Source organism: Periophthalmus magnuspinnatus, chromosome 4 (genome assembly GCF_009829125.3).
Source record: "Periophthalmus magnuspinnatus isolate fPerMag1 chromosome 4, fPerMag1.2.pri, whole genome shotgun sequence".
In the NCBI taxonomy this organism is placed as follows: Eukaryota; Metazoa; Chordata; class Actinopteri; order Gobiiformes; family Gobiidae; genus Periophthalmus; species Periophthalmus magnuspinnatus.
In genome coordinates, this window is record NC_047129.1 from 14,159,280 (window position 1) to 14,447,637 (window position 288,358).

Consider the following 288,358-nt stretch of genomic DNA (forward strand, 5'->3'; position numbering starts at 1 on the left):
TTGTCTGTGGCGTGTGCTGCTAAACTACAGGTCCTAAATTGTTATGGTGTGTCTCTATAACTTCCTCCACAATACTGCAGCATTCCCACACGCTCCTGAGCAAACTATTTTGATAATTATCCCTGTTTGTCTGCTGATGTTGGTGTTTAAAATGAGACACAAGAATCCTCACTTGAACTTTCTATGCACTCCCGGGCTGCATGAGCATTTCTACTTCAGTGCTTGTCTCTGATCAGCTTGACTTGGCTGTGCACATAACATACAGGTCAGCTGAATCCTGATATTGCCTCAACATGCAGTCTTCATACTACACCTTTCTCCCTCGTGCCGCTCTCTCAGAAAATTCACAAACAAACCTTCCCCTCTGAAGGAATGACTTTCATGGACCAAACCATTTCATAAATGGTACAGTGCTTCTAACTCCCACCTTTGTTTGCTCCTCCTGCTCCCATCTTTCACCACAGCCAGCCCTTTGAAGAAGCCTAATCCGGGTTATTTGCTTTCCCATGCTTGTGTCAGGTCCTGCTCTGAATTGACTGTGGAAAATGCACTGAAGTCCGCCGGCCGCTCCCTCTGTCCCTGATTTATCCAAATAGGATGTGGCCGATGGGCGTATATAAAGCAGTTTGAATGGTGAGTAAATATGATCTCACTGCCATTCTTTTTATCCACAAGGCAACACTCTCACTGTTGCTCAAAAACCTTTATGCAGAATGACATCTATTCACAGACTGTTGCATTCAGATAGGTCAATGAGAAGTCCCTGAAGAGCACTTGCACACAATGAGTCCCAGTTCATTACAGTAAATGACTGTGTCAGCCGTCACATTGTGCCCTCAATGCCAGTTGATTTTTGCACACTTAAATAAGTAATTGTCTCTAGCCTGGTGATGCTTCCTATTTATCAAGGAAACCCAAACAGATACCAGTCGCACCTAAACCCCCATGCCCCTTTCACCTTCACACCGGACAGTCCACTTGCAGCTGGAGGGATGAGGAGTAGGAGGAAGGCTGCTCAGGGGTCATTCATTAAATTGTATTAATGAATGAAGATCAAAACCTGGGTGGCTTCTGTAGGTTTGCAATGTTGCTTTGATTTGTTGTAATCTTGACCCAACTTCAGACCACTCTTAGATGTCTTTTATCTCCTTGACGCCTTCTCTCCTTCAGTCTTTTTCCTACTGGCATCATTATAAACTATTTAACTGTTTCTTAAATTGTATGTGCTTTCTTGTAATTTCCAAAAAGATTTGGCAAAATATTATAATGTTGGTACTGATACTGATGCTTATATGCTGATTGATCTTGCCTTTTAAGTACCATGGACATTTGGTACATAGTAACATCTTATAATGATTACAATACTTGAAATGTCCAAATGTTTTGATAGAGAATCTCCTTTTCACATTTGAATGGCCATTTTCTTCAATCTGTCCTCTCTTTAACATCGCACAGTCACGCGATGGCCATCTGTGGGCGTCTGCCAACTCCTCTGTGGCCTCCCAAAGCCGTGCGGTGTTTTCCGTTCCCAGGGGCTCTCGCAGCTCCAGCCGGCCTCACTCCAGCCTGGCCCGGTGCTCCGTGTTTATGTCCTGTGTAATTGCAGACCTCAGCCTGAGCAGGAGGCCAGTGTCTGTCAAAGTCGCCATGTGTTCCTTCAGGAAAGCCTAAATCACATCAGCTCCCGCAGTCAGACCGCGTTTCCCACAAACTTCTGCCTTGACTAGTCATGCAGCCCTAAGGCCTCCTCATGGGGCAGAGGGGAAATTACATGAAAATTCCACTATGGTATGTACAACTTTTTATCCAATGAAAAGAAAGAGCCGTCAAAAAGCAAAATGATCACGAATGCACTAGCCTGGTCGTTGTTTCATCCAGTGGTGTTAAATTGTTTTCTAAGACCTGATCTACACCTTGGTAAAGTGGCTAATTACTTGTGATGTCCTTGTGCAATATAAAGGCTAAAAAGTATCTTTTCACATGGCAGCCCACTTGTATTCTACAGTTGTCATCAGTCAATGAGTTAATTTATGGATTATTGATACGCATAATTAATATCACACATAGAGAGAAACCAATCACTTTTTGAAGAGAGAGCGGGGGAAAAAACTGCGAAAAGTCCAGTGAAGTCCAGTGAAACATCTGAAGCGCAAATAGTCCACATTAGAATTAAACAGGGCTGAAACCAAGACTAAACAAGTGCAAGTGTGAGTGCGCCCTAAGTGTTTTCATATGTCTACCTGTGTCCATGTAAATGTACTGACTGTGATGCTGAGGTCCTCTGACCCACTGACCCGCACTGACCAGAGAAACCCTGTCCACATTCTTCCTCTGACCTCCAATGCGTCTCTCCGCTCTCACCCTTTCTCTGCTTTTCTGTTCAGGGGCTGTGCCAGATCAAGGGGTGGGTGGTGTGATGGGCGGACAGTGACAGGAGAGCAGAAAGAAGAGGGGGGAATTCCAAAGTGCGTAAATCCTTTCACATCCACCCAGGAATCAGGGAATCCGACTCACATTCTGCCCACACAAACCCAGCCCTTGTGACACTCCTGGAATGCTCAGGCTTTTTTCACCAATTTGAGCAATTACCGTAGCGGTCATGGTGCTCAGAAGGGAGACCGTGACCCTGGGCGGTGCGCAGTGACAGCCAGTGCAACAGCGGCAGCGCCCGGCTTTGTGCACAAGAAATCAGACCTGCCGACAAATTCATCACTGACTTCTTTGCATCCATATTTGGTTGTGAGAACGCCTGCTGACTGGTATATTGTATCCCGATCATGGAAACCCAACATTCCCAGGGAGGATGTTGGAATTTTGGGGGGCCAGGTAGTAATATCTCACACTAAGTTGTTTGCTTAGCTGCCTTATGAAGTGATTCTGTTCTTTTCTTTTCAGCAAGAAACACTGGCACTAATGTGAAATCTCCTATTTAACCTTGAGACATTGTTTTGTGCAGATTTTGGCCTCTAGGTATATATCATTTTACTGTTGGTCCTATCTTTTCCATCTATGCTGCTTCATGAAAAACTCGACAAGTATGTCCACTTAGTGTAGAGCTGAGGGCATACTCATGTTTTTAAGTACTTTCAGTTCTTTGTATTCATGATGGGTTCACGGGATCTGGATCACTTCCCTAACCTCTGAGATCTTTTCTGGTTTTATGTAACTTTGCTTTGTCCCAGGTAAATGAATGAGAGAATGGTAGTGATCTGTGTATGTTTTTATACCAACCTTGCGAAATGCAGGCCATTGTCCAGTGTGTTCCCCCTCCATTCTTACTGGAAGCACCATTCACCTGTAACTCCAAAAAGGAACAAACTTAGAATTAGTCCGTATCTGTACACATTCTGGAGAATTTGGCAAGAATTTGATGCAATTTTGAACTAGAGTTATCCAAGTTGTCATATTCTCGAGTGCACGTCAGTAATAATTTCTACAGTGATCCGAAACATACTTTTGTAGCCATTGTACGATATATTATCAGTGACTTGGCGGACAGCTGCAGACATAGCCTACTGTTTACTGAGAGATGTTTTTTTCTTTCAACTTGCTATTCTATATATAATGAGTGCTTATTGAATAACTCTGCTTTGTATTCTCTATTGGTGTTGTAGGGATGCAAGCATTGATGCCCTTTACATAGCTGCCAGACTGTGAAAATCAGCAGTGCCTTTTAGTGCAGTCTATTATTACCATGTCAGTCCAGACGGCCGGCATGTTAACCCTATACACATGCACATAGCTTCTACATTAACAGGCTGAGGTACCCAGTGGGGGGTTTACACTGTGTCACAGGTTTCACTGCTCTCCCATATCAACTACCACTGACGTAGACCCTAAATTAGCCTTGACAACAGCCACCTATAATAATCTTCAAAGGCCCTGGTTGGTGGTATGTCTGGAGTCCAGCTCAGGCCAACAGCCCAGCGACCCACCATCCATCAGGGGTACAGGGTTCAGGTTGCATGGGGTTCCAGTAAAGATCCTATTACAGTGCAGGTGTCCCATCAAAGCCGGTGCACTTCTGGCTGGGCGATGGGTGAGCAGAGGCAGCCAGTGATGCATGCGTGCGCTGGGACCTCCAATAGGGTTCATGTAGTCTGCTCCAGGGGGATATCTCTCTATCTCTCTTCTTTCACTTTTTCCTTTTTGTTACCCAGTGCTTGTAATTGAAAATGTATTTATTGCAGGGCTCGAGGCTGGACTGGGCTAAAGGGAGGCAGTGTGGCTTATGAAGATGTGGTGGAGATAGTAGGCTGCAGGGTTTGGCTCCTCTTCTGCACGGACAACACACTTCGTCAATGCTGATGTCTCTCCCTTTTGGCTTTGTTCTTTGTGTCTTTGGTCCTGTTTGCTTTCAGTGTCCCGCCTTTCATTTTTGCCTTTCTGATGCTTTTATCTTTTGTCTGGCTCTATCACTCTTGATTGACCATGTATAAGCTCTATTTCAAATGCAAATGCAGTTCGGCATGGATTAGTACGAAAGTTGTGACAATTGTTCCTTTAGAGGCTTCTTTATCATACACCTGCAACTTTAACCAAAACATATTTGTGAGACAAAGGTTTGGTGAAATAAATAGATACTGGTTTGTCCATTAGCACACTTAAACCTGAGCATACACGTTTATAAATCTGATGAATATTCTTTCAAAAATTGGTTTTGCTTTAAATATTGGACAGTGGTAATAAAACTAGTATTATTTTTACATCATAATTTTTTGTTGTTTTTTTCCGAAGGACTCATAATTAATTAGATTAAGCAGTTTGACAATGAACTAGCTGCATTAAGGGAAACTGCCAATAACATAATTAGCCACATGTACTAAATAAGATTGAAAACCTTGAAGACATTTGAAGTATGTGTGTATCCACTGTGTGGTCATTAGACCAAAGAGACCAAACCTGGAGTAGCTCTTACTCAGCAGCGCTCTAGAGAGGCCCTCATAAAGCGTGCTTATCCTTTACAAGTTTCGCTCTCGTACTTGAGTTCGGTCTGCTCAGGGAAAGTGCTGAGGCCACTGGACCTGTGTTAACAGACCTGAGTGCACAAGAGGCAGAGAAGACAAAGAGGAGTTATGAATAATTGTGAGGATATTTGGTGGGTCGCTGGGCTATTGTATGTGTATAAAACATAGCATATGTAGCTGTAAAATTATTTACTTTATTTAGTTTTTAGATCTTTCTTCTTCAGACAGACTGACACTTTAACCTTTCAACTATAATTTTCACTGTTTCCTTAACATGTTATGTTTACAGTAATCTTCAACACTCTTATTGTCTTCATTTAAACTGTCAGGTCATCTGAGGACAGGGTTTTAAGGTCCATTTAAACCAGTCACAATGTCTTTGAATTCACATCGGTAGACCTTGGCTTGAGAGAAAATAAGATAACATGCCAGCTCTGTTGTCCTAATGAAATACAAAGAACTTGAGTTTAGATGTTGGCTCCAATTACACGACACTGGCACTTGTTTACATATGGCACTGTGAAATGATATATGAAGCACTAGACCCTACATTGTCTTGATAGTGATTCTTTGACTACCTTATGACAAATCTTAGTAACACAGATGCTTGGCAGGTTCATGGCCCTCTATACAAGACTCCCGCAAATGAGGAGCCAAATTGAACCTCTAAAATGAAGCTAGCTGTAGTCCGTCTTTTTATGCTCATTTTGGCCCTGTGATAGCTGCAGCGGCATGGATTTGTATCCCAGCTACATTGAAAGGCCGGCTGAATTGGATGGAGCCTGAAAGTGAAGCAAGAAAGCTCTGGAAAATCAGCTCTCAAAGGCACATTTGAACTGGAAGCCTTTCTTTTAAGCTGTCACTCCTTGGTGGTTGACAATCCTATTATGGCACCAACTTATTGTAATTAAGTGGGAAAGAGATATATGGGCACAAACACATTCATCAGACTATGGGGGATACAAAGACCCGTGTTGTCTTGGTGTTTACGGGCAGCTCGGCCGTGGCCAGCACACTTTATTTACATTGACAAGTGAGTGATGTAAACGGCATCCAGGAGCCAGTCTGTCTTTCCCCCTGGCCTCTCCATCCCTTCACTCATGGGCCAAACTTTAGAGAGACGTACTGGAAAATAGGTTTTATGGCTTTTATGGCTTTTCTGCTTTTCAATTTCACTGGTCAACTTTCAAAAGAGAATCCTTAGGACGCAAGAAAGGATGCCTCACTCATCAACGCTTAGTTTAATACATTTCAGGCCAAATAAAGAAGCTTGAAAGAGATTGGGACTGCACCATTCACAGCAAAAATATTGATATTGCAAATTTGCAACACTGATTAAATAAATAATCATATTACAACAAAATAAATATGACACAAAAGCACAAAGTTCTCCATCTGACAGAAATGTTTTGGGGTTTTTTTAAGTAAAAACAATAGGTTTTATTCATGATTTTCATTTTAAATCCTAGCTTAGCCTCATTTTAGTCTTCGTTTAGACTTAAAGCTACCATCCGTAATTAGACTGGTCATGTTCTCACATATCACCACCAGATGCTATCTACATTACTGCAGTCTGATAGTGTGCGAGCTTTGGCCTGATAAAAGAAGACCAGAGAGCTTGAAAAAAGGAGAGGGGAAGGGGAAGAATAATGGTAGATGGTAGCTTTAATGGTCTGAGTGGAAATCAATCTTTCAACCTTCAGGAGCCAGTGTTGCCCCATTTCATATCTTCTGATTGCTTTGGCTGCTCTTTTATACATCTGTCTTTCTTTAAGTGAAGGCGCTGAGATGGTCAACACATGAAAGACCAAACTGCTGACATACAGGAACCAGATTGGATTTGTGAGCTAACAGCATTCCTTCAGAGGTTAATTTAGACTGTAAATACAATGACAATAAGTGCAATATAAATATACAAATTACTTCTTGTGCATTTCCCTCTTATGTGAGGCCTTGTGCTCTCTGTACCCCCCTGACCCTGGACTGAACTGATGATTGTTGCTGCTGTCGTCATGTACACGTATTCCCAATGAAAACACAGGTATTATTTCTCACCAGGAGGCCTGCTGCTCAGTTCCCCCTCTGCGCCGTTTGGACTGTGTGATTTACATGATGTGTGAAAGAGGGCGGCTGGCTGTGTCTTAGCATGGTGCCATGAGGGAGAGACTAGTGGCCCATAATGAATCTGTGTTAATGAGCTGTTAACTCTGCTCGGTCCAGAGAGCTGTAGTATCCCCTGCTGTCTGGCCCCAGCACAACACAAATATATACGTGTGCACACACACTCACACACATGTCTTATGTGTCTTATGGTGACATTACATTGACTTGTATTAATTTACTGGAGACCGATGCTAAGCTTAAGCATAGTTACTACTTGCTGAACCTTAAAGCCACAGTATGACCTTTTCTGCCAAAATATAAAATAATTAAATTGAATACATGTTTTTGGTTGTTTATTGCAGTGAAAAACTTGCATCTTTATTGTGAGCAGGCTTGCATCTGTATAAGCCTGACTCATATGGGGCCTGGAGGAGAGTCTCCTCGAGCTTGTTTCCATAGAAATGTTGTTCTTTTGACTATATTCTTCTTTTATTTAAAATGTTCTATTTCCATGTAATCATGCAGGTGACATGCTACCTCCAGAATGTTACATACTGTATCTTTAACCTAAACCCTAGCCTCAACATAAATTAACCCTCATCTGAACTTTAAATCATGTTGTTGATCTAATAATAAAGTACATTACGTCATGGGGACCTGATTTTTGTCCCCATAAGGATGACATGTCTCCATGAATTGAGTCTGTATGCAGATTTTAGTCCCCACAATGTAATAAAAACCTACCCACACACACAGGAATGTACACCAATAGTTTATAAGTGTTTTAGAAGGACATGTTTGAGCACATGGCCTCTCACAAACGTCACCTCAGCTCCATGCTCAGTGTCACAGGCACATATGGACAGCGTACATGCAGCTCACACTATCGCTCCCAACACCTCCTCACTCACACAGAGGCTGTAGATCTTCCTCTGCTGACATGTACTTGTGGCTGGCGAGCACCCAGCGGAGCCTCAGCACATCAGAGTCAAATAACATTTGCTATGAATTCCCACAGTGAGTTTCTGCTGCCGAAGTAAAAGGAGTGTGTAACAAGTTTTATTTAAGAACTAACAGAAGAATTTGAAGTTATTTTCTCTTTTTGGGTCATTCAAAAATATTGTTTTGTTGACCTGCACTGACCAAATGAACCACTTGTTTTAATGAAGGAATGCCTTTTCCGTAAATTAGTTTGGCAAAAGTTCTGCAAAATTGTAAAAATTAAATGTAAAATCATTAATTTCCTGGCTGCACTGTGGCCTTCTAGTTCTTCTTTTAGTTTTCACTACTTGTCGAATAAAGGCAGATAAAGGAACCTTCTGTACCAACCTCACAGTGCTGCTTGGGCCCGTTTCTGTTGTGAGAATCATGAATGAGAATGTAGTGGTATGACTTCGAGGGTGCTGTGGTTTGATGTCTTTTCCGAAAACACCCAAATGAAATCATTAAACATTCATGCCAAGGAATAAAGGATACAGTCAAGTTATTTTCTTGGCTGTAGATTTAGAGGAAGGAAGAAAGATCACCACCTGCTTGGTTCTTTAATAGGCCCTGACAGCGCCGGTGCTTTATGGCTGCAGCTGGTCCAGGTGTGTGCTCCTCTCCGCTCATACACTTCACTACTGCCTCATTACGACTGGCTCAAACAGCAGGGCACTCTGTGGTAAGAGCCATGTTCTGCAGTGTGTCTTAGCAGCCCATGAACACACATTAAACAGCACGACAGCAGAGCGGACTTCAGTTCGAGGCAGAGCATGGTTGACGCTCAGGCATTCACAAAAACATTTGGTGAAGCAAATAAAACGTGCCACAAACAACTGCTGCGTTTATAGATCCTCTCCCCAACGCGAGGTTTACAATGTGATATTTACAGACATCAGAACCACCAGATTTGTGTTGGGGGATCTCTCACTGTGTTACTGGAAATCCTTTTACAAGTCTGCAATGGTGGTTTGTTGTTAATTAAACTCTAATAAAATGTCTTTATAGCCTTATTTCTGTATGCTATAATATGTGGTACTTAAATACATATTTTATCTATTCTTGAGTACATTTTTAATGTCAGATGTGGTAATTTAGTCTGCCAAAAAACTGTATACATTAAACTGCCTTGTATGAATGCAGAAACATGAACTGTACATATGTAAATAGTGTATGGATGTGGTGACTGATTGAATGGGACTAGATGACTGGATGAGTGATTGTATTAATATTGCACTCCATACATACATACATTGTATTTTATTGGCACGTACACCATTTATGACATCAACCTGTCCAGGGACTGCAGGTGGAAATGAGCAGTTCTCCTGTAACCTGGCACACATTACCTCTTTTGTGTGGGTCAATGTTTTATCCACACTAAACTAAACAAAGTATATGTAAAGAAAACTCTCCCACTTAAACTTTTAAACCAAGAAAATATACTGTTAAGTATTTTATTTTGCTAAGTTGCATCAGACCAGAATGTAACCAAAGTTTTAAAAAAGAAAAAGAAATCAGCAAGAAACTGTCAGTTTGAAGCTGGCAAATGAGATGTATTTAATTTCATGTGGAATAAGCTGTTCTGCAACTGATCAACACCGTTAGAATATAAATCATACTTTTTTTCATAGTTTATATGCAGCGGTAGAACGTAATGAAGTAAAAGTAGTAAAGTACTGTACTTAAGTAGAGGTATCTGTTTTTTTTTAGGTAGCTGTATTTTCCTTAAGTAGATTTTACAATGAATGCTTTTTACTTTTACTTCACTACATTTGAGAGCACGTACTGTATCTGTACTTTTTACTCACTACATTTTTTAACTGGACTGAAAAATAAAAAGTACTTTTCATATGATTTAAGAGGTTATTTTTTACCATGTTTGTGGTAACATTTTGTGTATTTATTTTTGTTTGCTCAAAGCCAAAGCTTGAACTTGAAAACTTTGGTCAGGGACTAAAGTTCAGGTTTCGGCTTTGAGCAAACAAAAATAAATACACAAAATTCATGAGAAAAATTAAGAAACTGATTCGTATTGCAATTGCTGACCAAATTATGTATAACTTTTAAGCAATATCACTACATTTACACTTTAACAAATAACAACACTTGTGTAAAATACTTTTAATTAAAGTACATTTTTAAATGGGTACTTAAATACTTTTACTTCTATAGATTTTTTCATGTGATACTTGTACTTTTACTAAAGTAACAAAATTGAGTACTTCATCCATCACTGTTGATATGTTACAAACTGGGAATTAACTGTTATATCCACGAACTTGCCTTCCCAATAAATTTGACTGTTTGTGCTCAGCGAACAACCTTTCCCAGCTATAGTTGTAATTTGGCAATAAGTAGCTTTAACCCATGACTGGAGGTAACACAAGAGAAACAAGCACCATGGGACAAGAAGTACAAGAGATTATGAGTTTGGAGTGATTCCCACTAGGTTTGATGAGGCTATACATTCACCTCGGGTCAGCCTTACTTAATGTTGATGCAGCTCTCCTGGGCAGGGTTACAGAACAAAAGTGTCAGAGCCATTCACTCTCCACAAGTCTGCTAATGAACATTACATACTGGTTCAGTGAGGAACTTAAGATGCCCCCCTCCGACCGTCCTCAAAGCAAGTGTTTTCTTTGACAAGGCTTTCACGTTTTTGAGTGTCTACGCTCTTAAGTCCTACGTAGCAGGAAATGAGACAAACAAGGCTGCGTCATTGAGTCTGTTCCGAAATACTATTTTTCTATTGTTTGGTTCTTGTCTCGTTTTCTGGCGTACTTTTCGTCTACTGAGAGGGTTTAATGAGCATGAATGGTTCTCTATCAGTAAAACGAGGCCATATGGACAAAGTACTCAAAACCTTTACTCAAAACTACTCTTACTTCAAATGTTGTCTAGACACTGTTAACAATACTAACAACTATTTGAGTCTATTCAGAGATACTTACAAGTATGTATTGTTTCAGTTCTTGTCTCATTTTCTGGTGTGGATTTTGCCTGCTGGGAGGGTTTAATGAGTGAAAATGCTTCTCTATCAGCAAAACAACGCCATATCGAGTACTCAAAACCTTTGATCAAAAGTACTTTTACTTCAAATGTTGTCACACTGTTAACAATACTAACAACTACTAACAACACTTCAACAAAGGTTAGCAGAGTAGTCAACATGTCTACTTAACTTAAAAGTATTTTTACTTAACATATTCAATAATAATAGTCAAGTACTACCTATCTGTGGACTTTAAGTATAAAATAATTACTTGAAAAAATATTTTGAAGAAAAGACGATGAGCTGAACTGCACTATTTCCACATAGCTCCTCTAAATCCATGCATTGTTCTCAACAGAAATTCAGATCTGCAAAACTCTTCACAGGAAATCTGGGCATTAGTTTAGACAGGCATTTTACAGGATGTGGTTTCTGATTAATAACTGAGATAATAAGTAACCACAAAGTGTCTAGAGCTTTTTTTTTTTTTACTTCAGCGGCTCTCATTTGTGTTTTCAAAGCTTAAAAGTATATGTATTACGATGTTGCAATACATTTCCAACAATGTCAACAAATGAAACAAATATAAATCTTTTTTGCTCATTTCATTTGTAAATCTAATAGTTCGTAGCTTGTTTGTGTGCGAATATGCAATAACACAACACATGTCTCCTCTTCACAAACCACAATGAAGAAACATTAATGATAAGCACCTGGATTCCCACAAGCTCTCAGTTAGACCCAATTGGCGGTAACTCATAAATTGGGATGGACGCTGCAGTGAATGGGGTCTTTTCACATAGAGGACGCGAAAGAGAGAGATGAAGAGATCCTTTATGGCAGTGAGTGTGCGCATAAGAGGAGACCGCACGCTTTTTGGAGGGGCCCCTAAGAGAGGGACAGTGTCTTTTTCCAGACTGGCCATGAGAATCCAATCCTCTCTCCCACGCGTCTATGTATGTTGAGTCTTCATTTGGTAATCGCTTTTATCCAAGCCGGGAGAGCTAAAGTTGAGGATAGACAGCCTGATGGCTTTAAAAAAAACTCTTTCTTGTAAATCGTAAATGGTCACATTTTTATATAGCGCTTTTCCACCTTCGAGGCACTCAAACCACTTTACATCAAGGAACCACTCACCCATTCACACACACATTCATACACCAGTATACACAGACATTGGGGGGCGAAGAGGGTTTAAGTGTCTTGCTCAAGAACACAACAACAACAGCATTCATCTGTGGGAGCTGGAATTGCTAACCTATCCAATCCACTGCCAACCTGTGGATCGGACCGCTCAACCAGTTATGTTTATGTCAAGAGCAGGATTTGAATCGTCAACCTTTCGATCAGTGAACAAACACTCTGTCAACTGAGATACTGTCACCACTGTCTGCAACTTATTTGTTTAGAAGCTAATAATGTATTTTTTATTTAACTTTTAATGAAACTGGGATTTCTAATTACATAAAATACAATATATATTTTACAGGACCCTGTTTTTAGTTGAAGAGGAAATCGGAAAAACTAAAAGAAACTGCAAGAGCATGCAAACTCCAAAAACAAAGGGCCCAACAAGCCGGGGAACCGAACCCAGGACCGTCTTGTGAGAGATTTACCACTAATACACCATTTTAACTGCCAAAATATGATCAAATCTGTATGTTTTGTATGTATGTACAATATGTCAACAGGTCTTTCATTCATCTACACCAAACTGTTACTTTTACTTACACATCAGCCTGTCCAGGGACAACAGGTGGAAATTAGTACTTTTGCTATAACCTGGCACTATACAGTACATCTTTCCTGTTTTAAGGTCAGTATGTTGTTGTGCACTGTCCCTGTTCAAATAAAAGCATACCATGCCATTTTTCATTGGTAAGCAGAAACTTTCACATTTACAAAGTGTATTGTGTTTTTAAATGTTGACATTTCCAGAGCAAAAGCTAAAGCTAGTTCCACGTGTCAGAAATTGCGTGTGGCCCGTGTACTTGCCCTATGTCACATGTGGTCCGTGTTCATCAACCTCTTCACTCTCTCAATCCGGGCCATGCTCTTCGGCGACTTTGATGCATTTTTGATTCGCTGTGTATTACAATAATCTTTTTCACCCCAGCTTAAAGATCTGGGGTTATGGTAAGAAAGGCCTTTGCTCTTGGGCTTTTCGCTTCATCAAAAACACTTTCGTCCGGTGTCACTGTGCGGGCTCAACTTGCAAGTGAAAGGACGTAGGGGTACCAAATCCCTCTCATACAACAACAAAACAACACTGTAGCCTTTTGAGTGTGACTGGCCACAAGGAAAAGCAGCCATTCTATAGCCAGTGTCTATCTATCTACACACTCCCCACAGATGTTGACACAGTTTGTTGTGGGTTAAGATGTCCTCTAAAGACCATTGTTCTGTTTGAATCTTTCGTTTATTGAGTTTTTCCTCTCTCGCAGATAGAGACCCGAGGAGAAAGCGCTGAAAGACCTCCGGATGGCAGTCGACGCTCCAGGGGGCCATTCTGCTGAGAGAGACCCCTCCAAAGAGCGGTATTGTGGGTAGCAGCAGGCAGTCAGCGGGGTCTGGATGCTGGAAGTATTGTGTTGCCCGATAGACCCAAGTTGTTCTCTAGAGTAGGGTCAGAGGTGGGGCCCCCTGTGGTGTGCTCCATACCTGCCCTATCAACCCCCCTTCTTTTATTCTGCTTTCCTAAAGAGACATGTCCACTAACAATAGAAACTTGTCATCATAGACTAAGTTTGAGAGCTAGCATAGGCTAAATCAGTAAAATGTATTGGCAAGTAATTTGATGAATTTACAAAAAGTAGAAATAAACAAATAGGGTAAAAGTTTCACTAGCTGCACCATTTTTATAAGCAAAAAACAAAACAAAACAAGTAGGCCTGTCACGATAACATATTTTGAAGTTTGATATATCGCTGCAGTAAATTTAGATGATAAATGATAATACTGAAACTAATTTATGCTACTGACACAATAACCCAAGAGCAGATTTAAACTACAAAAACAATTCTAAATGTACGTGAGCTGCAATAAATAAACAGCAGAATGAAACACTTAAGTACTTAGCTTGCATCTGTAATGAGTCATACAAGTTATTAATTCAGCCTTTTACAGCTTAAATCTTATCATCTAGCCAAAAAATAACCAAAAACTTCCCAGTAGTGCAAAGAAAACCTACGTACAATAAATATTAACCCCAAAAAACATTGTTCTAACTTTCATATATTGAATGATAAGTCGATATAGTTTTTATCGTGACAGGCCAAACAACTGTTATCATCTGAACTATCAGTGTTGTTGCTGATGCGGGACGGTGTCATAGAGAGGAGATGGTGTGTCGGCGTTGCATCAGTGCTGAGCCAAACCCCTATAACACCTTATCTCCATAACTTGCTGCGTCCAGGGAATGCTCTTTGCACCATCAGCATAAAGTCCAATCTCATTTTTAATCTTTTTACACTCATTTGGTCTGTGTGTTTTGCAATATATTCACTTTTTTGTTTTAGTGGTTAGGGTTAGTGTTAGGGTTAGTTCAGTGTTTAGTACAATGTTTTTCCCAACAATGCAAGTTGCAGTTCAACAACAGCATGTACAGTCTTGGCACAACGACTGAACCTGTTTACATTGTTTTTCCCATGTTTTAATGTAATTCTGGTTGATTTTCTCAAAAACATCTGACTAAACACACCATAATTGGAAATTGAGGCTTTTTTTGAATGCTTTGATGTATAAATAAATGGTTGGGCTCTTTGGGAAGTTGATACATTCAAGTTTTTGCCCCTTGGTCACATTTACTGTTAATGTGGGAAAACAAAAAGAAAATTAAAGCTGCAGCTCAGACTTATGTGCACATGGTACACTGAGAATTGTTTGTCCCAGTTGGCAGTAACAGTGATTTCTGGATGTATGAGTATATAAAATGATAAAATATAAGTGCACATGTCTATTATTTTAACATTTCAGTTGCTGTATCTAAAACTATGAAACATACCTCTTTTATTAATTTTTGCAGAGGCTACGTATACAAAGTTGAGGTCAGACAACAAACGCTTGCCAGATGTGATACTGTTCAGTGTTGTAACTGTTCAGTGTTGTAACTGTTTAGTATTGTAACTGTTTAGTGTTGTGGACAGAGCAGAGGGAGAGCCTCAGTTCTTATGTTGTATGACAGTGCTGCTGATTGCTGCTGTCAGTGGTGATGTATGAGGCTGACCTCAGATTAACAGTACATTAACCCTGGCCGTGGTGAGTTGTACGTGGCTCTTTAAACCCTGACCCTCTGTCCCTTCAGGGGGTCCTCTGCCACTGCTCTCCCGTCTCAACTCTGTCATAGACTATCATGTGCCTGACTAGTAGTGTCTTTGCCCTGGTTCTCATGGGGATGGCCGTAGCTGCAGTGGTCACTCCAGGCGCTGCAGGTAGTGGTCCGGCTAGCTCCCCCAGAGTCCTGCTGATAGAAATTAGCAGTCCCCCTCTGAGCTTCTTTCTGCTGGTGTCAGGCACGGGGCCCCTGATGGGAGATTTGTTGATATGATAACTTGATTAGTCTGTGGGATGGATGACATTTTGGCAGCAGGCCAGTGAGCAGCACCAGGGGAGCTGCTGACTCGTCTGCTTAACCTCTCCTTAGGAGGCAGCAATTAGCACAAGTAATTGGTGAATTACTGATGTTATTCCATGTTTTCCCTATGTTATTCACACAGCAGGCTTTGCTTGGTTTCTTAAACTGAGATAACTCAAAAAGTTGGCTTGATTTGTCATTTTAAGGAAAATAATGTTTAAGGCAAAGGGGGAATTTATATTTGGTGTTGACCCACAACACAATCTGGACTTCTATTTTGTTTATTTAAAAACTTAACTTTAGCAGCAAGACTTTTTAAGGGAAACTTGAAGTGGCTTGTGACTGAAAGGGCTGAGGGTTTAGGTGAAGCAGTTATACACTCAAACTAAATGTTCTACAGTTCAGTTTTATTCTTTTGATCTAAATCATTTCGATTGTGTGACAGCCAAGTTTGTGCTCTGTAAACGTTTATATAGTTTTTTGTATATTTATTTAGTTGTACTTTTTCTTTTGAGACTCAAAATACCAACTTTTTACAAACACAATATTTTCACAAAGGAGACTTTTCTTTCACTCCAGCCTCTCTCTCTTTTTTCTCGTGCTATTCTCCACGCGTTCATTTCAGATGAGATAATTCAATTAATGTGGCCAAGGCCTGCATTTTAAAACATGGCCTTTTTGTCTGACACATTTGCATCATAAAACTGAGCCACCAAACTGAAGGTCCTCAGAGTTTTTATGTTTTTAGAGTGACAGCTATAGCAAGGCAAAATATACATACACGTTGAAGCAAGGCTATTACCTTGACTGCAGCGGCGCCCTCTTTGTTTTCACATGTTAATGTCTCATAACTGCACAATGTCATGGACGACAAAGACCAATGTGGAGTCTCACAGTGGAGCTTTTACTTTCATTTTATTGAAGGTCTAGTGCAAACCTCCAGCCACTGGTTTAATATTTTTATCATTAACCATTGAGCTTTTCAAATGCTCTTCAATACCTCCAGACAAATATTTTCAATTCATTTCAATGCACGCCTCTTCTTAGTGCACAGATGTTTATGTGCTATATACTGATAGGATCCTATCAACGCTCTCTTACTTATTATGCATGTCATAATTTTTTTTTTTTAATTTCATAATAGCCAAACATATTTCAAACATGGGTCTGTGGTGCTTCAGCTTTAGTTTTGTATCCTAATAAACCAAGCGCCATAACAGATTTTAATAAAAGGTTTGCGTAATCTCTCAGTCATCCATATAGGATCCATGGCAAAAACATAAAATTAAGACATCAAAGTTTTAAGAATTAAAATGTCTCATCTTTCATCCACAAGGCTTATGAGGTCAGTGTTTTTTAGGACTGGTTGAACAAAGTCTGTGGTGAGGAGGTAGGTGGCACAAAACCTATACACTGCTGTTTTTACAGGAAGAACAAAGTATTTTGTCTTGTTATTCTTATTTTGTCCTGTTGACTTAAATGTGTTGGAGGATTCGTCACCTGCTTGTCTCCACGGAGATATTTTGTCTGGAATATTCTTGCATGTATTCGGTTACCAGTGTTTTAATGCCTAGAACAACATGAAGTCTTATTGTGCTCATCTCTCCACAAATCTAACATATAACATGGTCATGAAGATAGTAGAAGTTTAATTACATACTGTGGAATATTCCAGGCAAAACATAACATCTCCATGGAGACAAGCAGGAGACTGCCCTCCACCAGAAAAGTAACATCATACTCCTTTTTGCCGTGGACTTATAGTAAGGTTTACTGACCAGGCCAGATTAAAATGTGTGGAACAGTTTGACAGAAATAAGCCATCGGATCACTTCATACTACTTCAAATACTTATACTTATACAGACCTGAAATACAGGTCTGTATAAGTAAACATCTAGTGCCTTTGTAATGTGTTAACTTGTAAATGAAAGCCTAGTGGAATATAAAAGACTCATTGTCCAACCTCCCTTCTCCCAACTTCATTCTCTCCAGCCAATGTGCTTCTTTAATTACCTCCTCTCCATCCACTGCTGTGTCCACTGCACTGACCCTTGGCCCTGTGCACACTGTGTGGATTTAGTGCGCTTTATTCAAGGTGTTGCCATCTGTGCTGCCCCCTCCTCAGTCCTCTGCCCAATGTGGACAAGCCCTCAGTGTCCGAACCTATTGGATTGGAAAAGTTGCTTACAGTGAGATGTTTGTAAAGCTTTGTTGGACGTCTAGTGTTTGAAAAATGGACACAGAAGAAGGGTGAGGGCTCCTAGAGGACACTTGTGTGCAGTCTTTCGTTAACTTTGCTTCAGAGATGACTTGTAACCCACTGACCCCTGACTTGGAATGGAACATGGCAGCAGTATGAAAACAATGTGGTATTACGCTGTACAGAAATTCAAATTAAATGTGTATGTCATGATTATAGTGTATTTTTTATGCAGTTAGTGTTAAACCTTTTGTTTTGTTAAGTAGTTAAGTTGATGGATTGTCTAACATAGCAAACAAAAAATTGTATGGGAAGATTTAGTCATCAGTCATTAATCTGGACAGGCCTGAGTGCAAAAGGCTGCATTGCAACCTCAGTTAAGTGTTTGCATAAGGCATATTACGTTAGCATATTACATTTGCACCTCTTTGAAACTCGAATGCACCCTCAGTCTGGTCTGCAGCCTGGCCTGAATCTGGACTGTATTATCCAGAAATAAAAGCTTGCTTTAGTCCAGACATAACTGTTTTGTATGTTAGATTTTTGTATTACAATGACATGTATAACTCTCGCCACAAGAGGTCAGTAAAGACCCAAGCACTTGTGCTTATTGTCAACACAAGATTTGTTGTGAGTGATATGGAGGAGCAATAAGTGACTAATGCTTTATTGGTAAAATGTGTTTTTTCACTGGAATTTTGGAAAAAAAATAAAAGAAAACATATAAAATATTATATAATTATATTCAAGATTCAGGATCTAACTGCAGATTCCAATTGTGCTAATAATAAAAATGCTACTGTATTTTTTATTTTTTTTTTTTTTTTTAACACATCTAAATGGCAAGCTCAGCTGCACATTTCAACTTCATATTTCTTTTGTAGATGTTTGTTGTGTAGCTGCAGGACAGGACACTGACACTTGAGGTGAAGTCAAACATGTTTAGAACAGAACTCTGTTGACGTGTGATGGCTCCAATCATCAGATCTTACTGTCAGTGTACAAATCCAGCTTCACCATATGTCCTGGATCAAACAGCGTGTCATTCACTGAGGATTTTAAATAATACCACAAACATGTGTGAGACCGGAGACTTATCAAATCCTCTTCACTTATAAGTACAAGGCATCCTTTTATTTTGTTTTGCTTATATAATTGTGCTAGTCTATTGTTTTTGGCAGTTCTGAAGGGTCTGGTTCTGTAAGTACCGTGGATGAACAATTAAACTTCCATGGTAAGCGCGTTAAAGTACTTTGTGTAGGAATTGAGTGACATCTACAGGATATGTTGAGTTCCAGCAACCACTGAAAAAACCAAAAAACTAACGTGTACTTTGCTGCCATCTTAAGGTTATTTATTATCTGTCCATGAATGCTTGGTAATATATTTTCAAAAATAACACAATGTATTTTTGTACCTACTACTAAAACTACCATTATTAATGAACTATACTCACTTATATTTGTCTTATATAAGTTTTGGAAACAATTATAATTATGCAATGCATTCAACTGGAGGCAAAAGTGAAATGGAAAATAACGTGATTTTACTGGGATTTGGGACAGAATATCACAAAATATAAATAAATAAATCAAGATGGTTTTGACAAATTATAATGACTTGGCTACATCAGAGCCTGGTAACAAATGCTCTGTTATTTTTAGCCCATATATATATGAAAGAAATTGTATATTATAAACATGGGATTTTGTAGGCATTACAGGCTAATAGCTTTATTATATCCTTCTCCACAATTTTTTTTTGTAATCTTTTTTTTTCTGTCCTCCTGAGAAAGATGAGAAATCTCAAGTCTTTCAATGTGTGCAGCAAGTTGTATGTCTATGGGAGATCTGCCAGTGGAGGTCTGTGGTTGTTACCAGCAGCACCCTGGCCAGTATTTTGTTGTGGTCTATGGGGAAACAGCACCAGACATTGGTTGGATTGAATAAAGTTTGTCTAAATTTATGATTTTCATGAAAAAGCACCTTAATGATCAGATCAAAATTGACAATAGTTTCCATTCAATTATACAAGTTAAAAATGTGAAGCTTCAACATACTGTATTTTCTGGACTAAACGTCACTCCGGAGTATAAGTCGCACTAGCAAAAAATGCATAATAATGAAGAAAAAATATATATAAGTCACACTCGACTATAAGCCGCATTTGTGGGGGAATTTTATTTCACAAAATTTGAGACCAAGAATAGACATTTTAGGAAAGGCAAGTTATAATAATAACAATAAAATAGAGAACAACAGGCTGAATAGCAGTACAGCACGCCAACATAACATTTATATTTATTCAACTACATGAAGCATAGACAACAAACTCAATCCATGTCTGGTATGTTAACAGTTAATCAGATAACTAAAGCATAAAAAACAAGCTAACAAGTTTACTCTGGATCTCACTCCAAATCACTAAATCCATTGAATTCTTCGAATTCTTCGTCAATGAAGCGCGGCTTCCATGTGGCTGTCATACTGGTACACACATATAGAGTACCCTCGGGCGGTTGACAGTGTGACAATAACAAAGATGTGAAATTATATATTTTAATAATTTCACTTATAAGTCACATCTGAGTATAGTAGTGGCTTGCAAAAGTATTTATCCCTATGGAACTTTTTCAAATTTTGTCAAGTCACAACCATAAATTTAAATATTTTTTGAATTTGCATTTTATGTGGTTAAGTAACACAAAATGGTACATAAGTGTAAAGTAGAAAGAAAATTATATATCATTTCCAGATAAGAAAAAAAACAACAACTGAAAAGTGCAGTGTGCAAAAATATTCAGCCGTCTTTTCCACAAAGTCAATATTTGTGGAAAGGCAGCTGTAATTGCCTTTTGCTGCAATTACAACTGCAAGTCTCCACCAGCTTTGCACACCTACAGAATGACATTTTTGCCATTTCTTCCTGGCAAAACAGTTCAAGTTCTGTCAGATTTGATGGAGATTGTTTGTGAACAGCAGTTTTCAGATCTTGCCACAGATTCTCAATTGGATTTAGGTCCGGACTTTGACTGGGACATTCTAACACATAAATATGTTTTGCTTTGAACTATTCCATCGTTGCTTTGGCTTCAGGTTTAGGATGGTTGTCCTGCTGGAAGGTGAACCTCTGCCCCATCCTCAAGTCTATTGCAGACTCCAACAGGTTTTCATCCAAGATTGCCCCGTATTTCGCTCCATCTATCTTCCCATCAACTCTAACCAGCTTCCCTGTTCCAGCTGAAGAAAAGGCCCCCCCACAGCATAATGCTGCCACCACCGTGCTTGACTGTGGGGATGGTGTGTTCAGAGTGATGTGCAGTGTTAGTTTTCCTCCACATGTAGTGTTTTGCTTTTAGGCCAAAAAGTTTGATTTTGGTCTCATCAGACCAGAGCACCTTCTGCAACATATTTGCTGTGTCCTCCAAATGACTTCGAGCAAACTGTAAACAAGACTTCTTAAGGATGGTTTTCAACAATGGCTTTCTTCTTGCCACTCTTCCATAAAGACCAGATTTGTGTAGTGCATGACTAATAATTGTCCTGTGAACAGATTCCCCCACCTGAGCTGTGGATCTCTGCAGCTCTTCCAGAGTCACCATGGGCCTCCTGGCTGCATCTCTGATGAGTGCTGCTCTTGTTCTGTAAGTTTTGGTGGATGGCCATGTCTAGATAGGTGTGCAGTTATGCCATACTCTTTCCATTTCCAGATGATGGATTGAACAGTCCTCCTTGAGATGTTCAACGCTTGAGAAATCTTTTTAGATTCAAGCCTCGCTTTAAACTTCACCACAACTTTTTCTCTGACCTGTTTGGTTTGCTCCTTTGACTTAATTTTTTGGTTTGTTCCCTAACACTCTCTTAACAAACTTCTGTGGCCTTCACAGCACAGCTGCATTTATACTGAGACAAGATTACACACAGGTGGACTCTTTTTAGTCATTAAGTCAACATTCATTTTTTCCAAAATCATTAGGCAACTTCTAAAAGCAATTGGTTGCATTCAAGAAAAAGGGGGCTGAATACTTTTGCACCTTTAAGTTTTTTATTTTTATTTTAAATTTGGAACTCTTGTAAAATATTTCCTTCCCTTTCACACTTGTGTGCCATTTTGTGTTGCTCATTCACATAAAATACTAAGAAAATGTATTTAAATTTGTGGTTGTGACGTGACAATATGTGAAAAAGTTCCAGGGGGATGAATACTTTTACAAGCCACTATAAGTCACCCCCATGGCCAAATTGTGAAAAAAGTGGGACTTATAGTCCGGAAAATACGTACTACTTGAAGAGTTCAATAAAAAAAATAAAAAAAAATAAAAAATAAAAATCTCCATTTGTGTTTTTGTTACCATCTTCCAGAGATATGAGCAATGACAATAATGTATAGTGGATTTTATCAAAAAGGGATGGAATAATATTTTAATAACAGTAAAATAGATTTGGCTTTTGGCAATATTACTATATTAAGAGTAAATTGCAAGCCTTTGATGACTTTTTTAAACGGCACTTATCTTTTCTTGCAAATGAACTCTTCAAATATGCCGAAGCTCCTCATGCCCCAATTTCACCTTAAAACAGCAGACAAAACCTGGGTTGAAACCCAATCTGTTCTATTATCCTCTGGCCGCTCGGGTGCAAGGTTGACACCACTGTTACTTTCTGAGAGTCAGTGTGCCATATCTTCTGATCTGCTTCAGTTTGCTCTTCTCAGACTGTCCATGTGGATGCTTCATTTTGGTAGGACATGGAGGGATATGCTCGGCTTTGGTGGCGTACATGTGTTTTTGCTGGTGGGAGCATTATTGGTTGGTAAGAAAACTTTTCCGTGATGTTCTTTATAAGATCACAAGACTCTTATGATAGTATTTATGAATAGTTTTAGCTTTCACTTTCCATTAAACATAATATATTTCATGTATAATAATTGGGAAGGAGTTTCGGTTCACATTGTAACTTGTATTTCACATTGTAACTTGTATTCATTCATGTCTCAGGTTCCTGGGCAGAATTCAGGTCGCTGGCTGAAACTACCTTGAGGCGCTTGGATCAGGGGACACTCAGCACAGGTTTAAATTGCGCAAATAGAAAATGTCAACTATGAGACAATTTTGTTTCCTCTACTTATGTTTTGTGTTATTTCTCAGATTTAGACAGTAATGTAGTCTGTACCAACAATATGACAGGACACCTCATCCGCAACAGAAGAAGCTCTGACATTGCACATTTAAACATTCTGGGTCCATCTGATCTGCCAGCTCTCAAGGACTTTCTTTCAGACAGGAAAATCACAGGTATGGCTGTTAAACCAAAAATAGCACGACATTATTTTTGTGCAAATGAGAAATAGAAGAGTCTCCACAAGATGGCAGCAAAAACCCAACAAAACGTTTAACTGAACTTCGAGCTTTGTGTTAGGCAAAATACTTTTGTAGTAGAAGTATAGACTTAATATTAATCTAAGTGTGTATTTTCTTGGTTTTGTTAATTGCAATAAAAATAGGAAAAGCTATTAATATAATTAAACTGTTAACTACTAAGTGTGATCTTACCATGTATGTACTGATAGAACTGCAATCAAAACAGTAGAAACTTTGAATGCACACATTACATGTCTTTTCCCACCATTCTGCTGTTCTCCATACAAATTATTGAAATTGCAAAAAAAAAAAAGAAGAAAAAAAAGTTGATTAATTTAAGTATTGATTGATTGAGACAGTGACTGAAGGCAACAGCTCTCAAGTCTATTGCCTTTTCCAATAAGTTGTAAGTAATTTAAAGGGTCTATATTACACTGTTTTGTTGTTTCCTCATCACAAAGATACCTGGAGTTTTGTTTCATTCACACATGTTTAACACACAAATCCTGTATATTTGAGTTCTTCCCTTAAGCTCTTCCTGCTTGTGACGTCATGTGGTAATACAGGAAGTGCTCTACTGTATTTTTAATCTCCATGCACCTTCACTAGAATCATTTGGATGATTTTAGCCCTGGAATTGCCAATCTCTACTAAACTAAAGGTAAAAGCTGTTGAGAGCTACCACTTCATAACACAAGGTGGAACAGAGCTTTTTGAGCTTTAGAGATGTAGACAGACAAATAATACACTAATAATAAAGGATTACTCAAACATGTGCCAATGAAAAAAAAAAAAAAACACAACTGCAGATAGGCTATGTTTTTGAGCAGATAACAGCATAAGGCCTATAACATGGCTTAAAGCTCACAACAGTCAGTTTTGTGTAATATATGACCTTTAAAGTAATAAAACTACAAATGCAATTATTTTATGTGGTTAAGATGCACTTTATGGGGCACATTTCTTTTTAGAAGTGATGTTAATAGTAGCCAGTAAGTAACTGATGGGAAGTGAAGTGCCCATAGTGCAAGAAGAATCATCAGATTTGACACAAAAGTAGATCATGACAAGACAAGTCAAAAATGTTATTGCAGCAACGCCATCTGGTCAACCAGGGGTCAACCATATTGGATTAAACTTTGCTAAGCATGACTTTTTTTTTTTTGTAAGAGTACTTTTACCGCACACCTAAGGTGTTCACCGAAACAGGCTTAAATTTGATACATTTGCACTGGCACTGTTCGCCTGGGGCCGCCTTGGAGCGGGTCTAACTGCATGGAGGCTTATCCAGGTCCAACCCCTGTGAGCTCATTAGTCCACTTCGGACTCCTCAAACAGGGAGGTACGGTCCACTTCAGACAGTGAAGACAGTTGCAGCCAGTACACCTGCTGTCTGCTCCAAAACACTGGAAACGAGGGGTGGGGCATCAAAAGTTATAATTTTTTTTACTTAAGTCTTACAGTCTCTGTGTGGTGAAGCTGCAAAAATTGCCCAGAATTTTGGAAATTTTGAATTTTCTACAAATTGCTCCCATTTGCACAAACAAACTCAGATTTCAGTGAAAATTGAGTCAAGTGTACTTTTTCACCGAAGCAAGTTCCTAGTTTGTGAACTGTGTTCACAGACTATGACAATAAAAGTCTTCTGATTCTGATTCTGATTCTGATTCTGAAGTGTTAAACTCCCCGCCTTAAAGCTATTTAACATGAAAAAATGAAATATGGCGCATGTAGTCCCCCCTACAGAATGAAACCGACCCTGAACAGATTTAAGAATATGTTTTTAAATGGTTGCAATAGCACCCCCTAAGCACCTTGTATGGAAGGATAACATTTTCTTCAACGACTTCCCCAAATCATGTCCCCAGAGTTTTGATCTGCTGCCATAGCAACATGGGATGTCCTGACAGAAATTTAGAGTAGCCAAACCAGATATGGTAAACAGATGCATCATAGCAACTGGAAGTCCGCCATCTTGGATTTAAAAAAAAGAAAATCACCACATCAAAAATTTTGAGACGCTTAGGTTAGGAGTTATGGTTAGGGGTTAAGGTGTTAGTTTAGGGTTAGTGTTAATCTCAAGATCAGGATCACATGTAGGGATTAGGGTAGGGTTAGGCTCAGGTGTAGGATTCGGGTGAGGCGTGGCTTAGAGTTTGTGGCTACATTTTTGTTTATTTCTGTTGTTTAGTTCTTTCTTCTATATGTGTATGTAGAAATGGATTTCACTGTAAAAGTAAAAAAGAAAAGAAAACAAAAAAAACATATTTGTTGGATTAACATAGCTGAGCAAAAAAGCTAAATCAAATATTTCCTCAGTACAAAAGGTAATTGGTCTAGTCCCGATCTGAAGGAAACATTCTACTAATTTGTTTTAAGTTGAGAGCTTTTTAATACAAAAAATACAGTATTGTATGTTTTATTATTTCAGGTCTTGAATTGTTTAAAATTATGTATTTTCTTGCAGTGCGCTTAGGTCTACGCATTGTTGTCAGAGGTCCCAACGAACTTCTTGAACCTCAGCTGCGCCTTCTCCTGAGTAAACAGGTAGCATATTTTTATATAAATATTTTTTTTATACACTATATAAAATGTAAAGTTGTGTCGGCCTATGGGCCAAACAGCAGTGCGGAGTACCTGGCCTTCTTGGAGTCCCTGGGAGGGGTCCTAGACAGTGCACCAACTGGGGACTCCGTTGTTCTCCTGGGGGACTTCAATGCCCATGTGGGTAATGACAGTGACAGTTGGAGGTGTGTGGAGGTCCGTGATTGGGAAGAACGGCCTCCCTGATCTAAACCCGAGTGGTGTTTTGTTATTGGACTTCTGTGCTAGTCACAGTTTGTCCATAACAAACACCATGTTCGAGCACAAGGGTGTCCATCGGTGCACATGGCACCAGGACACTCTAGGTCGGAGGTCGATGATCGACTTTGTTGTCGTGTCATCTGACCTCCGACCGCGTGTCTTGGACACTCGGGTGAAGAGAGGGGCTGAGCTGTCAACTGATCACCACCTGGTGGTGACTTGGATCCGCTGGCGGAGGAGGAAGTTGGACAGACCTGGCAGGCCCAAGCGCATCGTGAGGGTCTGCTGGGAACATCTGGCGGAGCCCTCTGTCAGAGGGGTCTTCAACTCACACCTCCGGGAGAGCTTCTCCTTGATCCTGGGGGAGGCTGGGGACATGGACTCTGAGTGGGCCATGTTCTCCACCTCTATTGTCGATGCGGCTGCTCGTAGTTGTGGTCGTAAGGTCTGCGGTGCTTGTCGCGGCAGCAATCCCCGAATCCGGTGGTGGACCGGAAGTAAGGGATGCCGTCAAGCTGAAGAAGGAGTCCTATCGAGCCTTGTTGGCTCGTCGGACTCCTGAGGCAGCTGATGAGTACCGGCGGGCCAAGCGTGCTGCGGCTCGTGCAGTCACAGAGGGAAAACTCGGGGTTGGGAGGAGTTCGGGGAGGCCACGGAGGAGGACTATCGGACGGCCTCAAAGAAATTCTGGCAAACCGTCCGACGCCTCAGGAGGGGGAAGCAGTGCTTCACCAACACTGTTTACAGTGCGGGTAGAGAGCTGCTGACCTCGACTGGGGATGTTGTTGTGCGGTGGAAGGAACACTTTGAGGATCTCCTCAATCCCACTGTCACGTCTTCCGAGGAGGAAGCAGAAACTGGGGACCCAGAGGCGGACTCGTCCATCACACTGGCCGAAGTCACTGAGGTGGTTGGCAAGCTCCTCGGTGGCAAGGCTCCAGGGGTGGATGAGATCCATCCTGAGTACCTCAAGTCTCTGGATGTTGTGGGGCTGTCTTGGCTGACACGTCTCTGCAACATCGCGTGGCGGTTGGGGACAGTACCTGTGGAATGGCAGACCGCGGTGGTGGTTCCTCTGTATAAGAAGGGGGACCGGAGGGTGTGTTCCAATTACAGGGGAATCACACTCCTCAGCCTTCCCGGCAAGGTCTATTCCAGGGTACTGGAGAGGAGAATCTGACCGATAGTCGAACCTCGGATTCAGGAGGAGCAGTGTGGTTTTCGTCCTGGTCGCGGAACACTGGACCAGCTCTATACTCTCCATCGGGTCCTTGAGGGTTCTTGGGAGTTTGCCCAACCAGTCCACATGTGTTTTGTGGATCTGGAGAAGGCATTCGACCGTGTCCCTCGCGGTATCCTTTGGGGGGTGCTCTGGGAGTATGGGGTCCGGGGCTCTTTGCTAAGGGCTGTCCGGTCCCTGTATGACCGGAGCAGGAGCTGTGTTCGCATTGCCGGCAGTAAGTCAGACCTGTTCCCGGTGCATGTTGGACTCCGCCAGGGCTGCCCTTTGTCACCGGTTCTGTTCATTATATTTATGGACAGAATTTCTAGGCGCAGCCAGGGGCCGGAGGGGGTCTGGTTTGGGAACCACAGGATTTCATCTCTGCTGTTTGCAGATGATGTTGTCCTGATGGCTTCTTCGAGTCAGGACCTGCAGCAGGCACTGGGGCAGTTTGCAGCCGAGTGTGAAGCGGCTGGGATGAGAATCAGCTCCTCCAAATCCGAGGCCATGGTTCTCGACCGGAAAAAGGTGGTTTGCCCTCTCCGGGTGGGTGGTGAGTCTCTGCCTCAAGTGGAGGAGTTCAAGTATCTCGGGGTCTTGTTCACGAGTGAGGGAAGGATGGAGCGTGAGATTGACAGGCGGATCGGTGCAGCGTCTGCAGTGATGCGGTCGCTGTATCGGTCCGTTGTGGTGAAGAAGGAGCTGAGCCCAAAGGCAAAGCTCTCGATTTACGGATCAATCTACGTTCCTACCCTCACCTATGGTCATGAGCTCTGGGTAATGACCAAAAGGACAAGGTCGCGGATATAAGCGGCTGAAATGGGTTTCCTCCGCAGAGTGGCCGGGCGCACCCTTAGGGATAGGGTGAGGAGCTCGGTCACACGGGAGGAGCTCGGAGTAGAGCCGCTGCTCCTACACGTTGAGAGGAACCAGTTGAGGTGGCTCGGGCATCTGCTCAGGATGCCTCCTGGACGCCTCCCTAGGGAGGTGTTCTGGGCATGTCCCACTGGGAGGAGGCCCCGGGGAAGACCCAGGACATGCTGGAGGGACTATGTCTCTCGGCTGGCCTGGGAACGCCTTTGGGGTCCCACCGGAGGAGCTGGAGGACGTGTCCGGGGTGAGGGAAGTCTGGGAGTCACTGCTTAGACTGCTGCCCCCACGACCCGGCCCCGGATAAGCGGAAGAAAATGGATGGATGGACTATATAATTCCAGTAATACACTGTTCTAAAAATATTTCTCAAGTTATTGTTCAAGATGACTTGCACAGTAGAAGAACAATGCCTTCCTGTTAGAGGTTACAATGACTTGAAATAACCGCATGGCCTAAAACAACAAACTCAGCCTGAAATCAATATTTAGCTTCAACAGTGTAAAGAGCAAAGGGTAAATAAACAACCTCTACTTTAAACAGAGACCTGTTACTCACATACACACACATGCATAGAATAGTACAAGATGGGAGCACACTTAATTAACAGGACGTAGAAGATTAGAGGATTAGGTTGGGACAGCTGAGTTTGATGGAGAGGGAGCTTAACTTTACTTTTAAAATAAAAGCTGGTTCTCATGATTGTTTTCTTGCTTTATTTATCGTCTAGCCTGGACTCTACAATGTCGGAAACAAGGCAGGACTGTTCTCCATGAGGGTCCTGGGAATCAAAAAAGTCTCCACCACATCCTGAATTTGTCTGAAAGCACAGCTATGTTTTGAGATCAGTCCATGTTAGCCCTATCCTGCTTGTCCCTATTGTGCCTGATTATTCATCTTTTTACAAAAATAAACCACACCTGAGAGTATTTGTTTATGCAGCCTTATTTGTTTCAATATTTTTTTGTTGTTGTTTATTAAACGTTGTGAAGTTCTGAAAGATTTGAAAGAAATATTTAAAAAAAGAGTTAACTGTGTTACTATTTGTCCAGCTCAAAAACATAATTGATCGGTCTTTTGACCCTCCACTTGGATGTCCAATGGAGTTCTGGATTGACCCATGTCCCGCCCCGTCTCCTGTCCTCTTCATCGTGGGTGGTTCCTGTGCGTCCGGACCGGAAGGCGCTGGTGCACGTCTGCACGTTCAAAGAGGATCCGCGCAGCCGTGATTGCACCTCCGCGATGGCTGAGCCGTGTCATCTTGAAGACACGATTTACGAAGGAGAGAAGGAGTTTCAGAAGATTTTAGCTGAAATTGGAGGAAGAGAAAGGATACACCTGGTCAGCGACGTTGGCAAAAGTAAAGAGGACGATGACGCTGGGATTTTGCAAGAGTTCCTTCGCGACGTTTTTAGTCAAACCAGCTTCCCAAACGGACAACCACATTCCGCTCATACAAATACTCACTGTGACACGGAAAATGAGAACCTTGCATCCTGCAAAACAAGACAAGCCACGAATCTGCCTTTAACCGTGAGACCAAAAGCTGTGACAAACCCAAGTGAAATAGGGAGAGAAACGCGCAATGGCAGTCAAAAAAGTGTGTGGAGAAGGGACATTTATAGCACAAAAAGAACTATCGACTCTCCTGTCATTATATTCATTTTCAGGAATACTTTTCTGAAGTGTCATTCAAATCTGGTGTGCCTAAAAGAGATCCTCAAAGACGTAAAAGCGCGGACAAAGCGTGCCCAAAATGCACAGCCTGCTCTCATTGGATTAATACGCACGAGTTTAGAGAGCGCAGAAACCAAGCAGTGCGCGGTGGTCCTTGAGAACATGATGCGCTCTGTCTTTCACAGACATGTTCCAGACTCTATGTGGATCGGGAGCTTCGTTCCCAAGAAAGAAGAGGAAATACTTGAAATCAAGAAAAACTTCTGTAGAGTCATCTACTCGTCCAGAACAGCAGGTGTACTGGCACGCAGGGCTTTAACAGTTTTGCCATTCATAGACCATGTGTTAGAAGTGGCAGTGAAAAAGAATAGGTTTAAAATCAATATAAAGTTTTAATCCTAGGCACTAACGGTGTCAAGCATGTTTTCTTACAAAATTCTATAATGAACAGTATCATGAAAGAATTCTAATAGTTTGTATACACTCCACTTATTTGGGTTAATGTATGACATTCACAAGACCTCATTTTCAAGTCTGTCCACACAAAGGCTTCAGACAAAGCACCATTCATCACAGCCTTCTGATAAACTCTGTATAAACATGTTTTATTGTCTTCACAGATAATACAGGGCATAGAGGGAACTCTCTTTTCTGGCCATTCCAATGTTTACTTGGACCTATCAGAAGAGCACCAAGAGACCGAGCAAAGAGCAACTCTACAGACAACTGGCAATCAGGTAGCAGCACTGGGCCAAATAACCATCTGAGTAGTTTTGGTCCATAGTTTAGAACAGGATTGATTCTACCCAAATAAGAATGTTGCTGTGTCACATTACCTACAGACATAGCAGAGAAAATACCTCTACACTGTTTTAAAATTGTATTTTACATGTTTTCAGGCAATCCCAAGGACCTAGAGGAGAACATTCCCTTGAAAACCTATAACCAGTCCGTTGGCCCTCATACGGTGGATGAAGAGTTGGCTGTAAAAGACCGCTAACATAGTCTGGTGGACCTTAATCTTTGTATTTAAGGCTTAAAAATGGCTTAATGGTGGATTGCCACAAGGATGTTTAGATGTGTATCTACTTGAAATGTACAATATTTATGTAATATGCAGGAAAGATTAATAAGGAAAGTATAACATATAGTTTGTAACTTTTTATACTAAAAATGGTTTCACCAAGCTTTATTGAAATATTAATTTAATCTATTTTGTGCTTTGGACAAGTGGGCTACTTTTAACAGATACTGACTGTAACTACTTTTATGTAGATTTTATGTCTACCTATTCATCCATAAATACTTAACCACATTGGTTATTGTCTTTTCTATGGATGAGTCTAAACCAGCACTGCCAATTGCTCACCTGAAATTATGAATAAAACAGCCTTTATTAACATTTTAATGGTTTGCGTATTGTTTTCCAACAACACTAGTAGGCCTAATCTTTTATATTCAGAATATATTTTATTGCCACTGTCTGACCAAAATTCACCAACTAGGAACTTACTTTGGCATTATGGTGCAACATTAAACTAAGAATAATATTAAATGCCTTAAGATAAGGAAAAAATAAAATAAGGGTAACACCATGGAAGTTTCCATGAGCAGCCATATCTGAGCATCCCACAATCCTATGAAGCAGTAATTCTCAAACTCTGGGATTTGTTCCATTGGTGTTACTTAGAGTTGGGTTTGCAACCCAATTTGACATTCACTATTTCTAAAAATTCAGCGCCAATGGCAAACGTTGAAATAATCTTAAATCATAGTCATTTGTGTAATAAGTAAGGTAAGTGGTAGTATTTATTTTAACATGGCACAGTGAATTGACATTTACAGACTCCAACAGAGTCAGCTGTTCATTACGCCTGTTCACATTTGGATACATTATTCAGAAAATACGCATGTTTGAAGCATGGCGATGTTTATAGTTACATTCAAATACCTCATAAGTCCCGTAATAAATTATATGTATATTCTACTCATCAAACATTGGATCAGGTGACAAATATTTCCGTATTTTTTATTTATCATAAGGCATGAATAAGGACAGCCTATTTTGGGGTCCTTTACGGGGGCCTCGCTTCGGCATTATACAGAAAGAAGTTAGCAGCGGCTTCGGCAATCAGGTGTTTTGCTCCTATAGAAGTCGTAAAAACAAGATATTTTTGCGATCTAAAACCCAGCAGGGATATTAAAACGTAACCCTAGACGTGGGTCTGCGGGGCTTTTGGATTTAATCATGATTACTTCCGCCGGTAGGTATTTTTATGTTGGTAACAGCAAATGTAGCTAGCTCCCATTGATTTAGCTGAGTCACACGGCGTATTTATTCAGTGATGCTAAGCTAATGACAGCATGTTTACTGTCCATAAAACTCTAACTAGTCTTTTTGACAACCCTCACTCAACTCGGTTACACCTTAATAGTTTTTAGTGGGATTTTTAACTGATTGTTGTCACTACTGTGCATATCCATTTTGACGCTGTCACTGTAGATTTAGGACGTCTACCACTGAGCTGCGTTTAGTATTTCAAGAAAGTGGTGTTAGTAACAATAAATTAACATATATGTTCATTTAATGTGTTTTTTTCAATCTGTTTATAAGAAAACAAAGGTCAAGTTATCCATAGCCTTATTACAGAGTGTTTCTTTTTTCAGCTGGGATTATTTCACTTCTTGATGAAGATGAACCACAGCTCAAGGTATATTGATACAAATGTGTCTTTAAACATCATCTATTGAGTGGACTGTGATTTCAATTCTTCATTAGCTTTTGATAGTTTAAGAAGTATACTGTAATCACTAGAAATTTTCTTATGAGCAGTTCAGACATGCAGGTTTAGATATGAACACCTTTTCAATGGCTTATAATGTATTTCTTTTGAAGGAGTTTGCTCTTCACAAACTGGACTCTATAGTCAATGACTTTTGGGCTGAAATTTCAGGATCAGTTGACAAAATGTAAGTTACCGTTTACATGGTGTCTTTGTAATGTATCTTTCTACCAAATGTACCATTCTTACTCCTTTTATTGTAATACTCTTTGTCCAGTGAGGTGTTGTATGAAGATGAATCATTCCGTAGTAGAGAATTTGCTGCCCTAGTGGCCTCAAAAGTCTTCTACCACCTGGGAGCCTTTGAGGAGTCGTTGAACTACGCTCTTGGAGCTGGAGATCTCTTCAATGTAACTGATGACTCTGAATATGTGGAGACCATCATCGGTGAGTCCTAGTAGAACTAATTTACACAGCTGAAATCCACTTGAGGTAAAATTACTTTTATCAAATGTTTTTATCTTTTTGTTTTCTAGCCAAATGTATTGACCATTACACAAAGTTGCGGGTGGAGAATGCTGAACTACCCGAAGATGAGGAGAAGAAAAGCATTGATCCCCGTCTTGAGGGAATTGTCAACAAAATGTTTTTGCGTTGCCTTGATGACCATAAGTACAAGCAAGCCATTGGCATCGCCTTGGAAACGAGACGCCTTGACATGTTTGAGAAGACTATCTTAGAATCGGTGAGCCATTTTTATCAGAAAAAATATGTAAAGCACTGATTTGACACATATGATCAATTATTAACCTTCTCTCTCATGCAGAACGATGTGAGTGGCCTTCTTGCCTACAGTTTGAAGGTTTGCATGTCTTTAATGCAAAACAAGAAGTTTCGTAATGAAGTTCTGCGTGTCCTGGTTAAACTCTATATGAATTTGGAAAAGCCAGACTTCATTAATGTTTGCCAGGTATTTTTGCTATTATTACTTTGCTTTGCACAATGATTTTTCTAAACCAGTTCTCTAATTCTTTATTCTTCTTTTCTAGTGCCTGATTTTCCTGGATGACCCTCAGGCTGTCAGTGATATTTTGGAGAAACTGGTGAAAGAGGATAATCTGCTGATGGCATATCAGATTTGTTTTGATCTTTATGAGAGCGCCAGCCAGCAGTTTCTCTCCTCTGTGATTCAGAATCTTCGCACAGTTGGGACACCTATCCCGTCCGTTCCTGGATCCACCAACACAGGCACAGTGCCAACATCAGACAAAGACAGGTGAAAGAATTAAACATAGTCAGCACTGCAGTAGTAGTTTTATCCATCTTTGCTAATATGTTAATCCTAACCTGACATGGATGTTTTTGAGACAGTGAGGCAATGGACACTGATGATAAGCCAGGAATTTCCCCTGCTGGAAAACCATCAGATTCAGTAAGCTTAATTTTAAATTTAATTTTGTAGATGTAACAGAAGATTTTCTACATTAGTCATTGTTCTGCTTTGTTTTTGTAGAAAGATGACCCTAAGGACCAGAATGCCAAGATGATCAAAATCCTAAGTGGAGAAATGGCTATTGAGTTACATTTGCAGTTTCTAATTCGAAACAACAACACAGATTTAATGATTCTGAAAAACACAAAAGTGAGTCTAACAACATAGTTCTTTGTGCTCTAATGCTTAAATATAATGTTCCGTTTCTCTTGTATTGCAGGATGCAGTTCGAAATTCTGTTTGCCACACAGCCACAGTTATTGCCAATTCTTTCATGCACACAGGAACCACAAGTGATCAGTTCCTCAGGTAAGTCCACAAAAGTGGTGTTTAGAAAAATAGTTAGATATCAAGGTTTGATCTGTAATTCTTTTTCCCAAGGGAAAATTTGGAATGGTTAGCCAGAGCCACAAACTGGGCAAAATTCACAGCAACAGCAAGCCTTGGTGTAATCCACAAGGTATGACTACATTATTGAAAACATATCTAAAAATTACTTAGCTAAATAATCTTTTGTATCTAGGGTCATGAGAAGGAGGCACTTCAGTTAATGGCCACTTACTTGCCAAAAGACACCTCTCCTGGCTCTGCCTATCAGGAGGGAGGTGGTCTTTATGCGCTGGGATTGATTCATGCTAACCACGGTGGCGACATCATCGACTACTTGCTAGGACAACTTAAGAATGCAAGCAATGACGTGAGTTTGTTTTAAACAAATTCATTGAACATTTACTGGCACCATTTTAATCACTATTGTCATGTTTATAACTTACAGATTGTCCGTCATGGAGGTGCCCTTGGTCTCGGATTGGCTGCTCTGGGTACAGCGAGGCAGGATGTTTATGACCTTCTCAAGTCAAACCTCTACCAGGATGATGCTGTCACTGGTGAGTGGGTGGCACAACAGTGCAATTTAAACTTTGGTCTGATGAGAAAGTTATATTTTAAATGTGCCTCCAGGTGAAGCAGCAGGTTTGGCCCTGGGGCTTGTCATGCTTGGGTCTAAGTCTGCCCAGGCCATTGAGGACATGGTTGGTTACGCTCAGGAGACTCAGCACGAGAAGATCCTGCGTGGCCTGGCTGTAGGCATTGCTCTGGTCATGTATGGACGTATGGAGGAGGCGGATGCACTAATAGAGAGCCTGTGTAGAGACAAGGTATTATTGCTATTTTTAATAATAATAGTAGTAGTAGTGGTAAAAAATTATTATTATTAAGACTTGACCCCACCCCTGTGATGCATACTAATCCTGAAAGGTGCTATACCTGTTTTTTTTTTTTTGGTTTTTTTTCTTACTGGTTCTGCTTTTCACTTTTTTTTCTGGAACAGTTCCATGTTCTCCTCCTCCTTTCCTTATCCATTCCTAACATCGTTATTTGCGATGAGTTTATTCACTTTTTCACAATTTTGAGAGTCAGTGCACTTCCTAGTTGTCAGATGATAAAATAATGTATAATTGGATATAGACAGCACACAGCAGCTTCATTTTGGCTATGACAAAACAAACTTTGCTCAAATACATGGAAAAAATGTATTGCCACTTAAACAAAGGAGTAAAAAATGAGCTCAGTTTTATCATCATGAACTTGTGGTCTTTTCTCTTTACTAGGACCCTATTTTGAGGCGCTCTGGTATGTACACGGTTGGCATGGCTTACTGTGGCTCGGGGAACAATAAGGCCATAAGACGCCTGCTGCATGTTGCTGTGAGTTGTTTGACCATTTTCACAACACATACACATTAGCAGGACAGGTTTATTGTGCTGGCAGAAACTAAACAAGACCGTATCTGTGGTGCAAATAAAAGGTGCTACTGTTTAGATTCATGAAGTTATTGCTATTAATTTGTGGAACTACTTATCCCTGTAAATGATTTTTATGTACTGTATGACCAAAACTTGTTTTGGATAGACTGCGAGTGAGATCAGGAATCAGTTTTACTTATTTACTTAACTTGTCCAGTAGGTGGTGCTCTACTCATTCAAATTCAAATAACGATTTTGGATTTTTGTTTTTAGGTAAGTGATGTGAACGATGATGTTAGGAGGGCAGCTGTGGAGTCAATTGGATTTATCTTATTCAGGTAAGAATAGATATTTTAAATGTATACAATACCATGTTTGCCCACTGCCAAACACCAGGACCAGTGCTAAAATGTTTACATCCTCATTTTAATATTTGAGATGACGCTAAAGGTCAGTTTCACACCCCATATTTTAATGATAGTAATTATAGTTACTGAGTCTTAATGACTGTTTTGAATTCATACCACTGTTAAACCACTGCTCTGAAAACATTTATAAACCATAAATGGTTCTATGGTCAAGGGGCTGCAAGAAACTGAATATAAATCTTTTGATGTTTATAAAGATGCCCAGACTAAAACACAGTTGACCTCTTTTACACTGCGCATTTCCCTCCAACCCACAATGCGACAGTCAAATTTGTCACCATAATTGCTTTGTATAGTTTAGTATAGTTTGTCAGTAAGTAAATTGATTGTGGACCGCTCACATTGATTTTACTTTGTCATGTTATAGGAACACAAAATGTTTTTGTTTTTTTTTAAATCCACATTGCAGATTTTTTTCTGACCATATTTAAAACAGATGAACTTCTTTTTGACTTGTTTTACTGGAACTACACACAGCTGACATCTTCCTCATGTTTACAGTCCACATTTTCCGTCAGGAGCAATGTGTCCAAAACCACAGCAGCAGCTGCCTGACTAGTGGCCTGTCTGCACCTCAGTGGGCTTTGGTAGCTGACTCCGATGCCATTCCTCATCCCATGTTTCTTGAACAGTGTTGAGTTTTCAGCCATTGAAGATTGAAATGACATCCGTGTGAGTGTTCTTTCTGTGGTGGATGACACTGGCGGCCTGAATTGTACTTGGGGCCTGTAGTTTTTGTATTGACATGTGATGTAGCGTGTGAATGCCTCCCTGAATGTTTTGTTGAACAGGGTGTACACCAGAGGGTTTATGCCTGAGGACACATAGCCGACCCAAACAAAGACCTCCATGAGACGGGCGATTAGGTTCACGTCACAGCTGGTGCACAGCACAGAGGTGATGTTGGTGATGAAGAATGGGCACCACATGACCACAAACAGGAGAAAGACGATGCCTAGAACCTTAGAGGCCCGCTGTTCATTGCTAAGAGTTTGCATTGACTTCTTGCCCATAGTGGACATTCTGCGGATAGGCACTTCTCCACCTGCAAATGAGTGCAAAGGCCCTGTATTGGGCTTTTCTTGTAACCATGGTAACCTGAGGTCTAACATTTGCTCTTGGTGAGAGTGGGTGACACTCCCGGGGTGTTCCCTTTGAAACACTGTAAACACATTGGGATAGCTCAGTCGCTGAGTCACTGTGGACCTAAGCAGATGCACCTTTTTACGCAGCACTTGGACTGTGAGCAAATTTATGACCATCATGATGGTCAGAGGGATGAAGAATGCTGCCAAAGACCCAAACATGATGAAGTCCGTAAAAGTGTCGGTCTTCAGCAGGCACGTGTGGTTACTGTTGAATGTAATGTTGTTTGGAAGAGGGTAATTCTGAAGACCCTTAATTGGTATTGGAATGGCAATACCTGGAAAATAACATTTAAATCACAATTCAGGTCATTACATTTCAAACAATGAAAGCTGTAAGCTAAGTCCTCAGCAAACAACAAACCTCCCATTGGTTTATGTAGAAAAATACACCTTGCTAAATATTAAAATTCTATTATTTATTTTATTATTTAATTGGTTATACCCCCGGATGAATTTAATATGTCCACTGTAGACTGAAGCTTGAAAAAACCTAAATTGCAATTTAATTGCAAGTCAGAAAAATTTCATTAATATCTATCTATACATACATATTATATATATATATATATATATATATAAGTAATAATTTTATTTTATAATGTTTTTCTGCAATGGTGCGTCCCTAAAGGGTCATATATAAAGTTATATGCTTACAAATGGATATTAGCCACACCAGTGCAATTTTCACCAAGGCCTTGGCTCTGGACTTGTACTGGCTGTGTTGAATGGGCTTCTTGATGGCGATGTATCTGTCCAGTGAGATGGCGCAGAGATGCATGATGGAGGCTGTAGAAAACAGCACATCCAGGAAGAGCCAGATAGGACAGACAAACTCCGGAAGAGGCCATTCGGAGTCTAATGGCAATAAAAAAAGATAACATTACATTTAATCAAACATTCGCTATGCAATTTTAAAGGTTTTGGTGAAACTAATCTCTTAATTCTTAAACTAGAACTGGGGCTTTAAAGAACAAAGCACATAAACATACCACACATGAAGATTGATTTTTGTTTAGCTCCCAGAGAAATAACTTTCCTGGAATAAAATGGGCTTCGCTAGATGTTTATAAAACTAAAGGCTTGATGCGTATATGGAGCCTATTCTCTGCAGTAATGTTTATTTTGAGTACTAGGCTTAAAATTGACTGGCTTTTATGCCAGTGCAAATGCACTCTAAAACATTCCATATTCCAAAAGTGATTTCTCACTAGCTCAGTGTCATTCTTTACCTATGTTAAATATTGAATTGTTTTACAGCTATGCATTTGTATGTCTGAAGTAGGATGTTTTGCAAATGGCAAAAATAATCTCACTCTTGACATAATCTCACCTTTCGCCATTATGATGTGGGTTTTTAAGATGAGTTTCTTAAAATGCTCTCAAGTAAAGGGGCAGAGCTATAGAGGTCTTTGACAGTAGTACAGTAGCATTACATTGATAAAACAGATGCCTGATGTGGAGTCCAAATGTCTCTGTGCGATTCTTTGCCTGTGATATATGTATTGTATAAGTACCTTTTATGATTTGCTGTAACACTTACTGTAGAGGACTGTGACCAGGGCGATGGGCATCACAAGAAGTCCCACCAGCAGATCTGCCACAGCCAGAGACATCAGGAAATAGTTTGTGGCATTTTGCAGCTTTTTCTCAAGTGACACAGCAAGAATGACTAAAATGTTTCCTCCAATAGTTGGAATAATCACCATGACGATCAGGAGAGCGGCCCACTGTAGCCCAATCCCAGGGTCCTCTCCCACTCTGGAGCTGTTGGGTGGGAGTGCACCCACCTCTGAGTGACACATGTTACTGCAGGGAGGACAGCAGGTCCGAGTGCGGTTTGGGGCGTAGAGGTCTGAGGTTGAACTGTGTCGTATGGCATGGTCACTGTGTCACACAGGCCCACCGCAGACTGCAAACAATACTACATCCTTTAGATAGATGCTCAACTCCAAAAATAATGGGTTCATCGCCAAAAAGTCCAAAACTGCTATCTCCAAATTTTGTTCCTTTTCGTTGTTACTGCCTGTCTAATGTGGTCCAACACCTGTAAAATAGGAATTATTTCAATCAATTCTTTAAATCAGCACATATTATTTTACTATTATGTTTAATAAATTGGTATAATTTCATGAAAGTTTCTTACCCCACAATAAGAAGCAAACCAATCGACTTTTCTTTTTGCGTCTAAGAAAACCTGCCTGGACTTTATATTCAGCTTCCAAAGAGAAATGCCACAGAAATTGTCCCTCAGAGACGCCTAAATCTCTCCACGTCTGAAGCGGTCCGTGATGTGGAATTTGTTTTGGTTCCACATTTTGGATAAAGCCCCAGTTTTGTTCTGCATCACCCCCACGGTCAGAGATTTTCAAAGGTTCAGATGATTAGGCTCCTCCACTGCGTTCCCTGTTCTCCTCTTACAGCATCTGATCGGGATCCTGTCTCGCGTCTGGAGCGCACATCTTCTCCTCCCCCCTGCTCCTGCCTTTGACTCACTCTGCACTAAACAGAGAGCAGGCTTCTTTCTGGCAGCATGCCAGCCATTCTGGGAGGTCATTTCCCCCCTCTCAGTCACCTCACTGTTTGGATTTGTCACTTTCTATTCTCTCCCCAAGTATAGCGTCATAATGTCGTAGCATTTAACAGGGAAAGTAATTTTTTTTTTTCTTTAGAGTCTTGTAATGAATTGAAGCAGCTTTGACTTGAAATGTTAACTATGCACATCTTTAATACTATTTCACAACTTGAACTGGGTGTAGTCTGGTACCATTGACCAAATTCCATATTGTCTTGTTGTAGGACCCCAGAGCAATGTCCCAGTGTGGTGTCCCTTCTTTCTGAGAGCTACAACCCTCATGTGCGCTGTGGAGCTGCCATGGCTTTGGGCATCTGCTGTGCTGGCACAGGCAATAAGGTAAACAGTTTTTTTCCTGCACTTTATCATCCATTACGACTACATGAATAACTTCAGTTGATGGGTTAAGAGGTTCATTTTATGTTGTGTTTACAAGTAAACACAACATAAATAATGTGTATAATAATGTGTATAAAATGTGTTTTTTGTGTAACTCTTTTGATTTGAACCATTTTAACCTGCCCTACGATGTGACCTTTCCTGTCACTCTGCTGGATATGTACTACAAATTTGCCATGCGAAAAAAATTCAGATATGACTTTATACGTCTCTAGTGCTAGTTTAATAATTATTATGTGACTGTCCCATCTTAAAGAATGTTTTTAACGTATGATTTACTGTGGTGTGATTGAATTGTGTTTTCTGAGGAAAGTCTACCAAAATATTATTATCAAATACAATAATGTTTAGTGGATTACATCGCTGTAAGATGGAAAAAAAAAATTTCAAAACGGCAATACCGGTTTTTGCTATTGAACTCTTCGATTTTTCCATTTATCATGTATTGAACATTAAGTCAATATAGCAATTATCGTGACAGACCGACAAGTGTGTTCACTGTTTTGGTGAATCCATGTCTTACAGGAGCCAGGTACAATCAGTTACACTGCTGAACATTGATAGAATTGTTTATTTTGTCTCCCCTGTTTTTCCTGATCCAGTCCATACAGTAATTACATCGCATTGCAAACAAATAACTTTTGAAAGGAGGCACTGCTCTTTTCACAGCTCTGCTCAAAATTGTTATGAGCGGAAACTGAGAAACCAGGGCCTATGCTCAGTCGTCAGGGGCAACCAGATATGCTTGACGCTAATGTCATTAATTTGTGTGGTCTGGCTGCCTGCGTTGATATCCTTTTCAGTGTTTGTAAAATCTAGCCCGATGTTTTGGTTTGAAACGTTTCTTTATATTTTAGAACCCATTAATTATTATTTTTTATGTGTGTACATACTACCGTCTGTACAAATGAATTATTTAGATCTCTCAGGCTCTTTGGTTCATTAATTGTGAACCATTTTAATTGTAAACTAATCATCATGTCCCTATTATGGCCATTCACCATCAGGAGGCCATCAATCTGCTGGAGCCTATGACCAACGACCCAGTCAACTATGTGAGACAAGGGGCACTCATCGCCTCAGCCCTTATCATGATCCAGCAAAGTGAAGTCACCTGTCCAAAGGTAACTCCTTTTCCTTAATTCTTAAAAGGTTTGTGATGTTGTAAATTTGTAGAAATGATTGGTTGCATTGAAATAATTTCCTTTGTGGATCAAATGTTTTGAGGCACAAGTGTAACACGCTCCCCTTTTCTAGGTGAACCAGTTCAGGCAACTGTACGCAAAGGTGATCAACGACAAGCATGATGATGTCATGGCCAAGTTTGGGGCAATCCTGGCTCAGGGAATACTTGATGCAGGTTTGTATGCAGGCAACAAATCTAATTTACTTTTAACTTCAGCTAATTTAAGAGTATTAGTGGAACACCTCTAAAGTGTAAAGACTAGTTTCACTTCAGACTTGACCACCCATGCAGTGACTGGAGCAGACCCTGGGGTGTAACAGTTTTGGTCAGTTTGTACTCTGACACGGCTGTCTTGGTTTCCCCTCGTGATTAGTCTTTGTCTGATTGCCTCTGTGTTTGTGGACTCAGCCTTTATGTTATGTGTGTGAGGTCTACAGAACTGCACATTATCACATATGGTTACATGGCCATACAGTCCCAGTTTACCCATAGTCACATGTATACAAAATGTAGAAACTCCCAGCACTAACACAAACGCAGCGCCACACCAGAAGGAAACCAGTTCTGTTTACATACTCCTGTCAAAATACTCTCAGGTGTTGCACTGCGCTCAGAAAAGCATGTCTGGAGCACCAGGCATGCTTTTAAGAAATAGTGACTCTCACTAGTTAAAAACATAGCATGATCTACTACTGGAGAATTATTTCAGATTAAGAAATATGGTACAATACTGCTTTTAAGTGTTAGAATTGTGTGAAGAATTATTGGGACTATGAACATAACAGTGAAATCCTTAATGTTATCAAATGTGGTCAGACAGGACACCATTCCTCACATCCTCAACTTACTGAAATGAATCTTCTGAATTGAAGCATAAGGAATAAGTTAAACTAATGTAACAAACAGCCACATACAAAGAATATTTAGTTTTACTATTTTAGAGTAAAAAAAAATTGAATATAGGATTTGATTTCAAACTATAAGTGGCATGTTTTGTTGCTAATTGTCATTTTCCACCACATAGCTTACTAGTCGTTTGCTCTGCTTCTTGGAGGATAAGGTGTTTTTGAGGTGCAGCAGTAATTGTGTATAATTTGATGGGCGGAAACCATTAGTGCGAGTTTCGTGATCGCTGCTGCTCATTACCTAGGAAATGTTTTTGCTCTCTCACACACACACACGCGCGCACACTCCCTTAGACTTGTTCTGTTAAATCCAACACTGAGGTATGTTACTACTGTATATCCATTCAAGAATGAATGTGACTAGTGAAGAGCTCTCATCTTTTAAAGAGACTCTTGAGCTGCACATTACTATGTTGTAAACTTGTGGGCATTGACTCATTCTGGCCATTGTTCATTCTGTGTAATTGGCCTAGTCCTCGCTCCTGCTAACATAAGTGTCACTTTGAAAGGATTTCATTGACTTCAGGAAAAAGAGTGCAAGTTAGGACAAAGGGATAAAGTTCATCTTGTGTTGTGGTTGGGTATCAGTCTGGGTTTCTTCACCTTTATTGTCTTTTAAAGGTTATGTCTCAGTATCTCAAAGATGACATGTCCAGTTGCCTCCTATTTCTTTCCTTCCTATTCCTTCTTTCCGCTGGAGTCTGCCACCCTCTATTGTGTTTTGTAAAAAATGACATGTTTCAACCTACATAAACAAATACGATATATGCTGAGAAAACAAAACATTATATTGTAAGTATATGTTGCGTAGATGGGGGAAATTTAAATGATGATTAGCTGATCATCCCAGATGCTACTGAGCAAACTTGACGTTGGTCCAAGCCAGGATGTGGGAGACATGTCTTTGCAGTTATAAATCTTTTCCTGTAAAATTACAGTCTATTGTTTTGCTTGTTGAGGTCATTGAAGATGGATATTTCAAAAGGCAATACATTTTAAGCAGGTTTAGTTGAGGTCAAATTCGTGATCTGTAATGTTTAAAACTAGCACTGTTGCCTTGGCGAAATTAATGCTTAAAAACATAATTGTATAAAAAATATAGCCGTACTTCATTTCACTGTGTTTTTCTGTACAGGTGGGCGTAATGTGACCATCACTCTGCAGTCCAGGACTGGCCACACTCACATGCCTTCTGTGGTGGGCCTGCTCGTCTTCACACAGTTCTGGTTCTGGTTCCCTCTGTCCCACTTCCTGTCCCTGGCCTTCACCCCCACCGCCATCATCGGCCTCAACAAAGACCTCAAGGTAATGTTAAGTCTAGTGTTACAATACAGTGAGTAAAAGCGTCACAATTTAAAATTTTTACAATTACTGATAATAAAAAAGACGGACAATTTCAGTTTCACTTTCATTCATGTCAATGTCTCCTCCACGAGTATGTGAACAGCTTTATGAAATTTTCCTCATGATAAACTAAAGTTGGGGTGGATTTTCACTTGTACAATTAGCAAATTAGGGACTCAACCAGGACTAGAAACAAACGATATCTACATAAGTACTCAAACCGATCCCAAACAAAGTATGAACATACCTTAAGCAGGAGTTTAGTCCTTACGATTTAACTTGTGACTTCAATGATAATTATTATTGATTAACAAAGTAATATTGACATCTTTATACAGCTGCAAAACTTAATGACTGCTGAAAAAAAGTTTGCCTTATATTCCAGCATTGGCTCGAGCTTTTATTAGCAGTGAAACCCTAACAAGGTGGTCTTATGTGGGCTCTCACAAACTAATCCCAGGATCAGAATGACTTGAAGAACAAGCAGTGGCCATTGTCTCAGCTTAGCCTCCCAAATCTGCAGCATCAGGCCCCAGGGAGACCTGAATATTTGGTGTACAGTGGGATCTACAGCAGGAGGGGCCTCGTGAGGGTATAAATGGGAGTGTAAAGACTTCCAGATTCAAACAGCACACACCTGTTTATCACTCTGCCACTGTGCTGCAGAGAAACAACTGTACAATGAGATCATAGACTGTAACTGGTCCCCTGTGGGTCCTGCTGTATCCTCCCAATCTAATCAGAGTTGATAAAAGGGCAAGTGATGACCTACAAACTGGAAAACCTCTACCTTGCTGTCAATATAATTTTGACTGTTTGTGTTGATCAATGTTAAGGATGCACATTCGGTTCCATTTCTTTTATCAATTGATTTGATTTGACAATTATTAGTTCACTGTTAGTCTCCTCTTGACAGAAATGTTTTTTCCTGTAATAACCAACCTCAAAGCTACATTATTGCTAAAAATGTTGGCCTTAATTCTATTCATGGGTTTCAATTCAGGCAACATTTCGAGGACATTTTTCATCATTCAAAAGATTTATTTAGCTCAGCTGATAATTGCTATGGCAATGGTGTTAATTTTTCATCACTGTGAAACCCATAGATATGCTCTTAGATGATGTAATGCGATGTAATGTTAAGATTTTATTTTTTACTAGAACCTCCTTTGTCAAAATTCTGACTTTTTATTGAATCTGATGAGTGTTAATAACAATGGATCTTTTTTTGTCATCTTGTCCAGATGCCCAAAGTTCAGTACCGCTCCAACTGCAAGCCCTCTACGTTCGCTTACCCGCCCGCTCTGGAGGTTCCAAAGGAAAAAGAGAAAGAAAAGGTGAGAACTGAACAAAAGGCCTGTTTTGAGTCTCTCTCCTTCTCGACTAAATAGTCCATGAATCATTATCAATCATTTTCGACCTTTACTCATTTTTGTGCCCACTGTGTGTATTATTGTAGCATCTGAGGTCTGTTTTTCTTCGTTCTCTTACTTACCAGTCTGACATGCTCTCTGAATATAACGCGCGGATAGCACTACTGATTATATTGTGGTTGACTAGTTTCATAAGCTTGGAGCCATGTTTGCAGATGAGATTATGGTGTCTTCAGTATTATCTTACATGAGATGTTAAATGTCTGTCTGGCAGGTGTCCACTGCTGTTCTTTCCATCACGGCCAAAGCCAAGAAGAAAGAGAAAGAAAAGAAGGAAAAGGAGGAGGAGAAGATGGAAGTGGTAAGGCTCGCTTAAATCAACAACTTCAGAAAGGTGGTATCCAACAGAGAACCAATAGACTAAAATATTTATATTCTTGGACCAAAACATCAAGCATTGACAGTACTCTGGCAGTGTGCGCACTTGTAACCAATGTCCAGAGGTCCTCCATCAACGACTTGTAAAATGTTTGGTGCGATTTGTCTTTGGATTATAACATTGTGTTGAATACATTGTGCCATGTTATGTAGTGCTGATGGGTTAGCATGCAAATTTAACACCTCCAGTTTATGATCTCAGATGATTTCACTAAAAACAGTTGAGTGACAAATTGAGGTACATGGACCATTTAGCATGTTCTGAATTTCGGAACAGTATTTGATGTGGGGTTGTCAAAAATGATGCCCAGATACTAATCAATACTAGAAATGAATAGTTGGTCTTGAGCTATATCTAAACTGATCATTTGTGTTGTCTAAATGTTGTCTATTGTATTAAAAAGTGTTATTTGGCATCATAATCTGTATTAATCAAGCATTTTCTTGGTAAATGATCACATGTTTATATAGCTCTTTTCCACCTTCAAGGCACTCAAAGTATTTTACCTCAAGGAACCACACTCCCACTCACATTCATACAACACTGGGGACAAGGTGGGTTAAGTGTCAGTGACTGCATTTATCTGTGGGAGCTAAAATCGCACCACAAACCTGTCAGTCATAATCTCTATTAATCAAGTCTTTTTTTTTTTTTTTTTTAAGTATCGAAATTAAGTTTGAAATATTAGTATTGTGATACAGATTTGAGAATTACTGTACTCAGTGTGTGCCCATCTTTGCAGGAGGTCCAAGAAGGAGAGAAGGAAAAGGAGAAAAAGGATGAAGAGAAGAAGAAAGAGGTTGAGCCAAACTTCCAGCTGCTTGAAAACCCGGCACGAGCGATGCCCGCTCAGCTCAAAGTCCTGACCATGCCCGAGAGCTGCCGCTACCAGCCCTTTAAAGCGGTAATCACACATTATCAGATCTGACTGAGCTGTGTTTAATTCAACTTTGAGTGAAAATTCCTCATTTAAATTATTTATTTGGAAAATGTGATGATGACTTTACTCAAATAACCACAGTTACTGCTTCAGGACCAGAGTGAATGTTCCAGCATCTGTCTGGGCAACTTCAATGATGATATAATGATTTTTAATAGTGGAAGATTATCCCCAAACTGTGTTTTTCTTTCTAAATAAATATTTTAAATTGAGATCAGGTTAGTTGATTCTGGCATCCTCTTCCCTCTTTGGTGTTTCAGTAAATGTCAAAGTTCCTACAATACATTTAAGGCCTGGTGACACTGGTTCTGTAAAAACAGCCACCGTATGACATCATCTGTTTGTGTTAAGGATAGCGCATGTTTTGTCCCTCATGCCTCTCGAGAGCAAGCCCAAAAAACTCAAAGCCGTCAAAACTTGCAAACAACTTTCCAAAAGCCCAAATTTGCTATAAAGAAGCAGACTTGGCAACTCTGCTTGTGAGTCTGTTTTCCATTCAGAACACTGAGGAAGTCTGTTTTTGACTTGAAATCTGGTCACTGTTTAGTGTATAGTCGATTATAGATGATAAAAAGATGTTTCCTGTTGCACAGAGCTTGCTAAATTTTAGGGCAGCAGCTGTAACAATTATTTTGTTAATCGAGTAAATTAGCGATTATTTACTTCAATTAATCTAGTAATCTTTTTCGCATTTTACCTTCCATAAAATATCCTTAAAAGCATATTGGTGATTATGTAAAGTAATTTTTCATAGTAAATAAAGAATGTTATTTCAAGCAGAAAAATTACTTGCTTTAACTGCACACCAATATGTCCCAAAAGAGAAATGAGGCTCCGCAATGGTTCCGTGCGCTCTGTGCTCTTCAGTTTCACCTGGTTTTAACTTATAATAATAATTAAATAAATCATTGAGGCAATAGAATAATATTAATATATAATATAGTATCATTTGCTTCACCAATGATTTTAGCAGAAAAATATCCCAGCGAAACCTAAATATTGATATCGTAGATGGTAGGACTACATCTTGAAGCTGTCTGCAGATGTATTGATCAAATCATTGTTAAAATTTGCCAACATTTCATGCACCATTAAAAGCAACTCTGAAAATGAACATTGGATTTCTTGTTGTGTTCATAGCTTCACACTGGTGGGATCATCATTTTGAAAGACACCAGTGAGGAAGAGGAGGAGCTGGTGGAGCCTGTCTCCGCCCACGGCCCCAAGATCGAGGAAGAGGAGCAGGAGCCCGAGCCCCCAGAGCCCTTTGAGTACATCGATGAGTAAACAGGTGTGTATAATGTCTTGTATTATTTTTACAAAAGATGAAGATGGTGAAGTGTAAAATGAATAACTTTGGCAGTAGGTTCACTTCATGTAACATCACAACATTCAACTGCTCATAGTTTAAAATTCTCCAAATTCTATGGTAGAAATAGCTCTTTAACTGTCAGACTGCAGAAGCTTTGGCCTGGTTTATGGTTTATACATCTGTAAGTACTGGAGCCATCCACATGAAACAAAAGACTAATTAATTCATTAACCAGCCACTGGATTTATATAACGCCTTTCAAGATGCTCAAAGTTTCAGTAAGTGGTATCATGAATAAATCACAAAGGCACATTTGTTTTCAGCTGAAGCTATGTTAAGCCATAAATTTAAACTTTGGGCTTTATTGCTAACAAATTACATCCTACATCTGTGGATTTTCATTTTTAACATTCCTTTCAAAAACAGTAAGCCTCCCATAGTTTTATATCTATGGGTTTCAGAGTGATGATTAGCGCAGTCGCCATAGCAATTAACAATTCAAAACTTACTATTATAACTTTTAAATGGAGAGTACTCAAAATGGCACCTATAAACAAGAAACTTGAACCCATGAATAGGCCCCACCCATCTATTTAACTGTAACTACTGTGTAATATTGTGCAGGCCTTTAAGATGTCCCAGTTTAACCCAGTGGCAACATGGAGAATTTAAACAGGAGCTCCAGGCTGTCGAAGGGCAAACCTCTTAGAGCCAGTGGAGCTTAATGACTCTGGCTCTGAGCTGTTTGTGTTGGAAGAGCCCAGGCTGTATGCTGAGCCTCTGCTACTTTCTGTTAGATGTGAGGAGACCGATGAGCTGCCGCTGACCGAAACACAGGACAGTTTTCTCTTCAGCCCTAATTTGAAGTACAATTACAGACTTGGCGTGTTTGAAAAGCAAAGCGTGTTATCCAAAACAAAATCTAACAATGTCAGCCTGATTGCATGAAACTGGTCCAAACGCTTGCTCTACTAGACTGAGGGGAAAGGGCTGTCAGATAAACACAATACTTATGTACAATAGGGAAGCACAGATCCAGCTTTTTTACTTCTGATACCAATAATGATACTTTGGGTTTTGGTATCTGTCGCTACTCAATATGAACTGATACTAGTGCAGGGACTTAAAAGGGCATTTCCATCAAAACACTGTAAACTTACTACAAAATTGATCCAATCTTTATTTTTCCAGCCATTAACTTATTACATCACATTAAATGACCAATCAGCATATCGGCTGAACCAATATCATGGAACTGATCCCTGATCCAGCTCATTTTCATAGATCGGAACCAATTTTCACTACTAGTATCGTGTCAGTGCATCCCTACAAATTAATGCTAAAACTAGTATTGAAACTAGATACTTGTTTGAGCAAGTATCGCTATTGTCCTTTCTTGAATAGTTATACTAGTTCTGACATAGATCATTCTATAAGAACACGTGGAATTATTGAAGAAGTAACCATTTTATGTTGAATTAAATTCTATTGTCCAAGAATTATATTGTCATGTGACATCAAACCCTTTTCCATAGTATCAAAATGGAAAAATCTCAGTTTCATGACGACACTAGAGGACCATAGGTTGTTTCACTTCTGATTCTTTCTCCTTTTGTTCACAGGGCTCTGAGGATCTGAAATGTCGGCATGTTGGTCCTTTCCCGTCTGTGTATCCAAATGCACACTTCACTCCTATTTTACGTGTTCCTTTCCTGCTCTGGCTCCTTTTTACCGGAAAAGAGTGTTTTACATTCACAACTTGTATAATTTTTCTGTCAGTTCAATAAATAACAATGTATATATTGGAGGTTGTGTTTATTTAAAAACTATTTTGGAGGAAGTTTACTACTGCTCTTATACTATACATTATTTAATAGTTTTAGAGTTGTGAAAAAAATTAATGAGTAGATACTAATCAAAACTAATATTGAAATTAGATGCACATTTGATTAAGTATTTAAAAAAAAAAAAAAAAAGCTTTTTAAAGTTTTTAAGTGGTCTCTGAACTGGCTAAAAAGCACATTGAAGAAACTATTATTTGAAATTATCCTTCTATTCTAAAAAAATATACAATATAGACATACATGCACAGTTTATATTATGCACATACACATATTCATACATTTCAATATTTGACACCTCAATAATATAGATTTTTACTATCGATAACACCAGAGTTAGTTCTAGTATTTGGGTTTAGTTATACAAGTAATGCTACTTTTAAAAACATGTTATTTCAATTTTAAATTGTGTAACTCGCAAACACCAAACACAGAATCTAGGTTAGTTTCCATTTACAGTTTATCCAAATTGGTGATTCTGTGGTTTTGTTGCATTACTGTAAACATAATCCATTATCAACTGTTCAATGACTCTTTTTGGCTGGAAGATTGGGAACAGTAACAGTTGCATTATGTGTGATAGACCGTGAGATGGAATTGACCTGAGTTTAATTTTGAAAGCGTTAAACTGTTGGAAAATTCCTGTACTGTGAAGTGGTTTTCGGATGATTTGCTGCTTGTCAGTTTCTGTCGACGAAACCCTGTGTGTGGAGCATATGGGCATTTTGGACAGACGTGTTGAGTGGACTAATCAATTCCTCCATTCACTTCCCATAAGTTTGTACATGACCTGAACACCCACAATACTATTACTATTACTACCCACTATTTACTTCAATGTAGTAAGATCATAATGGGCAAAATTGCGTAACTATACAAAGTTGCAAAAGAACTGAACAGGCCTACTCCTTAACACAATGACCGTTTGCCCTCTTATTATGTATGTGTAATTTGACCTAGATTACAATTGGGGCTGGCTACATATTGGTGTCCACATTTGGAAATCAAGTCCATATTTCTGCTAAAAAGTGGTGAAACAAACCAGTTCACTTTGGGTAACTCCTTCATACCATATGTGTTGTTACAGATCTTCATATATATATAATATAACACAGTATCCGCTTTGCTGTTCTTTCCACGATCATTTCCAAAGAATCCCATGGAACTATCCTCCATCATAAGGACATTTTCTGCTCGTGCCTCTGGCTCATCTTTCTCAGAAACTAAAGATTTCCATTATATTTCCAGTGTTGGATCTAGGGTCAGTGGCAGATGAAGTGCTCAATTTTGTTACTTAAGTAAAAGTACAGATACAGAGGTACAAAGCTGTTCAAGTAAATGTAAAAGTATCACATGTAAAAATTAACTTAAGTAAAAGTATTTAATAACCTGTTTAAAAATGTTTGTAAGAACAAAAATAAAAGCATTTCACACAAGTGCTGTTAATTTGTTAAAGTGTAAATGTAGTGATATTGATTTAAAAAAAAAAATACATATTTTGGTCAACAATTTGACTAAATTTCTCAATTTTTCTGATTAATTTTGTTAATTTATTTTGTTTGGTCAAAGCTTGAACTCAAAAACTTTAGTCAGGATGTTACCACGAACATGGTAAAAAAAATAAAAATAACCCCACAAATCACGTGAAAATGCTTTTTACTTTTCAGTCCAGTTCAAAAATGTAGTCTTTCTTTCTTTCTTTATTCTTTATTTGACAGGGACCATGTACAAATTCATTAATCTTACAAAGAAAAGATGATTTGCACCAGATTTAGCTACTGCTACTTTCCATCTGCAGTCCCTGAGCAGGTGAACACACATTAAAAAAACACATATCAATTGACAATTACAATATACGACTACCGATCTGCCATACATATGTCCCCCCCAGTCCAAACTAATATAAAAATCATTATGTGCAGGTTTATACAGTGAGCACAGAGCAGCACCAACTAACTAGACTGATGTGGACACGTTTGATTATTTAAAATGAACTTTTTCAAATTTCTAGTAAAACTATTAAAATCCACAGACAATTTCAGACTGTCTGGAAGCTGATTCCACTGCCTAATGGTTTGATAAGAAAAAGCCGATTGAGCAAAGGCCGAGGATCTTTTTGGAACCATGCAATTTCGGTTTGCGGAGGAACGAGTGAATCGGGTAGTTTGTTCAGAACAAAGAATAGTAAATTTTTTTAATGTAGGTGAAGCTTCATTATTAATAATTTTGAATAATTTTCTTAGGTTTGAATACAAAATTAAATTACTGAAACTGAACATTTTATATTTACTTAAGACGTTACAGTGATAATGGAGGGGTTTTTTATCGAGTGCCTTTACTGCCTGATTATAGGTAGATCTGAGAGATTTTAAAGCGCTCTCATTGGCCTGAGACCAGCAGGAGACACAGTAGGTCAGGTGTGGAATAATCATGGCATTAAAATATGTAAAAGTGGCCTCTACTGTCAGGCTGTTCCTCATGTGTCTAAGGGAAGAGATGTTGTAGCGGATTGAATTGCGTACTTTTTTTATATGCTTTTTGAAAGACAAAGTCTGGTCCAAATGAACCCCCAGATACTTTGTCTCTGTTACAATGTTTAGTTTTATTCCGTTAACAAAGATGTTAGGCCTGTCTTTAATTCTATTAGTTTTGAAAAAATACATACCAACTGTTTTATTAATATTTAATGTCAGACATGAAGATTGGAGCCAATTATCGATTTTGTCCATAGCTGAGGATAATGTGGTGGCCACTTTCTATGCATCCCTTCCATGTACGTAGATGACAGCATCATCTGCATACATGATGATGTCTACATCTTTGCACACGTCTGGGAGGTCATTGATATAAAGGCTGAACAACAGGGGCCCCAAAATGGACCCTTGTGGGACCCCTGTTGTGCAGGGCTGCAAAGACGACATTGAATTGTTTATTCTTACATACTGTACCCGGTCAGAGAGGTATGATTTTACCCAATGCAATGCATCACTGGAAAGGTGGTACTGAGAGAGCTTAGACAGGAGGACACGGTGGTTTACTGTGTCAAAGGCCTTTTGTAGGTCTAGAAATACAGCCCCCACCGTGCCCCCCTTGTCCAGGCTAGCTCTAATGCTCTCTGTCAGGTAGCAGCAGGCAGCTTCGGTGGAATGATTGCTGCGAAAGCCAAATTGCATTGGATGCAAGAGATAATTGTTATTTAGATGCTCTGTTAACTGTTCTTTAATTGCTCTTTCCAGGATTTTGGATACTACAGGTAATATACTAATAGGTCTGTAGTTGTTTACCTCACTTTTACTTCCAGATTTGTGAATTGGTGTTATAACTGCTGTTTTGAAAACACTGGGGAACACACTTTCATTAATTGACTTATTTACAATTTGGTTTATAGTTGTTTTAAATGTCTCCTTGTGTTTTTTGATGAGTGTGCTGTCAAGTCCCCAGTAGTCTTTGGTCTTCGAATTGGATAAGGATTGTATAATTTTATCAGTTTTAACCAGGTCAATACAGTTGAAACTTAGGGTAGTACTGGAAGAAGGGGCAGGCGGTATGTAAAGATGAACAGATTTAGAGGTTTGTTGTGTGATTTTCTTCACAGAATCTATAAAATAATTGCTGAAATGTTCAGCAACTGTTGGACCATCCTTAAAGTCTGTACCATCTATTTTAAGCTCTATTGTCTTGCACTTTGTTTTCTCTCTTCCACTTAGTTTATCTATTGTTTGCCAAAGCTGTTTAGAATTTCCTTTGGCCTGTTTGATAATATTAAGAAAGAATGTTGCTCTAGCTTTTCTAAATTGCTGGATGTGGTGTAGAAAGTACAGATACCTGCTCTCAAATGCAGTGAAGAAAAGTAAAAAGTATCCACTGTAAAAATTAAAGTACAGATACCTAAAAAGTACAGTACTTTACTACTTGTACTTTGTCTAGGGTGACCAGATTTTCATAACTGGCTAAACAAATGGCAGTATGGTCCTCTCATCAAAATGGTCAAAATGGTGACACCTGCGACGTTTCTTGTGTAAAACTGGGGTAAATGAGTGGTTTGGGATAAATCTTCTGGAACAGGGCACACAGGGCTGAAAACAGAGACTGTCCCGGGTAAATGTGGACGTCTGATCATCCTAATGTCCTGTCTTGTGATTGTAGATGAATCTGGGTGAGTGTTACCCAGAGTCATACTTTCCTATCGTTAGTGAAAAGATGTTTGGTTTTAATAGTAAAGTGAGTTAGGCAACAAATGGAGCAACTGTTGCACTAGACTTTACAGGGCCAGTAAAACATAATGGATCCCCCGGACTGTATTCTGTTCAGGTCCAAAGTGCCGGGGGGGGCTGAGGTCAGACTGGACTAACACTGAAGACCAGGTTTGTCCTCACGCTGTGGACTTTGGCTTGATTCATACTTTTTCATTAATGATTTAAAGGAAGCATAAACCAAGTATAATCAAACAGCACTAAATAGGCCTAACCAACAGTCTTCTCTTTTAATGTTAATTTTATGATGATCATTTGTGATTATTTATGTTTTCATTTGTTGTATAGTGATCCGAAAATCTTTCTCGCCGTAAAGCACTTTGAATTACTTTGCATACAAATTGTGCTGTACAAATAAACTTGCCTTGCCTAGTTAACGTAGCTCATTATTGCCGTTTTGTCATCCCATTCAGAACATTAAAATGCCAAACACTGTTTCATTATATACACACACATCTTGGCACCTCTCCTATGGCAAAGGTGCCAGTTCTGGGACTGTTATAAATAAAGGTAGGAAAATCAAAGGGCTGACATTGTCAAGATCCCGTCTGTTGACTGGTTTAGTGTGTTGACGTTCACTTGTCCCCTGCAAACTCTGGCGGCCATCTTTACATCCAAACACTTTACATAATGCTTTGTGTTGTCACTGGCATCTATCAACTACAGCTGTACTGGAGCCATGGCAAATGTAAGCATCGCATTTTAAGGCCTGAACATCCTCACACACTTTTTATCGGTCTGTAACTTGTCTGAAGTTATGCAATAATGAAACAAAAATCAACTTAAAAGGGCTAATATTACCCTGTTTTCCAACTGTTATTATGTCATTTCCACATGAAACCATAGCCGGAGTTGTGTTTTGTTTCATTCACTTTTAACACACAAACCCTGCATATTTAGACTGAGTTCTTCTCTTAAACCGAAAACACTCTGTTCTACGTTGTGATGTCACGTGGCAATACAGAAAGTGCTCCACTGTGTTTTTAAACTCCAAACACCTTCAGTAGATTTGGATCATTTCAGCCCTAGAATTGCCAATCGCTACTAAAAAACTACTACTACTACTTGAAAACTACCACTTCATGACATCACAAGGTGGAACGGAGCACTTTGAGCTTTGGAGATGTAGACAGACTAATAATAATAAAGAGTTGTGTGAATGAAACCAAACCGCTGGTATGTTTTTGATGAGGTACCAACATTTTAACATGCCTTAACGCTCACAACAGTCAATTTTGCGTAATATAGGACCTTTAAAGCTGCTATATATTTTGACTGTGCTCTTGACCACCTACCTTCATTTGGCTCTGTACATAAATGCTTTGAACTTTGGTTGTCGGCACAGCTGGACACCAGACCTGCAGCAGTGTAGAGGCTGAAGTCTGATCTCTGGAGAGGCTTGTGTAAAACGCTAGATCAACACCTGTGCGTTGGACAGACTCATGTGAGACAGATGAACAAAGATGAGGATTGGATTAGTGTCCCTTTGCTTTCGGAGATTACAGGCAGTTCTACAAGACAATTCCCAGCACCAGACCTCTCTAAAACATGAAACTCCTGTGAAGTACGCATAATTATATTTACCCTAATTCAAAGTCTGCAGAAAGAGCCAAACATAAACACTGGGTTGTATGTTTGAAGTTGGGTTGTATGTTTGAAGTGAACAGCCTGCACAAAAAAATCAGAAATATTTTAAAATGTGTGAGACCATTTTATCGATTCAATTTGTCCTTTCATGAAATGATACGGCGGTTAATATTCAAGAATTTATATGTTCTGAAAACCGTGCACTTCAGTTACCATTCGGCTAGACTCAACGTGGATGCTCAGTACTGCTCTGTATTTTTGGCAGGTCTTGGTTTGGCCGTCCCTGTTTTGTTCACATGGGGTTTTTATGAAGGGGAACGTCTCCAGCTGTGACTCCTTATTTCTCTGCAGGCGCCCTGACCACAGACAAGCAGAAAGAAGACTGAACCGGGCTACCAAAGAGCAAACTACTGCTAAATACTAAGAGAGGTGTAGTGGTGTTTAAAGCTATTATGTAACTTCTCAGATGAGGGGTTTGCCACTTGCTTCCCTCCATGGACATTGTTGGGCGACAGTAGCTCAGTTGGTGTGTTTGTCCACTGATCCAAAGGTTGGCGGTTTGAATTCCGCTCTCGACGTAAACATCATTGGTTGAGCGCTCAGATCCACTGACCCACAGGTTGGCGGTGTGATTCCAGCTGTTCCAGTGTTGTTGTGTCTTTGGGCAAGACACTTAACCCACCTTTCCCACAGTGTCTGCGTACACTGGTGTGTGTGAGTGGGTGAGTGCTTCCTTGATGTAAAGTTTTGAGTGTTTTTGAGTGTCTTAAATGTGGAAAAGCACTATATTAAAAATGTGACCAAAAAATATTACCTTTATCTGTAATGTTCCATAGTATGACATTAAACCCATCTATCTCCATGACTACAAGATGGGGACCTGTAAATGAATATGCAAGAGTGACCAGTGTAATGCCTAATGGAAGATTTTGGGCAAAGCTGTGACATCTCCATGAAGACAAGAAGGCGATATCACTAGGCCAAGTTACAGGTCAGATCTGTGGAGAGGCGATCCAGCTCATGGTGCTTATAGCAATAAAACACTTGTAATTGAACAAGATCAACAACAAGTTTTATGCCATAGTGTGAAAGATTTCAGGCAACACAATAAGATCTCCATGGAGACAAGCAGTTTGCAAATCTTCCACCAAAAACTTACCTTTGAGTGTAATTACTTTATTAAGAATCCACTGAAAGCAAAAGTAAATCTATGACATATAATACCAGTGCCACCTTCATCACCAGTCCCTGTTACTGATGGTCTATTGACGACACTGACTGCAAGTAATAAACTCCAGGCCGACATGTGTTTGAACCAATCGAACTTTCATCTCAGATTTTCTCACCAGCGTCAGTGCAGTGCAGAGTAAATGACATTGTTTTCACTGAGTTTGCAGCAGACTAAACAGACCTGCTGCCTGACTGCTAGTCCCACACGCCACTGTAAATCTGTACAGGAGGTGGGCACTGGAGCCTCGAATACTGAAGGACGGGTGGAGGGAAATAAAGATGTAATGTAACGTAATGATGTAATGTAACGTACCGTTGTAATGCAACGTAACGATGTAATGCAACGTAACGATGTAATGCAACGTAACGATGTAATGTAACGTAATGAAACATAATGTAACGTAATGATGTCATGTAACCAGTCATGTTTTTTTTTTTTTATTTTGTGTTAAGAGGCTTCCTGTACTATACTTTTAATCCACAATTTTCTTTCAATCACATTGTGTAAAACATAATTACTCTATATGTATATATAGATATATACTATATATCTATCTAAGTGATGTTAATGATAAAGGTGCACTGTGTAGCTTTTCTGGCGTAGTGGCTGTCACCTGCTGGTCTTCATTGAGATTGTACTGCTTTGCCTAGAAAGTTATCCGAAAGTTACCCAGTATGGCATTAAAACTCATATCTATAGAGACGAGCAGTTGTGCTTAATGTCATACTGTGGACATTCCAGGTAAAACGTAATATCTCCATGGAGACAAGCAGGTAGTGTACCCCTGACAGAAAAGTTACATAGTTCAACTTTAATTTGACATAAAAAGCAGGATAAAAACATTTAGATGTGCAGATTGAATTGAAATATTTAGCTAATAAAATCAAAATTATTGACAGTTCTTTTATTCTTTTACTTTGATTATAATTTGACCTGCATAATCTCATTAATCTTAACATCCCTAAAATGGAGAACACATTAAAGGAGACGGGTGATTCGACAGCCCACATTTATGTGTATTGTATTCTGAGCAGGTACAATGTACAGTATATAGTGATGTACAAGCAGACAATATAAACAGGATAAAATGGAAAGGTACAAAGAACAGCATGTACAAAAGATTATTTAATGATTCAAGTACCACTATACTTCAGTCCTCTGTTAAACGCATCTGTACACGCTGTACATGATTTATATCCCATGGTGCATTGGCTTAGGTTTCCTTGAACTACATACATTACAACGTGTAGATAAAAAATACAGTTAAAGTCTATGGACATTTCACACAGTAAAAATGTGTCCAGGTCATAAGTCGTCTCCATGGAGTTTAGGCCTAAATACTGTGACTGAAAGCACAAAACACTAAATATGAGTTCTATACTGCTGGTACAAATAGCATGGCAACATTAAAAGTGCAATATGCAACTTTTCCTGTGAAGGGTCCCCCACCTGCTTGTCTGAATGGCAGTGTTTATGAATTGCCTGAAATGTTCCATAGTATGATATTAAAAATATCCATGGCGACAAGCTGGTGACAGCACCGGACCAGGAGGGACCCCACTCAGACCATTGTTTTAGCAATAAAAATACTTGTAGTTGAATAAAGGCATCTCCATGGAGACAAGCAGGTGGTGGAAACCCCTCACTGGAAAAGTTACATAATGTACCTTTAACATGTAAAAAATAAAGTCCAGATTTAAATTACAGACTGTAGTCCCTGTAAAAGGTTCAACACGTCAAAGTCTTACCATCCCAAATGGTAAACATCAGTGGTTTCTTGAACACTACATTTTGTGCAAAAAAGTAAAAGCATGTAGACATTCACAAAAGCAACATTTGATAAGAACACAAAATATAGTCCTACTTTAAAGTTGAAATGGAGTCATTGTATAAATTGATCATTACCAATCACAAAGTTGATTTATAATATTTGTTCACCATATAATCTGACCATACTCAGACCTGTACAACCACAGTCAATGGACACTCAGTTTCTCGACTTAACCAATCCTTCCAAAAGCATTCTGGGTACCTTTCTCTCATTAAGGTCACTGGTTTGGAGCAGTTTAAAAAGGCTGAGTGGTCCTCCATCTGCAGACGTCTTATTCATTGACTCAAGTGTCTGCAGTTTTCATCAGGAGAAGTAAGCACAGCTGCACGTCCAAAAAAACCAAAAAACTAAAATGTAATGATAGCTTCGCCATGTTGTTTATTATCAAAAGTCCTCAGCTTTATAGGCACAATTAGCTTCCAAAGGGATGCTATTCCGGATGGACAGAGAGCTAGAAGCGGGGCGGGGGTCAGGGTCGTGGGGGGTCGTAGCCCTGGTAACGGTTCAGCTTCTCCGGGTCATTGGACGCCATGTGGGTGAAGTCCTGGAAGATGTCCTGATAGGTTTCATCCCCTGTAAGAGCAATAAAAAGATAATGTAAATGCACGTATAAGAGAAGCACATCAGCAACTGTGTTTAGAATATTACACTGATTTACCAAGTGAGTTATTTTGGTAATTAACTAGACCTTTTTGACTTCTTAAAATTGTTGACCTTTTCTTCTGAGCCCAGAGTAAGACAAAAATATGCCAGTTGGGGATTTTTTTTTATTGGAAAAATACAGCTCAAGCTTGGTATTAAATCTAAAACTGCTATTACATGGCATGTGTTAGGAGTCTGTGCATCGTCCCAACAACAAATAGAGATAGCTGTTGATTATTATAGCCCTAATAAATACAGATTTCTCATTCTGTATAATGAAAGCGTAGCACAGTACAATATCCTGACAGGAGACTACGGTATAAAAATAGCTTGAAAAAGATCTGGCCATAAACCATATATTGTGTACAACAGATGCACTATTGTTAATTCCTCAGTAAGCGAAATAAGCTCGTACTTGGCTTGTTGTGATGTAGTTGCAAACACTACAAAGCCATATACTGTAGTACTACTTAAAGGTTTACTATGTAACTTCTCAGGTGAACAGAATGTCACCAGCTCGTCTCTATGGAGATGCTACTTCATCAGGTCAAGTTACAGGTCAGATTCTGTGGATAGGCGACCTCACTCATAATAAGAATGTGTGTTATCTTTAGAAGTTTTGGGTTTTTTGCAAAAAAAACACAGTTTAATTGAATAAATGCTGGATGTGATTGTTTGCGTACTGTGGAACCATGAACATCCCCATGGAGACAAGCAGGTGGTATGCCCTTCACCATAAAATGTACATAGTGCAACTTTAATCTTTTGATATCACTAATAATACAGTAAAATTAGAACATTTTATATTATGGGGGCTCGTGAACAAAATAACACTAAGGAGGTAAAGGAAAAGTCATTCATACCTGTGAGAGCCTCAACAGAGAATCGAAGAGAGGAAAAACAAAGCAGAAACAAACAGAAGCAAAACGCAGAAAAAAGTGACACAGAAAAAACAGGCCCACAGAGGTTAGTTTTGTTTCCAACTGTATTGTGTTTAAAGTGCATGTTATATGTACAAAAATACAGCTGTTGGCCTCAGCACCCCAAAGAAAAGAACAGAAGAAGGCACAAACTCTGGGAGGAGAGAGAGAAAGCAAGAAAACAGCAAAACAGTATGAATATAGAAAATAAAAAAACAGCACGTCAAGTTATTCAAATGTGACAGTGCTAGTTCCATTTAGTCAGTTTTGGTCAAAAGTAAAGAAACTGATTATAAATTATAAACAGGATTCACCTGAGAACCCAGTAAGGAAGATAAAAAGGTAAAAGGTGCACTATGTAACTTTTTATCTCTATGGAGATGTTATTGCTTTGCATGGAAAGGCAAATGACATTAAACTTAATTTTCTCCATGAAGATAAACAGATGACTCCACCAGGCCACATTACAGTCAGATGTGTGGAGAGGCGTCCCTGCTCCCTATTAGAATGCATGTTTTCCAAGGTATTTGTAGGCACAAAATCACCTGTAATTAAAGAAATGCTTGATACAAATAATGACAAATGTGAAGATTCCAGGCAAAAGCAACATCTCCATGGAGACAAGCAAGTGGATGACCCTCCACCAGAAAGGTTACAATGTATCTTTAATCAGTTGGGATTGCTGACATATAGTTAATATAGTCGTTTCAGTGGTACAATGATTAGGTCTGTTTTTCTCACATTCATTATGACTGAAGACCCCTCATCAGACATACTTTAACTTTAAAAACTTTCACTTTGCACTGATGAAGAGCTCTTTATGCAATCAGTTTTTAAAGTTACCAGAGCAAAAGCAACCTGAGGCTATTTAAAGGTATGCCATGTAACTTTTCCAATGGGGGTCGGCCACCTGCTTGTCTCCAGGACGATGTTATTGTTTCTGGAACGTTCCACTGTACGGCATGACAATGGTTTACTATCTATATATTTTGTAAGCGTAAAAAATTAGATAAACACATTTGTACACTGTGAGCAGCGAGCCTCTCCACAGATCTGGCCTGTACCTTGGCATGGTGGCATCAACTGCTTGTCTACAGAGATAGATAAGATTAAAGCAAACTGTGAAACTTTCCAGGTAAAGAAATTACATCTCCATGGAGAAAAGCAGAAAAGTTACACAATGCACGTTTAAGATGCTGGAAGCACTCATTTCATTTGCTGAAGATGAATTTACTGTTAAGACTGTGAATCGGTAATTATCTTTTTATAGGTCCGAACACTCCCTCTATTTAACCAACAATAATTGAATAAGAAAACAGACATAACCAGCAAACGCCAAAATTCATTTGTTCTTCCTTCAGGAATAAATAACTCACACAATACAATCTAAACGTCATAATAACACCTCTAAGTAACTAAGACCACGTTTTTGTAAAGCTCTTCAACAAAGTGCTTGTGTGCCCTCAGAGGACTGGGGCATTTTGGAGTGGGTTAAAAAGCACGGAAACATTATTCTAAAACAAAATTCAGTGGGGTCATCTCTCTCATCACTACACAAAGCTTAGACATACACACTAAAAATAAAATGAAATAAAAAGAACTAATTATAACTAATCCAGTTCCATGTGCCACTTTGTTCTAATCTATTGCACTGAAATAATGGCATTCACATATAGTTCTGAGTTCATCTGCTAACATTCGATATGATTAATGCAATGGCACTACACAATTTACAATTCAGGATTTCTGGTGGGAATGGGATGAACCAGCACACTCCAATATCATAGTAATCAGTCCCAAGCAGAATCCCACACACTTCAGTAAGAATAATAGAACTATGTATGTATGTATACCCTTTACAACAAGTACAATATTTAGAGAATCCAAAACTATACTTATTCTTTAAAATAAAATATATCTGGACACGCTTATATTTATATTTACCACCTCTCAACTATGTACTATTTAGCAAACCAAATCATATCAGTTATCAGGCATTGAACTGGTTAATGATGAAGTTTACAGTGACATCAAAACACACTGGTTGCATATCAATGAACAGGAATGTGCATTACTTTGTTTACAATATTGCAAGATCCTTTATGGCTTGAATAACGACATGCATTATGGTAACACTGTATTTAGATGGCATACTTATTGTCTAGTTAGTTTAGCCAGTAAAGGTTTGTACAATGAGGTTTGACTGCTGCTGGATACTGGAGAATACTGAGTCCAGGGAGCTAGATATTGGCTGATCATAGCACCAAATATAGGCCCAAATAGAGATGTGTTTGTATTTTGTAAATGCTGTTAATAGTAGTACCTTTATACAAAAATATTTAGCATTGAAATAAGCATTTAAAGGGAATATTCTCTGTCAAATTCGAGACAGATGCTTCTTTGTGCTATTAATATTATATTGAGGAACAACAGTTGTTTAAATAAAGTTATTCCATTTTAGAAGAAACTCTGTGTCCAGCGTTTGATGGCTTTAAATGTCCCGTTGGTAACTAACTGACATAGCCCGTGGCAACAGAAGGGCCACTTTAAAGCTGCAGGGCAGCTAAAGGGCAGCTCACACACAAAAAAATGAAAAATTGTCAACATATTTTTCTGAACTGAGCCTAAATCAGTGGCTCATGTGCCTTGCTTGTCTATGTTTCCCCGAGCTGCAGGCTAATGAACTCCTGCATACACTTCCTGTACTGCATCTCAGTGGGGCTGTTGGAGTTGTATTGACCTGACTGACTGTAGGGTCCCTCTGCCTCCCGCATCTCTTCATTCATCTTGGCCAATCTCAGCCTACAACAACAAGCAGGTATTTAGCATTTAGAAAGACAAAGATGGCACCTTAAAAATGGTCTACTCATGAAATAGGAGATAATAAACTTACAATGTGACAATGTCTGCATTTGCCGCTTCTACAGCAATTGAAAGAGGCGTTTGCTCATCTATGTCTGCAGCATTTTGATTGGCTCCTCTTTTTAAGAACAAACAAACTTGCCTGAAGAGAAATTTAACAGAGTCAAATCATTAACTGTCAGCTGTTAATTTGAACAAATACTATTACTATGCAATACTATTTCAGTCAACCGACCCTGTGTGTCCGAGCATAGTGGCGTGATGGAGAGGTCCCCGTCCCTGGGCATCTTGCTGATTTACGTTGGCTCCATTTTGTAGCAAAAACTCACAGGTGACCAGTGACCCCTATGGGTAAAAGGTGTAAATTATAATTATAATTATCATATAATAATGATTAATTATTGCACACATTAAATTGGACATTATGCCATTTCAAGTTTTAAGAACTAGACAATAGCATACAGTTTGTTCATTGTAAACCACAATATTGATCTTGAATGGCTTAATATTATAGGTCCATTACTACACATCCACTAACTTCCTGTTCAAAACCACTGATCTGACTTGTCATAGTGGTATTTCCTGGTATCAAAGAGTGGATTATCATCCATCCATCTTATTTCATTCACAGGTCTATTTGTTTAAGCCTTACGCCATGCACAGCCATGATAAGCGGTGTCCTCTTCTCGTCGTCTGTGTTGACCCAGTTGACCTCTCCTCCGTAGGCCAGCGCCTCGGCCATGTCGGGCAGGCTGCGGGCACAGGATGCCCAGAACAGCTGCAGACCGGGGCTGTACTCCTTTGGCTCATAGAACGCCACGTCTTTACAGGGAGACGGGGGCGGCAGGGTGGCAGGCATGGCCATTGGAGGGGGCTCTGCACCATCTGGAACACACAATCAGACCAGTTACACTTTAGTGAAAGGTTTACAAGGTTTAACAGGTATAAACAGAGATTTTAAAGTGTCTTTACCAGCTTCACCCAGGCTGTTGTTGGAAGGAGTCGTTGCCAGCATCTCCCGGCTCCCATCCGTGCTGTTCTGAATGCCACTGTCTGCACTTTTGACTGGAAAAATCATGTTAAAATGAGTCATAGAAAAAAAGAAATACACACTCTTGGGCAAACGATATAAAATATAAGGAAGACCTCAGTAGCGTCTATTTATTTTTATTTTGGGCAATATTTTATTCATTACTAATATGAATTTATTTTCATTGTTAATGCAGTCATGTTATAGTTATTCAAAAATGTTTTGGGCATATGAGGTGATTCCTTATAATTTTACTGAATAGCTTTTTTGCTCCAGAGCTGAAAAAATAAACAAAATGAAAACAAACATGGATCCTGCCCATCACCCTATCCAGAGAGTTACCAAAAGCTCAAAGCAACTTGTCCACAACAGTGACTCCCCGTTTTCCAAGATAATATTAAGTTATGTTCTAGGAAAATGGTCCCATAAGAAGACCAGGGATCAGAAAAAGGTAAATGATGAGTATTAGTTCATGATCCAAGCAGTGAAATGAATGGAGAGAGGGCAAGGAGAAGCAGGGGACAGAAACTGTGCACAAGTACTTACTGTTCCTGAGTTTGGAGGAGGTGTCAAAGTACGAGAAGAGCGAGTCAAGCTCATCAGGACAGAAGAGAGAGTCACGGCGGGCCTCCGAGCCACCGGCAGCAGCTACGCAAGGGATCATGGGATTTTGGAAACATGGTTGGCAAAGGGTGTTGTTGGGTTGCAGGGGGAAAATGGTGGAGGTTTGAGGGAAGGTGGGAAAAGCAGGGTTAGTCCAGAAGCACAGATCAGCCACAGGAACAGGACAAAAAATAACAAAAGACTGATAGAGAGAGAGAAAGAGAGAGAGAAAGACATAGAGATAGAAACAGACTGAAGGAAAACAGTGACACCATCTGGCCGACACTGGAATACACAGACTACGAGAAGCATGGGAGGCTGAGACATATGCTGTTCACAGTGAACAATATGCCAAAGGGTAAAGCAGCTTTCGAGGTATACAACTATATATACACACCAGAATGATTCTGTATTAAAAGATACGCTACGTAACTTTTCTAGTGGGGCGTACACTACCTGCTTGTCTCCATGGAGATCTTATTTACATCTATGTAAACAAGCATCTGGCATCACCAGTCCAAGTTACAGCTCAAAGAGAGGTGATCCAGCTCACAGTAAGAATGCATGTTTTACAAGGTATTTTTTTTAAAAATACCTGTAAATGAATAAATGCAAGATGGATAAGATTCCATACTGTGAAACTTTCCAGGGAAAGTAGCAACATCTTCATGGACACAAGCAGGCAGCAGACCCTCCACCAGAAAAGTTACATATTGCACCCTTAATGCATTTAATACAATACATCCACCACCTCTACATTTGACAGAATAAAGTCGTGCACTATTGACTTACCACATACAACACAAGACAAAGACTGCTCTATGTTTTAAATGAAATTCATTATTTCTGCTCACCTGTTTGTCCTGAAGAGTTTGAGCTCGGGCGCATTTTGGGAGTGGGAGGGGGAGCTCGGGGGGGCATGTGGTCGGAGCTGCTGCTGAGCCTCTTCTCTTGTTTACTCAAAGACACAACTTTAGACCGGAGCTCATCGTCTGTTGGCCTTCGCACAAACCGCCGGTCCACGTATTTGGCTTTAATGTAAGCTTCCACCTCGTGTCTGTGAGAAGTTACAGTGAGTATGGGATGGAAACAACAAAACTTACTTAGTACAGCCAAAGGAATAGGTCATTTCTGTTGCTGTCCACCTTGTACCACGTTCATACCTCGGGTCACCAGGATTTGGTTTTCTGGCTCCTAGTTCCTCCCGTCGAGCCTCATAAATCTGGTTGATGACTTTATTACCCAGTTCACACATTAACTGTAAAGAGACATAGGAATAAAATTGGAATGAATTTTTGAAATGAATTGAAAATGTTTCTATATGTAAATACAATTTTAAGTTAAAATTGTATTTAAGAAGTTTTAAGCTTCCCAAAATTGTACAGTGGCTTTACCTTTAGAAGTTCTGGTTCCCATGTGTCCAAAGTTAACGATCGCACTTTGGAGAAATGCACACCCAGACTCCTGCATTTGTTGAAAAAAGACAAAAAAATATATATATACATTTAGTTTGCTAGGTGCTGCTATCAAACAAACATTTGACATCCTAATCATGAAGGTTATCTCCAAAGCTGTAAATACAATCATATTTCCTAAGTGTAATGGGTTTACCTATGAATGCCGGAGCACTGGATGCAGAGTGTGATCCCAAGGTTGATGCTGGCCCAACGCGGGTCTGGCTGGCCGCAGTCACAGCAGCACGAGTTTCCAGGGATGGCCAAGACTTTCTGAAGAGCATTCTCCCCTTTTAGAGAGCGCTCCTTTGTCTCCCCTCCAGAGTCCAGGCTACCGGTGGATGTCGACGACTTTCTGTCTAGTTTCTGATATAAAAGACGTGTGATATAGGTTAGCATTCAAAGAACTCTCTCATCCCAAAATGCCATTAGTCAACTGCTCGGTTTAAGATGACATCACAACACTCTATAAATAACATGTGATACAGATTGACAGCTGAAAGGAATGTTCTTAAAACACAGATTTTTGCTGTAATATAGTGAGTACTTGTGTTTAGCCATTAATAGAAATGATCAGGTTCAACTTTTTTTTTAATTTATCTTTGAGAAAATTATTTATATTCCCAGATGCAGGACAAAATATTTTTTTTTTCTATGGATGAAATTACATGGTATTCGCATAAGGAATTTCTCAAAGGCAAATTCACAAATGTTGAACCTGATCATTTCTATCAGTGACTAGACCAAAGAACTCTGCATTTTACCTAACCCCCATTAATATGTATTTAATATTAATGGCCAATACAGTGTTTGATGTCATCTTAAACCAACTAATACATTTATCTTACGTCGGCATCTTCCCCCTTATCCCTGAAGGCTGTGGCAATGCTGTTTTGGACGGCTTTAATCCAGGCTTGCCTTAGTTTCTCAGAGTCAGCTTGCATCATACAACTCCTATAGAATAAACCCAATACTTTAGTACTATATTTGATATACAGGCACCCACATCCATACAGCAGTTCATGACTTACTTAGTGGGTGACACAACTTCAAAACAAAAGCGGCGCTCAATATCTTCACAGTGTTTAACTGTGCATAGCCTTAAATCCTCCACCACCACTGTTGGGTTGTCCTGTAGGAAAACAAAAAAATTTCTTTAAGTACTACATAAAGTGACACACTAATTTGACATGCATTTTCACACCTTAAATTTCTTCTGGTAAACTAGTTGATTGTTTTGTATGGAGAACCAACGCCTGAAAGAAGATCACAAGTTAGCCAAAGCAAAAAGCTTGGATGCATTTCCCAGTAGTCTTTTAATAAAAACATCACTGCTGCATAAATCTGTTGTGGCTTTAGGCAGAACAAACACATTCTGGGACCCCGTGACTTCAAAGCTGTAAAAGACATCAACCCCTCAAGCCATAGTTCAAATACTTGCATTTTTACTACTAGGAATAAATATAGGCCATACTGACAAGAAGTAATGTTAATCTAATTTCTATTTTCTTGGCGTATGTCGATGACAATATTCAATTAATATTATGGAGAAAACTATGGAAATGTAATTTATTTATTATTTATTTTATTCATATAGCACATTTAAAAACAAGTTCAGCTGCCCAAAGTGCTTCACATAAAAAGTCATCAAAAACAGGTATACAGATAATACAATCCATAGGCAAACAACAACAGAACACCAAGATATCCTGTTTAAATGTGTTGGACATGTCTTTGAAAGTATTAGCTGAGCTTTAAGTAACAAAAAAGCTGAAATTACTGTAAAATTATTCCTCAAAATTGCAGTAATCCCTCAAAATATTTAAAACATAAATTTTCACCCTAATAGTAAATAATTGTACAGATGTATAGTTCTGATACCTGTTCCATGTTTTGAATGCATTGCTGGCCCGTTTGAAAAGGTACCCCTCCATGGCAATGCCGTTGTCTGCATCCACATTGTACTCCAGCTTTGTGTCATCATTTGAGAAATCCTGAACATAACACACAAGAACCACAGTAGATATGATTTGTATCAAAAGTTACATTAATGTTTTTATAGTGAGTAGTGGGCATTGACGTCACAAATGGGGTCTCTAAATACGTGTATTAATCACTTCCTCTTGATAAGATTTCAAGGGGAAACAAAATAATAAAAAAAACACCGTTTCCAATTAACATACTTTACACACAGCTTGAAAGGCATATGCAAATTTTTAGTATTTGTTAAGTTTATAAGAACTCAAAAACAACAAACTGGTGTAAAAAACAGGGCTAGTTTAGTTGAAGCTTGGATACATTTTTGCATCACTAACTGTAAAAGGGTCTTGTTAATGATGCCTTGTGTCACATGATCTGGTGTGTTGTCATGGGACTGTCCCAGCTTTAACTACCTGAGCCACATTTCTAACACGCTTCAGGCTTCTCGTCTCCATCAGGCGATACACAACACCAGGCCTGAGAGTTACATTTCACTGACGCTAAGACGCAAACTACAACAAGACCTCTCTCTCTCTTACTGTAACGAGTCTCTGTCCCTTCTCGAAAACAACCAGCAACTTGTCATGTCAAATAAAATATCACACTTACAGTATATTTTTATAATATTAGTTTTGTTTGTTCACTTCTCAATTTTGCTTATTCTTTTCACTGAAGAGGGTTTTGGCCTTTGCTGTGTAGTAGAGTATACAGGTAACTATAAACATGACAAAAGACACAACAATGAATACTAGTACAAACTAATCACAGTCTCATCATTTGCCTACATAGACAGCCTCTATAGATAAAATACTATATGACAAAAAAGACAGAAGTAACCTTAATATTATAATTATGCATTACATTTTCAAACGTCTCCATAAACGGTACGTGTAGTAAAAATGTGGTTTATTATTTCCTCTGAGAACAATTTAGAGACAACTCAAGTGGTGAAGCATCCACCCACTGTCAATATGTCAATAGCAAGCAGCAGACAACCAACACTGAAAATGAACAATGCCACATCACAATAAACGATGCTACAGAGAGCACCTCAGAGCATCACACACTCCAAAACAAGTAAACAAGTGTTTAGTTCTCCAAAGCCACTGCAATGCAGCCGCGTGCAGGACGGTCAGATAAAAGATGAAGGTTACAAAACGGAAGTGAGATGGAAAATGATGTGGGCACTCTACGTACGGAGGATGACCTCCAAGCGCAAAAGTTGCGATAGTCGAGTAAAGACTCCTCCTAGAATATTACAAAGAAACAGACAAGACGTGTAATCTGTGAAATGATGAGGTAACTGAAATAGAAAGGAATGCTGAAGGAGCAGACGGTTAGTTTCTAAAAATAGCCTTGGACACATGCGTAAAACACACACTATTAGCACAATCTGACAGTCAGTCACTCACCAGATACCAGACATAGTGAAAGCGGCTAAAAATCTTCATTTTACAAACAGTCTGTGTTAGAGCATCTCTAAAGTCCCAGTGTGTGGCATCTCAGTGTCTGAGACGGGCCACCTGTCTAAAGCTCACCTCCTCCTCCTCCTCCCTGTGTTTGTGTGTACACATGCCTATCGCATCTATAGACCCGCCCCTGGTGTTATTCTCACTACCTGAAGGTCACCTGCTCCTGCCTATGTGATGCTGCTGTCTGCCCACAGATAACAGTAAAAATTCTGGGATCATATATTTTGGATAGATGTGTACAGTACACTGTAGTGTTGAATGTGAAAGTTCACATTCAACACTACAGATTATAGATTTATTAACCTGAACACAAATAACAAAACTTGTCATTACTTTCAGGTAATTAGAGAAGACACTAAATCTTTAGGGCAGTGACCTTTCAGCCTGTCTTATAGAACCACTGTCATGCCTCTATAGACAGAGCTGCAGCTGAATAATTCAAGAACCCTGATAGAACGCATACTAAATGTGACCTTAAGACACACTCCTCTAAAGTGATCAGTGTAATAATACCAACAAGCAGCCTTCTTTTGTGTAAAAAGTAACTATAGAGGCCCTCAGTTACGTCTTTTATTAAAAACATGAATAACATGAACCCATAAAGCCTTTCAACAGAAACATTGCATTGAAATGCACAATTACATGCTTGGCCATTCTACCCAGTGGGATTACCAGAGTCAAATGACAGTCATGCATGTTTAATCCTAAACATAAGTGAGTACTCATCTCTGAACAATGCAGACTGTAAAATTATTAATATGCTTGTTTTACATTTTATCGGGTGCCTTACCTGCAGAGCAGCCTGAAGCAAGCAAAAATAACAAGAGAAAAGTGAAAGAAGACAGACAGTTTGTTAGGACAGTTGGTGTACAAAAGACAAAGGCACCAGGAAGAAGAAAAGGTAAAAATAGCATCTGGAGAACAGCGTGAGGACGGTTGGAAGTTAGCACATAAATCAGAGACGTAAAAGTTTAACATGTAACCATAGACAGTACTGTTAGGTTGATACAGCCAAGTTTGACATTAGACAAAATATTCTTCAAGGTGTGTTGCTTTTAACCACCTTTAGAAAAAAATAACTTAACCTAATAAATATCTGGGTTGTAGTCTGCTTTGCACTGAAAGCAGAACTTGTTTGTTTGGAAACTGTTTCGGTGAGTGGTGAATTATGCACAAGTGTGGGGCTGAGATCATCCGTACTGGTTGCATTACTTAAGGGGGAGAAGCAATGTGTTCATTCACTTCTAGAAAGCACCAAAATACTCTCTAGACCACAAGAGGCCATTGGGCTGTATCCATGTGTCCTTATCATTACAGATTATGAATGAAAGACTATCATGAGCCTGGATCTTGAGAGCTACTACTGTCAGATTACAATGACGTAGTTTGTGTTCAAAAGTGTGTACCTTTTGCTGGATGGTGGAGTGTTTTTGCTCCATGTCTCGCTTCTCTTTGGCTGCATCCACCACCAGCTGGTCCAACTGCAGGAGACAGCACTCATTAGTCAATATTATAAACCGTTCATTCACAGCATTTTTCACACTTCCTAAATTATCTCCAAGAAACACTGGCAAAAAGAAACAGGACATACTGAGACAAGGAAGAGCCATTTATTTTCAGGATGTTTCATACAGTTATTGGCAACAAAATATTGACATGGTGCCAGTTTCACCTCAAGCAGTGTAATCTTGTTTTTTGGCCTACATCATCTCATGTCCCGCTTTCAGCACAAAATATTAGTGTATTTTTAATAGGCCATTGACTGGTTGAGGACATGTGAGCGAGCTAGCAAACTCAGACATCTTAAAAGGGCCCATACGCTATGTTCAGATCTATGTTATAATGTTGTTTCCTCGTCAAAAACATACCCAGTTGAGTTGTTTTTTTACTGTTTCATTCACACATGTTTAACACACAAACCGTGTATATTTTGTCTGACTTCTTCTCTCAAACAGAAAACACTCTCTGTTCCACCTTGTGATGTCATGTGGTAATAAAGAAGTGCTCCACTGTGCTCCATACACCTTTGCTAGAATAATTGGAATAATTTCATCTCTGGAATTGCCAGTCTCTACCGACCAAAAGGTAAGAAGTAGTTGTTAATTTGGAAACTACACATTGATGATATCATAAGGTGGAACAGAGCATTTTGGGCTTGTGATGCAAACAGACTAATAATAAAGGGTTATGCTAACATGTCTGAATTAAACAAAACACAACTGTTTTGTCTTGTCTTTGCATGTATGGATGTTATTCTGCTGTATGTTGAAATTTCTGCCTCTTGGCCAGGTCGTCGTTGAAAATGAGAATTGGTTCTCAACCGACCTACCTGGTAAAATACATAAGGTTAAATACAATTTTAAAAAGCTCACAAGAGTCAATTTTACGTAATATAGGGACTTTAAATTGTTAGTTAGAACTTGTGGCTATGTACTTACTGGTGACAATGATTTTATCTATTGACGCAAAAAGACATCAACTCTCTTGAATAGTGGTGGATGGTGTTGACTTTTTAAAGTATTCTGATTACAAAAAACAGAAGATATTTTGTAACTAATGAAAAAAGAGCATTTATATTATCAGAAACAATTTGATACTGGAATTTTATCTTGAAAACAATATTAACAATATTATGTATAATTTTATATAATGACCCACCTCTGCTCTTAAATACTTTCTCTACTTAACTTGTGTTACATATGATACTGAAATTAGCAAAACCTCAGGAGATATAATCCCAAATATGGCTGTAACAATGGAAATACAATTTGGTTTTATTTAGACAGGAAGTGAGAGGGCCGTCCAGCAGCAGACCAATAAAATCAGATGGTAAATATTTTCTGTTGCCAAACCAAAACAACTACACTTTCCATCTCTCTCTGTCTCGAACTCTGTTTCTTACCTATGCTGAATCAGTTTAAGATAAATTACATGAAGGCAATATACTTTAGAAACACATAAAAGGTTTCAAGTAAATTATCCCTGGCCATCATTGTAAATAAGAATTTATTCTTAATGTTTTGCCTGGTAAAATAAAGTTTAAATAAAATATCCAACCTGTTCACAACTCCTCCACACTTCTCTGCATAGTCGCTCCACTTTCTTTAGCTTCATGTTGAAAGACAAATATTCCACTGTACAGTTTGTTCCAATCTCAGTAAGAGTTTTAGTTCACACAGGTTTGATCATCAGCCTGACCAGCTCTTCTTTGTAAATCAGTCTTTAGGATTTAGCTTCCATTCGATTAGGAAAAAACACAATTCTGGGGATCCCATTTGCTCTGTTGCTTGCTTAGGACAGTTAATGTTGTCTTTCAATCTAAAATTTGACTATATTTTAAACAGCAAATGCTAGGCTATGGATTTAAGCTATGGCAACTGTCCTCTATTACAGCAATTTCACAATTCAAATAAATTCAAATAAGTCTTTTGAATGGAGAATGGTCCTCACAAAATCCTTCAAAAGAGGAACAAATAATTTCCCAGAAACCTATGAATACACAATCCAAAAATCTTTACAGTAAAAATTCTAAAATATGAAATAGAAAATAATCCCATGTTGCTTTATTCTTCATTCCAAAATTGCCCAGTTTGTAAATCCACACATCTGTGTTTGGATATCTCTGCCATAGAATGCTGACGCCTCAGAGCCACCTCTCTAGACAAGACTGTGTTGAATAAGAGAACTCGACTAACTCTCTGTGAGAAAACCCTCTGCAGCCCTCTGCTTTTCCTCATTCCTGCACAGTTCAGCACCCACCCACTGCATCCTGATAGTCATCTTATAGCCACATACAAGTCTCCTATGTTTATCAGAGGATGCATAAACATTTGAACATCTCAGTGCTCAAGAAGAGGCCAACTTGAGATGAGGCACAAGGGAGAAAGAATATAAAATAAGGTAAAAATTATATATAATTACATTTCTCCAATCTAGGGATGTCAAGATTATTTGTTTATGTAAGCAGAGACGCATCCAAAAACAGTTAAGCCTGCTTGCTGTGCCCAAAGACAAACACTGTTGAATGAAAGTAGATTTGCACAGCAATTCTTTGAGGCTCCCAATTTTTATTTTCAATACCCTATATTTTGGGTCAGATCTTTTCTTCAGACAAGATTATTTGTTTAATCGGTAATCATGAATATTTAGATCACAATGTAATCATACAAAAAAGGTTAGGCTGAAATTATCCAAATTATTCCAGTAAAGGTGTATGGAGTTTAAAAACACAGTGGAGTACTGTTCTAGTCCTTGTTTAGTCCTGGTCTAACCCTGGTTTGGTTTGGGGTTTAGTCCTGGTTTAATATAATAATGTGGTGAATGTGCAATAGTGAATGTACCCCAAGTAAAGAAGACAAAAGATGATCAAATTATGTTGGCAACCCGGTGTGGGACGAGACACAATTTCCATGATATAAGATGAGATACCCGATTTCTTTACATAATTTAAAATGGATAAAGTGTGCGGTTCAGTTTAGAATTTTGGCCTCTCCATTTTAATTTACTTTATTGTCATTGTAGCACTGCTTTTTGGAACTACAGCTTCTCAAGAAATGTAACTCACCAGCACTCTCTTTTTGTCCAAACTAAATGTGAACACGGGTTGGAACCAACTTGCAGGACTGAAGATTGACTGATACAGACAGCTCAAGAAAGTAAACCTAAATGTCTTCTCTGTCTCTTTACGCTGCATAAATTAACTTTTACTTTAAAGTTTGGTTTCCTAAAACAAATCACATACTAGAGGGTTGGGGTAACACATTAAATGCTGTGTCGTGTCAGTAATTGTGAATTTATTTATTTATTTATTATTTATTTATTTGAAGGACAGTGTGCAGATACATTAAAAAGATGGCTGCACCAGATTTAGCAAAATGCAAATTTTCATCTGTAGTCCTTAAAAAAACCCTAATTATTAAAATGCAATTTCATCTGAACATGTGCTCTCAACACTAAAATTTGATATCGTGACATCCCTACAACTAAAGTCTAAAAGTCTAAAGTGGTTAAACAGCATTGTTCTCACAAGCATAACAAAATCCATAATGAATAATGCATGACCTATAGTTGCCCTTCAATCTGCTTTAAATAGCTCAGTGTTTGCTTATAGCTGATGTATTTAGATTGGATGTTCCTGGAATATTGCAGGACGAGCAGTGATTATTTTTTCAGGGATTTTGAAATAAATGTTTAAACAGGAAGTCTCATATAACCTGACACACGTGCAACAAGCCAAACTAGATTGTACACAGTCACACAACCACATGGAACAAAATTCCTATTATGTAATAACTGCTATTACTGATAGAATTATGTTTGTAGAACATGTCTTGACTTCACACTTCCGGGAAAAGTATAATATGGTAAATGTGACCCTATTTATTTTTTTTCTATCAAAAACCTAAAGCAGTGTACCTCATGAGGTTCTATGATAAAATTTAACTCTAAAGAAAAAACAAAGGAGCGAGCAGTACCTGTCCCCCGAGCTGTTTCATGAGGGGTTGGAGTTCGCTGAAGAGGTCATAACCTTGATGGAAAAAAGTCAGGTGGGCATACATAAAGGACAGCATCTACAAACAAAAGCCAATGTGGTTATTGGGAGAATACATTTTAGATATTACAAAACAGATTATAATAGTTACCGATTTAAGGATTTCTGATCTTCTTTTGGACTGTAGCACGTTGATCTAAAATTAGAAAAAAAACAAAAAACAAAGAAGAAACACAATGGAATATGTAAAAAGACACTTTGAGATGTATTTCAATACCAGCCACATATAAAAGTAAGACTCTAGGGGGAGGGACTACAGTACACAAAAGTCATTGACCTAAAAGTAGAAAAGGTCAAATGAAAGGCTTTAGATAGAACCACCATGTACTGCTGAATGACACTTCCCAGTACAGTCACCAGAGGGAGCTCTCTATCACATATTCTGTTGCTCAAAGCTCTCACATTATGTTTTACATATTCTCAATGATACTGTCCTGTTTAATACTTGAGCTTATGAGAAGGAATATTATAGTATATTATATTATTTCATGCAGAAAGAATTTTTAACAAGTATTTAAGTATAGGTCAGCATGCAACTAAGAAAATCTTTTATATCCGCTGTGGTCAGCAAATTTAATTGCTTGTGGTTGAGATTTTCACAAGACGCATTGGCCAAGTTCTAATTTCTGTGCTATTATGGTCATACATGCTTTTATAACGTTTTCTGTATTTATATCAAATACTAAGTATCATCTTAAACGATTTAGTGATTGAAAACAACATTTTTGTAAATATTAAGTCAAATACACACCATTGCCAGGTAAAACAGATATACACTTTTATCGTTAAACAGGTACTGTCTCAAAACCCTTTTCATTGACATTCCACGTCTTAGCCCAGATTGTGTATAATGAGTGGAAATACCACAAGAGCAGGGATAATGTGGAGCAGAACACAAGTGAAGACAAAACTGCTGACAGAAAACCCCAAATCTTTAAGGTTGCTGAAATGTGCTGTGCCAGCAGCAGAGCTTATGGATTTCTTCTAAGTCAGCCAAGACACAACTTGAAATAATTTCTCAGCCTTCTTATTCTTTGTATGCAAGATCACTGGTTTATGTGGGTGTAGATGACTTTGGTGCAAGGGGTAAGCTGAGTAATTCAAATGACAACATTGTTTTTTGTATTCAGGCATCAATCAGCTAAAACTCATCATGAGCATTGCTACACTAAATATTATTTAAAAATATCAGAGACCCAGAACAGCTGTGGCTCATTCACCAGGGTGCAGTTGACTCAGTACTCTAAGCATGACTCAGCGAGCTGTTGTCCCATAATAAGGTCAAACAGAGCAGTGTGACTCAGATAAATGTTGTACCTGTAGGACATAGTCGAGGACGATGTGTCTGAAGCACTTGCGTGTGGCAGTAAGGATATTAGTGGCTTCCTCCACCTCGTGCTGCTTATTACGTGGGGCCTGGGCATTCTTGATGAGCGCTGCCTCCTTCTCTTCGCTCACCTTATCAAACTGCTTTTTGGCGTCTTTAAATTTACGAAGGTCACTAACAAAAAAGAGATACATTTTTTAAAGTTACCAGTTGGCCATATCACATCCTGCTTCATCCAGTGCACATAGTTGTCTTTAGTCACTGTAGCGTTTGGCTGATGGTAACATTCAGGGGTCATAAGGAGAAATCACTGTGGGATGTAACTGCTGTGGTGGTTCTGTACTGAAGCAGGGTATCATAAATATAATGGTGTTGGAATAACTATAAGCCTATCTATATTATAACTTGAACACAATACATGTCATTTGCCTTATTTGAGTTTCAGAATATTTATCAGTGTCCCATCTATCAGTCTACTTATCAGACTTTTGTGAGTTGATGTGAATAAAGGTGATTTCACAGTGCTGTAGGGAACAGTGATTGCTGATTAATGATGCAGTTTGTTTGTGCCAAAAGCCAAAGTGTTAATCTCTAAAAGGATCAGAGCAGATGCCCTCAAAGTGTTTACCGACTCAATGACACATTTTGTTTACTCACTCTTTCACAAAGGTTTGAAGCTGAGTCTTGATCGATCTTTGGGCCTGATCAAATAAAATCTGTAAAGACATAAACATTGTTAGTCATTCATAAAAAAAAAAAAAAAAACAATTAAAAAAACAGTGATCTTATAGTTAGCACTTGGCCCTTTCGTTTACAGTTTTTTTGCTAACATTACAGGCTGCAATTAAAGATGTAAATTCCCAAAAACCCAGTGTTTTAGTGAAACCCCCTCTTAAAGTCGTCAGTTTGGTTATGACGTGACCTGCTTATTCTTGGCTGTGAGTCACAGCCTCATTAACCTTCAGACTTTCCTCAAAGGAGAAATCTGCAAAGGGCTGTCCCCTTGTGCTTCATTTGCAAAGGACCTTAGTGTTAGGGGTCTGTGGGGACAATCAGCTCAGTGATACAAAGACCCCACCACAGACCGACACAGTCTCTGAGGGCATCGTGTGTGGACAGACACTGAGCTGACAGTCAGCTGATGGGACCAGAGCTGAGTCAGTCTTGGGCCAGCTCTGCACTAGTAACACACTGGAGCACTAGAGCTAGTCAAATATTTGACTATGATGTTTTATTTTCAGATATAATGCATGGATGTACACAATCTGCGATTCTTTGAAATTAACTTTGCCTTGGAAAAGCATCTTCTGTGTATCTTACTGTCAATCTGTGACCACATTCACAAACTGGGGATAAAGAACAATACCTCAGAGAACCATTTGCAGAGGCTTTAACATTTTACACACACTGAAAACACAATTAGACTAAGCCTGAATTTCTAATATTAAGCAGAGAAATGTCTTGAAGCTTTCGATGAGAATCTTTGAGGATATGAAAGAGGAAAAGAGTAGAGGATCCTATTGTCTTATTTTTTAAATGGTATGGTCACACAAACATCAAGTGGCAACTGTGTAGGGGTGGGCAATATTGCAGAAAACGTTTACAATAACCGAAGATATTTTAACCGTGCATCAGGAATGTGCCAAAACAGGCCTGTAAATGTCTTGGTTGAGGTTCAAGTCTAGCACAAAATGTGAATGGACCAAAATGTGAACCACAAAGGGCAGAAATATGACTTTATAGTATACGTGTGTTTGGGAGATTACATTAGAGGTTTCTGTCTCTTAATACATTTATAAAAAATGTAATCCATATTCTAATTTTGAAAAACAACAACTGTGATATTATTAATTATTCTATACATCTCCCACCGTGACAACTGAGCATGCTATAGTCTGCTACTAAAGGCCTGGCTCAAGGAAAAGAAGAGACAGGCCAGGGCTAAATGACACAGCAGGAGGATAAGATATTGTGTATGTAGTACTCAGGACAGGTGTCTGGTTTATATGCTGTTCATAAAATAAATATTTTAAAAGTAAATGAATAATCTGTCCATCCAGCTGACTTTAGTTACGAACTCAGCTGTCAGTACATTGTTGTTGTTTAATACCGTGTGATAGTTGATCATCTCTTGAAGACTCTCTGCGAACTTTGTGAGGCTCGACTGTGGAGAGAAAACACAGCGATGAAATAGAGAACAAAGCAACAACAACAATCAGGTCCATTCATTATTAAACTCAGTAAACAATGTATTAGCTGTTCAACACTACAGAAAGAAGCAGTCAATACACAGGACAAACAGGAAGTTGTTCTTTGTCATGCATAATTTAAACAAAAAATAAATACAATAAAATAAGGGGACAGAACTCATGGGGTTTAGAGTAAAAGTAAAATAATCAAATACAATATGTTTGCAGATGAAAATGTGCCAAATGTTGCATGCAAGACACCATTTTGTAAAAGCCACATGAGGAGCCCAAATTTGATGCATGAAACTATCTTGTTTTACTGGCTGGCTCGCTTACCTCAATGACCTCATCTTTAGTGGACTGCTGGGCCAGTTCCCGGATTCCATTTACAAACTGCTTGTTGGCTGCATTGTAGGCTTTCCCAGCATCGATCATCCCAATGCACAACTTCACCAGCTGTCAAAGAGATAAAAGATAGTGAGGACAAGGAATAAAAGTCTAAATAAATACATTTTAACTGTATTGTATAAGAAACCTTTATTCCGAGATAACCAACAGTAGGTCATGATAAGCTCACTCAGTTTCTTTAATTACACATAGTTTCTTATCAGTGTTGCTGATGCATTTGGAGAAAAGATTATTCCAGGCTATGAAGTCTTTATGTTTTCGCTTTTCATTCTTTGACAAAAATATGTCAGTGTGAACTGTCAGTGGTGGGGGTCCAACACTATGGAGATGTTATTGTTTCGCCTGACATTTTATTTAAACTTCTATTAATAGAACTATTACTTTTACTTTATTCAGTCACTGGTGTAATAGTGGCTGAAAAATAACTCTACCTTCCAAATTCACCCTAAAACTTGGTGCCGAGAGTGCCACTTGTCCACTCATCTGAAGGTTGGTGGTTTGAATCCGACTCTTGACATGAACATCATTGGTCGAGCGGTCAGATCCACTGCCCCATAAGTTGGCAGTGCAATTCTAGCTTTCACAGATGAATGCTGCCATTGTGTCCTTGGGCAAGACACTTAACCCACCTCACCCCCAGTGTCTGCGTACACTGATGTATGAATGTGTGTGTGTGTGTGTGAATGAGTCAGTGGTTCTTTGATGTAAAGAGCTCCGAGTGGCTTGAAGGTGGAAAAGCGCTATATAATGTGACCATTTACCATTTACTTGTCTCCATGGTGATAGACAAATGTTACAACACATTGTGGAACATTCCAGATAAAGCAATGATATCTCCATGGAAAAAAGAAGGTGGTTCCAGAAAGGTTAGTGCATCGTTAAAGACCACATGTAAAAATTTAAGCTTTTAACCCCTTTTTTAACACAAAAAACTACAATCACTAGACATACAAACACAGAAATATAGTTTATCTGTATAATTTGTATAGCACTGTCTCACTGTGTCATCACAACAGGAGTCCAATAGTCTTAAGCCTATAGGGAACAGATGGCCATTCTTATAGTGTCTGTCTTAGTGGATAACATTTCTGCTTATAGCTCACATAAGACTATTAATGATCATGATTTTAAATGTGTAATCTAGCTGTGTCTCTGCTTTAGGCAAGGCAAGTGTATTTGTATAGCACAATTCATACACAAATTCAAAGTTCTTTACAGAATAAGAAAGACATTAAAATCACAATACAATCAAATCAAAACATAAATAATCCTCATAAAATTAGCATTACAAGAAAAGAGTGCAGAATAAAAGTCAGTCATATGCACAGCTAAACAGAACCGTTTGAGCCTGGATTTAGACATGGTCAAAGTAGACTGCTCCAGGTTTTAGCTGCATAAAACTGAAATGCTGATTCCCCACGCTTTATATTTAAAACCAAAACTCCTCTAAGCCTATGTAAACTAGGCACGTGTGAGTAAGAGCTCCACCCATAAGCACATGCAGTGACATACATAGAAATGATCACAACCATTTCTGAGCGACACGCAGTCCGCCCACTCCACAGATCCTTCCTCTGGAGCATGAAGGGAAGTGAAGCTGGACTGACTCATGGAGGTGGGGCCCCTGTAACTGTGAGCCCAACAGAACAATAGACTGGGACCTTCCACACTCCTTGTCTCACTACAGGCTACTCAGAGCTCATAGGACTGGAGGAATAGTACTGTACTAATATTACGCTGATGGCCAAGTCTTGGGTTACTTAAGATATTAAAACAAGGTACAAGACAGTAGGGCTGGCAGACATCATGTTTTATTAGTACTAATTTCACAAACATACATTACAATACATTAAATTTTACTGATGCTTTTGTGTACAAATTTGGCTGTATATTTCTGACCATATGAAGAGACTTACTGAAAGTCCCTAGTCATAAGATATTTTAAAGGTGCAATATGTAACTTTTTTCACCACCTGCTTGATTACGTGAAGATGTTAATGCGCAGCCTGGAATGTTCCACTGTATGGTATTTACCTGCTTGGCATCACCTGCTTGTATGGAGACAAGCAGGTCGACCTCCAGATCAGTATGTCACATTATAGCAAAAGTGATCTCAGGTGGTATCACTGTGAATACTTGGATAGTTTGTTTCAAGAACTAAACAATAAGTATGACATTTTTCATGGGTGGTACTCACTTTGTCCAGTTTAGATTCCAGCTCGCACACATCCCCCTCCACTTCCTCTATGGTGGCTCTGTGGAGGCAGAACACAAGCCTGTTAAATTCATCATTCAATAAATATTTATGTACCGAATCAGGACAGAAACGCAAAATTTAAATCATTGGTGCTGATATAAGGGCATCATGTTGGCACACAGAAGCCAGGGGGAGGCAGCCAAACAGGAGGCTGCCATTTTGGGTAGTGCTGTGGGGCTGAAATGAGAACTGGCACGGTGCCCTTTGAAACATGACGAAGCACCGCTCGCTCCTCCACAAAACACCACCCCACACAAATGTGCTACAGCAGCGACGCATGTTCACAGCCCCCACACATATATAATATTTGTCATCACAGTTTGATCTGTTATAAAAAGAAAAAAAAACCAAGGAGCAGGTGGGACTTAAAAGGCAAAAAAATTTGTCATTTTCCCACTGGATACAAACTTTATATCTTGATAAATGTAAATAGTCGATAACGCTGCACAGTATATCAAATTGCGTCAAAATGGCAAAGGCTACAGTCATTTAGATAATAGAATATCCTCTTTATATACTTTTTATAGTATCTAAATCTAGAGATCAATATGTATTTTTTCATGGCTGATGCCAATTGTTTAGAATCAAGAGAAGCCGATGGCTGATGACATCTGACAATATTTTTGGGCTGATATGTAGAGCTGATTTAGGTAATTTCCCCCAAATTCTCAAATAAAATTTTAGTACACACTCATCCACAACCTTCTTTTACTACAAACTGTGTAGAGCCCAGTGTAGTCACAGTTTTGCAGTACACACTTTAGACCAAAGTGTTCAAATGAAGCTTTATATATATATTTTTCATGCATTTAGGCGGCTGGTTGGGTCAAACAAAATATCAGCCTCTGATGAGGATTTATGGCCGATACCGATATGCTAAAAAGGGCAAATATTGGTCCGTCTCTACTGAAATCCATGGTTTCATAGATTATACGTTCCTATTTGAGTCTTATCTCAAATCTCAATTTTCCTAGAGTGGGTTACAATATGCACTCTGAACAGAAACATACTTTTTAAACATATACTGGTCATCGCAATACTTTTCCAAAATTGTGCTGTCCTACTAAAAAAACTAGCAGCAGTGTTTGACTAATTCATAGAAAAGTCCATTAATGACAAGCTTTTCATTTTAATATGAGCGGAAATAAACTTGAGTGAAGCACATTGTTTTCATAGTTCAGAGAGATCAGCTTGTGTTGCAGGTGGCACAGTGCAGCATCAGAGGAGGGACAGCAGCCAGGCTCCTCCAGCTGTTTGCTTCAGTCACAGCTGCCAACATCTACCAACATCTGCCAACAGACCACCTACACTCAGCTCTGTTCAAATCAGTGTATATTTTTCATCATAACGTCTTAAAATACAGAGTAGGATTAGGGCAAAGCACTAATGACAAACATAAGTATCCTGAGATGAGACTTTTGCAGTCCATCAGAAATCAGTTAAGGTTAAAGTATCTTAACTAATTCCTTGTCTGTTACATTATCCACAAAAGTGCAGAAATATGACTTTACTGCAACAGCATGTATTGCTTAAAAAAGTGGATTTGGGGAAAGGACTGTGTTGTCATAGGTGGGAAAACTCTATTATTCAGCAAAATTGCTTGAGGAACTGAAAGCCAAACCAAACTGCTGATTTCACAAAAGCTGCAATTAGTCTAATTTGAGGAAGTATGCTCTGTGCTTGTGCTTTGTACAACTGCAGCCAGGCTCACCAAAGAGCCACAATGGAAAATACTAGATTTACTTTGTTGGTTTAAGTTAAGGTTAGTTTAGTAGTAGCCAAAACACAGAGCAATAAACTATGAGAATAAGTACATAATGAGGGCAGCGCTGAGGTCAAAAGCAATAAAAGAGTGGACTTTAGTTTATGACGCTTAACTGAAGTGACTTTTGCATCTGTCAGGTGGACAACACAAGAAAATGAGCAGTCACATAACATTCATTTGTTTAAAAATAGATATACATTGGTTGGGCTTTTTAAAACATCTTAGCCTTGTCATTTCAAGTTACTTTAATAGAGTTTTTACGTCATGATGTCACTTCTGGATTCAACCTGAAATTTTCTAGCTTGGTTTTTGTTCCTTATTCATCAAACAAGAGACACTACCTTTCAAATGTCTATGTTTAACCACTAATTGTATCAAATAAATAAATAAATAAATAATGTAGTAATAATCATAACACAGAATTACAAGTGTGTATAACTCAATAACTGCTGGTCATTGCTAACGATAGCTTAGTCTAGCCTAGTTCTCATTACATTTCTGTCACACTTACAACCATAGATCCATGCTTATAGCCTTGTTAGTTTTAAAAGACTGCTATCCCTGAGATATGTCATTGCTATGAAAAAGGAGGAAATTGTAAATATGTTCACTGTTTTTAATCTGCTGATGGACATGGAAATGACATCACACTTACTTAACAACTCTATAAAAATATATGTCTGGTAAGAGAAACAGAACGTGTTGAAATCTGTAAATACATTTTAAAAATGTATGCATGTGGATACTGATAGTGATGCACCAAAGAGTTTGTGAGAGCCAGGAACAAGATTGAGTTCAACAGTTAATATATCTGTACCTAATAAATACCTACTTCCTTCTTTCATATGTTCAGGTAACAATGCAACCAATACAAGTTGCTAGGCTGCAGAGTGGACAAATAGAGTTAAGGATTTAGTTTATGATTATCTGGGGGACAACAGTGGACTTACGTTTTTTATGAGCATGCAACATTACAGCATTGTTAAAAGCTTAAATAAAGAGTCAGTTCTGTCATTTATGTATATGACTTTTAAAACATGAACACTGATGTGGAAGTGAGAAATCTGACCATTTCCATTTTATGTGTCTCTGTATGAAGTTGTGGACCTGCTGTCAGGAGAAAGAAAAGGAGGGGCCTGGACCAGCGCTGACCTTGGAGGACATCCAGCCACAGAATAAATAATGAGCAGAACAACACTGTGGACACAATCCCTCCATTATTTTAGTGCAGTGATGGAGAATTTTAAATAGACATAGACTGATATATCGGTTGGCCGATATTTGGACTTTTTTTTTAGCACATCGGGTATCGGCCTTAAATCTCCAGCAGAGGCTGACATTTTGTTTTGTTTAATCTGCTGCCTAAAAAAATACACACAAAGCTTTATATTAACACTTTAATACAAAGAGATAGCTGCAAATGTGAACACACAGCTCTCTTATAGGTTTGTGGTAAATTGACCCAACACTTTGGCCCAAAAATAAATGTGTCAATATTTTAAGACTATGCTTACACAGACGGCTATGCTGGAATTATTTTGCAGAATCATTTTATCAGCTGCTTGAAAAACTTCAAAGCAACAATGGAAACACTTTGAGCTGACAAAGTTAAAAATATAATACAAACTGGAAGACAAACAGTGGCTTATCCTCTTAGCTCAGGTATAAAACAAACACATACCAGCTACATATGTGGCATAAATGCTGAGGTGCTAAAACATTTATGTTCAAATGTGTTGGGAGATTTTAGAGGTATTATTTAAAGCTTACAAATTATAACAACATTATCTCCAACATTTACTACTGCCTTTGGACATTAATCTGTCAGCAGTCTTAAGTGTGACAGGGTAGGCCTGATGATAAGCAGGTTGTGTTGTAGATAAGAAGCAGCAGAGGCTGCCAACGACAGTGCCAGGCAGTGTCCTCTTACATACAATCAACTCCATCATACTGATGGGTGGAGGACAGGGGACAGGACACAACATGTCAGTTCTGGTACGTAAGGACTCAGGTGTAATTGTAAACAGGGCATAGATTTAGGTTAAAAAACTCTTCAGTAGTTCTTCAGACACTATGAAGTATTCAACTGTATCTGATCTTGTGGCATCAGTGCACACGCAGGTCTTAAGTGCAGCATGCTTTACTTTAAACACACAACAATCATAGCAGATAGTGTGTTTCTCTTTTACATGAGTGACTTTGTTACAAAGATAAAAGGGAAATGGTGGCGTACTAAACAGCAGAGTCCAAATGAGAGAAGGACCAGCGCGCTGCCGTCTGGTGTTTGGGTGTGAGGCTTAAGTCAGAGCTAAATAAAGCACTCATGGCAGGACTGAGTGTGTACGGCCTGAAGCTGAGGCTCCGACCACATCAGTAAAAAGAGGCACATTCAGCAGAGCTCAGGAAATGTTTGGCTGCTGCTCTTCCTCACAAAGTCCAGCACTTTAAAGAGTAGACCCATTAAACTGACCAACGACCACCAGGCTGTGTGCACGGACCAAGCTTTAGGTCAAAGAAATGATACAAAGATACCAAGAATTCTTCTGGATGTTTTTATATAGTTTGGGATTAAATGTAAAAAAAGTAAACAAAATAGCCGGAAAAACTGCTGAATCATTACTGTAATTCATCTGTGAATGAATGAGGCATTTTTGCATCACTAAATCTTCATAGGTGTATTACTGCACAAAATGAAATTTTTCTGGCTTGACAACTACCAGAGAACGCGTGACAGTGGGTCGTCATTGACGACAGAGGCTTTTAAACCTGTGCTGCAGTGCAGTTTGTATGCAGAGCCATCCTTCAGACTGAGGGGCTTTCATTAGACAGCATAATGTCTATTTAAGAGTCTCTGGTGGACAACAGCAAAAGACTTCAATGGTTGCCCGGGTGTCCCTTGAAAAATGTGCGCTCATGTTGTTGTAGTTTCTTTGTGAAAACATCCACATTAAACTTGTTTTATTTTAGTAGTGGCAGACATCAACTTTTACACTGCCAGCTAAGCACCAACATGTCACTACTTCCTGTCGTTTAAAGAGCTATAGTTTCAGAGGCCCCTACATTTAGTGCACAGAAGTGATTCACTGAGTGCAGTCCAAAACAAAAGGGCCATCCACACAGTGCTGTGAGGTTTGGCACAGCTCCAGTGGGCTGGTACTCTCCTGCAGAGGCAGTTAGACAGGTTAATCTGATACAATAGGGTCCAGTGCAGGGGACACACCATCACTGAAAATACTACACTCTGAGTAACTAGGCCTGTCACGATAATTACAATATCAACTTATGGTTCAACAAGTGATAGATAAAACAATTATTTATGGGAGTCAATATCTGTTGTGGGTACTTTTACTTTGTACTAGTGGGGAACTTTTTATTTTTTGTACTTTTCTGAAGAGCAGTAAAGGGTTGAATAAATAACTTCTATGACTCATTAAGTGTGGGTGATCGTGGCATAATAGCTTTGAATATTATATTTATTGTCTATATGCTCTTCACCAATATACCATACTTAAAAATTTGTTATGGTAACAGGCCTTTGAATAACCAACTCTGAACTGAATCTCGCTAAGGTTGTTATAAGACCAGGGCTAGCTCAATAATTTATGGCCACTGACTGTGACTATGTTTTGGTATGTGTCATACGCTGGTCTGTGTACATTATAAAACAGTTTTGACACACTTTTCTAAATATTAAGGATCTCTCTCAGCATCTTTCCTAAACAAACTCCTAAATATGGGTTTTGTAGATTTGTACTTGAATATTTTTCTGACAGTTTAATTGTTCTTGTTTGTGGAGGCATGGTCTGTTCTCCACTATGTTGATGAAAACAGCCCCCGTGCCTGTTATTGTGGATGGAAAAGTGAGGGTGGGCGCGATGACGTAGATCCTGTGATTGTTCGAGTGCGGAGCAGCCGTGATCCTCACCAAATCAGCTCATTACTTTACATTACAATACTTATCCAGCCTGTTGCTTTATCGAATGGCCATTGTAAATACTCTAGCATCTTTGAGTCAACAGGAAGTCAGCAAAAACAAAGGCAAATGCAAGTGAAATAGGAAACTCAATAGGAAGGCTTTGATGATTAGGGGGAATTAAAGACTAACTCAAGCATACAGTGCCCATAATAATCACTGTGCAATGCAGACATGTTTATAAATGTTCAATTATATTATTTATTTGTAATTATTTCCAAGATTAAATTTGAACAAACTATACCACTAACTAGGTATGTATAGTTTTTGAGTTTTAGATCACTATACCTTATAAAAATGTATAGTGTATGTATAATATAGTAGTATAATGTATGTTACAAGATTGTTTCATATTACTAGAAGATGTATGCTACCATCAGTGACACAGTTACAGGAGTTAGAAAGCAGATGGTTTATGGCATATAGGGATGCATCGATCTGATACTGGTTGCTGGATAGGATATTGGCTTGCAAATATCGGTTCAGCAGATATCCTAGTTGGACATATACATTGATGTAATTTACTGGTTGTGGTTGGTCCAGAAAGCCTTATAATGTTTCAATTTGTATTTATACAAAATTGTTCTGTTGTTACTAGAGACAATTTTCAGTCTCTGCACTGGTATTGGTTGATATCGGGTATGGGCAGATACTTAAATCCATAGTACCAGAATCGGAATCGAAACTGAAAAAGCTGGATCAGTGCATTGCTAATTGCATAAATCTAAAATGACATGCTACATACATCCAGCTGTGATCATGCATCCCAAGTATTTAGCATCAGATTTAATCTTTGACCTAGAAAACAAAAGAATTTGCCCTGAACTTTCAACACCCGTAATTACAACAAAAGCTTTGTGATCATTACAACAACACTATAATAATATAGCCGATCGTGGTTTACACAAGACATGCTCAGCTCATGTATGTGGTGACGAGAATTGTCTCTACAGATGACAAAAAGCCAGAAAAGCTCTTGAGCCTAATTCCTATTCTCAAGTGGAAAGGGTTACTGCCAAAAATACATATTTGTGCAGCATGCATGTCTCAGCTTTACTAAGACTAAAGACAGACTACTAACGCAAATGAGGATGAGAGGGAAAAAAGTGGGGTGTGCCAAATTACCACTTGAAAACAACCCTGTCCACATTTGGGGGCTCCATATTCTCTGGCACAAAGTTAAAAGCAAAACACCAAAGTGGAACCAGATGTCCAGACGGAGCTCTGTACTATTACACGTATTCTGTTTTTTAATGCATTCTCATTCTCTCTAGTTATTTTCCTTGGTCAAACATAACGCGGTGAAAAATCAGTGCCACGAATATCAATGATCAGTGCGACCCAGTGTGACCTACAGAAAATGACTGTAATGGTTCAAATGCTGAATACAAACATTTTTAGAGATAGATCAGTGGACAGATTTGGTCATAATCTAACACAAACTAACACATTAAAAACATATGGCTTATACATTGGGGATACAATGATTATTAGTATAAAAAATAAAATGGGTCTGGCTCTGCAGCTTTAAATCCATATCAATCCAATTGCACTTCACAGCCTAGAGCTCTCATGATCCATAAAACACAAAACAGGCATCACCAAAACAACTCCAGTAAAGCAGGGACAACATATGGGTCATAAGCTATAGAGATTTTGAGATTGACTTGTGAATAATGCTAAAAATGCTAGCATTAATAAAAATTGCCAGGTCGTCTCTTTCAGAATGATTTAGGAAGTTATGACTCTTCTTAAAGCATTACGAAGCAACAAAATATCTAATTTCTCAAAATATTGCTGATAACAGGATGCTGAAACACATGAATATAAACTTTTTTTTTGCACTACTGGGAACTTTTTGGGTTTTTTTTGGTTATATGTTGCTGTAGAGTCATTATAGATAGAAACTGCATTTATGTGTTTCATTCTGCTATTTACTTATTTATTGCAGCTATTTTTTTCTTTTAAACAATACTGTAGATTTAGAATATTTTTTGTGGTACAAATCTGCTCTTGGGTTATTGTGTATTATTGTTTATAGTCTATATTTACTTCAGCAATATATCCCAAATCGTGACAGGCCTAATGAACAGACTGTGATCATGAAGGAAATGCTCTGAATATAATTAATTCTCCAATTCCTCAGTCTGTGATTAACTTTCTAAGCTGTCCTGGTTTCGTAGAAGAGGATGTTACTGGAGCTCTGGGACCAGCTGCACAGGGAAAGGGAGGGAGGTGCTTTCTCATATCTTCGGGAAAAGGAGAAGCAAGAGAGGAGGAAGTTGAAAACAAACACCCAACTTGAAACACCCTAAAGGTCCAAGAGTAAAAATAAGAGATGATGCTGCAAATGAAGCTCTTCAAATAAATTAGGCCTAAACCACATGATCTTGGACCGTCTAAAAGCAAAAAAAAAAAAAAGCTTGAAAGGCCTGACAGACCGAGGAATTTGAGATTACATGTCTACATACTGTTATTATGAGGACAGTCAATCTACAGAACACCTCTTGACTCGTGTCTTGAATTTCAATTTTAAGGCTTTTTTCCCCATTTTGCCAAAGCCTGTCAGTACCAGTAATATAACCTCTGACTGCATTATTATTATTATTATTAGCACACAGTAACGACAATCATCTGAATTAGTGGCCATTGCTCATGCGTTGGTCTCATTCTTTCAGGGCAGAGTCCTCTCCGAATGGCCCCAGCTTTCTAGATACCAAAATAGAAGACAACCAAGCTAGGAACTCCCCCGCAGCCTGGCTGGATACTTTTCTTGGCAATAAATGCGTGTGGAAAATGGGACAAAGTCCGTCTGGGATTACTCACCTGAACCGGGGCGAGTCCTTCAGGCACTCCTCAAAATCCACCATTATTTTCATTTTGGCGCAAAAGAAGGAGCGCAGACTTGCGCTGTCTTTGATTCACACTAATCCAGGCTAATTAGCTTGTTTGCTAGCGTTACTGTACCTCTATCCAACCAGCTGGCCCCTCTCTGTCACTGCCCTGTAGCCAGCTAGCCCCAGAGGCCAGCGTCTACTGAGAAAAAAACGTAGGAATGCGACCATATAATGGGCTATGCTTTCTTCACGAGCACCAAAGACACTAAAGCAATCACGGACGCGGTGGTCAGTCCCGAAAACAGAAAGCGTCGTCCGGTGGCTAGGTCATAGCAGCCACAGTAGAAAAGAAGCTTTCTCAACGCAGATGGTTACTACAACCACAGACAAAGATCGTCTATGCGTCTATGTTAAACGAACAAGCCCACAATGAAACGCGCAAGTTTTTTCTAAATGACTCTGACCTTTACCCATCTAATTAATTAGTCAAACAGTTTCGTAACTTAATAAATACGAAGGTAAAATAAATATGTGTATTTGAAAATCGAAAATATACTGGGAGGTTTCTACAGTTGAGTGGTTAGCTTGTTTAGTAAACAATCTTTGTATTGGTTGACAGGCGCTTCCTGATCCTGGCGCTCGCTGTGGATGTGAGACGAGTTGGGATTTTGGCATACGTCCGATGATCTTTGACTGAATGATCCGCATGGAGATAATGGGTGCTTCTACTACCACATACATTTACCTCACAGAGACTATAGTCTCTTTAGTTTACTCGAATCTCTGCTCTGTTCATGCTCTTTGTATAAAACCTTATAAACTTAATAAACCATAGTGCTTCAAGGGCATCTTAACTTAGTCTATGTCCATACACATTAATAAAATGCAATCTTCGCTTATATGTAGGATAATCCACAAACTAAGACATGTCTACTCCTCTTTGATCCTATTAGTACTCTGCCTACATAATTTAGTTAAATGAAATGTTCGAACGCCATCTAGTGGTATTTATTACAATTGTGCTTAAAAAAGGCAAAACAAAGGAGCAGCTGATTTAAATAATCTTAGTTTTTTAATTAATGAGGGAAGGAAAACACACTTCAAATATTTGAAACATGCTAAAAAAAATGTGATCCACAGTGCCAGTGAGTGCAGATTTGACTGCTAAACAGTCTTCAATATTGAAAATTAAAAAGCGAAGAGTATTTTAAGAAAACGGAGAGTAACATGAATCTTATCTTTACACAGGGTTTCTAAAAGATAAGAGGCACGTTTGGATATCCAAAAGGGTGGTAATAACATCAGTTGTTTGGGATAAAATCTCAAAAGCGTCAACTCAGAATTCACATTTATCAATACATTACACAGTGTTTTAATTAGCTTTGGAATGGAATCAAATAAACATTTGATCATTGGAAAAGACTGTATACTCTGCCTGCCTTCAGTCAAGTTAATTGTTTGGGCTAGTTTGGTTTTTTTAAAAATAATAATGGGGTCATAGAGAGCGTATATAGAAAACCCCTGCTGTTGTTTGTTGTCCCTAAAACGAGACTAACAGCCAACCAGAGCAAAATGGAAAAAAGAAAGCGAATGTAATTACTCAAACAAAACAATAAGTCTGTAAATAATTATATAACAATAGAACCTAACTGAAGCACATTTTTTTTAACTAAGACATGTTAATAGCCAACTTTTCATATTAACCTGGCCTTGTAACCTTTAGTCAGCAGTTTGGTTTGCAAACAATAACGTCATGCTGCGCCTTCTTATCAGTAGCTAAAAATGTAAAATTTTCAAGCTGTTTCATGCAAGACTAGAATCAAAAAGAAATATAAAAAGTAGAACAATGAGGAACAAAAAATATTGGCAGTTTTACATTAACTCAAGAGTAATTATTTCAAAAAAGCATTGGTGTGTTTTATGTGCCTGTAAAATTGTTCTGTATTTCAACAAAGGCCTCAAATCAGTAGCACATGCTTTATCAATATTAATCTTAATGGTTTCAACACATTTTTATTACCATCTGGAAATACAAATGAGGTTTGTCAGAAATTGAGATATGCATGTTATTATAAACTGGGGCATTTATAATCCATAACTGTTATTTTAGTTTGAGAAAAAAAAAACTAAAAATATAACATACTTTTACTGTCTTAACAACAGACTCAGACGAAATTAATTGATGGCACAGGACAGACTAAATTAAGGTCAAGAGGTACAATGGAGAAGGCAGAAAAACAAGGTTCAAAATCAAAATCAAAATTACTATCTATACAGAAAGCCAGTGTAGTATTTTCAGAAAAGGCCTTAACGAGGCAGTGGAGTTTCCCCGGATTTCAAAGTAGGCTTTTGAAGAATTGACTCCTGCACACTGTCCACATCCGAGAGTCTAAAAGCTTTAAAGTGTTGCTCCTTCCTTTAGGTGAGTGCATTCATGACTGTAGCTCCACTGTAGAGGATAGAGAAGGAGAGTCTTGGCTTAAGGGGTAAAAGCCCATGTTCACCTTGATATTTAGTGACTCGGGAAATGTGAAGCCTGTGATTTGAAATCTTGCATTGCACAAATTTGAAAACGGTTTTCCATTGATAGATGGGTGGTTTAGGTAGAAGCATTGTCCGTCTCGACTGGATTTGGAGTTGAAACACTGGGCAAACGGTCAAAAGCCTCACTTATGAGTCCAGAGATTCAACTAAAAAACATCAAAGAAAAAAACACATGGATTTAAAAAAGGGAAACTAATGAATGTTACAATGAGTCATCTAGACCGAGGACACATTGGAGTATATTTAGATAAAATTAAAGCCTGATTTGCTACAATGCCTGTAACTCCAGCTCACACAGCAGGATAAATATACCATTCTATCATGGGTCCTCGGTATGCAGCAAATCTTTCCTAAAACCAATGTGTGTGGTGTTGCTGTCCTTCTTAGGTATCTTTCAGAATTAGCCTGTGCGGTCTGTGGACCGACCCCAGTGCGCTCTAGATTTGCTTCTGTTTACTTTAGGGCCAGCCTTGTTCACATACGCCACCCATCATTCATGTCAAACATGCACCATGAGTCACATGAGACTCCATCAGCTGATCGCTGAACTTATTTCTATGACAACGCAATTCAAGCAGACAGAACCCTGTGAAAACACATGCGCATGCTCGCTTCCCCCATATCCGGTGGTCTTTTACAGTCGGGTGTGTTCAGCCACGACTGCAAGTGCTGGTGGTGGAGGAGAAAAAGCTTTTAGAATGACACACAGACAGGCCGAGGCTCAGCTGCACAGACAGACACAAGAGGAGATTGTCGCTGATACTAAGTTGATCCAATTTGCCTTGTCAGATGAACATGTCACACAGCAGTTCTGCAGGGGCCATTCATAGAAATGTATGCAATCTCAGCGCTTAACTTTAGAAGTGTGAGATGAATAATAGTTATGTCTGTGGTCTATACATTTTCTGTCATGTCTTAAATATCGTAGAAGATTTTGAAACCCTCTAGTGTGTCCCCAACTAGACTGGAATACACATTATTCAAGAGGCCACAGCCAGCACTATTTACCTTCCTGAGGAGGGTCAACACTGATCTCCTCTGTTTCCTCTGCATCCTCTCGAGCCTCCTCTGTATCATCTCTCATCTCCTCATCTTCATCATCATCATCATCATCATCATCATCATCATCATCTTCTTCAAGTTCACTGGCGATGAGCTGACGGGCCAGTTTGATGTTAAGTCCCTCATTGTAGTGCATCTTCCTCATCATCTGAAACTGTTTCTTTTTTGCTACAAAGAGTACAAAATGTACAATAGGAGTCACAAATTTGGACACACCGTATCATTTAATGTATTTTAATGTCTTTACGTTTACCATCTATTTTATTATTTTTTGTTTGCTACATTCCATATGCGTTCATTCATAGTTTTCAAAAATAAGAATGAAAATGAATACACACTACCAGTCAAAAGTATGGACACACTTTTTCCATTTATTTTTCTTTTTTCTTCTTAGATCTGATAGTGAGCAAATCAGTTACTCAGATGAGCTTCATGAGTTGTTATAAAATGAATAGCCAATGTAATAAATCTAATAATGTGTCTCAGATAAAATGTCCCTGACCTGTGGGGTGTGCCAGGGTTAAATCCTGGGATGCCTCCTGGGACGCCTGCTGTTCAATCTCTATATGCTGCCATTGAGCCAGTTAATACACAGCAATATGTCCTACCACAACTGTAGAGATGACGCTCAGATCTATGTCTCACTGCAGCAGGTGAATATGGACCAGTGGATTCACTCTGCCACTGCATCCAACAGATCAGTGTGTGGATGAAAAACAACTTTCTCCAGCTAAACTCAGACAAGACTGAAGTCATAGTCTTTGGCCCACAGAAACATAGAGAAATACTAAACATGGGGAATCAGCGTTTCAGTTTTATGCAACTAAAGCCTGGAGCAATCTTCCTGAAGATGTGAGACAGGCCTCTATGTTGACAATGTTTAAATCCAGGCTCAAAACAGTTCTGTTTAGCTGTGCATATGACTGAAAGATTTTTATTCTGCACTCTTCTCTTTTAATGTTAATGATTATTTGTAATTATTTCTGTTTTGATTTGTGTGATTTTAATGTCTTTCTTATTCTGTAAAGCACTTTGAATTACTTTGTTTACGAATTGTGCTACACAAATAAACTTGCCTTGCCTAATAATAAACAAATAAACCTACTTGAATAACCATACAATGACTGGATCAGATTCCCAAAATGTACCTTGTTCTTCAGGGGTCAGTTCTTCTTCCTCTTCTTCACTGCTCTCCTCCTCCTCTTCCTCCTTCATGAACCTGGGCTCAGAACCTTCAGCAGCAATCAGTCTAAAATTAATTCAGATTAAAAGGAGTATTAATGGCATACTGTGAAAAATGTTAAGTAGAGCTCCAACTCAAGCCCTCTAGAACAATAGCAACAAAGGCCAGACAGAATCCAAGTTTCCTTTTAGCCTATTCATACAAGTCTTCCAACATTATGCGGCCAACCATTGTTAAAGGCAGCAGTGCATTTAGGGAGTAAGTTACAATACTTATGACTTAAAAGTGTACAACAATCTTTCTGTCTGGGCAAATCCACTCTGCAGCCTAAAGCATAGTGTCCAGTATATAGCATAATATTAGTCATGAGTTATTAGTTACATCCAACAGTGACATCAGCTTTCATCACATTTTAAGAATTAAAAACATTTTGAGAATTGTCCATATTTTGAGAATAAAAATCTTTTAGACATGTCATCTTTGGTAAATGTAGCTTACTTTGAAGCAAGGTCATCCGCTGTGAGGGCGCTTTGACCGTCTGAATCACTTAGCACCCCTTCATCATCATCATCCCCAACCATTCTAGAAAAAAAAAAGAGATACATTTGACATTTTAATTATGTAATATTTGAATGTCATAAGTTACAGGGAGAGGGATAAATGGTGAGGGCATAACAAAGCAGACAGCCATAAAGCCAAAGAAATTATTTGTAAAGGGTGACCTTCCACGCAGTATTGTATATTATTGAATAACTAACTTCCTGAGACATCCCAGTAACATGTCTCAGAGTCAGAGCTCAACACTGGCTTGTGGGAATGGTCCAAAGCATTTATCTACTGTGTATACATAAAGCAAATAAAAGGTTATACTTAAGGTACACTTATTGTATATACCTGTTATAGGGAGTGCTTGGTTCATCAATTTTCATCAGGCCATAGTCTTTGTCTGCTGGATGATATGTGGCTAGTATGTTCATCTCATCCCATTTTGTAGATTTTTTTCTGTAAAAAGAAAATCAAATCAATCAATCAAATTAGTCAGATGGCTACTGTCACATATTGCCAAGACGTTGAAGAAGTTAATTGGAGACAGCTCAGAAAAAGGCAGGTTAATAACTGCAGGTCAAATCAGACACGGCATTTCCATGTTTAAATTCAGACTGTGTATGACCTAGTTTCTAGTAAAACTGGCAAAAAATTATAGAAAGCTTCATAACAATTGCAATTGTTTTTCACCCAAGCTACCCTGAAAGTAACAGTAATACTCCTTTAATACAGACTTAGTTTCAGACACACACTATATTAGTTGAATCGGGTTGCATAACACCTTATCCTCTTACCCCTGCATCAATTCATTTTAGCCCACCATCTTAAACCACAAATAAAAAGTGGAATACTTTTCTGTGTGCTGATCCACCTGACTGGCCCGTCTTTGGACAGCAGCGTCTTCGGACACATACTAAATATAGAAAGTGGATCCGTTATGTGACGAGTGTCTCTAAAGTGGCCAACAGCTGGCAATAGACACATCAGGAGAACTCATTAAACAGAGTGAGTCGTCTTTGAGAGTGGAGTCATGATATCAGGTAAAGTGGTCAAAGGGAAGCGAGAAGACCAACTCAAACCATAATCAAAGTACGCGCTTCACAATGAATGAGAGATTTGGTTTCATGGCAGCATTCATGAATTACACATGAGCTATTATTTGGGGCAGGAGTGGCTCATGGGTTAAGCATTCACCCATCAACGTAGTTGGCGGTTTGATTCCAGCTCCGATCATACTATTGTTGTGTCCTTGGGAAAAACACTTCACAACACTCGCCTTGCCTACGAATGAGGTGTATGAGTTATCTGTGGAGGTTGTAGGGTTAGATGCCACCGAGTGGCAGCCTCACTTCTGTCTGGTTACAGAAGCAGCTTGCCACCACCAACTATGGCGTGCGCTGCACAATGTTTCTACAACTACATTTTTTGTTACTTTTGTCGTAACAAGTACCCCGTTTAAACAGTACTTCTTACATGAAGATTACAACAGACCAGAAGTAATTGAAGATGGAACAACCTGTTTATTGTGCAGGATAGGCTATAGCTGTAGCTATGATCAATTACAGTAAAAGACATTTAACCACTTTAGATGGTTGGTATGGTGATGAAAGCAGACAGCTAGCAATAGCTATTCACACATATATGACTACAAGTAATCAAAAGCGGTAATAAAGAGCCATTTGATGTTGTGGTACTGTAACATGGCCAATTATGGAAATCTATGGCAGAATCATAACAGGGTGCGAGCTAGAAAGTTCCTGATAGAGGCTACGCTAGCCTAGCTGTGAGCGCTAAACTCCATGATGCTAAATGGATGACACTTCGTAGGCTAACAAGTGCTTAGCTAGCCATCACCTGCCTCTAACTTCACCAAAGGTTCACTCCGCACTTACTGCTGATCATCCTCGGTGAGTCCAGGTACTTGTTCGTCGACGTCTCCTGGAGCGTCAGTGGACAACGTCTGGACGTTGGTCCCGGTGTTTTTGTTTTTTAGGATACCTTTTATCGGCCGTGGAGCTGCCATTCCCACACGCTGAACCGTGTTGTCAAGCTGACCGCCTTCCCAACTCTCCGTGTGTATTTACTGCCCCTCAGTTACAAAAACGAGTTTACGGTAAAAGGCAAACCCTCATAACTAGGACATGGAGTAAATCGTCTGAAGAGAAAGCCTGCGTTTACGCGCTCCAGCAGTTCAGCTGTATCATTCCCATAGTGTGCGTGTAAGCCTTAGCCCAAACAGAACAGTGTCAATTTCAGCCACCAGGAGGCACTAGAGTTATCGCGAAAGGGTATTTAAACGTGCTCTAGTTACTGCGACTTAAAGATGAACTTGCACTAGCACCTTTCTGGTAGTTATTATTTTTTTGCCTGGAATTTTGCAGATCATGGTATTTAGCTTCTAACTTGAATTTATTCATTGTTAGGATTAGGACTAGAAAGGGAGCTGGACAAGTTCCAGGCTTTTTAAATCCTGTACGGATGAACTGTGTGGAGTTATCTCCTTGAAGACCTTAGGGGCCCAGAATTGGCCCCTTTTCTTATTCATTTATATTAGAGGACCTCCCTCCCTGTGAGGCTTCTTGCCCCGAGCCATTGACTGAAAGGTTAAGAAGACTCCAGCACACTGTCTCACTCTTGGTTCACTTTTATCAATACATTTTGGGCCCTCTGTCCTTTCTCAGGCTCTTGCCATGAGCACCCAAATTCGGTGTCAACAGAAATTTGGCCTAGGACCTGCCTGAGAGGCTGGTCCTGGGACACTTCCGCTCTACAGTGAGCTTAGCAGTGGATCTTCTGCAGTTTATGTACCAGCATGAACACTAGACAAGGACACGTCACTTCCCTGTTACATCGCTATCTGGTTGGAGAATTCTGTTCTTTCATTTCTCCAGCACCTTCACCACTGTTGTGGACTGTGACTATCTCACAAACCGGCCCCAGTTTGTGAGCCCTGGATTATTGAGCTCCTGACCTGCAGTCCTCACATTTTTCCTCTTCACTTTCAGCATCGGCCAATGCAGGACTTTGTGTCAGCAGCACCACATGCTCATCAATGCGGGAAAAAGGAGGTGAACCTCTGCAGATGCCATTCTACTGCCCTTGCCCTCACCAGTAAACACTCTCAAGTGTAATACAGGTACCTTTGTGATCACATAAATAGACTGGACTGTACTCACAACACAGATGCACCAGTATACAAGAAGGTCCAAACCAGGCTTCTGATTAGACTGCAGTCTTATGGAGTGAGGGGGCCACTCCTGAGGACCTTCTACGTCTCTGTATCTTTAGTCATTAATCAACAGAGTGCATCTGCTTACTAACTTGACATGCATCTATCCATTGTTTAATCTTTACAGTATACACAATTAAATATCTGGCCACAACTTGTTGGCCAAGTTAACCTAGTAGTATCCACAGTCCATGTTAAATGGCAATTTGCAAAAGCACTCCAGACAGACCAATGTAATGACCAAATCCAATGCTGCACCTATATGGACAGGGCACTCCACTGTTTCTCTGGAGTGGAACTGTTCCTCTGTATGCACCTTAGAACTTTTACACACCTGATCTTGTACTGAGGTTCCTATATGCTCACCTGCTCCTCTATGTACCTTGAAGTGCAAGCTCTCTTCTTGTTCAGGGCATGTTACGGCATCTGATATTGTGTGGTTCTGGCTCTTCTTTCTGTCTTAGTAAAAGCCAAAGTTAAATCTGTCAACTGGACAAAAAGTTGTAGGAGTGAAGACGTTTTGCTGCTCATCCAATCTGGTCAGATTGCTGGTGGACACTGCCTTATATCTATTTGAAGGGAGGGGCAACCTACACTGAAACTGTAAACAGCTGTTGTCTCCAATTTCAGTCTTAATGGCCTCTATTCAACTTTTAATGGTCTTGCTGGCACACAGTTCCCTTTGTTCCCTTTTTTTCTTTCTTTCTTTATATCTGTCTGTCTTTGCTGTCATGTGAACAGAATGTACAGGTCCAGAGTAGGTTAAGGTGTCTGATATTGTGTGGTCCAGAGTAGGTTAAGGTGTCTGATATTGTGTGGTTCTGGTAAGCATTTAGTGGTCACTTGATATCATTGGGTTCTCTTTTTAACATGGTATTGATGAGAAGAGGACAAAATTGAATAAATAATATAATGATAATGAATATCTTTCTTTCTTTCTTTCTTTTTTTTTAAAATCTGTCTATCACATTTTGGCAAAAACGCCCTAAGCAGCTCGAGTTGTACCCTCAACTAAAAGTAAACAAAAATTTAGACACACATTTCATGCAGTTCTTGAGACCGTTGTCTTTGCTGTCACGTGGACAAACTGTTTACGTCCAGAGCAGTCGTTTCCGGAGAACGGTGATTGACGTGTAATTTGACCAATCAGAGGCTCCGAAGCGACACGCGCATGGCGGATGTGTGTTTCTCACATGAAGCTACTGCAAACCGAAGCAGCTAAACGCGATTATGCTGTAGCGCAAATGTTCAAGATTGCTGAACTTACGTGAAACGAAATGGTATCAACCTCAAGCATTTGTTGCTATACTTACATATATCTGGACGATAATTAGCAACATAGCGATGATATTGTCAACCGTCAAATTCCTGGCTACAACTCATTTCCAGGCTCAAATACAGGTAAACACCCTCTGCAGCTAGCTTCTTCTGCTAGCGCCAGGCTAAATCGGGTACTGGACGCTCTGTTTTCTTGACCAGCTGTTCACCGTTTTGTGCTGCACTACGTAGGTCTATGTGTGTGGCTTTTATATGTGCTAGCTGTAATAACCATTTATTTTCATTAAATCACTTGATAATTTTATTATAGTAGAGTCACGGAGCTGTTTATCGTAATTTAACCCCCCGTGAGTACACTCTTGAAAGACAGTGGAGATGATTGTGTTCACATTTATACATTTTACTCTCAGGTTACTCCCATTTTCTAACCAACTGTTACGAATCTTTATATCTTCAGGCAACTTCAGTGGTTAGTCATCATTTAATTATATGCTATGTCCTACCAATTAGGACAAATGAATAATTAAAATAAGTTAAAATACCAGATTGATTGAAGGTTATGTTCAGAAAAATTATATCATATGTCATAGGCAGTGGTGATAAATGTCAATTCAAATAACGGGAAAGTTTTAATGTAGCAAAAGAAGTAAATAATAAAACATAATTCTTAGACTTTTAAGACAAAAAAAATAAAAAATAAATAAATAATAATAATAATAATAATACTTAAAATTGGAATACTGTATTACAAACTGTTACTTTTATTGACTGATGAGGTTCCAAACATCTTAAAGTTTTAATTATTTATTTTATTCACTTTTCTGTTAAGGGATAACAAAATAATCATAGAAAACCTGTAGGCTGATGGACATTGGTGTTTGTCTAAATAGTTCTATAAGCATAATTTATATAGGTCATTGTTATTAGGTAGTAGTTTCCTTTACCTTCATCTTAACAGCATTGTACTTGATTACATAGTTTCGGATCCTCTATGTCGCTTCCCCCAATCTGTGTGAGACGTTAACCTGTAACCATGACGTTTGTGCAGGAAGGTTGAATGTCAAGTTTAAAACAAATGTACAAATGTTCTTTGTTTCTGGCAAAGTAGACTTAGCTTGGGTCATTCTAGTTGTGGGGTCTAATGCAAATCCTCTGTCAGTAAAAGCATGTGGTTTGGAGCAGAACTCAGACTCTTTCTTTTTGAATAACAAATAATGGAATCAATCAGAAATTGTGATAGGGAAATATAGGAAAATAATCTTTTTTTTTTCTTTTTCCTTAATTTCTTTGACATATCGGCCAGCCTTACCACTGCGGCTGAATATGATTCAACACTGTTCTTTCAAAATGACATAATCACTGTTTTAGCTAAAGTTAAGTGTTGTGGCTTATACCATATGCAATCATTGGTCTGTATCATGTTTTTAATGTGTGTGTTATGTAGGTGTAAAGACAACAGGTCGTGACGGGAGCTCTTGCAGTTAGCAGAAGATCAACCAAGTAGCTGATCTGTGTCAAGATGCTGCTGTCCCTGGGGATGCTCATGTTGTCTGCCACACAGATCTATACCATCTTCACAGTTCAACTCTTTGCCTTCCTCAACCTGCTGCCAGTGGAGGCTGACATTGCTGCTGTAAGTTTTTCTTAACACAAATGTTAAAGATCAGTTGTTAATTTTGGGTTTTGAAAAATATTTAGAGACAAGATAATTTTCTGAACTAAATAATGTTATTCACTTGTTTTTCAGTATTCCTTTGATAACAAAACAGAGATTTTTGATGATCTTCCTGCAAGGTTTGGGTACAGGCTTCCAAGTGATGGGCTTAAGGTGAGTACTACTCTGTGTATTGGGTGGATATACATTTATATTACTCTTGGACGTATAAATAAACATGCATATTTCATATTGCATGATATTTTAATACACAGTTTCCTCAACTGCCACAGTTAAAAACAAATAATTTAAAATGGACTTTTATGAGCTTTTAACCGTCTTATAACGTTGTTCACTCATCATTAATTTGCTCAAAGTTGTATTTTGTTTCGGTAGTCCCGCATTGTCCTACATTCACCTTCCCACTATCCCTGCCCACAGCTCTTTACTTAGTTGTAAATATTCAAGATTCAGACTCTAGGTCATGCATGAATGGGTCAGAAATGTCGTGTAGCCCTTTGTCAAAAGTAAAATCATGCAAATGAAAGTCCGCTGTTTGCTAAGGTGAAATGCCACTATGAAGAGGCGGAGCTACTCAGTTCTGCAGATTTGAACAGAAGGTCAATGAAATTAAAAATTATTTAGGTTAATAGTGAACACCCAGAAAAGCATAACATGTATTTTTCAAGCCAGTTTCAAACATAGCTTTGTTCATAATTATATAACCCACGTTGTTTTGATGGGGCAGTAGCTCTCCGCCCTCTTGCTGAACACTTGTTGATCTAAACAGTGAGAATGATTCATGTCTTCTCTCTGAGCTGCTCATTGTGACCAAGAACGCTTTGTCTTTGCCCAAAGCCTTTGAGCAAACACAACCTTCAAACTGGTGAAATATTTGCTGCAGGTCTAATAAATATGTATATTACCAGAAAGCTATTGCTTCTGATTCCAAGGCAGTTAATTAAAGAAAACAATATTTAATAATCTTGTCTTGGCTTAACTAACTTAAAGGAAAGTGGGACTAAATTAGAGCTGTCAGCCCTGTGCAAACGACAGATCTACGTTGATAGTCCATTATATTCCTATAGAGAACTAGCCAAATCTCACCAGGGCCTATTGGGCTGTTGCAGTTTTTAAACCATTGACTCATGGCTGAACTTTAAAGCTTTCTTGTGACATCTGACTATTAGGACTAGCTACATGAGGCTCTGTTTGAACCTGTGTTATGAATGAGCTGTGGAACAGTGCATTGTCAGTTCTTTAGGAAAGATACTGCTGCAGCCTAAATATTCAGGTTTACTTAAATATGAATGAAAGTAAACACAACTCCAGAAATGCTGTTGTTAAAGAAACAACATTTAATTGTGTTTGTCACAAAAAATTTTGTCAAACAATTGCGTGCACTAAATGTGATTTTCTCTTACCCCTGTTTGGATGCTAGTGCACTATACAGTTAGATGCAATATCAACTACCCTTCTGTATTTATCTCTGATGCCATTAAAGCACTTGGCCCTGAACTGCGTTACAATAGTCCACTTTTAGACACATTTGGCATCATAAGGTATCACAAGCTGTTTATCCCTCTAGGAGTCTCTTTAGGGAGAACTTTTGCTGTTGTTAAGACTTGCACAACTATTTAGTAGTAGTGAATTATTCCCAAGTAGGAAGTTGTATTTTGCTGATGATGCTTGCACAATGGCAAAGTTTTTAGGTTTTTTTTTTCTGTAGCAAACTTCTTCATTTTGTTCTTGCCTCTATCTATATCTAATGGTGACGTTCAATTCCACAAATACTGGACAGTCCATAATTATTGTATGGGATGACATGGTATGTACACATTTTAGAGGTTGTGGGTTTATTTTGTATGAGTCTGGTATAACTTTTTTGAAGTGAGTCGGCAGGTCAGGAGCAGGAATGATTCTTTGTCACAAACTGTATTCTCAAATATTCACAGTTTTGACATTTGTATTAATTTTAATGCAAAACACTAGAGCCATAATCCAAATAGATAAAATATAGAGACCATGCCTATTGACTAAGATAAGTAAACTTGACTAAGATGTCTAAGAACTTCCTTCTGCACTCATATGTTTTATTTATTTTAAGTTTACAGTTCCATTTTCCAGAAGTCCTTATTCAGATTACAGTTTGGGCAAAGGGCTCTGGTTGTGAGCAGTTTTCAAAAAATACTTTAACTAAGTCATGCATCAAAGTAAAATGTGTATTCACTCACAATATCATCCAGGAGTGTGTCTAAAAGGGGGTAGTAGAGGGGTAGGGGCCACCCCACTCAGGGGCTGTGGCAGTATTTTCCCTGGTGCCATCCTATATCTAAGTCCAACTACCCAGGCCACCCCAGTAAGTCACACCTCTATACTCAACAGAAATTAAAGCAAATCTTTGAGTGACCCTGATTAATAACAATAATAATGAATTCATATTAATCCCATTCACTTGAGTAATGGTTAGAGAACTATGACATGCTGAACTATGACTCCTTTACTCAAATGTATGCAAGCAGCAGCACACTAAGCCTGGACCCATGTGATTTCCTCTGTTGTTCCCCTGCTCTAACACCTGCTGCGGCTTTCTCAAATCAGGTCAGTCAACTCCAAAAGCAAAACTATTTCCTCATAATATAACATGGATTTTGAAATTTGTAGTTTTGCATTTTTTTATTTTTTTTTTAGTTACTCGTGTCCCAACAAGAATTTAATTATTTATGGCAAAATAGACAAAATTACAGAAGAAAATAAAAAATGAGATTTGTATACCATTTGTCAATGTTACTAAAAGCACCCAGAATTTATTTTAAGAAAAAAGAAAGAAAAAGTTTTTGGCCCCGATTTTTCTTTGGTGATACAGTAAGGGTTGACATGCCAGCTATAAGACTGTCAACACTGTTTCTATAGGGCTGTGTAAAGATATATAGCTGTAGTTAACCTTGTCCTTGGTCTTTCTCTGGACTTTTTGCCGGGATTCCAACTCCTTCCGTGCTTATTTCCTGTTTTTCCCTGCTTTCCTCCTGCAGTCCTTCCAATTGTTTTTCTTTTCCATTTCAGTGACTTTTTTCCTTATAGTCAACAGAGGGCACCCTTGTCACTGGAAACACATTTTTGGAGTAAGGCAGCTACACCTGATGTTAACCGTGGATCACTAAAGTAGACCTCCAGAGGTTATCAAGTGTTACCTGAACTGTATTAAATGAACTTTAAAACTGTAACTTTATTAGGTTATGAACTTGTGTAGTTGTAGCCGATATGTAATCGTAGTAGTCAGCAGGAGCAAAGCCCACTCACTGAAAATGCAGCAGTGATGATGACAACAATTCTGTGTTAGAAAGTGCTGACTCTTGTATACCAACAGGGAATTCATTGGGCCTGGCTTTTACAGAGAGGAAGAGAGAGAGAGAGGGAGGGGAGAGGGGGGGAGTTGTGTCCCATAGCAGTCCACACTTCCTGTCTAGTGCCCTGACCCTGACAAATCAAATGGTGTTAGTTGCAGCTCATTAAATTGTGATTAAGAAATATTAGGCCTATCAGAGTCAACTCCTCTGTCTTATTTTTTACTATAGTTTCCCACTTTGCACTTCTGCCTGCCTCATCACCTTGCTATTTTTATCCTTCCCAGTTCCCTCACCTTTTCTGTCCTGTTATTTGGTTCTTCTGTCAGAATGCTTCTGTCAGAATGCTTTTTTGACAGTCTCTCAAGAATTAATTGAAATAACCTAAAGGTCTTCATGTGAATATATGGTATTCATTCATTTTGAGGTGTGAGTGAGGCTAGTGGTGCCTTTGTCATTAAAATTAGTCAGTTAACATGGAGGACCCAATGTAGAGTAGTTGCAAAATTGTTCAGATGGAGACGTAGAGGGATACACTGATACAATACTGTTTTTTTGGATATCGGCGATGATATCAGATATTGGATCATATCATGATGATATCAGATATGATATTGGATCAGATATCAACTTCGGTTTAGCCAATATCATATTTTGGTCTATAAATTGGTGTATGGGACGATTTACTAGCCAATGTTGGTCCAAAATGTCTCTTAATATTAAACCTGTGTTTTTACAAAACTGTTCTGTAGTTACAAAGAACATTTGGATATTTTTTTTTACATTATGCTGTTTGTGTTTAAAGATAATAAATAATATTTTCAGTCTCTGCCCTAGTATCGGTTGATATTGGGTATCAGCAGATACTTAAAGCCAAAGTATCGACATCGGTATCAGAACAGAAAAACCTGGATTGGTGCATCTCTAATGTAGAAAGTCATGAGTATGTGCTATCAAATGACAAGTACAATTCTGTTATATGTGAGTAATATATGGTTTCGTTATTAGCTTTGGAAATTGTCACAATTGCTCATAATAATGATGATTAATTATATATATATATATATATATATATATATATATATATATATATATATATATCCTAAAGGTTGATTACTAATGGCAAAAATCCCATGGCAAGCCTTGACAAAAAAAAAGGTTGATAAATGTTGATATTGTTTGCTGTTTCTTTAGGGCTTCTTGATTGGTGCTCGTCCAGAGAATGCCTGTGAACCCATCGAGCCCCCTCCCAGAGACAACCTCACAGGGGCCTTCATTGTCCTCATCAAGCGCTTTGACTGCAACTTTGACATAAAGGTACAGGACTGCCACGGTCCATTTCATCACACTTAGATAGATATTATGTTTTCTGTTGCTTGGACCTTAGGAAATACTGTTGATGTCTCTGACTGTTTTGCACTCCACAGTAGAAGTGGGAGATATATTAAAAACTATACTATTGCTATTACTGTTTTGGAGATTTAAAAATATCAAGCACATTCTATTAAAAAATATATATATAAAAGCTGCAAAAAGAGCTGATTAAAATTCTGAATGCTTGAACATCTCTCTTGACGTTTACAAGCAAGTTTAAGAACATTTCTGAGATTACTGGATTGCCATAACAGTGGGTACATTTACATGGTACATTTATAAAAATCTGATAACTAGAATAATCACATAACCCAGTAATTAGATGTGAGTTTTGGTGTGTATTTACGTGCATAAAAGAAGTCTGATCATCAAAAACACCTCGTGACATGTGTCAGTTAATCAGTGGATTTTTAGTGTAAATGTTGCATTTGGAAGATAAAGTACAGTGAATTTGAAATTAGCTCTTTTTGAACATTTTCTGATTAATTTCTTCCTTTGCCACATAATTAGTCTCGCCAACATAATTAGGCTGGCCCCACATAATTAGTTTTCTCTTTTTTGTATAATTTTCCTTGTTGAAACCTGAACAGGTGTGAACAATTGGGAAGAAGTCAGATTTCTCACGTCTCATGTAATGTTTCAATAAGCTGTTAAGTCCAGAAATCAGATAAGGATCAGATTTCTGGTGTGTATGTAAAAATGGACACTGTATTTTGCCAATGGGGAAATCCCCAATCCCCAAAATACACTTATATTCATTTTTGTCACCATCGCCCACCCCTGCACCACAGTGCTACTTACTGGATATATCAGTAGGTGGTGGTGGTGCTGGTGGTACTGGGTTTCTTAGATCATTCACTTTGGACACAAAAAACAGAAATTGTCATTTCCCGGATGAGCTTCTATTCGTGTTCTGCTGTGTGGACTTTTTCTTTTTATATTTTTGCTGAGAAATCTTTGAGTATCCAGTTAGAGAACCTCTTTTGCAAGCATCAATATCAGGCTAGGTGTTATTCACAAACTGCGTGTACACGTCATGTTGGTGTTGCTGCCACTTATTTGGAGTGACAGCCAGATTTTAGCTTTATACTTGGCAGCAGAATCCAATTTTATTATTTTCACAAGGCTGAATGCTTTTTGTGCTGAGCAGTGTTAGGAGTGAATGCTTTTACTTGCCACTGGGTGTGAAGGAGTATTTAAGTTAAAATGCTTTTACATCACTTAGTGATAACACACATTTTAATAATGCATTACTAATAGTTAAAGGCTTAACTGTTGCTTAAATACACTTCTGATAATAAAAGAAAAAATCAAATCTATCAACTGGACAAGAAGAGTAGGAGTGTAGGAGTATGGATCATACCTGGACGACTGAGGAATTGCACAGGCTACACTTCTGATGGTATACTTTTGTCAAATATTACAAGTATTCAGCCATTCACCATTTTGGTCACATTAAAACTAGCAATAGATCCTTTTTTGCACATACACTGTTATCTTAATAAGCATTAATATGTGTTTTATAAATACAAACATATAGCTGTAAAACCACTAACTAGCATACCAATTACCACCTAGTTATTGTCTAAACTAGCGGTTACAAGCTCACCAAAATCTGATTAATATATGATGTATAGACCTTTAAAATTACTTAAAGGACACAATTTGATGTGAGTAATCAGTGGTGGAACATAACAAAGTAAAAGTAGTAAAGTACTGTACTTAAGTAAAAATTGTGAGCAGGTATCTATACTTTCTACTCCACTACATTTTTTTAACTGAACTAAAAAGTAAAAGTTTTTTTTATTATTGCTTGAGACCTGCTGAAAAAGTTGAGGAGTTGAGGAGCATGAAATACTTTTTCTTTACTTTTCAAGTACATTCTTAAGCGGGTACTTCAATACATTCCTTGAGTATTTTTTGCTTGGCTATCTATACTTTTAACTTAAGTAACAATGTTAAAATCAGATGATTTAGCTGTTACATGTTTACATTTGAATAATCTTTTAGTAACCGTCCACATATTTTACTTGCATCTCATTCATTCTTTCACATATTTTGGGTTGTTTTGTCTATTTTCTCCATCGTGTTCCTCTCACTCTGACGTGCTCCCTCACTTTTTTACTTTTTCCTTCTCCGTTGTAAATCTGGTTCAGCTGTGCGACCTTATAAGGGCATATAACCTCAAACGCACACACTTGGACACACACACACACACATAGTGGCTCTTTGAGGAGGCAGTGAGGTGTTCCCTGGACCCGAGCGTAACCAGACTCCATTTCACATAGCAAAGTGTCAACCAGACTCTCAAAGTTTATAAACACTCACTGCTTTTTCAACCAATGCGTTAGTAGTGATTTTGTAAATAACTTTTTGTAGCCTATTTCAAAATTAAGTTAACTTTAAAATATATGTAAAATGCAATGACTAAAGATAGTCTTTGAAAATATCCTGAGGAACATTTGCTAAGACTTGATAAAATAAAAGTAGATATTACAGTTATTCCAGTAAAACAGCATTAGACACAAACTAGAAAGTCCTATGTTTTTTCCCATTGGCCTTTGAATGACATCCAAACATGTGGAGTTTTTCCACCGTTTCCACCGTCTTACACCATCTGTGCTGAGTAAAGGGGACTGGAAGGTCAACTGTAGCAAAGGGGCAGTTATCTATGAAACATATCTGTGGTGTCCTCAAATTCATGATTCATAATAAATAAATTAAATGGACTAACTTTGATTATTTTTGTTTATTAATATGCAGGTCAACCTGAACTGCAACATTTCTTCCAAATGGTCTGTAGGCCTGTCACCATAATTACTATATCGACTTATCATTCAATAAATGATAGCTGAATCAATATATTTTGGGGCTCATTATTTATTGTGTGTATAGTTTCTTTGTGAGGAGGCGTTTGTTATTTTTGTTGTAACATGAAAAAATTGAGTTGTAAGGAGTTGAAAAATTAACTTCTGTGGTTAATTATTGATTGATTCTGCCATTTATTTGTTGCAGCTCATGTCTTTTAATGATTCTGTGTATTTAAATATTTGTTTACTGGCATAATCGTCCTTTTGTTGTTATTGTGTCAATAGCATAAAATAGTTCAACATTATTGTTTATCGCAGTATATCTCTGTAGCCATACATTGCCCTTTAAAATTTGTTATCGTGACAGGTCTACTGGTCTGTTTGGTCTCTCAGGCAGACATTTTGAGAAATGGTCTAAGAAATTAGATTTAGTTTGATTTAGGGACATTTTTTCATAACAGAATACTGGTGGTGGATCTCCACACAATTCTAGCTTTTCTCGGTACATGTAAATGAGTGATAAAATGTACAGTACGTGATGTATGTAAATCTGGGTAATTATTAAGCCAGAGGCAACATATGGACTCTACAGACGGAGAGCAGAGAGCAGCAACTAGAGCTAGAGAGAAGCAGCAACTTGGAGCTGAAGATGTAAAAAAATAAAAAGAGGGAAAAGGCCAGATTAGAAGATTTTAATACTCCTCAGTAGTAGTAGTTTTGTGTGAATCTTGCTCTGTTCCTCTCTCTCTCTATTCCCTCTCTGTACTCCCCCTCTCTTTCTCTCCTCCCTCCCTCTCTCGCTTCCTTTATCTCTCCCTCTCTTTTGCCACTCCAACTGTTCAACCATCTAACTCTCCCTCTCTGTACTCCCTCTCTCTCTCCCTATCTCTCTGTACTCTCTCTCTCTCTCTGTCTCTGCACTTCCTCTCTCTCTGTACTTCTCTGTCTACTCTTCCCTCTCTCTCTTCCCCCTGTCTCCCTCCCCCTTCCTTACTGTCTTGTCTTTCTCTCCCTCCCTCTCTCTCTCTCTCTCTACACTCACTCGGTACCCTCCTCTCTCCCTCTCTCTCTCCAAAGTCTCTGTCTCTCCCTCTCTCCCCCTTTCTCTCTCTTCCTCCCTCTCTCCCGCTTTCTCTCCCTTTCTCCCTCTCTCTTCCTCTCCCTCTCCTTTTCCCCTTTGCCACTCAACTATTCAGCCCTCTACCCTCTCTCTCTTTCTCTCTCTCTCTCTCTCTCTCTCTCTCAGCTCCTTCTAGAAGCTGCAGAGGAAACAAAGGAATAATACATTCCATCTTGACCATGACAAGACAGCTGCGTGTGTGTGTGTGTGTGTTAAAGTGTGCATCCGCCAACACACACGTCCATGCCTTCCCTCCCACCCCTTTAGGCTTCCCCCCTTTTGCATTACAGTTATCCCCGGCCTGCAGTAAGTGGCTAGAATGGCCAATAAAACTGACACTTTCCCACTTAACCCCACACAGTCCGCTGTTAACGCCTCGTACCAGCACACCGCCCGAAGCACGTGCAGCGATTAGACTGTACACGGAGGTTCAATGTTACGACGACAAGGACTGGAGAGGGATCAAGTATAGGCCATGTTAATGGCTTGCGGCTTCCTCTGAATGTATACGTCTGCTTCGGTCTGGTGAAGGCACAAGAAAGCATTCCCAAATTCCCTCTAAAAGTAAAAATTCCCCAGAGATGGATGGTTTTGGACTTCCTGTATTCGGCTCTGAGGGGAGAGGGGGCGGAGTCATTGTTGACCTTTGTGACCTTTCCATAAGAGCATGGGGGATGATTCAGGGGGGTGGGGTGGGGGTTACAGGAAACTCAATACTTTCTTCCTCTTTTGCCCCTCCAATGTGGCCTCACTTCCTTATTGGCCAGATTCTTTGCAGGCTGTTGGTCCATCTCTCTAATAACACAGAAGCATACAGTCCATAAGAGACATTATGTCCCTGTTATGTAACCTGCACACAGATATGCCGAGCTCTCAGAAACCAGGTTGCTCTCCTTACACTACATTTCCACGTTTACTGCCGTTATACTGGCCTCTGTGAATGTGAACACAAACCAAGATGAGCCAGGGATTTATTATAATGTATAGCTTAGGGTTAATTAGTCAACAGGGCCATTAAACATTAAGCTAATTATACCTGTATTGTATCTAAGTCACCAAAACACACTAAAAATAACAATCAAATATAAACATTTAGTTATTGATTAATATTTATTGTGTTCCAGTTGCCATAGTGTTTGTGGTATTGATTGACATCTGAACCATCTTGCAAGAATTCAGAGAAGTTTGAGGTTCAAATCCCCTTTTATCTTATCTTAAAGGCGTGGCTGCCATTTCTAGTTGTGAGCAGATCAGATATGCCATTGCCAGCCCAAAGATCTTAGCCATTGAGGAGTGTTCCAGAAAGAGGTTCAAAATGTCTTTGAAACTTCTGAAATTTAGAAGTTGTGTAGTGTGATGCGGGATGTCAAGATTACGCAATGTATTGATAACCACTGTTGTAGAGCAAAAAATAATAATTGGGGCAATTTCATAAACAAAATTAAGTCAATTTCAATCTATTTCCAAAAAAGCTAACTTAATTATAAAGTATTTTTATCTGGCTATTTTATGTCACATTAACCTTACTATATGGTTCAAAAAGTTCAATTGGTCACATAAGAATGGTAACAAATAGGGTTGTTCCGATACCAAAAGTCTGATGCCACACATTTTCAGGTATCAGTATCGGCGAGTAATCAGACCAACTCACCGATCCGATACCACTTTTCTAGAATAAGGACTCATAGATGCAAGCACTGCCGCTCTTGACGTCTGTGGCTAATGCTACTGCTAACGCTCAAAGGAGGTTAAATGCAGGTTGTGGAGCAGACATTTAAAACATGCTAATAATGACAGAAAAGACATTTGTGTCGCCTCTTTGATACCTTTATTTAGCCTTTGGAGTGCATGCTGAACTTGGCAAAATAACTATGGAGAGTGCAGCCTGACAACAGCAATAACACAGACTTTGTTTACTCTGCATCATTAGCATGTGCTCCGAGGGCGTCTTTTTACAGGCCTCACTGCTGTTTTTTTTAAATCTGTGCTCTGTGGTAGAGAGTGACCAAATAGAAAGTTGTGCTGATGTAAGCACTTTGTCGTCAAGATCATTATTACATTTGACCAATACTTTAGTCCTCAAAATCTCATTTATCCTTGGAGATGTTCTTTAGAGATAGCCTTTTACTAGCGTTATTTTTTTCCTTGTTCTGTAACAAAGTTGAGTAGTCTACTTCTTCACATTATGCTGTATCTGACTGGTATCAGTATCGGTGAGTATTGTATCAGAACAACACTAGTGATAATAAAATCATAATCATAGACAACGGCAATGTGAGAAAATGAAGGATTTGATTTTTATTTTGTTTTGTCTCAATCGGGAATACCATATTTTCTGGAATATACATCGCTCCGGAGTATTAGTCGCACCAGCTGAAAAATACATAGTTAAGTCAGTGTGACAATAATGAAGATGTGAAATTATATATTTTAATCATTTTACATATAAGTTGCATCTGAGTATAAGTCACACCTCCAGCCAAACTATAAAAGAAAGTGTGATTTATAGTCCAGAAAATACGGCAATTAGATTGTCATGTTTTTAACACAAAATCTGTTATCATGACGTCCATAAGTGTGACTTTGGCCTGTCAATATTTGTTATCGTCACTGATAATAGACCATGTAACCAGGAGTTCTACATGAATTGCTCTTGCCTGTTGTTACTGTGGTGACCTCATACCCCAGAGCTGCACACACGGACCCTGATCCAGCATAGCCTCCGTTAGATCCCATGACAGGGTATGACTGTGGCTGACTGAATGGATGACTAGCTCGTGTCTGAGGAGGGAGGTCCCAGCTAATGTCACACAGACGTTTTTCAGGCTTGTTTTCATGTCCGGGATTGTGTTGTGGCAACCGGTGGCCTGCTTCGTCAGTCAATTGGACACCCACAAATGCCTAGATAATGTAGCATAGTGTAGATAGTGTAGTGTAATGTAATTAGATATATTCACAGAATAGATATACGGTTTTATGAAGGAGTTTTGGATTTTGCTGGAAGTATTCTGTTGCAAATTGCAGCAGCATGGGTTACTCATTTCAGTATGTGTATAAAATATTAATAGGCACCTGCTTGTGTCCATTGAGTTGTTATTTTTTGCAAAGAATGTTCCACAACACGGCATTAAATGTATTTCACATTTATTGAATTATGTTTTTTATTGCTCAAAAATACCTTGAAAAACATGCACTCTTACTGTGAGCAGGGACACCTCACCACAGATCTGACCAGAAATGCCATAGTGTGGAACATTGCAGACAAGGCCGTATCATCTCAATAGAAACTTGAAATAATTATTTGTCTGGACAAATGGCAATATAACAGTATAATTAATGGTTCTTCATTTACTGCTGATACATTCCTCTTTGCCACTTAAAATAAATTAATGTTTAACAGCTCACGTCACACCTTTTGTGCAAATATCACAAATGCGTTGCTTTGGGAGCCTCAGTTTACAGGTTTTATTGAGCTCTTTATCTAATCAGCCGTATGAACCTTGAAACTAAAGCCTAGAATTCCTCTGAAGGAGCAACAGGAGGGAGGGGGCAAGACCAATGAGTAACACGGAGACAACACATAGAGAAGGCACTCTTTAAAGACTGGGAGGGGCACAGTTCAGATGTTGGCTGACAGGCTTGTCGTGATAAATGATCAACTCTCCTTTGGTACTCTGTACTACTTACTTGCACTAGTGGAAAACTTTTTCTTATTTTTTGTAATACATTACATTTGAGTTAGAGAGTGAAAAGGTAACATGCCAATGACTTTTTAATAATACTTTGTTTAAAATTCAAAAGAAGAGTTTGAAGATGTAGAAGTAATTAAAGGAAATACCCTATTATATTTAATGTTCTGCATGATTACCTTAGCCTTAGCCAAGAGGTGGAGGTGAGTTTTGTTGGCTCTCATGACAGAGACAATATGTAGGATTTCCCAAACATGCGTGAATGTTTCTGATAAGGAAATTTTGCCTTCTACGACTACCTGCCAAACCTACATAACTGCTAAGTTACAAACTTTTATTGAAAAAAAAAATAAAATAAATATATATATATATATATATATATATATATATATATATATATATATATATATATATATATATATATATATATATATATATATATTAGTGTTCAGTGTTGTTATTTGCCTCTGTATCTACACCTCAAGAATATTTTTTGTTTGTTTTACTCCTCTACTTTCAGGAAATATTTAGTAAGTAAGTAGAAAAGATGACTTGAGATTGCGTGAGCACGGTGTGCTCATTTACAAAGAGCAGAAGTCAAGTATCCTCTATGCAAACTGACTGGGCGATGGCAGCACCAGTACAACACACTGGTCAGTTTTAGTCTTCCCTGGGAGTGCTTATTCAATAGGCTCTGACAGGATGCAGGAGGAAAACTGATAGCCAGACAAATAATACTGCAGAGGTGAGAGACAAATGAAAGCAATTATATTGTGTGAAAGGCGTCAACATGTTCACACTGCAGCAGCCCGTGAGTGGACTGCAGACATCAGGCTAAATATGGATGAAGTCACAAATAGACAAAAAGCTTCCGAAACAACAATGTACATTTGTTTTAATCCATTTGAAAAAACACAGTAACGTTGCAACATTTTGTAGCTCCAGGTCGCATCATTTCCACACTCAGTCATCTGTGACCAGTTGAAGTCTGCTGTATGTACACACAAAGCACAGCTAGGGGACAACGCATAGTCCATTGACCTGAAATGGAAAACCTGTGTAATACATTTTTTAAGTAAAACTCATTCTCGCATTCATAAGTACAAAAACTGCATAATAGAAGTGCATTATGCTGTTGTTGGCCTTCAGAGAAGACTTATCTCTGTGAACCACTATACTTGCACCAAATGAAATAGTAATTGGTTTTTCAGAGTCATAGAGTGAATAATTTTAGCTCAGTGTGTATGTGTTTGGTATTTAGGAAACTGATAAACACTGATAAACTTTCTATATTCTAATGATATGCCTAAATTATATATAAAACTGTTTAGCATTTAAATTGCTCAACACAAATTAGATCTGAACAATTTTGGAAAAATATCTAATTGTGATTTTGGACGCCAGTAGCTGCGGACAACTAGACAACAGTAGCTTAGTTGGAGTGTTTTTCCACTGACCCGAAGGTTAGTGGTTCAAATCCCGCTCCCACAGATGAATACTGTTGTGTCCTTGGGCAAGACACTTAACCCTTCTCGCCCCATTGTGTGCATACACTGGTGCATGAATGTGTGTGCGTAAATGCCTGAGTGGTTCCTTGACTGGTAATTTATGATTTGAGGATCCTGTTCAAAGTTCACCTTTTTAAACATGTCTAAGGTTTGAGAGCAAACTTACATATGAACTGCTAAACTTATCCAGGAATTCCAAGCATTTCAGAACATGGGTTAGCAGCATTTGTTTTTACATTGTAAAACACAATAATTTGTTGTTACCAAAGGAAATAAATAAGTACTAGCTAAATAACTGCAGTCCTTACAGTTTGCTAATTGCGACTGTTCAAACTGCAATTTTCATTCCATTGCATTATATCTTGCAGCCCTATCACAAATGTTTTGTTATATCTGGAAGGGCACAAAACTCAATGAGCAAAGTTAAATACAGCATGGCTGCATGATAAGGGAAGGAGTTGCTTCACAGTCTCCAAAAAAACTAAGAACCTGTCTTAGTGATTAGATATAAAAGTGTCACACACATTTCTATAGCTCTGTTTGTGCCTGCTTAGCCTGTGCAGCCTGTAGGTTGTATATTTTGGATGTCAGTAAGCGGTTGAAGCTAACAGAAAATACGGCTTCTGTCACAACAGTCTGCAGATACTATCACTGCTGCAGACAGCAGAGATCCCTCCTCGGAGTGTGCTGGTATTTAAAGCCACGCTCGGTTCTATTGATTTCTTTCCTTTCTAAAGCTGCTACATCTCAGTTTCGCTCTGTCTCTGCCCCTCTCCTGTTTCCAGCCTCTCTGCCGTCTCAGGAATGCATTGAATGTCCTTATCTTTGCCCATGAAAACACAAGGGTGAGCTTGCTGCAGAGGTTGAATACTTCTGCAGAGCCCAAACACACAGAAGGGTTTGTATGCCGACATGTGCTCTGCTAACAAGCCAAAGGAAACCGCCAGGGTACAGAAAGTTACTTACGATGTGTGTGATGTAGCTTGAGTTAGAAAATGTACCAGATGTTGTGTAACAAATGTGTTAAAATATTGTGAAAATGTGGCCAATGAGTCTTTTTGATTTAAAACAGATAGAATTGGCCTTTGTTTATGGTGTAGCATATTTATTACTGCTAGCCAATATTCCGATTAGTGTTGCTAAAAAAAGTATAGTACGTGAGATTTTGTCAATACTGAAAATATTTGATAAAAAGTCCAAATTGGTCTTTTCTTGAATAGTCTGAAAATGGTCTTCATCTCTATCTAAACTGGGAGAATGGAGCAAACATCTTTTTCAAAATAGCGTGTGAAATTTTACTTTTGTGCCAACATTAATTCCAATAAGTTTGCAACATGAGTAGCCTGTGTCAGATTTCTTGTTTCTTGTGTTTTCCTCATCCATACTCTTCTGCTCACACAGGACAGGAGGGGCCATTGATACTCGTGCACAATACATCGTCTGAGGCCAAACACATGGCATCACAATGCTGTTGGTGCTAAATGCGCTGCTTCACGTATTCCTGTGCATAAAATTAGAATGACAAGGCCCTCACAAAAGCCAATCTGTAACAGTATTTACCCAGACGACACCAGCACATTGTTCTTTTGCAAAGTATATTGGGAGCCACAAATAGTTTTTGACATCTAAAATGAACAATGTTTATATTGTTTTTTTGGGTTTTTTTTTTACCTTTACGCTTTGTATAAACAACTATAGTATTTGCAAAATATCTGCATAAATATTTATTTTACCTAGTTAATGGGACTTCTGCTCCTGAACCTCTGCGCACATTGTCTGTGTCTGTCAAGGCTGTACGAAGTAATTTTCATCTTTACGCAGGACTGTAAGCTGTTGTCTGAGGCGTGAGCAGGCGCGTCCGGAGGTGTGGGTTGCCGACCCCTGCAGTAGTGCAAGGAAAAAGTACCCACGATAAACAATGACCCACAAAAAGTATTGTTCCATCTGTCACATATTGACTTAGACTTAGACTTATTGTTCAAATAAGTCTAAGTGTCACTTTGTATAATGTCACTTTGTAACATGTTTATGACATTTCAAATACAAATTCTACATACACCTGAAGATCACTTGATGTAGATTGCTGCCTCCGTAGCTTTAAAAGGAAATCTAAACATCATTCATTATTGCGTTAATATTGATTTCTCTTAGATTTTTTCCCATGTTCCTTCCTTTATTGCCTTTTGCTTATTTAATAGATTTAGAAAAAATATTGAATGCTTTCTCTTTTTTTTAATGTTTTGACTAACATTCACACAATCCATTCAAAGTGTTGTCTCCCACACATTTTCAGATGAGACACAGCTCTCTTGCTCACAGTATGGACTGGCCACACTGTAACAGGATTCATTTCAAGATTGTTTTGTCACATCCTATTTCCTCCACTACATCTGCAGTTAGCACGGAGCTCCAACAATGGTTACACAGGATACAGGAGCCACAAAAACAGCCTGGCAGATGCAAAATCCTCATGACGTCAATTTCCCGTGCACAACTCGCTACTTTGAATATGTTTTATAGTTTCCCATCAAAGGTACTACGCTCTGGCTATAAAAAGGTGCCCTCATCTAAGTAGGAAACTTTTAAAATAGTTCCCTCGTTTTTTCAACAACCCTTAAATAGTAAAACACTTTATTGCTCTGACGTTTCAAGTCTGCCACAATAAATCTTTTGTAAATTAATGGGTGTGCTATTGTACATTATTGTGGTCTCAACTGGTTTGGATTTCTGTGGTTGAAATAAAAACAGCTGTCATTTGTTACTTTATCTGAAAGTAGCGTCTTAAGTTTGCCTCGGATCCAGAATGCACATTTCTTCAATTCTTTACAAAGACGTGAGTCTTGTCACCTGTGAATCTCCCTGTTCAATTGGGTGTGATTGACAGGAAGATTAGCCAGTCAGGGACACGCATGGTTCATCTGTATCAAGAAAAAAGAAAAGAAAAAAATATCATAGGGGGCTTAATAACAAATCTGATTGCACAATCACATTTGACCAGGCTTGAGATGCAACGGAGGGGTGGGGACCCGACTGATATAAATCTGTGCAAAAAATACAGGGAGGTATTCTGGATTTGCCAAGAAAAGAAAGTCTTAAGTATGACCATCACAAACAATTTTGTGATGAGCAATTTTGTGTCAATAATATCAAGAAATGATTTGTGCAGTATAAATGTACTTTTTTTTTATGTTTAAACAACTTTTATAGAATTGTACTTCGTTATAAGTTTGGTGGTTTAAAGGAAATTATCTTTGTTGGTGATTATCAAAATTATACCTAATGTGCCACAAATTATTACATTTACACCTGTTTTATGATTATATATGGTATTATTGTTTATTGTCCCTGCTCTACTTTGCACTAAACTCCAACTATCAAAATTAGCTTCTTCTGGGAATATATCTGACCAAAATAATTACCTGTCCTAGTTGAACACTAAATAAATATTGCTTCCTTCACAGGTCCTAAATGCACAGAAAGCAGGATACAAAGCAGCGATTGTTCACAATGTAGACTCCGATGACCTGATCAGCATGGGATCCAATGATAGTATGTAACTGTCTCTCACCACACCATCTTCCACATCAGTTACATAGGCTTCAGTTTCGTGTGATAGATTTTTTGTTTTGATGGAAAATGTAATATTCTCCTGAAATGTACCATCCCAAGTCACGTAGAGTTTACCCTGCAGCAAGACAACTCCACCCCAATTCAAATTCCCAAGTATTTTTCGGGTGTGTTTCTGTTGGTCTTATTGTAGTTCTTTCTTCCTTATTAAGTTTTAGGTCATTTTAGGTCCTGAGAAGACAAACTGCAAAATGCAAGTGAAAATGAAACGAATGCATAATCATCTTTAAAGGTGCACTGTGTAACTTTTCTGATACCACCCTCTGTTTGTCTCTTTTGAGATTTTATTGCTTTGCATTGAATGTCCCACAATATGGCATTCATTCTCTTTATCCAAGTTACAAGTCATATCTATGGAGAGGTGATTCCGCTTACAGTAAGCAATGTATGCAAATGAAATAAGTACAATACACATTAAGTTACATAGTGCATCTTTATATTACAGGGTGTCCATAAAGTCTCTTTACAATTAAAATAAAAATATATTACAAAGGCACTTGATAAGATATCTTAATCAGACTTGTTCTATTGTACTCAGTGGTTTCCAATTTTTTTTTTTACCTCATTTAATTCACCTGCTTGCACAAAGCATATCTAGACGGTACTGGATTTTTTGCCATGTTCACTGTAGCATAACCTCATCAATGGTTGTATCTGTTATGTTTTGCTTTAGTTCAGTGATGTCCCATATCTTTGTTCTATACACGACTTCTTTAACATAGCCCCGTAGAAAGAAATCCACAGGTGTGAATGTGGTGGCCACAGAGTTGGTCCATCCCTTCCAATCTGAAAGGTCTGAAAATTTGATTGAGGAACTCACGGATATGCAGACCTCAATGTGATTTAAAAACTTTTATAAGCACTGAGTACAATAGAACAAAACTAATTAATCAATTGCCTTTGTAATAAATTTTAAAATTGTAAAGACACTTTATGGATACCCTGAAAATTCTAAATATGGATCACATGTAGCTCATTGGCGATCCTTGTTTGATCCCTCAAAAACTCGCAATTAAAATTTTCTTTTGTGATTACATGATCCACCTGCTTTAGTCTTACTAAATCTACTATTGTCTGGACTGTTTTGTATCTCTAGTGGATATCATGAAGCAGATAGACATCCCATCTGTTTTTGTGAGTGAAGAAGCTGCCAACTCCCTCAAAGAAGACTACACATTTGAAAAGGGGTAAGTCCTGTTCTAATTCAACTGTTCAACAATGTGTTTTCCATCTCCACAAGTCACCCAGACCTAATGTAGATGTATTATGGCACTGCATGGCCTCTGTATTAGATCATATCAGAGGACTTGTCTGTGATGTGTTGTCACTTCTGTTGGGAGTAATAATATAGTGATGAAATGTCCCAGTCTGTTACAGAGGCTCATTGAATCAAAGTCCTGTTTCTCCACTTCTGGCAGCTTGGTACTTGACACCATCTCACAAGTCTTTGGCAAAGCAGTGAATGCCAAAAATGGCTGAGATTTGGTGACAGGAATGAAATTAGCTAAAAGAAATCTAAAAAGACAGCCTATTTGATTAGCTCTCAATCTGATGTTTTTGGTCTGTTGGTAAATTTATGCCACATTATGTAACTGTACTGGAGGAGTGTCTTTCCTCGAACGTTCCTCAGTTTGGCATTAAACATGTCTTTTATATCTCTATGGAGGGAAGCAAGTTTTGCCTCTAGGTCAAGTGGTAGGTCAGGTCAGTGGAGGAAGCCCCTGTCACAGCAAGTATGCATCTTGTATAGGTATTTTTTGTGGTTATAAAGAACACTATAATTGAATAAAAGATAGGTTTTAATGCCATACTGTGAAACATTCCAAGCAAGGCAATAACATCTCATGGTGAGAGCATTGGAGCATGTGTGTGCTTCCGACTCCATCGACACTGGCCCCAGTTGATTTTTAATTGAAAAACTGTCGCCCCTCTCTCCGCTATGTTAGTTGTTATGATACTCGTGGTTAGACTTCCAAATATGGAACTCGGCTCCAAATTTGCCCTATAACTGCTCTAGTCTTGATGAGCTTTTATTTGTCCGGAGCTGAATGCTACGGATGATGTCACACTCACTTAGTCCCCTTCTTTATACAGTCTTAGGTTACAAGTTGCTCCTTTTAATTACTGTAATAGTTGAATGTTGACAAAAGTAAGAGGTCATTAGTGTTTTTGTGCACTGGACACTTGCTATAGACCTGCACTCTGAATTACACTTCTAATAATTGCTTTTAAGTTATATCTCTATTTTAACATAACACCATCTTTAAATACACTTTGCATTGTTCCTACAGCGGCCACGTGGTCCTGCTGCCGGACTTCAGCCTGCCCCTGGAGTACTACCTGATTCCCTTCCTCATCATTGTAGGAATCTGCCTCATCCTCATCGTTGTTTTTATGGTACATGCAGTATATCTTTTGGAGATTAGTATTTATATCATAATATTTATATATACAACATTAAGAAGCATATGAAAAGATAATTGTACTGATTACCTTGTCTTGTTTTATGTGTAGATTACAAAGTTTGTCCAGGATCGGCGGAGAGCTCAGAGAAGTCGTCTCCGCAAGGATCAACTAAAGAAACTTCCCATCCACAAATACAAGAAAGGTATGTATATATATATATATATATATATATATGTAACAAAAAAACAGTAATCATCATGTACCCCTAAAATGAGTTCAATTTATGCTGAAAAAAAAACAACATAATGAGTGCATCAGTGGATCAAGAATGAACTATTGCTGCTCTAGACGGATGAGGCCAGATAATTAAAAACACATAGGTTGACTTGCTAATGTTGCCAAACAATGCATACAAAGTTTTCTCATCAGGTACATAGGTACACTATGCAGCTTTATACTATTTTTAATAGGCCACAAAAGCTGTCTGCTTCTTGTGACTTTACTGATTGGTGATTGGTTAAATCCACCTGTCACTCACTCTCACTCAACAGAGGCTGACCAATAGGAGGAGTGGATGGGTAAAACCCTTGACTATTTTCCTGTGAGTAAAAGTATCTGTGGTTAACATAGAGCTGCAACGTTTTCTTTTGCTTATCCCGGACCAGCAGCAGGGACTCCCAGTCTGAGCGAGAGACACAGTTCCTCCAGCGTGTCCTGGGTCTTCCCCGAATAGAGCTGCATTAATCATTAATCCCCAAATCGTAGCATCACCAGAACAGCAGATTGTCACAGGGATCAGATCATAATTATTACATTTTTATTGTGTTATTGCAAAGCCTTGCTAAAAAAAAAAAAAAAAAAGCCATTTTAAGGTATTCCGTGAGTACTTGTTGCATTACGTTCCTTCACATGATCTGGCAAAAGTGCAGAGATTCCATCATTACATTACAACACATCATTCCTCGCGGAGCTGTGCACCTTGGAGCTAATAAGATTAATATGGACCTGATTTCCACCCAAAGAGCTACTTGGCAGAGTAGAGCTCTTCTCTGTTGAAAATGGACACATGACTGACTGCCTGGAATGTACGGCGTCTCACTGCATTCACTGTACTCACACTGAAGTAAAGTCTGTTCAGGTTTAACAGATATGTTATATGGCCATGCAAATTATGACATTTTAATTAAAATTCAGTTATTTCTAATTGTCAGTGTCAGTGATCGGCTTGGGGTTTTTTAAGCAAGAAGCTAATCCTCTGTCAGTAAAAGCATGTGGTTTGGGGTAGTGTTCAGACTGGAGAAATAGATTGACTAATTTTTGTGTTAAATTGCTTTGATTAAACATCTGTATTGCTTATGATTAGGAAATTAATGTTGAAATGCCTTTTTATTAGACAATGTTTTTTTAGTACAAAGACCTATCTGGTTATGGTAATTGTTATTCAATTCAAATCCTTGTATGGTTGATTTTGTCCACAGAGCTTCTGTCTCTGCAGCTGTATTTTGCTCATTTGAATTGGAATAACCCTTAGTCTAATCAGCTGTGCAGGATTTATATACAGAGATGGGGTGGTGAATTGTAAAAAAAAAAAACAATTCCAAAGCTGCTAAAATGAGTTATTATCAGGTACATAGCCACACATGTGTTAACAAATGTTGGCTTGCTAATTTTTAATAGATTTTATTACTCAGTGACAGGTTTTGAAAATGCTAACCCTGGTGCCAAAAAGTTGTACTCACCAGGAAATGACCCTCTGTAAGCTGAGTCACTGAACAAGGTGTTGAATCCACTGAAATGAGGTGCAAACAAAGGCCTAAAATTGGTGCTGAACATTATTTTACTGTATTATATTGTGTGTAGCAAATGGATCAGACCTGGACGACTGAGGGATTACACAGGCATTATATTCTGTAGATTTTTTTTCTCAAATTGGCTGTTCTTAGATCTTACCAAAGCTCTCTGTAATCATAGTCACTACATTAGCAGTGTATTTTACTTTTGTTTTTCCGGGTTACTTGTTCTACTTCCGATCGTGAGGCTTTTGGACTGCTTGTACTCGGGGTTTAGTGTATTGATGTGAGCCCAGCTTTGAGTGGGCAGGGAGCCTAATGCCCTGGCCTTGGCCTATGCTGCAGTGGGTGCTGGAGAAGGTGCTGAGAGCTACAGTCATTACAAACACTTGGGCCTTGGATTAGACAAAGAGCTGGCATCTGAAATAGTTTATGTGGGTTTAGCACACATCTATACTTTCACAGTTTCACAATTTTCACAATTAATTTCCATATTAATTACCGGTAGTCTTTTTAATACAAGTAACAGGATGTAATTTTTCAACACAAATTGTGTGTTCCATCAACATGTGGTTTGATGCAGCCTCTGATATAACTATACAGGATTGGTCAATTTTTTTCTTAGAAACTATTTTAAGTATTGATACCTGCTCAAGTGAGTATCAATGTTTTGTATCAATTAGTATTTGGATATCACTTTTCACAGCTAACTTATTTTTTAAGTTTAGTCCTAGGTTTAATATTGGGAGACTTGAGATGGGAGTGACACAAAGGGAGTCTGTATGAATGGGGAATGATGAATGTTAATAGAAACCATGATACCCGTGTAATTGGAACACAATAGCTCCAGTCTGATCTGCAGCAGCACAAGATCTGTGTCAGTGTGCGAGATTATGTAATCCAGCTGCCACCGCTGTCTGAGTGCACAACGCCATTTTGATGTTGGCTTAAATGCTTTTATTTCAGGGCCTTGCATCATGGTCATTCACTCAGAGCAGAAAACTGATCATAGGTGGAGTTTTGAACTCACTTTCAACAGCTAGTAAGTTACTAGTTACTCATATTAGACTTGTTGATTTTGGTGCTGCTTCTTGGGTTCTCCCTGACCTCTTGTTTGGACCCTCTACTGCTCTGGCTCCACCTTCCTCTCTGTTTGGGCGGGACAGTGAACACAGCAGCTGCAGTGTGTCATTGTTTGAAAGGCATGCTGTCGTCAGAGGACTCCTCTGTCTGTGTCTCTGGTGAAGCTCTGCTACACTCTTTTACTGAATATCTGAAGTTCACTAGTTCAGCGTGGCTCCTCTGAGAGCAAGGCTGTCGGCAGCCTGCTGTAAATGAGAAATGGTTTTCCAAAGATGTACACAGTATACAGAACTAAAACTGAGCCAAAGTAACACTTTTCATCTTGTAAAACTGGGGTTGTACAGTGCAGTATTCACTCAAATGGGATCACTGTAATGAAATCACCAGCTGATTCCAGAAACGAGGAGTAAGTAATGCTCCTGGGAGGCGCTTTGATCAGCTTGACTGGCTTAATTTGTTCTCTGACATGGGACGACCAGTGCAGCCTGTAGAGTTATGGCTTTGCTGCAGAGCTCTGATCTTTCTCACCACTTGTTGCTGGTCAAGCTGTTTTTCAGGAGACTTAACATTTTACAGTCAAATCTATAGACTGTATACCATATATCTATAGATTTTATTATTACGAAGCCTTTTACTTGACTCAAGTGACAACTTTTTTTTTGTTTTTAAGTCAGATCAACTTTGGTTTATAACACATTTGAACCTTTTCTGACGATATCCAAGATCTGAAGTCTACTTTTGGTTGAGCAAAACATTGTTGCTCATAATATTGCTTATAATTCTCTTGCACTGACATTATTACAGAATTAAGATGTGCTTTATTATAAACTTTAAATCGCCAATGGTTTGGGAGAAAGGGGAGGTAGGATGTTTTTTGATGTGACTCCTCATCCTTATACGGTCACATGCGAGCCTGGCGCGGATACAGAGGGCCGAGTCAGGGAAAACATGGTCATTTAGAGCTTACATAAACACAAGGCTCCCTCTTCCTCCTGCCTCGCACTAGAAGACGGGAAGGAGTGAAGAAGAAACCGTTGGAATTCCACAGGGAGTGTAGCTGCATTCCTTAGCTTTGCTTTTTAGTCTCCTGTATTGTCCCAAAATGTGTGTCAGCTGGTTCTAATCTCAGTAAATAGTTCAATGTAAGGGAGGGGACAATGTTGATGTGGTATTTCAACATAATTAAATTCTTAGGACCACAAGTGTTTTTTAACATGATTGACTCATTGTTTTAAATTGTGTTTGTTCTGAACTAGCATCACTGGTGTACACGTGACTTGATTATCTGACCCATCTTTCATTTAAACACAAAAGAAAGGTGTGTAGCAGAAGTGGCTGATGAGGTTTGCTCCATTTGTGACTCAGGGGACAGCTATGATGTGTGTGCCATCTGCTTGGACGAGTATGAAGAGGGAGACAAGCTCAGAGTGCTGCCTTGTTCCCATGGTGAGTGTATGGTCACTAACATTCACAGCATTATCTGAGGATTCAGTACAGCATTGCTAGTATATTTGTCAGAACCAATTAATGAAATTACTTTATCTCTCTGCCCTCAGCCTATCACAGTAAATGCGTGGACCCCTGGCTGACAAAAACAAAGAAAACCTGTCCCGTGTGCAAGCAGAAGGTGGTCCCGTCCCAGGACGACTCTGATTCAGACTCTGAGGAGGGGGACAGCGGTGCAGATGAGAATGAGGAGGTGTCTGAGAGCACCCCTCTGCTGCGCTCTCTTGCCTCCACTAGCGCTCACTCCTTTGGCACTATCTCAGCTGCATCCCGCTCAGAGCAGGACCAGGAGTCCTCGGAATACGATGAGGAGGAGCTGGACAGCAGCGACAGCGAACAGGAGGTGACTGTGGAGACTGTGGTGGTACAGATGCAGCGGGCCTGTTCTGAGGACCACGACCTGCCCAGAGCCTGAGCCGGGCCGGACTGTCAGGCCTCTGTTTCAGCTTTACACAAGAGACTTTGGGGGGGCAGGGTTCACATGGTAGTGGTCTCCCACATTTCAGTGTATCATGTTGATTGTGCAACTGGTGCTGATATGTCAGTGGTGATGTACTCTGTACAGTAGCGGGTCAGTACTGTATGCTAATCCAGGAGCAGACGCTCGTTTCTACAAAGTGATTTCTGTACTGTGTATATATATGAAATGTCTAAATCAAGTCATTTGATTATGTTAATGCCATAAGATGACACTGTAAATACATTTAGTTAACTCTATGCAGAATTATTTGGAAAATTCAGCTCATATAAACATAAGACCACTGTAAATTGTTTTGCCAACTCACCGGTTTATTGAGAACACTGCTCCTGTGCCACAGGTTTACGGCTCTTGTACAGTCACCTCCGTGTTTGGGCGCCACTACAGCGATGTGTGAGAACTGTCAGAGCTGATGGTGGTTGGAGACTTTGGTTTGAGCAACCCATCACCCAATGTTGATTTATAGGCCTTATAACATTAAGATTGTTTTGTACCGATTGTATCTCTTGATTTCATCTTGTTAAACCCTGTTGCCTTTCAGTTTTTTTCCAATTATGTAATCTACATCAGTTCAATAAAAGATTTAACCTGATTTTATTGCAGCATTTGTAGAAATAAAATGGCTACAAACACTAAACCTCCCAAATTGTAATGTAGACTAGATCTAGATGCTGCACTGTGAAGTGTAAATTTTACATTAGACATGATTCAGCCTTGACACAAACTACATTGCTTCAAACTAAAGAGACCAATATATTGGGCCAGTATTCAGACTTTTTTGGGTATCATATCGCAAAGCTTTATTCTAACACTTTAATACAAAGATAAGTTGCTCTTAATTGTTTGTGGTAAAAACAAGCTGTGGATAAGTTTGTAAATTCAAATTACACAATTTGAGGAAAATGAAGCGCCCCAACATATTGTCCCAAAAATATCAGCCTTTGGTTGCTCTGGATTCTAATAGGCAAGGGCATCAGCCATGAAAAAACCCAGTTTGGTTGATCTCTGCTTCAAACTCTTGAACATTAAATTGTTCAACTAGGCTGACTGAATTGGCAACATCTGGTTTTAATTCTATATTAGAACTAAAACTTATAAAACAGTGCAGATACATGAACACTTCAGCAATTATGCACAATGTGAATAATTAAACATGGACAATATTCTAACTTTTAGCTGGTGAAACAGAATGCATCATAGTAAAAGCAGAAAAAAAAATTAAAAATGTCAAACAGTTCACTGGTTGGAATAAATTTATTTTGATCTGTCTGTAAACAAGGTGATAAATCAATTTATGGCATTTCTTGGTTGATGCATATGGAATCAAATGCATTAAAGAGGCTGTATCCCAGATGTAAGAAAAGTGTTGAGGAAAAGAAATTAACAAATCAGCAAACAGGACTTGAATACACATATCCCACAATGCCTAACAGTGGAGCAGAAGCCAAAAGAAAAAAAAAAGTGCCAATGAAATGTGACAGTGGGTCAAAATCCATCTTACAATAACAGATCTCTCTACATTATGGCACAGGATACACAGGTTCTGCAGTTAAGTTCGACAAGACAAACGGTGTCATTGTTCCAACCAATTGCATCTTCAGTCATTTCTACTTTTAGTGTTAAATATTGTGGACGTCGCATTTAGCAGTATTGAGCATGGACAGATCATGCGATACCCCGCTTCAGTCAACTAGAGTAGAAGGCAATTTATTCCACAGTTTTAGAGTTGTCAACATAGCATGGTTTTGTACAAATGCTTTTTTAACAATAAAGAAATAAACATTGAAATGACTTCTCCCACCCTTACCTCCCCTGTAGCTTCATATTTTAACCATGGTACAATGTGTTAGTTTCCTTCAGAAAATTAAAGGTAGTGATAAACCTTCATGTGATTTGGAGCATTTGTAAAAATACCCAGCTAAACTTGGTCCAATAAAAAATAAATTCCAGATGAATATAAAAGGTGGGATATCTACTGTCCAAAAATGGCATCCTTCATAAACAATACATTACAGGAGCTGGCAAACAAACATATTAAGTGCCTGAGCCTTTAGTACTGTGGAATGTCCAGGTTTGTGGTTCTGACACGGGGCAGGCGAAGCTACCAGCATCTTAACGAACATTTAATCGCTTCCTGATCTGATCCAGACGCCATCAAACCCCTATGTTTAGTGTAATAAGAATGGGAGGGAGGGGGGCATTTGGACTTTGTTAAAAGGGATGGGGGGGAAGGGGGGGGGGGGGGGGGGGGGGGGGGGGGGGGGGGGGGGGGGGGGGGGGGGGGGGGGGGGGGGGGGGGGGGGGGGGGGGGGGGGGGGGGGATTTGCAAAAAAAAAAAAAAAAAAAAAAAAAGATTAGTGTTAAAATGACCAGAGATATGAGCGTGGTCTCACCTTGCAGAAAATTAAATAGGAAGACATGATGAGTTTCCACATTAAGTGCTCTAAAGGCAACAAGGGGAGGGGGAAAGTAAAGGGCAGGATGACTAATATATATTCTTTCATTGAGAGAATAGCCTTCATTGCAGTGTATGGCCAAAATCTGCTGGTCTGATTCAAGTATAAATGTTGACATCCTGTTTAGCAACATGCACACCTTCTCACACTTTTAGTGCTTTAAAAATGGGGCCAGGGATACACAGCGCAATCGTGTTAAGCGGGATGGGATGAGGGTGGGTTTGGAAGGGGAAAATGGTTGGCGATTTCAAAGTAAAAAAAAATAAAATAAAATCAAGAAGGCAGAAAGAAAGGACTAACTAGAAGTCGTGTGAAATGCAACAGGGTGGTAAGGGTGAGCTGCTAGGTGGCCGGGAACAGGCTTGCTTTTAGTATCCAGACCTCCTCAGGTATTCGGCCATGTCATATGTTTTCTTGTTGAGCGACCCTCCATGGATACCTTCCTTTCCCATGACAAAAACCAATGCTGGAGTACAAAGGAAAAAAGCAAAATAAATTGACATGGTGATAGCACTGTTGGACAAAATCATAGCATTTATTGCCACTTAAAATCAAGTGGAAATACAATGGGGGCACATTTTAAACTGCTGTGTCAGAAATGCTGCTGGGACTTTGTTTAAACAGGACGGCTTTGGGGCAAACGTGGGCTTAACAGTTATTTTCACTTTTTATTAGATTTTTTTTTTCAGTTTGTGTTTTTTGTTTTGCTTTTTATTTGTTTTTTTTCCCCTTGACTAAACCAACCCAGGACTAAAACCCTGAATCCCTCAAATATTTTGCCATTGAGTATGCCTTCTTATTCAATCCGCCTCCATGGACCCCTTCTTTGCCCATTACCAAGACCAAGACTGGAAGAAAAGAGACAGAAGGAACATTTAGAAGGAGAAGATCACAGTGAAAAGACCAGAGCCACAAACAGCAGGTGAGCAGCTACAGAGAAGACCTACACAAAGCAAGGCAGTAACTTAAAGCTGAAGGTTGTGTCTATAAACAGTCCTTCTAATCAGTGCTGCTGGTGGGAGACAAGACATCTCACACAGAAACAAAGTGAGGACAGCAGAGAGGGAGAAAAACAGGACAACTCTTTGTGAATGGATTAAGTTGAAAATATAAAAATCAATTGACTCACAAATAGGGCTAGAAAGTAATCTAATTTGAATCAAGATTCAGTCATTTTTAATAATCAGCTTGGGTCTTTTCGATCTACAGCAAATCCTGTCAGTAAAAGCGTCTGGTTTGGAGCAGAGTTCAGACTAAATTAGCTGATTTTTGTTTTAAATTGTAATGGTTAAGTGTCTGTCTTTTTATGCAGAGCAAATATTAAAAGCCATTTAAGCTTGTTTTAATAAGAATTGAATCAGAAATGGTGCACAATCAATATGGGCAAACAAAACTGATTATTTTTGTCATATGATCCAGCCTTACTCACAAAATGTGATGTGTAATAGCATTTGGGCTTATCAGTTTTAATTTACTGTAAATACAAGAGCGGATTTGTGTTACTTCAACACCAAAATGTCTACCATTTCAAGTGAGATTTCTCTATAACATACCAGCAGCAAGGCAGACACTGTAAGAATCTACTCACTACTGAGACAACTACCAATGGGGTGCACATGCAGGTTATCACTGCATGCTTGTACCTCTCCTCAATACATGTCAGTGTGTATCCTGTTAACAGTGGGTATGTGAGTGAGGGAAAGATTACTTTTCAAAGTACACAGGCGTGTTAACAAAGGGAAGACAGTGCATGCAGTTCAAGTTATTTAGGCTAGGAAAACCAAATGTCTGAGGCCAGAAAAGTGTTAAGTTTGAGTTGTAAAGGACAGTGTTGGGGCCCAGAAAGGCAACATGTGATATGGCATACAAATCTACAACTGAACCCAATATTTGAGATTAAATTTAACTTCTACAGCACAAAGAAAACCTTACTTATTTTAGACAGTTAAGCTGATGATACTACAAAAAAAAAAAAAAAAAAAAAAAAAAAAAAGAGAGTTTAACTCCAGATAAGCAATTATTTTGAGCCCAATTCTAAATTAACTACGCCATCCTGTAAGACCTGTCAAGGTAAGAACATTTGTGTTCATCATATATTGAGGAAAGGTGCATCCAAGATCTAACCCACATGCATCAAGAAAGTAGGACTACAATTCAGCAGATGGCTATGTCAAAGCAGCCCACAGCTTCTACGTGAATAGCACTACTGGAGGCTTATGTCTAAGGCCATGTGTCATGCTCACCTTTGCCGGCTTTCCCTACAGAAATGTTGTATGTTGGCTCTCCTCCTTGACTCTTTGTCCGGATGTCCATTGTCCAGTCGGCATCAACTTGGAGGCTGTCTCTGATTACGGAGCACTTTTTACTGCCTAGGGTCAGCCCATTGGTGAAGAAGCCCTCCCGGTCCTTTCCTGTTATCACGTCAATTTCTTCAGGCTATAAAAAAGACCAATAATAGTAAATGATAGATTATAAAAAATTTACAAAAATGTCCTGATAATAGGCATGTGTAGAATGGAAATAACCATGGAATATCGACATTATGTAGACCATTTGTAAGTCAAATCCAGCCAAGGACAACTCTCAAGAGCCCTGCATGCCTGCAAAACACTTGCATTTATATTCAAAATATAATGTAGGCAGTGAATGTGCTCAGAACCTGGAAATACATTCCATATAAACAAAGTACTGTCAGCATTCACTGACAATCCTGGTCCCAGTTTGCGAATGGGTTTCTCGGACTAAAGATGTACTGCAGTTAAATGGTTAAGCACCACTGTATTGAAATCTCAGAGGCCCACTGAAGCTGACTAAAGCGTTATGCTAAGATGCTATAAAGGCACTGCATCATTGCTGTATTTCATCTTATTGAGCGTGGATGCATGGGACACGTTAAAAAGCCAGAGGGATTCCAGGAAAACCAGTCACCAGAACAAAAGGCGTCGCCCTTCGGTCCAGAACTGCATAGTCATAGCAAACACCAGACGCTCAGAGGCTTCATGCAGTGGACGAGGTTAGCAAAGCAGCATGCTAGCAGTAAGGGAGCCTTTGCCCGTGTGATGGAATAACGCCAAATTTACTCAGCAAGTAACGTCGCCAACGGACTTCAATCAGAAAATGATTGAGGCCAGGTCAATAGTTTTATTATACAAGACGTTCATGTAGACGCCACAGGCAGAACATTAACAGGTTGGTAACCATGACGCAAAACTCATTTTTTTTGCCAACCATTCAAAAGCGCGTTAGAAAACTCCTTTTTATTGTCTAATATTTTTGAAGTGAAACTGGAGGATCAATAAAACATTAGAAACAAAAATAAACGTTTTAACGCTATAAAGTGTCATGTTGAAGCCTATAATGCCAAATTAGAAAAAAAAAAAAGTCAAAGCCGTAAGTGTGACCAAGCCTTTTGATAAGCTGCTAGGTTGGAAGACATGAATAAAAATGAATAAGGAGCGATCCGCCATCTTGAAAACGAGGGGCGGTAGCGACAGGGCGATTCACAAAAGAGATGTGCGGACGTAAAGACTGATGCCGTAGTAGAGTGTGTGCGCCTGTGCCACGGAGCTTGCGCTCAAAGCGTTACCAGAAATGATCTGATTCTTCTAACGGGAGCGGCCCGATTAAAGCTAGCACCAAGCTGCAGTTTTGCTAATTAATGTTCACATCACATTGCTCAGTAATTGAATCGACATTTCTATAAGAGCAATCCCTATCAAAGTAATTAAAATACACAAGATATCAAATATATCCAACTAACGTTACTTTGGACAGCATTTGTACGAAGCGTATTGTTTTCCCTCATTGCAGATTTTTCTAACCGGTATTTTGAGCTAGTTTATGCTAACAAGCTAACTAGCCGATAGCCTTTAGCTTCGCCGTCCCGTTATGTGACTGGCCTTTTCATTGAACACTACATTATTTTTTTCAATTGCATTTTGGCATCTAAGGATTTTAGAGGTCTTCCGAAAGAAAGAGGAATAAATAGTAAATGAATCACCCGAGGAGAAAAGTGTTGTGTGCGTGCCGCTGGATACCATGTGTACCCCACTGCTTTAACCCCATTCAACCGAGCGAGGCCTGTCTCTGCAGACACACGGACTAGACTTCATTGTACTTTTAGCCTTCACTATACAATATCGTACGGATATATCAAGTGTACTAACCGTGATGTTGGCAAAGATGCCACCGGCATTCGATGCCCAGACGTATTTGGCGTCCGTGTACCCAACAATGGCCGCGTCCTGGCAGCTGCCATCAGCCATCAGGTTGTCCACGTAGTTTTGCCAGGACATTTTGTCTAATTAGTTCTAAGAGGAAAGGGTGCAGTGGGTCAAATTAGGCCGCTGGCGTCTCTCGAAACGACAAGGAAGCTGTGATTATCTGTGGTTTAACGGGCCTCCAACAGATAAACCCCCCAGCTCCGCACGTCCCGGCTTTCTTCTGGTCTGGTCTTGGAAGCGAAGAGAAGCGCTGCAACAGGACAGCCGCTTGGGTGTAGTCTTCCTCAAATCACTCCGCCAGGGTGGTGCTTTGCCCCAATAAGGCACTGCAAAATATACCATGTGGCGGATGAATACTTTCTGATTGATTAAAATGGCAATGAGTGAAAGATTTTCCCAACAAACGTTCCGAACGCGTGAAAGACCTACTTTGACTTACCTTCAATATGCATTTTGGATCAAAAAGTCTGATACACATCTCTCTGACATAAGCATTTAAAAATAAGAATACTAATCATTTTTGTCTTTTAGAAATTTTATAGAAATAACTGGGGACAGATTTGTGTAACAATAATAGCCTGTTCATAATAATGCATTGGATTTGATTAGGACTTAACCAATGATGCTCAGTCACTCCACACTCCACACCTTGGGGTGATGGTAGCCTATTCTGTATCCACAGCAGCCCCGGGGCAGACTGACTGAAGCAAGGCTGCCAATCTGCACCATCCAACCACCCCCAAATTCAGACAGAGGCAAGGTTAAGTTTCTTGCCTAAGGACACAATGGTAGTGTAGTGTATGCACCGGTCAGAGTGCTCAGTAGGGAAAAGCATTCACAAGAAATAGGGAAAAAAAACAAACACTGGCATTTTTTTTTTTTTTTTATTATTATTATTATGGTGTTGTTTTTAATTGAAAAATGTGGTGGGAAAATGCAAGCACTGTTGATGCAAACTTTCATACAGGTTATGATTTTGACTAAACCTTCTTTTATCTCTTCTCAATTGCATTCAATATTTATATGCAGCAGGTATCAAGATGGGGCATCCTCAAAAATTTCTCCTCTTTGCTTTCCTAAACTCCCAGGTCAGTCATTAACAAAGGGAATCAATTGCATACCTCACAATTTCAAGAAGGTAAGCAATGGTTCTACACTATACTTTGTATAGTTTGATAGGTAAATACAGGCAGCCTTTGTCTTCAAAACATAAGATCAAAGATGGTCCTCCTGTTTAGTGGCAGTGTCAATATGATATATGTGCTAATCCATGTCTTTATCACACAGGCCCTCCTGACCTAGAGTCCAGCTGTGGTTGGAGTCATGAATGTCAGCCATACAAGTCACACCATGCACACATTAATTGACCACACATACTTTACTTGTGCAAGCACATAAAATGTATATAGGCATGCAAATGTGAGGATGTGAGTACAACTACAAAAACAGCTGATATGTTTCTGTACTATATGATCAAATAGAAAGTAACAAGCAGACTACTTTAAAATGTGGTTTTAGGTTTTTGATTGAGACCAATAAAAATGAATAAACCTCAGAACCATTTATATGTTGAGTGTAAATATCTCTTCATGTGCACAGGCCAGTTTTGCATGCCCTTGGAATGAGTCTACTTCATTTCCTGTTACTCTTTTGGGTTTGAAAACCTCCTATTTTGTCTTACTCACCCAATAAAAATGTAATAGGAAAATGCATAATGTACACCGTTACAGGCTTTCCTTAAAATTACAGAGAGAAAATGCTTCTCCACAATTCTTTGAAAGATCTCTCTTCTTTGAGTATAGTGTTTTTAAAGGTCAAAGGTCAGCACATACAGCAGTGTTGTTCAGTGGTCACAAGTGAATGTAAGTGCAGTCCTTGTGCTGAGCAGCATATGATAATGTAGACTGAGCATAAAGCACCACTGTTTGACTCTGAATAGCGATGATTCATATAAAGGATGAAGAGGATCTAACACGCCAGAAACAGTTTCATGGATGGTTCAATTTTTTTAATGACTCAAATGTTCCGTAATAAGTCATCAGATTCTACTGTTCAAATATTTCTGTAAATGCATTCTTAGATCAAGGCAGTCAAAAATTATTTTTTACATGTTGTCCATGGACATTTGTTTCATTCAACCTTCTGTTAGTTCTGCCTTACTATGCATTAAAAGCAGGGACCATGAAAATTCTTCAATTCTGAATCTTGCTCCTTATGGCTAAAGTCGTAACTACTGAATCTCAAAACAAAAGGATTTATGACAGAAACTTCAAATATGTACATCAAAATAAATGTGCACAGAATTCATATTCACCTCTGGTACTTCAGTATTGTTTCTGTAATTCAGATTCAGAAAAAGGTTTATTAAGATGCAGCATGTGAAGTATACAGTACAGTGGCTGTGAAAATGTCGTCTAAATAAAATCTGATTTATATTTCTCATAGGGTGAGTTATTTCAGCAATACTTCATTGAGTGACACCAAATACAGTCCAGTTCATCTGGTCTTCTGTTAATTTATTTTAATAGATTCGTTTTTCACACTAAGGTTTAGTTTGTTTTCATACCTGACAATTTTGACTGCTCATTAGCGCTCTTCCTCAGAGTGGTATGTCGCTGTGATGTGCCCAGTCAGCTGATTTAAACAGGTTTTGGTGCTGGGGACTTTAAACCGGGACGAAGGGGCCTTTTTACTCGCACACACCTGGGATACTGTCCTGAAGAAGTTTGACTACAGATGGCGCTGTCGTCTTGCCCCCACCAGTAGGAAGACAGCGCCAAAACCTGTTTAAAATCAGCTGACCGGACACATCACAGCAACATCACGTGACCCATTTGAGAAAGACCACTAGCGAGCAAGCAAAAGTGTCAGGTATGAAAACCAAATAAACCTTGACACCCAAAACAATTGACCATATACAGTATTCCATTTTAAATATATAGGTAGGACAGCATATTGGACCTGCAGAGGAACTAACCATCTTTACTGTCAATATTCCCAAATAGAAAAAGTAAGCAGCTCATACCTGGCCCTTTTGATCAGTTTGTTTAGCTTTTTGCACAATTAAGTTGATTCTTTTAGTTAAACATAGGTCTAAATATTTCCAGACACTTATGCTCGGCTATGACAGCACTTTTCTTGTCACCCGTTGGCACCTTATCTTAGCCACTAAACTGAACTAGTTAATATTTCCACTAGGACTCTTCACTTGAATGGGCCAACAGAGAAAACATTTAACCACCAACTCTTCAAATAGACTCATGTTTACAAGTGATATTTGAGACTGGTAGCATTTGTAGACCCAATAAGCAAAACTATCCTGAGTCACCTGTAATGACTTGCCCTTAGGAGCTGCTCCTAAATGACTGCTTGTCCATTTGCAAGTCAAAGATTTTGAAGGGGAGCAGCTCTGTATCGTATTATAACTTTCTATACATTTTACATATACAGTAATTGCAGGCTTTTTTATTTCAATGTTTGTTTAAGTTTCTAATTGTTAGGCCCGCTATTGTGTGCAATGTAAACCTATTACTATATGACAGTGACCACAATTATTTTAAATAATCTGTTTCTTTGACAACCTGCCCACAACCACAACAACAACCACTAGCTACTCTTTGGGCCTTTTAGCCAACTGCACACAGCTTCTAACAGGTTACCCAAAAAGTGCCCTACTTGACCCTCCAGGAGGTCTAATTTGCCCAATGCAGGTGTGTGGAGATTTAGGATGTGCCTATTTTGATTTTGATTGACATTTTTTGCACTTTTTTAACCTTCCCTAGGCACAATAATTAAAGACATTGTAATTATGAATATCTTTGCAGACAAACATTTTACATGCACCCCGGATACAGTGACCAACTGTCTCTCTTTTGGCTGTGCTTAGTGATGGCTGGAACCGGATCTCAGTTTAGAAAAGAGACAAATGTTTTTCTTTCTAACTTTTATGTATTTCTATCCTGAAGAGTGAGAGTTTTGTGCACAGAACACCTATTTGACATCACAACAACAGTTTTTATTATTATTATTATTATTATTATTATTATTATTATTATTATTATTATTATTATTATTATTATTATTATTATTATTATTATCGTTGTGCAACGTTTTATTTAGATTATTCAGAATTTCAAACTCTCAGTTTGAACCATTTAAAACAAATCTGAGCCTTGGTCGTTTCTCTCTGTTATAAATTTGTAGATAAAATTAGTTCTTACATTGACTTCTGTCATACAGGCCTAAATAAATAATAAAAGAGCCAGTCTTTTGAACTACTCTTTGAAAAGAACGGATCCAAAAGATTTGTTCGCAAATAAATTGAGACTTTTTGGGTGAAGCCCACTGGATTTCTGGGGTGTATGTGTGATATGATTAATAAAAATTGAAATCATATGGTGTTATTACAGTTAATATCCCCGCACTTCTATTTAAATCCAACTAAAGAGTTATCTGAGTGAATGATATCAAGGCGCCCAGGTCTACCCTTATCCTGCTCACACCAGTTCATTGTTCATGTACGTCCCCTCGTGGCTGCTTTGGTATACTACAGATTTGTCCTTTTTAAAACCATGACCTGAGTGAGACCCAGATGGTGCTCTAGAGTCGTTGGTGAAAATTCACAGGTTCAGGCAGGCAAGACTTTCCCAGAGAATAGGTCCTCTGTATCATCTTGCTTATATTTTCTCATATATCAAGAAATTTCAAAAGATGAGTTTTATTACTTAATAAAATAATTGCATGGATCAGGAAAACAGTAAGTCAATTTGGAAACATATATCAAGAAATTTCAAAAGATGAGTTTTATTACTTAATAAAATAATTGTATGGATCAGGAAAACAGTAAGTCAATATGGAAACAGCATTGTATATGGCACAGTCAGCTTGAGTATACTTGACAGTTATATACCAATTCATTCTGGCATTTATGAATCACCAGTTCACCCATAACTCCTGCACAATGGCCTCCACTCACCTATTTCTTTACTTTTATTTAACATACATTAATGATGCTTATTCCAAATTGGATTAACATGGTTCTGAGGAAAAGAAAGATCCAATTAAAGGATCATATGTCAATTAGTGTACGTCTGCTTGTTGTGTCAATTTTAATGTGTGCACAACTATTGTATTAATAAAATGATACAATTTGAAGCCCTTATAAAAAAAAAATTTAAAAAAACTACAACATTGCTAAATCTTAGCAGTAATTCAGGTCTGTCATACTACTCAATACAAAGGTACCGACACAATATAGTGGTGTAACACACATAGCAAACTCTTGTCTGATCCTGCCTAACCCACATGGATATGCATATGGGTTGGGGAGGTCATCCAAGGTAAAACGTATGACATGTCATCCTGCAAAGCAGTTATGTTGTGATGAGCTGGAGCAAGCAAGAGTAATAATGACAACATATTGGGTCACTGTCATATATTTATGAATAATAAGATGGATGTAAAGATGATGTTTTGAATAAAAGACATCTAGGAGGTTTTCTGCATGTGTTAAAGTTCTGTTGGAAAAAAGCAAACATTGCAGGTGCAACACATGAATCATGATACAATGACATTTCAGCTCAGGAGTCAAGAATCTTTAGTGAGAATATTTTTCACGTTTGGTGTTGACTGTCATGTTGATAGTTGTTTAAAGTCTCAAATGCTTCTGATTTATATTTTGACAGCTCTCTTCTCACAACATCAAATGCATTTTGCTTTTGGCAAAATTTGTGAGGGTGGAGATGACCTATTTTAAGTTGAAGAGGCTTAATTAAAGGTTTCAAAGCATGGGATCAAATTTTAACACTTTTTTTTTTCCTATTTTCTCAAACATTGTAGTTATGGCTGTGGGCGTAATGACGACAATGAAAAACCAATAATACGTCAAATAAATGGTGGTATTTGGGATAATTAGTGGAAGCAAAAGCATTATATTTGAGTGTGAGTGTTTGAAGTAATGTCAGGTAAAAATCTTCATACTTTACAATGGTGGTAATGTTAATTTGAGTTAAAATGGTTAAAATGATACTGGATTCAAAAAGGAAAGTACTACTGGCTCAGTCAAAAACATGTAGAACGTTGAGGTAGGCATAGTGTGACACAGTTTTTGCAGGCCTTAACAAGTAACTGTCAAAGTACTGTCGATAACTGCTTTCTGACAACCATCCCTTTTATAAAAAAAAATGAGAGGACACAGTGTTGTTGTAATTGCAGGGTGTTAACAATAAAAATAAAACATGTATAATTTTCAACAGCCACATGAAACATGAACGAAAGTTCAGTAAGACCCATTCACATTCACAATACACTTTTGTAATTCCCTTAAATGTATATTAATCCATGGGCCAGACCCCCAAATTACTGACATACAGCTGTGGCCTGCTGCTCCTAAAGTCCACCACCATCTCCTCGAGTTTGGAAGTGTTTGGTTGAAAGTGAACCTCCTCTTTGCATTTTCCAAATCATGACCTCATGAAAAAATTTATTTGTCGTAATTGCAGTTGTTGATCAGATCCACCTCAATCACAGATAACTTTCACCTGCCCCAGTTTTCATTTGGGGCATAAGATCCTTGACCTATGCAGCCATAGGTCAACTTGACTCCTAAGATGTCTTAACCTGTCATGATGCCACCTTGTCTCTAGTCCCTGTCCTACTTATACATTTTTGTCCCACTATGTTTAAAGAGACACTACAGTTGGTCAGTTAAATATCTGATGATTGGTCTAGTCAGTTGAATAGCTGAGGGTTTTTTAAAAGAGAGATTTGATAGTGTTGAAATATAAAAGAAAATAGGTACACTAGAAAGGAAACAATGAGACTCCAAAACCGGTATGACTATATACGTCGAGACCATTTTCTCTTTAAGTTGTTTCAGTTTTGGGTGGACTGAACTCAGAAACACCAGTACCAGGAGTAGACCCTGCCAAGATGGTACAGGCAATATAACTCCTCCAGGATGACATCTCAATACATGCCAATACCAGAGGTTAATTTTCTGTATGTCCAACACAGCCTCCACTCATCCCAGAGACAGCAGGTGTTCTAGGGCAGCAAGGTTGTAGAAGGTATTCAACCCAGGACCACTATCAGTTCCTTTATTCAAAGAGGAGCAGAATGAGAGCTGGCAGAGTCATAGAAAATTACCGGTAGCTGACCACTGGAATGACTGTATCCAACCAAACCAGGAGAGAAAGACTTCATGAGAGGGGCATGATGAGAGAGGTCCTGGAGTTTCTTGGAGGATGAAGAAAGTGGTACTAATGCCCGGTCTAACTTAAATCCAGTACAGCTCCTTTAAAACACCTCCTGGTGCTGCAGGCTGGACTTCAGATTTCCAAGAGCCTAGTGATGCTCTGGTTAGGATTGGGAGGAGATACCTCAGAACAGATGTACAGAACCATGTGGAATACCAACCACAATATATGTACCATGTCTTTTTTTTTACTTGAAATGTTTAAATTAACCCATTCAAAATGTCTGATTCTCATATGCAGCCCCTCCAGCTATTCATTCACTAAATTCATATTACAAACATTTAATTGGCCTATGTTTCATTTAGTGGAGTGAAGTGAAGATTTATGTATTAAAGTGTCCTTGATAGACACACACTCACAAGACCTACTAATTTCATATGTATTTGATTGTATTACATGTAAACAGTGTGGGTAATTTTGGCCTATGTAAGAACTTAACAAATCACTCAAATCTGTGTGTACTGCTGAATTTGCCAATTCAATTACCATGTTAGCTCATGTGGTACATGGGGAAGACACTGACAAAACAAACTGACTTTAACTTTTGGACAATCTATTGGTGTGGTTGGATAAATAGCTGTAAAATAATCTTACAAATGATGCTCAGGGCCAGAAGCAAGCATTAAACAATGATAAATATAAATATATTTATTTGAACTGAGAAAAAAGAGAACAGACAACTAAATGTAATTCTTGGCCCCTATATAGCATCTATAGAGTGTTATGTGTTGGTTGTAGACAACAAATCAAATGTTGCTGAAAGCTATACTGCTGAAAATATTATTGTGGTGAACACCTGTTAAGTTTAAGACAAACCTTTGAATATAGAAGAATAGAAGACGGATATAGTTAAACTGAGAATGAGTGGTGTTTTAGTCCATTTAAGTGTACATATATTTGTAATTGTAAATACTGCTTAATTGAAAACACCAGAATATTTGACTCAAACTGAGAACATAAGAACTAGTCAAAATGCACTTTTTTTCTGTGCAGAAGGCTCCTGAAACTATTGGAACCTGCAAGAGAAGATACAGGCTTAGATCTATGAGAGATATGCTTCTGGAACAGTCTTGTACTTTGCGGCTCACTCTAAGGCCCTGCTTTGAAACAGTGAAGACATATTATACAATTCCCGAATCCTCAGATTAAGGAGAATCATTTAATAACACATACATGTGTCTATCATGTTCTTAGACATTTCAGGTTTGAAAGTAGTAAAACAGTTCAAGTGAAAATGGTGAAAAAAATTTTCTTCCATGATAGTTTGAAATACCGTAGATTCCACTGTAACTGTCAGAGAATGTCACACTCTGACTTAAATGAACGACAAGATTGTTTTCTTTCTTTTTCCACCAAATACAATAGTTTAATCATTATCAGCTAGGAAACACATGGCCTAAATCAAAGCAAGGACCTGTTTCAAAAGTGCATTTTTTAACATGGGGTTTGTACATTTCAAGGGCTGATAACTGTGATACTGCTGAAACTCAGAAAAGTCCATCACAACAAAATATAAAGCTTAGATATGGAACTTTTCAGACTATATGGCATGTTTTGAAAATGCACATGTATTTTTATTCTAATTGGTGGCATTCAGATTCTAAAATGTGATCACGTCTACTCCCAGATCAGCCCAGATGGAGGGAAGAGCCAGCTTCTCCTATTGATTATATGGTATTCACATAAGAAATATCTTAAGTCAACAAATATTGAACCTGATCATTTCTGGTAATGTCTATAGTCTTGAACTTGCTATACATAACAACTTACATCTGCATTTAACAATATTCATTTTAAATAATATTGACCTATAATGTTGTGCTGCCATCTGAAACCCAGCACTTGTCAACAGCTACTCCACAAGGAGCACATCATATGAACGTAATTGATCCTAAGAAGTCTTGGGATTCAGAGAAGTCTTTTGTAAGAGGTTCTCAGTTAAGTGAATAACCTACTTCAACTGAAATGACCTTAACTTGTTCCAGATATTTTAAATATCATAGGAAATAAGATGAGAGTGGTAACAATGATGAATACCTTCACACAGATAAGTTTGAACCTGACAGCAGTGACATATGTTCGCAAATCAGGTTTCACAGAAAGCAGTTTATTTACTAAGTTGCTGTCAAACTGATTCTGTAGAATGGCCGTAAATCATTTCATTTTTTTTTCCACAGAAGATCATGCAAGAACAAGCTTTTAGACTTATATTGCAACATTTGTTTTTTTATTGATTCTATCTCCACCTGTGTTGCTGATAAATTCCTTACAAATATACAAGTGCTTGGGTGTGTAGGCTAGAAGTTGTTTTCATACACATCCAAGATTGTGAGTCACTTTCTCTGTCACACACGTGCACGCATGCATGCGCACGCACACACCCACACACATACACACACCCCCCCCCCACACACACACACACCCACACACACACACACACACCCCTACACCCCCACGCACACAGATGCACACACACACACACACACACACACACACCCCCACACACACACACACACACACACACACACACTGAGGTGGCCTAAACTGTCAACTGAAGAGGAGCCTTCAGGTCATTCTCTCTGTAGATCAATAGGCATATTCTTTATACTCAATGAAACATGTCACTTCAATCAAAAGAAGATTAATCCTCACAGTTAATATCAGCAGCAGTGATTATAGTCTTTTCAGGGCATTGAACTTTTGGGATTTTCATTTGACAAGAAGTAGAGTTGTATTTTGTTACGCAATTACAGTACTGTTTACATTCATATTAATGCTTAAAATCCTACTGAAGTGGAGTTATACAATGGATTTAAATGATAAAAGGGCAACCTGGTTACACCAAGGCTGTGCACCTTTTGTTTATGTTTGAGTAGATTTAACCAATAAAATTACTTTAGTTCTCAAAACGAAAAGGGACATGTATTCCTTGATTTGTCCAGGAGTGGTTTCAACGGTGGCCATCTGGATATTGTTTTTGTGTTCTCAATTTGGTGGTATTGGCTTGCAATAAATAGGAATGACAACAACTTTTTGCACTTAAAATAAAAATCTGATGTCACTTGGTTTAAGAAAGAAATCTTCTTCCATAATTTTACTTGCTGAGTCGAATAACTCACAACAAGATATGTTCTTAATTTCACACCTTTCACCTTATGTAGTGTATAGACAACACAATAGTTCCTTGCCTTTTAAAGACAGAAACCTTTGATAAAATGTGACATATAAGGCAGAATAGTTATAAGTGAACGATGCATATCCTGTTATGCAAACACTCTGAGAATTTACGAGGCACTCAAACCAAACAGGCAGAACATGCAAACAGAAGCAAAGAATAGTGCTAGGAAAATACACCACGGTGAGTTCTTGACTGATGTACATTGAATATCCTACAGACTTCCAAAATTTACAGAATATAACAGACTTTTAGTCAGAAAGCAAGATGTTTATGTGCAAATGTGTGTATTTATCAACCCTATAAATTGAAGCCACATGTGCAGATTTCATTATTCTACTTTAGCCCTGGTCAATCAAGCCTGAAACAACCTCTTGTACCACTTCTCCCTAGTCACTGTTTTAACACGTGATGAATGATGGTTGGTCAGTATGTTTGTTGACCATGCCTGTCTAGCCACACGTTTTTCTTACTAAAAGCTGGAGGTCATGGTGCTTAGAGTGACCACGGCACATGCTCCAACTGCCCACCAAAAATATAAACGGAATAAAGACTCATGTTGTTCAGGGCAACGGTGGTGGTCGAAAAAAAGTGGAATCAGTACCTTTAGACCATGACGCACCACAGGGTAGCCTGGTAGTCTTTGCCCCTCAGACCAAAGTAAATAAACATAATCGGCTATACAAACATACAGGCTCATATGGGGAAAACCTGGGCTACTAAAAGTGCAGCTAAGTATAGAGACCTGAGTATTGGAGCTGATGTTGCAATATTGTTTTTTCAAGGTGTTGTTTCCAAGTATTTATGGGCCGGGAGTTATGTATGCTGCATGTAAAGATGAATGTAAAGATAGTATGTAAAGTGTTTTTAGGGGTGATCCACAATCTTCCTCTAAATGTAACTAGAATATTCTGTTCCTTTAGTACAATTTTGTACAATTTCTGACCATTTTGTCTGGGTTCAGTTTGGATTTTAAATCAGTTCCAAGACTAAAAAGTTTGAGATGTTTGGTTTAAAACTAACCACAAAAAATATATTTAAATCAATTATTTGTTATGGTAAAGCAAAGCATACTGTCTGTTTTATGTAAAGAACCAGATGAAATAGTTTTTTCTCTGACTGGGTGAGATGGCATCCGGACATTATGTAATTCATTGAGTTGTGTCAATACAATGCTATTTTTGCTTTATTGATTGCTAGGGTCTATTAAATTATTCTTCATATTTGATTATCTGTCGGCATCTTATATATATATATATATATATATATATATATATATATATATATATATATATATATATATATATATATATATATATATATATATATATATATATATATATATATATATATATATATATATATATATCAGGAAGGTTTCAAACAGAGTGATTGAAATAGGCCACTGGCCAGTAGAATACATCATGGGGAACTTGGTGTGAGAGCAGACAGGAAATGAGAACTCTAAAAAAATGTAACACATAGGCCCACTCCTTCCGATGTAAGTCAGAGGAAGTGTCACAAAGGGTCACCATGGCACGGACAAAACTGTTTTTGAAAAAGAGATGCTGAAGGGGCTATCCAAATTAATGAAGAAGAAGAATTAGCCTGAAGACTGCTGCATTTCTGCAGTAGCTTTCTTTTTTTAAATGGAGAGCTTGTGGTTATTGATGCAACAATCACTTGTCACCAGAACTAATTTGTTAATAAAAAAGGGCCTCCGGAAGTACCAATGCAATTATGAAAGTTTCTATTCAGAAAATTCACATAGTGAATAACACACTTAGGACACAGATTGTCCAACTCATCAGGTATGGTACAGTCATCACTCATGATGTGTCTATGTATTCAAAGGATGTTAAGTGATTCACCCCATTATATTTGTGAGATCACTCATTGTGTCATTCTCTTAAAAATGTACTTTCAAATTAGTGTTTTTAAACAAATTCGTTTGAATAATGAGCTTATACTTCACCATTCTTAACCTGAAAATGTCCTATCTTATCTTTGCGTCCCACGCATTCACACGTAAATAAAACTCTTGCCCTTTAAACGTGACGTAACGAATGACCGGAAGTTACGACGTGTCTCGTTTCAAAACTTTATATTTTAAGATTTTTTTTTAATATTCTGATTTCAGCGTCAGTTGTGCGAATTGTTCCTATTTTATCTGATTGTGAAAACACGTTTTAATACAGTACCCAGGGTGCAGTGCGCATTTGCCATCTTGAGTTGCTGGGCTGAGTTAGCTGCGTTAGCTTCCTTCTGCTGCCGCTGTGTGTTTCTGCTGCAGTGGAGTATAGTTTATCTGTCAGCTAGCCACAGCAAGCGAGCAGTCCACACGCCGAGACGAAACTTCACTCAATTTACGACTTTTCCTCAATTTCTGGACTATATATTTTCCCTGACACGCCCAGGAGTTTGTTTACACCCTGTTGTCGCTCTTTTGGCTAACAAGGTAGTTTAATTTTACAATCTAGCCACCATTAGCCACTCAGCTACAGCAAAAGAAGCACCGAGGACTGGGAGAGGAGTGAGCTGAGGAGCCGGGCCCGCCTCAGACTAGAGGACCGGTGGCAGCTGCTGAACAAGGACTTTTACAAGTACCTGTTGAAAGTGCGCTGTGCTGATACGGAACAGACCGAGCAGACGTGAGAGGCTGGTGAAGGAGAAGTTTATTTCTCTTAAACATTAGACTTTTTTTATATTGCCTACTTTCCTCCAGGTGGGGAGATGATGAAGAGGAACGTGAGTGTATTCGGTGATGGTACGTGGCTGAGAGCTCATTTGTAATTCGCTCCGTATTGCATTGGTTTGCGAGTGCTTTTTGGGAGCTGGCAAACGCACTTTGGAAATATGTCTAAGCCAGCAAAGAAGAAAAGTTGCTTCCAGATTACGAGTGTCACCCAAGCTCAAGTAGCAGGTAGCACCATTGCAGAGGACACTGAAAGCATTGGTGATCCAGACGATTCCCGGACAGATGATGTGTCCTCGGAAATCTTTGATGTGTCTCAGACAGACCTGGGGGTGAGTGACTGCATCTTCACTGAGGAGGTCCCGAACCACACTGGAGAGCACCTGAACGGGCCAGTGAATGGGATCCTTTCTATTAAGAGCATAGGCACAGGAGGTCGTAACACCCCAGTTAGTTTAGGAAGTGTGCCAGGTGCAACTCAGCCTATTGTTCCAACTCCTACCAGCCAGCCTCCATCTATTTCCAGCTGTAGCTCCCGTTTTCGGGTCATCAAACTTGACCATGGCACCGGTGAGCCTTTTAGACGGGGGAGATGGACATGCACAGAGTTTTATGAGAAAGAGTCAGAGTCGAATAGAACTGTGGACAGTGTGAAACCTGCTGTGACATATGAGGCTAACACAGACAGTGGGCTAGGACTGGTCAGTAATTCTGTGGGTGCCCTTAGTTCTTTTTCTATTCAGTCTGTGGAGACCATTGATGGTGGACACCCAAGGGTGTCCATTCCCTCTTCAGAGGCGCTGCAACAAGCATACACCTTAGCTCTACAGACTGGGAGTGTATCAAGTGCCTTCCAGCCCACCGGATATGCAACTACAATAACATCCCATGTCAATGTGCAACCTGTTGTTTCACAGACTTTTGTTCCTAACAGCCTTAATGGCGTCCACCAAGCACCCATGATGCCTCCTGCCACACAGGCTCAGAAGCTTGCCTTTTCTAATGCTGCCATATTGCCTGGTTTGCCTGACTACCACCTGCAGCACTTTGGCTCAAACACTCAGAGCTTTCATGCAACATCTCTACCAATGGTGCCTCCCAGCAGCCAGGCACCTCTAAGCCCCCCTGGTCCTGGAAGGCAAGGCCTTGTGGCTCAAGGTCCAGAGGCAGTCTTAGCCCCAGCTGTGATCCCTGTCAACCAGGCCTCAGGAGCCCCAGTCATCATTCCTGCCCCCAGTGGGGCTCAGTCAGAAGACCCCAGGCCTGATGCCGTGCCTCTGTCGATCTCTACTGTCAAGCCACTCATCCCTGAGGGTCTCAGCCTGTCCACTCCTGCTGTCAGCTTGTTTGGCATCACCATTCCTGTGGATGGAGATGATGACAGGTAAGGGGGCACAGAATGGGAAGAGCCACTGCTATTAGTACATTTAACCACAACAGTTGTACATGCTGACTAAAATGTATTTTAAAATTCTCACTTATACATGGGTTCAATTTCTGAAAGTTTACATCAAGCATTCCAATTTACATTCTGAGCCACAGCCTTCATGTAGTTACTAAGATGTTTTGTTTCTGTTTGAGGGGAATAACGAGCACCAATTGAAGTGCTACTAACAGAAAATAACTTTCAAACCACAGGGTGAATTTCTTCTAAGCCTTAAAATAATGTGAATCATGCAAATAAATACTCCCACATGCTTGCTCTTCAGTAACCTGTAAAGGACTCATTGTATTTTTAGAAACATGTGGATGACTGTTGTGAAGATGACTCTTTACCATTCTACGTATAGAATGAATGGTATGCCGAAAATGACTGTTCTGTTTTTGCTGAAGCCCCTCTTTTGGTTAGGTGTGTTTCTGATTTTATGCATGACGAGGCTAGTGCGTATTTGTTAACAGTAACAAAGGTGACAATGGTGCTGTGTGCTGGCTGTAACTATGGTGATTCTGGCAGCAGGACAAGACAGGATATGTCAGAGGTGAAGAGGACACACGTGGTCACATGCTCAGGCCGACTCATTTGTTTTCTTTCACAATTGGACCAGTTACATTAGTGTTGACGTGTGAAGCTCCAGTTTTTAAGTTCCTAACTTTAAAGAGCCTACATTTATTTACTATTGTGTTTAGTTCTTATTTTATACTGTTAACCTCAATTAAAGGTGCTTTACCTGATTTTTGCTGTCTGAAAAATATGAAATACTGAATTAGTTAATTTTAAATTGTTTGCAGCGGGCCAAAGATATTCCTCACCTTCCTAACACATTCCAAGCATCCTAATTATTCACCACATTGAGTTAAGCGATAAGCGCTTTTCTCAACTTTCTGAGTTTTACTGTCACAGTAATGCTATAAGGCTAACAACACCTAGCATGCTAACAGTCACCTGCCTTACTTCCTGGTTTGCGGACGATAAAAATGCTTTATAATCAGATGCAGACAGCACGCAGTGGTCTTATTTTGACCGAGAGCTCTCTTTAAAATATCTGTGATGGGGCAAGACATTTTTTTCTGTTTAGCAGTACTCAGCCCCTTTTAAGTTGACTCCAAATCCACATTTAATTGAACTATATCCCAGCCGCTAACCATGCTTTTATCACTTCCGAAATGAAATCCTTGGTTAGACGTCACTTTCTGTAAATCCAGCTGATAGCATAGTTTGCGGCACACACCCCTCCAAGACATGAAACCGACCTCCCCAGACTTTCCTTCTCTTGTTCGCAAGTCTTGTGCTGGAATCTACTGTCATTGTATTGTTCTGTTTTGAATTAAAGTACAGCATAAAAAGTGGAACAAACCCATGTGGGGTGGGGTTGCAAGATGAGAATGATTTCCTCCCAGCTTGGAATGGTTAGCATCTCCACTCTACAGCCTGCACCTCTGCCAAATCCAGTGATCAGACTGGCCCAGAGACAAATTGCTTTCCCTCAGTAAAATGGTCGTTATTCTTACTTATTACCACTCTCTGAACAGACTCTGTCCTTCTTTAGCTGAAAAGCCTCAAACAGTAATTTTACATAGTCATTAGCCAATACAACTATCCTAAGCAGCAATTAGTAACAGCTGGTGCTTTATTGAAGTTGACTAATGTCCAATAATTTGTTTTGTTTACAATAGTGAGTAGAGTTGTCAAATGTATTGAAAGTTGGATACTGAAACTAGTCTTTAAACTGCATCCTCTTTTGAACAAGCATTGATATAAAACAAATCACATAAACAGGAAATGTAACCTTTCCTGAGCAGTTTTAGAATGATCTGGAGCTATATCCGAACTGGTATAACACCATGTGGTTTCAGGTGTCAAGTATCAAACCTATTTCTTAGTACTGAAATTGAGTTTTAGGATTTAGTATTGTGACAAGAAAAATGGTGAGTAAGTGATACTCTTGTGTTATCAAACTCCTTTGTTTTTTAGGTAGGTCACCACACTCCACAAGTTTTTACAAAGGGAGGGAGTTTTTTCCAGCATGGTGTCTTTTTGGTTGGCTGATTTGTAATGTTTACCTAATTTTAAATACATTTTGCTAGTGGTTTCGGGTTAAAGGGGCACTTGTGTAACTTTCCCGATGGGGGGTCTGCCATGTGTGTGCTTGTCTCCATGGAGATGCAATTGCTTTGTCTGGAATGTTCCACCATATGACATTAAACATATCTGCCTCCATGGAGAAAAGCAGCTAACGCCACCTGGCCATGTTACAGGTTGGTTTGTGCTGATGTGACCCTGCTCACAATAAGGATGCATATTTTTCAAGGCATTTTTGATCAATATAAAATGCATAATAAAATGTATTCCAGATAGGTAAGTGTAATGCTATACTGTGGAAATTTTCAGGCTAAGGACTAGCCCTGTCAAGATATTTACAATATCGACTTACCGTTCAATATTTGAAAGCTGGAACAATATATTTTTGTGCACAATATGTAGTTAGTGTCCAATTTCTTTGCAATAGTGTGGTGATTTTAGCCATTTTTATGTAATACGATGAGATTTGAGCAATAGAGGGTTGAAAAAGTAACTTATATGGGTAATCATTTTCTTATTTATTTGTTGCAGCTCAGGCTTTTATTATGATACAGTATATATTTAAAAACTGTTTACTGGTATTATCCTGCTTTGCGTCAATGACATAAAGTACTTTCAGTATGGCAATATTTCTCTGCAACAATAAAATTCTGCTTCACATTTTTTTTTGTCATGATAGGCTTAACAAGAACTGAAATCATAATCAAAAATCAAACTAGCAGTTGGGACTCTTCATCAGAAAAGTTATACATAGTGCACCTTTAACTTTAGTTTGACTTGCTACAAATTGCACTCTAAAACCCCTGACATTTTTGTCTTTTGAATCGTAACAGATAACTGACAGTTTTGCGGGGTTTGACACTGTAACATAACATTATCGTGTCATATAAAACGTGGGAGAAAACGGATTGCTTGTTAAATGACATTTGACATTTGCCTGTGCGATACATTACATTTGAAAAACAAAATGTAACCGCAGCCTCCTATTTGAATGATGTTAGCTGATGTGCAAGTAAATTGTTGTCGAACCAGTATGGTGATCTAAAGCTGACGGTTTCACAACACGAGCAAGGATTATTACATGTAAAATTAGGAACATTTCTGCTATATGTTTATAATGACCAGGCTACTTACATGTCCAGTTGTCATAGTCATGAATTCAAGTACATTGTCCTGTCTTATGGAAATGGCATACAACTGGAGGTGGGCAATATTGACAAAAATGAATTGTGTCTTTGAGGCTCAAGTATCACACAAAACTGATCTCACCATAAAATTTACCATAAAAGTGCAAAATTTTATACCCACTTTATACCCTTATTTGGAAGATTACACTAGATGATTCTGTTCAGTTTATCTTTTATCATAAACAGTATATACACATTCACAACGTTTGTTCTTTTTAAAGACAATAATTTAGAAAATGCATTTACTTTGTGAACATGTTATGGCTGCTAGCTGCAAACCATTTTCAGACCTAATATTCTAATTTAGCATATCTGTCAACTGTCAAAAACTGCCCAATATCACAAGTGGAAATGGTCATTCCACTGGTTATTAATTTATTAATTCTGTAACTCAAATAATGATGATTCAAAGGAGTTTCCACATCAGTATTTGAGTTTCTGTTTTAACTCTTTGTGTTACGTGACCCTGCGCAAGTTACATGAGGACTTGTTGGTGTCATTCCTCTTTGCGTTTTACCCTGTGGCAGTTTGTTACTTTAAAAGAGACAGGGAGAGTGGATTTTGGGATAAGGTATTGTCTTAGCTGTGTGTGTTCGGGGGTGGAGTTTTATGTTTCAGCAGCTTATTTTTGTTGACTTGTCTTAACTTCTTGGGACACATTCCAGGAGCGCTAAATGGGCAGCAGCTTGTTCAGACGGGACTTTAGCCACTTTTCATGTTGTGTTGAGCTCTGCCCTGCCCTGCTCGTAATTACTATGGACAGAGTGTTGGGATGAGCCACTTCATTTTATGCCATTTTGATTTAATGATTCCACTAAAACGTCTTTTGGAATGTGTTTTTTATGGTCTGTATAATCAAGATGATGACAAATGATTGTTAAAATAGCAAAAGAAAATTTTACTGGTCAAAGATTTTACAGCGATGACGTTTTGCGGCTCATCCAAGACTCCAGTTCTGGTCAGATTACTGGTGGACACTGACTCATATCCATCTGATCGAGAACCTGACTACACTGAAACTAACACACCTGTTTGTTAGCTAGTTCTATTGAAATGTATTAAGTGTGAACTGTTCCGGAGTCATTTTTTGAATAATCTTTCAGGCCCCTAATGGCTGCTCTTACACCTATTAGCATACTGGCTATCACTATTGTTTTCGCTGTTTTTAGGTCTGAGGATGAGATATAAATAGGACATAAATGATGTCCAAGCCCCTCATTCCTGTTCAAAGATGAACAAAAATGGCCTCTTTAACTCCCCTCTCAAACCATTTTTCTTTGACTAAGATCTGCACCTCACTATCTTCAAAGGAGTGGTTAGTTGCTTTGAGATGGAGAAGTCCTGCAAAATGCCTTCACTCTAAAACGTTTGTCCATTTGACAGATTTTGACAGAATTATTGTAGATTTTTTCAGTAATCTCTCAGATTGTGTAATCTCTCAGTTGTCCAGGTATGATCCGTAGCAAAACAAAAATTCTGATAGTCAGCCATTCACAATTATTCTGATTAATTGCTACAAGCCTATTGGACATTTTAGGGCAATTCATCTTGTTCAACCAATTTTCAGTTCACGGTGCCAGGTTTGAGTTCATATGGGGACGTTAATGATTGAGAGAAGACTAAAATAAATTACTGCACCAATTACATGCATTGTAGAACAAGTACATAGGGGTTTAAACTTAAAGGTCCCATATTACGCTATTTTCTGATCTCTGTTATAATGTTGTTTCCATCACAAACATACCTGGAGTTGTGTTTTGTTTCATTCATACATATTTAACGCACATTTAGGTTGAGTTCTTCTCTCAAACAGAAAACTCTCCATTCCACCTTGTGATGTCATGTGATGATACTAGAAGTGTTTTTAAACTCCATCCACCTTCACTAGAATCATTTGAATAATTTCAGACCTGGAATTTCATATCTCTACTGAACTAAAGGTGAAAAGTAGCTGTTAACTTGAAAACTACCACTTGATAACATCACAAGGCGGAACATAATTTTGAGGTTAGGAGACAGACTAATAATAAAGAGTAACTCAAATATGTGCGAATGAAACAAAACACAACTCCAGGTATGTTTTTGAGGGGTTAACAACATTTTAACATGGCTTAAAGCTCACAAGGTTGAAATTTGCACAATAAAGTACCTTTGCAAGCTTTGTAAATAAGAATTTCATAACTGCATGCAATTTGAATTGCAGTGCCAATTTCACTGCCACTTCCTTTGCTGCTCTAGCACTTTTACATTTTACAAAAAAATATATAATTAGTCTTTCAGTGTGTTTTTTGAGTCTCATGGGTCTATTGGCTGACAGAGAGGTTGTGAACTGTACTAACAAGAAAAGTGTACCCTCTCAACTTTCTCAAGATGCTGTGGTCAGTGATCACATACAGTTAAAATGGACCTGTCAAAGCAAGTAAACAACTTAAACAACAAACACACATTCCTATCTTACTCATTTGTGTCAGGGTGATACATTGTGGCTACATTATTTGACTATGTGTGTAATCTTGCCCGCAAAGGTCTGAGCGGAGAACAGGTTGGACCCCTCCTCATGTGGTCACAGTATGTTAAGTATGCAGAAAAGAAAAGAACCCTCAGACCAGAGAGAAAAGCTGTTGACAGGCCCCTGTTACCAGTCTGTACTTGCTATGTGCAATGTACCAGCGTATACCTTATACCCTGAGCTTGGAATGTAACAATAGCTTGGAGATGGGTTCATCAGGACAATTGAGCCTTTATGTAACAGTATTTATAGTAGATTCATTTTGAAGTTGGAAAGTCTTGCTGTGAGTGTGTGAACATATTACTTGTGTAGTCTACTCCTCTGTTTATACACTCCTCCTGTTTGTGCTTTAATAATGAAAAGTTAAACAGCTATGTGTCTGGAAGGCAGGGCTGATGGATTTGAGTAAACATCTAATTGAATATTTTCTGCCAAGCTTCTTATTACTTGTTTTAGCTGTAGGATTCTGTTCAAAGTTCATATATTAAACACATTCAGAGCATTATCGCATTAGTGAAGTCTGCACTATGTAACAGCCAAACCAATACAAGTTGACATGCATTTCAGATCATGTTTGCAGAAGTACAATCTAAAGGGTCAGTGTGTATTATATAAATACAAGAAAGGATATTTTTTATTTTGATTAGGAAAATTGTGTTACTTAAACAATTGAATGATTGCAACTAGCAAACTGTGATTTTGATCAAATAGCAATATATCGTGCAGATCTACTAGAAAGCATTTATACACATTAAACTGTACTGCAATGTATTGGTTGAATGTTAAAAAGTCACAAGAAGTGGGGCTGAATTCTCTGATCTTTCTCCTTATGCCTATTTAGTTTTACAGTAAAGTCAGATATTTCTGTCTACTTTTAAGGAAGTTAGGTTTTCTGTTCGTCTGCCCTTTGCATATAAGGTCGACCAAGTTCTGTAAAGCGTTGCAGACACATTTCTGGTATTTCCTTTATTTATCAACTAACTTCTTATACTATACTTGACGCTGTAAGAAATTGCCCCAAGTTGTTTATAGGGCAGTTACTTCTCTTCAGGCAGGTCCGAGAACCCCTGGAGTCCAAGATGTCTGAAAAGTGAGTAATGAGGATGTGTGGAAAGCCTGGCAGGCAGCTGTATTTGAGTCATCTATCCTCTCCCTGTGCACAGACCGCCTTCAGAGCTGCAGAATGATGTGGCCTACCACTCTTCATTTTGTCATGTTTTTGTGCTTTTGACAATGTGGCATTGACAGGAAGTTGAATACAGAGTAAATATGAGATGAGGGTGTGTAGTTGGTTGCTTCCCTCCCGAAATTTGAAGATGCAGGGAAACAGTTTGTTTTTTATTCCTCTTAAGGCTTTTGTTTCCTAAGGTTCCGGAGTTAAAATATTGGTTGCAGTCATTTCAAGTCAAATATATCAACACATGACACAACCCCAGTGTTTTTGGAACTGGTACGTGTATAGCTGCTGGTACACAGGCTCCTTCTGGTCGGGCTCTGGCTCCTCTGCAATTGTAGTGTTTGCGTAATTTGGAGTTTTTATCCAAACATTTGTTATTATTTGGTTTAGGTATTGGTTAGAACTACTGTAGCAATATTGTGGTTCTACTTAAGTGCCTCTTTAGCTCTCATTTAGTTTTTTTTAACCTCAGATAGGCAAACGTTTGTACTTTTTGGTGTGAAAAGTATGTTAAAAGTTTGAAAGCCTCTACCCTATCCAATAAATGTTTTCAGTGTTAAAATTATTTTGAGAATAACAATTTAATTATTCCCAATTCAGAGACACCAGGACCAAACAACAGTAAAATACATTCCTGTATCTTAGTCTAATAACTATTCATCAGTATGTGACCAGCTTTTACCAGATGAAACCTTCTGAAGGTAACGTAACATGAAGCTCTTTACATTTGGGATAGCTTCATTGCAATGCAGATCGAATCAAAATGAATTCTGTTTTTAAACTTGCCCCAATTATGATCTTTTTACAGCCCCTACCATTATATTATGACCTCACGATTAGTGATTAACCAGGTATTCTTGACATCCCTAATGTCATAGAAAGGTGCAGATTTTGTATGACACAGTAGCTTCCTGCTTTGCTTTGATGTCGACTTTCATAGTTTGTCAAACACTTCCTCTGTTGACTTGTTTCGCGTTGCAAGTTTGCTTGTGTGTATTTCCTCCTTTGTGAAACAACTTGGTGGTCTTAAGTCACTCGTTCATTGAGCAGAACCTTCACATGGAAACGGACATGAGTCATGTTGTACACACTCTCTGATAACACTCAATTTGCTCATTTGAAAACTGCCACACTGAACAGATGGCTCTGACTCAGGTGGGATCTTTCATAATCAGTAGATCAGCACTGAATTCACAGAAATGCCAATATCTCTCCTTTTCCTGTCCCTTACGAGGTGCTTCCTGTGTCTATCAGATCACACTGCTCACTCCCCAGAAATGACATGTCACTTACTGTATCTGTGTCTGATTACAATCTAATTTCCTGATAAAGAAATCAAATCAAGATCTGACCTCTTAACCTCAGCTCCAGTGTCAAAATGAAATCCAAAAGATTCTTTACATAATATCTGATATTTGAATTTCCTCAAATTAAGAAATAATAGAATTGAAAATTGAAGGCCAACGTTTTGATTTCAAGTCATTCAAGTACAGCTGGAACAATTTTCTTAATAAAAAAAATAATTTAAAATAAAGCTTTCCATCAGTGCTAGTTGACAAAAAAAGTCAAATTTCTTCCTCAATAGTCTGAACTCTACAAGAGCCAACAAGATACTTGTACTAACAGAGGACTGGTACCAAATGGCAAGCTTGTGCCATAATATATTGTACTATCTAGCTAATATTATTTATTTAACAGCTAACAGTTTTTTCTTTTGGCAAGAAATAAATAAATAAAAATACATCATAAAAATACCTGTAAGCTTTATGACTTATGATAGATGAGTTTGTGATGCCCTGTGGCTTTCATAACCACATCTTTGGCCCGTACTAAATGACACATTCTGACACATCGGGTCAGGCTGCCCTGCTGCCCCACTCCTCTCTGCTGTGAGACTATTTCTGCTGTGTTCACACAAACCTGCCTCTGAATTCTCTCCATGAATCAGTGCTAAGTTTAACATGTCGAGGCCTCTCACCTGGGCTCATGTTTTTGGGGCCTTAGTCATAGTTTGTCACCTATTGAGTAATTAGCATATCTACTCAGAGGTTTGCCCTTTGCTCTGCCGCCGCTGTCTCTGTTGTAAAACTGGGTCATCTCATCAAACGTGAGAAGGCAGCAGGTTGTTTATGTTGTCAATCAATCATGAAATAACAGTACAACAGCCACAAGGCTTTTGGATATTCCTGAAAGTACAATGTTTGTTATAAAAGGTGCAATTTGTAAATAGTTAAAAGAACAGGCTATCTACATAAAGCAGCATTTACAATTAATTATTTTCAATACAAGAATTGATCTGCTGTATTGGATCTATAATGGAAAATTTAATATATTTATATCGTATACTAACATAAAGGTGAAATGTGTGTGTAGCCTGTAGGAGTCACACAGGCACCTGGACATCTTTTGAGTCATGGGATATTATAGGTTGAATACATTGATTCAGTTTGAGAGTTGCTATGATTGTTGCATATTTATATACATATAAATGGTCATTTTGTTTTTCTGATACTAGAATTGTACTTCAAAGTCAGGGAATATGGCCAAAGGTCACTCTCAAAAACAGTGTTGCCAGGAAGTATTGTGTAATTAGAGAAGTCTAATTAAGACCAGGACATTCTGCAGTTAAAGTACACTTGATAATAATGTTAGCACTGTCAGTAGTTTTTTTTTTTTTTTGTGTGACAAAAACAATGAGGAGCAGTATGCCAGAATTCACTGTGCTGGTATCATGCTCCACAGACACTTCTCCACGTTATTAAACAGAATAAGTCTGATCTGGACCCAGTGTCGGGTCAAACTCAGCAGAGGTCTAAACTCAAAGCCTCTGTCTGTGGATCACACTGACTCATTTCTGCTCATGGTAACAATTATGTGCAACTTGGGCCCAAATTAACACTGCTCAGTACGAGAATGCACACACCAGTGTCACATATTTCACATCATCTTTCAGGACTTTTTATTATCAGTTGAGAAGGTCCTGTCTGTCTGCACTGTCTGCTGGATCTAACTGGACAAGTTAAAGGTGGTTCCCCGCCCCCAAAAGGACTGCTTTTATTGGTTTCCACACTTTTGGGGCTGGGTTAGTTGGTGGGGTAGAGTAGTCAGTGGTGGTTAGTGTACAGCTGGATCAGGTCTAAGTTGGAGATACCCCATGCAAAGGGTCACGTCCCTGTTTAGCACAGAGGCATCCTGTGGCTCTCCCACTGGCATAACCAGTGCATTATCCTGCACAGAGCCTCCTACCTGAAGGCAATCTGCAACATGTCATGCAAACACACGTAGCATTGTACTGTGCAGGGTTAGTATGGTAGTCAAGTTTTGAGAAATGTTATGCTTATTAAAAGGGGTCAGGCCACCAAATTTGAAATCAAATATATTTAAGAATAGAGTTTTGAGAACTAGCATCTCAAAGCCCTTTGCCTTATAAATGTTTGGCAAAGTTGTTCGTAGTTGGTTTGTTATTCTTTTTAATGGAGCTGCACAATACATCAATCACAGCGTCACAATTTGTGTCACAGTTATCAAAGCCTGCAATTATTTAGATAACAAAATGTTTTCTGCAAAGAACAAAATATCTCGTCTTTTTACAGAACAAATCAGTATTTTGTTGTACCTGTAATTTAGACATCTACGGACATGCTCTGAACTACGTGGGATTCTTTTTTGAGCTTCAGCTGATTTCAGTCTCCTCTCCAATGTAATGCACAATCCCACTTTTTAACACCAAATCCAATCAAAATCAGTACTTGTCAGAGAAATCGCACATTTTAAAAACATTTTTTAAAATCACACAGCTCTGATGTTATAATTGATTATTAAGAATGCAACTAAATATTTTTATCTTTGAATCCAGGTTTGGCGTCTGTTTTTTCACCTCATTTTCACTTGAAATTATACATCTTTGTAAACTATTAATTGGTTTGGCTTTTGATTGGCATTAGTATCTTTCTATATTTCTCATTTTACTTTTGGAAACCCCATCTTAGCCATGTTGTAAAATCTACTAAATGAGAACATTCAGAACAGTTTTTTGCTGCTGATTCCCTGAATCCTGGCTACTCTGAAACCTTCTTTTTCTAACCGTTTTAAACAGTAAATATGATGTAGTTTGCCAGACACAAATAGAGAAAAAACTGCTTTCCTCATTTGACCCAAGGGGAGCATTCAGTTGGGCCCATCACTCAAAGGTTTACTCTGCTACTTGGCTATCTTATTTTTGTTTTGACTAAAGACTTGTTCTGGCCATAAATTAGTTTACTAAAGTGGGGCGTGGTGCTGGCAAAAGCTCTCAAAATTACAACTGTGTACAAATAAGCACTAGTACAGCTCTTTGATATGTAAAAATGGGAGATGCTCAAATACATGGGGAAAAAACTGTGTACAGGGTATTTAAAGTCACTAATCACTTACAAAAAAAATGGCTAACTCACTCCGTGTCTTCTCCTTTCTACTGTTGAACGTACAAATCTTTAATAATCCCAATAAAATTATTATCTAAGGCACCATCAGTCGATTGACTAAACGCTAAAGGCCTGCAGTCCTACCTTCACTTGTTTTGTTCTGTGCCGAGTGAAGGGAATTTATTGGCAGGCTGTCAAGTTTTATGTCCTCTGTACAGTTGGAATGGTATGACACATATTTCATAATTGAGTTACAACACAGGTCAATCAAATATAAAATGACACTGCCTTCAAAAAATTTAACATTAAATTATGAGAACACAAGCAATCTTAATATAGCTGCTGCCTTCTCATTATACTACATTAACTTGACAAGCCTTTTGTGATTGTTGCTTTGAATGACAGATATGCCTATGTTGAATCCTACTAGTTAAAGCAGTGACAAACAGGGTGAGGTCAATCTAATAATGAGCTGTGGTGTGTGTTCAAAGGAAGTTAATCACAAAATGGTTGCATGGCTTTCGACTAAACCTTTGCCAATTCCAAAGTTACTCATTTTGTGCTGGTCCTATGACATTTCAATCTGTTAAATGGGTGACAGACAGGTGAGCACATGTCTAAGAGCTGAGGGTATTTTTCTTAATTGCTAAAAAGTGTAAAGTGGTGTAATTTAAGTGTGATTGACAGGAAGTCACCACATTGTCAAGTGCTGTCATGAGCATTGAGGTCAGAGGTGAGGAATAAAACCTTTTACATCATTGTCATGTTTTGGAGGTTTTTCACCTGGGGCTATGGGTCAGCTATGATGGTATTTGTTTTTTGTTCGATTAGCTGTGTATCCCTTTCCTCCATTTGAGTTGACATGTTCAAGTATTTGCTATCAGCTAAATTCAGTTAAAGACAATGAAAAATATGGACTTAATTTGTTGTAGGTATTGGCCTGTTTGACCCCAAAATTATAATTATCTGAGTGGCATTTATCCTTGAGGTGTTGGGTGGGGCTGTTCCTGGACAATAACCAGATACGTCCACGCTCGCATGCATTCCTAAGGGCATTTTGGAGACACTGTTCTGACTGAAATGTGGAACAGCATAAGGCCATAGCTGAATCCCCTTTCGCAAAATATTTTCACTATAGAAAGATGTATAATTTAAAGAGAAAATGAGGTGAAAAAACAGATGCCAAACCTGGATTCTAAGACAAAAATATTTAGTTACATTCTTAATAATCAATTGTGACATCAGAGCTGTGTGATTTCTGAAAAATAAAATAAAAATTAGTCACAATTTCTCTGACAAGTACTGATTTTGATTAGATTTGCTGTTAAAAAGTGGGGTTCTGTTCAGATAGAAACTAGCTACTCATTTAAGCAGGAGTTAATGATAAAAAGTCACATTCATTGGATAGAAATTAACCTTTCCTGAGTATTTTTTTTAGAATTATTAGAACAATTATGACCTTTATAATGACCATTATGGAGTGTACCTGAAAGACTGAGGGTTTACAGATATTTTAGTATGATGACACTAATCTGTATCAGTATTAGCTAAATATGACTCACTAAATCATCATATTCAGGTCCAACTCCTTGCAAACTATCATTAGTCAGCACAATACCCCGGTATCGATATAAAAAAGTCACATTCACAGGACAGAAATAAACCTTTCCCAAATAGCTTTAGAATGATCTTGAGGTGTATCAGAACAGATAAAAGACCACATTAGACTAGTATACGCCCATGGACCACTATAAAGCCTATCTGGACGACTGAGGGACTAGATATATCACTACATGTATAAATGAAAGTACTACGATTTAAAGTTGAAAATCACATTCTATTGACAAAATAAATAGTGTTGTTTTTTTCATTGTGGTATTGAGCATTGAGTAACAAGCCTATTCTTTAGAACTGAAATCGAGTTTGAAATTTTTGTATCATGATGACACTAATCTATATCGGTATTAGAACTGAATACGCTGATTTGGTGAGTCATATTCAGCCAACTCCTTGTAAACTGTCATTAGTCAGCAATATCCTGGGTTATGTATCATACCAGATAATAGCTATTTGAATTTGAATTGACCTGTATTTGACATTTGCCTTAAGACAACTTTTAAGTGAGTGAAAACTGTCAGAGATTGATGGTCTCGTAAAAAGGCCATCTATGCAGAAACACTGGTTTAAGCACATTTTAAGTCAACTCCAAGAATACCTCTCTATTGCTTATCTTGCTGTATCAATCATTGTAACAGGGGCTCAGATGAGGCATTGAGACACGCCTCCACATCTCTTACATTCACTCTTAGATATTTCCTACATTTCTTTCTTCTAGAAATCTTGTTAGACTTTGGTGTGTCTTAGACTTTGGTTCACTCCTTTAGCAAAAGTGAGGCAACTGTGAGGTGGTGATCTGCAGTTGGAGGGGTGTGGTGGAGATAAATCTGCCAGAGGCTCCGATATGGAAACTGGTTGTAAATCACTGCTGACAGAGAGCTACAGTAGTGGATGTTTAACCCTCTTTTCCTGCATTTGTAAATAAATTCCTCCACTTTTGTTACGGTCGCAAAGCTTGTGAAAGTTGCATTTACGAGGACCACCTTAGTTTCCATTGTAGTACCACCCATAAAGGTTTTACACATAGGGGCAGTCAAGAAAAGGGACATTCAGTTGCCTCCAGCAAGATGAGCTGTGCTGTACAAACAGTTAAAGTTAATTAACACACTCTCCTTCCTCTTTGTCTTGAAAATGTTAAATTCTCATTATGGCACATTTGAAAGTCCTTTTACTTTTACATCCATAGTCCTCATGTATTGCATTGTACCTTTATACTACTGTCGAATTTATAGTCATGAAATTGCATTCATATTGTAAATTAGCAGAAAACGTATTTATTCCCTGTATACTCCAAATACTCTAAATGTGTTTTGTATTGGTGAATAATCTCTAAAATTTCTCTAATTTCATCCCAGATTTGAAGAGCAGTAATTTCATTTCAGGGGTGGATCAACACTACCGCACAACCCACTAGGATTGTGCTAAAGATCGAAAGATTGATAGATTGTGATCTAAACTTTGGACGATCTTGATGATAAGGCAAACACATTTTAATCGACAGGTCTACAGCCAATCCTGTAGCAGTAACAGTGTATGGTACTGAAGAGGAGTCACTGCTCTCTTGTTTAGGTGAACACGTTGAGTCAGGACCACGGTGCATCTCTTTGTCTCCTCATGTGTCTTTTTTGGTTTTTACTTAAATCTGCACAATCTGACTAAAAATGCATTTGTTTTTGCCAGTAGCGGAAATGCACTATATATTATACAAATCCATTCCAAAACCTTTAAATGAGGATTCTCTGGAATTATTGGTCCTATTAACACAAAATATAAACTGTAGTGATCCTCACACCCTGCTTTGTAACTGAAGTCTATTTTCAATAAGATGAAGGAAGATCATATTGATTGAACTGTGATTTTTTTCCCTATATCACCCAGCCCTAGAACTGATGGTGTGTGTATTCCCAAATATTCAGTAATGAAGCCCCTTGTGGTTGTCAGTGATAAAGAGGTAAGCAGGTGATGGACTGTCAAGGCAGGGGGTTCATTTAAACTCATAACTTTAGTGTTGACCTCTTTTCTCTGCTCTTTTCTGCTCCATTACCTCTCAGCATGTTTCTGACACAGGTCTTGCTCTCTGTCCCAAACACTTATGTTTCTCCAGCCAATCTGCAGCCTTCTTCTGGGCTTTCTGGCCGTGCAGATTACGAGGGTCAAAGCCTGTCACTGAGCAGGCCTTGTTTACGCGTGTGTGGCCTGGCTCATGACGATGTAGCCTCTTTTGCACCTTGTAAGAAAACTGCAGAAAACTGGTCCCTATGTCTTATGGGTATTAAAATATCCATTTTATATTTATGTCAATGTGGAAAAAGTTAAGAAGTTCTGTTTTTTTTGTAGGTTTTTTTGTGTTTTTTTTTTTTTTTTTTACATACACTTGTAGAAGAATGTCAACAATGTCCTCGTTGGTAGGTGGGTACTCTAAAGGAACAAAAGTTCAACTGGGTCCTTATGTAACATATGTTACTGTTTAAGCTAAATGCTGATACAATCATTGTGACATTGTTATTTGACATGTGTACTATTTATATTGATTCTTGGTTAGTTTACATCCTCAAACATTACAAACAGAAGAAATACTGATTTATTCTGTGTGAAGAATAGATGTCTTTACCTGTGCTTGAGCTGCTGATTGTTGGCTTAGTGAACTTTTAACTGTCAAACACAAACATTGTATTAGTCAGCATAACATGAAGGAGATTTACGTACGTAACAAGAACAGTATGTTTAAGAGCACGGCTCCTGACAGTGTTATGTTTGAGCCCTGTCGGGCCTTTTGTCGAATGCCAAAAACTTTACGATTCAGACTTTGATTCAGATGGAAAGATATCTCAGCACAGGTGGTATTCACACATATTATTCAAATTTGCTAATCTTAGTAAGTAACAAGTCAAAATGATTTGACTAATTTTAGAACATGGTCAAAATACAAATCTCTAGTGGTACATAACAGCCCCTTAGATGAAGCACTCAGACCAAATGACATAGGCCTTGGAAAATAAAGATTATTCTAATATTTTGCATACTCATGTGCTTCTTGTATCTGATATAAAATTGCTTTTTATTGACAAAGTGTATGGTAAACTGCTGTTGCGATTGCTAAGCGGTACTGCACATCTGCCTCTGCCGTCTGTGCTCAGATTTGTCAGACAAAAAACATGTTTGTGACTATATTTTTATTTGTTTTGATGTGTGGTTTGATATATTGTTTTTGTGACACATTGAATTACTCATTTTCGGAACACCTGATCGTTTTCATGGAAGTCATTGGTATTAGTCAATCTCAGATTTTTGTTGTGTTTAATCATCGTCATCATCATCATGCCTTATCAGGTTTTTGGCAATAGTCTAAACATTGATCTTACGTCTGCTGCTTAGAAACACCGACACAAACCTTTGAGTTGCTGCATCAGGGCCTTTGAAATGCTTTTGTGTGCCAACAATTAAGCGGCTCATCGTTTAACAGAATAATATGGGAAGCGCTGGAGGCGAAACTTTCTCCAATGACAGACAGTCCTTCTTACCGGGAGTCACACCTCTTCCACACCCACTGTAAGTACAGCACTGTAACTCACAGCATGTTGATTTACTCATACACAAGGATGGTGCTTATAGTTAGGGCTGGGCAATATGGTGATAAAAATCGAATCATGATCTTATCCCTCTGACGATTCTATTCTTCTGAGAGTTCACACTTTGCTGTGATTGGTTAAACCCACCTCAGAGCATGATAGGGGCTGACCAATAGGAGGAGTGGATGTGGAAAAGTGTCTGTGAATGAGCATAGTGTTAAACATATCTATTTATGAGTATGACGCCATCAAGCCTGAGTGACAGGTCTGATCTGTAGAGGGGCAACCCAGTAAGAATGCATTGTTTTTCAAGGTATTTTTAAGACGTAATTGCCTGTTATTAAGTACATGCTAAATAGATTTGTTTAATGCCATGCTGTGGAACATTCCAGGTAAAGGAAGAACATCATACAAACAAGTAGGTAGATGTTTCCTCCACCAGAAAAGTTACATAGTTCACCTTTCAAATGACCTTAATGTGACCAAACAGATTAAAGGGGGAAAAAAAATTCTATTAAACAAATTAGATTTATATTTATTGTTGGCATCAGTTGAAAGTAATTTACTTTTCTCTTCTGTCTTGATCACAATGTTTTGATTTATCCGGTTAGTTCCGCATTTCAGTTCATTTTGACTGCAGTGGTCCCTTTGAAATGATTTTTGACGTAATCTATAACAATTACTTATTGTTTTTGTTGCTGTGTTAAGTAACTCCCTGTTCTCAATTTGAACACACAAAGCGACTGATTCTAGGATGCTGTTATTTACATAGGCACCCAGTAGCTATTGAGCAAGTACCGCATTGGGCCTGGCAGCGCATTTCAGCCTCCTGTTTGTTCACTCTCCAGCTTATGTTTGCCTAAAGGCCGTGACTAACAGTGCCGCCTTATACAAAACTTCCACAAAACTAACCACACGTAAACTTCTTTCCACCTCCCTTTGTCTCAAGCAGGGTCGGACTTGTCGAGAGTGGCGCAGGGTTTGCTCATGAACAGTTTGAGGGCATCAAGACACATTCCTAAAAATGAGAGCTTTGTGAAAAATGTGAACCTCAAATTGGACTAGTGTCCCCATTTGACTCCCCCATGAGCACTGGTGGTTTAAGAGCAAGTTCATTTCTGTTAAAACTACTCCCATTAACAGCTTCTCTGGCATGCAACCACTAAGAGTCCCATTCATTTTAGCTTTACCAAATTACAAGTTACACTGCGTTTATAAACAGTGAATAGTGAAATGGTTTGTTGGTCAGATGAATAGCTCCATTGTGATGTGTAGGTAAGTCAAATGTTAGCCGTACTTTTACTGCCTCAAGTCAACAATAATGAACTTTATTATTAGTAACAATAAATAAAAGACAGATTTATATTCAAACAAAGCCTAGGTGATCAGCAGCCTCTCACTTAGACTCACAGGGATTTTTGTGCCAGACCAGGTATGCCATTTATGACACTGAAACAAACAATTCATTATTTGGATGACAAGGAACAGGAGCGATAAACGTGGGAAAGGGCAATGTTAACCACCACTGAAACCACTGCGTTTAGGGCAGGGTGTTAAGGCAAAAAAAAGAAAGAAGTAATTTGCAGTCTTGAGTTTCGATCAAAATACTTTTTCTTTTTAATAAACAAAATAAATATTGCCGTCAGTATTGATTTCATTAACATGTAATCAATAATCACAATAACTCCAAAAATGAAAACATGACAATTTTTAAAGCAAAACCATTTCAATTCAGTATATACTTAAAATATTAAATCTAAATGTAACTAAAGTAAAAGAAAAATTCTAATCTGTCAACCAGGCAAGTCGTAGGAATGAAGACGTTTAGCTGCTCAACCAAGCCATTTCTTCAGTTCTTATAAAGTTCTTATAAAGTAAGAAAGTTGATGTGACAACGTATAATTTGATCAAACTGGTCACGTAAATGAAGAATCATATAATGTATCAGATAATGTGAATGAAAGAAGTGAATTCAATTTTATGCATGATGCCAATTGCGAATAATCGTAAAATCGTAACACATAATGTGGAATGGTAATGTCTTTAGTATTCATTTAATGGTGTCTGTGTCTTATCTGACAAGTTTTGTTGTTGTGTATTCTGAGATGCTTAAAAATACCATAATTTGATTCATTCTTCTCAAAATATCTTTCACATTATATAACCATAGCTCTTTGAACAGATTACTCATGAGTCAACCAGGAGTTTTTCTAAGTAAATCAGCAAAAGCTTCCTTGTTAGGCATGACATGAACTGACAGAGTGCAGAGCCAGAGCCATATTTTTCAATCCGTTGTGAATGATTGATGGTCATTTTACTCATCAAAGCGTCTCTTACATAACAGGAGCCATGACTTAAATAGGGCACTGTACAAAAAAACGTCTCTTTGCACAATTTTACCTTAGTTCAGCCATAGTTGGTTATACTGCTTTTAGAAACCCACAAATTGGGCTGACAAAACAAATTGATAACCACTTCCTAATCAATACTTGAACATTTGAAGTATCAATATTACAAAAATCTCATGAATGGGGTACTTTTCCTAAAGTTTTAATCTATATCAGAACTTCTTTAAAGCAGATCTATTATGTAAAATCAACTTTTTAGAGCTTTTAATCTTGTTATAGTTGTTTCCCCCCACCATTTATTCACCCAAAGTTACATTTTTGTAGTGATTCGTTTATGCATGTTTGAGCAGTCGTTAATCACTTATTTTCAAGATGCTATACACTGCCACCAGCGTACATAATCTACGACTATCCATCTGAGGTGCCAACTATTTGTTGTGATGACGTTTACGATGTCAGCTCCCAATGGGCACCAGTTTTCCAACACGGAAGTCTGCGGCCTTGTTTCTTTTATTAAGTTGTTTTAGATTAATATTATGATTTAAAATATGGAAATTATAACATAATGATCCATGGGTGTCAGACTGTAGCTATATAGCAGACAAAAGCACAGTAGGTTTTCTTGAAGGCCACATTGTAATTTAAAAAACTATTATTTTGCGTAAAAATTTTATTCTGTTTACCAATTTTGATATCATGATAAGTAAAAACTGGATGAGTGTGTCCGGCCTTTTCCTTAATTTTATTGTGGCGACAAACATCCCACAAACTAAATAACTAAAACTAAATTAAAAGTCTATTTATAATATATCACTCAAACTCAATGTTCCCATGTTTAAATTAAGAGACCTAAACTGTTACAAAAGCCACTGTCCCACTGTTTGGTAGACGAGCCCCTAACAACATTAGTCTGACCGTAAGTGTCGAGCCGAATCCCAGATAAGACTAAGCCCTTGATCCTTTGATAAATGCTGAACCGAATGCAGACACTCGTTAACAGCGAGGTGCCGGCCTTCTCCCATTAAGCCTGGTTGTTAGCTCTAGGCACCGTTAGTACATGCCAATGGGTCTTAATCCACATAAGCTCAACAGGTAGCCCACATCCCTCTAAACACTGGACCAGGGGAATGAGGAAAACCCAAGAAATATGATGCTAAAGATCTGGTTTTGGTTGTGAAGGCAGTTATAGAGGCTTAAACTTGGTCCCCCACTACGTTTGCATATGGGGTTTGATGGGCACATTCTGCTTGAGGTTGTCTTGGTTTTATGTCTGTAGAGGCCAGGGGCAATTAGAGTAGCAGCTAGATATAATGACAAAATAAAACGCACAACATCCCTGGTGTGAAAGTATTATGTTTCAGAAGTTTCAACTCTGTTTGGTGGCCAATGTAATTCACAGACTTGAAAAGGCTTCATTGAAATTTTGCTACATACAAGAATCATAACCATTTTAGAAGTAGGATATTCAGAAAATCTTGCAAAAAGACATTTTCACACCGACACAAAGCCAGATCCAGAGTAATCCACACAATGAAACACTTGAGTAGTTGGTATCTAATAATTTCCAGTGATGGGAAGAATACGTATAATGTATTCTGATGCATGGTACAATCAGAGTATTGTATTCTGAATACTTGGAAAACTTTTACATTTGAGTTGCATTTAAATTATCGTGTAAAGAGGCAACATAGGATTAAAGACAGCTTTATTAGTTTCACCCTTTGCTATGCATTTCCTGTCACTGAAAATGGAAGGACAAATCACACTCGTACACACCAATAGCTGTGTTTTCTTTTTTTCTCACTAATACTGTACAGTGAAACTGAAATTGTGTGATGAAATTAATTTTCATTTGGTGGTATTCAGGATACAGTTACTCTAAATTAGTATTCTGAATTTGTGTTCTTGGTACATGTTTCCAGTTATTTCCCAACACTGATAATTTCACCATCTACTGTCCCTGTTAACATAAAAATATTGTCTTGATATTCAAATTCCAAACTTAACTTTTGGTGGTAAGGAAAAGTTTTCGACCAATTTTTATATCCTAATGATAATAGACAATAGAGTATGTATTTTAACCCAAAATAATGGTGGTTTCTGGAAGATTTCCATGTGGTCTGACACCGATCAAGACCTTATGTAACTGTTCAGGAAAGATACCAATTTTGTTCTGCCTTTTTTGTATGGATACTTGAAAATGAGTATCTAGTTTCGATGCTAGTTTTTCCATCATTTAGTGTCTGAGTGTTTTTGTTTTGACAACTTGTACTACCTATAAATGTAAGTGATTCCTACAAATAAAAGCTGCAAATGCTAAATATTGACCCCATAATTATATTTATCTTTTTACAGACACTTAGTCTGACAGTTACATTAGCCAAGTATCTTACCACAATTAAGTAAAAGTTTTAGTTGAGGTTTAAAAAAAAAAAAAAAAAAGCCCTGCCACCCCTTCCCCCAACCCCCCCTCTTAACATATTTAAAGTAATGATGGGGACAGATCCCATCACTTTTCCTGGAAGATTAGATGGCATTTGTCCATGTACTCCTCGGGGCATTGATTTCTTATGATCCCTGTTGTCCGGTTCATCTGCTAATGTTGGTTTACATATGCGAGGACATAAGGGGAGCTGTTTATCCACTGTCTGAACGTTGCATAACGGCTCGCGGGTGTGAGTGGGACAGTTCCGTCTGTTTACGAGGAAGCTTGGTGGCAGCTGATAGACTTGCTTGTGATTCTTATTTGGCTCTTGGAAAATATATCTTACTCTTAGTGTTGTGACAATACTAAAATTTCAAACTTGATTTCAATACTAAGGAATAGACTCAATACTGATTCCGATACCATGGTGATAATAAAAAACACTATTTATTTAGACAGTAGAATGTCATTTTCAACATTAAATAATAGCACTTTCTTTTATATTACAATGTGGCCTTATATGTATGTAATTTTATGCTAGTTCTGATACAGCTCAAGATAATTCTAAAGCTATTCAGGAAAGGTTAACTTCCGTCCCGTGAATGTGACTTTTGGTATTGATACTTGTTCAAATGAGTATCTAGCTTCGATATTATTTTACCATTGATAAATATCTGATTTTTAGATACTTTTGACAGCCCTGCTTCCTCTACCAGGTATTCAAAACATGACTCAAAGCTTCATTTTGAGTATTGTTTTGTCTCCATTGTGGAATCTTTTAAACTGCCGCTTTTGTGGGGTCTTGAAAATCCACAGCATTCACAAACGCAGACATTAACACACTTGTGCGTCCTGTCATTCTTGTCATTGTTTTGAAGTGCGTCTTTTAGCTCAATTGTACAAACAAATAGAGCTGAAGCCGTTTGTCAGGTTTTTTTTCCCAGTTATTCTAAATATTCCTCCGTGACATGGGAAGGTTAAAAATAGTTTGTAATTCCAATTTTGGTATGTAAATGGACATTACATAGTTTTACACGTTTTGTAGTTTTAAATCATTATCCCGTTTGCCTAACATTTCTAGAATATTCTGAGCAAGTCACAACGTGAAATTGATGCTTATCGGGCTAAAGATTAACTTTAAGCCATTATTAAATTCAAATTAATGGCAACAGGATGGGTCTTGAAATAATATGAAAATCAATTTATCACTTTGACAGTTAAGGATTTGGTGGTATTTCATAATGCGCCATTTCCAATACCTGATTTTCAGTATTAATTGGATTACAAACACAAAAGTAAACAGAATTATTTTTCATTTTTAAATGTCATGAAAAGAGATGCTGTGTTTCAAAGCTATTAGGGTTGTCAAAAGTATCATATTGGATATTACAAAAAATTGTATTGAAACGAAATACTCATTTGAGCAATTATTGATAATAAAAAGTCCCATTCACAGGACAGAAATGAACGTTTCCTGAATAGCTTTAGAATGATCTTATTAGAGCAAGTATAAGACCACATAGACTAATATACACCCATGGAACCTACCTGGACGACTGAGGGATTACACAGATATAAGCCACATGGGAGTATAAAATAAAGTACTACAATTTAATGTTGAGAATGACATTCTATTGTGTAAATTAAGAGTTTTTGGTTTTTTTAATATTATATTTTATTATTGTGGTTTTGGAATCAGTATTGAGCATTGAGTCTATTCCTCAGTATCAAAATTGAGTTTGAAATTTTAGTGTCGTGACAACACTAGTCACAATGTTTTTCTTAGTTCCTTACTTTACCAGAACTGAAGAAGCTACTTGGATGAGTGGTGAAACTCTAGAAAATAAAAAAAAGACTTTTGTCCAGTTTACATACAATTCAAACTTCTTTTTCCGACTGAGGGCATACACTGGCATCTTATTTTATAGTGTTGATGGAAACCTGGAAATGACTTGTACTATGATCTAAACGGTTCTACTGGATTGGCATTAATAAAACAGTGGCTCATTGGTTGTGTTTAGAAAAACCTCTTGCTTAAATACTGCTGTCTTTGTTTTCTAAGGGGAGGATGATGAGAGTTTTAGGGGCGGTTCTCTTGGACCCAGGGGCATTGACATGTTGCAACCCATTCACTAAAATAAATAAAGTTGCAGTTTTCAGTTGTCACTCAGCAGAAGATTTACTTTTCTATGGATTTGTGGTCAAGATGATTTTATTTAACATTTGCCATCAATGAAAATAAACTTGTTGACAATTGTGATTATATAATGAGTATTATAATTACACAGAATGGATAACATCTTCATAAAAAGGTCTGTCTTGCAGTCTCGTCTAACAATACGCCCTTTGTCAAACTTGCGGGAAGAGATGACTTCAACTGTTTTGGCCTCAAGTTTTTCCCCTTTTGCTTTTCGCCTCAGTTTTAGGCCTGAGCCACTTGGACACTATAGTGACCCCATCTGGTGTAGAAATGTAACAGCATAATCATAAAGTACCCAGACTAGCTTTGCACATTTGCAAAAGCACAACAGTGAGTCGTCACTGCATCACTGCTGGTGTTATAGCCCCCTCTGGACTATTGTTTGGAAATGCACTCATGGGGAGGTGGGGTTATCGATGAACAACCAGAGCCTCATTTATTCAGCTGCCTCCCCTGCCGTCCCTGTTTGTGTGCTTAGAGGCCAGAGAGAGTGTGCCAGGGCATCTGGGGCTGAATGGAAAAAAACTCTGGCTTTCTGATGCTGTATGTGGTCATGTGATGTGCTCCGAGATGCCGGGGACCACGCTTCTCTGCTGCACGTGTCCCCATAGGGTCTTTATTAAATCAGTCATATAAATATTTGTATTTAAGTCCATCAGCTGACACTACTTTCCTCAAAGACCTACAGTACATGCCTTATACTGGATTTACAGATGATTGTATCTTGACTCCGGTTTGCTCTGAACTCTACAGCCTTGTGGTTGGAGAGTTGTTTTCCTAAACAGATGTCACAGCGTGATGGTGGCTACAACACAGATGTGCCTATCCCGATTAAAAGGTGGTGGCCCCAGGGCCTGAGGGGTCCGAGGCAGGAATGTGCCGCACAGTGGGCCTGCAGACTTTGTACACTGTGGAAGTGAGCAGTAAAGGGCCGAGCTAAGGTTAACACAGCGGGTGTCTCTTATGTAAACCACCACATGTCTCTTTTTGAATAAAATGTACAGCTGGATTGTTTGATTTGTACTCTGTGACAACAAGTCACAACAACACGGCTGTCTCTATCAGCTTCAGACAGATCTAAAGATTGTCATCCATGATTGGTTTGATCTGTTGGTGGTAATCAAGCAGAGCTTCCATGTTGATCTACTGTGTTCCTATTGTCGTAAATGTAAGTATGTGGAATGTGTTTTCTCACGTTATCAGCTTGAGGATCACCCATAAGTCCACTGCTTTTGAGGAATGCATTTTCCTTTGGTACTTCAGGCCTGATGGGTGAATAGGCTGTTTCTATCACTTCTGAATGTGTTTAAACAGTTTCAGTGCACACTATGCAAATCTGAAATATGTTTAGGCTCTACTGTGTCTCACATGTTTGCCCCAGGGAAGACGAAGACTTGAATGTCATTACTTCTGCAGCATGTGGATACACCACTCTGTTCTGCATGATACTTCCTTGATTAGCACAGTTACTGTGATTAGTTAAAAAATATATAGATTTTCTTTTGGCTGTCATTTATCTATGATGAGATTAAATGTTAGCTGCCAATACATTGTGTTGCAAAGGAGATGGTTGACTATGTTGCAAGATATTTATAGACTTGCGTAAAAATACGATAACTTGATAATGATGATGAGACGTATGGAAACCGCAGACAGTATCGATCAATCACGACTGCTTGTTATTTGTTTGTTCTGAAAGCAACTTCCCATATTTATTAAAACCACCTATACTTGGCAGACTAATAACATCTGGAATTGGTAACTTGAACAGAACAAGTCTTTACAGGCGAGACTTGGGTTGAAAGCGGAGGCAGCGTGTCGGTCCCTCCCCCTTTGCCCCATGTGACGGGCCGAGAGTATAAGACACTCAGGGCATTCACTCAGGAGCACAGCACAACGCATGTTTCACTCACAGGATTTACCGCTTTATCTGAACCAAACTCTTGACATTTGAAAATGCGCTGCAAAATGAGCTACAGCCTGCCCTGCTCTCCGGGAACCTCTCCGACTTACTCCGGACGGTTGATGTCCTACAGAGCGAGATGCGCCAGGTAAAGGGTCCATCTGTTGTCCTCTGTGCCATGTGCACGATTGTTGACATTTTTAGCAGGGGGCTTTTAGGTTATATAATGCATTTGTGTGCTATTTTTATGATCAGATATGCGATTTTAATTTGTTTTTGATCTAGTAGAATCACTTCATTGTTGTGAGCAAACTTTTGCACAGAGCCAAACGGTGCCCCCTCCACATTGCCCATTTGCTTTTTAGTGCGAGTTCATTAGTTGCGCTGGTATGCTGTTACTGTATTCTTGCAGGCTGTGACGGTCAATCAGAAGTGTTTTCTCTTCAAGGTTGGTGCCATTTGTTGCTGTGGCAGGCTGCAGACGCGCGTCTCTCCATGCCTTGGGGGTCGTGCGCCTACGTGCGTCCAAACACGTATTTACATAGGACCAATAGCAGAGTTGGAAGTAGAAAAACGAGTCCATTATACACTCATAGCCTACAGACCCATATTATTACATGTTGTTACAAGTTATAGCCTATCACGTATGGTAAATGTTATGTTTTCGTCACTTTTACGCACTATTATCAACATAACGCATGAAAAAGTTTGATTTTAAAAATATGTATATCTATTTTCACAATTTTGTGGAACATACAAATGCACTTTTTAATTTTTGTTGCATCCACGCGCTGTAGCATAGCCACGAAACGATCTGACTTTAATACAGTCTTAATTAAGCCTCGCACATTGTGTTCCCTTTTGGCTGCGAGCCCTCCCTCCAGCGCGTGCGTCCCATTTTTGTACATCCTCATTGGGCGGTGGACTGCTCCAGGGTCCGTGTTGTGGATATTTACATGGGAGCTTAGAGACGATCATTCTCCAGTCCAAATGTAAAGTTTGTGCCATTATTTTTCTGTGCTATAGTAAGGTAATCTTTGCTTCTTGGAGGGTGTGGTGTGTGGAGAATAGAGGCTTAAACGTGTTTCTTTGATGGATATCTTTGCTCTAGTTTCACCGAAGCGTGTTTTATCTCAGCAGAGGACAACAATAACATTAGGGTGATATTGTAAAATGAGCTCTTTTGGCTACAGCATCAGTTGTTATGGGCTATTGACATCAACTAGTTTCTGGTCCAGTGACTGTTGATCCTCTGCCAGGTTGTGTGCATTGAATGTTTGTCCATGTTTATAGAAAATGTGAAAGGTTATATAAACTAGGAAGATAATCTAGGAACACATTGTTTAACTCCTGCTGATGAGCAAGATGTTGAGTATTTGTACAACTAGCATTGGCCTTCACCAAATGATAAATCCTGAAATCACAATGTACAACATAACTATAATCTGTAATCTGACCACAGCATACATGGGCAGTGTTGTAACTGTACTGGTGTTCTCAGCATCCACAAATATACAGTGTTTCAGACGACAAATGTATGAGGCCATTTCCTTTAGGGGATGTTTGTCATTCTTTTGGCTGGTGCTGAATGAGAGATGATATCAGCGCTGAGCTCAGATAACAGATGTGCATCATGTGGTAACTTTCCTCTTCTCTCTGCAGTGCATCCGGTGCCAGTGTCGTTGCCATTGATAACAAGATTGAGCAAGCTATGGTAAGTTTACAGATGATAAAAACATGACGACACCCATGGTCACATTCTTTGCAAGTCTGAATAATGTCTTGGGTCATAAGTGGTTTTCCTCTTGCAACAACCAAGTGACATTTACTGTGACATAAACCTGTTTTAACCACATAGAGGTCAGAGGTGGCATGTACAAATAATTTCTAGAAGGCTGCTCAGTGTCTTAAATAAAATCTATTAAATATTTGTATTGATGGCCAAATTGGCTTAACTGAGGAGACACTTTCTCAAGAAATTAAGAATTGAATTTTGGGGTTATTTTGAGTTTGTTCAATTGAAATAACTAAATTTTGACTTCTTGTTCTCTCAGGACCTGGTAAAGAACCACCTGATGTACGCCGTCCGTGAAGAAGTGGAGGTTCTGAAGGAGCAGATCAAGGAGTTGTACGAGAGGAACTCTGTATTGGAGCGTGAGAACGCAGTGCTCAAATCTCTGGCCAACTCTGAGCAGTTGAACAAACTGTCCAGTCAGCTGAGTCAAGTCAACAGTGTTGCTCTGCAACAGCTACATCCACACGCAATTTCCACAAATAACAGCAACGCTCTAGTTGGCCACTGTGAGGTGGTCAAGAGCACACCCCACCAGCCCAACATCACCTCGGCATGACCTCCATTTTTACCTTGATGCTCAGAAGAAGCAGGAGGTCTATGTGACTGTGTGTCATCTGTTTCCTTAGCTCTAATAATGCAGAAGGCTTGGCTCTGTGCTTAAGCTGCTCCATTTATTCTCACTTGACTGTATGTGCCTTTTCTTGGCCTTGTCAAACACCTTTTCCACCGTGTGAGAAGTTGTGTTCCGGCCTGTGATTGGCTGATGCAAGGAGCAGTAAGAGCCAGAGTGCACCCTACATGCTGGTGATGGGGGCCAAGAGGCACACCATGAGCTGCTTATATTGGGGGCTGGTGTGGTGAGTCCCATTCGGGGGGGGGACATCAGTGCTCCTCAGTGTCTCCAGGACTGCGGGGAGGGACAAAGGCAGGGTTGATTATAACCCCCCAAAAAAGGACTAGGAGGTCCTGGGGTCCTTCAGCTTGGCCAGAGCGACCTGCGAGCCTTGGCTTATTTAATGCTGCAAACAGAAAAAGCTTGTGTTGTCTTTCGCAGAGCCACAAACTTAACATCAATTATTCTTTGTTTCATTTTTTAGTATTCGCGTTTATTTATTTTCAGGGCTGCTATTTTGTAAATGAACAATGTCTTTGAAAAAACAACAAAACTTTGTTTTCTTTTTTTTCTTTTTTTTTCTTTTTTTAAAGTCTGTAAGGTATTATAACTAGTGAACAGTTTAGAAGTTTTTCTTCTCAATGTATTGTGCAAACACTAAAGCCAGACTTACATTAGCTGGAATCCAGGTTGAATGTATATTTTGTTAAGTGTAAAGTATTAAGAGAATGGTATGTATAGCCTGTTTAAGAAATGAAATATGTGATGGGATAACAATAGGTGTTAATTTACTTTTTTAGCCTTTTTTTTTTGTCAGAAATCACGGGATCTGGCTGGGGGATGAAAAGCTGTGAAATTTGTTCCATCCTACTTTGTAACCAAAGACGCAAGCTGTGTAACTTTTTAATGCACAATCTTTTTCTATTTTCTACTTTCCCTTCTTTTGTTGCTGTTCTGATCTGTAATTAAACCACTCTCTTACCTCATGTTTTTATCTGGCACTCATTATATTTGTGCCACTGTCAGTCAGAAGGATTGTGAGAAGTTATTGAAAGGGAACAAAGCATGTAAGTTGATGGAAAGGACTTTCAACTACAAAAGGAGACATCATTTTGTGTTGAACGTCATACACTATAAAAAGTTGTCACATAGATTTTAATGTATTTAAAAGCTACAAACTAATGAATTAATTGGCGACCCCACTGCATACAGGAAGTAGTTTAGTGTTTTGACATTATGAGATGCCCTATCTACTTGTGCCTCATGTGCTGCTGCCTTCTCGTTGACAGGCGCAGCAGTTTTCTGAGGATGCAACTAAACCAAAAATGCTTTGTAACAATGTACAATTAGTCACCTTTTTACTGAATCTCTCCTTCTTTCTACAAATGGGTCTGTCTGTCCCTCTTCAAACATTTTTCTGTTTTCTTTCATTTGAAGGAGATGCTGTGTACTATTGAACACTGAGCCTTGGAGTAAAAATCTTAATGCCCTTGTAATGTGCTGTTCAAACTATTTTAGTTTTCAGTCAAAAATAAATTACGGTTTTATTAAGACAGAAGTTGGCTCATTTGCATTTTTGTATTTCTTAAGTGAATATCTAACTGCAAAACAAAATTAATCCCGTTTCAAAATAGAAAGGTTTGTAAACTGGGTTGCCACATCCGTGGACCATTATAAACTACCACAGTATTGTAATGTTATGGAGCCCAAAAGTGCTCGCCCATCCCGTGGTTCTGGAATTAAATTTCCCATTCATATTTCTCATAGACTTTCTGGGAAAAAAAAAAGTTCCAAAGCTTGCGCAGGGATAATCAGCTACGTGGTAACTAATGACCACAAGACCTATCATTTTATTTAATAATCTGTTTCTGAATGTTTATAAACCGCAAAGTTATTAAAACAATCTTGCATTTTGGACTTAAAACATCCACGTTATGAATATTAGTGACACTATTAAGAGATCAAAGGCACTGTTGAGCTCCATTGTCATGACGACTTTAGTGCTCAATTTAATTGAAGGCTTAAATTATTAATATTAACTAGCTAATAAGCATTGAGAAAAAGGAAATTTGCTTGAAACGTCAGCAACAATGTTCATCAATGGTCGCTTTGGCAGTTTTCATTTCAGGCATAGCTTTAACTTCAGTATTTTTCATGCCTAAATAATCATGTGGGGTACATATTTCAGTGTACTTTCAAGTCATGCAAGATGTCGGATCTTAGGAGGTTAAAGTCCCAAACCTTCAAACTAAACACAGTTGTAGTCAAATTACTGAGACTGGTTTTGTCAGGACTTGTTGGTAAGAGTTGCGGCTGCAATAGTGTGAAAATTATAGACATGGATGGATGGACTAAAATCACATTAAGACTTGATTCCATGTTTACAGGCGCTGGCATGTGAAGTCAATTTCCCTGTAGCTGTTACAAAGTTAAATCTAATTGGATCAACTATGAAGTTAGTTCCAGAGATCAGTAATAACATAAAGGCCATCCAGTGCCTGAACTTGGCTGACTTTTGGATGGCCCCAGTTTCAAATGAACAAACTTTTCTTCAATGGTAGTTCAGATTAAGTGATTGGCCATGGTGGAACGTAACAAAGTAGTAAAGTACTGTACTTATGTAAAACCAAAAATAGGCATCTGTATTTAAGTAAATTTAAAAGTGGTTACTTTTTACTTTTACTTAACTGCATTTGAGAGCAGGTATCTGTACTTTCTATTCCACTAGGCTACATTTTTGAAGAGGACTGAGTAATTTTTTTTATTTTTGCTTGAGACCTGCTAAAAAGGCTGAGGGTTTATTTTTTTCAAGGTCATAATTTGAACAACCAAAAATATACAAATAAAAACAGCTAGGAAAAAATATGAATTCAGTTGCTTCTATTTAACAAAATTCAGCACAATCTTTATTAAAATCACTACATTTGAAGCTTTATTAGATCTGAAACTGCGCAAAATACTTTTTTATTCTTTAAGTACATTTTAAATGTGTACTTTAATACTTTTTACTTTACTGATTTTCCCATGTGATATTTTTACTTGAGCATTTTATTTGCTTGGTTATCTGTACTCCTACTTAAGTATTAAAATTGAGTACTTCTTCTAGCATTGGTGATTGGTTTTCGAGGTAGAGCAGTGATGTAGTAAATAATAGGATTATAAATCAGAAAGTGTGTGTTGTAACCTATTTTTTTAACTTAACCTACTAAATGAGTCACTTGGTCAGCTAAAGTTGTTATTTGTTTAAAATTTTCTTTAACAATGAAACAAGAAAATATGAAAGAACAAAATGCTAAAAGTGGATCACTGTTGCATTTAAGAACTGGATAGACCAGGCAGGCACAATACGTCAGCCTGACAGACCTTTCCATTTACTTTCCAGTGTTCTTGTTGGTTCCTGTTGCTACTCTGACTCACCGTAACCACGTAGAGCACGTAGAGCAGGGTGTGTTTTTATGTCATTGTAAAAATTTCAAATGAATGCATCTTTACTTAGAAGCCTAGTTGTTTTATTTTGTTTTGTTTTTTGACAGACTGCCAACTCATTATCCTCTCAAAACTGACACAACTGTTAATGTTTGCCTAAGAAAAATTACCTATGTTTAAAATCCAAGGCAAAGTTCAATACAGGTCGATGAAGAGGACACATGAATATTAAACTTGAGGATAATCTCGTGCAGGGTTTCCCAACATTTTACATTTACCTTTTAAACTGTGGCCTCACAAATGCACCTTATGATCAAAATACCTATTACTTATGTTCATTTATTTCAGATAAATAACAATTTTATGGTATCTTTTGTTCTACTGCCCTGTTGTATAACTTAATGACACAGAGCTAAGACTAAGGCAGAGCTGTCCTAACTACGGCCCAGGGGCTAAATGCGGCCCTCGGACCAATTTTTGTTGGCCCTCATGCTTCCTCCTAAACTGGCCCAATTGATCAGGAAGTATTTTTTACTACAAACAGAAGAGATTCTATCTCTATGACCTGAATAACATCACACTGCATTGTGACACAGACCTAAAAATAACCATCCAAGTCTTATTAAAGGTACAATGTCTCAAACTTGTGTTAAATGCACCATTTGACTCGCTGTATCATCACTGGTCTGTGGCCCTCCGCTTCAAATATGTTTCAGTATGCGGCCCTCGGTGAAAAAAGTTTGGACATCCCTGGACTAATGTATCAGGTCTGTTCATTGGTCAATCATCAGTTTGAGCCTGGTCATAGTTGGTATTTTGTATTATTAGCCTAGTCTACTCTGCTCATACAACAGGCCTGACTTCATGGCGCCTCTTCAGTGCTGTTCCATGATTAGTGTACCACTGCCATCGTGTGGATGTAAGATGTACAGGCTCCAGTCCAGATGATCAGTCATTTCCCCATGAAGATCAATCTACTGAGCTACTCACAACTAACAGTAGGGGGCAGTGCTTACTAGGTAAAGTTTTATGAAACAAGAACAAGATGCATAAGTCTAATGTCTAAATAGACGTTATTTAAACCGACCATTGCTTGATTACACAGCTGCTTAGGGCAAGGACAGAAGTATAATAAGACCATGTTATAGATCCATATTATAGGCTCGAAGTGTTAGTGTGAAGGGCGTCAGACCGGATGTCAACACCTCCGCCCACAGAAGGGCTGGTCATGCGGCCTGCACTGCTGCGAGATCCGAGGAGGATATCAACACGGAGATGGCGAAACTTTCACGCAATACCTTTAACCGGGACTGCTTTTCGGGTTGAAATACGGTAGGCGTCGTCTGTCAGTGACACTGGCGTCTCATCGAGCGTTTTGGCTCCGTGGGGCGGACATGGAGCTGCCGGAGGGAGAAGCGGAGGAGCGCAGGTGAGTGAAGAGCCACAGGAGCCACAGGAGCCACAGGAGCCTGTCACCGGCTCTTAGCATTAGCTCTGCGCTTACACCAGCCTCAAACTGGGCTCAAACCTCTCAAATCACCCACTTAAACTTTTAATAAGAAGTGAAACATATTTACCACATAGACCATGTAGGTTATATGGTTGTAAATCTGGTGTTAATCTGCTCCTCAGTGATGGCTTCGTATCTGTAGGTTAACAAACAAGTAAAACCATAGTATCATAGTTGCTTTCACTTCTCTTTGCAACCAAACGCCAACACAGTCTATAGAATAGCCATAATACATTGGCAATTATGTAACACATGTCAACCTTTTATCCAGTGACATTGCATTAGCGTAAGTTGTTTTGATTTAGCATCAAGCTAAGTAGCTAGCTTAAGCCAAAGCTAGCTGTCAAACATAAAGGAGAGTCAAAAGTATGTTTTCAGCACAATAATAGGAATGGCAATAAATCAGGACTTGCTGTATTGATGTAGTGCTTAACAACACGTTGACTTATTTAAAACATTGCATTAATATACAGATAACTAGGCTGTTCACGTTTATGTTTAATAATATGACTTTATATTTGACGGTATTAATGACCTAAGTTTGAGCCATTTTTGCTCTTTTGCGCCGGTCTTTGCTTTGGAATAAAACAAAGTACTGGAAGCTGTTGTCCAGTTAACTCGTACTTATGCAAGCACAATTAATCCCTAACCCGCTTAGTTTAAGTGAGGAATTCTTGCTCCTATGGGACGAGCATTCCTGGTGCGAAAGAGCAGTGGTTTCTCTGCCATGAAGAGGACGTGCTGTGACATTTAAAGGCCCATCGCATGTTACACGATGTGATTGGATTAGTAAGTTTTAGTGCAGTGGCTGAACTCGTGATTTCAGTTCAGCTTGATTTGTTTCCCTGTGTTTAATGCTGAGGGTGTCTGTAAATGAATGTTTGCACTTACTTATATAAATCACATAGTTGATAAGATGTCAGTTGTTACCCACAGTTTTGTATAGATATTTCTGCTTATGCAGGAACATAACTTATAGTTTTTTGCTGAGGTATTGAAAAAATCACGAGGAAATGAGCCAACCAGTATTTTATAAGCAAACTCTTAAAAACATTTTTTTTAAATAATTTCCTCCTTACTGTTATGCCATTGTACTTCTGTGTTTCTACTAAATGCCCCTTCTGTTTTCACATCAGGAGAGAGCACTGGAAGCTGTTGTCCAGTCTAAAGACCACAGTAGAAGGCCTTGTCTCTACAAATAACCCAAATGTGTGGTCACGCTATGGAGGCCTTCAGCGCTTGCACAAAGACATGAACAACATCCTCAGTCATGGACTCAGGAATGAGCAGGTCAGCACTTCACACTCAGCTGCTGGCATTGTCCTGTTTAATTAGACTCATCCAATGCTGCCTTTTTGCTATATAATCAAGAAAGGAAATGATAGAAACATGATATAATTAATTTGTTTGTGCTGCATTTGGCTGTAGGTCTACTACAGGCAGAAGGACTACTGGCCTTTTGTATCATGTGTTCGATTCATCTGTCCCCATCTTGCTGCACATGTTGAACAGGTATGTTCTCTCTATTTCAATTACAAACATAACTGTGTTGTACAGAATAACATTGGTGTAGAGACTGATTTGTCTGCTTAATGTCTATTGCAACTACCAGTTCATTCGCCTGGAGCCAGAAGTCAACAGCGGAACTTCAAATACTAGTGAAAGCTACAAAGCAGAGCGCTGGCTCCTTCACAGTTTGCAAGTTCATAGATTGTCAGCACAACTGCGCCCTCTGCTCAGGCATCTGGGACATGTGCGTAAATACTATAACGGTAAGTGTAAAATTTCACATTGACTCCAAACTTTGTTCATACATTGTCTTAACAAATAATTTTTTTATGTTTTGCAGATGATGCCTTCCTGCTCAGCGAGCCTCATGTTACCGCCATGTTTCAGTGCCTTGAAGCTGTGGAGCAGAATAATCCCAAACTGCTGGCCCAAATAGACACAGTTGGGGTATGATGTGTTACTAGATTATGTTTTATGTTATGTATTTTTGGATTGTTTAATCATTTTATATTAATTTCTGCTTGGTTTTGGCAGTTGTCCCCGCTAAAAAGCTCTCCTGGCATGGGTCTGTTGAAAACCCAGAGCCTGTGTGTGTTGCCCGGGTCTGGGGGTGCATGGAGAAGTATGGATTTAACTCCCAAAGGCATCTCTTTAAACCGCAGACTCACCACTTCCCACTGTTCCCTGCGTGAGGCTGATTCCAGCACTCCCAACACTAGCCACTCTGCAGATTTCAGCTTCCAAAATGGGAACAGTACAAGTGGGTTTCGGGAGTTTCATTTAAAACATTTAAGTTATAAAAGTTTTAACATAGCTCATTCATCTCTTCTGTTTTGTAGATAACTTGTCTGCGGCAAACAGCTTGGGACCTCCATGGGTTTGTGTGTCTGCAGCGGGAGACAGCGAAGCAGGCACCACTCCGGCTGTAGGCCACATTTCTACTCCTTGTATCTCATTACCAGAGTCTCCATCTCCACTTGAAACCTGTGACTCTGGTGAAGGGGACTTTGACGATGGCCCAGAGTACCTTGCTATTGGTAACCTGGGACAACGGAATCGCCATGACTCCAGAAGCTCTACCCCCTGTAGTGATCAGGGAGAAAAGAAGGAACAGAATACTAAAAACAACTTATTGGCTCCACCTCCACCAAGGCGCTCATCTTTCTCTGAGGGACAGAGGGGGCCGGGCCGGGGGTCCCGTGGACATGCTCGGTCGTTTTCTGATACAGGACTCAATCAAAAACTCAGGAATGGTGAGTATTGTCAGAATGATAAGCAAATTACTATTTTGTACAAAGAGCGTCATATTTGTTAACTATGTGGTTAAAAGAACTTAAAAATGAACACAGAAAGAGTCTCACCTACTATTATAAAATTCTGCTAAACTTTTCTGCTTCAATAATCACTTCTGCTTTTTGGCTTTGGGTAACTGTCTTTTGTTTATACTATATCTCCTTTCTAATCTTACCGTGGAAAGGAGCGGGCCCACGGAAAATCACCATAATAATAGAAGATCCGGTTGCAGGTTGGCAGTGCAGCGCAACTGTACTCCATCACATGACCCCTTTCCCTTTCTCTGCATGACCAAGCACCTCCTCATTTACGCCTCCATTTTTATCAAGTCATTTGTAATTTTGATAGATTGGTCTATTTTGTTCTTTTGTTATTTTGTGTGTTTTTTTCTGTATTTTGGACTGCATTTGTAGCCATTGTCTTATCATCTAAATGATTTTTAAAAATGTTTTGTTGTATTATTTTTATTTATTTTAGTAAAAGAGAATATGAGAACATGAAAACATCATTTCATGCATTATAAGAGACATTACTGTTGCATGAAAACAAATTCCTCTTTGCATGTTTTGCTCAAAATATTTATTTCATTTCAAAATCAATTTCATTTTTTAGAATCATCAGGAGATGACCGTGTGAAGGATTATAATCCATTTGCACCACAGAGCAGTGATTCCAGTACTCCTAATTCTCTTTATATGGAGTCCGGTAAGTTTGTGCATTGCAGGTTATAAGTTTGCTTTTATTTTCATAAAACATATAGAGAAAGTAAAATTTCATCTTGGCACAGATGGATCTCAAAGCAGAAGTGTTTCTGATGGGATGTTCAGGAAGCCCTCAGAGGGACAGAGCCTCATCAGCTATCTGTCTGAGCAGGACTTTGGCAGCTGTGCTGACCTTGAAAAGGTTTACACCTTTAACTTCATAAGCATTGAAAAGACACATTGTGATTATTCATGGATTTCCTGTTGTTACCCTGTTTTTAGGAGAATGCTCATTTTAGCATTTCAGAATCCCTAATTGCAGCCATTGAATTAATGAAGTACAACCTGCGGCGTCAGGAGGAGGAGGGGGAGGAGGAGGGGGACAGTGACTGTGAGATTCAGCAGCTCAAACAGAAGATTCGACTGCGCAGGCAACAGATCCGCCGTAGCCGCCTGCCGCCCTGCGCAGCCTCCAGCCATAGTGAGTCTGTCTGAAACATAGCTTTTCTACACTGTTACTTTATCTGAGCTATCACACATTTCTTTTCAGATTTTCACTCCACAGACAGTGGCACTTCCAGACGAAGCTCCCAAGACTCTTACCAGGGCCTGTCTGACTCTGGTTCAGCAGAAGAGGTGGAAGAATGTGAACTACGAGGTAAAAATACAATAAATGTTCCTCTGTCACAAAGCTATGTGACAGCTGTGTTTGTGTAAAGCTACTGTATAAATTACCGATCCAAATTTCACTCACCATCTTTTTGCCAACTCATCATCCCATTTCAGATCATAAACAAGAGCGCAATCGTTAATTAGCATGTGATTATTCCTGCTCTCTGTGTAATTGGATGTGGGCATTTGGAGCAGGCTTGGTGTCGTCTGCTAATCACTACTGGACAAACTGCTGATAATCATTTCTGTAAACTAACAGCTAAGATAATTACCACAGCTGTTGCTTTAAATGAACTTGTTATGAGTTTAATGCAAATGAGATGAGCTAGCTCCCTGTGTTCAAGCAGATATGGGTGCCGCCTGTTTATAATACTCTCAAGTTCAGCAGTTTACTGCGGTGTGGTATGTTTTGACTGTCTGCTTGTGGTGATGGTTGTGCTGAGTGTCTCTGTCTCTCAGATGGCTGTGAGGGGCAGTCCCTGCTGGCAGTGTCACAGAACGGCCTCTCGTTGTCTCTCGCCTCCCTCTTCTCAGGTATCTGATGGACAACTGCTGGAGGGGCTCCTAGCATCCAGTCCTTTGAGAGGAAGCTTAGGGCTCCATTTCAAACTTAGACTATGCAGACAGCTTTGCTTTTCTCTTATATAAATTACTCTTAGTCCTTATCTTACGCAGTTGCAGTGATCAATTTTTCATATTTGAATAATTGAAGTTAATATCCACATAATGAAATAACAATTGTACAAAAATATGACCAAACATGAAAATATTATTTGTAAGTGACCTTTTACATCCAAAAGATAATATGGTAAAGTAGAGTGCTGCAGATTGTCAGCTTGAAGTGGAGCCTGCTGCCTCCTGTCTTCTTAAACATCAGCTTGGCTGTTTGTCGCTGCTGTTGGGCAGTGCTTCAGGGACTTGATAGTGTAAAATTTAAATGTGTCTGTGCTTGTAGGGGACTGCTTTAGGAGACTAGCACTTTGTAAGTACTGTAGAGTGTCGACAGGGAGTTAACTTACTGGTTTACCAATCATCGCCCATTTTCCATCTGTTTTTTTCCTTTCAAATTTAATCATGCATTTTAATGTGTTAACCCTTGTACTGTTCAATCCAGAGACTTGAAGCCAAAACAAAGGGAGACATTTTGCACAATTGCCTTGCCAAACACAGATTCCTGTGGAATCTTATATATTTTATATAGAACTGCAATTAGACCCTCTCTTATTGAAATTATCGACTCAGCCGTGCTTTTTGCCCCGAGGAAAAAGTCCTCAGCCAACTGCTAGTAATGTGTGTAAGGAAGGGACTATAAACACATGTTACAAAAAATCCCAAAACATTTCAGCCTGTTTCAATGTGGACAGTTTTATTTATTTTGTTTCCTAAATTTAGATCTAGTATTTGTATTTGTGGTACTTTTGGGGATTTTTGCTTTTCATTACATCCTCTTAAACAAGTTTGCATGTCTCTAATTTTTAACAAATATTGACATTTCTGTAGTTATAATCATCTGCTGATATATTTAGTGCCTCACACCCATTTTCAAGATAAAAAGATGTAAAAGTTTTGTATGATCTTTTAAGCTGATCTCATAATGCATTTTTGACCTTTGATCTTCAGATGCCGACATAAAACGCAGTGTAAGCTCCAGTGGCAGGTCCTTCCTAAGCTCAGAGTCCATGTAAGTCGCCTCTTCCTCTTTCACTTCGTCATTTCTGTAGAAAATTGATCTAGAAAATTATGTGGAAATTCATGTGTAGTTGACATTTGCTCACTCCTCAAAATGTATTATTATTATTATTATTGCGATTATAACGATGATGATGATAACCGGTTTTGTATATTGCTTTTCATGGTAACTCGGAAGATGCTTTACATAGTTGAACATAAAACTGGACAAGGCACACAAAAAACAAGTAGGCTAATGAGGGAGAGTGGTCATTAATGGGCATTAAAGGGTTTAGAGGAAAAGGTGAGTTTTGAGGTGTTTTTTGAGGGTGTGTAGTGAGTCTCTGATGTGTAGAGGCAGGGAGTTCCAAACTTAGTCCCCTTTTAAGTACAAAATTCAGAACTACTAATTGATTTAAAAACTATAATATATCTCCCTTATGCTCGTAAGTTGCCATGTTTGTTCTGACATGTTATAGATCATGTTTTTCCTTTTAATCATACTGCCATTTCTACTCATCTGAACTTTGTATAGAACAGGAATTAAGTTCTTTTACAGTGAAGAGAATGTTTTAGTCTGATCTTAAGACCCACTTTTATTCTCTGACTTTTGACACCACAGGAATTTAATTTATTATTTTAGGGTTTGTTTCTGTTTTTTTTTTAAAGCACTCATAGAGCCATTGTTTATTTGTTTTAATGTTTTTCTCTGTGCAGCACTTTGGAAACTGTTTATAAAATGTGCTATATAAATAAACTTCATTGGATCATTTCTTATCAGGCTAAATGATATAGTTTCTGAGAAAATGCAGTCTGGACTTAGTGACACTTCCTATTTGCATTTGCAGCAGCTCTCCCACCTTCCTCCAGTCCAACTCTGCAGAGTCGGTTGCCATGGGTTTGCTCCGGCAGTTTGAAGGCATGCAGCTGCCTGCCGCTTCTGAACTCGACTGGCTGGTCCCAGAACATGATGCACCTCAGAAGGTATGCACGATATTAATGCTTAAAGCACAATTTAAAAAATTTACCAATTACTGTTCAAGGGGATTTAATTTGTTGTCATATTATTCTGAGCAGGGCGGTCTTTTGAATCAAATTTGAATCAACATTGAGATTAAATTATTTGTAATTGTCAGCAATGAGCTTGGGGCTTTTTTAATCAGTAAAAGCATGTGGTTTAGAGCAGAATTCTGATTTAACAGGAAGTTATGTTGTTCTTGGTAATGATTAAAGTCTGTATTTCTCATGTTCAGAGAATGATTATTGTTTTAATGAGACTAAATCATATCAAACTGTGTTCAGTCAGTAAAAGAAAAAAATAGTATTTCTTATATCGCCCAGCCATAATTCTGACCCTGTCATTAAGCATATACTACTTTCACAGCTATTACCTATTCCTGACTCGTTGCCCATTTCCCCTGATGATGGCGAACATGCGGATATTTACAAACTGAGAATTCGTGTTCGAGGAAACTTGGAATGGGCTCCTCCTCGACCACAGATCATCTTTAACATCCATCCTACTCCCAAGTCAGTAACTGGGCTAAAAAAAACTTGCTATGTGAGGTAACTAACAAACGTTTAAATGTATACTTTTCTTTACTGAATCATCAGAAGGAAGATTGTTATTGCAAAACAGAACTATCGCTGCGCTGGTTGTGGCATTCGCATTGACCCAGGTAGGAAAGTTGTTTTAAACAGGATATGAACATATTGTAGTGTTCCGGTTGTAAGGAAACACGCCAGATTTCACATCAATGTTGTATTTTCTGTACACCAGGCTATAACCAACACCAAAACAGACAGACCCCAAAACAGACAGACCCCAAAACAGACAGACCCCAAAACAGACAGACCCCAAAACAGACAGACCCCAAAACAGACAGACCCCAAAACAGACAGACCCCAAAACAGACAGACCCCAAAACAGACAGACCCCAAAACAGACAGACCCCAAAACAGACAGACCCCAAAACAGACAGACCCCAAAACAGACAGACCCCAAAACAGACAGACCCCAAAACAGACAGACCCCAAAACAGACAGACCCCAAAACAGACAGACCCCAAAACAGACAGACCCCAAAACAGACAGACCCCAAAACAGACAGACCCCAAAACAGACAGACCCCAAAACAGACAGACCCCAAAACAGACAGACCCCAAAACAGACAGACCCCAAAACAGACAGACCCCAAAACAGACAGACCCCAAAACAGACAGACCCCAAAACAGACAGACCCCAAAACAGACAGACCCCAAAACAGACAGACCCCAAAACAGACAGACCCCAAAACAGACAGACCCCAAAACAGACAGACCCCAAAACGACAGACCCCAAAACGACAGACACAAAAACAACTCGCTAGAGCCAGTCTCCAAACAGACCAGTAACTGATGGGTAGAACCTTGACACACACTTGTCGGCATAGCATCCGAGTGTCACATAAAAAAGCAGTTACATTAACAACACATACAGCAGCTACAAGAACAACAATATTATGAAAAACACTAATTTCACTCATTTCTGTATTTTACCTTGTTTTGCCTTAGACTACATTAAGCGACTACGTTACTGCGAATATTTGGGTCGCTACTTCTGCCAGTGTTGTCATGAGAACGCACAGGCTATTGTACCTGGCCGAGTTTTGAGGAAGTGGGACTTCAGCAAGTATTATGTTAGCAACTTTGCCCGGGACCTTCTAAGTAAGATTGCTGGAGACCCACTGTTTAACCCTAATGACATCAACAGTGGCCTGTACAAGAAAATCAAGGCTCTGGAGTCAGTCAGGGTAAGTGGACTGTCAAATTGAAAATCAGCTCTTAGGTATTAGAATGTGTTCCAGATAAGTTGCACCACTCGCACTACATGATTATTGTTTTGTATTGTTTCAGGTTTTAAGAGTGCAGCTGTTGCATATGAAAAACCTGTTCAAGACCTGTCGATTTTCCAAAGAGTAAGTTATTTGTTAGTTTCTCCCATTTCTTTGTCATCATAATTGTTCTCGTAACACCCTCTTGGATTATGTGACCAAACATGTAATCTTTTGTTTGTTGCTTTTTAGGGTTTTGGAGCAGTTTGACACTTTGCCTGGTCACCTCACAGAGGACCACCACCTCTTTTCGCTCAATGACCTTACAGCTGTTCGCAACGGGGAGCTGGCCCCTCGAATGAAAGAGCTGCTCAAACTTGGTACAAGACATGTAGCTGGCTGCGTGGTAAGTGTATATATATATTGTTTTAATTTTCAATAGAATTAATTACTATTACTTTGCTTGTTTTTTTTAAGTAAAGACATAAATTCATCATTGGTGTCATACTATTAGCCATGTATGTTTGTAGGATGTAATTTATCCTATTACAGGTGCACGATATATCTCTTGTGGAGGGATTATTTTGCCTAGAATGTTTCACAGTATGGCATTAAACTTCTCTATATTCTTAGAAACAAGCAGATGCCACTAGACAAAGTTACAGGTCAGATCTGTGGAGTAGCAAAGTATCTCAGGGTATTCTTTAGCCATCAAAACGCCTGTAATTGAGCAAAAATGTAAATGCCATACTGTGAAACACATTAGGCAAAGCAATAACACTTAAATAATAACTTAAATTCAGGTGGTGGCCCTCCACCAATGTTATATAGTGCATCATTAAGTTGACTCTACTCCAATCTATTTTAGTGGTTCAGATCAGCCAGCTGAAAATAACGTATCAAGAGTTCACTTTCTAGCTCACTCAATCACTAAATTCAAGTTTAGTTTTCATTGAATTGTATTACTACAAACACATATTTATTTATGACTTTTTTATATGTAGATTTTTTTCCTTCCATTTTTCCCCAGCTGTGCCAGGCAAAGGGCTTTGTGTGCGAGTTTTGTGGCAACGGAAAAGACATTATCTATCCCTTCCAGCTCAGCAAGTGCCAGCGCTGCGAAGGTGAGCCCTCTGTCCAGGTGTCAGGCCTGGGTGGTCTCAGAGCCCCCTCCACTCGTCCGTCTCTCTCAATTACCTGGGATGATCTGAAGATTGTCAAACCCCGCAGGCTCGCACGGGTCCTCTCTCTAGACAGGAAGCTAGGGGAGGGAGGGGAGGAGTTTGAAAACGATAGTGATTCAAATACAAGTAGTGAAGGCTGTGTTGGAGAGAATGAAGGTATAGACACAGGTGAAGTCACACGGGATGTCATTAAACAGGAAAAAGAAAGTATATTGAATGTATTTAGCACAAAGAAATTGATAAAAGCTTTATCTAAGAGTAAAGATGATGCGCAGGAAAGACAGAGTGAATCAGAAACAGGGGATGAAACAGAGGAGGAAGAAAAAGAGGAGGACAAAAGGCCTAGGAAAAAAGAAAAAAGTCTGTTTAAGTTTTTTCAAATTGAAAAGTTTAAAAAGGGCTTTTCTAAAACTGAGGAGAATGAAAGTATAATGAAAAGTGGATCATGCAGCAGCACTGAGAATTTAGTTCAAATGTCAAAAGTACAGCAGAAAAAGTCACTGTGGAAGGTGGCAAAACTAGGCAAAAATGTCTCAAAAACTGAAACTAAGGTGGAAGCTAAAAAGATAATGGAACAGGAGGAAGAGACTGTTTCATCAATGCACAATGAGGAATCTCTCAGAGTGGATGAAGTCACAAATGAGGAAAAGCCAGCATTTGTAACAAGAACCAACTGGAGATCGCACAGAACACGCAAGGCAAGAAGGTTAACCAGGGGAAAGGGGGTCACACCAGATATGGACCCAAACAGTGAAAGAAAAGATGCAGGGAGTGAGCAGAGCAACAGTACTGATAATAATCCCAAAACTATGTCAGGGGGCGAAGGAAAGTCTGACTGAAAGACAAAACTTGGCTCACCCTTTCTACTATAATTTTGTTTAGTTTTTTTTGTCCAGTGATTTCATTGTCCTCATTTAGGACATTTTTTTCTATAGGTTGCGATCACATTATAGAATTGGTTGGTGGAAGACTGGGGCCAATATCACTCTTTATAACATTTACCCTTTTTTTAAAGAAATATCCAAACGTATAATGATAAAGTTTCAACATTTGTGGTTCATCAATTAAGGTTTGGCTCCACAAATTTGCCACATTAATCTTATGTTATCTTAAGTTCATTCAACCGAAAACAATCACGTCTTGGCACCATGTTCTCACATTATTATAAAAACATAATTGCACTTTTGTTTGTCTATGCCGATAGGGAAGGCTTTGAACTTTGTGCCAATTTTTGTTTCATGTGAGTAGGTCCAGTAATTACAGAAATATTAATCCTAAACCAAGTCAACAAATCTGCAATGTGACAGTTAAACAGCAAATAGCATCAAATTCTGGCCTGTCCTCCAGAACAATCTTAAACTGATTCTAAACTGCTGTTATGTCACGTGAACGCAACCTGTAGTTTTCTCGTAGCTGCTTTGGTTGTGGTGCTTCATGACGTCAGGCTTGCTCGCACAGCTCATTAGTGTCATGTATTTCTGTTGAGTTTGCTGTTGGTGGAGGCTGTTTGGCAGTAGTGGGTGATGCTTTCAATTCACACAGTAATGAGCCATTTTCCACAAGTGGAAAATGTCCATATTTCATTTGCGTTAAGGAGGAGGAATTATTGATGTTTTAGTGTTAGTGAAATTTGGTTTTTGTTTGCCTTATTTATTTTTACAAGCATGTTTGTCATGTTTTTTGCCAAGTCTTCTTTTTTCTCCTATTTTGAGAGGAAAATTAATAAACGTATTTTAAATTATATCATTTGTTTTGTTTATTAAATTGTAGTTACGTTGACTACAGATTATATGGTAGAGCCCTGGTTCGTGGCATTTCAGTACTAGTTACTGGTGCAGGTTGGTTCTCGCAGTATCAGCTCTGGCCTCCTCCGATCCGCTCCCGTTGTTTCTTACTTTCTGCTCCTTTTATACTCTTCCCTCTCGGTCTTTGCCCCTCTCCTGTATCTGATTGGTCGTTCGCTGGGACGCTGAAACGTGCCTTAGGGAGAAACCTGTATAACTGGTTATCATGTGTTTGGTTTGGAGGGCGTTGGCTGTTTTTCCCCACTTCTCTTGCAATCACCTAGTGCTTCAAAGTTACTGCCTTTTGTTTCCAGAAATATTAAGTATGTGTTTTCTTGTTTTCAGAGTGCCATGCGTGCTACCACCGCAACTGCTTCAAGCCAGGTAGAGAGTGTCCTCGCTGCCAGCGTCTTGCGGAACGGAGGGAGAGAATGGCTCGGAAAAACATGGAAGAACAAGAAGACGAAGGAGGCGGGACGTAAAGCAGAGGGAAATTAAATTCAAGGAATAAAGACGGAGCATAAACTTGACAAAAGTGATTGTAGTTACTGAAGACCTCAAACATGCCTACTGCTGATGTTAATGCGTGTTTAATGTCAGCCCCTTTGTGCACTTTAATTTGTAAAGTTTTAATCCAGTCAGATTTTTGAATTTCTTTATATTGACTACTTGGTTCTTTTAAGTTTGTTGTAGCAATCAACCTGTGGCTTTTGCATCATTTGGTAAAGTAGTCGCTTCAAGAAAAATAAATAAAAAATTACCAATTTTGCCACAGCTTAACAAAAATAATTTTAAATCCTGGGCACAGTTTTACACTTTTGTTCTTTATAAAACGTATGGAACTTCCTTTCTGGCAGAATATGAAGTTGTGTTAATTGTAAAGAGAGGGCCAAAGATGACTTAAGTTTGTATTACTGATCTGTATTTTCAAAGAGTGTTTTTATTGATCTTTGATAGAGTTTGAATTTTTGTTTTTACTCCAGTTTAGCTGCATTTTCTGTAGCTTCTTTTTTAGCTCGTGTTTGATAACAAGACTAAATGGCTGGCACTATTTCAAAAAGTTTATATTGTAAGTTAATTTATTTGACCAATTCTCTCTTCTTGGCACTCCTTTTGTGCAAAGTTTTTAAATGAAAAAAACACTTTGTGGAACTGGGACCAATGAACTTGAATTGACAGAGCTGGTTACATGAGATATTTAGACCTGATGAGAGATTATGCAAAATTATTAAATGTTCCAGATACTCTACCAGTTGAAAGTTTGGACACTCCATCTCATTCAGTGTTTTTTCTTTACTTTTACTACTTTCTAAATTTTATATATACACACAGAAGACATCAAATAAGTGAAGCAAGACACATGGAATTATGTAGAAAAGAAAAAAGATAAATAACTACTAAATATTTTTCAACAAGGCAAACGGTGGCTACTTTGATTTAAATCTAAAATTAAAAATGAGTAATATTAGAGTTACCTTTTGTTATTTTTACTCCATAATTGTGTATATCTCACTTTTTGTATATGATATCTTCTGTATCCATCTAAAATATAGAGAATTGTACAAATTGAATGAGATGTTGTGTCCAAACGGTTGACTGGTAGTGTATGTGATGGTTATATGTCCCACAGCACTTAGAATATTTGGGATTAAGTCATCTGCACTGGAAATGTTTTAAAAAAAAATCACGTCTTCACCTACCTTCAATACAATCTTAGGCCTATGTTAAAATTCATCACACAGATCTGTTCTATTTGCAGGTTTTTTTTGTATGCACTGGTGAAAAATATGAGAGACCACTTAACAATGAAGACAATGTGATGCTCTCAAATAGACTGCGTGTTAGCTCACTACTTTTATTACAACAGCAGCTGTGTTATCTGACTGCCTTAAATCATATAATGCTTTGAAGGTTTAAAGTGCAATACTGATTACAAAGTTAATTATTGTTAAGTTTGATTTTGTTATGTATGTTGTAATTATGTTGTGAATACAATAAATGATTGGCTAGACTGTTATTACGTATCAGTTTGCTTGTGCTGGTATTATTTTAGATTGGAAATGAAACTAACACTGTTTTGAAAAAGACCAAAAAAAACAAAAAACAAACTGCAGATGAATGTTTTAGTGCAAATTAATTAAATGCTTTGTCTAAGAGTAAAGGTCCTGTCCAGGAAAGAGACCAAGTCATACATTGAATGAAACAGACGAGGATAAAAGGCCTAATGGGAAAGAAAAGTTTAAAATTCAAATATATCTTGAAAATCACAGAAAATCTATATAAATGATAAATGGTCACATTTTCACATAGTGCTTTTCCACCTTCAAGCCACTCAAAAGTGCTTTACATCAAGCACCCACTCGCCCATTCACACACACATTCATTCACCGGTGTATTCAGACACTGGGGGTGACGTGGGTTAGGTGTCTTGCCCAAGGACACAATGGAAACCTTCATCTGTGGGAGCTGGAATCACACCGGCAACCTGTGAGTAAATAGATCTGACCTCTCAACCAATGATGTTTATGTCGAGAGTGGGATTGGAACCGCTAATGGTCGGATCAGTGGACAAACTCCAACTGTCACCCAGGCAATTAGAAAAAAAATTCAATAGATGTATTTTATTAGTTGATATTTAAAGCTGTATATGATTTTGCATTGTCTTCCTTATTTTTCCCATCTAATCCTGGCTTATCCAGATGCACCACATGCAGATGATGACCATAGCGTAGCAGGAGATGAGGAGGAGGTAGATTCTGAAGAGGAGGAAGTCCAGGATGTAGCCCACATGACACCACTTGCCCTGCAGCTCGCTCTCCTTCTGCAGAGACTGGAGGTGTGCTCTCAGGTCCCCCACGTACTGACAGATCTGCTGCAGCTCAGGGAGGGAAACACCTGCCACACAACCACGCACAAAGGCACTCATTAAAGAGCCCGTGTTATGCAAAAGTAACAACTTCTCTATGGATGCGAGCAGATGGTGTACCTCACAACATGAAAAGTTCCACAGTTACCTCCATAATTGCTCGTTGAGTGTGGGACGGGCACGTTGTTTTCTGTTTGGGTGACAGTTGGCGGCGATGTGCAGTTAAGATTATTCGATTTTCCTTCTTCTTGTTTTGTGGCAGGTGCTTCATCCTCTAGCCAGCGGTAGCAGATGAGACGAGCGATATGTTTGAGGACAACTATTCTGACCCAGTTTGGCACCTCCTTGTATTTCATGGAGTTGTGGTGGAGAACATTGGTGATGATTACAGTTTCCAGCAGACTTATCACCATCAGAGCCAGACAAACAGAAAAGTAGATACCTAAATGTACACAAAATGTCCAACTGTTTAGTGCTGTGGAAATTATAGCTAGAAATCTTTGAAATGAGACCACTCTGACCTATTATGGGTGTGCCATTAGCTGTACTGGGCAGCAGGTCGTTCATGATGAGGAGGAAGACGGTGTAGCCCAAGATGAGGGTCATCTTAAAGGAGGCGCGGTCCACACTGTGCGGAGGCAGGTAAAAGGACAAGATGTCGATGATCATCAGGAAGGAGCTGGGGATCAGGAGGTTTACCACGTACAGAATCGGGCGACGTTTGATCACCACCTGAAGTAGAAATGACATCCAAAACATTTTAGTGCCGACAGTTGAATGCTTTTCCTCCTTGTCTGCATCTAATATTTTTGCATCTTCTCAATTTAATTTTCACATTTTTGTTGTTTTTATGTGAAGTATTTTGGTCAACTGAAGTAGTTTTAAACGTGTTATATAAATAAACTTGAATTGAAATGAACTTGCTATATTTACTGTGTGTAAAAGCATTGATTAGGTTTATTTATCAGTGCTAAGCCTCACCCAAAAGGTTATGATGTCCCACTCGTCGATGCCAAACTGCAGGATGGAGGTCTCGCCCAGAATGTTCACCAGCTCCCACTCTCCACTGGCCTCCAGGTAACGCTTGGAGTTTCCAGACATCTCCTTAAAGGTGAGAGCAGGGCTGACTCGTACATCTCGGACTGTGGCAGAGGAAAGAACTTAAATTTAAAGAACTGGAGAAATATTTAGGACAAGAACAAGGAACCCAACTCACTGGTGTGCATGTAAGAGCCAAAGGTAAAGGTGCAGTTCTGAACGTCAAAAGGAAAACTAAAGATCTTCAGGTTGCAGGCGGAGACGAGCCGAAGCATCCTGTCCCAGCGGATATGTCCCGTGTGGTTGACGTAGACAAAGGGACAGGCCTGAGACACATCATCGTCCACACTGTAAAAAGAGTTCAGACGGAGGAGTGAAAAGAGCAGAACACAGATATCTTCTCTCATATGTAGTGACATAAAAGTAAAATGTATCCACTTGAAAATGTATTGTACACATACCATAAATGTGTACTTAAGTATACTTTAGTACTTTTTACTTTCTGGAGCTCAAATATTTGTTGTTTAACTGTGTGAAAAAGAGCACAAGACAGAAATATGCCACTTACAACTCATAAACGATGATGTCTGGAGACCACAACTGCTTCACCGGGAGAGAGATTTTGGTAACACCATCACACTCGTCCGGATCCCATATGAGAAACTCATGAAACCAGTACTGTAAGGAGATTTGTGAATGACAAGAGGCGGGTTGCCAAATATTGTTCTCATATAAAAGTTATTGGACTTCAAAATAATAAGCTGATTCATTTTAATAATAGAGAAGAAATCCAAGAAATTACTCAAGTAAGAGAACAGAAGTAGCTGTAGCTGTGTGGACGTAACATCTGAGTTATATTTTGACGTTAACTGGAAGAACAAAACATAAAATAATGAATGAAATAATGTAAATCTGGTCATTTCAAAGCATAGGCCAAAACATTTACAAAAAATAAATAACTCTATGGATACATGACACCAAGGGAAACAGCACTCTACCAGGTCTGCCTTTTAAAAAAAAAAAGAAAAAATCAACAATATTTAAATTTTATCTTCATATGTCCCTTCTTGTTAATTTTTCCACTTGAGCTGACCCCTCTCACTCTCTCTTTCTATCTTCCCTGCAACTTCAACATGCTTTAGCACACACACATTTATGTATTTATTTATTCATCTATTTATTTTTTGTCATGTCTACAAACTGTCCTGTTAAGTCCTCTGTCTTGTTATTTGAAGCAGTATGTCTTGTCATCAATATTACTTGGATCAACAATCTTGTATTTAAAAATGCTTATACTGTATGTCTCTCAGGCTATAAATAAATACATTAATAAAAAAAAAGAACAACTCATATCTGAAGGAGCGGTGCAAGACACACAATAAATGTAATACTGTCAGCCTAATTAGACACACTCACAGTGGGAAAAGTAACCTATTTTTTACTTTTAGCAGGAGAAATTCAATGCAAAATGATGCAGTCCCAGTACGATTTCTCTTACTCAAGTTATTCAAACTACTTAATGATCTACTGGATATACTACTATACCACCAGTCAGTACTTACCAGTCTAAGCCAGAGAAAAGTAGTAAGAATCTGTGCTTTCTCGTTCTGAAATGGACCAAATAAATTCAATCATCAGACTTGGAAGTAGCAGATTTAGTAAACCGTGAGGAGCCTTGTACTGACCACTCCCAGGACTGCGTAGAGCGTGAACGAGATGTTGGTGACGGTGGGGTTGCTCAGGTTCACCGCAGGTCGAAATGACTGGAGGTCAAACACAGCCTGTATGGACTCATGGGTCGGACCGCTGTGCCCCTCCTTACACTGCAGTTTACCGTCACACAAAGACACTGGACAACAAAACAACAATTATCAAGTCACACACACACAAAATAAAATAAAAATGAAGTAGCCCTCATTCATAAAGAGGTTGGATGCCATACCTGATAATAAAAGTAAGCAAAAGAGGCTGAGTTCCTGCAGGGTCATTGTGCACCGTCCTTAAGTACCAGGAATGAGATACACTGCTGGTACAGAGTAAAACTTCATCCTGCAATGGTTTTTAATTGGAGGGGCATGCTAATCAACTCCCCTGAGAGACAACTGCAAGTTTAACAAGTGATGTTCTCCAATTAGTCTCTACAAATACCATAAGAAGTATTTATTTCAAACAGTTTTATTGTTTTTATTTAAAATGGAATGGTACAAAAACACATCTTTATTTTGCACTTGTTTAAAAAATAGAAAATACACGGAAATGGCTTATAAACACATGGGCATAGCTTATGTACATGAATATGTCTATAAACTAAATCATAATCAAATTTAAGTTGAAAGAAATAATGTTTAAAATGTAAAATTATAAAGAAACTCAATGTTTAGAGGTCACATATTACGCTGTTTTCTGATCTATGTTAGAATGTTGTTTCCTCATCACGAACAGACTTGGAGTTGTGTTTTGTTTCATTCACACGTTTAACACACAAACCCTGCATCTTTAGGTTTAGAGTTCTTCTCTTAAACAGAAAACGCTCTGTTCTACCTTGTGATGTCATGTGGTAAGTGATGCATTGTATTTTATAACTCCATGCACCTCCATTAGAATCATTTGGATGATTTCAGCTCTGGATTGTGCCATGTTTTTTAATAATAGTAATAATGTGTGTTTTTGGAGGTGACCCGGATGCACTAGGGCCCACCTGGCCATGCCATCGGCCGATCGCCTCAACGCACTTTAGTTCAGTTTGCACATATTTATTGTAATTTACAGAGTGAACATACCAGCAGAGCACTTAAAACAGTTTCAGTAGTGTCTGCCCCCTTCCCTTGTTGCGGTCACACGAACAGGGCTGTAACATATCTGAACTAAAGTTAAAAGGTAGGAGTTCACTTGAAAACTACAGCTTCATGACATCACAAGGTGGAACAGAGCATTTTGAGCTCTGGACATGTAGACCAGGGGTCACCAACCTTTTTTAACCTGAGAGCCACTTTATGGGCACTGAGTCATACAAAGAGCGACCAGTTTGAGACGCTCTTCTGAAATAACACATTTTCTCAGTTTGCCTTTAGTTATACATTATTAATAATGATAAATGATAATCATCTATGTGAACACACTGATCATGTTGCAAGACACTGATCACATTTGATTTCTCAAAACAATTATCAACAATGAGCAAGGAGGGAAACAGATATCAGTATTCAGCACTTTAACTTTACTAATCTTAGTAACTGTTACATTTCCAGATGACACATCACTACACCTCATAGGAAAAGTGTCCCATTTTCACTATCCACTGACAAACCTTTTTAACAAAACATAAATAATGCACATTGCACCATGTTTCATAAAGTTATCAATTATGTAATGTTAAAGACAAATAAGCTTACATATTTTAAAATAAATCTCGGTTGCGTTGTGTGACTTTGACTTTGTGGTGAAAAAAGCCTGTTGTTTACCCAAAGCTGCGTTTAGCTCTGGGCTTGTCCTGCCCATAGTGTGCGTCCCTGTGGGTAGTTAGTGTGGAGCTTTGTGAGACGTAGTGAAATGTCCCTCCACATTGTGCCGCTTTGCCGTCACCACAGTCGCTCCGCAGATGAGATACGCGCAGGTTTCTTTTACAGACTTAAATCGTTGTGAAAGTGATCTCTTTATTTTCTACCATGTTTTGGAGTAAGAAACTGCATTCAGCGCATCCTCACAGCGCTCGCGAGCGGAGCACCGGTTTTGTCACGCGCACAATACTGACCTTTGAAGTGAGTAGGTCAAAGTTCACCTTAACTTATCTAAACTTCACGTATAATGAACATATGTTTAAGATATTGTCATTTTTAAATCTATATAAACGCAAGGGTGATAAAAAAAAAAAAAAAAGCAACAGAATAAAATTAAATTTTAGATGCAGCTCATTAGTGAGTTGTGCTATTTTTTAGAACCGGTCTGTGGGCGACTCATGTGGGGCTTGGGGGCGACATGGCGCCCGCGGGCACAGGGTTGGTGACCCCTGATGTAGACAGACTGATAATAAAGGATTACTCAAACATGTGTGAATGAAACAAAACACAACTCCAGGTCTGTTTTTGATGAGGTTACAGGATTATAACATGGCTTAAAGCTCACAACATTTACACAAGTACATTTAGCACTATAGGACCTTTAAACTCAAAGAATAACAGGACTTGTTTTTTAACACCTCTGATTGGGCCTTCCTCTCACCTATTTTATTTTTCAACACTCAGAGCCTCCCGGGACCTCACGTGCAGCTGTTACTGTCCAAACAATAAGTGCCTAATGTTGAGGTACTTTTTACTGTTTCTAAATTAAGTTACCAGTAAAAACATTGTCAGTGGTGGATGAAGTACTCAATTTTGTTACTTAAGTAAAAGTACAGATTCTGCAGCAAAAAAAGACTCAAGTAAAATTAAAAGTATCACATGAAAATATCTACTTAATTAAAACTATTAAAATATCTGTTTTAAAATGTACTTAAAGAGTAAAAAGCTAAAAGTATTTTGCACTGATTTTGAGATGTAGTGGTTTTGATGAAGATTTGTGCTGCATTTTATTCAATAGAAACAACTGAATGGTTGTATTTCTTTGCGATTAAAAATTTAAAACCCTATATTACATCTTTTGAATAACCTAGTAAAGTCCTCAAAGGAGAAAAGGAAGTGGAAACCCATGAATTCTAAACATATGCCTAATTTTTGTAGAGGATAGAGGCTGAAGAGCAGGTGAGGCCCAGCAGGTACCGCTCCTTGTTGTCGTTGATGCCTGATGTACGTCCACCTGACTCCAGATGTAGTGATTGGACTTTCGGCTCCTTTGTGGGATCCGAATCTTTTGGATCTGTTCATGTCAAAGAGCTGTTCAAAAGACTGGCTCTTTTTATATTGAATTATATGACAGGAGCCAATGTGAGAACTTATTTAACTGCAAACTAATCACAGAGAGAAATCACTAAGGCTTAGATCTGTTTAAAACTGTTCAAACTGAGTGTGGGAGAGAGTTTACCCTTTGAAATTATGAAATTATAAATAAAATTCAATAATAGTTAGGCTCTTTAAAAACTAACTGTCATTAAGATGCTGAATCTTTTTTTGTGTGCACAAGGCTCTCCCTCATGTCACCTGCTCTGCTTCTATCCTGATTCTTGAGTTGATTCAGAGTTAATAAGTGTAAAAAGGCAAAAAAATAAAAAATAAAAAAATTGTAAGAAAAAGATTTGGTTCCAACAAACTGTCCCAGTCCTAAATATGAGAAGAGACTGCTCCTTTAATATCACAGGTCCAAGTACATTACACACCTGCTGCATTAACATAGAAACTGTCTGTTCTTTGTCGTTCTGTGAAGGCAACAAAGCTACTTCAAATGTAGCTGAATAATACAATATTTTAAAGATGCTTTATGTAACTTTTCTGGGAGAGTGTCTGCCACCTGCGTGTCTCTGTGGAGATGTTACTGCTTTGCCTTGAATGTTCCACAGTGACATTAAACATTCATTCATTTTTTAAATAATTATTTATAGATATTTTTGAGCACTTGTACTTTACTAAATACAAGATGGATAAGTTTATTACCGTACCGTGCCACATTACAGTAACATCTCCATGGAGACACCTGAAGCTTTGACTCACCACTCGTAAAATGGCCACTACTGTAACTCTTAAAGTTGCATTCATTACACCAAATGTCCAAAGTCTTTGCAGAAAGTATCAATTTTTTGGGAAACACTTCATGTTCAAATGCATTTAACAGGGATTATTCTGGAGTTGGTTCAATTTAATGCAGCTGCAAACCCTGAATAACAAAAGTAAATATATATAATATTAATAGAGCATGCATCATCAATTCACCAGTTTAGTGACTGACTTGAACCAGAACAAAACAGATGAAGAGATTGTCAGCTGAAGTATAATTCATGTTATCAGATTTTACTTTCCCAAAACTCAGGCAGTAAAAAAAAGGATCAGCTCTTCTTCCTGTCTGTTTTTAACATGGGTTCTGTTCAAAATGACATTGTTCATTTCCATAATATGTCACACTGTCACACAAATTTTATCTGTAAAGATGATCATGTCACATTATATATTTAAATTTAATATATATCTATATATATATTTAAATTTAATATATATCTTGCTTAATATATCTGATGTCTTCTGTATATATATGTGTATATATATATATATATATATATATATATATATATATATATATATATATATATATATATATATATATATTTATATATATATATATATATATATATATATATATATATATATATATATATATATATATAAAATGTAGAAAGTAAAAAGTAAAAATAAAGAAAAAAAGCATTGAATGAGAGAGTGTGGCCGAACTTTTAACTGGTAGTATATTTGTATGTTATATATAGACTCTACCTGTCCTTCTTTTGGTTGTTCTGCACAGCCATTTCACCTCCATCCATCCAATGTAGAGAATATCCTCTGTGTGTTTTCCTTATTGTAGGTAAGTATGAAAAAACAATATTAACTGAGAAAAGTTAGCCTATTTCTTATATAAACTGTGTAATAAAAATTATATGTAATCTCTAGAATATAAAATATAGCCTCTGTAACTAGATCTATTTAACTTAAAAGCTTCAACTTCTGAATTTGCCCCTCCATGTCCAAACTTGTCCCACTTTTGCTCCTTTTTGGTGGTTTTCCCTGTTGTGGCATTAACCCTCATGATCCCTGTGCCCACATGATGACTATGGTGATGAAGCTAACTGATATGAAGATGATGTAGGTGACGAAGATCACTCTGTCTGTGATGTAGCCCATCTGAAACCACTCCTCTGAGGTCTCACAGCCACTGCGCTGCTGCTCCACCTGCTGGCGGATCTGGTGAAGTTCTCTGCCCAAGCCCTGAAGAGCCTCCACTGTCTTGCTCCTGGGCACGGGGGCAGACTGTTGTAGACTCTTGTATGAATCCGTGACTACTGGAGACATAGAAATGGTCTTTGATTAGAACACCGTATATTCACTAGACACACTCAGCTACAAATTATTAGGCTATGTATATTTTGAAATAGGCCTAAGAAAGGATTTTTTCGCTACATATTCTAAGCAGGCTAAAAAGAACCAAATGTTTTGAACTGAACTAGAACTAGCAACATAGATAAATACTTTTACAAAATGCATGCCACCCTCACTACAAATTTGAACATGTTATTCTAAATTAATGAAAGCGTGCCAAGTGATAGGGACGTTTTTATATGAGGCTGTTATCGCAGATTGTCAGCCGCATCTTTATCTGATCTAGGGCAGCTGTAGCGATAACATTAACCAGAAATCATTACAGTGAGGTGAGTTCAGGGCACTGTGAAATTTAAAGATTCACTAAAGAGTCTACCACCTATTTAAGACATTATAACAATCTACCATAAATAAATGTCTTCTTTTGTCATTAAAGAAGAGATATTGTGCTCTAACTTGCTGTACATGACCTGTGACACCCATAGATCATTATGTTATAATTTGCACATTTTAAAAGGAGTGAAGACAATTCCGTTCAGTTCTCAATAGGTGGCTTGGATGAGCATCAAAACGTCTTCACTCCTACAACTTTTTGTCCTGTTGACAGATTTGAATTTTTCTTTTACTGTGGATCATATCTGGACGACTGAGGGATTACACAGACATCTTGCACATTTTAAATCACAATATTCTTCTAAAACAATGTAGCAAAAGAAACAAGCCTGCAAACTTCTGTGTTAGACACCGCTGTAGATGTTGTCGCAACAAAGAGCTGTGAAGTTGTTAGCACCTCTCATGGGGCAGATAGGGGCAGATCGCAATAGCAAGTAGCAGAGTTTTTTTCATTTACGCCAAAATGACTACAAAATGCTGCCGAATCCTACACGTATCACAGAAAATAAGAAAATAAAATTACAGAATGGAGTAAAGTAGAGAGCAGTGCGTGCATGCCGGTGGGACAGGGATTGACTGACAATATGGCGTCTTGAAAATGAGCGATTAAAGATTGTTCAAACATGCACAAATCTCTCCTAATACAACTTTGGGAGCGTAAATGAGAAGGAATAACAACTACAACATGGTTAAAAGCTCCGAAAAGTCGATTCTGCATAAATATTTCTGCTTTAACATGTCAACAGAATTAGTTGGTTATGTTTTGATTAATAGAATATACCTTGTACAGCAGGGTTTTTAATTACTGTGTCCTCTTTCGCTTTAGGCTTTGGTGGAAGCAACACGAGAGGTCCGAAAAACTGCAAAATGACCACTCTGAGAATCCAGGGAGCCGCGGAGTTTTTAGCAAAGCCACACAGCAGGTTTGTGATGACGATGGTCTCCAGTAAACTCCCCACCATCAGAACCAGGCACATGGACAGGAACACATCTACAGAAAGACATAGGGCTGCATTGATTAATCGTAATTGAATTGAAATCCCAATTTGAATGGACGCAATTAGCAAATCACAAAGGCTGCAGTTTTTGAACTTGCATGATTATTCTGCATAAAAAACTGCTAACCCTGTAGATTAAATGTTCTGAAATGCATGGGATTCTTGTATTAGCTTGTCAAAATGTGAAATTTAAACAGAATCTCATTATTAAAAGAATAAATTCCAAGTCTAATCGGAATATAAAAATCGCAATTTGACATTTTCCCCGAATCGCTCAGCCCTATTTCCCATAAATATTCCATACTCATCAGTGGTATAGTGTTCCCGGTGACTGGCAGCAGGTTGTTCATGATGAGCAGAAACATGGTATAGCCCAAAATGAGAGTCATCTTAAAGAGGGACCGGTCCACACTCTGAGGAGGCAGGAGGAAGCTGAAGAGGTCCACTGCAATCAGGAAACAGCTGGGGAGGAGCAGGTTCACTACGTACATGGTAGGACTGCGCCGTACGGTCACCTATAGTAACACATGAGATATTTTAAACTGAGACTGGTATAGAGATCGACACACAAATTAAGTAGCTCACCCACAGCCCTTTTTTTTTTTTTTTTTACTACAAACGTATAAGGAAGCTGTGTAGTCACGTTTTGTTCAGTTATCTCTTCACTGTGAAATGTTCAAATTAAGCTTTATGTGTATGTTTTAGGCAGCAGGTCGGCCAAAACAAAATATCGGCCTGTGCTGGAGATTGAAGGCCGATACTCGATGTGCTAAAAAGTGCAAATAGTACATACTGGAACTCCAAAATTCAGGCTTATCATTTCATCTACATAGTTTCTCATATTGTATTTTTATAAAGGTATAGTTTTGGTACTGATTACTTTTTTCAACTACTTGCAAACAATGAATAAATGTATAAATGAACAGGCAAAAACATATCCTAGACTGGCTTAAAGAGAGGATATTTTACTTCTATGATGTATTAATTGCTAACACATAACATATTAGATCACCGTGTTACCTTTTGTTCTTCTGTAAATGCCAAAAGCAACATATTAACATGTTTAATAAGTTTCAGTTTTGATTTTGAGCCTCTGAGTCAAAGGCTGTGTGTTCTGCATGAAGCTACTGCACATCGCATCAGGTTGTTTGTCCAGTTGTTTACAGTTTTGTGTCATGCTTTTCTATATTTATGGAGAATTCTTATGTGGGAGCATGAGAGAGGCTTGTGGGCAGAGCATTGGACAGAATCCTACAGCTAGCCATAAGGAACATTTGAATAGGGCCCAGGAGAGCATGGATGACATCAAAAACCAAAGGTAAGAACATTATAAAGTTGCATTAAGTAACTTTTCTTGTAGGGGCTATGGTACTTGCTTGTCTCCAGATGTTATTGCGTTGCCTGAAATGTTTCACTGTATGACATTAACAGGATATTCAGTTACTTGTGTTTTTATTGCTCAAAAATTCTTACTGTGAGCAGGCCCATCTCTCCACAGACCTGACCTGTCACTTGACCTGGTGGTGAGACTCCATGGATATAGATTAGTTTAACACCTTTCTGTGGAACCACTTGGCAAAGCAATAACACCTCCATGGAGACGAGCCGGTGGCAGAAAAATGACTCTTTAAGTTTCTGACTAGAATGTATAGTACAAATATAATCCTCACATGATAGCGCAGCTCCTGGTAGGTTGCTTGTGTGCTGGATGGAAGTTCTAATTTCATCACTGTGATTTCGACTAGCTGCCACTCGCCCATTGTAGTCATGACCTCTTTAGAGATGTTGTTTCTAAAATCGTCTTCCCAAACGGTTTGAAGTTGCATATCGTTAGCTTTAAATAAAAAGATTCCTTTAGTTTATATTACATTGTCAGAATAAAAAACATTCACTCTTGAGTCTCACTCTTGAGTATGTAGGAGTTGAAGCTGAAACTGCAGTTCTGAGTGTCAAAGGGGAACAGGTATATGTCGAGTCTACAGGAGCTGATGACCTTTACTGGCTGATCGTCAAGCACCGTTCCATCGCTGTATATGTACACGTACGGGACCGATGGGGCTGTATTCTTCTCCATGCTACAGTGGAAATGTGGAAATATTCATGTGGGTAGAATGTTACCCTCAACCCCCTCAGTACCCTCAAAAACATATCTAAAGTTGTGTTTTGTTTCATTCACACATGTTTAAGTAATCCTGGGTTATTGGGCTGTCTGCATCTCCAAAGCCCAAAATGCTCTGTTCCACCTTGTGATGTCATAGTTTTCAAGTTAACCGCTCCCTTTTACCTTTCGTTCCATAGAGATTGGCAATTCCAAGGTTAGAATTATCCAAGTGGTTCTAGTGAAGGTATATGGCATTTAAAAACACAGTGGAGCGCTTCGTGTATTATCTTATGACATTTCAAAGTGGAAAAGTGTTTTCTGTTTGTGTCGTGATCCCGGTTTGCTGTCCTCCCGTGCTGTGTTTTCCCCCCTCCCTCACCTGCCTGTCTCCGGAGCTGGGCGGAGTCCTGCTCCTCCTGCGCACACCTGCAGCCTATCAACCCAATCAACACCACCTGCAGTGGATAAGAGGAGCGAGGACCAGACACTCGGCGCCGGAACGTCCGCGTGTCACACATCTCCGCCCGAGTACCAGCTCCGGAAACCCTGCTCCTGTACCTTCTCGTCATCCCTGGTATGGTCTCCAGTTATCCTCACCCTGCACTCGTGACCCTTCCTGGTCACGGACCCGCACCCACGCTCCCCAGCACTCTTGGATTCACGGACTATGTTAACTAATGCACTGACCCTTGAAATATCCTTGCTTCCCGGTTTTGTGGATTTATGAACTCTAACTCTGAACATTTTTGTGAATAAAATTCTGTTAAACCTTCGTGAGTCGCGCAATTTTGGTCTCTCCATCTTACTGGTTACGACAGTTTGAGATAAAAACTCAGTCTAAATATGCAGGGTTTGAGTGTTAAACATGTGTCAATGAAACAAAACACAACTATAGGTCTGTTTGTGATCAGAAAATAGCTATAGAAACTTACACTTACTCTATAGAAACTGTTACTCACAATTCATTAATGACAATGTCTGGCACCCACAGTTTTTCTCTTGGAATCGTCAGCCAGTCAGAGCCACACTGTTCTGGGTCCCATCTCATAAACTCATTTTCCCAGACCTAAGAAAGCAAAGTGTAAATTACTTCATTACATCAGTATTATTATATATAATACATGTGTTACATCAAGACTAGCAACTTACCAAGAACTGCCAAATAAATGTTGTCAGAAGCTGGGCCTTTTCATCCTGAGGAAAAAAAATACAGATTTAAAGATGCACTAGGGATTTTTAAACAGTTTTTCCTGTTTGTTTCCATGGAGATGTTATTGCCTTGTCTGGAATGTTCCCATCGTACTGTACTGACTTAACTATCTTACTGAAAAACACGCATTCATACTGGAAGTGGGGTCTCCTCTCCACACATCTCACCTGTAACTTGGCCTTGTCACCGCAGAGACACGTTTATTGCCATACTTTCTAGGCAAAGCAATAACATCTCCATAGAGACAAATAGATGACAAATGCTCCACCCAAAAAGTGACGTAGTAAACATTTAAAGAGCCCACATTACACTATTTTCTGATCTGTGTTACAATGTTGCTTCCTCATCCTCTTCAAACATACCTTGAGTTGTGTTTTGTTTCATGTTTAACACGCAAACCTCCATATTTAGCTTTCCTCTCAAACAGAAAACACCATGTTCCACCTTGTGATGTCATGTGGCAATACATACACCTTCACCAGAATAATTTGGATCATTTCAGCCCTGGAATCAATCAATTTCTACTAAACGAGAAGTAAAAAATAGCTGTTAACTTGAAAACTACTGCTTAATGACATCACAAGGTGGAGATGTAGACAAACTAATAAACCAGGATTACTTAAAGATGCGCGAATGAAACAAAACACAATGTTTTTGATGAGGTAATGACATTATAACATGGCATAAAGCTCAAAAGAGTCCATTTTGCATAATATAGGACCTTTATATTTCACAGTTATTATAGTGTTGTGAACTTACCACCCCCAAAATGCCAAACATGATAAATTCGACAGAGACCATAGTGTGTGTGCTGAGGTTTGACACTGGTCTGATGCTGTTGAGTTCAAAGACTGGACTGAGAGCCTGCAGCAGAGCAGTCGGGTTCGGAGAGGTGCAGTTCAACATGACAGATCCCCCGTTCACTGGAGGACAAAAACACTTTTAAATAGAACTTATGATAAAACAGAGCATGGATTACAATGCAGGTTAAAATGGTACTTACCGCACAGAAAGAGACTGATGAAGATGAACAGAACCCTAGAGCACTTGATTTTCTGCTGGTGGCACTAAAATATCAGCAGTATGTAAAGTAAGTGTGTTTTTACATTTCCAGTTAAGTTTGTTTCAAAAAGCAGAGGATGTAGTCTTAAGCCTACATAATAACACTGTATTTACAATGTGTAGCCATCAGAAAATCCTGATTGATATCAAACTAATGGCTGATTTGTAGTTTAAAAAATCCACATGGGACTGAGTAAATGTGTTTATAAAGTTTTATTTCATTTGTTTATTTTCCACTCTACCGTAGTACAATGTCACACATAATAACAAATAAACTAACTGATTTAAAATGGTTTATGTCTATTGTGGCATATATGAAATCAGCAGACACATGTAAGTGGGTGATATGACCAAAAATCTAGTATGTAAATATAGTTTTTATTTCAAACACTAACTAAACCAGGACTAGAAAAGGACCAACCAAGCCGACACTACAGGACTAAAATGGAACAAAAGAAAACCCGTTCAGCATATGACCCAGCCCTGTGCTAAGGAGCAGAGACTATAGATTGTATGAGTTGACCCAGATTATGATGATGGTGACAAAGCTGACTGAGATGAAGAGGATGTAGAGGCCGAAGAGCAGGCGGTCTATGACGAAACCCACCTGGACCCACTCTTTGGAGCTCGGAGTCTTTCCCAGCTCCTGGTCCACGTGGAGCCGCAGAAACTGCAGGTCCTCCCCCAGGCTCCTGAGCTCCTGCAGGGCTGCGTCCTCTGCCAACGGGTCCCTCTCCACCTTCTCCCCTCCACCTTTGGGGATCTCAGCCGTATTCACACTCTCATTGGAAGGGCTATTTTGCTTTTTTGCCTCCACTGAAGTTAGAGTTGCATCTGTACCAGCGAAGGTGAGAAATATATAGTAAATGGTCATATTTTTATACAGTGGTCCCTTGTTTATCCCGAGGGTTACGTTGCAAATGACGTCACAATCTTTAGAATTGCATTAGTGAGAAACAAAGGTACATGACATTTTCGCCTGTAAGAGCTCAAAGCACATGCAATGTGAAAGAGCTGCTACAGCTTAATAATAAATGCAAAAGTCTACAACACCACTTGGTATTTACTTTGTATCTGACATTTAAAACAAGAACATCAAGTATGCTGTTATGCTGTTTTCTGATCTATGTTACAATGTTGTTTTCTCATCACAAACAAACCTGGAGTTGTGTTTTGTTTTTTTCACACATGTTTAACACACAAGTCCTGCATATTTAGACTGAGTTCTGTGATGTCATGTGGTAATGAAGGAAGAAAGTGCTCCACCGTGTTTTTAAACTCCATACACCTTCATTAGAATCATTTGGATAATTTCAGCCTTACTGCTGAACTAAAAGTAAAAGGTAGCTGTTTGTGATAGAGGTGGTAACAGCATTCTAACAGGGCTTAAAGCTCACAGGAGTCAAATGTGTGTAATATAGGCCCGTTAAATAAGATGTTTCTGAGTACGTACAGGGTAAAAACTATCGCTCAAAGGACATAAATGAAGCTACACATTTTGACAGTTATGCTGCCCATAGCTCTGCCTCAATGCCAGTCGGAATGTCGAACGTTTTTCAAATAAAATGGTGTCAGTGCACAATCTCTATAGAGTAATTCTTCAACAAATATACTACAGCCAACTTTGATATCTTAATAAAATAAAAACAATTCAGTGAAAAAAATAATTTAAAAAGTAAATTTATGGTTTAGTAAATGTGCTCTACAATGTTTCTATCCAAAACACAATTACACAAATAACAACAGTTCACAGCATTTACCTGCTTTTTTTGTATCTTTTGAAGGTTTCCACGGCAGGCAGACAAGGCAGCCAAAAAATTGCAGAACAAGCACACGGACCCAGCGCGGCACAGGGGAGAGTCGAGTGGAGCTGTGCAGCAGATCAGTGATCAGGATAGTCTCCAGCAGACTGGCCACCATCAGAGCAAGGCACAAGGAGAAGAAGACATCTGGAACCCAAACATCAGCAAATGAAACATGCATAGGCCTATTTCTGCCACCAAAACATTCAAGTGCACATGATGAGACAGACTACAAATTTCATTGTTATTTATATTAAGATTTTGCAAACAATCTTGCCTAGTTTTCTGGCAAAGTTGATCATTTTACTTTTTATTTTAATAAGGGCAGGATTTGTGACATATGTAGCGGTACGTTACTTAGCAACCGTAGTGTAAAGGTCAAAGTTTGTCTAATTTGCACAATAATTATCTGACAAAATACTTAACAAAACCTTTATTTTTGTTTCATTATTGTTTAAATTGTTAGAAAATAGCATTTCGTGCGCATTTGGATGGAATTCTGTGTATTAATGACATATGTTGAAGATTGCCATTTTAAAACTCAGCTCTACTTCCTGTAATTTTCAACTTTTTTTTGCAAATTTTCCAATGTCACAAACTGCTGTTGTAAAACCGCAATAATATTTACCACAGGTACTATCCGACCAAATGAAATAACCTAATAAAAAGCATAAAAACCTGTCATATGCACTTTAAATGTTAACCTTAAACATTTTGTAGATTACTTATGAGTGGTATGGTGTTTCCAGTGATGGGCAGTAGGTCGTTCATGATGAGCAAAAAGACGGTGTAGCCCAAGATCAAGGTCATTTTAAAAGACGACCTGTCCACGCTCTGAGGAGGCAGGAGGAAGCTGAAGAGGTCCACGGTGATGAGGAAACAGCTTGGGATGATCAGGTTAACCACATACAGCGTGGCCCTGCGTCGCACTCTGATCTAAAATACAAAAATATGAAATCAGGAAAATCAACCGTTATAATGAAAATATTTATAGAGCATAATTGGACAGGTCTATTATCTAAATTAAAACAGTATTAGTTCAGTTTAGTGTGTACTGTTAGTAATAAGTTACAGGTGGGCAATATTGACAAAATGAGAAACTATATTTTTTAAAGGGCTTCTATTGCTCTATATTCTGATCTATGTTATAATGTTGTTTCCTCATTCTAACATGGATAAAGTTCACAATAGTAAATTTTTATAATCTAGAACCTTTAATAATCAAGATCACGATATTCAGGAAATATTTTGGCAGTTATCTTATCCATAATGGGTACTGTTTACCCAGGGCCCAGTGCAGGGAGGGGCCCTCACAAAGTCTGTAATATGCATATTTCATGAGACCATATGTAGTGCGGGGCCCCCAAGATGATTTTTACCTAGGGCTCAGAATTTGCTGCTGCACACCAGGTATTGTGACTTATTTTTTCATTATTAATATGTATACAGTATATTTATTATCTCTGTCTGCCAGAAGAGAACACTGTATAACATGTATTTATAAGGCAGGACTTGATGGACTGCCTGTATGTCTCACTTGTTTATTGAACTTTGATACGGGAACTTTTAATACAAGATCTCATGATTGTCTATATCTAAAAACTGGACACACTAGAACTGACAAGGGAAAAAAAAGCTTTTGATTATTTTGCTTCTTAAAGAAAAAAAAAATAATAATAATAATTTCAAGGTCACACATATCTGGACACACTGGTGCCAAAAATACATTTTAATAATCTGGTGATAAACATTTATACTCACACCTGCTCCTGTTTTTAATCTTATAAAAGGACTTATATAGTTATTTGTTTTGTTTGGGTTTTTAAATGTATTTTAAATGGAGAGTCCATGATAAAGAGAGTCTGAGCGCTCTTACTTGGCTCTCCCTGAATAAATAAAGCCAAATGAAATGAAAAACTGAAGCTAGAACTTACGTGAAAGGCCAGCTCATCAATGGACTCTTCATCATAGGATGTACTCCCAGTGTGGTGGGTTATGTCAATGAGCTCCCACTCCCCCATTGTAGTCATCACACTTTTGGACAAACTTGTGATCTTCTCCACAGGTCGTCCCAAAACCATCCTTATATCTTTTACTGAAAATCCACAAATGAAATATAAACCAGTGAATGTCTGTGTGCCACTACAGATCATTATAAACCGGGCTCTCAGACATAGACTGTGTTAAGAAGTGAGTGTGACGTCGCCTATAATGTTTGGTTGGAGTTGAGTTCCACATTTGGAATTCTGACCACAAGGATCATAGCAGCCAAAGAGCTAATCTGGAGTAAAGCTGTTGAAAACAAAGCCCCTTCCCGCCTGCAACACTGGTTTAGCAACACTGTCAGTTGAACCTGTTGCTAACACTAGCACGAGTGACTTCGGGAAAATAAGGCACCTGATTTGTCTGTTATTAATGTTCATATCTTGATTCACGGGCAAAATAGTAAAATAAACACACCAGGATCATGTAGAGTGGATTAACACTAACATTTTAAGACCAAAATGATGAGTCTGACAGCAGCAGTTACTGAAAGGGACGACAATTGTTCAATGTAAAGTGAACTGGAGCCAGAGTCAGTAGAGCTGGAATCTCACCCATGATCACTTTTTGGAATGTGGCGGCTAGCATGTTAGGTATGTCCATTTATATATATCCAGACTATGATTTTAGCGTGACTTTGCAAAAACCTTATAGAGATAAACTGGAAGTAGTGACGTTAACAGTGAAGTTAACGAGCGCTGTTGTGCACAGAGCCCATTGTACTTTTTTAGTAGTAGCTTTTTAAACATGTACTTGCCATTGAGTATAATTCAATTCATATACTTTTAATTACATTTTAAATCATTGGTACTGAAAACAACACAAGTCCCAATTGACCCAACCACTGCTGCCTCCGCTCCTTTTCACACTGACAAGAACACATCGCCTGCTCTGATTGGCCAGAACAGAGATGCAGATATGCAGACTACAAATTAAAACAAAGTATTTCATCAAGTTTTGTATAAAAGATTGATCTGAAATGCCACTACAGTGGCTAGTTTTTCATGCATAATTTTTTCAGTACTGTTTCCACTACGAACTTACTTCTGTGGAGGTAGGAGTTAAAGGTGAGTGTGCAGTTCTGGATGTCAAATGGAAACGTGTAAATGTCGAGGTTACAGGAGCTGACAACTTTGACTGGTGAAGCATCGTTGATTCGCCCGTTGCTAAAGAGATAGAGGTATGGCACGAAGGGAGCTTTGTTTTCATCCATGCTAAAAGACAAAGTTGGTAATGCCATATTAAAAGATCGTGTAATATTTTAGTTCAGTGATTCGCAAACTTTTTGCAAGTATCACCTAATAAAGTATTTCGCTAAGTACCACTAGATCTAAACCAGGTCTAAAACAGGTCCATTGTAGGCTACAAACTAAGGCTAAAGCTGGCCTAATATCAGACTAAAGACTTGCTATAATAGTTCTAAACAGGGAAAGAAATACGGATTCAGTTAACAAAAACATCAGCAAATGTTTGAACTGCAGTGGAATTGTTATACCACCAATACCGCATTAAGACATACATATAACTAATAAGAGTGTTTTTTAAATGAACAGAGTTTACACACTTTTACATGGATTTACACATTGTGCTATAACCTTAAATAAAGTGTAGACTCACAATTCGTTGATGACAACATCTGGAACCCAAAATTTGTTCCTGGGAAGAGCTACTTTTTTGGCGCCACACTGATCTGGATCCCACGAAACAAGTTGATTGTCCCATAACTGTAACATCAGACAAAATGTTATTCTAGGGTATAGTTTATCTGCGGTCTTAGACATACTTACAACATTTAGCCAGATGTAAGTCATCAGCAGCTGGGCCTTTTCATCCTACAGTAAAAAACACACATGTTGGGTTCCATGTTTTTTGGAGACATTACATTGACTTACATTAATTTCAGCTCAGTTCAACTCACCACTCCCAGAATGCCGTACATAGTGAAGTAGACGGAGACGTTGGTGGAGGTGCCCATGTTCTCCACGGGGCGGATGGCATTCACCTTGAAGACGGGCTCGAGGGCGGCGAGAAGAGCGAGTTGTGTGGGCTCTGAACAGTTCACCCTCACAGCACTGCAGGGAGCTGACAGGAACAACACTCACACAACATAAGGTATTTGGGTAACACTTTATAATAACTACTCATGAATTAGTCTTTATAAAGCAAACACTCAATACACAACTAAGCACTCAATTTTGTTATTTAAGTAAACGTACAGATACAGGAGCAAAAAATACTCACGTAAAAGTAAAAGTATCTCATGAAAAAATCTAATCAAGTAAAAGTATTAAAGTACCTGTTTAAAAATGTACATTAAGAGTCAAAAAGTAAAAGTTTTTCACACAGATTTTGAGATCTAATAAAGCTTCAAATGTTTTGATTTTGATAAAGATTTGTGCTGAATTTTGTTCAACAGAAACAACCGAATAAAGATTTCCAAGCTGTTTTTCTTTGTTTATTTTTGTTTGCTCAGACTATGAACGTGTTGAAAATAAACCCCTCAACCTTTTCAGAGGGTCTCAAAATTTTACAAAAAAAAAAAACTTTTACTTTTCAGTCCTGTTCAAAAATGTAGTGGAGTAGAAAGTAAAGGTACGTTCTCTCAAATATAGCAAAGTAAAACTAAAAAGTATCCACTTTAAAATTAGCTTAAGTAAAGTACAGATATTTAAAATTTGTATATTTAAGTACAGTACTTTCCTACTTTTACTTTACGTTGCACTACTGGTCCTAACCCCTTAATCAGATATACGAAACCTGACTATTTGTTCATTATGAATTAAGACTTAATTCATAATAAGAAAGATGTTATTATTAAGTCTTCATGCTCTATTAAATGTGTAAATAGTGCAGTTTTTATAAAGTGGTTCACAAAATCATACACTAAATAAATGTTGGTTTATCTTTTGTGCCCTTTGTAATTACGGACTATTCTTATATTGTAATTTGTGAGCTGCTGTGTCAAAGTCATTTCACTTATGGATCAATCAATCGTCTAATAAATGTAGATATGAATTAATTTGGCCGAATGTCACATAAAATTCAATCAAGTTTATTTATATAGCACATTTAAAGCAACCTCAGCTGACCAAAGTGCTTCACATAAAAGTCAAATAAGTAAATAAATATAGTAAAGAAAGGGTTTCAGTTTCCTGTTTATCATCATAATTCACTTACATCCCCTAAAAATGGTTTGAATTAGTAAATGCAATGGCAACCGTGCTAATTTTTCATCATGTGTATTCTATATGTAATTGTATTGTTTGGGCTAAATAACTGTATAAAACATACCAAAACAGAGAAGAATGGTCAACGCAATCACTGACACCTGCAGCTTCTGGATGAAAAAAGCAAAAAATCTCACATTACAAAAACACTTTAAAGCACAAACATTATATAATTTCATACCCCATACCTCTTGTCCAAGGATTTTAGATGCCATGTCGAAATGTTACTTTCTGGAATCAAATAAAAATGACCATACCAACAAAAGCTTCACTATCTTATCTGCAACTCATTCTCCACTCGCTCTTTCTGGTGGAACTAATTTCATTTCAGTGGTTCTGCTGTATTCATATATTCCTACTGAAATCTGAGCTTCATCTGAACAAATCCTACGCAAATCATATGGGGATTTGAAAAACACGAAACAGCACGCTTCGCCATGTCGGTGGTTTGAGACTAAACAAAGATTAGCCACAGTGTGCTGGTGTGTGACTTTCTGCAAAAAGATGGAAAACCACAGCAGCTCCAGTGTCACACCTGAGGCTTTATGAAAATCTGCAGTTTATACGGTCTGGTCAAGTGTCTGCAGTGGCTAAGTGTCGTGTAAGAAGTCATCATGCAATTATTCATCAAAGTAGGATGTTTTATATGTAGTTTATTTGCAAGGAAAGAAAAACAAATAATTATAGGCTAAATGGTCACTTTTATATAGGGGCAAGGTAGGTTAAGTGCCTTGCCCAAGGACACAACAACAGCATTCATCTGTGGGAGCTGGAATCGTACCGCCAACCTGTGGGTCAATGGATTATGCTGCACAATCAATGATGTTTATGTCGAGAGCGGGATTTGAACTACCAACCTTCAGATCAGTGGACAAACACAAGTAACAAAACAGAACTAAATCTATGCCAGTATGAAAAGTAAAATGTGTTGTAGCCCATACAAATGAAAGAACACATGAATAAGGTAAACTAAGTTGTGTAGTAGAGGAAATGCCAAACGCTCTTCAATTTGACAAGTCTGCTGTAAATAAAACTAAATCAATAACCAAGAACTCCACTTAATCTAAAAACATTTTAACAGAGTTTTTAACACCACACAAGATGACTGGACTAAATAGCATTTCTTCTATCTGTGTAGAGTAGGGGACAGATCCCATCGAAGCAGCCCTCACAGAGTTCGGTCTCATGAGGGCTCTTAACATGTTCTCGAACATATTCCCCGAGATTCTCATCCAAAACCTCATGGTAGCACTTCTTCCTGATGTTCTTCACCAGATTCTCCATCAGGATTTCAATGTTCACTGTAGAGATGCTCGGCCACATTAGTGCTTCTCTGCATATCTTACATTTTTGGCGATAGCGGCGCACTTTCACTGTGCCCCAATGTTTCTTGTTTTTCTTGTTGAGGCGAAAGTGGAACAGGATTGGCACAATGTTGGACGACCAGGTGCGCCGACACAAGCTGCAATGAAAACTTTGAAAGAGAAGATTTTCATTAAAGATTTTAGGCCTATGTGATGCTGAAAAAAATCATTATGTCTAGTCCAATTAAATTAGTATACAAGCCTATAGTGCTACATTGGCCACTTCTTTTCTTATATTTTATTTTGTTTAATTTTATGTATGTATGTATGTATGTATATATATATATATATATAATTTTATGTATGTATGTATGTATGTATATATATATATATATATATATATATATATATATATATATATATATATATATATATATATATATATATATATATATATATATATATATATATATATATATATATATATACTTATATAGGCTCCAAACAACATCATAGTACTGCTACTGCCACTGACCTTCCGTAAGTCTTCCTGATGTACTGTTTATAGCCCGGGTTTGGTCTGTTCCAGATAATACGGCCATTTAAATACAGGGACCAGCGGTCTCGCAAATACTCGGCTGCTTCTCTCTTAAATATTTTTGTCCACTCCATCTCCACTGTATCAAAATCAGATACAAGTTTACAACTAAACAAGTTTACTTGAGGTTTGACCCCTGACCTGAACTGCAGGTCATTAAACACTGGGCAGTTTGGGTGAAAACAAAAGTATCTGGTGAAGTTTTATTTCAGTAAACACACGTAGCACTGCCTCCTACTGGATTCACTGCGCCATGCACTTTGTTGACATGCAGCCCATACCCCATCTGCTTTTTTTTTTCTTTTTTTTTTTTTTTTTTACTCCAAATCTCAAGTGTTTTTTGTTTTCAACATTAACATTGGTCTGTGCATGTGACATATTGAGGGTTTCAATGTGTTAAAGATACAAGCAATGTCACCCCGGATAACTGGGGAAATATCTAAAATAAGACTCACAGAATCACAGAGGCATTTACATTTACACGCATTTATTAAGCACTATAGAGAATATAATAGCACAATGACATCATATTGTGATGAATTTTATTGTCCCAAAAGGAGAAATCTGTACGATGTACAAAGTGCATGGTATGGCATCTTATGCTTTTTTATCTGTACAGGGACAGTGCACAACACACTGACATCTCTCCTATGATGTTGGTGCCAGGTTATAGCATGAATGTATATGGATATATTGACCACAGGTGAATTAAACATATATTACCTAGAGTCACATTGTTCAAATACTATACTCAAAACAACACACAGCCAAGCACATAAGCACATGCACTTTTACCCGCTCCCGTCAAACAGACATCAAATAGACTGATACAGTATGAAGAACAGAGTAAAAATATAAATGAAAGCATTAAAGTCACTTTCATTGGAATTCATTACATTGCATAACATTCATTTTGCCTGCTCAGCCCATTGACAAGGAAAAAAAAACCAAAATTGACATGGAAGTATATGTAGATTGTTAGTTCAATTTCAATTGCTCTTGAAGACCTAAATTCGAATGTGGCAGCTGAAGAAGTTGGACATGTTTCCTGTGGACATTATCAGACGAAACCTTGTGCCATTTTTAAACAGATAAGGGCGAGACGGACATCAGCTGCACAGGAGGAAAGAAGGGCAGGGGTGATTAGGTTTTAATTCAGCTCTGGTTAGAAATGTGTGGGTGTAGGTGTGTGTGTGTGGGTGTGGGTGTGTGTGGGTGTGGGGGTGTGTGTAGGTGTGCCATTTTGCATTACAGTGTGTGACACTTTTTCCTTTCCTTTTTCACTTGTGACAAACAACCTAGACATGGGGTTGGCTGTTGCAGGAGAAAATGTTCTGTTCTGTTCAGAATACAGAACAATTGGTGGACTATTTTGTTTCCTGAGACTTTCTTGAAATTTAATTTTTAAGATATATTCAAATGAACCTAAAAAATGTGACAACCAACCTCAATCCCCCCTGAAATTAATGCAAACACTTCAAACATTATTGTAATGTAATAAAAAACAAAGATTAAGAGGGCAAAGTCTGTTTACTGCACCTGGTTGTACCAGACTGGTCAGGTTTCTTTTAATACAGAGATGGGCTGACCTCCCAAACACACGCATGAGCCAAAGCCATGAGTCATCTATCTTCATTATCTATGTCCTCGTCTTCCAGATCCGCTTCCTCTGGCTGCATTAGGCATGGTGGGATCTCTAAGACAGACTCCAGCGATGCAGCCCTCACAGTGAGCAGGCTCATGAGGGCTGTCTACTTCCACACCCATATATTCTCTGGGCACCTCATCAAAGGTCTCATGGTAGCACTTCTTTCTGATGTTCTTCACCAGATTCTCCATCAGGATTGCAACGTTTTCATCTCTCACTCTCGGCTGCTCCATTGGTGCATTTGTGCATCTCTTACAGTTTTGGCGGTAGCGGCGCACCTTGACCGTGCCCTGATGAGTGTTATTGTCAAGGTAAAAGTGGAAGAGCACCGTCACACGGTTGGAAGGCCAGGTGCGTTTACACAGACTGCATCTAAAGCTTTTAAAAAGAGACGGTGTTATGATATTATTACAAATGTATTCCACTTCTAGTAGGGGTGGCATGAGATCAGTTCACAGTTTTGGTCACATGAAAAGGACAAAATTAAGTCATTTCCATCATGCTTTTAATAGCCTAAATGCAGTAAACAACATTTATGCTTTAAATGCAAATTCTGCTGTGTAAATCCCCACATGCATCACTACTGACTATTACAATATAATCAATATAGGCCACAATATGTCTATTACACGTCATACACTTACACACTTTTATCATTGTAATGATTAAACTAAACCTGGATGTGCTCCTCTGCCACTCCACCCTGTCAGGGCTCATTCTTGTATTGTCCCTGTCAGGGCTTAGTCATATTAATTTTTACATAGGCCATATTATTATTTACTAGTAAGCCTAATAGTTTATAGTTTTACGATTTTAAAAATACATGGGAACACAAGGTAGGCTCAGAAGAAAATAGTAAAACACAGACCACAAATGCACATTTTAGGCTAGATCTAAATGTAAAAGTTAGGCCTATTTGTAAATGGGACAGACCTACACAAATGAAATCACCACTGGACTGTACCTTGCAACAGTTCGCCTGATGTACTGCTCCCAGCCTGCGGTCTGATCTTCTACAATAGTGTCATCAAACAGCAGCTGCCAGTTGTCTCCTTGTGTGTATGGCGATGCTTGGCTCTGAAATATTGGTGTCCATTCCATTGTGTCAAAACAATAAGACTATATTCTTACCAGAAAGTTTCCCTTGACTCTGGCAGATGATGTGGACTGCAGGCTATTTATCCCCAGATGATGACTCCTCATCATCACATGACTTTTTGTTTAGGAGAAAATGAAAGTAGAACACAAAATGCACTTGAGTTTCATTTTCCGACTCCGACATAATTAAGCATTTCAGGCCTACAAGTAGGCCCAGGCTGGTACCATATGGTCTAGTACACACTAAAGCAACATGTACGCAAATAGTGATCATGATACACGCATTTTAAAAGCACATTTTACATGAAAACTAAACCATTTTTTTTAAAGTGCCCCCTGTTGGTGTAAGAGAGAGAGAGAAAGACGGAGAGAGAGAGAGAGAGAGAGAGAGAGATACAGAGAGAGGGACAAAGACAGAGAGAGAAAAAGCAAGAGACAGAAAGAGGGAGAAAGAGAAAGTGAGAGAGAAAGAGAAAGAGAGACGAAGGGAGAGAATGAGAGAAAAAGTGAGCAACAAAGAAAGAAAGAGAAAAAGAGAGAGAAAGAGAAAGAGAGACAAAGAGAGAGAATGAGAGAAAAAGCGAGCAACAAAGAAAGAGAGAAAGAGAGAGAGAAAGAGACACAAAGAGAGAGAATGAGAGAAAAAGCGAGCAACAAAGAAATAAAGAGAGAGAGAGAAAGAAATAGAGTGAGAGAGAAAGAAAGAGAGAGAGCAAGCGAGAGAGAAAGAGAGAGAGAAAAAAAAGAACGAGAGAGAAAGCAAGAGAGAGAAAGAAAGAAAGACAGACAGAGAGAGAGAGAGAGAGAGAGAGAGAGAGAGAGAGAGAGAGAGAGAGAGAGAGAGAGAGAGAGAGAGAGAGAGGGACAGAGCGAGGGAGTTTCGTTTCTATGTTATGAAGTGATGAATCGAAAGTAGCTGACCTGTCCTACAATCCTAAAATGTCAAAAAAAAAAAAAAAGATCAAGTCTGTAGTTGTACGCCTACACATGTAGCATAGAAACAAAAAGGGCTACATTGACTTTTTGATAGAATCCTAAAGATGAGCCTGATGAAGCAGTGTCAGTGTAAACCATGACACAGTAAAACCAAACGGCTTCACCCTAAACACCCCTCCTATTTTTAGTTGTTTTATTGTTCACCTTACCCCATTTACCACCAAAATATAATAAAGTATAAAATGATACACCAAAAAAATTAGTTACACGCCCGTAACATTTAAACGGCCATAGCCCAAACCTCAACTTGTGCTTTTATTTTGAAGGAGGGCGGAAATGGGTTCGTCGTCATGGTAACCAACAACTTCCACAAAGGCTGTTAGCATTTGGTTAGCATCCCGCGGTGTCTCTTGTTTTGATATGATGGGAACTTCAGATACATACCTTATTCGACCAAATCATCAGGAAAAGTGAGTTTTAATTATTTACATCATAACATAATACTGCAGTTTGGTGTCACGTGGCTACAAAGGACTAATGCTAGCGAAAGATAGCAAAACAAAAACAACGCGTTACACAAACTGCAATGTGGCTGCACTGTGTTATGGCTGCATTGTTGTTATTAAAGAACGAACAACAGAGTGTATGTTTGGTTTTAGGTTTAAGCCAGCTGTGGTTAAAGAGTGCATACGAGAAGTTGTCAGAGAGCGGCTCACTGGAGTGCGATATGATGATGAAGAGGTGCGACAGCTGTCCACAACACTGGCAGACAGCATTAAGGACAGAGTCAAGAGTAAGTGGGTTTATCAAAATGCCAGCTACAACAGTCATCCTAAGAATTTAAGTCCACATATTCTCGTTTCAGAGGCTGGTTTTGACAGATACAAACTTACTGTGCAGGTTGTGATTGGTGAACAACGAGGACAAGGAGTGAAGTAAGTTTATGTCTAATTTTGACTCAAAACACTGATGTAAAGATATTGATACAGAACTGGCACCTGCCACTTGGAAAATATTAAAAGGTGCACAATGTCACTTTTCTTTTGTAAGGCCTACCACCTCCTAGTCTCCACAGAGATAGATGAGTTTTATGCCATACTGAGGAACATTTCATGCAGGCAAAGACATAACATTGACATGGAGAAAAGCTGGTTGCAGACCTTGCAGGGTGCACACCACCAGCTTGTTTCTATGGAGATGTTATTGCTTTACCTGGAATGTTTCACAGTATTCACATCCATTTTCATAGGGCAAAAACAACATAATGCCAACAGGCCAAGTTACATGGTAGATCTCTGCAGAGGCAACCACACTCACAATAAGAATGCATGTTTTTCGAGGTATTTTATAAAAAATAAAAATACCTCTAACTGAATAAATGTAACATGAATGCAATGCCATACAATGGAACATTTCTGGAAAAGCAATAAGACATAAGAGATGGAGGCATACCAGACCATTCACAGGAGAAGTTACATAGTTCATGTTTAAATCACTGCTCTTTCAAATATAGATGGAACAGGGGACCAAATGAGTGCTTATGTTTAAATCATTGGTGTTGGTGTACCATATAAAATAATAATTGTCTTATAGGATGTCCACAAGGTGCTTTTGGGATGCTGACACGGACAGTTATGCCGAAGATGTGTTTATCACTGTGAGTTTTAGTTTAATCACAAAAGTCTTTACCTCATAGCCTTCACCTCATACAGAGTAACTTAGTCTTCTCTTTTCCAGGAAAATCTGTTTTGTGTGGTGGTGGTGTTTGGAAGCTATTACTATTGATGGCTGTGTAGAAGATGTGAGATAAACTACCGTATGCAGGACTGCTTTTTGATGTAGGTAACGATAACCTACATTAAACAGATCAACAACATATCTTAAAATAACAGACTGAAACAATTGGGATTTTTTGTACTTTTTTTATTTATGCATTTTGCTATTCATTAAAGGTATAATTTCTATTTTTTTAGTTTGTGACCTGAAGTTAAAATTCCACACTACAACACTAAATATACTGCAGTAGGTAAAATATAAAACTTGTTTTATATAATGTAATAATCCCTGAGCAAGTCATTCTCAAATGCAAATGTACTTATTTTTTGCTGTGGACAGAAAAAATGCAATAACTTAATAATAATGTTACAATTTTATAACAAAAATAATAATAAATAATAAAATAATAGCCAACAGTTGGCTGGGAAATATTGTGGATCAGACTGATTGATGATATTTGTTTTGTTGGTCAGATTTAGGACAAATCAGAGTGGGGCCTGAATGATTGACAGGTGCTGACATCAGTGTAAATCACAGTGTTGAACTGTGTAAGATAAGATATGCCTTTATTAGTCCCACAGTGGGGAAATTCCAGAAAGTACACTGCAGCAGTGTGTCGAGACCATAATGTGTTTGGTTCGAACCTGATCACACTCGTTGTCTGTAGATAGGGCCTTTGACCACAGAGCAGTCCTTGTTCCAACAGTACGGAGTTTGTTTGTGTCCATGGTCGAGTCTGTTGGCTCTAATGAGACAGTGAACCATTATAAGAATGGTAGATGGAAAACTGAAAAGTGTTTCATATTATGTCCTTTCACAAGCCATGAATGGTTCAGACCAAATCAATAAGAAGGAATGTGATTACTTTTGAAAATGAAAGACTGACTTGATCAAAGGTACCAATTATTTGTATTTTTTTTTTTACTGAAAGTGCTCTTCATTATTTTAAAATATACACATTCGTAGCTGTGTACTAAACTCATTAAGGGGTATCAAGTCGTCTATTGTTACAAAAGCCATGTATTATTACCCCACTTCACATTTCAAAGCACATTTAATTAAAGTAAGGTTTTTCATAATTCCTGTCTACAGCAAAGAAAATAAAAACATTGTGGCATAAATGTACTTCTACATTTGACAAAACAAAATTATATAAAATTGAAAAAGTCTCATTATGTTGTTGTTTATCTGTCATTCATTCCTGAAGTACAGCCCCTAAAATAGCCCCCTGACTATGTACCTGTGTTTATGAAGTCCATGGAGCCTAAAGAGAGGCGAATTGATCAGGCTTATCTAAGTGAATTACACAAATCACTCATGCTTGGCTTATACACATATTTATAGTAAGGTTGACTGCTCTCTTTCAAAGATTTTCAGTCTCGTGGCCCTAATCCGAAGGCAATGTGGCGTATGTTTACACACACTCACTCATGTTCACTTATTGAAGCCCCTGCTGTTTTGACACATTTCATTTCAGCAGAGGGAACAAAATAGAATGATCAAACCCAAGATAGTTCACATCAAATAAAAACTCAAATTCCATTGAGAATATTTGAATTCTCAGAAGTTTTTTTTCCCTTTAAGTCAGTGTTTGTAATGAAAATATATACATATAATTCTTTATAAAGTAGTCATCTATTTTATTTAATCTTCTTACTTGAAAGTGTGTGTGTGTGTGTGTGTGTGTGTGTGGGGGGGGGGGGGGGGGGGGACTTTTATACATTTTTTATGAAGTTTGCTTGTAGATAAATCAGTTTGTTGAGAACTTGTGCACTGCAGCAGTGTCCTGTGTTGCATTTTTAATCACATTTTGTCTATCCAACTATTGAGTGTAGCTTCACCAGACACTATACCACATATAAAAAACATAGCATTCCCCAGTTTAATACAAAAGTTCTAATAACAAAAAAATATGGTGTTCACATTTTACTCACACATCTTAAGGTGAAGGATAATTTTCTCTTACCAAAATACCCAAACCCACAGTGATAATATAATTGTCTTTACTGACCCCTTGTGGCCGAAATTGTATCTTTTGCCACAACACAACACAGTAGCTTGGAGCGTTTGTTCACAGATCCAAAGGTTGGTGGTTTGAATCCCGCTGTCGACATAAACATGATTGGTAGAGCAGTCAGATCCATTGTCCTACATGTTAGCTGTGCGATTCTAGTTCCCTCAGATGAATGCTGTCGCTGTGTTCTTGGACAAGACACTTAACCCACCTCACCCCCAGTGTCTGCATACACTAGTGGGTGAATGTGTGTGTGAATGGGTGAGCCGTTCCTTGATGTAAACCTCTTCGAGTGCTTTGAAGGTGGAAAATCTTTATGTAAAAATGTGACCATTTACCATTTTCCATTTACAATTCTCTTAACTTTTTGACCTGGACAATTATAAACCCAATTTGTACAGTGGCTAGATTTACATGGCCAGAAAAGAAGAGATAACTAGAAAAATCAAATATCCCAATAATTAGATTTGAGGTTTTGTGTCTGAGAATCTGATCATCAAAAACACCAGATGACATGGCTAACTGGATTTGAGAGGAATTTATGAATTTAGAAGACAATGAATTAAAAAAATAAATAAAAGCTTTTCATATTTTATTATATTTCATTAATAATTTTTGCCTTTGCCACATTTCTTTGCCCCTTTTGCATATTCTTTTGTCAACACCTGCTGCTCAGGTGAGAACAATCAGAAAGAAGTCAGATTACAGACATCAGATGTAGCTGTTCACATGGCATTTTAACAATCTCACAACCCCAGAAATCAGATCATGATCAGGTTTTTGGTGTGCATGTAATCCATAGACTGTATAAAGAAGAGGACTAAGGGAGTGTGACGTCACCCATAGTGTTTGGCTTCAGTCAAATGAAGCTCATTGAGCCAAGCAGTTACAGGGGCGAATTTGGAGCCGAGTTACATATTTGGAATTCCGACCGAGAGTCGAAGCTGTTGAAGACAACACCCCTTTCCACCTGCACTGCTGGTTTGGATGGGGGGGCAGGTGCTTAGTAATGCTATCTATCATACCTGTTGCTTACACCAGCAGGAGGTGCCTGATTTGTCTGTTATTACTGTTCATATCTTGAGTTACAGGCACAATAGCACTAATAAAAACATCAGGATCACATACAGACATTTTAAGACCAAAATGATGAGCCTGACAGCAACTGTTATAGAGAAAAGGGCCACAGTTTTCCAATATAAAGTGAACTTGAGCCAGAGTCGAAGGAGCCGGAAGCACACCCATGATCGCTTCCCATTTGGAATGCCGTGGCTAGCAGGTTAGCCATGTCCATTTATATATACAGTCTATGATGTAAACATAGCCACAGATAGACAAGACCATTTGAAGAATCATTTGCCCATCTACCTTTAACTCTCAATTACATTTCCACTAATTATGTGAAGCTGTCACTTTATAAATTTGGATGTTATTGCACAGAATGCAGCCCAAAAAGCACAAAGGCCATGATGAAAGAGTTTTTGCATATAAATACAAAGCTGTGATCAACTTCAGATGGTTGAGCAGGAGCCAAAAAGAAAATAAAGAATGGCAGAAGAACAATTGGGACTTTTTCTGCTGTCGAGTGCTGTCTATTTGGATCCTTATACTGTTGGAAACTAGTGCTTTCGTAACTTTGCAGGTTCCTCATTATGCTCATTGTTGAGATGTGCTGTCTAGGCTTTTAAAGAGCCAACTTTATTTAACTAAGCCAAAAATAAATCTGTAATAAATGGAAGACAAAACAGTCACGGTGCTTATAAAAGAAAAATGTTGAATATTTGCATGCAGTCTAAATAAGCTTCCAAATGTACTTGCCACAGCGTAAAATTAGTAGTTTTTCTATTTTGAATTTGAAACTTGCTCTGAAACTTTGAAAAACATTTGCAGAATTGAGTTGGAAAGGTCTTACATAGTGAGTCAGATTTTTCAGATGAGTAAGCACCTCTTCTGCTTAATGTCAGCCTCTCTGCCCCCTCATATTCCCATATTTATAACGTAGAAATACAAAAGGACGGCTTAGAAAGTCATTAAAGTAAATATATATTTTAATTATTGTTATTGTAGCCAGAATAAACTCCCAAGGTGCTGTATGAAAGGGTGGTCTTATAATTAGGCATGATTATTGGGTGATTATTGGAAGCATAATCACAGACTGCTTTGAGTCTTTCTGCCAACAAATGGGTATGGACTTTCCAAAATATCTTCACCAGAGCACCACTGTTTTAAAGGGAAAACCAGTGCAAAATGCTCCAGTCTTATTGCTATGCTTCCAGCTATTCACGACAGTAGCAGACTATCAGTCCATACCATAGACTGTATATAGAAATGGACATAGCTAACCTACTAGCTGCCACGGTCCAAATATGAAGTGAGCACAGGTACATTTCCATCAACGTTGGACATTCTATTGAAAAACTGTCCACCCTCTCTCTGTAACTGCTGCTGTCAGGCTTGTCATTTTGGTCTTTACACGATCCTGGTATTTTTATACAGGAAGGGACATAGCCTTCAACAGCTTCAACCTGGATTGGCTCTTTGGTTGCTATGATACTCGCGGTCGAAATTACAAATATAAAACTCAGCTCCAAATTGGCCCCTATAACTGCTAGCCTCGATGAGCTTCAGTTCACTGGAGCTGACATCACACTGCCTTAGTCCACTTCTTTATACAGTCTATGATCCATACACATTTTTATTATTATTTTATCCAACATTTAAATTAATCCAGTACAGCCTCAAAGTATATGCATTTTAAAATGGGTTGGATGAGAAACATAACAAATGTAACGAATATATCTTTTTAATATATTTTATATATATTATATATATAATGTATCGAAAACATATGGCATCATTACTGAGGAAACCTTATTTTTCATTTGTCGCTCTCAGGCATTACGTAATGACTGTTTCTTAATTGGTCACATTTTTATATAGCGCTTTTCCACTGTCAAGGTACTCAAAGCACTCTACATTAAGGAACCACTCACCCATTCATACATGCATTCATATATACACAGACACTGGGTTTGAGGTGGGTTAAGTATTTTGCTCAAGGACACAATGGCAACATTCATCTGTGTGAGCTGGCATTGCATTGCCAACCTGTGGGTCAGTGAATCTGACCAATCAACCGCTTAACCAATGATGTTTACGTCATTGGACAATTGCTCTACCAACTGACCAACCGAGCTACCTGTAGGGTACACTAGGTACACTACAATACACAAAGAGATATATATGTACATGTATACTGGTAGTGTATATTGGTGCTCAAAATGTTTAATTAAGATACCTTTATCTCTTTCCTTTATGGAAGAGATGGCAAAGCACTTACATCTCCATGGAGACGAGCAGATGCAGATCCTCCCAAGTTACATAGTGCACCATTAAAAGCGTGGACTAATTAAAAAAAAAAAAAAAACACTTATGGTTTTCTATAATGTCTGTTTTGTGTTTTTCAGACAGGTATTAGCTGGGTAATATTCAAGACAGAACTGTTGTGTTGTTGAGGTGAGCCAATAGATGATTCATTGAACCAAAGCATATTAACAAAAAAATTATCTTCAAGGCGTCATGAATGCTCCTGCATTCATGAAGCCTTATTTTCCATTTTCAGTCCCTTGTGGGGGGAGATGTCTATGTCATTATCACTGTCTGTGTGCACTTCTATCAACTACACAGTATAGTATCTGCATTTTCTGCCAGAAACTTTATACCAACTCACGTAAAAGAATCATATTAGCCAATACTTCAAATGAAAATGAAATTTAAGTTGAATTTTCTTTTCTGTTAACAAAATTTAGCAGAATGTGACTGCTTTGCAACTGTGAAGTCAAAATATTTTAGAGGTATAATATATTATATATAAGATAATATTGCATTTGTTATAAGGCTGTTTTTTGCTGTCAGTCTGAGTGTAGAGTTGTTTCATTATGGGGTTATGTGGACATTGTTACTAGCTCGTTTAAGCTGTTACACGAATAAATGAGAACAAAATGGCATGGCCTCAGACATAAACAAGCCCATCTGGTCTGGCCCAGAATATGCCAATTTTGTTAATGCTTTTTCTTGTAAGTAGAAGAGCCAGAAAAAGAGAAGAGTTGAGGTTAATTCTAAATCTAAAATAAGGTCAAATAGTTACTATTTCCTGAGATCCAGAATACACACTTCCAATACAAAGATATGAGACTGGTCACCGTTGAATCTCCCACAATTCAGATGGGCACGACAGGTGGATAAGCCAATCAGGGACCGGCATGGTCTATCCCTATCAAAACAAATATGGCCGCTTTTGAGGAAAAACTAAATTTCACAGAACTCTGCAGAATCAATGAGAGAAGTACTAAACTCAGTTAGTCTGAGGTGAGAGAAATGTCATTTTGTTTGTTTGTGTTTAAGGCTGGCTCAAGGTGTGACAAAAGGAGTGGTGATCAGATATGCCTCTACATAATAGAGAGAGATATAATTTTGGACTTGCCAGATAATATTGACCTGTCTGCATGCTGACATAATGTTAATCGATAGTGTTCCAGTTTGTTAGCCTATGTCGAGTGTATGCAGCAGGAATATTGAGATCGTCACGTTCCTGCATTGTACACAGGACCAGCGACTGGAGAGAGAGAGTGTCTTTTGAGTGACATGTTTCCCAGACCAGTGTTTAAACTGACCTTTTCTGCTACATGGCTCTAGGTACAGCTCATGATATTTTTCTCCTTTCTTCACCCATTCACAAGGTAAGCCCCTCTCTGAGCTTTGACAGGCAACAGCTGCAATCTGCTGAAGTACCCTTACCATGCATCTGGCCCAGGGCAAAAGGATAATGCTCCTTGTCTTCAAGATGGATGCTTGAGCCTTGCATGTGGTAAAAACTCATTGAATTAAACATGTGTGAGGGAAAAAAAAACACGTTCACCTCATTAAGTGCAAAACCTCTTCATTGTAAAATCCTTTTCTATCGTATGTACCATCTGCAAACACACATGCAATCTTAAGTAACCATGGAGCCATTAGCTTTGTCCTTCAACAATGCATATCTGATTTAGTGTTATTTTTAAAGGTTCTTTACCCCATTTCCTCCCATGTGTATGAGCTAAATGTGTCTAGCCCCAGTACAGATACATTGTTTAAGCAGCTCTTGAGGTCCATATAAGTCAGCTGTGTGCTGTATGGATCTAATTAGAAAGCACTGTATTGTCCAATAATCATGAAGTACTTGTTAGCATGCTAGTTGTTGTTAGCTTATAAACTCATTGAGGTGAATGATTAAGATGCTCGGAGTGTATTTCTCACATTTTAAGATAGTGAAAATCAGGTACAGCATCTTTAAGTGTTTTTTGTTTTTTGTTTACAATTCTACCACGATTAAAATTAAAAACTAAATGAAACACATATTAGAACTTTGCTGTGACGATGGATAGCAGGACCAGACTTTTAATTTGTGCAGCCAGGAATTATTATAAATCCCAAACCCTAAAAATGTATGCTTGTTGTCAGCTGTCTTCCAACTTGCTGTCGAAAGAAGAGCATTGTCACATCATTCATAATAGATTAAAGCTGTTATGAGCCTATTTGAACTTTATCATCATTTTAGCTTATCTGCATTTTAACACATAGTGACAAAGTTAGAAGTCAAAGATAAAGTTACTGTCTGAACTTTACTCTACAGTAACATTTCTGACTTATCATTTCCATACAAATCACCTATTGTGCACATGCATTTAAATAGGTAGTGTAGAGTAGAGTGCCACTTTATAGTTATTAGGAGCCTCTTTTATTCATATCATGTTCTGGGGCTTCCTGGGCTAGATCTGGAAGCTGACATTATGGATGGATGTCTGTGTCATGGGTTACAAGGTCAACAACAGGATTTAATGACTGAGAGCCCCTCGGACAGGCCGCTGCATGTGTTATGAGGACCTCTGGGATTAGAAGTCTACATTTACTTTCAGTATTTAACTTCTGTTTCAAGTGCTAGAATTGTCATGGTTTTGGAAATTGTACCAAAATTTCGGTTTTTTTATTCATAACATCAATGCAACTATTACTGACAATGGAGCAAGTGGTTTAGATAGATATTGTTACTCTACAAAATACAACAAAACTGCATCAGTTTCTGAAGTTAATAAAATTGCTCAATACACGACACTTTCTCGCAGTCATTTGTGTTTTGAGCTTTCATCCAGTTGTAATTCAAACACTGCTCTGGCCAGCAGTTTGTTTGTCTTTACCAGAATTTGTACACAAAGTAATTTAAAGTGTTTTACAGAACATTAAAATCACTATCTCAGTGCATATTGCTCTTGCGTCCTTGGGCAAGACACTTCACCCATCTTGCCTGTGGATGAATGTGGAGGGTGCATGATTTAATGGTGTTGTCACAATAAGAAAATTTCAAACTCTTGTTCAGTACCAATTTTGAAACCAGCTTTGATAATTAAAATGACAAGACTATAGAATTTTACTTATATAGCTCAAGATCATTATATTCAACTATGCAAAATATTTGGTCCTATTAGGTACTACTTTTTGTGGTGTCAGTGCCTGTTCAAATGAGCATCTGGTTTCAATATTAGTTAAAAAAAAATTTTTTTTTAAATATTTGTATATATTTATTTAGACTTTTACTTTACTAAGGCAAACTGGCAGCCTTCAATCTTTCTACCCAGGGCAGCTGTGGCTACAGAAAGCTTTTTTTTTTGAATGAATAATGACTCCATTGTTGTCATTTTTATGATATTGCAAATAAAATTGACTTTACTGATACAAATGTACTTCATGTTCCACTGCTTTGATGACTGATCATCTCTGGTACTGTACACAGATGGTTTACTTCCTACCTCACAGACAGAACATTTATGGTAAGCTTAGACACCTACTCCTCTCAGGTTCATAAAATCACATGTGGTGTGCCCCAGGGTTCCATTTTAGGTCCTATACTTTTTAACCTGTACATGCTCCCTCTTGGTGATGTCATCAGGAGACATGGAATCAGCTTCCACAGCTATGCAGATGATACACAGCTTTACATCTCCATGTCTCCTGATGACACCAGCCCAGTGGATGCTCTTTTTAACTGTATTTTAGACATTAAATCCTGGATGGCAGAAAACTTCCTCCAGCTTAACCAGGACAAAACTGAGGTTTTAATCATCGGTCCTGAGGCCCAGAGAGAGAAACTTTTACCCAAATTACAGTCACAGTCTTTTAATCCATCATCACAAGTAAGAAACCTGGGCGTTATTTTTGACTCTGAGCTGACTTTTATTCCACACATTAAAAACATCACAAAAATTGGTTTTTACCATTTGAAAAACATAGCCAGAGTCCGTCCCATTCTCTCTCGGGCCAACACAGAGACGCTGATGCATGCTTTTATCACCAGTCGTATAGATTACTGTAATGCCCTGCTCTCTGGTCTTCCCAAAAAGGCGATTTCAGGTCTACAATTATTACAAAATTCAGCAGCACGTGTCCTGACTAAGACCAGGGGGCGGGACCACATTACACCGGTATTAGAATCCCTGCATTGGCTCCCTGTGTGTTTCAGGATCGATTTTAAAGTTCTTTTACTGGTTTTTAAATGTCTTAATGGTCTTGGGCCTTCTTATCTTACAGAACTGCTTTTATCCTATGAACCCTCGCGGCCCCTGCGCTCCTCCGGCAGCAGGCTCCTAGTCATTCCCAAAGTCAGGACACACACGCATGGAGAGGCCTCTTTCCAGTTTTATGGCCCCCGTCTATGGAACAGCCTGCCGGAGGACCTCAGGGCCGCAGAGAACATTCAGGTTTTTAAAAGCAGGCTCAAGACCCATCTTTTTAGCATAGCTTTTGATTAGTATTTATCATTTTAGTTTACTTCTCTATTTATTTAGTCTTATTTAGGCTGGCTAGTGTGTTTATGTTTTACTTATGTTTTATTTACTTGTTTAGTTTTGACTTATTTTATTATTTATTGATTATTTTATTATTTATTGATTATTTATTTTATTATTTATTGACTTATTTATTAGGTTTGACTTATTTTATTATTTTTAATCATTTTAGATTTGCCAGTGTTTCCTCTGAGGAGCCCTCTGCACCGGGAGCTGTGGTTGGCTGTGGCTGCTGGGCCCTGGCTCGTGGGCCCTGGAGGTTTGGTCTCGACCTCATCTCTTCTCTGGGCCCTGGGCTGGTGTCCTGTGGCTGTGGGTGACCCTGTTCCTGGTGCAGATGGTTCCTCTGGTGGCGCTCTCTCATCTGGTTCATCTTTATCCAGCCTGTTCCACTTAAACATATTTTAAATGAAACTGAGGTATTTTAACATGTGTTGACGAGGGGGGTGGGAGTGTGTGTTGGGGTGGGGGGTTGTTTGGTTATGATTATTGATGTGTTGGGGTTGGGTTGTTGGGCTGTCGGGTGGCTGGGTGGGTTTGGTGGGTGGGACTGATTTTAATGCTTTGTAAAGCACTTTGTGTTACTTTTTTTTGTATGAAAAAGTGCTATATAAATAAAGTTTGATTTGATTTGATTTGATCTCAATCGTCCCACGAGACACGATGCTCTATATGTTGCATTTAAAAGTCTCTATATGTTACATTTAAATGTTTCTATATGTTACATTTAAAAGTCTATATGCAACATTTAAGTCTCTATATGTTGCATTTAAAAGTCTCTGTATGTTACATTTAAGATCTCTTGTGATTTTTAGGAATTCATGTTTAACTGAAATATCCAGCACTTCTCCTCATCACTGTTTATGATCAGACACTGCAAAACATTGGCTGCTTTAATGTACCGGTAAGTGTATCTTATACTTGAAAACACCACAATGTGTAATTCTACTGTGTATTTCTCAGTGGTGTTTAAGCTGTCCAGAGCTGTCCAAAAATGCCAAATACAACACTTGCTATTTTAATCGTTTCCATGGTAACTGAATGCTGACACATATGATTAATAATGTTTATGGTAAATGATCAAATTTTTACACATTTACACTCAAAGCACTTTACCTCAATGAACCACTCACACAGTCACACACAAGTGTACACAGACACTGGGGGATGATGTGTGTTAAGTGTCTTGCCCAAGGACATGTCATCAGCATTTATCTGTAGCAGCTGGAATCGCACCACCAACCTGTGTGCCAGTGGATCTGACCGCTCAACCAGTGATGTTTATGTAGAGAGTGGGATTTGAACCACCAACCTTCAGATCAGTGGACAAATGCTCTTAGCCACTCTCGCCCTCTGTTAGGTTTGTATTATGAATCTAACAATGATGTGTTGTAAGCATTTCGTAACAAACTTTAAAACATTATTTTACTAACTCTAACTGTTGCTTTAAAATGGCCAAATCAATAGAATACTATAACCACAAAATAGCAATTTAATGAACTGCAATTTAAAAGCTGCATTGATCCTTGTATTACACTCACGCCTTTCAGTCAATTGTTATTCCATATTGAGACCTAAAACAGTTTATGATGAGTTCTTCAGACAACTCTCTTTTAGAATATAAACACATAATGGTGTTTCTTGTTTTTATTGTGTTCCATTTAGACAAGCTTAACTCAGAAAAGGTTAACAATTCTAAATCAAGTACATTTTAACCAAACACAGCTACATGAAGGAGACATTACATTTATACACATATACATTAAAATAATTCACATTTTCACTTACAGCATAGGCCACATATGCTTTACACATATTACTATAGTATTTACAGTACACATTCAAGTCCAGTGTGTAGCGTGCTCTCATGCTGATCCCATGCGAGCACAAATACAGTCCACTGATGTTGCTAAAGTAGTTCATTATGAGCCCATCAGTGTCCAACACTAAACCCCTCGTTTAGCCATCTCTCTCTGGACACTATTTTAAAGTGCATATGACAGGTTAAACTACTACTCATTTCACTAAAACGTAGCTGACATAACAATATTTAATATTTGGCTAAAAATCCTACATAGTTATGATTCAACGCTTAAAAATATATAGCCACATCTTTCTTTCCTTATACCATTCTTAAATTAATGTTTAAACTGTCCAAAATGTGTTCTTTACATGTAAAGTGATTTTAAATTGTATTTTGTGCATTGATGACATAGAGTCATTCTTTTTCAAAACTCATTGCTACTTCCATTTTAATATTTATAGCTGTTCTCAACTATTCTTCACATGCCACTTGACTAATATAAAACTATGATAAATATTTACCACAGGTACAATCCCACTGAACAAAGTCATATTTTGAAAAACAAGAAAAACTCTCATATGCACTTTAGGCTTGCACATGGGGCACTCTTAGGAGCTGGAGTTGACTTCCTTTTATGCTGAATAATTAAAGTCAGTGAGCTCAGTAGGCTGTCACATTGCATTATTGAACCAATCATGCTACTCTTTCAATGAAAACGTCTTATGAAATTATGTCAGAGGTGGAGAAGTGGAGGATGTGACTTTGCTGAGCACAGTAAAAGTTCTTTCGCTTCTTAAGTTCACTCCACACTTTTGACAACTTCAGCAGACCTTCATTTTGGGAGTCCATGCAGCTTCAGTCAAATGTATGGCACTTGCTTATGGGCTAACATCACGGTTAGCAGCAAAATCATTCATTAATTTAAGTTACAATGAAACATATTTAGGCATATCAATAATACAGTACATCCCACTCTTCATCCCCTGATTCTCTTGGCTCCACCCACCAAAACATAAAGGCAAAGGCTGCATTCATGCCCATAGTTACTGGCAGATCCACCAAGACACAAGTATTACCTCACCATGTGGTCAACATTCATATATTGTTTGCTGTTTCCACTGAGAAATATTTTTTGCACTGAGAAATTTAAAATGTGTTGTTGAAATATTTTGTGACTCTTACTGCGAAAAGCTATAATTATACAGCGCATAGAACAGTAGCTAAGCAATAGTACTTATATGCACACGTATTGACAACTTCCTATGTCCTAAAAAGAAAAACTGGTTTCATCTTTGCCCCTCACCTCTCCATCCTCCACTTCAACTATAGCCGCCCCATTGCTGAGAGGGACGTCGCTCAGGGTGCTTCGGACGGTAACCCGGGTAACGCTGAGCGAGTGTTTCCTGGGTGTCATGTGATGAGGCCGGTGACACATGACCTCCTTGAACATTTCTCTGAAGCGAGTTGACATCAGGTTGTAGAGAATGGGGTTGACAGCAGAGCTCAGATAGAAGAACACCCCGGAGATGACATGAACGTATTGGAAAATTTCTAAATGGCTGTCTGTCCAGTTGTTGATGAAGCTCCACATGAGGCGGTCGGTGTGAAAGGGGGCCCAGCAGATCCCAAACACCACCACCAACACAACTGCAAACACATAAATTGCACAAGAGATCTGATCAGACCAAAGACTGTATAAAGAAGTGGACTAAGGAAAAACGGCATCACCCGTATCGTTCAGCTCAGTCAAATGAAGCTCGTCTGTGAATTTGGAGCCAAGTTCCTTATTTGGAATTCTGACTGTGAGTATCATAGCAACCAAAGAGCCAATCCCGAGTCTGTTGAAGGTAAAGCCCCTTCCCACTGACACCGCTGGTTTAGGAGGGAGTGGGCACTTAGCAATGCTGTCAATCAAAATGGTTGCTAATGCTCATATCTTAATTTAAGGACAAAATAGCTAAATAAAAATACCAGGATCATGTAGAGCGGGTTAAGACCAACATGACGTGTCTGACAGCAGTTACAGAGAAAGGGGAGACAGTTTTCAATAGAAAGTGAATTGGAGCCAGAGTCGATGGAGCCAGAAGCGAGCTATGTCCATTCATATATACAGTCTATAGATTACACTAATACATATAAATATGCATAAATCATCACTGCATTTAGGAAAAAAGTTAGATTTTAGAGTATTCCTGTATTTTGTACTTTTCTTCTCAACTTAGAAGCTTAGAATCAAATTCAAAGTCCTCCTCCTGACATACAAAGCCCTAAACGGTATGGCCCCATCCTATCTGCAAGATGCTATTGTCCCGTACCAGCCAAACAGAGCACTCCGCTCTCAGAATGCAGGACTATTAGTGGTTCCTAGAGTGTCCAAAAGTACAGTGGGAGGGAGAGCATTCAGTTACCAAGCTCCTGTGCTATGGAATCAACTCCCTGCTGATGTTAAACAGGCCCCCACAGTCTCTGTATTTAAGACCAGGCTTAAAACCTTCCTCTTCGGTATAGCGTATGACCAGGTTACTTAGTGAGGGAGTTAGGGTTATTAAAACCCGGGATAAGATAAGCTGCAGTAGGAGTAACTAGCTGGGGGAAGTATGGCAACCTGAGCACTATCCTCTACTTTGCCCTATTTTCTCATCAGCAATGCTATTCACATGTTGTCCCCTGTCCCACTCCCCCTGTGGAGTGTATCTCTTTCAGATGCCCCGATGACAGTTGGACCTCCTCCTTGCCTGGCTCTCCTCCTCCTCGCCCGGCTCTCCTCCTCCTCGTCTGGTCTCCTGGCCGATTTCTTATGTTGTCTGATTTTTCCTGCTGTGTCTGATTTTTCCTGTTGTGTCTGATTTTTCTTGTTGTGTCTGATTCTTCCTGTTGTTTTGTTTTCTGTGTCTTGGCGGCACGGTGACTGAGTGCCATCACTCATGTCTCACAGCAAGAAGGTTGGTTCGATCCCCGGGTCACCAGGCCTTTCTGTGTGGAGTTTTTCATGTTTCTCCCCGTGTCTGGATGGGTTTCCTCCGGGTACTCCGGTTTCCCCCATCAACCAAAACATGAACGCCCTTCGAGACAACTGTTGTTGTGATTTTGGGCGTTACAAAAATAAATGAATTGAATTGAATTGAACTTTTTTCCATAAACTTAAGGTACACTTTATTATCCCAGTAGTGAGATTTATCGTCTGCATTTGATCCATCCTGCAATGCTGTCAGGAGCAGTGGGTGTGACAATGCCACGCCCGGGGATCCAACTCCAGATCTTGCGCTAGACATGGACTTTTCCTACTGAGAATGTTTTGGGTTGATGAGGGAAACAGTAGCGCCTGGAGGAAATGGGGAGGCACATGCAAACTCCGCACAGAAAGATCCGAAATATTTTTGCCAAGTAATAATTGTCCTGTCATACCTGTCATATGCACTTTAAATTCTGCAGTTCGTTTTTAAATAACTTGGAAGAGAAAACTATTTGGTATATCCTCCAGGGACTTCACTCAGATGCAATTTAGATAGGAGCCGCAGATGGAAAGTAGCAGTAGCTAAATCTGGTACAAATCATCTTTTCTTTTATAAGATTAATGAAATTGTACATGGTCCCTGACAAAAAAAGAATCAAGATTTGCATTCAATCTTATTCGTTTTATTGTATGTTTATGTTCTTTCCATATGCTGCACTGTATAAACATAGTCTTAGCCTTATATTTTTACGCTACTTGCAGTGTTGTATTTTATTATCATTCCATCTTTTTCTTAATTATATATGTGCAACATATTTCTAATATTCTAATTAGATTTGTTACTTATCTTGATTTTTGATTGCATATTTCTGCTGCTTTCTCCTGCTTTCTTGAGCTTTGAGTTGCAACACTAGAACTACCCCATTGTTGGTCAAATAAAGTTGCAGACTGAGTAGCAAAACAAAACAGTTTACCAGGGCTAAAAAGAACATTTTTCATTGATAGGCCTCATACTCTGCTCCTATTATGTCAAAAATGTTCTAAAGTCTGGACAAATATCGAAAAGTTTCATCAGGAAGGAACATTGTGTAAAAACATATTCAAAGTCAATATGATTCACTGCAGACGCCAATGATTTCCAAAACAACTTTTAACAAATATAGCACATTTCATTTCATTTCATTTCATTACATTTCATTTTTATTTCCGATTTCTGTTTCACCCAGTGTCACTAGTGCGTTCACATTTCACCCTCTGATACTGAATCTTGATCTGATGATGCGATGATCTTAACAGCTGCTCACTGATTATTATTACTGACACAGAAGGTGGAATTATAACTGGTCCAGTAAATGAAATCTAATAAAATCACAAGAAAGAGGGATGAATATAAAAGTGCCTTTGAAGGTCTGATTATGCCTTCTTGGGCTGCTTTGGTAGTCCAGTCTCTCTAAGCATGTAAATCAATGTCACAGTTTTGCTTTGACATACCTAGGTAGCTCATGGTTATGCAGCTCAAAAGCCATTTGCAAATACATGAAAGTTCACCTCCACTTTTGACTTTCACATACGCAGGCAACCTTGATAAACATGATGGAGAGACCCAAGGCGAGGCTCGAAGACGTTCATATTTCTAATGAGACAAGAGATGCAAAAAGTACCAGCTTGAATTATTCATGAATAAACTGGAAACACATGAGAAAAGATTGATCTATATATTAAAAAATTGATGCTGTTTGCCAAAATGTGTGCTATATGTTTTCTCTGAGTAGTGGGTTAGCTCAGTCTCTCGCTAGAGATGGGCTGATATAGATTGCGTCACATAAAAAAAAAAAAAAAAAAAGACTTATTTGAGATCTGTAAATATGTACTTTGTGCAAACATACAGCCTTCTTTAGCTTCTATAGCTTCATTTCTCTTCCAATTTCAATGTAACTTACTACTCTGTTTAATAGTAAATGGTCAGATTTTTGTAAAGGCATATAGGTATTTTTATACGCAGACACTGGTGGGTTAAGTGTCTTGCCCAAGGGCACAACGACAGCATTTATCTGTGGGAGCTGGAATCGCAGTACCAACCTGTGGGTCAGTGGATCTTACCACTCAACCAATTCAAGCCGTCAACCTTTGGATCAGTGAAGAAAAGCTCTACCAACTGAGCTACTCTTAAAAAGCCACTTTCACTGACAAACTGACACATGGTCACAGAGAGACTGGGACAGCTTTGAAAAATGCTTTGAAAATTCGTGAAAAATATCAGGGCATTTACCAGTACTGGACAGACACTGTTGAGAAATAATTAAACTTGAATTTATAGGCACTATATTGGAGACTGTAGTAGCAGCTATTTTTTGTGTCATTGTAATAGCCTATGAGTAATAAGAAGTAACACATTTTAGTTTGAGTGCAGAATTTGAAGACCCTTTTCACTGCTTGTTTTTGTTTAATGATATATTACTGCACAAAGTACATTCAATATACCTATGAATCACTGAATGAATGAGTCAAACAGTACAGACAGTGAAAACAGCACAATCCCATCAGGTGTAATAAAAAAAACATCTTTCATAAACGCATACTCTATTGATGCTTGGGCTGTTTCTTCCGTTCTGTTTCAAAATTGCTTTTCTTCATGTTATGCTCATCTTTTAATACTTGTCTTTTTACAAAACAACAAACAGGGGCTTGATTACAACACACAGTAGGAGCCGATGCATCTTTTCTGAAACAGGTAATGAATATTTGATAAGAGACTCTTGGGAATCACTGTCAACAGGGAAGAATGAATACCTGGATGGAGTTGTATTCATCATAGTGGAAGTAATTAAGATGAATGTACCCATGAGCAAACAACAAGGTGAGTCTTATTTTCTATACAACTTTTACAATAATTGTTATGTGCTAGTCAATCAGTCAGAACAAGCCTGGAATTGTCTGGAACCGAAAAACAAGATAGAGAGAATAAATTAAGAACTTAAGTGTTTCAAAAGAGCAATTTAAAGTTCAATATCAGCAAATGTCTCTAAAAATTGTCTGCTAACATAATCACGTTAAACACTACCTTGCACGAATAGAACTAATTTCTGCTGACAGGGGGCATACAGACAACACCCGATTTTTCTTCATGCACAGATATTGGAAAAGCTCTTCTGCTGCAAGACTGCTTCTTTCTGTCTGCATCCAATTATAAAGCGATATCGGCGACAAACATAGCATGCTACACGTTGTTAGGAATGACAACGAAATTACGCGGTCTTGAAGTGCAACGCTAGGAATGTGAAAGTGAAAGTGAGGAATATGTTTGCATAGCTGCCATTAGTTTGAAATGAATTAGCGCAGGTTTAAAGTCAGTAAAAATCTGGTATAGCACCTTTAAATGACCTTTTATACATCCTGTTTCCATACCTAGGTGACCCCGCATGGCACCTATTCGTCAGATCAAATCACAGAAGGAGAAATACGTAAGCTCAGGCTCCGCTGACTCTGGCATATTAAAAAGAATAAAAATCCATCTTTCACCTTTTTTAATCTTTTTATCCACTTGGCTTTTTCCCTCATGATTACTTTCAATGCTGTGTGATGGATTGATCTTTGCCCGTGTTTGTGTTTGCAACTGGTTATAATATTATCACAGTAAACATTGAATACTCACACAACATTTTGGTGACTTGCTGCCGGCGTGCCTTCTGCTGCTGAGTTCGGACATTACAAAAGCTGTCTTGCCCAAACCCGGACTTCGACTCCAGTGTTTGCCTCAGCTTCTCCCTTTTCAGCTGTAACCCTATCAACAGGTAGAGGGCGCTAATGGTGAGCATGGGCAGGCAGAAGAAGAGCAGCGTGGTAATTTGGATGGTCAAGTTGTAGATCCAACGCGGTTTCACCAACGTGCAGATCGCAGTGTCCGGTATCTCGACAGCTACGAAACCATTGCCGTCTGGGTTGATCATTGGTCTATGAAGAGTAGTGACTCCGTGAAGGCTTGTGTTTGGAATTGCGCACAAAATGGACACCCCCCAGACTGTCAGGATCACCCTTTTAGCGTGAGTACGTGTTACGACATATTTGGCACGTAACGGATGCACTACTGCGATGTACCTCTCCACGCTAAGAGCTGTGACATTTAATATGGAAGCTAGGCACACTGTCTCGAAGAGGAACGTTTTAAAATAGCAACCACCTTTTCCTAGGAGAAAAGGGTAATTCTGCCATAGTTCATATAATTCAAGTGGCATGCCAAGCAACAGCACCAGCAGATCTGAAACTGCCAAACTAAAGAGGTAGTAATTTGTCGGTGTCCACATCACTTTGTTCCGTACAATGACGGTACACGTGAGTACATTCCCCACTACGCCAATTAAGAAGATAAGCAAGTAGATGAGGCATACAGGCAGGAATACAGTGGATCGCTGGGGACCAAGATATTTCTCCAGATAATCCTCTTCGGACAAGCATATGTCCTCCAAATCAATATGGCTACTGTTTAATGTCAAATTGTGACAGGCTTCCCCCTCAGGGCAGTGGTAATGGCCTTTGCCAGCTAATAAAGGTAAGGTGCAGTTGTACATGGACATCTTGGTTGTCTCCATGGAAATGACTGTAAAAGAGAAAGAGACAGATTAAACAGAAGAAGAAAATAATATGTTTATTTATGTCACGCTAATTGCTGAGCAGGTTAGAGTTTACAGTTTGTTTAGAACTCTATTACATGTATAGTATTTTGGAAGTTGCAGTAATAATTCATTAACATTTAAGCATTCAGTTAAGTTAAAATGGGGGCTTGGGTGTATTTTATTTCCCAAGACTAATTAATTAGCCGTGGTGTGCAGTCAGGGCAATCAAGGCATGTCAAAAGTATAATTAAATAGTTATGAAATATATCCAAATAATACCATTTTCCCTTCACTTCTGACTGTTTGAAGCAGTGTGGGGGTCATAGAGTCCTTTAGTACACCCTATTGGCCACTGAGTGGACTGCATCAAGCGCGGTTCTGAACATCTCATTGACATGTGTTGTTGTCCTGTGCTATAGAGGTTGTGGCACACTCTCTACATGTGCTTTTACAACCGGAAGTGTGTTTTAGAAAAGCGCTGAATAAACCCCATGGTCTTCTGTGGAGATTTCTTGTGAGTGCGCATGTGCAGCAGGAGACGACAGCAGCAGTGCCAATTTTCAACAAAAGTGACTGAAATAACTTGCTTTTAGCTTCACATTTATAGTGATTAGATATTAGGTAGTAATACAAGAAGTCATTTAATCAAAAATAATGAGGAAAGATGTGGCTTTGATTTTCATATTAGAGGTGAGTGTGAGTGCTGTTCTAACACAAGACTGTGTTTAACCTCCTGAGACCCGAGCTCTTGCATGACGTGCTTTATTAATTTCTCTTTGTTATTTGGGCTGGCTAGGACCTGATGAGTCTAAATACAAAGAATTATCTTTTTACATTATGTAGTTTCTGAGAAAAAAATATGTAAATCAAATGTCCTCATATGTGGACATTTTACTCATTTTGATAAAACATTTGAATAATGATTTGTAGAAACTATTTATTATAACCCTGAACACAGCAACATTTGTCCTGAATGTAAAAACAAAATGAGAAACAACAATTGTGCCTCTTGGAACAATGTGTCTCATGTGAAGAGCTGCTGACAGGAGCAGGAAGAAAAACAAAAAAAATTAAAATCAAATATTCTAAACATTCTAAACAGTTAAAAATGAATATATATAATATATTTACATTGTTTCTGTTCTTGTATGCTGTTATTCTTCATCTAATAATTTGCACTGTGGCCCAGACAAGCCAAAAACGTGTTGTCCACATATGAGGACTTTAAGGGGACGTTTATAGTAAGGTTGTATTCTAAGTGCACCTGTCTGACTAGTGCACCTGTCTGAAAAGTGCACCTGTCTGATAAGTGCACCTGTCTGACCAGTGCACCAGTTTAACCAGTGACCATAATAATAATTTCATAGATAACAATAGTACTGAATCCTCAGCTGCATACATGAGGTGTAAGAGTAGGACAAATCTATGAAGAAACAAATAGCCCACTTACTAGGCCTGTTTGTACAGAGGGTGTCAAATACAGTCCAAAATATTAATAAAGTGTAGGTCTAGGCCTCTAGATCTAGGATCTAATTAACTCCAAATGGCTCAGTATATTTAATGTCAGTAAAAATAAAGATACTATTTTGCTATGTAGTTGGTATAAAAAGTGGTGCTATTAAATTGTTTTCGATTAAATATTGATATCCATGCCAAGTCTGCTTGCCTACCCATTAAAGTCTCTGCGCACTACTGCTATACCGATGAAAATAGATCTGAACTGAAGTAAGAAATTGGCCCAACTAAATAATGACTACTATGTGTTAATCAGGTCTAAACTAGGATTAGCCCCAACGACTATCACAGTGCAAAGGCATAATTAATATTGCCACCTATGGTGCAAGTACCACGGTTTGAGAACCATACTGCGAAAAGCCAATTCTCAATTATATGTTAATGGTTCCATTCTGAGTAATTTCCTTAACAATAAATTGCAAAAGCTTTGGCTGCTGTTCCTGCCAAAGACTAAACTCTAATTGTCCTCAGAACCAAAAGCAAATCATTTTTGAAAAGCCATCTGCTTCCCTCTCTCAGCGTCTGATGAAACCCTTTTAGCCTTGGCACAAATATGATAAACATTATCTGTGATAATTGCAAAGTCACTGGTTTCACTTTCCTTCATGATAGCCACAACAATAATCAATATAATATCAATATAAATTTCACAGGCAGTAGATTTAAGTATACAAACATTATTTTTACTGTGGAAGTCCTTTGCTGAGCTTTGTGCCAGCACTACATTCATTTTCTCCACATACGTCCGCTAGTGTGTATTATTCTAGCCTGAAGTGGGCTACATCCTGGATAATACTTGCAAGTCAGTGTGGTTCTGGGCTTACAGGGGTAAAATTGGGATTGAAACAAAAAGTAATGCAAGCAGAAGTTAAATTTGTTTTTTATTTAATTATTCCTTAAATCTTTTCCTGAGCAGAAACGTCTTATTGACCCGTTGGTGCGCTGAAATGAGGGCAATGCATCCCACGGTAAAGGCTTGAGCTGGGAATGGGACCAAGTTCTCAATACATCACTATATTCTATTCTAGTTACCTTGACCCATTACATGCGTGGGTGGTACAGTTGTTCTATGGTAAGTGTAATGAACAGCACTGAAGAAGAAAGTAGTTGGCCAATGCACCGATTTATGACGTGTGGTTAGATCGTAATCACCTCACACCTGAATATGTTTGTTTAATCCCTCAATTGCCCAGGTTCCACTGCAATAGAAAATGTAATTCTGGCAATTGGAGAGAAGATTTGGAGTTAATGCGCTTCACAACTCATCCAAGAGACATCTTCAGTTCTGAGGATACCACAATCTGTAATTAGTTAAGTCTATTGAACTAACATCGGTGTGAACTGTCACCCAAGTCATATAAGCGTGTGAATGATCATGTCCAGCTGACAGAATTACACTTTTTTTTGCAATAACACCTCAATAATTGTATATTTCAGTTGAATCATTATATACTGATTGACAGACGTGTCATGTTTTACAATCCATGCCGTGCTTTATAAACTACTATAGTGTTGTGACAAGGCACAAGTCAGTTCGCACACACAAAGCTTGCACATACTGCTGACCTTTGCGTGACCTTTAGGCTAAAGCAAGACGCGATCTGCACATTTGCTCTGTAAATAAAATTCAGCCCTACCTGTTGCTCAAAGGGACACACATCAGTCAGCCGTGACGTATTTTCTTTGAAATCATTGAAGACTTTTGATCATTTGTTGAAGGAAACTAATTTGATTGTAATCATATTTGAGGATTAAGGTATTTTCTTTCAATGCAATGTAATATAAGCCTCTGATCGGACACACAGTTGTGCCTTGTAAAGTGGTCAATTATTTCAATGTAAATTTCCAACTTCCTGCCTTACATGTGGATAATGAGATTTTTCCTTGTTGTGTAACTAAGATGATCCTACATGCAGCAATTACTTTCCCATATATTTACATGAATCAAGTCCAAGGTTTTTGCCCATGACTTACTCTCACAAAGAGGCACTCATGTCTGCTTGCATAAATAAAGTAATGAACCCTACACAGAATCATCTCTTGACAAACTTTATACTTATATACTTAACTACATAAAAAAGAAAAAAAAAAGTGTTGGCTTGTCACTCACATGTAACTTATACAACTTGAGACCCATTAGATTAGGTTGTTACTATCTTTGGTATGGGAGTTGGAAAAGAGAACTCCATACATGATTATACTGCACATACCAGTCCTATTGCATATGATCACTTGTATTCCCAGTACACTGCCTCATAAATACAAGTATTTGGCATTTCCTCTAGGATTGAGATACATTGAGTGTCATGGTCTTAAAGTGAACGTTTATTTCGCAAAGAAATCATGACTTCCAATTCTGTAACGTAATGTAATGTAAAGGTGATGTAGAGAAGTACCAGCATGATGAAAGTGATCCCCATAAAGATTTTCCTTTTGATTTCCATGTAATAGCCTTGACTCTCAGTATGTTATATCTTTATCATGCAATCGACCTGTTGGCATGGACCTATGGCATGCAAAATACACTTAGACTGTATATTATCACAGTGCAGTTTCTGTTTATGATGTGAAAGCATTACTACATTTACTATGATTCATCTTTACATACCTTCATTGAATACACAACAAATGACGCTGGGCTGAACCACCAATTTTCTGTTATGTGACAAGTCAATCTATATGGCATGCACTAATTTGGACATAATAAAAGTGTTTGTTTGCTTTGAAATGTAAATATTCACATTATTTTGTCTATTAACGCACACCCAGTCACATCTCAGGCTGCATGTGTGCATTCTGTCTAGAAAACTGTGATGAATAATACAAATCCCAGGAAAAGAATAAAAGTCTAAGATGTCTGCACTACTTAATACTCAAGATTGCCATATATATCATATGTTATAGATCAAATCATTTTTTCAAACACTTTCCATCTTTTTGACCCCCACCTATGGCTTTAACCTACATGCCCACATAAAAGACACATTTTTCTCTCATTTCAGACACTGACTGAACATCTCTGCCCCTGGTTCATTGTTCAAAAACACTTTCATAACTTTGATATTTGACACAATTACAATAGGCAGTCTTTCAGGGACAGAAGAGAGAATCGAAACAATGATAGTAGCACTCGGTAAATGTCACATAGCCTGGCTTTGGAGCTGGCAGTGCTTTAAACCATTTGGAGGAGGGCAGCTACATTTCATGGACCAGTCACTATATTTTATGAAACTAGTTAGTGTGATTGTTCATTCGAAAAGGTTTAAATGTCATCTGGAGAATCTCTGTCTATAACAAACCTATATTTTATCGAACTGAACAATTAAAAATACAGGAGTGGTGATTATATTTTTGGTTCCAAACATATATATTGTGCCATTGAAAACATTAATTTTATGGAATCCAATTTTAGTTTTGTTTTCATGGTCAAATGTTCACTAGTTTACATATAAATTTTCACTCTGTGTGCCCACCACATATTGTGTATGTAACATGGTCAACAAGTCTCTTCGAGGAAATTGAATGAGTACATCACCTGATTTTTTATAATAATGTCAAGACAGCAAGAAGCCACACTTTATGAGTAAATGGATTACTTCTGATTACACCTTTTCCATTTTCACACAATCCAGTTAGTTACACTAGGCTTGAAGCAGACCACTCAGACAGATGAAGGTGAGGGATGAAATGAGAATCCAAGTCTGGCACCTACCATACGCCTAATCGAAGACAAAAGGTAATTATGCATATTGTAGTCTTAGAGCACAGGATCATCTTGTGCTATTATGTTCACTATATGGGGAAATTAAATCTTTTCATATTTTAATGATAGTTATGAATTTATTTTTAATCTAATGATATCAAAAATGGGTTCACTAGTCAGCAATTACCAAGTACCTTTTGTGCCAGGGGTTTACTTCAGAAAGGGGAACAAGAAAATTAAAAGGCAAATCAGTGCTAACGAAGGTATATTTAATTAATATGTCAATATCACAAATCACCTGCTATCCAGACAAGTTCTCTCTGTACTATTCTATGCAGAAAATCTTAAGTATTGGAAAGGCATGCAGGGCAGAAATGCTTCATTCAAAGTTAGTTTTAGTTTAATTAGAGAAAAAGTTTATCTCCTCTCCAAATAATGAGTTGTTGATAAGCAGTTTATGTTTCAGTAGTAGTTTCAGTAATGCCAGTGCAATTAAAATTAAACATGAAGTCAAGGAGTAAAATTATGACTCTAGAAATAAATGACCAGATCTCTACAGAGTAATGTAGATGCACTTACCCTAATGCGTGTAATCAGTCCTGCGCGTAAACTCGCTTGACGCTGTCAGTGGAGTGTCAACAGTGAGCTGCTCTGAGTCCACTCTAGCTTTGGTCTGTCGCTCTTCTACAAGATTCACTCTCCTCTTTCTCCCCCTCCTCCTCCTCTTTTTCCTCCTCCACCTCTCTAACTGCTTTTCTCTCTGTCCTCCCCTCTCTCTACCTCTCCATGTACCACCCAGCCACAGAAACCTGCATTTACAGCGTGATCCTATACTCCCACAGTGCAATTACTCTATAATAATGATAATAATAATAATAATACTGGCACAGCTTGGTCGTCATCACTCCTCTGCATTGACACAGATCTCTGCATTTGTACCGTTTGTGCTTATTTTTCTATTATTCATAACCCAATCTTCTGGTACAATATGAGAGCTTTCTTTGAAACATGTAGTAACTGTCAGATAAAACTTTGATGCCATATTCATTGTGACATCGTAGAGCATGCAGCTACATATAGATTTCCTGAGATTAAGTCTGCTTCATATGTCCGTGTTCTGACAGACTGGTGTTTCAGAGCCACAGGGGAGTACTGGACACAACATGGAACGGAGCTTGTCTCTGGTGGTGTTTTAAACCAAATGGACCCACATCACAACCCATATGACCATCATGATTCACATCATGGTTGTGAACATGATTGTGAATGCAGGTACTTGAAATAACTACTGGGTGGTAAAACTTTTTTTCTCCATAAAGTAATCAACTATGCATGACCACTTTTCTGACATGCAAACACAAAAATGAAATTGCCTGACACATCTCAAAACCAGTTAATAGCAGCAACACATGCATCACCTGTCCTCCCTGAGAGTACTAGCAAAGTGCAGTACCATTTGGAGATGTTCTGACCCAGTCGTAATCACATTTTTGACGCTCTCCTCCGTTTCTTGCCTCTAGCACATTCATTTTGGTAGTTATTTCAGCATAGTGGATCGTCTCATGGACAGTCTACAGTCTTAAAGGGGACACAGTGAGTGGTTGTTGTTAGCCTTAGCTTTGTATAATTTCCCCATACACAGAGTACATTGACACAGAAGTTGAAATAATTTAGTAACATTTATTTAGAATAGCTTCTTTACGGCTTGTTTATTTTAAAGTTTCAGTTTATAACTTTCTGCAGGTGGCACTTTGGAACATTCTCCGTGGAAATAGATACGTTTTATGCCACCTTGTGGGAGATTTTACTTTAGTTTGTGGCTTGAAAGTTGCTTTGTTGTTCGGTTTCATTTTCACAATAACATGGTAAATGGTTACATTTTTACACAGCACTTCTCCACCTTCAACACTCTCAAAGTGCTTCACCCCAAGGAACCACTCACCCATTCACACATATTCACACCCATTCACACACATTCATACACATTCACACACATTCACACACTTTATTTATTTATATATATATTTATTTGACAGGGACAATGCAATCAGACACAGTTACAAAATGAACATTGCAGCTGATGTGATGCATACAGAGTTTATAGCAAGAGCTAATTTTCAACTCCCATCCCTGGTTGGGCTTTTTTTACAATTTACTAATATGCAAAGTATATTAAAACACTTATCCCTTAAAATAGTTACATCAGTGCCCAAATATACATTTAACACTCACACTTTCTCTCACTCACCAACTGTCATACTACTTATTTACAAGTGGGTACAGTTTTGACTCATTTTCAGCCAGTTCTTAACCCTAGAGGTGAACATTTTTAACTCAGAAATGTTCTTTATTTCAATGGGCAGTGAGTTCCACAGTTTGCAGCTCTGGTATGAAAAGGCAGACTGTCCAAAAGAGGTTCTGCATTGTGGGATTTTACAGTTCTTGTTTACGGTGCCTCTTGTCACTCTGGTGCTGTTTAGTCTTTGTATAAATGTACTGAGTGATTCTGGGGCCCAGTTATGAATACACTTAAAACATAATTTAAGAAAACATAAACTAGTAAAACTTTCGAAACTTAATAGATTATATTTTTTAAGGATGTGACAATGATGAAAACGGATTGGCTTTCGATCCATAATTTTGATTGCTTGGTTGTACAAAGAACCAATGCGCTTTGTGGCTGAGGGAGCTGCCTGGGCCCATGCTGTCATGCAGTAGGAGATATGAGAAAAAATCATACCATGCATGTACAGCAGGGCTGCCTGATTTAGAATATATTGTCTTATCAATTTAAAGCAATTTAGATTTCTTTGTATTGTTTTGGCTATACTCTTAACATGCTTATCAAATTTTAGTTGGGGGTCTAGGACCAACCCAAGATATTTAAAATCGTTAACTACTTGTATTTTATCATTTTGCAAATTTATTTGAAATCTTTGGTCTACATTTAATTTTTTAATAGAAAAACACATAGACACAGTTTTTGAAAAATTTAGAGTCAGCTTATTTTGAGTTAGCCACTGACTAACCTCAGCCATGCATGCAGACAAAACATCCGTGGCCTGCTCTGGTGTCTTGGCGGGTGCATAAAAAACTGCGTCATCCGCATAAAGTTGGCAGCGGACACCTGGGCAGATCATTTATAAACAGACTAAACAGCAATGGTCCCAATATGGAGCCCTGAGGTATGCCCATGCGAATATTTACAAATGAAGATTTATTTTCGGCCACTTTAACACACTGTTTCCTATCCTGAAGGTAAGAGGCAAACCAACAAATTGCCTCAGGGGCGATATTAAATACCGTAAATTTCGGATTATAAGCCGCTACTTTTTTTCCACGCTTTGAACCCTGCGGCTTTTACAGCAGTGCGGCTTATATATGGAATTTTACTGGATAACGGACCCTGGGGGGCGCTCTCTAGCTGTAAACGTAAAAGTGAGACAGACGTGGGGAAAGATTCTGCTCTGAAGAATTCACTAGTTTTGATTTTGAACGATCATTTTGCGCATCATGAAATGGATATGATGCAGTTTTTAAGATAAAGAAACAGAAAGGAAACAGAGCAGGGGTCGGCCTTTAACACGCAAAGAGCCATTTGGACCCACTTTCCACATAAAATAAAACACTGGGAGCCGCAAATACTTTTTGACATCTAAAATGAAGATAACACTGTATAATAACAATAATGTAACGGAATAATGTAGGTTTTACTTTCACGGACAAGCCTTCTACACGTGGCAGATAAATATGGCAAAAACAACTTAAGTGCATTAAAAAAATACAACTCACCAAACCGCTGCATCATGCATCGCGCTGATTATGTGATTATGTCTACTCTACTCCGCAGTTTCTTTAAAAAAACAACAACAAAAAAACTCGTAGCGTATCGTTTAATCCCAGGTGCTTATTCTCCATGTGCCAAAGCAGTTTTGAAGGTTTCATTGCCTTATTTGCTTTTCCCGTATGTTACGCAGAGCGGACTCTGTGCGTGAGTCACCTGTAGCGACAAACCCAGATTTTAAGTAGGCATTGTCTGTTAAATTTATCTTTCTTTTTCTTGGAGGTCGTAGTCTCTTCTTCTGGCTCCTCAGTTGTCCTTTTCCCCTTTGTTAAAAAGATCTCCAAAGACTTTTGTTTTGGCTCATTTTCACTCGCTTGTGGCTCTACTTTTGTGCGTCGTGTCTGATGTGTTATACGTGATACGTCACCGCGGAGACAAGAGCAGATAATATACTTGCTACTACATCAAATAGATTTCTGTGGCGATTTCCAGCAGGATTTTCATGATACATCTACGGACGAGCTTATTAGTGTGTCATTAGGGACGGGCCAAAGTTGCTCCTGACCCCTGTGCGCACAACGTCTGAAAATCAGGGCTCTTTACGCAGGACTGTGAGCTGTGTCTGTGTCAGTTCCCAAGCCACGCAGAGCCGCAGTATAAGGCTGAAAGATGCGCATACGGCTCCGGAGCCGCGAGTTGCCGACCCCTGAAATAGAGCCACTGCACGTAAGCTCGACATCAATGAATCCAACTTGGTCAATGTAAAAAGACGACAAAAGTTTTCAGAGGAAATAAAAGCAGATTTTCCGTGTTGGTGCAGCTTTATTTTCTAAACCTGCAGATGTGTTCATCCCGTGTTGTTGTCGTGTTGGTGCCAATTTTCAGGCACAGTTTAAAAAAAAGCGTGTCGGTGCACCGTCTTTCTGTGTAAATGTCTCATGTTACAATATGAAAACCTGCGGCTTTTATTCAGGTGCGGCTTATATATGTACAAAATTGATTTTCTCTTCAAATTTAGCTGGTGCGGCTTATATCAAGGTGCGCTCTGTAGTCCGAAATTTACGGTAATGTCATTTTTGATAAAAACAAACTGTGATTAACAGTTTCGAAGGCTTTTTTTAGATCGAGAAACACAGCTCCTACGACCTCACCTCTATCGAGGGACTTTTTAATATTTTCAATAAAACAGCAGTTTGCTATTACGGTTGAATACCCTGCTCTGAAACCAAACTGCTGCAAGCTGAGGAGCTGATTAGTGAGTTGTGCTGCTACAATTTTTTCGATTACTTTGGACAGTATAGGTAAAATTGATATTGGCCGGTAATTGGACATAGAATCTGGGCTACCCGCTTTAAAAATTGGCACAATCACTGCTTTTTTCCAACCTAAGGGAAATTTAGATTTTTTTATGGACAAATTGACTAGATGTGTCAAAGGTTTAACTAATACATTACTGTAACGCTTGAGAAAACAGCTATTTAGCTTATATACATCGTTTGATTTAGAATCTGATAACTTTTTTACTATCCGTATTATTATTTTCACACACATTCATACAAATTCATACACATTCATACACATTCACACACATTCACACACATTCACACACATTCACACACATTCATACACAGACACTGGGGGTGAGGTGCATGAAGTTTGATGTTGAGAGCGGGATTCAAGCCGCTAACCTTCAGATCTACCAACTGAGCTACACTTTCTCCATCACACCAATCCATTCACAGTTTAGTTCAGTTGATGTCCCATCATTCATTGGGCAGACAAGGCACAGTCTGAGACACAGTCAGGATGAAAGATGAGGACAAACCAGAAGGAGGCAGCAGCAGTCGTGCTGAGGGTCAGGTACCACACATCTGAATGATCAATCATATTACACTTTCCTTCAATTATAAGTTTCCATTTGCACCAGACACACATACCACTTTAATCTCTGGGGTTCCTTCTTTTCAATGCTCTGAAGAGAAGGAAGCCCAATGCCACATAACCCAGGACTGCCGGAGCAGACCAACACACACTTACCAGGCCAGCTAAAGCCACATACCTTGACAAAACTTTACAAAGACATGTGGGAACGTGGGAAACCATATCCTGTCTCCCCAATGTCAGTTGGGCCTGATTAACAGGTAGCTTACACATAAAAAAGAGGAAAAAACTCAGAGGAAACAGTGTGGATTTCTATAGAATCAACAGGAGAAGCACTAAACTATTTAAGGCAAAATAAGGAATATATTTTGTTCTGATTCTGATTGAATTTCCTTAAGGAGATGTCTTTTCCATTTGAGGGACATGTGAGACAAATTAGCAGCTGTGGTTGGACCATCCCAAGTTAGGACGATGGTTTACATTAATGAAATTCACTATGTCTTCTTTTGAATAACTGTGTGTTCTTTTTTAGGACAAAAGGTTTGTTTTTACCTTGACATGTTTCAGTGGGCATTTGTCATCTTCCACGTGTTGTAGGGTGGAGTGGACTTTGTGGAGCAACCAGCAAGTGGCAATAGAGTAAAAACTATAAGGTTTCCCAGCAGTCTTTGATCTCTCTCTGACTTCATGATGCTAGGTATGATGGTTGATTTAAGCAATACACTTCTCACATTTAGGTGAACTTATGTGAGTTATTTATTTTAAATTTAGTTTAGAGGTATAGCTGAGGGCCTGGCTCTGCAGCCCTCATAGCACTCTACTGTGGGCAAGGGCCTGCTCGCCTGTCTGTGGTCATGGGTCCATGTGTGTCATGGCCTGGCTGAGCTGATGTTGCTGTCTGAGCTTGGCTGCAAGCCTTGAAGCAGTATGTTCGAATTGTTAGCATGACAATGAAATACTTTAATTAACCAGCTATAGACTTATAATTTAACAGAAGTTTAAGTGAGCGGCACCCTGCAGTGTGTTCTGCTGTCTTGCCTTAACCTTTTTGTTCCTTCCTGCCCTAATGTCAAGCTGAATGGGTGTAATTGAATGGCTGGTGAAACTGAAGACCCAAACTTTTCCAGTGAATTATATTGGTCCTTTTATAGTGAGGAAATTATAACAATCAGAAGTCTAACTCAAGCTTTATGCAATTTAAAATAAATGGTACTATTTAAACTGGAACTCTCTTGCCTCCCTTAATGAGGGAACCTGTGTGGCTTATGCTTTAGTTTAGTTAAGTTGTATAGCTTTTTTAGTTATCTGGTAAAAGCCGGTGGCTGTTCCATAGTAGTTCCATAGCCCGTGTTCAGCTCACAGGGCATCCACTGCTTTCACAAAGGGTCAATTTTGTTGGGATTTTTCTCAAATGATTTTCACAAAATAGACATTTAAACATTTGAAATCCTCAAAGCTCCAAAAAGTTAGCTTTGTAAAATTTTGCCTAGCCCACTTTGAGCCTGCACTAGCTCCACTCTAGCAGCTATCTGTCTGCTTCTGATGTAACACGGTGGGAGGCACTAGCCCATATTGAGGAAGTAATATGGAAGAGAACATCATTTTTGTGCCCATGGGCCAATGAGCACAGGCTATTGAAAACAATATGACACCATCTTGGGTTCACCTTCCAGATTTTATTATACTTCCCTGGTGTTCTCTGGAGAAGCATGTCCCAGACGTGTTGGAGCACAGAAGCTCCTTCCTCTTTGTTTGGAGTTGATGTTCTCTGTTTCCTAGAGTATCCACCTTTTGTATTTGTGTCCTTCTGTTCTGATTATTTTCCCAATCTGTAATATGATTTTTGTCTTTGCAGTGGTCGGATATTTCTGATTTGAGATTTTCCTGGTGCATCCTCTCTTTTTCTGCCCTTGAGGTCCTTTTTTCGTACTTTTTTTTTCGTATTGAAATTTCTCTGTTTCCCCGATGTATATGTTTATATATATGTATATGTTTATATATAGTACATTGCATTTTTTGAACTGTATTTTGTGCTGGAATAATGTTCTCACTACACAAAGTCTGTGTTCAGTTGAGTGTTTTGAAGTCCAAAGGAGATATTGATCTGTGTGTGTTGGTTTCCTATAGACTATAGTTTTGACTTTTCCATCCATTCCATGTTTGATGTTTACTTCCAAAAAAGCTGTTGTTCCCTCCTTTCCTTTCCTCCTTCTTAAGGGGCTTTGTTAGTTCCTCCATTTGTCCTTGTGTCCATCAGAGCTCGCTACTGCACATAAACTTTGCATAGACAGAACATTATGCAAGCACACCACCATCATCACTGAGGAGGACGACAGAGGGAGGAGAAACATATCCAACAAGCTTAAAAAAAAACTGCTTATATCTGAGGTGAGCGATAGAAAATGGAAAACAACAGGTTCAAAACAAACAAAAAAATAAATAAATGAAGGCTAAGAAACAACATAGGTGGATAAACAAAGACTTCAAGGGCATAATTACAATAGCTATAATAAAGAGTAACAATATGATTCCAACCTGATTTCATCCAGCATGAAACTACCAGCATAAGGCACCCAGAAGGACATGACGCCAGAACAAAACTTTTTATACTAGACGAGTGGTGCCTCCAGCAGGCAATTTATCTAATGAATCTTTATATAATAATAATAAAAAACAGGTCCAGTGACTAATCATATTTCACTGTACCAAACAGATTTTAATTTACTTATGTTTATTATAAGAAAAAAAAAGTGAACCCTCTTGAACCCTACATGTATGACCTCTGATTTTTATAAAGTGGGTGGGGATGGGGGGTAGGTGAAAACAAGACTTTCCTGAGCACTGAAGCCTCAAATGCGTGAATCAATCAAAATATAACTTTGAGTTAATGATGAGGAAACACTGTTATAACATGGTTAAAAGCCCATAAAAGGCAATTTTGTATAATCTGTCCTTATCTTCCCATCTATCCCATCCTTATTTTGGGTTATCTTTGAGAACGCATGCAGTCTCCTGAATATTAATGAATTGACACCTACATGGGAAATTGCATTAGAAATATTCAGAATTTCAATAGTCAGAAAAAAAAAAATTGGAATGAATCATATTCAAGCCTGATTGGCTATCAACAGGTGGTTAAGTGCTGGTCACACTGCTGGCAGCTGCCAGAGGGGAGTAGACTATAGAATCACATATATTGTATTGAGTGCATTACTATAGTAGCAGAAATGGCCATCGGTATGAGCAAAACCCAAGTTGAATCAAAACCCTTTTATACTGATGGATTCAAAATATATATTCAAGTTATATTATGTTATCTCACTGTTCATTTTAAAGGTACTGTAATGTTCACTCTTTATTATAATCATTATATTCAACTATGTAAACTATGTAATCTGCACTAATGTTTGTTCTTGAGTCTTGCAGAAAATGTCTTTTGAAAGTGCAGGATCCCACGGGAAGAAGGTCACTGTGAAACCCTAAAACAGAAACATCATGGGAGGATGTTTGTGCGAAGGGGAAGAGTGACCTTCTGGAAATGCAAAAACAGAATATATTTCTCTATGAATTTCGTCATATGTTTTTACACTGCTTGCTAAGATGTCCCCCCATCCCTTCAGAGTATGTATGTGTTTGTAACTAGGGTTTCCTAACTTTAATAAAAGGAGGAGAAAAACGGTGGGCCTTCAGAAATAGGGTGCGAGGTGTAACTGTGATGTTGTAACTGAAGGTTTTGCCTCCCCGCTTTTTCTCCTCAATATTGAGACAAAATAATCTCTCTTGTCTTCTCTTCCCTTTTGAACTGTAATATAGGTTAAAAAGGTGAACCTATCAACTACAATGATGGAATTTCATGTGCATCTCCAAAAATCTATGAAATATATAGACAGCACAATAGAGAGAGATAAATCTGTTATGGGCAAACGTATAGGCCAATATCAACAGGCATCTCAGTTCAGAAAAGCGCAGTACTAGGAACAGCAAAGATACTGCGCAGAACCCTCAAGCTCTCAGGACCCGAGCTTGGACAAAGGATAAGAGATATACAACGCCAATTCCAATGAAGTTGGGACGCTGTGTAAAACTTAAAAAAAAATAAATAAATAAAAAATACAGAACACAATGATTTGCAAATCCTTTTCAGCCTATATTGAACTGAATAAACTACAAAGACATGATATTTAACTTACTTATAATACTTTATTGTTTTTATACAAATATTCACTTATTTTCAATTTGATGTCTGCAACACATTCCAATAAAGCTGGGACAGGGGCTACAAAAGAATGGGAAAGTTGAGGAATGCTTAAAATACACCTGTTTGGAACATTCCACAGGTGAACAGGTTCACTTTAGGGATTTCGTCATCTATGGTCCATAATATCCATCAAAAGATTCAGAGAATCTGGAAAAATCTCTGCACATAAGCAGCAAGGCCGAAAACCAACACTGGATGCCTGTGACCTTCGATCTCTCAGGCAGTACTGTATTAAAAACAGACATGGATGTGTAAAAGATATTACCACATGGGCTCAGGAACACTTCAGGGAACCACTGTCAGTTAACACAGTTCGTTGCTACATCTCTAAGTGCAAGTTAAAACTGTAATATGCAAATCGAAAGCCATATATCAACAACACCCAGAAACACCTGAGATGGACTAACGCAAAGTGGAAAAGTGTGCAGTGGTTTGATGAATCCACATTTCAAATTGTTTTTGGAAATCATGGACGTCATGTCCTGCGGGCCAAAGAGGAAAAGGACCATCTGTTATCTGCTCAAATTTCAAAAGCCAGCATCTGTGATGGTCTGGGGGTGTGTTAGTGCTCATGGGTAACTTGCACATCTGTGAAGGCACCATTAATGCTGAAAGGTACATACAGGTTTTGGAGCAAGATATGCTGCCATCCAAGCAACGTCTTTTTCAGGGACGTCCCTGCTTATTTCAGTAAGACAAAGCCAAGCCACATTCTGCATGTGTTACAACAGCGTGGCTTCGTAGTAAAAGAGTGCGGGTACTGGACTGCTCTGCCTGCAGTCCAGACCTGTCTCCCACTGAAAATGTGGGGCACATTATGAAGCGCAAAATATGACAACAGAGACCCTGGACTGCTACGCAACTGAAGTTGTACATTCGGCAAGAATGGGAAAGGATTCCTCCTGCAAAGCTTCAACAATTAGTGTCCTCAGTTCCCAAACGCTTATTGATTGTTGTTAAAAGGAAAGGTGATGTAACACAGTGGTAAACATGCCCCTGTCCCAGCTTTACTGGAACGTGTTGCACACATCAAATTGAAAATGAGTGAATATTTGCATAAAAAAATAAAGTTTATCAGTTTGAACATTAAATATCATGTCTTTGTAGTTTATTTAGTTCAATATAGGTTGAAAAGTATTTGCAAATCATTGTATTCTGTATTTTTTTTTAAGTTTTACACAGCATCCCAACTTCATTGGAATTGGGGTTGTATATACATGTATGTATGTGTGTGTGTGTGTGTGTGTGTATATATATATATATATACACACACACACACCCCCCACACCCCTACACCCCCCCCCCCCCACACACACACACACACACACACAGGTGTATAGGCATCAACATTGGATAATCATTGTTCATATACTGTGTGTTCTTTAGCTCAATCACTTGGTTGGGGGTCTCTTTTTGTGAGCCATGTTTTGAGTCTTATCAGCCCTGCATCCCCCAGTATAAGCGTGTCGGACAGGGTAAGAGGTGAGTGGTGCTCTAGTCTAGTCTACTGAAGGAGTTCCTCTGCTGAGCGTCGGTAGCTAAAATTGCACATGCTAAATAATTTAAAGTGGACCGGACAGTGCGAGGGCAGTTCGGGTGGAAAGGAGTACTTTTCCATATGATTCACCATTGGATTTATTCCCAGTAATTTGTGCATAACCCATGGCGATGCTTTCATTTGCAGGTTTTCCCTGGGGAGGAGCTGGCCGTGATGCTGAGAGCCAGTTGCAGCTGTTGTCGATTAGCAATTAGCGCTCCTCTCTTGAGCGACTCTCTCTGTATGTTGTCTTCACACTGACGTGGGTGCAAAATAGGTCCCAAAGTTCACACTAGTCATGTCTGATGTTAACTTTCTCTTTTGTGTCACAGTGGATGGGGCGGAGTCTTCAACGTGAGGACAAAGATCTGATCAAGTGCATGTTAGTGGCTGCAGTGGAGGCTCAAAGCAGCTGCGTGAATCAAGAGGATTGCTTGAGTGTTTTTAAATGCTTTTAGAGAGGCATGTACAGAAGTGAGGGAACATGTTCTCAGTAGCCTTGGGGTTTTACAGAAAAGGAGCTGTTGCTGGTAATAGAATACAGTTAGATATTAATACAGAAATATATGCTATGGTTTGAAGCAGCACTATAGTGACTTAACCCTGTTCAGTTGGACAAAATAATTGGTCCTCTGTGGCTGTCAGAGCTGATTCAAGAGATATTAAAGAAAATGCAATCTGCATGTATACCCTTTGTCACCAGGGGAGTAGGCAGGGGGACAAGGCGGTCTTTTGTCCCGAGGCCCAGGGTTTTAGGAGTCTAGACTTAAACCTTCAGGAGATTAATTTATATTAGAGGGGGGCCCATGTGAAACTTCTTGCCCCGGGCCCTGAAATTCCTATCGACGGGCTTGTTTATTACTATGAGAGCACTTCACTTAATGTTTAAATGTTTACATGTGGGAGTGACGTTGGTGAATCCAACCAACTGGGTAAAAATGAGAGAGGGATTTTGAGTGAATTGAGTTATCATTGGTCTGGGTCTATACTTTGCTTAAGGTCTAAACTACAAAAAGCGTGTATGAGAATAAATTAATGTTCTTAAGATGGTCCGTGTAATCAGTCAAACATGTACATACTCCTATAGTGACTGCCATAGAAGGTTGGAGGTTGGATTTTGTTCTCATTTGTGTTTTTGTGTCTCATTTCTCTTTAAAGGTGTAACCACGCTACTTTTTGGTGGAGGGAGGTCGCCACCTGCTTGTCTCAATGGGGTTGTTTTTACCTGCAATGTGTCAGAGTAGGGCATTAAACTTGTATGTCTCCAAGGAGTCGGCCAAATTAGGTCAGATCTATGGAGACGTGCACCAGCTAGAGAAATACTAATTGAAGAAGTGTAAAGATGATGTAAAAACGTATTATGCCGTACTGGGGAACACTCTAGACAAATCAATAACATCTCAATGAAAACAAGTAGGTACCTATATGGTACACACAGACTGTATATATAAATGCACATAGGCTCTTGGCTCCAAATTTGCTCCTGTTCCTGCTAGCCTTGATGAGCTTCTTTTGACTGGAGCTCACTTAGTCCACGTCTTTATACAGTCTATGGTAGTACAACTTTAAATAATTTTGCAATGACGTTATAAATGAATGATGTGAGATTGTAAAGCTGTGTTTTAAAACACACAATCTCCTCAAGGTCTTTGAAAAGAAACAGTAATGGAAAAAGAAATAGTCTTCACTGTGCCCGTTAAACACCAGCCTTTCCATCTTTTGCACAGAAGCAGAAATATTTACATTGAAGCCCTGAACATGGCAGATGGTGTTTAGTGTTCTTTAATACACAATGTTTTATTCCAAGCTCAGAGTGTTTATTTCTATTCCGTGGTAAACAGGGTATTTATATTCAAAAGGTTCACCCTATACAGTAAACGTACATGCTCCTACACATGTCAGGAGTCCAGTCCTCCCACGGCAGCTGCTCCCGCCTTGGCCAGTCGATGCTGAGTTGGCTCTGACTCATTGGATGGACAGGGGCTTGTGATGGAGAGCACTTAAAAGCTAACCATCAGTCTCCTAAAGCTGTAGTTTTCCCATTAGAGACCAACCTATGTCATTACACTATCTTTAAATGTGAGTGAAGTGAGTCAGTGAGTGAAGTCAGTCATCCTTGTCAAAATTAGGAGAAAATAACAAGGTTGAAATGTGACTTACCACTGTGTCCTACTGTTTCCAATGTACCCATGTGAAGATGCAGTGTGTAGACTTAATTAAAGGTGATTGAATGAGGCATCAGGGGGCTAACACTAAAAAATACGTACAAATCTTCTCACAGTAAGTGTTTTTCTGTTTTTTAATGCAATAAATAAAATAAAAAATTCAAAAATAAAAATATTGTGGATGTGGCTTTAAACATTGTACAACATTTTTGTTCTTTTGGTCATGAAAATTTAACAGCACCACTGGTCAAGTCAAGTCAAATTTATTTATAAAAACAACCACAGCTGCCCAAAATGCGGCACAAATGTGATATAATGTGCAGTCTTCTCAAATAAAATGCAAAAACACGATAAAACAATATAACACAAGTGTCCTGCTCAGTTTGTGTTAAAAGCCAGTCTAAACAAATGAGTTTTCAACAAAGACTTAAAAAATATTTAAAGACTGGGTTGTTCTAATACCCAGAGGAAGATTGTTCCAGAGCTTGGGACCAGCTTGAGCTAAAGCCCGGTCCCCTCTAGTTTTTTAGCCGGGACCTTGGAACTTCTAAAATCATCTGGTCATACCACTTGTAGCGTTAAAAGGTGGATTATTGCTAAAGTTAATACTGTAGGCAGTGCTGTATATTGTGCTATACAATATATTGTAGCAGTGGTAGTAGCAGATAGTGATGGAATTTTTTTCATAGCAGCAGTTATAAGTATTAGTAATAGTAGTCTGTCAGCACATTTAGTACAGTCTAGGTAGAGGGAGACTACATACTTAGCTTTGAAAGGTACTGAGTTGTATTTTGTTAGTATATGCTACTCAGTCCCACCAAAAGGTATTGTGGAAAGTGAAGCTTCAATGAGGCTCCAGAGGTTATATAAACAAACACAAATTTGACTACAGGTTTAATTATAAGGTTTGCGTCAGTACACACTGCAAGACAGACTTCCAATAAGACTAATATTAATGTTTTATTTTGGACTAACGAAGCTTGTCGTGTGAATCTGAAATCCATTTTACAGCTTTAAATGAATAATATGCCACACATGTCATGAAACTCACCTAATTAAGGATAGCGTTAGCATAGTTTGCGTTTTCTACAACTCATTATCAACCCTTTTCACTAGCGTGTTTCCAAACTTGTGTTTTTACACAGGGCCAGGTGATGTGTGTGAATATACAGTGAGGTGTCAGTAGTTTCACATTGCAGTTTGTGTTAATGATGAATGATGAGCTTTGCTCCAGCAGATGTTTGCCTAATCCTTATAACCAATGCATGTTAATAAGACTCTGACCTCCGTTTTTACTTCTATCTAATTTTTGTTTCTCATCCATTTTTATGCATATATTGTTTTAATACCAAAATTTGAATTAGTATATTCCAAGGTTTGCATTGCAAATCAGCTCCAACAGCTTATTGACATTATTATTACAGGTGTTTTCATTGCTCAGAAATACCTTGAGAGAAAAGCATTACAATGAGCGGGGTCCATTTTCCACAGATCTGACCCGTAACATGGCCTGGCAGCGTCACCTGCTTGTCACCATAGAGATAGATAAGTTTGATGTCATACTGTGAAAGATTCCAGGCAAATGGCATTGCATCTCCATGAAGACAAGCAAATAGAGGACCACCAGAAAAGTGCCCTTTAACCCACCAGGTGTCACACTAGAGCTCAAACCTTAAGAGTGAGGGCAACTATACAGCTAAAGGTAATATAACATAACCGTTAATAAATGAGTGGGTGTGCTTTTACCAACTTTAGTTATAAATGTGTAAGACTGTATTGCATTATTGATAAGGAACTTGCACTACTATATTACTGTATAGATTATTTTGCTGCCCAATGGGACCATGGCCAGACTTGAATATACAATATTACCACTGTAGAGAGTATTATAACTTCGGGTGACGTAGGCCAAATAGAGTTATTAACAAGGACCAAGCTGGAGGTGTCCTTGGCACAGTATAGTAATGGATAGAATCTTCTTTGTAAACTCATCTAGATGGGTTGCAATCAATGTTCCCTCTACTTTTTCATGAGTCTGAGCAAACACACAAACTCCCTGAGCGGTCCCATGGACCACTGTGAGCGACATCAGACGTGTGCACTGTGGTCATGCTGCATCGCATCCATCCAAGTTAAATGGTTTATTAAAAGAATCAAATTACCGCATTTACATTTCTGTTATAAGACTTTTAGTTAAGTGCTTTAGCCACTTATACAATGAAAATGACAAAAATCTTGCTCATGACCTGTGTAGTATGTTAATGCTATTGGAAGTATTCATCAGAGAAATAAGCACCTATATTCTGTTCAAAAAACATTTTAAAAACTGGTTCATAACACATCAAACATGTCTGCATTAACAATACTAATGACTTCCCCCTGACTAACCAGACGAGCACTTGTGTTTTCTCTTGAGTTGGATGTTGTGGAATGGCTGTGGACTGTCTTGAATGATGCCTGTGTTTTGTTTGTCGTTTCTGAACACTTTTGTTGACAGTGTTTGTTATATCTGTTTTTAATGTTTTTTTTATAGTATATTGTAATTTTTGCTGTATAATATTTTTACTCTTGTTTTTAGGGAGACAGGTCTGCCAGATGAAAAATAGCCTTTTGACTAATTCTGGTGCATTTGCAGCAATGCTATTAATGTACACTGTCCCTGTCAATATATATAAATATAAATATTTAATTTTAACTATGGCAAAACATGAGCTTCCAACCAAACCAAGACAACTGTAAACTCCAGTGTTGAAAACACACTTAACATTTGTATGATAAAGCTCTGACTTGTATTATGAGTATAAGCCATTGTGTGAAGCTTTTGCTGTGACTGAGTGAGATTGTCCTACTGTGTCTGGGAGACAGTCCGTTAACTGTTTTTCAGTATATGACACAATCATTTGATTTTTACAACTCATAAACTAGTGACAGTATCAATGACCAATACACACTGAGAGGAATCTGTATCTGTCATTGTGTCCTTACGCAAGACACTTCGCCCAAGTGGTGTGTGCGTGATGATTGGTGGTGGTCGGGGGTAGCAGATTGGCATTAGCTAATGCTAATGATTACACATAATACACATTTGACCCACAATTAAGTCAATAGCAGAATAAACCACGCTTACCGATCAGGAACAGCATCCAGTCCATCAAAACATAAGGTCCCTCTACTCCTCAGTCCACCATTAGATCTTCACTCGGTTCCACGAACCGCTCCGGGTCCGAGATGCCTCTAGTTTAACTTGTACAAACATCCACAGTGTCCTCGGTCGCGTACTTCCTTTGTTTTGTCCGTTTTGTCATGTTTAAAACGCAAAAATGCTGCAAAACAGTGCGTAAAATTACGCAATTACGCGTACGTAATTTTACGCGCGGATCTTTGCCCGAGGGCGGGCCGTCGGAACGTAAAGGGATTAAACAGCACTTAAAATCATCAGCGAGTCTTCACGGAGACCGTGTCAGCAGTGCGCAATTGCGCACGCGCGCAGTTTAGAGGGAACAGTGGTTGCAATCATTGGTATTCATAAAAGTGTATTCCAAATAAATATCTAAAATAGTGCATACTCAACTGGCATGCACAATCCACCCAATGTCCCTGTTTACAAAGCTGATATCCTTCAATGATTTACACTTCTATAGAAAAGCCAGGTGATGCATACATGCATAAAACATGTTCAGTGCTTAGATGACACAAAAATGAAACAGTTATACATCAGTGTGAATACGACGACAAAGGAACAATGGGTATAAAAAGAAACATGGCCAGGCTTTATGTGGATTTGAGAGAGAAATGCAATGCAATACAAGCAGCAAACGTATCCCACTACTATTTCACAAAGATTTACGTAAGACTCAGACAGAGTCCACACTTACGAAATGCAATGGCTAATGATGGCTCTAATCCCCATTAGTTTGAAATCTCATGTTTTCCCAAATACAAAGGGAAGGTTTCACTTTTTGCCGTTTGGTAGATATGGGTAGACCCAATAATTATGGAGGAATGATGCAAAACAGTGACACAGCACAAAAGATTCCAAATAATAATTTGCATTTTTAAATGCCATAGTGTATATAATGTATAATCTACAAGGATGCAATGTTTACAGAAACTTTGTAAAATATTGTGCACACAGCAGGTAATGAAGTTGTTGGAGCAGGAGTGGTGAGCTGGACTTCTGTCTGAGCTGCAGCCAGAGCAGCTCAAATTCCAGCCAGGAGTTTGAGCTGTCCTTTATATTTAAAGCTGATGAAGGCACACTCTGCCAGAAACCAGAACAACACATACAAGTCTAACTATGTTGAACCTTTTTAAAATGATGGAGGTTTCAAATTGCGTTGATCTTATTGTTCAATGAAACAAAGAAAAAGCTGCCTGTCAAACTGATGGCTTTGCTGCTGTCACCTCATTTCTGGTCCACTGAAGCTCGTCCATATCACACAGTCTGTGTCTGCTGCATTTACTCATGACTGAGAGCCACTGACTGTGTTAGAAAAACACCAAATACTGTTATTGCCTTGGAACACAAGTGTCTTTTAGGTATTTAGACGTATTCATTTTAATATTTGAGCTTGTTTAAGAATTTATTCAATTAAACATTTATGCCCTAATTTATGCAAACTTTATTATTGTGTGTTTTCATTAAGCCATAGGCCTGTAACATTCTTCCATGGGCTGTAGGCTGGACCAGGCGTGAGGCACCTAACAGAACAGCGCGAGTGCGAGTTTTGATTGTGTGGACAACTAAAATGTTTTATTTTGAAAGAACAGCCCGGATGCAGAGTATCGCCTCAGTGAGCCCCTGTCCTGCAAGACGCCCCTGCCCCGCACCGCGCGGACTGATCGATCAATCTGTGACTGCACGGGACTCACACTTTAATCGCACTTTGAGGTAGGTTCACTCTATGTAACTATGGCACACATGACTGATGGACACAGTGAATATCTTTTCAACTTGCCGAATAACTGTGTACCAGTCTGCAACAGCACGGAGAGTCTGGATGTTTTTCACACGTGTGCAGACAGCTACAGTGAGACACGTCCTGTATGGGACTGTATCCTCTCATGTAGGCAGCAAGAGAAGTTTATTTGTACAGTATTATGCTTACACAAAGTAAAGTGCTTTATAGAATAGAAAGACATTCAAATCACAATACAACAAATCAAAACACGAATAATCATCATAATTGAACATTAAAAGAGAAAAGTGCAGAATAAAAACCTTTCAGTCATATGCACAGCTAAACAGAACTGTTTTGATCCTGGATTTAAACATTGTCAAAGTAAAGGCCTGTCTCACATCTTCAGGAAGACTGTTCCAGGTTTTAGCTGCAGAAAACTCACGGTCCCTGAAATCATCAGAGTGCGAGATGGTTCATATGGCACTAACATGTGGAAGATACTTTGGTGCTAGATCATGGAGAGACTTGTTCACAAGTCTCTCCCCCTTTAAAGTCTATTCTCTGAGCCACAGGAGCAGGTGCAGAGACCTGAGCACAGGACTTATGTGCTCGTACTTCCTGGTTCTAGTCAGGACCTGAGCAGCAGTGTTCTGGATGTACTGCAGCTGTCTTAATGCTCTTTTGGAGAGGCCAGGGAGCTGGCTGTTATAGTAGTCTAACCTACAGGAAAAAAATGCATAGATAAGTCTCTCCAAGTCTGGTTTTGAGCATATACCTTAGATTTTTGCAATGTTTTTTAGATGGTAAAAAGCTGCAGATGTTATTGATTTGATGTGGCTGTTAAAGTTTAAGTCTGAGTCCATTATTACCCCTAAATTTCTAGCCTGATTTAAATGTTTTAGAGAGAGAGTTGTAGCATCTAATGTAGCCTCCTCCTGTTCGTGTGGTGCTACAAACATATATTAGTTAATTATTCTCTAATTATGGCAGCCTAACTTGTCCACTATTATCTACCACACTGTACATTTTAAACCGTATATTTCACCTTTTTGCTCTGATTTGTTACACAAAACATTTTATAAATAAGGGGTCAAATTTATAGCCTTTTTTTACATATCTCTCAAACACAAGAGCATTAACGAAAACACAAAAACCTGGTGATAAGTGGGCATAACGTAGTAAATCTCCAAGGGAAATAAAAGCCTAGATGTAGGACTATTAACAAATGGTGTCATGTCATCTTTGTTTATCTCACATTTCGTCTGATGTGTAATCAAACTTATTTTTATGTATTTCAGAAAACATGGCTGAAAAACATGTAAAACCCAACTTCAGTCCGGCCCAGGCCTCTGACATAATGATGAGGCTGTATGACCTCACCACCTCTCAGATCCACCCCCTGCCCAGTTATGATGACCAGAACTTCTACGTCCGATCCACAAATGGAAATGACTACGTTCTGAAAATTATGAACTCCGAAGACAGCAAAAACCAGTCCCTTATTGAAGTCCAGACTTTTGCCATGTCCTTCCTGCACGAGAATGGTATTCCAGCTCAAACTGCCACACCAGCAGTCACCGGACAGCTCATGAGTCTTGAAGAATTAGGTGGGACGGTTTGTTATGTTGTACTTTGCTACTTGGGAGTGTCTTGTATAATCTCATAACCAGTGATGTTTTGCAATGAGTTAACAGTAGATTGTCATATATTGCCAATATGCTTGTGTAAGTGAACTTTCAAGGAGGATTGTAAAAAAAACAAAACAATTGATACTACATGGGACAAAGTTTGAAATTGCTGGCTTAGATTGTCCTTGATCTAGAGACCGCATGATTAAGTTGAAAATAACACTCTATTCTGTAAAAAAATATTGAAATTGCTATCGAGTATCAAACCTTTTACTTCGTATAGAAATTTTATTGTGATAACCCAACTTTTAGCGTGCATACATGTCCCTTGTGTCATTGTAAGTGTCCCATTTGTGCAGAGAATGGCAGCGTCAGTTTCACTTTACACAACACATTGCACAAACTCAGTAAAACTCACTTAAGTTTAAAGGTTGATCAGTAACTAGTAGTAACAAGGATAATACATGCTGAGGTTTGCTAAAAACCCCCCAAAAACATTACATTTTATTTTATTTTGTAGGCCTAGTTGTTATATCAAGAACATTGTAAACCTGCTTTTTACTATTGACAGATTGTGGCTTTGGCCGTCAGAACTATCTTGTGCGACTGTTAAGTTATTTACCTGGAAACACGATCTCCAAAGCCCCCGTCACTCCACAGTTATTATTTGAGACTGGTAAGATGGCAGCTAAAATGGACAAAGTTCTGCAAAAGGTATTTAACACTAATGTCTAAAGCTGTAATATTATATACACAATTCAAAAACAATATTTTGTTGTTTTTACAGATGGATCATCCTAATATCAGGGAATTGGACAGAGATGGATTCATTTGGAGTTTGTCAAACCTTCTTGCGTTAGAAAAATATATGTATGTATTAGATGGAGAGCCACTACAAGAGGTGGTCAAGTCAGTCATCGATCTCTACAAGACGACAGTGGTACCCAATTACCTACATTTCCGCAAATGTAAGTAGACACTAATTTGCATCATATTTAAAATCACTTTGTCGTAACGGCTAGTGCGGGTGCGGACCAAGGAGTGCAGACTCGGGGCAGATTTACAGTGTTCATTTACAAAATGGTGAAATTCAGTTTTTAATAGTTCATTTAACACACACAGGGAGCGGGAGGCAGACCAGACGGGAGTAGTGCAGAGCAGGGATGGGAAAACCAGGACAGGATCAGGATGAGGCCAGGGCAAGCCAAGCAGGGATGTCCTGAGCAGGCACGGAGACAGCCAGGGCTGGAGCACGACGGGACCAGGGACAGGGCCAGGGAAGACCCAGCAGGAGTAATCCGGAGAGCGAGAGACAGGGCAGGAGATGGAAAGCAAGCGAGAGCAGGAATCTGGAAGGTGGCAAAATTCCAATGAGTAACAGGCAGACAGGTAACAAAAAATGCAGAGACTAAGCTGGCACTGGCACATTCACATTGACACACAGACGTCTCCCTTCAAGTGTCTTCTGCCGAGCCCTCAAATACTTGGCAGCAGGTGGCGGTAATTGCGCTGATGTGCTCCAGGTGTGTGCGGGAGTAGTCAGGAACTCCGCCCAGCTCCAAGCAGACAGGTAGGGGAGGGGGAGAGAGCACAGGAGGACAGATAATGCAGGCCCCATGACACACTTTGATTCATTTTAGATTTGTTTTTAAATTTGATTTGCTTATCCAAGTAAAAATGATAATATCTCAGTTGGTAGAGTGACACTGGTGTATGAATGTGTGTGTGAATGGGTGAGTGGTTCCTTGACGTAAAGAGTGCCTAGAAGACTGCCTAGAAGGTGGAAACCGCTATATAAAAATTTGACCATTTACTAAAAACAACACAACACGGATACAAAACATAAAAATTACTGTGTAGGAGAGAGTGAGAAGACCATAACAGTCTTACAATTTTTATTTTATTTTTTTTTATAGTTTTGTCTGTCTGAGTTTTTTTTTTTTTTTTTTATAGATTCAGTATTATGCACATAAAATCAGATTTATTCAGTATGTAAAAATTTACAATGAAATTACCCCCATCTCAACTGTTTACAGTATGTTCTATGTATATATTTTCATGCAGGCATAAATCATGGAGACTTCAATGACCTCAATGTGCTTGTCCAACCAAATAACAGTGGCTGCTACAAAATTTGTGGCATCCTCGACTTTGGAGACATGAACAGTGGATTTTACATTCATGAGCTGGCTATTACCATAATGTACATGATGATAGAGCATCCAAACCCCATAGAGGTGGGAGGAGCAGTGCTGGCTGGATGGGAGAGTGAACTTCCCTTAAATGAGGCTGAAAGGGACTGTCTCTATGTACTGGTTCTGTCCCGCTTCTGTCAGTCCCTGGTTTTAGCCCGATATTCGGTTCGTATGCACCCGGAGAATGAGGACTACCTGATGGTAACGTCGAGGAAAGGTATCCATATTCTTCAGGACATCTGGAAATTGGGTAAACAGCATGTGGAGAAGGTTTGGTTCAACAGTGCAGCACAGTATAGTATAGTAGCTCAAAATGAGACGGAGCTGTCAACTCTTTAGTAAAAAGTGCCTCAACAATCGATGAATTGAATTATTATTATTCTTAAAACCAATAACAATAGTTTTACTTCATTAGTTTTACTTCATTATATATATATATATATATATATTTTTTTTTTTTTCTACTCATGAGTTTCAAAATGTTGAAAAATCAGGACTGTTGCTATAGTAATTTAATGCTACCTCCTTTTGTTACACATTGGTTTAGTCCGTTGCTATGGCGACATGCAGACAGGTGGCAGGGCTGCCAAAGTAAGCGAAAGTGTGTCCAGCATTTATTTAACTAATGCCAATAAAGCCAAAGTATCATTTAGAAATTCACTTTTCTTATTCTGCTCCGTTACTTTATGTAAAATGTGTCATGTGTTCACAGTAATGTCCAAACATGGCAAAAAAGCAAGTGGACATTAGGTCATAGTCCAAGAAAACGCAGAGTTAAGTTTCTAAGCTTCACGGTTTAATGTTATAGAGTCTGAAGAGTGAATATATATAACTTAATGTTGTGGGCAGGGGATCCTGAAAACGAAGGGGGGGGGGGGGGGGGGGGGGGGAAATTGAGGACAAAATACCAGAGGGAAACATGAGTATACACTTGATAAGTACAATATCTGAACTCTAAGATGCTTCTGGACAGTCGGTGTGACCAGGCTGACATAAAACATCAAAAACATCACATAATAAAATCGTTAAGTTATCAAAACAAAAGGCTCGAGCTGCCTTTGTTATTAATCACCATCAGGGCCGACCCTAGCGTTCAGGGGGCCCTAAGCCGACAGCAGATGCCTCCTGGCTCAGTTATTAATGATTTACATTTGATAACATTATGACTTTGCTCTTATCACCTTGACCATTTATATTTGTATTTATCTGACCAACATCCAGAATGTCACAACTACTATAGCCACAAGAACAGAACACAAACATATAAGGCAGGGTGGGAGGCTTTAATTTACATTATAAAGGGTCCTTGCACCGGTATAAACACATAGCTGCCCTCACCTCAGCCTGGCTCAAAAACAGAAAGCAGCAGCAGATTTTGCTACTATAGATATAAAACAAATGCTTTAGAGGGACAATCAGGCTGATACAAACAAACAAGCCCTGTGCCCAATAAAACTTGATATATTATTTTCAATATAAATGTATGAGCTCTTGGGGGCCCTCTGGTGGCCTTGGGGCCCTAAGCAGCTGCTTAGTCTGCTTATAGGCTCTAAAGAGAAAACAAAAGTAAAACTTAACCATGTCTACATGAGCTTCAGCTGTGCGCACTCATTTGGTTGCATAGTTTTGCTTTTTAACTAAACATCACATAGTCTTCGTATTTTGATAAAGGAATTATAGTCATAGCGTGATTAAAAGCTTGAATAATGTTTCATATTTGCCATTAATTTACACTTCAAAAAAATTGTTGGAGTAAAAATGGTTCTTTTGTAACAATAGTAACTTTTATATGTTATTATAATGCTATTGTGAATGTTTTATATTTAAATATATATATATATATATATATATATATATATATATATATATATATATATATATATATATATAAAAACAAATTGTCTTGCATGGAGTTCAATTCATTTTATTTTTGTAACGACAGTTGTCTCGAAGGGCGTTCATGTTTTGGTTGAAGGGGGAAACCGGAGTACCCAGAAGAAACCCATCCAGACACAGGGAGAAACATGCAAAACTCCACACAGAAAGGCCTGGGTGACCCGGGGATCGAACCAAACCTTCTTGCTGTGAGGCATGAGTGTTGCCACTCAGCCACCGTGCTGCCTACACACAAAAACAAACAGGAAAATCAAACAACAGGAAAAATCAGACAAAACAAGAAAAATCGGCCAGGCGAGGAGGAGGGAGGGGGGCGGAGGAGGGCCAGGCAAGGAGGAGGAAGACCAAAGTTGCAATTAAGTGTTGAATTTCTTTTCATATTTTCACAACAGTATTTTGCACAGTTGCACATGTTGTGGAATTTCTAATGGTCAAAAAGTCTTAAAGATATAAAAATCAACAGAGAAGTTGTCTTGAATCAAAGGTCTGGTTTATTGAATCAACTGTGCACAATTGTCAAAGAGCTGTGTCCCTAGCAGTGTCGTCTCGCCCTCAGCTGACAAATGTAAACAATACAGAGTATTTATACCACCAGAACAATCTTGCCAGTTTAGTCTAATCGAAGTGGTTGGAGGCCGCTAGACGCACAGAAAAGACATAACAACATAACATACATAACAGATGGTATTACGAAGGTTAGGTCAAAATTATCCATAATAATACAAATAAAGATTTATGCTAAAGAAAGCCATAACACACATCTAGTTTATTTGTTAATAAATTAAACTATTTACTGAATACATTTTCATTGTTCAAATGGCAAATATTTGCTAGTAGGCGTAGTGATAAGTTATATGATTTGTGATTATTGTCATGGCCTTCAAATTTCCATTGATTCTCCCCTAGACCAAACTGAGAGTATTGCACCTGTTCTGTAAGTTTAACTGACTTTTTTAAAGCACATGACTGGTGTTATGGCTTTCTTTACCATAAATCTTTATTTGTATTATTATGGATCCTTTTGACCTAACCGTCATAATACCATCTGTTATGTCTTGTTGGTTGGTCCTTGCATTCCTACAGGAAAATGCGTTTAGCGGCCTCGAGCCACTTGGACTAGACTAAACTGGTATTATTGTTTTGATGGTGTAAATATACTGTATGTATGTTCATGTGTGAGCTGAGGGCGATTGTGAGCTCAAAGTCATAAACAACATTTTTTTATTATGTATTTCAGACACACTGACAGTGAGTCACATACACCACTAGGGGGGGCTTCGAGGCAGTCTTGTGGGCCCTGTGGTGTGTGCTACAGTAATGCTGGCTCATATGTTGTAGTGCAGGTTTTAACTGATTGCTACTGTTATGGAAATTTAGGGTCTCAGTATTTTTTGTAATGAGAGCCCTTCATAACAGAATGTTAAACTATTAGCTCTAATGCTCAGGATTACATTCACTTATCAGAGAAATCCTTGATGTTCTAATCTTTTGGATTATTTTTAATTTTACTGCTATTCTACTCAGGTCAATCAAACCCATTATTTTCACAGCAGCACCATTGTTACACCGAGACAAAATCATGTGTCTGAAGGTTTTTCATTCTTTTGACGGTTTGTTTAGACTATCACCTCTTATTAAAATATGTATATATTCAAAACACATTTTATGATCTGAAAATACTTTACAATAAATAAACTGCATAAAAAATAGTTTGTCTGTTTGTTTCCTTAATTCAAAAGTGAGCAAATATTGTCCAGTGTAAGAGTAAACTGAACCTCTGCTGTGACCTGCATTTCAAGTTTTTTTTTTACGACGTAAGTGCATGGTGGTGAGAAGTAGTTGTACACGTTTCTACACTGCTTCATACTTCTATTCAGTCTACTTCTACTTAACTTTGAATTAACAATACTTCCAACTTTTGGTTTGGTTGCTCTTTCCATGGTGAGTTAGTGACTAAGGCTATATGTTATGCTGTATAAAAATGTGACGATATGTTGACAATGTAACAGATGAATTAAAAAGTTGTATTTCTGTCCATTTGTATTGTCTCTGTAATCCCTCAGTTGTGCAGGTCTGATCCATATTGAAAGCCAAAGTTAACTGGACAAAAAGTTGTAGGAACCTCCATTTGTAATATTATTCTGAAGCAATAGTATTCTTATAATGCATTTCATTTCCGTTCTGTAAACAAGATACACACAAATTACTCCCCCTTCCCATAACCACTCCCATAAAGACCCAAAACCAAAACAACCTGCTTATTCATTACTGTGAGACAGCTGAACAAGGTAGGAATCTTTTGTTTTGGGTCTTGAAAATGTTATCTTGGGGCCTATTTTTATTTTAGTTTGAAGCTAATGTATGTACTGTATTTGTTCAGATCGCATTCACCCACTGTTTGACACAGAGTTCAAATTTTAGTGACTAGTTTTTGCACATTTTATTCATACATCAAGATCAGCTCTTCAAAAACTGTCACATCTTCACAGAGATTGTTACATCCTGCCTTACAAACGACCTTAAAATCGGATAAACAACGTAATGGCACAAATTAGAAAAATCATCCAGAGTATATTTACATTCAAAATTTGTTTGGAAATTACCAGGGAGGGAAAGGGACAAAGGGAATTCTTCACACTCCTCTGTTAACACATTTTATTTTGTTTGTGTTATTCCAGAAAATGTTGGAAAATTGTTCAAAGCCCAACTTCAGTCCGGCCCAGGCCTCTGACATACTGATGAGGCTGTATGACCTCACGACCTCTCAGATCCACCCCCTGCCCAGTTATGATGATCAGAACTTCTACGTCTCATCCACAAACGGAAATGAGTACGTTCTCAAAATATCAAACTCCGAAGACAGCAAAAATCCCACTGTTATTGAAGTCCAGACCTTTGCCATGTCCTTCCTGCACGAGAATGGGATTCCAACTCAAAAGGGGATATTTACCGTAACAGGACAACTCATGAGTATACACGAACTCGGTACTGCATACATAACAATTTGAGCCTATTAAAGCAAAGATAATAGTTTAAACTTGAAATTATTATTACAGATTGTGGTTTTGGTCTGCAGAAATACCTTGTACGACTGTTGAGTTATTTACCTGGAAAAATCATATCCAAGGTTCCTCTTACGCCACAGTTATTGTATGAAACTGGTAAGATGGCTGCTAAAATCGACAAAGTTTTACAAAAGGTATTCAGTGATTGTTTATACATGTTCCCATTGCTTAAACCAATACCAACTAACTGTTTTATTTTTCAGATGGAACACCCCAGTATCAGTGTACTTGACAGAGATAACTTTAATTGGAAATTGTCAAACCTTCCTGCATTAGAAAAGTCCTTGTTTGTATTAGATGGAGAGCGCCTTCAAGAAGTGGTGAAGTCTGTGATTGGGCTGTTCAAGTCATTTGTGGCCCCTAAATACCCCTACTTCAGAAAATGTCAGTATGATAAATTGTGTTCTTTTTATATTATTGCAACAGCTTCTATTTGTTAAAGGTCCTATATTATGCCAAACTGACTCTTGTGAGCTTCAAGCCATGTTATAATGTTGTTACCTCCTCAAAAACATACATACATGTGGAGTAACCTTTTATTATTAGTCTGTCTACATCTGCAAAGGTCAAAATGCTCGGTTCCACCTAGTGATGTCGTGAAGCGGTAGTTTTCATGTTAACAGCTACTTTTTACCTTTTGTTTAGTAGCGATCGGCAATTCCACGGCTGAAATCATCCAAATGATTCTAGTGAAGGTGTATGGAGTTTAAAAACACAATGTAGCACTTCCTGTATAACCACATGTCATCACAAGGTGGAACAGAGTGTTTTCTGTTTGTGAGAAAAAATAAGCAGGATTTGTGTGTTAAACATGTGAATGAAACAAAACACAACTCCGGGTATGTTTTTGATGAGGAAGCAACATAAATCAGAAAACAGTGTAATATGGGCCCTTTAATGATGACAGTTATACATATATGATATATTTTCATACAGGCATAAATCATGGAGACTTCAATGACTTCAATGTGCTTGTCCAACCCGATAACAATGGCATCTACAAGATTTGTGGCATCATCGACTTTGGAGACATGAATAGTGGATTTTACATTCATGAGCTGGCTACTGCGATCATGCACATGATGGTAATACATCCAAACCCCATAGAAGTAGGAGGAGCAGTGCTGGCTGGATGGGAGAGTGAACTTCCCCTTAATAATTCTGAGAGAGACAGTCTGTATGTACTGGTTCTATCCCGCTTCTGTCAGACTGTGTGTTACGTTCGACAGTCTCTTCTCACGCAGCCAGAGAATGAGTATCTAATAATGTGGTCCAAAAGGGTGGAGCATATACTCTGGGACTTCTGGAAGCTGAACAAAGAGCATGTGGAGATAACATGGTTTCATGATGCTCACCTGCAACAACAGGACCCATTGTGAGGTCCCCTTGATTTAATACTTACAATCTTATATATATTTTAATGTAAATATTTTGACCTATTGTGACTCGTATTGTCTATATTGTCTACGCCTTTTCTGTCATGTTCCAAATAGGAAGTGATCATGGGCTGTGCATCTGGCTCGATCGACTCTGGCTCCAATTCACTTTACATTAGAAAACTGTCGCCTCTCTCTCTGTAAATGTTGTTGTCACGCTCATCATTTTGGTTTTTAAATGTTTCTATTAACCTGCTCTACATGATCCTGGTATGTTTATTTCTCTATTCTGTCTGTAAATCAAGATATGAACATTAATAAGTGACAAATCAGGTGCCTTCTTTCCCCGAGGTCACTCCTGCTAGCCTTCGCAACAGGTTTGATCAATAACGTTGCTTAGTGCCCGCCCCCCTCGAAATCGGAAAGAGGTGTTATCTTCAACAGCTTTGCTCCAGATTGGCTCTTTGGTTGCCGTGATACTCCCAGTCAGAATTCCAAATATGGAGCCAGTCTCCAAATTCACCCGTGTAACTGCTCTAGCCTCGATGAGTTTCATTTGACTGGAGCCAAACGCTATGGGTGACGTCACACTCACAAAGTTCACTTCTTTATACAGTCTTTGCAATTACCATAATAATTATCAAAGTAAATAATCACAATCTGTCTGATCACTGCAGGAATCACCAAAGCATTCTAGTTAAACCTTTTGGCCAGGCAACATGAAACTAACAAACCAGAAGAGTGAGTGGTAAAGCAGCTAGTGTAGAGATTGTGAGGTAACCCTAAACTTTTATTTTACTCTTCTTGTGTCAAATACAATAGTTATTATTCTATAACTCCCCATTTTTCTTCATGTATTCCCTTCTGTGAATTATGTGACAGAAGGGAACTGTTGAGCTCCTGGGTATGTGAAAAAAAAGGAAAGCTCTAATTCTCACCGTGAAATCACCCGCTCTACAATGTATCAATAACAGTGTAAACAAAAACAGAACTATTTAATAACCTTACTTATCACATGTATTCCATGTCTGAAAATAGGCCTGTCACGATAACACATTTTTAAGCATGATATACTACTACAGAAAAATATTGCGATAAACGATAATATTGAAATGTCTTTATGACACTGACACAAAGCCCAGTCCAATCCAGGTGATTAGCCATGGAAGTTATTTATTATCCCCTCTACAGCTCAAATCTTACCTTGTACCTTGAAACACATAACAAAAAAAGTTCACACACGATAAATATTGACCCCCTAAATATACTGTTCCAGCTTTCATAATGAATGACAAGTCGATAGAATAATTGGCGTGACAGGCCTATCTGCAAATCTCATTTTTACAGATATTGATTTCAATTTCTGAGTGAATTTAGTCCAGCATATTAAGGGAAATCACCTGGAATTATAAGAGGTTAAATAATTGGACCTGTATTGTTATGATGTTTTGTGAATTTGCTGGTCTTATGCAAGCTAGTCCTTCAGAGTCAGAACAAAACCATTGATTGGTCCATGTGACACAGCCCCCAACACTCAAGTTATATACACATACAGAGTTTCACAAGGATTATTCATGAACATGCCTTGGATCAGGTACAACTACATTTTTGTCTGTGGAGTGGTGCTCATTTCTGTAGTTCAACTGTTCTTGAAGTAACCTGCTCTGGGTATGTAATCACTTAGCAGAAAATTTTAAACTAGCGAGTATATTTTCATGTATATTAACAAAAAAATATATTTACAGAGATGAACAAAGCTGTTAACCCTCGACCAGAATTCACCCCACAACAGGCGGCTGATTTGACACAACACCTTTATGGGCTTACAATACACGAGATCACAAGTTTACCAAGTTATTATGATGAAAACTTCTGTATCGAGACTACAAGCGGCTCAAAGTTTGTTCTGAAGATCGTGAATTCACTTGACAGTAAAAAAAGGACCATTATGGATGTGCAGACTGAGGCGATGTCATTCCTAGAGCGATGTGGCCTTCCTGTTCAGACTGCAGTCCACAACACCTCTGGACATCTCCTGAGTTTTGAGGAACTAGGTAACTTCTACTGTGTATCACTAAGCAGGTTATTTAAGACTTTGGGTTTTGGAACAGGTACAGGTTGAAGTATTGTGAAAGTAAAAAGCTAATGCAAGGGTTTTCCAGGGCATTCATAGTTTTGGCGTTTTCAGTTTTGATACATTTTGAGCATCTTTTCTTCTCTTGCATCCCACTGAAGGATCTTACAATCTTCCCTCACTCAAAAAACAGGCCTAAAATGTCTTAACATCTGAAAATCCTGTTTTACGAATCACTGTCCTTTCATTAGATTGTGGTCATGGACATCAGACGTACTGCGTGAGGCTGATGGTCTATCTCCTGGGAAAGCCCATAACAAAATATCTGGTCACACAAGAAGATCTGTATGATGTAGGACGAGTGGGAGCCACAATGTCTGTATCATTGCAAAAGGTAAGCATTGTTATAACTCTACCGTGACCTACAATTTTTCTTTATCTACTGGCTAATAGGTGATTCTGTCTGTTTTGCATGCCCAGTTTAAACACCCAAACAGTGATGTATTGGATGCAGTCATTGATAAGTCTTGAGATATTGGCCATATACATTTAGTGGAGCGCTATCTGTCAGTGATGGACGGAGATCCTTTGCAAGACATCATCAGAGAAGTGTTTGAAACATTAAAATCACAAGTGCTTCCCAAACTCAATTCATTTCCAGCAGGTAATGCATTTTTCACTTTGGCTGTGTTTAGTTCCCACTACCATACTAATCATCTGCATAAGTAAATACTAATCCCAACTGGTCTAAAGCTGTCTGATCTCTGCAGGAATCACCCATGGAGACTTCAGTGACCAAAACATTCTAGTTACACCTGTTGGAAATGGGCATCATAGAGTGTCAGGCGTCATAGACTTCACATTTCTGTACATAAAGTGTTATGTGAATGAGGTGGCAGTGACCATAGCTTACATGATGCTGGAGAATGTTTGTCCTTTGAGTGTGGGCGGGGCGGTGTTGGCCGGATGGGAGAGCGTCATGCCTCTCAGTGAAGAGGAGAGAGAGTGCATCTATCTGCTGGTGCTGGGACGACTGTGCCAGAGTTTAGTGTATGGACAGCACAATGCTCTTCAAATCCCAGAAAACAGAGACTACTTCCTGGTCACCGCAAAGCATGGGATTCAGATTCTCACTGATCTGTGGGAAATGGGGAAAAAAGAAGTGGAACAGACATGGTTCCGTGATGCCAAAACAATATCAAAATGTGTGTCACAACTTTAGTCTTAGCTCTTTTAATGCCTTGTACAACTAAAATGTTATAACTTAATATTGACTGCTACAATACACATGGAAAACAACAAATAAAATGATTTAAAAAGTGACGTTTTTACTTTATTCACACGACGCACAGTCTGATACTCACGCGCTCACATAGGGCTTGGTATCACTCCGCGCGCACGTGCTCAGGCTGCAGGACTTATTGTTGTTGTAATGTTTGCTAGTTCAAAGCTTGTTACAAACTACCCTGTTTTTGTTCCATATATCACAGCAACAGTACGGACACACGATTGAAGGTAAGTCAAACACCGTTGAACAAAAAGTTGAACAAAACAGTCTGAAAGTCGAGAAAGTCTGAGTTCAAACCATCCCGTCACGTGGACTGATTTTTGCCTTGGTTATGAGGGTATCACACTGTTTTTTTTAACGAATAGCACATGCAAAGGATTAGTATATCTCCTTTATCTTTTTCTGTTTCTTTTTATTTTTTATTTTTCTTGAACTAAAGTGAATCTTCACACAACAAACGCACTACACGCTGTACACCACTAGATGGAGACATTGCTCCGTTTTTCAGACAGCTCTTTTAAACACAACAGGGATTTCTGTAGATTTAACTAAACTTTTAGGGGAGCAGTGTAAAATTTAAATTCTTGGCATTATTTTTAATTAGACATGATATATTTTTGTTACTCATAAGTCCAGGTTAAAGTTAAACGCAGTAGAAAAATAAATCACATTAGATGGCTATTCACTCATATTGTGTCAGTTGGCATTTCCAGAAATCAGAGGTAGATTTTTGGTGTTTACACTTAAATTAACTGTAATTTAAAATAGGCCTGTTTTCTTTCCACTTCTGCAGTTATGAGACAGGACACATTACCAGCTGTAGCCTGAGCCCCTCTCCGAGCACCATATGCCCAGACCTCTGCTCCAGTGTGGTACGTGGGCAGGTACTTGTGCACTCTACATGTTCACTGCAGTCTGTTTCGCTGTGACCCTCCGGTGTTTGGTTGAGAAGTGGACCGGTGCTGACCCTGCGCTTTTCAAGAGTTTCTTTCCTTCCCTCTTTTGTGTTTTGATAAAATTTACTTCATTGTGAAAGCAACATGGAAACATTCAATGGCTTTTGCTTAATACCCCCTTCCCACTCGTCTGTGCCATTAATCCTGCTGGCATTTTACAGCAGAGAGCCTCAGATTTTTGTAAAATATGACAATGTATTTCTTTCCAGACTTCCTCCAGACCTTCAACATTGCTGGATTTTAAATGGGTTGGAACTAATTACTACTGCTTAATATTAATTTTCACAGATTTTTCCATGATAAAAAGCTACATTAATATTGTACTTAATAATACATACACTGAAATGATAAGATTTTGACAACTAGCTATGTTTATTTGTAAAAACCTCAATACATTTAGTCTTCTATTTTTGTTTCATTCAAATTATATTCACTTTATTTTACTGCTTCATTCACTTTATCCCACAGGTCGACAATATTTACAACCATTTTAGTGCACAAAAAACTTTGTTGGCAAAAATAATAATAATAAATAAAAAAAAACATTATTAGTGAAAATTAACACTGGTACAAGGGAAAGGTTTTCTGCAAATAAATTATAAATGGTTATGCAAAATCTACTTTCAAAAAATCTTTAGTTCCAACACAATGTTTATTATCACACATTTGAAGATGAATTTTGTCGTTATTTTTTGGCACAATATTTCAATGTAAAATCTCCCAAAGGTGCTTCTTAATAACAACGGCAGCGGGATCAGAGGATTGCGTTTTTCCCATTTCCTCGAGCGTGTCTTCTGGGTGTTGACTTTTCGATCATGCGTTCCTTCTCTACAGCCCTCATGTGTTACCGAGTCACTGTGGGCCTGTTCCAGTGGTTTGGCCTTGTCAGGGTCACTTCTCCTCATGATTTTTGACTTCTCCAGCAAGAAAGAAAGAAAAATGTTCTGCCAATAACAGTCTCACTGTTTTACTCATTCTGTACATTGTGTTGTAAACCTGATTTCTCCAGATAAAAGCACTATTCATATTGCAGATGCTCAGTTGTGTGACTGGGAGTAAGTAAATGCGTTTTCCCATGACCCCGCTGTCTGGGTGCATTTGACACGTTAGACTATTCGTTCACTAGTTCACTTTGTTAAATTTTAAATTTCTACTAAAAGAAAATGTCTAGTCTTTTCTGTATTTTGTCATTTTGGTGAAATTTATAATTTGGACAACCTTTAAAAGGTTGGACACGTGCAGCAGATATGACATACATAGAGATATGTTATCTAGCAACCAATAATCTTAACAAGGGCCGAAACCTGTCTAAACTAAAATACAATACACAATACAAATAATAAATATAATTGCAATAGAAACAGAAATAGATTACAACAGCTTTATTTAGTTAAATCAATGTTTAAACTGTCAGAAACTTGCCTTCCTTGTGTGTAAATTGCGTCTGTATTTTTGATGGAGCTGATGACAGCTGATGACGTAGGCCGAGGTATTCCAGTTAAAACACTCCTTCCTGTATTTTGCAACTTTTTGTGTTCTGGATTTCTTCATAAAGGTACTATCCCACTAAACCAAGCAATAATTAGAAAAATGTATTAATCTGTCTTTACATGGATTAATTAGACACACAGCTTTTGCCAGAATGTTGACACTGCCAACCAACCTGTTGGATCTAATTCACTGCATGCATCCTCGACAAAGTCTCGAGTAATCCATATTAGCCTCGGTCCTCCCTGGCAATATACGCACTATTGAATAAGATATTACTCATCTGGAAGACAAGATAGCTTTTAAACCAACTATGCATACACCTAAAACAAGTCCATTACTTAATTATCCAAGCATTTAGGGATACTTACATTTATTGTGTTGCCCGGTTTGCTAATTCGTCATTATCGGCCACAACAGGCTGACATGTACAAAGTGTTTTCTTTATCTCTCTTGCTTTAGAATTCAGGGACATCATTTAAATTCCAAGAAAGCTCTCTCCACAAAAAAGTCACCTCTAAAGTGTAAAATCACAACATCCACAGCCTGCAAACTTGGTTCTAAATACAAAGGCAGGCTTCTTACAATGGCAATGGAGCTGAAAAGACAGAAACGTCAATTAGTAAACTGCAGCGGCTCACTGGTTCCTCTGTCTTATCAGCAGCTCTCAGAATGTCGTCTTTGTGCAGTTTGGACCAAAGCCTCATGCAGTCTACAGCTGTGGACAACTTCCCATCAGGCTCACACCGGTCTTATGAAAGCTATCAACAAGAAGTGCTACGACAACTGTAAGTAACATCTGCACTGTGTCTGTGAGTAATGGTGCTGTTACTGGACCAAGAGTGGAAACAACAATATTACTTTATGATCTAAAGATTTAATTCAATATGGTGTTCTTGATTATTATAAGTGTTTGAAGGTGTTTTTGTTCCACAGGCATGTTTTTTTTCTGCTGCTTTAACTACTACTACTGTGGCATCTGCTCACAGTAATACCGCAAATTCGTAGCCTCTGACTGAAGCGCTGATGTCTCAGTGTTAAATTTCAGATGCATGACAATTTCACAAGTACTCTAAATGACTGACACCATGAGCAAACAGTGCACTCCTTGATTGGGTCTGATAACTAGACAGGTTTTGATAACTAGGCAGGTTTGAGCCTTGTTAGTACTTGAATGAGAGACCATTGGGAATACCAGGTACAGCAGTGGGGCAGCAGTGGCTCTAGTGGAAACTGTCCTTAGGCAAGACACTTCCCTCACATTTCCTAGTATGAACGTCTTATGTGCATAAGTGGTTGGTAGTGGTCAGATGGGGCTGATGTCACAGATTTGGTTCCTTGATTCCTTAAGTCTGCCCTAAGGCAGCTGTGGCTACAATAGTATCTTATCACCACAGAGTGTCGAGTGACTAAATAATACAATATAAAGAGTCTTTGAGTGTTTCCAAAAAGCGATATATAAATCTAAGGCATTATTATGAAATCAATTTCAAAACAACTGAAGTAGATATGACATACAGCCAGAGACAATGAAAATGCTTTACATTTAGATTTACTTTTTGGATTTAAATGACTTGTTTTGCCTCTAAAATGAATGAAATTCAAATGTTTTAGTTCTTACAAGTTCCAGTTATATTATTGTTATATTGACCTGAATATATGATTTAGTTATCGCTTAACTAAATCTGTCATCCCTAAAGGTTAGTTTGCTCAATGTAGAGAAAGAAAGTTGGCTTGTTAAAAGTTTTCATTCCAATATTCTTATATATTATTATTGTACTTAAAAGTAATGTGTATTTGTAGTAGTTACTGTGGTAAACATAGTATTTTGTTACTGTCTAGCTCTGGCTCTCAGTAAAAGTTGGCCCAATGTCACGGTATAGAGCAGACATGGCTGACATGTGCAGGCAGACTGACGGTCTCTGTGCGGTGAACAGGTGGGCCGCACACAGCCGTGTTGGAGAGGGGGGCACAATCGATTGGACAGACCCGATTTAGAGCGCAGAGCCGAGGACTGAGTCACCGGGTGAACGCCGCAGTGAAGGGCGCAGACTCTCCGCCTGTGTGGGAAGATGAAGAGGGGCTCGGGTTCCATCCCCCATACCTGAAATGCATCATGGGATATGTCCAAGTTAAAGATGAGTGAGGAGAGAATTTAGTGATGGATGATTCAAGAGCAGTGTGTTATGACACCGCTGGGAGGCGGTTTCAGTTTTATCAGTCTTTTATGTGCGATAACAAGTCTACAAAATATTAGCTTTATATCAGACTGCTGAAATGTGATCAGAGGATGAGCTTAACACAATATAACCTCTGGTCTCACAGTACTCAGGCTCTTAAACTCGTACAGATAAGGACATGTAATAAAAGTGATAGAAGCTTCAGCAAAAGGTTCCTAATAACTTTTTGACCTACAGTTCTTGGGGGCATGCATGGTCACTAAAGCAGTATAAAGTTTCAAGGATGTTCAAAGTCTCTATTTGTAAATGTCATGTTGATCAATCCAGCTTATTGTTATTGTATTGACATTAACTACTACTACTAAAGGTGAACTATACATTTTTGGTGGGCTGTCTGTCAGCTGGTTGTCTCTTTGGAGATACTATTTCTTTCCTTGAAATGTTCCGCAGTATAGCATTTACCTTACCCAACCCAATGAATACATACAGGGATGCTACGAGGCCAAGTTGCAGATAGGATCTGTGGAGAAGCAACCCTAATCACTCCAGAATGCATAATTTTCAATGCATGTCGAACAATTAAAAACACCTGTAATTGAACATATGAAACAGACTAGTTTAAAGCCATACTGTGGAACATTCAAGGCAAACTATAACACCTAACATCTCCATAGACAACCAGGGAGCAGACCCTCTACCAGAAAAGTTACATATTGCACCTTTGGTTGAATGTTGGATATGACATTAATAAAGATGCATTTATGCTGCAGATGTGTCGTTATAAACACATAATGTCACTCAGTGTGTTCAGTTTGTTTTAAATTTGCATATTTGACTTTACAGTTGTAGTACAAGTTGTAACATAGCGAGCTGATCAATAATGAGAAAAACTACATGTACTTTTCTTGACTTTCGCCTGATTCACTGTCTGACTCGATAATGCCATGATTCAGTCCCGCCCACGCAGAAATGTATAGACGGACCCAGACGATATAGACCTACATAACAGTTTAATGCTCCAGTCAGAATCGAGGTCCACATTGGACTTCTAAACACCTCCACAAGCCCCACAGCCGCAGAAGTGGACTCAAAACGCCATGCACGGCTCTGCACTTTTACGTGGTACTAAAAATCCATGGGTTCTTCACCGCAGGGCACAAATCCACACGCTGGAATCTAAAACACATGCAACCCTGTACAAATATTATGGACCTAAAGGTTATCCCTTATTGACAAATTATCAGCAAATGCCTCATAGTGCTTGTGTGGGAGGAGGTCTCGTATACTGTATAATTCATAGTGTAAAAATGCCACATCTTTTTTCGGCTGTTCACACTGATTGTTTTGGCAAGTTTTTAAAAACTTGTCTGCTCTTTTGTGTTAAAAAACTCCAACAAGTGAGTAATATATAATCTGCTTTTACAACACATTGCCAAAAAATACATATAAAAAAGTTAAATATGATGCACAGATGCATTTTTCCCACCAAATGTTACAAAGCAGTTCAGCATAGAAAAACAAATGAAGTGTTATGAAGTGAAGGGTTACTATATGAACTATGCACACAGTAAAAGCAAATGTGGTCCATGAATCATCACTGACTTAAACCTGCCATTATAGGTTTGTAAAAGGCATTCAAGAGTAATGGCTTTCATGTGTCCAGTTTGTGTAGTGTTTAGGTTCAGCTAGTAACACCACAATATGACAAATTTATAATAAAGTAGACATATTGCACTGATAATATAAACAAAGTGAAAAGAATGAGAGGAGCTGGGCGACTTGACAAAAAAAATGAATCATAAAATTTAATACATTTTATTTTGTCTTAATATTAATCAAAATGTCTTTCAGTTTTAATTTCCCGAACACAAACAATGTAGAATTCATGCCATTTAACATAAAAAAAGTCAAATTTCTTACTCCAAAGCCTGAAATCTGCTCCAAACCACATGCTTTTACTTTACTAACAGAGGATTGGCTGTAGAGCTCTCTATTGAAAACACCGTAACACATCAGTGACGATTAGAAATGTCTGAACCTCAGTCTTGATTAAAATTTGATCAATGGCACATCCCTAATTACAAGCAAATCTACAGCATTTTCCCTCAATTTTTTACCATGTGTTCACTTTTCCGTTTTTCCAGGAAAGCTTACAGGAGTGGTATCAGAGACCAAAAGGGAGTGAACTGTCTGAAGACGAATGCCATAGACCTCTGTGTGTTTTTCTCTGCCTACGGATGACATCATGCACAAACCGCCTTTACAGCCCGAAGAAACAAGGCCGCTGACCCGTGACCCACATGTACCCATGGTATCTTGTGTAGAAAAAGTAAGCCTGAAGGAGCTTGATGCATACAATGTGTGTAATAGACTGTCAGAAGTTATCCAGTTGGAAGTTATTTGATACAGAGATTATGCTGGGAAAAAAGTAATTGCAATTTTGTGATGTATTGCGATTGCAATCACATTTGCAATATGAAGTAAGATTCTGTCCAGAGGGCACATTGTAAACCACTCCTGGAGCATAGGCCTGTCATGACAAATACATGAAAGATCAGACAATAATTTTTGGGCCTCAGTATTTATCATGGGTACTTTTTCTTTGTACTAGTGGGAAATATTTGGTTAACTTTCTATACTACAATTAGATTTGAGCTGTAGAACATTGAATTATGAACTTGTATGCCTCATTATAGATACAAACATTACAACTACGTAAGTGTTGTGTTCTATTATTTATTTATTGCAGTTCATATTTTTTAACAATATTGCACATTTAGAATCTTTGTTTGGAATAAATTTTGGTTTGGTTTCAATATTACCGTTTAGGCCTACCAAAGCCTTAACATTTGAGAGAAGACTGAAATATGAACTGAGAAACTAATACGAGAATCAAATGTATTTCAGAACGTCTGCACAAGGCAAGGCAAGTTTACTTGTATAGCACAATTCATACACGTCGTAACTTAGTGCTTTACAGAATAAGAAAGACATTAAAAGTGCAGAATAAAAAATAAATAAAAAAAACATTCAGTCATATGCACAGCTAAACAGAACCAAGATGGCACTATAAACAAGATATTTCTATAAAAGACATGTTATAGATATATTTGAATTATAGATATTATCCAAATAATTGTTGCCTTCTTGATTTGATACTTGTGCTAACTCATGACCATTTTGATTTGATTCTATTGTGCAGTCGTAGATGAGAATAGGGGCCAGGCAAAAAAAAAAACAAAAAACAACTTAATTCTTTAACAGTTGTGAGTGTGAAGGAATTTACAGGGTATATTTGATAAGTTTGCCATTTGTCGTCCTCCTGTGAAATATTCGTGGGAGGAATCGTTCTAAACGCTCCGGACTTTGTTGCTGTGTCGTAATCCGCCGCGTCCCTTTACACACGCTCTTATTATACGGCCTGTTGGAACAGCTGTTTCACTCTCACCGCTAAATAAGCAAAGTTTTATTTTTCCTTCACCTCCAGCCATTCTACATTTTAATTAAGTCCATCGCTTTGCATCTGGTTTTCGTCACAGGCCAGTGCAAGTGTATGCAAAAATGGAAAAAAGAAAAGTTCATTTTTTCTTATCGACTAAAGATTTATCATATGAAACGGGTAAACCTCAGTCAGTTTGATAAAATTGGTGCGAGATGTTGATGAGACTTCAAATCTTCTTACAGTCTGTGGTAGAACTGTTTATATAGTTGTACTACAAAATATGAAATAAATGTTCAGCTGTTCTGTTGTCAGATGACTCAAATACAAACCCAAATGACAAAGATAAGACAAAGGTGCTACTAACAGACAGTATGCCCATATGGGTTCTTCTTTCCATGGTTGTTACACGAGGTATCTGTGGGTGGGCAAAGCAAAGCCCACCATATGTTAAAATATGTGTGTTTTTGTGCGCTCAGACTACCATATACCATACGTTCTATAGACTTGGAGCGAGCCCGAGACAGGGATTTGGTTCAGAGAAACTGGAATTACTATTATCTATGGGAAAGTTGAAAAATAAGATTTATTTTTTTTGTGTAAAGTTTTAAAGAAGACTTGCACTTTCAAGTTCTTTTTTGCATTCCGTTCTCTGTCTCCTGGCTCTCATTTAAAGAAGAAAGTGAAAAAGAGCAGACAATTCAACATATGTAAAGTAAAACTGGACATGACAGGAGTGGTTGAGCCAGCAGAACGCATTCCCCCCAAAAATCCTAATATTTCTGTCAGTCTGTTTTGAGATAAAATTGTCATAATTTAACCCAGAGTTTCCAGGAATTCTGCAAAATCTTCTTCACTCTTTGACAGCAGAAATTGAGGTTGCTCTGGGTTGATGCTATTCTATTATAGTTTGAGGAATTAAGATTGGGTTCATTTTCACCAAATTTGAACATCCACTATGTCT

The 288,358-nt window shown here is 38.6% G+C and overlaps 18 protein-coding genes across 20 annotated transcripts; 9 read left to right on the forward strand and 9 right to left on the reverse strand.

The window, feature by feature from the left end:
• The first annotated feature begins 29,236 nt into the window (after positions 1-29,236).
• Positions 29,237-31,160, forward strand: LOC117370301 (uncharacterized). Its single transcript, XM_033965695.2, has 3 exons — positions 29,237-30,049; positions 30,375-30,491; positions 30,654-31,160. Exons 1-3 carry the CDS (start codon positions 29,320-29,322, stop codon positions 30,752-30,754), a joined length of 948 nt encoding a protein of 315 aa, XP_033821586.1. The 5' UTR covers positions 29,237-29,319; the 3' UTR covers positions 30,755-31,160.
• Positions 31,161-31,841: 681 nt separating this feature from the next.
• psmd1 (proteasome 26S subunit, non-ATPase 1) lies at positions 31,842-49,621 on the forward strand. The gene is made up of 25 exons (XM_033965488.2): positions 31,842-32,018; positions 32,422-32,465; positions 32,651-32,724; positions 32,815-32,984; positions 33,074-33,282; positions 33,364-33,507; positions 33,587-33,813; positions 33,909-33,969; positions 34,051-34,179; positions 34,250-34,338; positions 34,411-34,489; positions 34,553-34,726; positions 34,805-34,916; positions 34,990-35,186; positions 35,640-35,735; positions 36,048-36,112; positions 40,147-40,261; positions 41,329-41,445; positions 41,579-41,681; positions 43,548-43,717; positions 45,001-45,093; positions 45,404-45,490; positions 46,311-46,472; positions 47,649-47,799; positions 49,443-49,621. Exons 1-24 carry the CDS (start codon positions 32,003-32,005, stop codon positions 47,793-47,795), a joined length of 2,880 nt encoding a protein of 959 aa, XP_033821379.1. The 5' UTR covers positions 31,842-32,002; the 3' UTR covers positions 47,796-47,799; positions 49,443-49,621.
• htr2b (5-hydroxytryptamine (serotonin) receptor 2B, G protein-coupled) lies at positions 36,665-39,191 on the reverse strand. The gene is made up of 3 exons (XM_033965491.2): positions 38,891-39,191; positions 38,005-38,205; positions 36,665-37,625 (listed from the first exon to the last, which is right to left on the reverse strand). The coding sequence occupies exons 1-3, from the start codon at positions 39,150-39,152 to the stop codon at positions 36,670-36,672; spliced, it is 1,419 nt and encodes a 472-aa protein (XP_033821382.1). The 5' UTR covers positions 39,153-39,191; the 3' UTR covers positions 36,665-36,669.
• Positions 49,622-57,727: 8,106 nt separating the features above from the next.
• On the reverse strand, positions 57,728-90,221 carry LOC117370123 (arf-GAP with coiled-coil, ANK repeat and PH domain-containing protein 2-like). Its single transcript, XM_033965490.2, has 23 exons — positions 89,823-90,221; positions 81,199-81,256; positions 78,930-79,049; positions 78,515-78,568; positions 77,062-77,120; positions 76,395-76,578; positions 75,169-75,213; positions 75,001-75,096; positions 70,933-71,007; positions 67,956-68,068; positions 67,279-67,330; positions 67,106-67,206; positions 66,923-67,028; positions 66,232-66,440; positions 66,015-66,084; positions 65,784-65,878; positions 65,475-65,677; positions 63,960-64,052; positions 63,640-63,872; positions 63,223-63,332; positions 63,019-63,129; positions 62,866-62,927; positions 57,728-59,136 (listed from the first exon to the last, which is right to left on the reverse strand). The coding sequence occupies exons 1-23, from the start codon at positions 89,873-89,875 to the stop codon at positions 59,033-59,035; spliced, it is 2,406 nt and encodes an 801-aa protein (XP_033821381.1). The 5' UTR covers positions 89,876-90,221; the 3' UTR covers positions 57,728-59,032.
• A 1,096-nt stretch (positions 90,222-91,317) lies between these two features.
• ppp1r2 (protein phosphatase 1, regulatory (inhibitor) subunit 2) lies at positions 91,318-97,436 on the reverse strand. The gene is made up of 6 exons (XM_033964788.2): positions 97,061-97,436; positions 95,517-95,624; positions 95,121-95,204; positions 94,588-94,688; positions 93,386-93,607; positions 91,318-92,523 (listed from the first exon to the last, which is right to left on the reverse strand). The coding sequence occupies exons 1-6, from the start codon at positions 97,189-97,191 to the stop codon at positions 92,504-92,506; spliced, it is 666 nt and encodes a 221-aa protein (XP_033820679.1). The 5' UTR covers positions 97,192-97,436; the 3' UTR covers positions 91,318-92,503.
• Positions 97,437-99,559: 2,123 nt separating this feature from the next.
• rnf13 (ring finger protein 13) lies at positions 99,560-126,698 on the forward strand. The gene is made up of 10 exons (XM_033964787.2): positions 99,560-99,798; positions 101,120-101,308; positions 101,423-101,503; positions 105,868-105,990; positions 118,636-118,723; positions 119,898-119,988; positions 121,093-121,198; positions 121,316-121,409; positions 125,446-125,526; positions 125,637-126,698. Exons 2-10 carry the CDS (start codon positions 101,195-101,197, stop codon positions 125,999-126,001), a joined length of 1,143 nt encoding a protein of 380 aa, XP_033820678.1. The 5' UTR covers positions 99,560-99,798; positions 101,120-101,194; the 3' UTR covers positions 126,002-126,698.
• A 1,699-nt stretch (positions 126,699-128,397) lies between these two features.
• LOC117394092 (profilin-2-like) lies at positions 128,398-133,034 on the reverse strand. 2 transcript variants are annotated; one of them, XM_033992117.2, is made up of 3 exons: positions 132,687-133,009; positions 130,764-130,956; positions 128,398-128,986 (listed from the first exon to the last, which is right to left on the reverse strand). In XM_033992117.2, the coding sequence occupies exons 1-3, from the start codon at positions 132,813-132,815 to the stop codon at positions 128,889-128,891; spliced, it is 420 nt and encodes a 139-aa protein (XP_033848008.1). In that variant the 5' UTR covers positions 132,816-133,009; the 3' UTR covers positions 128,398-128,888. The 2 variants fall into 2 exon arrangements, with proteins under 2 accessions (XP_033848008.1, XP_033848009.1); XM_033992118.2 differs by lacking the exon at positions 128,398-128,986 and adding an exon at positions 129,198-129,368 and having other exon boundaries at positions 132,687-133,034.
• Positions 133,035-145,230: 12,196 nt separating this feature from the next.
• On the forward strand, positions 145,231-176,693 carry tsc22d2 (TSC22 domain family 2). The gene is made up of 3 exons (XM_033992119.2): positions 145,231-147,253; positions 174,390-174,441; positions 174,782-176,693. The coding sequence occupies exons 1-3, from the start codon at positions 146,031-146,033 to the stop codon at positions 175,076-175,078; spliced, it is 1,572 nt and encodes a 523-aa protein (XP_033848010.1). The 5' UTR covers positions 145,231-146,030; the 3' UTR covers positions 175,079-176,693.
• A 3,045-nt stretch (positions 176,694-179,738) lies between these two features.
• Positions 179,739-193,711, forward strand: rubcn (rubicon autophagy regulator). 2 transcript variants are annotated; one of them, XM_033964825.2, is made up of 21 exons: positions 179,739-179,990; positions 181,208-181,361; positions 181,500-181,583; positions 181,684-181,843; positions 181,921-182,027; positions 182,115-182,340; positions 182,420-182,833; positions 183,486-183,578; positions 183,661-183,776; positions 183,857-184,055; positions 184,125-184,232; positions 184,706-184,780; positions 185,867-185,927; positions 186,763-186,898; positions 187,299-187,444; positions 187,529-187,593; positions 188,467-188,705; positions 188,809-188,870; positions 188,979-189,132; positions 189,757-189,850; positions 192,040-193,711. In XM_033964825.2, exons 1-21 carry the CDS (start codon positions 179,956-179,958, stop codon positions 192,174-192,176), a joined length of 2,865 nt encoding a protein of 954 aa, XP_033820716.1. In that variant the 5' UTR covers positions 179,739-179,955; the 3' UTR covers positions 192,177-193,711. The 2 variants fall into 2 exon arrangements, with proteins under 2 accessions (XP_033820716.1, XP_033820717.1); XM_033964826.2 differs by lacking the exon at positions 184,706-184,780.
• Positions 193,712-194,374: 663 nt separating this feature from the next.
• Positions 194,375-197,586, reverse strand: LOC117369826 (5-hydroxytryptamine receptor 3A-like). Its single transcript, XM_033965172.2, has 9 exons — positions 197,541-197,586; positions 197,284-197,447; positions 197,161-197,205; positions 196,167-196,276; positions 195,777-195,946; positions 195,542-195,702; positions 195,082-195,292; positions 194,703-195,002; positions 194,375-194,589 (listed from the first exon to the last, which is right to left on the reverse strand). Exons 1-9 carry the CDS (start codon positions 197,584-197,586, stop codon positions 194,375-194,377), a joined length of 1,422 nt encoding a protein of 473 aa, XP_033821063.1.
• Positions 197,587-201,969: 4,383 nt separating this feature from the next.
• On the reverse strand, positions 201,970-208,457 carry LOC117370338 (5-hydroxytryptamine receptor 3A-like). The gene is made up of 9 exons (XM_033965734.2): positions 208,317-208,457; positions 208,073-208,236; positions 207,253-207,297; positions 207,063-207,169; positions 205,908-206,077; positions 205,673-205,836; positions 204,307-204,517; positions 203,786-203,995; positions 201,970-202,574 (listed from the first exon to the last, which is right to left on the reverse strand). Exons 2-9 carry the CDS (start codon positions 208,217-208,219, stop codon positions 202,318-202,320), a joined length of 1,311 nt encoding a protein of 436 aa, XP_033821625.1. The 5' UTR covers positions 208,220-208,236; positions 208,317-208,457; the 3' UTR covers positions 201,970-202,317.
• A 420-nt stretch (positions 208,458-208,877) lies between these two features.
• LOC117369827 (5-hydroxytryptamine receptor 3A-like) lies at positions 208,878-214,235 on the reverse strand. Its single transcript, XM_055221367.1, has 9 exons — positions 214,139-214,235; positions 214,008-214,052; positions 213,838-213,944; positions 213,265-213,434; positions 212,112-212,272; positions 210,903-211,113; positions 210,136-210,324; positions 209,156-209,191; positions 208,878-209,122 (listed from the first exon to the last, which is right to left on the reverse strand). The coding sequence occupies exons 1-9, from the start codon at positions 214,193-214,195 to the stop codon at positions 208,878-208,880; spliced, it is 1,221 nt and encodes a 406-aa protein (XP_055077342.1). The 5' UTR covers positions 214,196-214,235.
• A 4,292-nt stretch (positions 214,236-218,527) lies between these two features.
• si:ch211-276k2.2 (receptor-transporting protein 2-like) lies at positions 218,528-220,144 on the reverse strand. Its single transcript, XM_033991949.2, has 2 exons — positions 219,962-220,144; positions 218,528-219,375 (listed from the first exon to the last, which is right to left on the reverse strand). Exons 1-2 carry the CDS (start codon positions 220,096-220,098, stop codon positions 218,985-218,987), a joined length of 528 nt encoding a protein of 175 aa, XP_033847840.1. The 5' UTR covers positions 220,099-220,144; the 3' UTR covers positions 218,528-218,984.
• A 1,229-nt stretch (positions 220,145-221,373) lies between these two features.
• dynlt2b (dynein light chain Tctex-type 2B) lies at positions 221,374-223,098 on the forward strand. The gene is made up of 5 exons (XM_033965483.2): positions 221,374-221,501; positions 221,691-221,824; positions 221,897-221,966; positions 222,625-222,688; positions 222,769-223,098. The coding sequence occupies exons 1-5, from the start codon at positions 221,452-221,454 to the stop codon at positions 222,814-222,816; spliced, it is 366 nt and encodes a 121-aa protein (XP_033821374.1). The 5' UTR covers positions 221,374-221,451; the 3' UTR covers positions 222,817-223,098.
• Positions 223,099-235,769: 12,671 nt separating this feature from the next.
• On the reverse strand, positions 235,770-242,026 carry nmur1a (neuromedin U receptor 1a). The gene is made up of 2 exons (XM_033965174.1): positions 241,108-242,026; positions 235,770-236,149 (listed from the first exon to the last, which is right to left on the reverse strand). Exons 1-2 carry the CDS (start codon positions 242,024-242,026, stop codon positions 235,770-235,772), a joined length of 1,299 nt encoding a protein of 432 aa, XP_033821065.1.
• A 23,694-nt stretch (positions 242,027-265,720) lies between these two features.
• hykk.2 (hydroxylysine kinase, tandem duplicate 2) lies at positions 265,721-269,974 on the forward strand. Its single transcript, XM_033965667.2, has 5 exons — positions 265,721-265,799; positions 267,108-267,416; positions 268,009-268,151; positions 268,225-268,405; positions 269,502-269,974. Exons 2-5 carry the CDS (start codon positions 267,113-267,115, stop codon positions 269,969-269,971), a joined length of 1,098 nt encoding a protein of 365 aa, XP_033821558.1. The 5' UTR covers positions 265,721-265,799; positions 267,108-267,112; the 3' UTR covers positions 269,972-269,974.
• A 4,235-nt stretch (positions 269,975-274,209) lies between these two features.
• Positions 274,210-275,972, forward strand: LOC129456215 (hydroxylysine kinase-like). Its single transcript, XM_055221534.1, has 4 exons — positions 274,210-274,513; positions 274,585-274,727; positions 274,797-274,977; positions 275,530-275,972. The coding sequence occupies exons 1-4, from the start codon at positions 274,210-274,212 to the stop codon at positions 275,970-275,972; spliced, it is 1,071 nt and encodes a 356-aa protein (XP_055077509.1).
• A 1,945-nt stretch (positions 275,973-277,917) lies between these two features.
• On the forward strand, positions 277,918-283,921 carry LOC117369830 (hydroxylysine kinase-like). Its single transcript, XM_055221535.1, has 5 exons — positions 277,918-278,023; positions 278,597-278,707; positions 278,814-279,248; positions 282,465-282,563; positions 283,713-283,921. Exons 1-5 carry the CDS (start codon positions 277,918-277,920, stop codon positions 283,919-283,921), a joined length of 960 nt encoding a protein of 319 aa, XP_055077510.1.
• Positions 283,922-288,358: the final 4,437 nt, after the last annotated feature.

What these genes read in the sequence shown, in the direction of transcription:
- LOC117370301 (XM_033965695.2), top strand. Translation starts at nt 29,320, where the DNA reads ATGGCTGAGCCGTGTCATCTTGAAGACACGATTTACGAAGGAGAGAAG. An exon ending in CTACTCGTCCAGAACAGCAG is followed by an intron (nt 30,050 to 30,374) that starts GTGTACTGGCAC and finishes TTGTCTTCACAG; the next exon opens with ATAATACAGGGCATAGAGGG. An exon ending in TACAGACAACTGGCAATCAG is followed by an intron (nt 30,492 to 30,653) that starts GTAGCAGCACTG and finishes ACATGTTTTCAG; the next exon opens with GCAATCCCAAGGACCTAGAG.
- psmd1 (XM_033965488.2), top strand. An exon ending in ACTTCATTAATGTTTGCCAG is followed by an intron (nt 33,508 to 33,586) that starts GTATTTTTGCTA and finishes CTTCTTTTCTAG; the next exon opens with TGCCTGATTTTCCTGGATGA. An exon ending in GTGAAGTCACCTGTCCAAAG is followed by an intron (nt 41,446 to 41,578) that starts GTAACTCCTTTT and finishes CCCCTTTTCTAG; the next exon opens with GTGAACCAGTTCAGGCAACT.
- htr2b (XM_033965491.2), bottom strand. Translation starts at nt 39,152, where the DNA reads ATGTGTCACTCAGAGGTGGGTGCACTCCCACCCAACAGCTCCAGAGTG. An exon ending in CCTGGTCACAGTCCTCTACA is followed by an intron (nt 38,206 to 38,890) that starts GTAAGTGTTACA and finishes TATTGCCATTAG; the next exon opens with ACTCCGAATGGCCTCTTCCG. An exon ending in GGTGTGGCTAATATCCATTT is followed by an intron (nt 37,626 to 38,004) that starts GTAAGCATATAA and finishes GTTATTTTCCAG; the next exon opens with GTATTGCCATTCCAATACCA.
- LOC117370123 (XM_033965490.2), bottom strand. Translation starts at nt 89,875, where the DNA reads ATGAAAATAATGGTGGATTTTGAGGAGTGCCTGAAGGACTCGCCCCGG. An exon ending in AAGGACTCGCCCCGGTTCAG is followed by an intron (nt 81,257 to 89,822) that starts GTGAGTAATCCC and finishes CTGCCTCCACAG; the next exon opens with AGCCACCATAGAGGAAGTGG. An exon ending in GCATTCAAAACATGGAACAG is followed by an intron (nt 67,331 to 67,955) that starts GTATCAGAACTA and finishes ATCTTCTTTCAG; the next exon opens with GCGTTGGTTCTCCATACAAA.
- ppp1r2 (XM_033964788.2), bottom strand. Translation starts at nt 97,191, where the DNA reads ATGGCAGCTCCACGGCCGATAAAAGGTATCCTAAAAAACAAAAACACC. An exon ending in CCAAGCACTCCCTATAACAG is followed by an intron (nt 95,205 to 95,516) that starts GTATATACAATA and finishes TTTTTTTTCTAG; the next exon opens with AATGGTTGGGGATGATGATG. An exon ending in TGTTGACCCTCCTCAGGAAG is followed by an intron (nt 92,524 to 93,385) that starts GTAAATAGTGCT and finishes GATGTTTTTTAG; the next exon opens with TTGAATCTCTGGACTCATAA.
- rnf13 (XM_033964787.2), top strand. Translation starts at nt 101,195, where the DNA reads ATGCTGCTGTCCCTGGGGATGCTCATGTTGTCTGCCACACAGATCTAT. An exon ending in TGGAGGCTGACATTGCTGCT is followed by an intron (nt 101,309 to 101,422) that starts GTAAGTTTTTCT and finishes CTTGTTTTTCAG; the next exon opens with TATTCCTTTGATAACAAAAC. An exon ending in CAGCATGGGATCCAATGATA is followed by an intron (nt 118,724 to 119,897) that starts GTATGTAACTGT and finishes TTGTATCTCTAG; the next exon opens with TGGATATCATGAAGCAGATA.
- LOC117394092 (XM_033992117.2), bottom strand. Translation starts at nt 132,815, where the DNA reads ATGTCCTGGCAAAACTACGTGGACAACCTGATGGCTGATGGCAGCTGC. An exon ending in GCATCTTTGCCAACATCACG is followed by an intron (nt 130,957 to 132,686) that starts GTTAGTACACTT and finishes TCTTTTTTATAG; the next exon opens with CCTGAAGAAATTGACGTGAT. An exon ending in TGTAGGGAAAGCCGGCAAAG is followed by an intron (nt 128,987 to 130,763) that starts GTGAGCATGACA and finishes TTTGTACTCCAG; the next exon opens with CATTGGTTTTTGTCATGGGA.
- tsc22d2 (XM_033992119.2), top strand. Translation starts at nt 146,031, where the DNA reads ATGTCTAAGCCAGCAAAGAAGAAAAGTTGCTTCCAGATTACGAGTGTC. An exon ending in GTGGATGGAGATGATGACAG is followed by an intron (nt 147,254 to 174,389) that starts GTAAGGGGGCAC and finishes TTCTCTCTGCAG; the next exon opens with TGCATCCGGTGCCAGTGTCG. An exon ending in ACAAGATTGAGCAAGCTATG is followed by an intron (nt 174,442 to 174,781) that starts GTAAGTTTACAG and finishes TTGTTCTCTCAG; the next exon opens with GACCTGGTAAAGAACCACCT.
- rubcn (XM_033964825.2), top strand. Translation starts at nt 179,956, where the DNA reads ATGGAGCTGCCGGAGGGAGAAGCGGAGGAGCGCAG. An exon ending in AACATCCATCCTACTCCCAA is followed by an intron (nt 187,445 to 187,528) that starts GTCAGTAACTGG and finishes CTGAATCATCAG; the next exon opens with AAGGAAGATTGTTATTGCAA. An exon ending in TGGCATTCGCATTGACCCAG is followed by an intron (nt 187,594 to 188,466) that starts GTAGGAAAGTTG and finishes GTTTTGCCTTAG; the next exon opens with ACTACATTAAGCGACTACGT.
- LOC117369826 (XM_033965172.2), bottom strand. Translation starts at nt 197,586, where the DNA reads ATGACCCTGCAGGAACTCAGCCTCTTTTGCTTACTTTTATTATCAG. An exon ending in CTTTTCTCTGGCTTAGACTG is followed by an intron (nt 196,277 to 197,160) that starts GTAAGTACTGAC and finishes ATCTCCTTACAG; the next exon opens with TACTGGTTTCATGAGTTTCT. An exon ending in GACATCATCGTTTATGAGTT is followed by an intron (nt 195,947 to 196,166) that starts GTAAGTGGCATA and finishes CTCTTTTTACAG; the next exon opens with TGTGGACGATGATGTGTCTC.
- LOC117370338 (XM_033965734.2), bottom strand. Translation starts at nt 208,219, where the DNA reads ATGTTGAACTGCACCTCTCCGAACCCGACTGCTCTGCTGCAGGCTCTC. An exon ending in CATTTATTTGGCAGTTCTTG is followed by an intron (nt 207,170 to 207,252) that starts GTAAGTTGCTAG and finishes TTGCTTTCTTAG; the next exon opens with GTCTGGGAAAATGAGTTTAT. An exon ending in GACATTGTCATTAATGAATT is followed by an intron (nt 206,078 to 207,062) that starts GTGAGTAACAGT and finishes TTTCCACTGTAG; the next exon opens with CATGGAGAAGAATACAGCCC.
- LOC117369827 (XM_055221367.1), bottom strand. Translation starts at nt 214,195, where the DNA reads ATGGGCACCTCCACCAACGTCTCCGTCTACTTCACTATGTACGGCATT. An exon ending in TGTACGGCATTCTGGGAGTG is followed by an intron (nt 214,053 to 214,138) that starts GTGAGTTGAACT and finishes TTTTTACTGTAG; the next exon opens with GATGAAAAGGCCCAGCTGCT. An exon ending in AAATAGCCCTTCCAATGAGA is followed by an intron (nt 209,123 to 209,155) that starts GTGTGAATACGG and finishes CCAAAGGTGGAG; the next exon opens with GGGAGAAGGTGGAGAGGGAC.
- si:ch211-276k2.2 (XM_033991949.2), bottom strand. Translation starts at nt 220,098, where the DNA reads ATGGAATGGACACCAATATTTCAGAGCCAAGCATCGCCATACACACAA. An exon ending in ATCAGGCGAACTGTTGCAAG is followed by an intron (nt 219,376 to 219,961) that starts GTACAGTCCAGT and finishes TCTTTTTAAAAG; the next exon opens with CTTTAGATGCAGTCTGTGTA.
- dynlt2b (XM_033965483.2), top strand. Translation starts at nt 221,452, where the DNA reads ATGATGGGAACTTCAGATACATACCTTATTCGACCAAATCATCAGGAA. An exon ending in CGACCAAATCATCAGGAAAA is followed by an intron (nt 221,502 to 221,690) that starts GTGAGTTTTAAT and finishes GTTTGGTTTTAG; the next exon opens with GTTTAAGCCAGCTGTGGTTA. An exon ending in CAACGAGGACAAGGAGTGAA is followed by an intron (nt 221,967 to 222,624) that starts GTAAGTTTATGT and finishes ATTGTCTTATAG; the next exon opens with GATGTCCACAAGGTGCTTTT.
- nmur1a (XM_033965174.1), bottom strand. Translation starts at nt 242,026, where the DNA reads ATGTCCATGTACAACTGCACCTTACCTTTATTAGCTGGCAAAGGCCAT. An exon ending in GCAAGTCACCAAAATGTTGT is followed by an intron (nt 236,150 to 241,107) that starts GTGAGTATTCAA and finishes ATGTGTTTGCAG; the next exon opens with TTGTGTTGGTGGTGGTGTTT.
- hykk.2 (XM_033965667.2), top strand. Translation starts at nt 267,113, where the DNA reads ATGGCTGAAAAACATGTAAAACCCAACTTCAGTCCGGCCCAGGCCTCT. An exon ending in TGGACAAAGTTCTGCAAAAG is followed by an intron (nt 268,152 to 268,224) that starts GTATTTAACACT and finishes TTGTTTTTACAG; the next exon opens with ATGGATCATCCTAATATCAG. An exon ending in TTACCTACATTTCCGCAAAT is followed by an intron (nt 268,406 to 269,501) that starts GTAAGTAGACAC and finishes ATTTTCATGCAG; the next exon opens with GCATAAATCATGGAGACTTC.
- LOC129456215 (XM_055221534.1), top strand. Translation starts at nt 274,210, where the DNA reads ATGTTGGAAAATTGTTCAAAGCCCAACTTCAGTCCGGCCCAGGCCTCT. An exon ending in TCGACAAAGTTTTACAAAAG is followed by an intron (nt 274,728 to 274,796) that starts GTATTCAGTGAT and finishes TTTATTTTTCAG; the next exon opens with ATGGAACACCCCAGTATCAG. An exon ending in ATACCCCTACTTCAGAAAAT is followed by an intron (nt 274,978 to 275,529) that starts GTCAGTATGATA and finishes ATTTTCATACAG; the next exon opens with GCATAAATCATGGAGACTTC.
- LOC117369830 (XM_055221535.1), top strand. Translation starts at nt 277,918, where the DNA reads ATGGATGTGCAGACTGAGGCGATGTCATTCCTAGAGCGATGTGGCCTT. An exon ending in ACTCAATTCATTTCCAGCAG is followed by an intron (nt 278,708 to 278,813) that starts GTAATGCATTTT and finishes TGATCTCTGCAG; the next exon opens with GAATCACCCATGGAGACTTC. An exon ending in TGCCAAAACAATATCAAAAT is followed by an intron (nt 279,249 to 282,464) that starts GTGTGTCACAAC and finishes GTCTTTGTGCAG; the next exon opens with TTTGGACCAAAGCCTCATGC.